Raw genomic sequence first — 262045 nt, 5'->3', positions numbered from 1 at the left:
AGCTAGGAAATAACATGGACCACTGACAGCTACCCACCTACTAGGAACACCACCAAATCCAACTCTGGAGGCTCTCCTGGAAGGATCAGGCCAACTCAAGGGATTGGATCTTGACTTAAGCTGACATTGGAAAGTTTGATCATAGCCTTAAATGGACATCCTTTTTATAACTTAGGGTTTTAGGGGTGCCTGGGTGGCTCAGTCAGTAAGCATCTACCCTTGGCTCAGGTCATGACCCAGAGTCCCAAAATGGACACCCCTCCCCCTTACCCCATCTGGCTCCTTGCTCAGCAGGGAGTCCGCTTGCCCCTCTCCCTCTGCTCCTCCCTCTGCTCCTCCCTGAGCTCCTTCTCTCTCTCTCTCTCCCAAATAAATAAAATCTTTTTTAAAAATAAAAAAATAAACTGAGAGTTTTAAAACAAAATAAAATGATGATTCGCTCTCGTTGGAATGAATACACCTGACATAATTGAATACCATACACATTCATCTGTCGGATCCATTAAGAGAGACCAAATCTGAAAGAAATGGCCTTTAAAATGTATCCGTGGAAAAAATTTTAAAAATAAAAATAAAATAAAATAAAATAAATAAAATAAAATGTATCCGTGGGGCAGCCCAGGTGGCTCAGCGGCTTAGCATCTGCCTTCGGCCCAGGGCGTGATCCTGGAGTCCCCAGATCGAGTCCCACATCGGGCTCCCTGCATGGAGCCTGCTTCTCCCTCTGCCTGTGTCTCTGCCTTGCTCTCTCTCTCTATGTCTCTCATGAATAAATAAATCTTTTAAAAATAAAATAAAATGTGTCCGTGGATGTTCTTCAATGTATCGAGACATTTTGAAGAATTGAGAAAATATTGAAAAGTAGAAAGTGAATCGGTGTCTGTAAATTTCACTTCTCTGGTTATTCCAAAATCAGTACATTCCAACCCAAGCCGAACTTCACCCTTAGGAGACGCGTCTCAGCCAGAGAGCGCTGAAAGAATGGCATCTACTCATCAGAGGAGGTCTTGGAGCAGAGATCCTGTTAATACCCGAGGGCAAGAAAGTAGGAATCGAGATGAGCTCATAGTAAGCCCCTGTGTCTGTTAAGTGGGTCAAGGAGGATTGAGAACATAGATGCTGTCTCCGGCAGTCTGAAGGACTGTAGAATGGGGTGGATTATCTGTCAATTAATTGTGTAAAAGCCGCTGAGCATCACATGGCCCTTGGAAATTGGTCCCCAGGGGTCGACGTCCTCTCTAGTTTAAGCCAATCACAGCCCTCCTTCTTCTCCTTTGCCGGATTGGCTTGTGGGTGGGCAAAAAAAAATAAATCTCGGCCAATGAGCTCGAAAGGGCGCGAATGGGGGTGGGGGGGACTTGCACCCATTTTCCCCTGGGAGGACGTTTTGCAGGAAGCTGCCCTGGGCAAGTAGCGATCCGCAGAAGCATGGCACAAGAAAGCCCCTGAGCAGAGGGTGGCAGAGCAGAGGTCGAAAAGCTGGATCCTCTTGCTGAGCTGCAGAGCAATCCTGTGACTAGCCCAGGGGCTTCAGGCTGAATAAATAGTAACTGTCATCATGGATTAAGCCGCAGGGAGTCAGATTGCCATAACTTGCTGCCAAAAGCATGCTAACCGAGACAATCACCAAAGGTCATTCCACTTGCGCTCTCCCCTGAAGGGGCTTGTGTTCACTTTAGTACATCCATCACCCACATGACATACCCTAGAACACCTGATCCCAAGATAGGCAGGCATCAGTAAGAACCAAGGTGTGTTCAATCCCCAAACTAGTATGCCCCTCTATCACAGTCTGAAGATTCTCTACCTAAAAAGGGGGGGCGGGGAAAGCATCCCACCCAGTGCTAAGCCTTAGGAGGAGGAACCTTTCAGAGAGAGGACATAGTAAAAGCAAAGACCCAGTCAAATGGAAGTGGCTATCCAGGACCTTGGGAGACCACAGGGTAAGGACTGTGGATTTTATTTATTTAAAGTGTGATTAGAAGCCATTTGGAAAGTTTTGTGTGTGGGTGTTCTTTTTTTTAAGATTTTATTGATTGATTGATGAGAGACACACAGAGAGAGAGGCAGAGACGTAGATAGAGGGGAGAAGCAGGCTCCCCACAGGAAGCCCGATGCAGAATTCAATCCCAGGACCCCGGGATCATGACCTGAGCCAAAGGCAGACACTCAACCAATGAGCCACTCATGTGCCCCCATTTGGAAAGTTTTGAGTAGGGGAGTGATGTGTCATATTTTGAAAGCACTATTCTAGCTGCTGTGTGGTAATAGAGTAGTGAGGCTGAGTTTGGAGAGGGAAGTATTGCTAAGGTTCACATGGGGTATCATGGTGGCTTGACTAGGGTGGAAAGGTGGGAGATATTGAGAAGGAGAGAGAGAGAGGGAGAGAGAGCTATGTACCTGTATACCAATATAAGCTTAGAAAGAGATATATCTTTAAATATCTATCTACACATAGAGATATTTGGAGACCAAGAGAATATGGTGTGGGGTTAGATAGTAGATAGCAATGCTTGGGGTCCACACAAGATCAGAACAACTTCTAGCATAGAACTAATTTTCCCCAAGTCATAACCAAAGTAGTAATGCATATGACTTGATGGAGAAAAGACCAAAAGGGACAAGAAGCTGACATATGTCCATTTCCTGTGGCTGTTGACACAGGAGGCTTTCTCAGGCTGATCCAGGAGAATGGTGAAGAGTGAGTCCAAACAGAGACTCAGCCAAATTCATGGGTTCATCAGGCAAAAGGGCTATTGGAGGATTTCTTTTTCTGGCTTCCGTGGTGTGGTTGCCTCAACCCTCCCTGTCTACCCACAGGGCTGTGGAAATCCAGTGGATGCCAGCAACCAAGGGCCAGATGTGCCTAAAGTGATGTCCCAAAGTTCAACCACCCCACCTCCTCTCCCACCACAGGAGAAAGCAGAGGGGTAGATGTGGTCACAAACCAAGAAGAGGGACACGGAGGTGGTGGGATAGTGATCCTGTGAGGCAGCCAAAGTGGATGCTCTACAGATGTGCCAGCACGATGAACCTCAAAAACATAATGTTAAGCAAAAAAGCAAGCATCAGAGGTGTACGGACTTTTATAGAAAGGGGTTAAGTAGGCAAAACCCAAAAATATGTGGTTTAGGAATACATACCTGTTAGAGAAACATAAAGAAGGCCGAGAAATGCTTATCAACATTCAGGACACAGGGTTCTTCTAAGAGAAAGGAATGAATTTAAGGAAGGACTTCCAAGTTACTGGAAAGACTTCCAAAATACCCTATTAAACGGGATAATAGGAACAACATACACATTTATTCTTTTTTTTTTTTTTTTCATGAGGAACACAGAGAGACTGGCAGAGACACAGGCAGAGGGAGAAGCAGGCTCCCTGCAGGGAATCTGATGTGGGACTCAACCCCAGGACCCTGGGATCAGGACCTGAGCCGAAGGCAGACACTCAACCACTGAGCTACCCAGGTACCCCAAATTTATTATTCTTTAAACTGTACACACATACTGTATCCAGTCTTTTTTGTACACTTCATACTTTTCACAATTAAAAGTAAATAAATAAGGGGCTCCTGGGTAGTTCAGTTGGTTGAGTGTCTGATTCTTCATCTCAGTTTAGGTCTTGATCTTAGGATCATGAGTTTAAGCCCCCATGTCAAGCTCCACACTGGGCATGTAACCTATGAAAAAAAAAAAAAAAAAAGGGCACCTGAGTGGTTGAGCATCTGCCTTCGACTCAGGTCATGATCCTAGGGTCCTGGGATCTAGACCCACATCCAGCTCAGGGAGACTGCTCAGGGAGTCTGCTTCTCCCTCTGCCTATGTCTCTGCCTCTCTCTCTGTCTCTCTCATGAATAAATAAATAAAATATTTTTAAAAAAGAAAGAAAATTAAATAATTAAAACCCTAATGACATCAATGAATGTGTTATTTCACTAAGCCTAGACTGAAAATTTGTAAACAAATTTCAAGTCTGTCAATAGGAGAATGGCTAATGAAATGCAATACATTCCAGACCTTGCAATACTGTGTGCATCAGATAAAAACAGTGAAAGCGACCTACAAACAGCATAGTTCTCAAAGAGATTGTTCAGGAGGAAAAGCAAGTTAGATAGTAGAACGATAGCAGAATGACATCTACAGCTATAGAAAAATACATGTAAAATACCATTTGTAGGGCAGCCCCAGTGGCGCAGTGGTTTAGCACCGCCTTCATCCCAGGGTGTGATCCTGGAGAGCCAGGATCAAGTCCCACGTCAGGCTCCCTGCATGGAGCCTGCTTCTCCCTCTGCCTGTGTCTCTGCCCCTCTCTCTCTCTGGTCTCTCATGATTAAATAAATAAAATATTAAAAAAAATAAAATAAAAAATATGTATTTCTTCTTTGGTACATATAATATATATTCCCCACACACTCATATATGTGTAGGAAACATAAGGGATTGAGTGGTGGAAAGATATGTCCACCTGGAACTGGTGAATATGACCTTATTTGGAAAAAGCATCTTTGCAGATATAATTAAGACAAGGATCTTTTATTTTTAATATTTTTTTAAGATTTTATTTATTTATTTATTCATGAGAGACACACACAGAGAGAGAGGCAGAGGGAGAAGCAGGCTCCATGCAGGGAGCCTGATGTGGGACTTGATCCCAGGTCTCCAGGATCACACCTTGGGCCAAAGGTGGCACTAAACTGCTGAGCCACCAGGGCTGCCCAAGGCAAGTATCTTGAGATAAAATCATTCTAGATTATACTCACACAGTCCCTAAATCTAATGACAAGTGTCCTTATAAGAGACACAAGTGAAGAGGTCTTGTGATAATGGAGGCAAGAGGTTGGAGGGATGCAGCCAAAAGCCAAGGAGTGGCCACCAGAAGCCAACAGCCACCAGAAGCTGGACACACCAAGGAAGGAATCTCCTCTAGAGACTTCAGAGGGAGGACAACCCTGTCCACACCTTCTAGAGCTGGAAAAGAATAAATTTCTGTTGTTGTCGGCTACCAAGTTTGTAGCCATTTGTTATGGCAGCCTCAAGGAAACTAATACAAATATTCATTAAACTGCAAACAGTGGTTATCTCTGGGGAGGGAGGACGAGAAGCTGTAGTCCTGTCTGCCATGTCCCCATTTTTTTATAAGAAGAACTACTCTATTATTTTTTGCAGAGTTAAAACTTAATATCTTTGGCAGGAGAGCCTGGCTGGCTCAGTCAGCACAGCATATAGTCTTGATCTTGGGGTCGTGAGTTTGAGCCCTACATCGGGGGTAGGGTTCAGTATAAAAATTCTACCTTTGCTTACCTGTGCATGATCTGGCTTGCCCTTAGAATCTATGAGCCTGGCACCCAGGGGATGCTCTGGAAAGGTCTGCAGAATCAATCAATGAAGGCTCATGGTTTATACAAGTACTTCTAAATATTGGCCCATGCTCAGAGCCTCCCACTTTAACCCTTCCCTGTCCTTAAGACCAGAGAGGAAGATTTCCATTGGCAGCTGCTGGACAGGGATCTCAATCATTCACCAATTGTTTTCGACCTAGTATAGGTGAGGAGCTGCAATGAATGAACAAGGCAACCATGGTGTACCCCCAACCCCCACACACCTGAGCTCATGAGCCAGAGGCAGCACAATGAGATGAGAACACTAAATTAACACTCAAGGTCCTCCAGCAGGATGTTCCTGAATAGACTAAGAATATATTCTTGAAGCACATTTTCTATTCAATATTCAAGACAAAAAAAAATCAGATTAAATTATTATTCTTAGGGACGACTCGGGGGCTCAGAGGTTGAGCATCTGCCTTTGGCTCAGGGCAGGATCCCAGGGTCCCGGGATCGAGTTCCGTGTCAGGCTCCCGGCATGGAGCCTGCTTCTCCCTCTGCCTGTGTCTCTGCCTCCCTTTCTGTCTCTCTCTCTCTCTCTCTCTCTCTCTGCCTCTCATGAATAAATAAATCTTAAAAAAAAATAAGTTATTATCCTTTGAATCTCATTCAAGACTATCATGCCACGAAACATCATTTTCTGGTAAATTAGGAAATCTGGCCAATTCTGCAAATCCACTGAATTGATTATTTGGCAAATTGGCTTTTGGCAAATTGATTTCTGAAGCATTGGACTACTTCTGCTGGGATCACCTGGGAGAGACATCTGTCACTAGTTCTAATGCCACCACCTCAAACAAGCCCTCCCTAGCCAGTCACTATTTAAGCAATCTGCCCACCCTCTCCAGGAACCCGGCACATTATTTCATTTTGCTTTCTTCGCAGTACAAGTCTAAATCATCCTTATTATTAATTTGTTTACCGTTTAATCTTTTTTTTAAGATTTTATTTATTTGGGATGCCTGGGTGACTCAGTGGTTGGGTGTCTGTCTTTGACTCAGGGCGTGATCCCACAGTCCCAGGATCGAGTCCCGTGTCGGGCTTCCTGCATGGAGTCTGCTTCTCCCTCTCTGTGTTTCTGCCTCTCTCTGTGTGTCTCTCATGCATAAATAAATAAAATCTTAAAAAAAAAGATTTTATTTATTTATTTGAGAGAGAGGGAGCAGGAGAGAGAGAGCATGAGCTGGAGGGGAGAGGCAGAGGGAGAAAAAGAAACAGACTCCCTGCTGAGCAGGGAGAAGGATATGGGGCTCAATCTCAGGACCCTAAGATCATGACCTGAGCCATAGGCAGATGCTTCACCGACTGAGCTACCCAGGAGTCCCACTTTTTAATCTTCTGTCTTTCCATTTACAATAAAGTTCCACGAATCCTGGGACCTTTCTTCATGTGTTGGTACATGAAAGCACACAATAAATATTTGTCATATAAATGCATTGTCCCCCACAGCTCACTGATATCTACCACTGTGGCTCCTGGCAAACAGTCAGAGGACAAGGCTACATTCTTACCATTTTTTGTGTTACACTCAGCCACTGAACATCACCCACAACCCAGGGATATAGTATGAACAGGGCCTTATTATACAGTGAAACAGATATTCTCACCAGCAGAGGCCTCATTTAATCCTCAAGAGATCAGCCATACAAGCCATCGAAAGCTTGCCACGGTTTCCTCTCTCTTGCTTGTTTGTTTTTTTTTTTTTTAAGATTTTATTTATTTATTCATGAGAGACACAGAGAGGGAGAAGCAGAGACACAGGCAAAGGGAGAAGCAGGCCCCTGCAGGGAGCCCAATGTGGGACTTGATCCACCGACTCCAGGATCACGACCTGAGCCAAAGGCAGGTGCTTAACCGCTGAGCCACCTCTTGCTTGTTTTTAACAGGACAAGGAAATGTGGCCAGATGAGGTGACTGCCCACCCTCTGGCTTGATTTGGCTTCTTTCTACTCTTACGCAAATGTCAAATCCTCAGTATTGAAGCCAGGCTTCCAGAGAAAAGGATGGTGAAAAATACCAAGTCTCTAGTGTATTCAGCTGGCACACATGGTGAAGGAAGGGACTAGATGGTGTAATAAGATGCAAAGAAGTCTACGAGGCACCTAGGTGGCTCCTTGGGTTCAGTGTGAGACTCTAGGTTTTGGCTCAGGTTGTGATCTCAGGGTCTTGGGATCAAACCCCACTTGGGCCTCCTTACTCAGCAGGGAATCTGCTTGAGATTCTCTCTCCCTCTGCCCCTCCCCCTGTTCACATGTTCCCTCTTCCTCTCAAATAAGCAAATCTTTAAAAAAAAATTTTTTCAAAGTAGTCTTGGGGAGCCTGGCTGGCTGGGGCTGGGGAGCCTGTGATTCTTGATCTTGGGTTCATGAGTTTGAGCCCCACATTGGGCGTAGAGATTACTTAAATACATAAACTTTAAGATTCAAATAAGTATTATTTTCTCACACACACATAGTTCCCTTTCCCTCTTTATATACCATCGCCTGTGCACATAGTACAAGGCCTCCCAAAGGCTGCTCCTTGTTTGGAAACTTTAGCCCGGCCTGTCTCGTTGCATGAGGTACAATGCAAAGTAGCGCCAGGTCTTGGTCTTCTCTGAGCCTGTTTTCAGCCAGAGCACTAATCACCATAGAAATGAAGTCCTCGGGCTCCCTGGGTGGTGCAGCGGTTTGGCGCCTGCCTTTGACCCAGGGCCTGATCCTGGAGACCAGGGATTGAATCCCACGTCGGGCTCCTGGTGCATGGAGCCTGCTTCTCCCTCTGCTTGTGTCTCTGCCTCCCTCTCTCTCTCTGATGTGACTATCATAAATAAATAAATTAAAAAGAAAAGAAAGAAAGAAAGAAATGAAGTCCTCTGGGCTTCTGCAAGCTCCCAGACAGCACCTGGTTGCTGTCATCTGCTTCCAGGCTGCACCAGTAGCTCCGTGCATATCATGAAAACACCAAAGAACCCGAGGATTTAGAGCCTCTCCTCAGTGTCATGAAGCCTATACGGTGCACTTCTTTCAGACAGTTTGGGCAATGTAAGCCTTTGATTTATTTGTATTCACGATTCCTCTTGGTGGTGGTGTTTTGTTTTGTTTTGTTTTTCTAGTGCACTTTTCTTTAAATATTTTTTTTAATTTTTGATTTTTAATTTAATTTAAATTTTTTTTGTTTTTTTTTTTGTTTTTTTGATGATTTTTAATTTTAAAGTCAACAACTTATTTTATTTTAAAATTAAAGATTTTTTTTTTTTTTTTAAAGATTGAGCCACCCAGGCGCCCACACGCCAGCGTGTGCATCCGTAGGCCTGGTCCTGCGAAGCAAGAAAACCCCCGTGCACCAGGCTGCCGGGAGCCGCCGGGCCTCCCCGACGGGGCGCGCCCGCAGCCCCGCCCCGCCCGGGCCTCCCCGCCCGGGCCGCCCCGCGCCCTAGGCCACCAGCCCCGCGGAAGGATCCAGCCACGCGGCGCACCACACAAGCGCGCACTCTGATTGGCTGCCCGACAGCTGGCCTCACATCAGCCCAGGAGGCCGCGCGCCCCCGAGGCGCCCTGAGCACCAACCAATCGCAAGCCGCTCCGGCGCGTGGGCCGCGCCTCTCAGCCAATCCCAAGGGGGAGCTGGCAAAAGGCGTGACCAATCGGAGCCGGGCAGGGGCGGAGTCACCCTTCGACCGTGAAGGCCGACTGCTGTCACCTTGACAACCCAGCCTGCTGGGGCGAGTCGGTCCGGTCGCACCAGCTGCTCCTCTGCCCGCCCTCCAGTAGTCACCCTTGGCCTCACTGACTCACGCCCTGGAGATCCGCTCCGGAGCGAAGCGTCCGGGACGTGTTCATGCTTTCCTGGCCGCGTTGTTGGGTGCGCGTTGGCGAGCGGGTCTGCCGGGCTCGGTGCACGAGGGGACGCGACCAAGTCCTCCCACAACTCACGTTCCCGAGACCGGCTTGCCCGATTTAGATGTTTGCATTCAACAAGGCGGTGCTTCGTTTTAATTAACGCCGGTTACTCTGATAGGTGCAGTGTTAGAATGAATTTTACTCAGTGCAATGTTTTGTGCATTTCAGAGAAAAACTCCAGGACTTTTAGAGGTTTTAATTCATTGCACACTTAACGTCAGAGGATGTATTTAAAGTTTTCAGATTGCTGGGGCGCCTGGATACTCAGTTGGTGAAGCATCTGCCTGCCTTGGGCTCAGGTCCACAACGGACTCCCTGCTCAGAGGGGAGCCTGCCTCCCCCTCTGCCTACTGCTCCCCCTGCTTGTGCACTCTGACAAATTTTAAAAATCTTAAAGAAAAAACAAAACAGGGCAGCCCCAGTGGCGCAGCGGTTTAGCGCCGCCTGCGGCCCAGGGCGTAATCCGGGAGACCCTGGATTGAGTCCCACATCAGGCTCTCTGCATGGAGCCTGCTTCTCTCTCTGCCTGTGTCTCTGCCTCTCTCTCTCTCTCTCTCTCTGTGTGTGTCTCTATGAAGACATAGACATTAAAAAAAAAAAAACTGTATTTTTAAGTAATTCTGTAACCCTGTAGGGCTCCCTATTCAGCAGGGAGTTTGCTTCTCTTGCTCCTCCTGCTTGTGCTATCTCTCGCTCTCAAATAAATAAATAAAAATTTGAAAATTAATAAAGTTTTCCCTTTTTTTAAAGATTTTTATTTACTTATTCATGAGAGACACAGAGGCAGAGACACAGGCAGAGGGAGAAGCAGGCCCTATGCAGGGAGCCCCATGTGGGACTCAATCCTGAGATCACACCCTGAGCCAAAGGCAGACGCTCAACTGCTGAGCCACCTGGGTGTCCCAAAAATAATAAAGTTTTCAAGTCGGGTGATGGGCATGATATACTTATCAAAACTCCAGTGAAATCTGGGGAGATCATCACTCTTAGGATCTCTAAGTTCTGGAAGTCAAACTTGAAACCTTTGTGAAGGTGGGAGCCAGAGCCAAGTGAAATAAATATTAAAAATATCTGTGACTGAAAACACTAAAATAGGGACAACTGGGTGGCTCAGCAGTTGAGCATCTGCCTTTGGCTCCGGGTGTGATCCAGAGTCCTAGGATCGAGTCCCACATCAGGCTCCCTGCATGGAGCCTGCTTCTCCCTCTGCCTGTGTCTCTGCCTCTCTCTGTGTGTCTCTCATTAATAAATAAAAATCTGAAAAAACAAACAAACAAAAAACACTAAAATAGGATGGGGAAGGAATGAGACGCTCCAATCAGAAACCTCTAGAAATGAAAAGATAATTTAACCCAAGCATATAGCTTCGGACTCCAGTAGGACTTCATACTGCTACCTTCCCTTCATGGTTATGGTCACCATTCTATTGTTTTAGATGTTTTCTGAACATAGAGCTCTGGATAGAGTAACAGGCACAGTTCATATCTGAATTCTCTGCTCAAAAATCAGCTCTTTTACTTATTTTTTAGTTTTTGTAAGATTTTATTTTTATTTAAGATTTTATTTATTTATTCATGACAGACACACACAGAGAGAGAGAGGCAGAGACACAGGCAGCGGGAGAAGCGGGCTCCATGCAGGGGAGCCCAATGTGGGACTCAATCCTGGTCTCCAGGATCACACCTTGGGTTGAAGGCGGTGCTAAACCGCTGGGCCACCGGTGCTGCCCAGGTTTTATTTTTAAATAATCCTTACACCCAGTGTAGGGCTTGAATTTAACAACCCTGAAATCAAGTAACATGATCTACAGACTGAGTCAGCCAGGGGCTCCAAAAACCAACTCTTTCTAATGATGGTATTATTTTCTCACCAAGCCTATCAACAGGAACCTGCAATAATTGATCTTAGGCACTCTGAGAGGACACCTGGTGGCTCAGTAGTTGAGTGTGTCTACCTTTGGCTCCGGGCGTGATCCTGAGGTCCTGGGACCGAGTCTCACATCAGGTTCCTCGCAGGGATCCTACTTCTCCCTCTGCCTGTATAGCTGTCTCTCATGAATAAATAAAATCTTTAAGAAATAAAATAAAATAAAGCACTCTGAGAAAAACTTTGACATAGAAAAAAATATGTAAGAGAGGCCAGAATTTATTGTCATAATGCAGGCATTATCTTAGCACTGGTAATGAAAATATCCTGTCAGCATTGATGGGAGAGCTTTTCTGACTTTTATCCAGGCTTGAGACTGGTGTGATTGTGTCATCCTTTCTTTAGGCCCTCCCTCTCACTTGAGCTGACATTTGGTTGTGGATCATACATTCTTTTATGAGATAACCTCTTTGTAACTGTTTTTTGTTTTGTTTTTTTGTTTTTGTTTTTGTTTTTTTTTTTTGCTAATTCTATTAGTATTCAATTTAATGGCCTATCATTTACATTTTCCCAATGGTATTTTTTTTTTTAAGATTTTATTTATTTATTCATGAGAGACACAGAGAGAAGCAGAGACACAGGCAGAAGAAGAAGGCTTCCTGTGGGGAGTCCAATGTGGGACTTGATCATGGGACTCTGGGATCATGCCCTGAGCCAAAGGGAGATGTTCAACCACTGAGCCACCCAGGTGCCCCCCTCCCAATAAGTATATTTTATGATTTAATCAACTTCCAGTTCACAGCAGCCTTCTAATATTGAAGTCAAGTGTGGATTTAAGAATGAAAAATTGTAATTCAGCAGTGATTGAAAGTAGTTGGCATTATGATTTTAGTGCCTGTAAGGATGGATTTCATCACTGGCTTAGGGTGAAGGGATGACACACTTTGCCACAGAACACACAGAATCTTACTGAAAGATAGCTCAAATCCCAGGCCTGAAGGAAATTGGCCCTCCTTAAAGAGTCATGGGATTAAATACTATCAGACATTCTTATTTCACTCTGATTAATAATGCTTACCCTCACTGTGTCACAACTAAAGTAGACAGAACAAAAAAAGTTGTTTAGAACACAAATGAAAACAAGCTTACCATTAGAATAATGGTGTAAATGCAATTTTTATTCAATCGCTGATAGATTGGTTTCAAGTTTTCTACACTAATGGAAAGATGGCATGAAATTAACAGCCTAGTTCCTAGAAAACTACAGACAAAACTGAACCCTTAATGTCGTATTGTGTTTATTGTATTATGTTGTACAATAATGTTATATTGTGGGGCACCTGGGTGGCTCAGTTGGTTAGGTGTCTGCCTTCAGCTCGGGTCATGACCCCTGCGTCCTGGGATGGAGCCCAGCATTAGGCTCCCTGCTTGGTAGGGAGCCTGCTTCTCCCTCTCTCTCTTGTGCTCTCTCTCTCTCTCTCTCTCTGTCAAATAAAGAAATAAAATCTTTTAAAAAAATGTTATATCGTGTTATAAGTTATGCTGTGTCACATGTATAATCATGTCATATTGTGTTATATAATGTTATGTGTCTTATTATATAATAATGTTATTTAATAATGTTATGTTGTATCATTAGATAATGTTATATTGTGTTATACTGTATAATGTTACATTATATGTCCTGTTGTGTTATATAATCATGTTATATAGCATCATATTTGCACCAAGTACAACAATTTGCATGAAAGTCATAGCAACACATGTGGGCTTAGCATAAATAAGTCAATTTAGGAAGTGCAGCCGTATGAGCAGCCCGGTGGCTCAGCGGTTTAGTGCTGCCTTCAGCCCAAGGTGTGATCCTGGAGACCCGGGATCGAGTCCCACTTCGGGCTCCCTGCAGGGAACCTGCTTTTCCCTCTGCCTGTGTCTCTGCCTCGCTGTCTCTGTCCCTCTCATGAATAAATAAATAAAATCTAAAAAAAAAAAAAAAAGAAGAAGAAGTGCAGCTGTTGATCAATAAGCAAATGGTTAAATAACTTACGGCATATCCACAAAATGGGGTACTAGCCAAATAATGGGACAGCTGGCTGAGATATATGTACATAAATATAATGTTCCAGAAAAATGTAGATAATATGCTATAATTTGTGCTAAAGATGGTATAGATGGTATATACATATATGCTTGTAGTCCCTGGATATGACTCCTAGCTGGAGTCCTAAGAAACTGGTGATAGAGGTCCCCTTAGGGGCAGAAAGGTGGTGAGGAGACTAGGCAGGAGCAAGACTCCCTAGACATTCCTTTGTACCTCTGAAATGTGTACTATGTGATTGCTTGCCTCCACCAGTGAGCCTCAGACTATGGTTCAGGACTGCAATATACTGAGTGTTGTGTTTCCCCACCTCATCATATGTAGAACCCTAACCCCTAGCCCCTAACCCCCAGTGTGATAGTATGAAGAGATGGGGTCTTTGAAAGGTGATAAAATCATGAGGATGGAGCCTCATGAGTGGGATTAGTGTCCTCATAAAGGAGAGCCCAAAGAGCTCCCTCACCTCTTCTACCACGTGAGGACACAGGGAGGGGACAGTCATCTATGAACCAGGAAACAGGCCTCGGCAGGCACTGACTCTCAGGCCCCTTGACTGAGGACTTCCCAGCCAGAAATGGGTATCTGTTGTTGAAGTCACCCAGTTTGTGATACTTTTGTTATAGAAGCCCAAAGAGAGTCAGGTAAAGGACCTTTTTACACTCTAACTTACTGAGGATCCCAAAAGCTTTTATTTCTGTGGGTTATGTCTTTCAATTAGAATTAATAGTAATTAGAAGTAATTTTACCAAATTAAAAATAAAAAGTGAGGGATTCCCTGGGTGACGCAGCGGTTTAGCGCCTGCCTTTGGCCCAGGGCGCGATCCTGGAGACCCGGGATCGAATCCATGTCAGGCTCCCGGTGCATGGAGCCTGCTTCTCCCTCTGCCTATGTCTCTGCCTATCTCTCTCTCTGTGTGACTATCATAAATAAATAAAAATTTAAAAATAAATAAATAAATAAAATAAAAAATGAGAAGCCACAAAGTAAATATATTCATTTAAAAATAACAACGGTAGGCACGCCTGGGTGGTTTAGTTGAGCATCAGGTTCTTGGTGTCAGCTCAGGTCATGATGTTAGGGTCCTGAGATCGAGCCCCATGTCTCTGTGCTGGGCGTGGGGTCAGCTTGAAATTCTCTCCCTCCCTCTGCCCCTGCCCCTCCCCCACACTAAAAATTAAAATAACGATGATAAACCCATAGCACACTACCATAAATGATGTATTTGTATGAAAAATACCTATACTTTGGGGGGAAAAAATCAGTGAGAAGAGTATCACTGTTCTCTTTGTCTGCTAATCTCCTTGTCTGTTCTCTCTTGTATAACTTAATCAAAGGCTGTTGGCTCCCTATCCCCGTGTAGCCATTCATCATTTGAGATATCATTTCTGGTAGCCTCTGGAAAACCCCATTGTACATTTGTGACAGAATGAGAGTGGAAAATGCAAATGACTAATTATTAATAGTATTTTATGTAACTAGAGGAACTCAGACCCTGCATACTTTGAGAACTGCAGGCCTATCCAAATGAAAGAATGAACTACTTCTAAGCCTCCAAGGGCTCCTCCATGAAAAAAAATTATATATATATATATATATAGTATACATACCCCCAATGGTATATGTGGGGGTAACAGTCAAATGATTTTACATGATTCACACAGGGTGTTCTAAGCAACACGAGAAAAGGATCTGAAAGCAAAGGGAGGCAATGTAACAGTCTTTTGAAGTCTGAGTTGATAAGAGCACACTTGGTGCCGGGTGTTGTCTGATTCCTTTTTTTTTTATTATTTTATGAGAGTCACACACACACACAGAGAGAGAGAGAGAGAGAGAGAGAGAGAGGCAGAGGGAGAAGCAGGCTCCATGCACCGGGAGCTCGATGTGGGATTCGATCCCAGGACTCCAGGATCGCGCCCTGGGCCAAAGGCAGGCGCTAAACCACTGCGCCACCCAGGGATCCCCTGTTGTCTGATTCCTGAGGCAAGAACCATTTCACTTTACCTGAGACAAGATCTTAAATACTAGTAAAACAATGGCCTTGTTGAATAGAGCATCCATTTATTAAGAAAAAAAAAAAAAAAAGTAGAGCATCCTGAGATCCCTGAAAATCAAACAGTAACCAGAAGGTATCAATCCAAGCTGGGGTTCTCCTGAACTTCTAATGAGCTGTGAATGTGCATTAATTGCCTACTTTCCCAGCACAACTGGAGGCAGGAGAGTCACCAAAGGCTTGCATTTATTAGTCCTCAAACTGTCGGAGGAAAGATTGCTCTATCTGGTAGCAAGACGGCGCTCTCTATGCCTTAGCCTGTGGTGGGAAACTGGATGTGGAATCACAGCTGCCGGGGTTTCAGTCCTGGCTCCCTACACTCCCTTATTAGCTGTGCCACTTTGTGCAAGTCACTTTACATCTCTGGGCCCTGCATTCTAAGGCTTAATTTTTTAAAAAATCAAAAAGCCATAAACAAATACTATTTATCCTTGTTCCCAGCTGTCACCATTTGGAATAGAAAAGATGGTGGTTATTTAGGTTTTGTTTTGTTTTTAAAACTCTCGTGGGTGTCCTATCTGATGAGATTTCAATTCTCCAGGCCATTCCACTTCAGTTATTTTTTTTATTTTTTTTTTAATTTTTTATTTATTTATGATAGTCACAGAGAGATAGAGAGAGAGGCAGAGACACAGGCAGAGGGAGAAGCAGGCTCCATGCACCGGGAGCCCCACGTGGGATTCGATCCTGGGTCTCCATGATCGTGCCCTGGGCCAAAGGCAGGCGCCAAACCGCTGCGCCACCCAGGGATCCCAGGTTTTGTTTTGTTTTTAAGATTTCATTTTCTTTTTTTTAGGGAATCTCTACCCTCAGCATAGAGCTCAAGAGTCGCATGCGCCAGCCAGGCACCCCTTGAGTTTTTTGTCAGGATTTATTCTTTCATCAGTGTCACCAATTAATATCTGTTAATACAAGTTCAAAAAACAAAACAAAACATGAAAGCTACAGCTTTGGGGCGCCTGGGTGGTTCAGTTGAAGTGTCTGCCTTCAGCTCAGGTCATGCAGGGTGGTCCTAGGATCAAGTCCTGGGTCAGGCTCCCTGCTCAGTAGGAAGCCTGCTTCTCCCTCTCTTTCTGCCTGCTGCTCCCCCGTCTCAGGCTCTCTCTCTCTGTCAGATAAATAAAATAGTTTTATGAATGAATGAATAAATAAATAAATAAATAAATAAATAAATGTATGTGAGCTACAGCTTCTCCAGGCATAAATAATAAATAAATAAATAAATAAATAAATAAATAAAAGTGAGCTACAGCTTCTCCAGGAGGGAAATCCTGGAGTACCTGTAGGGAAGTAGCTCGCAAGACTGGGCTCTCACCCAGGTTCCCCAGGACTAGCCATTTGACCTTGGGCAATGTTCCTCAACCTCTCTCAGCCTGAGTATTCTCCTTTTCATTACTAAGATAATCCCTTCTTAGCAGCATGGTTGTGTAACTCCAACAAGCTGGGGCAGGTAGGGCAGGGCTGACACACAGAAGGTTCGTAGTTGATAGAGACTGGCATCATTTGTGGAGGAACACAGTGACCACCCTTCTCTCATCCCCTCCTATGGCAACCTGTGATGCTCTTGGTCCTGAAAACTCATCTAAGGGAAAACTCTCTCTGCTCACGACTCTCTGGCACCAAACATATGGAGGTTTCCCTCGCATTAAGCCATTCTGATGCTAGCTACCCAGAATTAGTGTAGACCCCACGGGTGAAGAGCTGGGTCCCCCAAAAACATCCCCTGCCTTCAGACGTCAATCTCAAGTTTACGGCCCCTGAGGGTTACCCTCACTTCTGTCTGCCATGGTGCCAAATTAGAGGTTCCACTTTCCTCGGGTTCAGTGATTTGCTAGAATGGCTCACAGAACTCAGGGAAATACTTTATTTACTATTACTGGTTTAGCACGGCTTAATTAAAAACGGCCAGCTTTCAACTGAGACGATACCTTTCAGTAAATAATTTTTTTTTTTTTTTTAAGAAAAAGCTGACTATACCAAGTACCAGCGGGGATGTAGAGGAACTGGAATTCTCATCCACAGCTAGTAAAAAATGTGGGTACAAACACCTCAGAAAATGTTTAACATTTAGATTAAACATATGCCTATTCTACAATCCAGCCATTCCACCACTAAGTATTTATGTAAGACAAAGGAAAGAAAATCTTCATACAAAGATCTGTACATACATGTCTGTAGTACTTCTATTTGTAATAGCCCCAAACTGGAAACAACCCAAGCCCATCAGCAGGTGAATGGATACACAGATGGAAGCTTATTCACACCGTGGAATACTACCCAGCAATAAAAGGGAGTGAGCTACCAACACACATAACCTGGATGAATTTCAAAATAATTAGGCTGACTCCAAAAAAACACTGTAGAAAAGCAAGCACATGCTGTTTGGTTCCCTTTATGTAAAATGCTAGAAAATGTAAGCGAATGTATAGGGACAGAGGAACAGATCAGAGGTTGCTTGCAAATGGGAGAGCAGGGAGGTTAAGAGGTGTGGACGCTGGGGACTTCGGAGGTGGTGGTCGGTCGTGCTTTCCTCTCTTGATGGTGCCCACGGGTATAGAAATATATCCAAGGTTATCAAACCTTATACTTGAAACATGCCTGGCTCATCGTATGTCAATTATACTTCAGTAAAGCTGCTTTTAAAAAAAATGAAACAAACAGCACAGGAGCCCAGACTGGGGACAAGTGCCACGGTACTGATGTAAAACCTCACCACCCCAGCTATTAAGTAAACCCTCTGCTGGCTAGAAGCTGATAGCGGCTTTTGGCAGAAGGGATCATGGAAGAGGAGATGGTAAATCGAGGCTGGGTTCGGGGCAGGGACATGCATCTGTGCCCGCCGTTGCTGTCGAATCACACTCCTCAGCCCAGTACAGCTTCACTCAGCATCACCTCCTTTCTTTTTTTCTTGGTCCCAGGATCTTCTCCCACCCTCCTTTTCCATCTACCTGGATCTTTTTTTTTTTTTTTAATGTGCTCTTGCAAAATGATTAATCACATGTATTTAATTCGCTCAAATGGATACTGTTTTCATATCTCACTCTGGTTCCTACTGTGTCACCCAGCACTGCTGCTGTGGCTACTAACTGCTGCACTCTCCTCCATGGTGTGGGGTCCCTACATTTAACCTGCTTTCTCGGGCAGCCCAGGTGGCTCAGGGGTTTGGCGCCGCCTTCAGCCCAGGGCCTGATCTTGTAGACCTGGGATCAAGTCCCGCATCAGGCTCCCTGCATGGAGCCTGCTTCTCCCTCTGCCTGTGTCTCTGCGTCTCTCATGAATAAATAAAATCTTAAAAAATAATAATAACCTGCTTTCTCTCTCAGAGGGGGGCCGCCCAGGTGGCCTCCAAATGGCACACACTTTGAGGAGCAGTGCTTTTGGGTCACAAGTGTACTTCACTGGACTATTCTGTTCCATTTGCTCTTGATTATTTGCTAAGGGAATCATTTTTAGCATGCAGGAAAACCTGTTTGGGATGGGATGGAGAGGGGAACACCTGTTGCAAAACCCTGTTAGGGTTGCCCGAATTAGCAAATAAAAATACAGGATTCCTGGTTAAATTTGAGTTTCAGATAAACAATAAATACTTCTTTTTTAAAAGATTTTACTTATTTATTCATAGAGACACACAGGGAGAGAGAGAGGGGCAGAGGCACAGGCAGAGGGAGAAGCAGGCTCCATGCAGGAGCCCGATGCGGGACTTGATCCAGGGTCCCCAGGATCAAACCCTGGGCTGCAGGTGGCGCTAAACCGCTGAGCCACCGGGGCTGCCCCACAACAAATACTTTTTAAGTATATCTCATGCAATGTTTGGGATATACTTAAAAAGGTATTTGCTGCTTTTCTGAAATTCAAATTTAACTGGGTGTCCTGTATTTTATCTGGCAACCCTCCCTCCAACTGAACACATTAAGGTTATTTGAGTCTTCTCAGATTGAGGAATAGAATCATAAAAATCACCATTACCTGTCAAAATTGGGGCAAACCCCACAAATGCTTGGTCAGAAGTAATGAAATATATTTAGGAAGTCCATACAACAAAATTACAATAAACATTTATTAAGCTGTAATTTTCACAATATTTTCATTCTGTTCTGAAATCGGTCTACAAATATCTCTACAGAACACTAAAGCCAGTGATTTAATAAATAGGAGGAATGTATGTATCATTTTGCAAATAAAATAAGCCTTATACATTTATGTTTATATTTGATATTCGTAGAATCAGCTTCCCAAGGCTTATGGAACTAAAGTGTGCACACACCACACAGACACACACACACACACGCACACCACCATATTCAAATCAAATGGATTTATATTAAGTGTGAAATCAAATGCTATAGAAAATTTATAAACAGATACACAAAATATGAACTGAATCATGAATACACTGTTGATAAGGGACACCATACCTCACAAATATGATTTCCAGTTAAGAGGGGAAATAATTGCTTCGCTGGATTTTAAGTGAGCGCTAATCACCGTCACCATCACAAGAGATCAATTTAATTACACAGTATCCAGAGATTTAACACACATGCGAATATTAAAGCTGACACTATAACAAAACCTTAAAATCTGCAAAAAGACATTAGAACATATGGTTAATAACACCATTAGCTGCCACCCAAAGGTTTTCAGTAGACAATGCAAATGACAATCAGCTTTTAATACCACAATGGAAAAACTGGTCCTGGTGTATCTCCTGCAAATCAGGGAATCATTGAGGAGCAAAGCACAGAATCAGTACGCTGAACAAAGTTTGTTTAACCCAGATACTGTACATCATATTAGTGGTTGTCCAATGCTAATTTTAAGGGTGCTATGTTAGAACCTGCAAAAAATATATAATTCTATTATTCACTATTCACAAGTGAGGAGTAAAAGTTCAATTACTTAAATGACCATAAGCAAAATTTTGCAGAATGGAGATATATATATATATATATATTTTTTTTTTTTTTAAGTTGGGGAGAGGGGGATGACATCATAGGACCTTAGGAATTCCTTCTTACCTGAGCCAGCTGGATGGCCAGAGCTGGCTTTTAGGTTAAGTCAGACAATTCAAACCCCATCAGGGAGGAGTTACCAGGCATCAATCATCTAGAGCTTCTTAAGAAGTAGCAGGAAGCATAGAAATGAAGCAGTTCAGGATTGCTACTAGAGACAGGGTGTGTTAACTATTTTTTCGATTCTGCACTGGCTATGTGACCTGTCATTCCTAACCTCTCCATATGGCTGCTGAATCAGAGACAGCTTAGCAACCAAAGTGGTTCACAGCTTCCCCATGAGCCAGCCCTCAGGGGTGTGCAATGTCATATTATAATCCTCCCAACCACCGACTCCGACCTGCATGTTTGCACTTGGCACCCAGTGAGGAATGTTTGAACCTGGTCACCTCCCACCATCCCAAAGTTATTAAGCACAGACCCCATCTCCGCTTCCTGACCCTGCATGTGACAGGCTTTGGGGGACCCTGTGTGGCATGCTATGCCCATCGGCTTTAGGGAACTGTGTTAAAAACCTTCTTTCAATGCTATTACCCTTCCTGGGCCATCACCCAGTTACCTTCATAAGGACCCTGGCACAATTCACCAGACCAGCTTTCGGGAAATTCTATTGCCACATTTTGTTACCAGAAGTGAAATGGAGTATCACTGATACCAATGATGCCCAAAACCCCCAGAAGGCAGATGATGCCGATCCTGATTGGTATGGGAAGTGTATTTATGGAAGGCTGATGTGCCACTGGAGCACCTCTGCTAGCATATCAGAGAAGAGGTCATTCTCAACAGACTCCAGAGGATCCACACAAATCCAGGAGTTAGAGATAGTTGGTCCTTTCTCTTTTCTGTTTTTGGTGTTCGTTGTGACACAGAGGCACCGGGAAATAAACACTGACCAACTTTAAGATATCTAGAGAATGGAGTGGTAATTATAACCCATTCACAGTAGTCCTTGTCAGGATTTTTTTTACATCACATTGAATGAAGTGTTGCACTAGTATATTCTACAGCCTGGGAGACATAAAAAGAAGGATTTCTCTTCCAGGTATGAGATATGATACAAAAATACATTTTTTCCATGTACAAAAGAGAGGAAAAAGATGGGGAGCCCGGGGAGATGCCAAGTACCCCAACAAGCTTCTGTAGAAGGGAGAAAGAAAAAAAAATCCCAAACTATTTGGGGTTAAGAATATGCCCAAACAAAAATCAGACTTATGCGTTAAAGAGCTAGAGTTATTCAGATCTAACATCCACGATTCCTACCGGAATGTCAAAGAATGCTCTGCCCTGAAGTGCTATTCCTATTTAACAGAAGGTTCCTTCATTGAAAATAAAGCCGTCTTCCAAGTGACCGTATCGGCCTGTAAGACTGGCCTCAGAGCCCACACTGCGATGTCTAGCTGCTGCCTGAGGTCTCAACGCACCAGTACCGAGGGGCACGTGCCTCCCTGGATTTCCTGGAAGTCCAAAAGGTTTTCCTGTCTAGATCTCAACACAGCACGGTGCCCTTCAGGCCTCGCATGGGAAGGTGGCAGGGAGAACGGAGTGGGGATTCTATCCAGACCAGTGATGCTTTAGGGACTTGAAAGCTTTGTGCACAGAATGCCAATACTCCCCTGGCCAGCATTAGCAAAGCAATGCCCAACACACAAGAGCCAAATGCACAAAAGGAAGGAGGGCAAGGATGGCCTCCCTGGAGTTAATTTTTATACCCTGTGCTAAAATAGATTTCTCTGGAAGTATCTAAATGGCCAAACTGGAACGGCTTCAATCCAGAAACCACGGGTTCTGATGCCCCCGGATGAAGATCTGCCCGAGCTAACCCCAGACAACAGGTATGCGTTTCAGGAAGTGAACTGAATGTGGCAGAGTTTGGGTTCCGTTATGTGCACCTTAAAAATAGAAGTTTCATAAGCATCCTTAAAAAACATCTGCTCCTGTTTTCCAGATATTTGCAACCGAAAATAAAACTTCACAGAAATGCCGTACAAGAGCTGGCGGAGAGCTGGGTTGTCTCCAGAATGGTACGTGGACCGTGGGGTCTTGGTTCCGGCCAATCTGAGGGGGGTCTCTGCAAACCTGCGTACAGGGGCTCCGTGACTGAACTCCCCCCTCACCCCCCGGGGCAGGGGTGGGCAGGGAAGGGTCCTGGAGGCAGTCAAACCCCCTGCGGCCTTGGAAGCTGCGATCTGCCAAAGCCCGAGCGAGTTCCCAGTGCTAACTGACAGGCCTGGGAGTGGGGGGCGAGGCCAGGGCGTCTCCCTCCACCCCTGACCCAGCTGGCAAGGTGCCCCTGCGGAGGCCCCCCCACGGCTGTCTGCCCAGTGAAGTCCCCCTCTGCCCCTGGGTACCACCTAAAATGAAGGCAGACTTCACACGGAAAGCACCTAACACGTGTATCGTAAAAATTTCAGGAAAGATAATTCGGATCTTCTCCAAGGTGTGTGTCTTGCTGCTTGTTGTTCCTGAGAATGCCTTATAAGCAGCAATAGACTTGGAAATGTTATTAGCTGCTACAGTTTGTTTTCCTTCCATGGTCCTGAGACAACCCAAACCACAATGAAACAAACCAAAACCCTTGAGAGCAGACCTGTCCTCTGCAGGTCTAGCCGGGCAGTGACTGTGGGATGTCACCCAGACTCCTGACCAAGGGAGTGGTGGTGCTCACCCACATGGCTCTCAGCATTAGACCCCAAAGACGTGTCTTGCCTGGTCCTTGAGTTTTCCTTTACAAAATGTGGAGGTTAAAATCCATCAAGGTTCAGAAGGGGGAAAAAAAAGTCCTGAATAATCTCAGGTTTTCTAGAAATAATAATCTCTTCTTTTAGAAATATGGTTGACGGGGGCGGTGGGCGGGTTGGCTGGGGTCAACAAGACCCAAAAGATGTTTAGTTTCGTCCTGGACCCCAACTGCCCACACCCGGAAACGAAAACATCCATCAGCTAAGTCACCATTAATCAAAAATAACAAAGAACGAAGCTCATGGTTTTGGAACATGAGAATAACGCATATAGACCTCACCCGCCAATCCCTATGCTGTGAACACACAAACGCTAGCATTGGAACTTTGGGTATAAAGTGTCCAATTAGCACATTCTCCCCCTAGGTGTAAAGTTTTATTAAACTTGACTCGACCTGCCTTTATTAAAAAACCTTACAAAAGATGTATTTCAGTGCTTGAAAAAATTAACTTTAGGCTCTATGCACAGATAAACTCTGACTGTACAGCGAATATGGTTATATCCTTTGTTTAAAAAATATTTTTTTTTTCCACCACTAATGACACTTTGTGGGTAGTTAGTTCTACACAAACGATCCTGTCATTCCTCTGGGAACGTGTCCTAAGGGTTGACTTGTGGCCGGAAAGACCCTCACGGAGCGCCACTGTCCTGCTCGGGAATGTTTATTGAGATTGTTTGGGGTTTGGTGTTCTTTTCTTCCGTCTTCTCTTCTGTCTTCTGAGAGAGGGCGCTGGTGTGAGGGGACCCGGCCGGCTGGCTGATTGTCACTTGCCGTTGGCGCGGTCGAGACTCTCCAGCACTTTGTTGAGGCGGATGTTGAGCAGTCTGACCTGACTCTCCAGATGCTCCAGCTTCTCCTCCACGCTGGGGCCACTGGGGCTGCTGCGCCAGTAGAAGCCCATGGGCCCGGTCATGAAGTAGATGGCCACCACGAAGCACAGGGGCAGGACTGCATTCTCCGGTTCCCCCTCATATTTGTGCAGGACATACACGCAGGACATGGAGAACAGGATGACCCGGGCGACCCAGAAGAAGCGGCCAAATACCACGTGCAGGAGGCTGAAGGTGAAGCCCAGCGTCAGGGACAAGAACCAGTAGGCCAGGAGGACGATGCCGACCAGCAGGAGGGCACGGGCCGGGCTGTTGGCCACTGAGGCTGGGCTAAAATACTGCGATAGGCTCGACACTGCAGAACAGAAAAGGAGGACAGTGGCTGGTCATGGGGATGCCAGGGATTTCTCTCCACGTGGGGCCTGGCAGCTCGGCTCTTTGCTGGTCTTTGCAGTAAGGAACCAGAAACAGCTGCCTCGTGACCCCTCACACTAAGCCCTGGGAGAAGACTACCTGCCAGATCCTGAATTTAAAACACCTTTCCTGGCAGGGCAGAGCTTACAGACTGTCCTTCGATTTCCTTCCTTCCCGTCTTCTGGAGTCACAAAGGCCCAATTTTAGCCCGGGTACGTGGCTGCCTGGGATGAAGGCATCTCTAGCCTCCCTGGTAGCTACAAAACTAAGCTTTGGTCAAGGAGGTGTTCTCTGGTGGCCTCAAGGGGTTTTCCCTAAAAGTAGCAAGAATGTGCCCTTTACCTCCTCTTCTTCTGCCTGCTGGGATGTGGAAGCGATGGTGGGAGTGGGACCAGCTGTCTTGGGCCATAAGGAAAGGGAAGTCACCTATTGGGAAGCAATAAGATGGCAGGTGCCTCGGTCCTAAGGACAACGTGCTACAAAGCCACCTACCTGCCTAACCACCTACCTGTGAACTTTCACAAAGAAATACGCTTCCATCTTGTTTAAGCTGCTGATAATTTGGATCTCTTACTCACAAACCTAATCATACATGAAGTTCCATCTTAAGCATGCAGTGAAATGAATGAGTTGCATCTTCTATGTGCCCGACTTAAGAAAATTTTCAAACAGAAAAGTTAAAAGGATAGTAAAATAAAACTCCTATTGCAACCACCTAGGTTTAACAGTTGTTGACATTTTACTATATTTTATCATATACTTTTTTTAACTGAGCCATTTGAAAGATGCAAAAGATCATACTTCAGCATACATATTTTTCCAGTTTTATTGAGCTATAACTGACATAAAGCACTGTATAAGCTCAAGGTATAGAGCACAACTTATTAGATATATTGTGAAATTATCACCATAAATTATTACAATAAATTTAATTAACATCCATCACTTCATATAGATACAAAAAAAAAGAAAGAAAAAAGTTTTCTTGCCCCAAGAACTCTTAGGATCTACTACTCTCTTAATAACTTTCAAATATACCACATCACATACTGTATTACATCCCTGGTACTTATTTATCTTACAACTAAGAATTTTTACCTTGTGACCACCTCATTCCAATTCCCCCACCCACTACCTCCTACCTCTGACCACAAATCTGATCTCTTTTTTATGAGTTGTTTTTTTTTAAGATTCCACATATAAGTGAATCATTTGGTATTTGTCTTTATCTGACTTCTTTCATTTTTTTTTAAAGATTTTATTTATTTATTCATGAGAGACACACACACATAGAGAGAGAGGTAGAGACACAGGCAGAGGGAGAAGCAGGCTCCATGTAGGGAGCCCAACATGGGACTCGATTCCGGATCTCCAGGATCACGCCCTGGGCTGAAGGTGGCACCAAATAGCTGAGCCACCCAGGCTGCCCCTGTCTTATTTCACTGAGCATAATGCCCTCAAGTTCCATCCGTGTCGCAAATGGCAGGATTTCCTTTTCTTTTATGGCTGAATAATATTCCATTGTATATATGTATTACTTCTTTACCCATTCATCACTTAGGTTGTTTCCATGTCTTGGTCACTGTAGATGACCCTACAATGAACATGGGGGTGCAGTTGTCTCTGTGTTTTCATTTCCTTTGGGTATATTCCCAGATGAGGGATTACCGGATCATTTAGCTGTTCTATTTTTAATTTTTTTAGGAACCTCCATACTGTTTTGCATAGTGGCTGCACCAATTTACAATCCTACCAACAGCACACAAGGAAGGGTTCCCTTTTGTCCACATCCTGGCCAGCATTTGTAATCTCTTGTCTTTGTGTTAATAGTCATTCCAATAGGGATCCCTGGGTGGCGCAGTGGTTTGGCGCTTGCCTTTGGCCCAGGGCGCGATCCTGGAGACCCAGGATCGAATCCCACATCAGGCTCCTGGTGCATGGAGCCTGCTTCTCCCTCTGCCTATGTCTCTGCCTCTCTCTCTCTCTCTCTCTGTGACTATCATAAATAAATAAAAATTAAAAAAAAAAAGTCATTCCAATAGCTGTAAGATAATATCTCATGTGCTTTTGATTTGCATTTCCCTGATTAGTGATGTGGAGCATCTTTTTATATAACTGTTGGCCATTTGTGTATCTTCTTTGGGAAAACATCTGTTTGGGTCCTTGGCTCGTATTTTAATCAGACTGAGTTTCTTGTTATTTTTTAAAAATTTTTATTTAATTTTTAATTTTTTTCTATTTTTTTTTAAGATTTTGTTTTGTTTATTATTTATGAGAGACACAGGGAGAGAGAGGCAGAGACACAGGTAGAGGGAGAAACAGGCTCCATGCAGGAAGCCCGACACTGGACTCGATCCGGGTCCCCAGGATCAGGCCCTGGGCTGAAGGTGGCGCTAAACCGCTGAGCCACCTGTGCTGCCTGAGTTTCTTGCTTCACATATTTTGGATATTAACCTCTTAACGAATATATGGTTTGCAAATATTTTTTCCCATTCCATGAATACTTTTCATTCTGTTGATTATTTCTTCTGCTATATAGAGGTTTCTCAGTTTGATATGGTCTCACTTGTGTACTTTTGCTTTTGGTGTCAAATCCAAAAACATCGCCACGATGATGTCAAAGAGCTTACTTCCTGTTTTCTTCTAGGAGTTTTATGATTTCTGGTCTTATATTTAGGTCTTTAATACATTTTGAGTTAATTTTTGTGAGGGGTGTAGCATAACGATCTAATTTCATTCTTTCACACGTGAATATCCAGTTTTTCGGCACCATCTATTGAAGACATTGTCTTTTTTCTACTGAGTATTCTTGGCTCCCTTGTCAAATGCTAGTTGGCTGTATATACATGGGTTTATTTCTGTGCTCTCAATTCTCTTCCATTGGTCTCTGTGTCGGTTTTTATGCCAGCAGTATACTGCTTTATTATAGCTTTATTTTTTATTTATTTTTTAAAGATTTTATTTATTCATTCATGAGAGACAGACAGAGAGAGAGAGAGAGGCAGAGACACAGGCAGAGGGAGAAGCAGGCTCCATGCAGGGAGCCCGACGTGGGACTCGATCCCAGGTCTCCAGGATCACAACCTGGGCGGAAGGTGGTGCTAAACCGCTGCCCCTGATTATTATAGCTTTTTATACAACTTGGAATCTGGTCTACTTAGTTCTTCCTTATTCAGGATTTTTTGTGAATCTTAGGATCTTTTTTCTACATCTGCAAAAACAAAAAAGCCATTGGAATCTTTTTTTTTTTTTTTTTTTTTTTTTTTTTTTTTTTTATGATAGTCACAGAGAGAGAGAGAGAGAGGCAGAGACACAGGCTGAGGAAGAAGCAGGCTCCATGCACCGGGAGCCTGATGTGGGATTCGATCCCGGGTCTCCAGGATCGCGCCCTGGGCCAAAGGCAGGCGCCAAACCGTTGCGCCACCCAGGGATCCCAAGCCATTGGAATCTTGATAGGAACTCCACTGAATGTGTAAATGACTTTGGGTAAATAATGGACATTTTACCAATATTAATTCTTTCAATCCACGAACATGGGATAATTTTCCATTTATTTGTGTTATCTTCATCGATGTCTTGCAATTTTCAGAGTGGAGATCTCTCACTTCCTCGGTTAAGTTATTCCTAGGTATTTTATTGTTTTCAATGCTACCGTAAATGGGATAATTTAATTTCTTTTTTTAGATCATTCATTGTTAGTGTATAAAAGTACTGCTGATTTTTGTAGGTGAATTTTGCACCCCACGACTTTACTGAATTCATTGATCAGCTCTAACAGATTCTTGGTATAGTCTTTAGGATTTTCTATAGATAAAATCATGCCGTCTATAAATAGAGACAATGTTACTTCTTCCTATCCAATTCTGATGACTTTTGTGTTTAAGAATTAATGTTCTCCTCAAAACCATGATACCATGATCATAACTAAGAATAGTGAATTCCCTATCATTCATCCCCCCAATCCCCACCACTCCCACTGAGATCCGATCATGGTTCATATACGGCCATGCTGCGTTCGCCTTCTTTAATCTGGAGGAGTCCTGTGACAATGACCTCCTGAAGACTAGCTTTCAAGGTGAGTTTTCTTGCAGAAAGCCCCATATCCCGGAATGGCCTGTCTCCTCATGGCGCTGTTTACTTTTACCGCCTTAGGGAGGCTCTATCCTAAGTACCTTTAACGTTCACCCCAAGTTCTCAAACTCAAGTGGGTGCATCAGCCTCCCCTGGAGGGCCTGTGGACACACACAGCTGGCCCCCACCCCCAGGCCATGGGATTTCATAGGTCCAGGGTGAGCCCAGGACTCTGCAGCTCTGACAGGTTCTGGGGTCTGCTGCCGCTGCTGCTGCTGATCAGAGGGCCTCGCTGTGAGACCTACTGGCTGATGCATAATCCACTCCATGCATGACGGGAAGGTGGGACATGAGGATCTGGAGTGAGCATGAGATGGGAAGACTTGAACTTTTTTGAGGCTCTAAATGTATCCACAGCCGACTGTCTCCCGTCCTCCTAGCACCCCATGCAGTCTGCTGCCTCCAATATGATCAGATTGTCGTGCATCAACTAGCTGGCCACTTCACTAGGCCCAATCATGTATATTAAAACCTTGTCCACGCCAAAGGCACAGGGTCCACCCAACACTCACTCCCTAAATGCCAGGGCGCTGCACTCCTCCATGGTGCCTTCCAGAGGCATCAGGAGCATCTGACTGACTGTAGCTTTGACTTTGAAGCTTTTGCACTTAATCCCAGCAAACAATGAGACAAACCAACTGTTTTGGTCTCAGGACTCCAAGATTTTGTTTCGATGCATTCTATCTATTTATATCTATCACAGTAGAAAGAAAAGCTAATTTCCAACAAATTTTTTTTTTTAAACACTGAGCCATTTTTCTTAACTTTTATTTATTAAGTGATCTCTACTCCTAATGGGCTCAAACTCACAACCCCAACAATAAGAGTCAAATGCTTGGGACGCCTGGGTGGCTCAGTGGTTTGGCGCCTGCCTTTGGCTCAGGTGGTGATTCTGGGGTCCTGGTATCGAGTACTGCATCAGGTTCCCTGCAGGGAGCCTGCTTCTCCCTCTGCCTGTGTCTCTGCCTCTCTCTGTGTGTCTCTCATGAATAAAATCTTTAAAAAAAGAAAAATAGAATTTCATTGGGGGCACCTGGGTGGCTCAATTAAGTGTCTGACTGTTTGACTCTTGATCTCAGCTCAGAGATCTTAGGGTGGTGAGTTCAAGCCCCATGTTGGGCTCCACACTAGGCATGGAGGCTACTTAAAAGAATAAAATAAGGGACACCTGAGTGGCTCAGTGGTTGAGCATCTGCCTTTGGCTTGGGGGTGTGTGGTCCCGCGGTCCTGGGATCAGGTCCCACGTCAGGCTCCCTGCATGGAGCCTGCTTCTCCCTCTACCTGTGTCTGTGTCTCTCATGAATAAATAAATAAAATCTTTAAAAATATATAAGAAATAAAAAATAAAATAAAAAGAACTTCATTATGATTTTGTACTTAGATATACCTACATTCTAAGGCTAATTTTTCCTAAACATTTTTTTTTATTAAGTATCCTTAATTTTTCAGGAGTTTGAGGTTTACAGAAAAATTAAGTGAAAAGTATAAATTCATTTTTAAACATTCTTAATTTGCTTAAAAATAATAACAAACCCATTATATGTTAACACAAATAATATATTTTTCATGAAAAATAACTGCTTTCCAAAACAAAACCCCTCACAACGAAAACAGTGGAGATGTTTTGTGTTTTTACAAAAATCTCTGTGATATCTGCTTTGTGAAGAGAGGGCTGGTTCTTCAGATCTGGTTTTGAATCCGCAGAAATCAGATGCCAGCCACAAAACATGGGCCACAGGTATGATTTAAATATTTCTAGTAGCCACATTAAAAAAAGAGCAAAAAAGAAACATCGATGTTAAGATATTTAGCCCAATGTATTTAACTATTATCAACATGGAATTGATATAAAAAACTATGGAAGCGTGCCTTGAATGCCTGGCCTTGCAGATACCCATGAAGGGCCCCAGGGAACCCCTCCAGGGTCCTCAGAGCATACTTTGAGAACTACTGGACTAGCCTCAATAACCAAAGCCATGTAACACATACTGCCATGTTATCAAGGAGTTAAGTTAGGTGACCAGAGGGTACAAGGACCCCCAGGGGGATTTCCAGGTGGGGAGAGAGAATGTTAACACAGGTACGACTCTAATAAGAACTGCATTTCTATGCAGCAAGGGTGGTAAGAAGCAACTTGCCTCCCCTGGAGACTCTCAAAATCCTAAATAGGACATGAGCAACTCTGATGTCCTGCCTGTATCCACTTCCTGGGGCTGCCAAGTACCACTGGTTGAGTGGCTTAAACAACAGGATCATATTCTCACATGGTCTGGAAGGCACAGCATGAGGTCAAGGTGTCAACAGGGTGGTGCCTTCTGAGGTCAGGAGGGAGAATCCATCCCAAGCTTCCTCCCAGCTTCTGGGGTGTGTGGGAAATCCCTGGCCTTCTTGACTCCTGGAAGCATCCTCCTGATCTCTGCCTTCATCTTCACGTGGTCTTCTCCCTGTGGTTTCCTGGGTCAAGGATCCCCTCCATGTGAGGCTGCCAACCACCCTGGATAAGGGGCCCACCCCCATCCAGAGCCCAGGGAGAGCTGGCTCTGTGCAGCTGGATGTAGATGTCCCTCAACATAGAGAATCGAGATTGGGTGGATCCCAGAAGTGCACAACAACGACTTAATTTTGGAGCAGAGCCCCTTCGTGAGCCATGGAGTATTTACAAGGCCAGGCACTATGCTAACTGCTGGGCACAAATCATCATTTGGTCCTCACCACACGCTGATGATACGTAGCATTTCCCATGTGGGGACTCAGGCACAGGGCATGATTTGCCCCGGGTCCCACAGCTAGACAAGGGCAGGCTGGGAATACAAGGAGTCGGGAGCCATCCACTCCCCATACTATCCTGTGTGGTCATAGCACATTTGGTAAGTGGCTCCCAAGACCTCAGAGAAAGTAAACAGCTTGATGAAGGCTCAGGACTTAAATGCATCCTTCTGACTCCTGGACAAAGGCACCACTTCCCAGGAAGAGTGTCTTGAGCCACCAGACCCAAAGCGGGGCTAAAGCCACGGTGTCCATTATGGTAGCCACTGGCCACAGAGTACTTGAAACATGGCAAGTCTGAACGGAGGTGTGCTGTGTCATACACAGGCTGGATTTCAAAGGCTTAGTACCCCCAAAATGCAAGCCATCTCATTAATAATTTTTCATATTGATCACAAGTCGAGAGGACAATATTTTTAATCTATTGGGTTAACTAAAATACTTTATTAATGTTTTTTTGACTTTTTTAATGTGGCAACTAGAACGTGTAACATCATCTGGCATTCTATTTCCACTGGCTGCTGGGCTAGGGAGGCTCCATTTTAACCAGTACCCTGAAAATTCTGGAGTGGGAAGTTACAGGATTGTGCTCATGGAAACATTTTGCAACAGAATGTCCAACTTTGGAATATAGTGTCCTGCCTTTTGCACACTCAAACTTCTAATCCTAAAAAGCAAATCCCAAAGGCTTTTGGATGTTTTGAAGCTTATGTGCTAAATACGAGGAGAAAACATGACATGGAAGGGAGTTCTTTCACCTCTGGAATGTGCTAGCTGCCCTCGCCCTGAACACCAGCATTTGGGGCCTCTGTGGAATGATGCTGTTCTGATCCTCTCCAGGGTAACCAGGAGGCTGTCACTACTCTAGCTTTCCACTCCAAGTTGCATGCAACTTCACGCAATCAGGCTTGCTTCTCCTGGGCCCATTGGTGGGGGATGGAAATACCTAGAGTTTAACAATCTGGGCAGGGGGTGAATACGGAGTCCAAGCAGGATTGCATGCAGTTGCTGTATCTGTGTTATGTGTTGACTCAGCTGGACTCCCACGGGGGGTCCTCAGCAGCCCCAGGAGGCTGCAGGTGGCACAGCATCTTGTCAAAGGGTGGTGCCGCTGCCTTGGATGCTTTGCCTGAGTGGTAAGGTGGCCTGAGCTGATCTAAGGCCTCCTACAGGTTGAACTCAGTGATTCAAGGCTGGAGACCGGTTCTGCTCTCGTCAGGGGCTGAAGGGGACGCCACCAGTTGTGAACCAGGGAGACCCACCTATGGGGCCCGGTCTCCACTCCATAAGGTGGGAGTGTCAAAGGTGGCCAGGAGGGTTCTGGGAGACTCTGCACATGGCAGGGCTGTACTGGTTTCCCACAGCTGCTGTAACAAATGACCTGATGTGGTACCTTTTTTTTTTTTTTTTTTTTAAGATTTTATTTATTCATGAGAGACACACAGAGAGAGGCAGAGACACAGGCAGAGGGAGAAGCAGGCTCCATGCAGGGAGCCCGACATGGAACTCGATCCCGGGTCTCCAGGATCACGCCCTGGGCTGAAGGCGGCGCTAAACCGCCGAGCCACCTCGGCTGCCCCCAGATGTGGTACCTTAAAGCCATAGGAATGTACTGTCTCGCTGGCTGGGGCCAGAATTCTGAAATCAAGGTGTGGGCAGGGCTGTGATCCCTGAGCACTCTACAGGGGGTCCCTCTTTCTCTTCCAGCTCCTGAGGGCTCTGGGCCTCCTTGGCTTGTAGCCGTACCTCTCTGGTTTCTGCCAGGGCCGGCTCCTCTCTGTGTGTTTCTCTGTGTAAAAATTTCCCTCCTCTTATAAGGACACCAGACATTGGATGTAGGACCCACCCTAATCCAAGATGACTTCATCTTAACTTGATCACATCTGCAAGGACTCTATTCCCAAATAACTTCAAATTCACAAGTACTGGAGCTTCTGGGGTGCTTTTGGGGGGACACAAATGAATTCATAACAGCAGCAAAGTAGTGGGGAGATGGGCAATAAATACATACACACACACACACATCCTCATGCACGCACAGGACCTTACAGCCGATAAGGGATGGTGGGTGTGAGAACAGATGGGCTTCCTGTACACAGGGTAGTCAGGATGGGCCCCTTGGAGGAGGTGTCATGTACCAGAGAGCTGGGGATGGGAAAGACCCAAGCAGGCAAAGGGCTGAGGGTGCTCTCGGGCAGGGAAACCTAAAGGAGCCAAGGGCTCTGAGAACAGATGTGTCTGAGAACAGGCTGGAGGCTGAGGGCTGGGTAGGGAGGCTGGGAAGATCCCTGGGGCTGGTTCTCAGCAGGAGCCCTGTGCGGATTCCAAGTGCAACAGGAATCACTGGGAAGTTTTAAAGTGAATGACTTGCCTGGACTAATGTTTGTTTGTTTGTTTGTTTGTTTGTTTGTTTGTTTTAAAGATTTTATTTATTCATGAGAAGGGCAGAGACACAGGCAGAGGGAGAAGCAGGCTCCCTGTGGGGAGCCCAATGTGGGACTCGATCCCAGGACCCCAAGATCATGACCTGAGCCAAAGGTAGATGCTCAACTGCTGAGTCACTTAGGCACCTAATTTTTTTTTTAATCACTCTAAGCAGCACAAGTAGTAATAAAAACAAAAATCACCCTGGCTGACTGGTTGAGAAGGAACAACAGGGGCCCAGAGAGGACACCATGTTAGGTTTGCAGGAAGGGTTAACATGGCAGGTCTGAGGCTGCTCTCTAGAAAGGTGTGTGGGTAAGACGGACTCTTGGCTGGCATTTGGGAACTTGGATTTCTGAAGTGTCATATGGTGATTTATATATAATAATAAGTATATATATTTGGTCTCTATCCCCATTCCTGGCACAGAGCTCCTAAGACCTCTGGAGTTTTATAAAGGACGAGAGCAGGAAAGGAGTCTTGATAATTCATAAGTCTCTTTGAGCCACACCTGAGCATATTCCAATGTGGTGACTTTTGGAAAAGCCCTAAGGATGGGGCTGGGGGCTGGGAGAGCCACCTGTGAGTAGAGGGCTGGGATTTCTGTCCCATCCCCTGTCCTCCATGGAACATAGACTGGTTAGAGGTTGAGTAAATCACTGAGAGCCAAGGACTTAACCAATCATATCGGTGTAACAGAGCCCCCATAAAAACCTGACAGGACAGGTTTGGGGAGCTTCCAGGCTGGGGAGCTCAGAGAACATTAAGGCTCTGTGCCGCTTCCCACAGACCTCGCCCTGCACATCTCTTCCATCTGCTATTCTGGCTTACATCCCTCCATAATAAACTGATAACCTAGTAAAGAAATGGGTTTCTGGAATTCTGTGAGCCACTCTAGCAATGGGTGATTAATATCAAACCCAAGCAAGGGGGCATGGGAACCCCCAATCTAGAGCCAGTGGGTAAGAAGCACAGGTGGGTTTGCGACTGGCATTGGGAAGAGGGAGGGGCAGTCTTATGGGATGAGCCCTTGCCCTGTGGGTTTGCTCTGACACTATCTCCAGATAGATGGGGTCAGGATTCAGTTAAATTTGTGGGACACCCAGTCAGTGTCCAAAGAGAATGAGTTTATTGCTTAGTGGTGTGGAAAAAACACACGTATAGTGGGGAGTTCCCTCCATTCCCTGTCAAGGGGGACTCCCTGTGCCTGGACTGTTTGCACAAATAATGTAGTTTATGCTGACCACCTGCTTTCCTGTGGGGAGTTGGGAATTTTGGGTGGTGCCAGGCAGAAGGTGCCTAACTAACCAGCCCCTAAGAACACTCTGGGTGCTGGGCCTCTGATGGGCTTCCCTAGTAGACGACACCTGTCATCACAAATAGTTGCTAGAGGAATTAGAGTGTCTTTTCCCCTTTGTTGATGGTGATTTGTGTCCTTGCACTATAATAAATCACAGCCATGAGCATGACCACAATGCTGAGTCCCGAGTCCTCCCAGTGGTTCACTGAACTTGGGGCTGGTCTTGGGGACCTCAACACAGGCTCCTGCAGACTTGCTGGCAACAGAGGTGGCAGCCTGGACCAGGGCCATGTCCTTGAATTTAACAGATCCAGCGGCAACTTCCTGATTCCTGGGGCAGAACAGCAGCTCCCCTGGCAGGCCAGTTCAGCAGTGTTCTGGGGACCACACACCACTCCTTCAGCCCTTCTGATAACTCTGTGAATGCCCCAAGCTCTTTATTAAATCCTTTTCTGGGGGCGCCTGGGTGGTGTAGTCAGTGAAACATCTGTCTTTGGCTCAGGTCACGATCCTAGGGTCCTGGGATGGAGCCCCGTGTTGGGCTCCCTGCTCAGCAGGGAGCCTGCTTCTCCCTCTCCCTCTGCCGCTCCCCCTGCTCATGCTCTCACTCGCTGTCTCTGTTGCTATACCCACCTCTCTCAATAAACAAATACAATATAAAAATAATACATAAATAAATAGATAATTCCCTTTCTGCCTAAATAACTGTCATAGTTTGTGATGGATCCTGACAACCCAGAAACCGCACCTCTGATCCATGTAGTTTGCCTGGGGGCAGACGAGTCAGCACTACCCACATGTACCTTACCCTAAATAGCTTCTGTGAATCTCAGTTTGGATGGGCCATTTCTTTATGCAACTGTTACAACAAAAAATGTTAATTTGTGCCTGACTGCCCCCTCCAAAGGGTCCCCTGTGCCACCCACTGCAGATACTGCGTGCACACTTGGAGAACCACTAGAATAAAACAGTGCCTTAAATGAGTGCCCCCCCCCCTCCACCACCACATACCGTCAAGTCCAAGAACATCCAAGAGCTCCATCCAAACTTTCCACAGGGTTTCGACAAACATATCCACCCCCAGCACGAACCTCTCAGTCAGCCTGGTCAGGAACTGCAGAAACAAGAGTATGGTCACTATATCGACTCGGACAACGCCCCATCTCCTAGTCTAGCCAGGCCTGCTGGTTTACATGTTGATGGGAAAACAGAGCCAGCCGGTGATGGAGGCTGCACCAGGAGCAGCCGAGTTAGCCCTGGCACCAAAGTGAGCTCGGCAGGCCAGAGCTGGGTGAAATCTGGTCTAGCCTCCTCCTCTACAGGCCGAGTGGCACACCTATGGGAGACAGGAGGGTCCCACAAAGCTGTTTTGCTCCACCTCTGCTTTCTCCTAGAACCCTCCCGCTCATGTCAAGGTTAAGATCTCCACTTTTCTCTGACTCATTCTCATTTTTTATCACTGATAGATTCCATCCTTACCCCATTTCTCTGAGAGCTTGGGTACTGCCATGAGGAACAAGGACAAAGATGATGGTGGTTCTCACACGTGAGTGGCGTCACATCTCCTGGGCATGTGGAAGCGCTAGAGACCCAAGTCCCACCCAGCTTTAAGAGCCTGGACCCTCAGAGGGCTTTGTGAGTTCTCCAGGTGATTCTGAAGGACCACCCGACTAGAGGAATAGGAATCTGAGGTGCAGTCTCATTCACTTATTTTTTTTAATAAGTAATATTCGAAAAAAAATAAGTAATATTCAGTACACATGGTATAAAACTCAAAGCTGCAAATGGGAATTCAGTGAAAAGTTAGGATCCCATCTCACTCCCCATGATGCAAATCTCCTTCTGGAGGCATTGTTGTCACCACTCACCCCTCGGGCCTCCCTTAGATGCGTGGAGTGAGTAATGATAGACAAATGTTCTCGCCATGAGCAGCAGTGAATGTGCAGTTCTGCAGTTTTTCTCATGTGGCATGGTCTTGGTGATTACTCAAGCTCAGACTGTATGGAGGTGCCTCATTCTCCTTTCAGATGTTTAAGCAATCCCCTACCCATGGACATGTAGGCTGCTCCCACCTGTGCTATTACAGCAAATGGGAGTGACAACACAGCGAGGCCCTGGACTTGGGTTCTTGGACTCATATATGGGCAATAAATGCCTCAGGGTGACCTGGCTACAGCTATTTGAATCCGCCTTCGTGGCTGGATCACTGCCCCAGGACAGGGGAAGAGGAGCAGGGTTGAAACAGCATCCAGGAGAAAGAGGACTCTAATAACCTCCTCCATCCCCCTGTTCTATGGCTTGGCTGAAAGCCCATGTGGCTGGGAGTTCAAGTACCTGGGTTCAAGTTCCAGCTCTGGCTCTTACTGCTAACCATGTAGTCATGGATGTGTATGCGTGCATGGTACATAGATGCATACATCCAATACGTCCCAGAGCTCCAGCTAAGAGATCCATGTACTTGTACCTACCCCATCTGGTTTTTTGAACATTAAGTGGGATATTCATGGGAGGTGCCTTGAGCACCTGGTAAATGGTCAAAATTCCTACTGACATCCCACATTCTCACAGAGCATTGACCCCAACATGTCCTGCAAGGAATCATCCTTTCCTCCTTAGGTAATTGCCCTAAAGGTATTTGTACATGTAAAGACCATGAGGCCATCAGCTGACTGACGAATGAACAAAGGCTGGTCTGTCCATACAATGGGATGTTATTTGGCTATGAAATGGAAGGAAGGTTCACATCAGCGAACCTTGAAAATACGACGCTAAGGGAATGAAGCTGGAATCAAGAGACCATATAGCATACAATTCCATTTGTATGAAATGTCCAGATGAGCCAAAGCCATAGAGATGTAAAGCAGACCAGCAGCTGCCAGGGGCTAAAAGGTACAGGATTTCTTCTACATGTAACGAAACATCCTAACATTGATATAGTGATGAGTGAACAACTGAACAGACTAACGAGGGCTGAATGGTACACTTCAGGTGGATAAACTGCATGGTATAGGAATTATACCTCATAAAGCTATTTTAAAACGGAAGGGTAAAAAAAAGGAAAAAAAAAAAGGAAGAGCTGGGATTTAAAGAAAAAAACAGGGCACCTGGCTGGCTCAGTCGGTGGAACATGTGACTCATGATTTCAGGGTCCTGAGTTCGAGCCCCACAATGGGGGTGGAGCCTACTTAAAAAAATAAAAACAAAAAACAAAACAAATAAAACCCCACACAAACGAAAAGACCATGTGGAGAATGTAAAAGAAAGCACATGTGTCACAGAAAAGAGGGCAGCTGCCCCTCTCATTGGTGGAGGGAGGAGGCAGGATGCATCTTCACCCAGGTAGAAGGCATATTGGTAATAGTTCAATTAAAACTCCTCCTCATGGGATCCCTGGGTGGCGCAGCGGTTTGGCGCCTGCCTTTGGCCCAGGGCGCGATCCTGGAGACCCGGAATCGAATCCCACATCGGGCTCCCGGTGCATGGAGCCTGCTTCTCCCTCCACCTGTGTCTCTGCCTCTCTCTCTGTGACTATCATAAATAAATAAAAGTTAAAAAAAAAAAAAAAAAAAAACTCCTTTTCAGGACAGCCCCAGTGGCCCAGCAGTTTAGCGCCACCTTTAGCCCGGGGTGTGACCCTGGAGACCCAGGATCGAGTCCCATGTCAGGCTCCCTGCATGGAGCCTGCTTCTGTCTCTGCCTCTTTCTCTCTGTGTCTGTTGTGAATAAATAAATAAAATCTTAAAAAAAAAACTTATTAAAAACTCCTTTTTAGGGGCACCTGGGTGGCTTAGTCGGTTAAGCATCCAATTCTTGATTTCGGCTCAAGTTATGATCTCAGGATTGTGAGATTGAGCCCCACATCAGTCTCCTCGCTCAGCAGGGAATCTATTTGGGATTCTCTCTGTCTTCCTCCCCCCACTTTCCCCTAAAAGAACCCTCTTTTTTTAAAAAAAGAGCTTTACTGGCATATTATCTACATACCATTAAGGTCATGTTTTCACAGTGTCCAAGTTGATAGTCTTTAGAATAGTCACAAAGTTACAAAGTTATACAACCATCACCACAATCTAATTTTAGAGCATGGTCATCCCCTCCAAAGAAACCTGTTAGCAGTCACCTCCTCCCAATCCCTCCTCCCCAACCTAGGCAACGGCTAATCTGCTTGTCTCTATGGATTTGCCTTTCCTGGACTTTCCATACAAACAGAATCGGACGATACGTGATCTCTTGCGTCTGGCTTCTTTCACTCATAATGACATTTCCCCTGTTGTACCAGGAATCAGTAGTTCATTCCTTTTACCACCACGTAGCATTCCACTTTATAGATATATCCTGTTTTGTTCATCCTAATGCACAAAGTATGTATGATTTGTACATGTTGGTTTGCAATTGCATAGCAGTTTTTATAATTTGTTCAAACGGAGGAAAAAGGAAGGGTACTATGCTTTTCTAGGAGAGCGCATTGGGCCTTTGAGATGGCACCAGCTCCCCCAGAAAGGGTGTGAGGAAGCAGCTGTTTTGGAAGGAAGAGATACCAGTGCTTACGCTACGAAACTCTCTGTGCCTCAGTTTTGTCAGCTGTCAACTGGGTCCAAGACAGGATTGGACATTCAGACCTGTAAAGGCCTCCACACGGGGCCGGCACACACCAGAGGCACAGGCGTTGGAGCTGCTAAGGACACTTCTGTCACAACACTTACTCACACAGGTTCTCCAGGTAGGTGCTTGGAGCCCTGCCATCCTTAGGAAATCCTCATGCCCAAACATGACTGGCATTGCTCAGAAGGAAGAACAGGCCCATCCTGAAAACGAGCCAGGGCCAGAGAGGTTGGAAACAGGGAAGGGACCACCATTGGTCTTTTAACCATGCACTGGGCCAATTTGCTCTCACCCTGTGGGCTAGCCTGTCGCTTTACCTCCTGCTCCAGCAATGCAGGAGACTTTGGCCTACCTCACCTGGCAAAGATATGGGAGCCCTGAGGAGGATGAACTGTGCTCTCCCCAAAATCCCTCTGTTGAAGCCCTAATCCCCAGGACCTCAGAATGTGACTGGATTTAATGATAGAGCCTTCAGAGATAAGTAAAGTAAAACAAGGTCACTAGGATGGGCCCTAACTCAATGGGACCTTATAAGAAGAGGACACACACAGAGGGACAGCCACGAGAAGACATGGGGGGAGGGGGGCACAGAGCCATCTGCACACCAAGGATAGAGGGCTTGGAAGAAACTACTGTGCCAACACTGCGGTCTCCATTTCTAGCGAATTCCTATTGTTTGAGGTGGACAGTATGTGGCCCTGTTAGGGTAGCCGGAGCCACTACCAGGGGGGTTACACCGCAGCCTGGAGTCTAGAGCAATGCTCCCACTGCCTGCCCAGTATGGATGCAGACTCGGCCCCAGAATGAGGGCCTGGCTTGTCCACTGCAGAAGCTGCTGTGGATGCAAGAGCAGCAGGAGAGGGAAGAGCCCTTCAACCTAAGGCAACTTGAATCAGGCTGAGAGCCTGTGCCCTTGACGTGTCTCCCCCATGAACCTCACAGTTACAGTCTCATCAAGAGAAAAACAACAGAGCCATGGCAGCTGACAGGCATCCTACAGGACCCCTGGCCTAGGGTTGGTCATTACAGAATATTGCCATGAACTGTGAGTTTTGTGGTCCTGATTTTTGCAAACTTTTTGTTTGTTAAAGATACAGACTAAAATAGTTAACGTGTCTTGTATTACTTTAAAATATTATTAAAGGTTAAAAATTGATTTTTGAAGAGGGGATACATGTAACAAGAATGACAGAAAGTTAAAAAACAGAAGTTGTGGGTGATGGGTGTGGGGTTCATTGCAGGATCCTTTCTCCCTTTGGGCAGGCTGCACAACGTTCAGGATGAAAAGGTGAAACAAGGAAGACTCAGGTGAACAGACTCAGGAGGCCTGCGGCTGTCACCGTGGGAGGGACAAAATTACTCAAGCCGGGATTTCATTATCCTCCTCTTGCAGCAGAGAGGCCTGGACACCCACCTCTGTCTAGACAGTGTCCTACATCCCAATCTTGCCTCCCGCCCCACCCCCGCCCCCGCCCCATCACCTCCTGGCTCATGCAAACTAGCTCCAAGGAAAATCAGCAAATGTGTCCTGATGAGCAAGTCAGAGAAGTTTCTGCAGTTTTGAGTTTGCCCTAGTATGTGAAGAACACACCAGATGCAAAGACTGCAAGAACGAAAAATCCTGGGACATATGCACAGATCACAAGTGAATCACAAAAGGGAAAGTCACCCTGACGCCAAGCAAGTACACAAGACCTCTTCGGTAGAGTTCTTGCCAGATAGGTATGTATGCACTCAATCTAGCCACCGGGGAACAGACAATACATACCGCGGGACATTTCAAGAAAAACTGGTCTAGGGGCACCTGGCTGGCTCGGTTGGTGGAACATGCACTTGAGGTTGTGAGTTCAAGCCCCATGTTGGTTGTATAGAGTACTTAAAAATAAAATCCTTAAGGGATGCCTAGGTGGCTCAGCGGTTAAGCACGTCTGCCTTCAGCTCAGAGTGTGATCCTGGAGTCTCAGGATCGAGTCCCGCATCGGGCTCCCTGCAGGGAGCCTACTTCTCTCTCTGCCTCTCTCTCTCTCTCTCTCTCTCTCTCTCTCTCGGGGTCTCTCATGAATAAATAAATAGGATCTTAAAAAATAAAATCTTTTTTTAAATTTATTTATTTATTAATTTATTTATGATAGACACAGAGAGAGAGAGAGGCAGAGACACAGGAGGAGGGAGAAGCAGGCTCCCTGCAGGGAGCCCGATGCGGGACTCGATCCCGGGACTCCAGGATCGCGCCCTCGGCCAAAGGCTGGCGCTAAACCGTTGAGCCACCCAGGGATCCCAAATAAAATCTTTAAAAGAGGAAAAAGAGTGGTCTGTCAAGACCAGGTGAGATAGCATTTCAGCTTTACTCCAATGGCTATAATCAAAGACGATGACAAAGTGTTTACAAGAGAAACAGGTATCCTCATACACTGCTGGTGGGAATCTAAAATGGTGCATCTGTACCGTGGTTGCTTGAATGTCAGTTACCGTGTGACCCAGCAATTCCACTCCTAGGCATATACCCCAAGTGTTGAAAACATATGTTTGGTTTGTGTAAACCTGTATGTGAATGTTTACAGTAGCATTGTTCATAGTAGCCAAAAAGTGGAACCAACCCAATATCCATCAACTGATTAATAAATAAAAAGTCATATGAAGAGCTGAGCTTCTGACACATGCTACACCATGGATGAATCCTGACAAAAGCCAGCCACACTGTGTGATTCCCTTTGTATGAAATGTCCAGAATAGGCAAGTCTGTGGAGACAGAATGGAGATCAGGGGTTGTCGAGGGATGGGGGAAGGGGAATGACTGCTAATGGGTACAGATTTTCTTTCTAGGGTGAAGAGGATATTCTAAAAATTGATTGTGGTGATAGCTGCACAGCTCTTTGAATACACTCAAAGCCACTGAACTTTCCATGGCCGAACTGTATGGTATCTGAATTATAGCCCCATAGAGCTGTTACCAAAACAAGGGGAAAAAAAGGGCAATTGGTCTGTGCTATTCAAAAATGGCAATGTCAGAAAAGCTCTCCACACCCCCCTACAAAAAAAAAAGTGAGGTCACCTTGACAAACTAGAGGACATTGAGGGGACATGAAAACCAAATGCAGTGAGCAATGCCTGACTGCACATTAGATTTTTTGGAAAGCTCTAAAGGAAATGTGACTACAAACTGATGAGGTTTTATTGTACTAAATGTAAGGGTTTTTTCCTGGGGGGAAGACAATGGTATTATGGTTCGGTAGGAGAAAGTGTCGTGAGGTTTGCACCTCACTTTCAAATGTTCCTGTGAATGGGCAGCCCCAGTGGCGCAGTAGTTTAGCGCCGCCTGCAGCCCAGGGTGTGATCCTGGAGACCCAGGATCGAGTCCCACATCGGGCTTCCTGCATGGAGCCTGCTTCTCCCTCTGCCTGTGTCTCTGCCTCTCTCTCGCTCTCTCTGAATGAATAAATCTTAAAAAAACAAACAAACCAAAAAAAAAACAAATGTTCCTGTGAAGAAAAAAAAACGTGTGTGTGTGTGTGTGTGTGTGTGTGTGTGTGTGTGATGTGTGCATGCACATGCGTGGTATGTGTAAAAAAGAGAAAAACAAGTTTGGGGGATGTGTGAACCATAGGTAGGCCAGGTGAAGAGTTTCTAGCTGTTTCTTATTCTTTCAACTGTTCTATACTTCAGAAGTTTTTCAAATACAAAGTTAGAGCAAGGGGCGCCTGGGTGCCTCAGCGGTTGAGCGTCTGCCTTTGGCTCAGGTCACAATCCCGGGGTCCTGGGATCAAGTTCCACATCGGGCTCCCCTAACGGAGCCTGTTTCTCCCTCTGCCTATGTCTCTGCCTCTCTCTGTGTGTCACTCTTGAATAAATAATTAAAATATTTTTTTAAAAAGTTAGAGCAAACATTTTGATTGTGGTGATGGTTTCACAGACATACATACGTCAAAATGTATCAACTTGTCCACTTTCACCTCACTTTATTTTTATTAAAGATTTTATTTATTTGAGAGAGTGAGTAAGCAAAAGAGCACAAGCAGAGGGAGAGGGAGAGGGAGAGGCAGCCTCTCTGCTGAATGGGGAGCCCAATGTGAGCATGGATCCTAGGACCCCAGGATCATAACCTGAGCCGAAGGCGGATGCCCAACTGACTGAGCCACCCAGGCGTCCCTTCAAATAGGTGCAGTCTCTTGAAATCTAACATCAGCAACATCTCTATAAAGCTGTTCAGATGTGGTGGGGAAAAAAGACTGGAAAATATCAGAGTTATTTTGCTCAAAAGACTTTCTTGTAAACAGCTAACAATGCAAGCCTCTTAAAGACCAACAACTCAATAGAAAAATGGCCAAGAAAGCAAAAGGCAGTTTCCAGAATGGAAAAGGCCAATGGGTTTTGAATAAGTGAAAAGACCATCTATGTCAAACATAAATAAAATTTAATGACACACTTCACTGGAGGAAGTTTGGAAGCCAGCCTTCACATGTTTGGTAGAAGTAGAAACTGTTGTCATTCTTTGGAAAACAATCCAGTAGTCTTTCTCTTGGTGTTAAAAGCGTATATGAAACTGGAACTGGATGTAAAGACAAAAGTAATTTATGTTGTCAAAGTCAGGAGAAGGGCTGTCTTGGGTTGGGGGATGGGGAATAGGCAGGTTGTGACAATCCATATCTAGATTTGCATGCTGGTGACACAGGTGCACTCGGTGTGACAATTCATTATGCTTTATAATTCTCATGCAGAAAAAGTACACCAATTATAATTCAATTTAAAAATTTGTAAATGTGCAGACCCTTTGACTCAGCCATCCCATCTCTAACAATCTGCAAATGAACTTGTCTATATGCACACAGAAAAATCTCTAGATGAAGACCTTTATTGCAGCCGGGTTTGGAGGAGCAAAAGACGGAAAGCTAACAAAATACCAACCAACAGGGGTGGGTTAAATTATGGTATATCCTGATCAATAGTTTGCTTTTTGCAGCCCTCAAAAAAGAAGGAAGCAAAGCTTTATGTACCAATAGGATCTGGTCTCCAAAATTTATTAATTAAAAAAGAAGGAGGAGGAAAAGAAAAGGAAGAGTGGAACAGCATGCATAATGAAAAACAAACAGAAAACCTATGAAGAGGCAGGATCTATCTGTATGCTCAGAATAATCTGGCTGCTCTAGGAAGGAGAATAGAGATGGGATCCGAGGTGGCAAGCGGATTTCTTCTTTTTTCACTTTTGAGCTATTTGAAATGGCATTCCATGCAATTGTGCCCTTATTTAAAAAAAAAAAAACAACACCACCACCATAAATGCTAAGCTTCTTAAATTATAACAACAACAACAACAACTGAAAAGCAAAGAAAAAAAAAAAAAAACACCAGATCTCAGCTTAGGATTCAGATGCTCCCACAGCATGGGTCCAGCTATATTTTTTCCCCTGTGCTCCCCAAGATCCACATCCCTATGCAGCCAGCCTGTGAACTGGGCCCCAACTTTGTCCCAGCCCTTTCCTTCCCTGCCAACCCACCTTCCCAGACCCAACTCACGCCCCTTCCTCCACCCCCTACCCAATGCCTCCAGGCAGGGCACTGGACCCCCTTCTCTTGGCTCCCCCCAAGGTCTTTCTTGTATCACTGTTGAGCCTGTTTTGTTAAACCCTAGGTCCTGTGTGATATAGCTGTCTCCCTCTGTCCCTTGCTCACTGTCACAGCCCTACAACTGACCTCCCTGGCCCACACACACTAAATCCACTCCCACCACAGGACCTTTGCTCATGCTGTTCCCTCTGCCTGGAACACTCTGTCGCTCTACTTCCTTCTCATTCAGCTCACTCTCCTGGCCACTCTATTCCAGTTATTTCCAATTCTGCAGAGGTTACCAGTGTGGGCACTCCCAGCCCTCTCGCACTGCTTAGCCGGACGGTGGGGGGGAGGGCCAAGAGATTCATTCAACCTTTCCATGCCTTGCTCTCCTCGTCCATAAAAAAGGGAAGATAATAATAGAGCTTCTCTCTTAGAATGGTGCAGCCCATTAAGCTTAAACAAAGATTCTTCTTCATTATTATTGCATCATCTTCTCTTCTTCTTTTTTTTTATTTCTTTAATGGCACTTATCACTCTGATATAATCTTGTTTTATGTATCTGACTTATTTATTGCCTGTCCCATGAAAGGTCCTCAAGAGGGGACATTTTGTCTGGCTTCTGCTCATATAGTAGGTGCCTAAGAAATTTTTAAAAATTGTTATAAAATACACATGCATAAAATTAACCATTTTTTAAAGTATACAATTCAGTGACATTTAGTACACTCACACTGTTGTGCAATCATTACCTCTAGCTAGTTCCAGAACATTTTCATTGCCCCTGTCAACTAAGCAGTCATGCCCTATCTCGCCCCCCACCCCCGCCCCTTAGCAACTATTTTATCTAATTTCAGTTTCTATGGATTTGCTTGTTCTGGATATTTCATATAAATGGAATCATGCAACGTGTGACCTTTTGTGTCTGGCTTCTTTCATTTGATTTTCAAGTTTAATCCAAGTGCTTCATTCCTTTTCATGGCTGGATAGTATTCCCTGCTTGCACAGACCACAGTTAATCCATTCATCAGTTGATAAACATTTGGGTTATTTCCACTTTTTGTCTAATGAGAAAAGTGCAGCAATGAACACTCATGCACAAGTTGCTTAATAATTTTAAAAAAAATAAATGAGTATATCACTCTCCTGCCAGATGAAACTGCTTCTTATATAAATATCTTCCACCACTTACTAAAGGCTTATTCAGTACCCAGTATTGTACAACCTGACTAATTGCATTTAACCCTCCAATTTATCTCTGTACAAATGAGACAGAGAGGTCAAACAACTGGCCCAAGATCACTGAACTAGTAATTCCAGCCCTCGTCTGTTGGACAGCAAGCCCCATGCTCCAAACCAGAACATCACGGGTTTATTTTAGACACGGCCTAGATTAGAATATGGGGTGTTTCTTTAAACACCCTCAAACTTCACAACCTACCATGCCGGTCTGGCTCCAATTAGTAACCCCAGGCATGCTTAAAACTACAGTTGCCAGCAGACCCAGTTTTTGTTTAAAAGTAACAGAACAATCTCCCCCAAGCCTGGCCAGTCTGGGCTACCCTCGGCAGGAAATGTCAGGTCAGCCCCTACATGCTACATTGATGGGGGGATCCAGAAAGGGTCATGAGGCAGGAAGACTTATGAAGTACCAGTGTGGACTCTAGGCCCACATTCCCTGGGTTCCATTCCGGGCATTGTCACTCACCTTGACTTGAAGTCACTCATGTCACCACTCTGTGCCTTAGTTTCCCTACCCACAAAATGAACACATTAACAGTACCTATCATAGGGTTGTTCTAAGGAGGAGTTCAGTTGCTCTACCTATAGAAGCACTTAACACATTTCAAGCAAATAACAAATTTGTACTATCCCTATTGAAGGCACAAACCCTGCTTCAGCCCAGAAAGAATTCTGACCCTGAGATTCTCAGATTCCTTGCCATAATAGAGCTGTCTTACTGATATCAAACCAGAGGTTAGGCCCTCAAGTATCATTTTGTATTTCATTTCCATAGACCTTAGACTCTCACATAGGACCATCCCCTAACACGAGATGCCCGTGCTTACACCTGCACGAGCCAACTTTCTTTTTGCTCTAAAACAAAAGATTTTTGCCTTCAAGTCATTCAAGAACAACAGCATGAGGTAAGTGCAGATTCACCTTGCTCATACCCTTCATGCCCAGGCAGACTGGATGAGAATCTTTTTGCACTCAAGTGTTGGGTCATGCTTTCTCCCTCCTTGGCCACCTACAAAGCCATCTTTTCCCAGTAGAACCCCAACCTCCACAAGAAGTGTCTGTATACCCATAGGAGAGGGTGGTCAGAAATGATAGCTATCCTACTATTTCCTACTACCATTTCACCAATTAAGATTATCCAACCAATCTGATTTGGGTTTTAATTTTTTCCCCCTCCATCTGGAGCACCAGGAAAGAAAACTTTTTTTTTTTTTTTTTTTTTAAACCCTGAAGGTCCTTCCAGCAGGTCTCAGCAATGTGGATCTGTGCTTTGGCCAGGCTGTAGCTGATACTGATCTCACCATTACTCTGGGCCAGGAAGGCACCAACGATTCAGAATTACTTCATAACGAAGGGGATATTATCATCAGCCCCTTTTAAAGGATAAAGAAACTGAGGCTCAAAGAAATGAAGCCCCTAGTGCAAAGCCAGCCAGCCAGCCAGCTTGTAAGCGGCAGAGCCAGATTTTGAGTTCCCAAACCTCAGGGCTAGCTCACAGCAAATAAATTAACAGGAGGCACAGCAGGGGCTGTACTCAGGGAACCACATTACCACATGCAACTGCCGCTCATTCACTTCCTCTTTCTCGGGGGACCTGGCTCCACGTGAAGCCCCGACCTACCAGGCTCCGGAGGGTAGAGCAGGGTGCAGGGTGAGCTTCCCGCGCTCCTCCCGAGCGCTCTACACACAGGGATCTGCAGGCTGCTAAAAGCTCCAAAGTAAACACGCTCCAAGCCAGCAAGGGGCGGCACACAGTAGGAGCTCAGGAGGGTCATCGGGCCAGGTTGCAAAAGCAACAGAGCCCACTGCACTACTCCTCTTTCTTTTCTTGTAAAGTTCAAAAAAAAAAAAAAAAACAGAATGAAAGAAAGGCCTAACTGTCTTCAAAGCCGGAGGAGGAGGGCCTAAGGTGCTCCGGGGAAGCGGGTCGGCGCGGGGCTGCTGGGGAGAGCGCGGGGCGCCCCCTGGGCCACCCGCGCGCCGCCTGGCTCACAGCAGGGGTTGGGTCAAACGCGCTGAATGAATGAATGAATGAATGAATGAATGAGAGGCGCGGCCGCCGTCAGCGTAGCCCAGGGGGCCTCCCCGGCCACGCGGAGCCAGGGGGCAAGGTCCGAGGAGAAGCGCCGGGCGCCGAGCGGAGGGCGCCCCGGGCCACCTGCCCCCGCAGCGCGCGGGCCCCGGCCGCCAGGCCCGACCCCGGCCGGGCGTGGGCGTGGGCGTGGGCGTGGCGGGGCGCGGGGCCCGCGGCAGCCCCGGGGCGCAGGCCGGCCTCCCCCTCCCCGCCGCCCCGGAGGCCGCGCCCGCGCCAGGTGCGCGGCGGCCGGGGCAAGGTGACCGCGGGCTGGAGCCCGGAGCCCACCTTCTGAGCGGCGCGCACGTTGTCCTCGCCGAACAGGCTGCTCACGCTCTGCGAGAAGGTGTTGGCCGAGCGGCGGTAGCTGTTCTTCTCGGCGCCGCCGCGGCCCCGCGCCCCCTGCGCGCCCGGGGCCAGCAGCCCGAGCAGCAGCAGCAGCAGCAGCAGCGGCGGCGGCGGCCGCGGGAGCCGGGCCCGGGCCCGGAGCCCGCCCGAGGCGCGCGCGCCCATCCTGGGGCCGGCGGGATGCGGTGGCGGAGCGGCGCGGAGGGCCGCACCCGGGACGCGGCGGCTCGGCGGGGACCGCGTTGGCGCGCTCGGGGGCCGCGCGCCGCGCCTCTGCCCGCCTCTGCCGCCGCCGCCGCCGCCGCTGTCGCAGCGCCACCTGCCCCGCCCCGCGCGCAGAGCCGCGACGGCCCTGCCCACGCCCCGCCCCGCCCCCACCCCCGGACGCGGGGGCCCGGCCGGCGACCCCGGCGACCTCCCCGCCCCGCCCCGCCCCGCGCCGCGCCGCGCCTCCGGGGGCTTCCGCCGTTCCAAACAAAAAAATACATATATACATATTTTTTAGACTTTTCCATAAAGAGCAGCCGGTGCCCGTAAAACTTGCAACGGCCTCTGCAAGGATAATGACCGCTATGGATTGGAGAACCAGATCCGAACATGTCACCACGCGCGAGGCGAAGGCCGGGGCACCAGCCCCTAATGAAATTTTGGAGTAAAGAAGCAGCGAGCATCCCTCCTCCCTGCCCTTCTTCCTTCCATCACAGAACAGGTGAGAAGCGAGAGTTTTCTGAAGCTAAGTTCAGCTGGTAGGTCAGGAGGGCGCAAGAAAGAGTTAGAAAATCATTTTGCACCCCTTAGTGAAATGATGGATGCAGTTCCAGTTAGCAAGAGGGGGGAACCAGGAAGGGGACTGGCTGGTGGGGACCTGGAAAACGGACAGGCCAGTCTATCCTGACCTGGAAGCTCCCTGGTAGCAGGAAGTACCTGGGCCACGGAGGATGGATTGTTGCCAAAACACTCTGAACCCTCGCCCGACCTGGCCCCTACCTGGAACCAACGATTTACAGGAACTATGGGGAAGGAGGAGAAAACGAGAAGCCTATCAGTCAAATCCAGACTGTGGAGCGTTCCACAGTGCAAACCACCCAGTCTCTTCGGTCAGTAAACGGTACAAAAAGTGAAGGAGGATGATTGATCTTAAGAGAGTGAAGAGCCATCAGTAACCAAACGCAACAGAAGGCCCTGAAGCAAACTGTGTCCAACCAGAGTTGGGTTTTTTTTTTCTTTTTTGAGACAGGCAGCAAAATAAAACTTAACCTGTGCCAATCCAAAGAGTGAGGAATTGTATTTTACTTTTGAATTTGGACTTTATCTGGATTCCTGGTGAAGTTTTCATGTATTTACTGGCCACGAAGTCTAAAGTTCTTGTTTTTTTTAAGAAAACTTTTTTATTAAAGTATAGCATACAAACAGAAAAATACCCAAATCATAAGGTGCTTTTTTTTTTTAATGAATTTAAACTAACCACACATGAGGTAATCAGCACCCAGATGGAGAAATGGAACGTTACCAGCTTCCTCTCCCACTCACTAGCTACCCTTCAAAATTTAGGGAATTCATTTTGCCTGTTTTTGAACTTGATGTGTATGGAATCACACAGTATGCCAATCTTTTGTGATTGGTTTCTTTTTTTCAACACATTTATGAGAGCCATGGTCTCTGGCTCTATATGAATTTTTCTTCTTTTATTTTTATGCTCCTTTGTGATTGGTTTCTTTTTTTCAACACATTTATGAGAGCCATGGTCTCTCTTCATGGTATATGAATTTTTCTTTTATTATTATTTTTTTCTTCTTTTATTATTATTATATAAAATAACATTTTTTATATTTTCTGGAGATAGTCCTTTGGTATATAATACTTTAGAAGAAGGGGATCCCTGGGTGGCGCAGTGGTTTGGCGCCTGCCTTTGGCCCAGGGCGCGATCCTGGAGACCCGGGATCCAATCCCACATCAGGCTCCCGGTGCATGGAGCCTGCTTCTCCCTCCGTCTGTGTCTCTGCCTCTCTCTCTCTCTCTCTGTGACTATCATAAATAAATAAAAAATTAAAAAAAAAAAAAAAGAAAAGAAAATATAGGAGAATGTACTATTACCTACTTAATTTTAAAATGGACACACTTTTTATTTACTTAAACATATTTAAGGGGAAAACTGCAGACTATTATCCTCCTAAACTATAAAACCCATAAAACCAGAGGTTTGATATGGTAATTAGGCTTCCCCGACCTCCAAAATCCATTTAAATCATAACTTTATAAACCTGTTCATACATAAATCCTCTCATGCACCATCTGTGTGTTTGTGGAGATTTGTTTTTGCCTTTGTTTTGGGGGAGAAAGGGAAAACCTATGCAATCACCTCCATTCATCCATTCCCTCCTGTATTCAATAACTACTTACTATTTACCTCTCTGCAGCCAGATCTTGTTCTAGGTTTCTTTATAAAATTCTAAAATAAATCCATATAATGTCTTCACCTTTTCTTTTGTCTTTTTTTTTTGTTTTATTTTAAATTTCTGCCCTTAACAAATTAATGCTTTTAACGGGAAAAAAAATTCTGCTAATATAAAACGTTGTATATGCAAGATAATTACAGGACTCAGAGAATACATTATTTTCGAGTGCGCTACAGTGTGATGTGGGAATGAGAGTTTAAAGCCGCCTAATACTTTCTTCTTTTAGTGCCTCTGTCCCTGTAATGGAAACATTTGTGCCCTTTTACTATACAACGAAGTGTCTCTTATAGGAATATCAAAGTGCAAAAGAGCAAAAAAAAAAAAAAAAAAAAAAAAACGAGGGGAGACGTTTGCAACGGGGGCAGTGTTATATTTCAAAAGGTGCAAAACAGTCCCCCTCCCAAGTAACCAAATTAGTATTAGCACCAGCACCTGACTCCGATTTAGAGATTCGCACCACGTGGGAAGCACTCAGCTTAAAACCAGGCCTCCCCGGCGACCTCAGGCCTCGCTCGCGTCACGCAGTTGGCCCCGCCCCGTCCTGCCGCAGGCCCCGCCCCCGCCCCGCCCCCAGGGTGCTGGTATCGTGAGCTCTCGCGAGAGCGCAGCCCGGAAGTCTCGCGGCCTGAGCCTGGGGCCTGGGCGCGCACGTGGACTAGGCTTCGGGGTTCGCGGCTGCGGCCACCCCGCCGGGAGCCGGCAGGACCGGGCGCCATGGGGAAGCTGCGCCGGCGCTACAACGTCAAGGGGCGCCTGCAGGCGGCCCCCGGGCCCTCGAAGCGCCCCGCGGAGCCGCCGCCCGTGCGGCTGGAGCTGGAGGGTAAGGCGTCCGGGGTGCTGGGCTAGGAAGCTTTAGTACATCCAGCCAGGGCCGCAGCAATGGAACAGGTGGGGCGGTTGCATCCAGAGTATTTTGAAGGTGGAGCTGATGGGATTTGCCAGCTGATTGCACGGGGAACAAAGATGTTGAAAATGACTCCCAGGCGCTGGAGCCAGCCATTGGAGAAGATGAGTGGGCAGCCTGGGAGACCAAGAGCCCGGTTTTGGATGTGAGTGATCTCCGGAGGTCCTGTTTGGCCACCAGGTGGACAGGGTAGGCACGCAGCTGCTGGCTGGGATGCTGAGGAGAGGCTGGTCCTGGGGGAGGTAGCACTTTGGAATCATCTGGGAGTAGATGGTATTTGTTCATTTAAAGTCCGGAGGGGATTGGCTCACTGGGGGAATGAGTCCAGCTCTTGAGGAGAAGGGAGGGAGGAGGAGCCTGTGAGGAGAGAGAGGAGCTCTGGGAGACTGTCCTAGTGGGTGCCACGGAGGAGGACCCGCCATCCCCGTGGGATGATGCCGTGACGTCAGGGAGGGAAGGACCACTGAGTGTATCCAGGAAGGCTGACGACCTGCGTGAGGCCAGTTGTGCAGGAGAGGTGAGGTGAGGTGACTGAGTCGGTTCAGAGTTGTCTTGCAGGCTCCTGAAACGGGACACATTGCAGAGTCAGGCTCGCCGAGCCGAGTGCACTTGCTGCCTGAGATCCAGGTTGAGGTGGGCACTAGGAAACAGTGGACCTAGACTCTGAGATGGACAGAGAGAAAGCAGGGCCTCTAGAAAAGCCTGCTGCCCTCGACCCACTGACTAGCCTTCTAGTGCACGTTCTTGTTGGGCCTGGCAGGCAGTGAGGTGATTGGAGACAATGCCAGAGTGGGAATCTGGACTGAATTCCCTCCTTGGAGGTTGCATGGATAGGCTGGGGATGGACCACATCACCGGACATCTCTGCCTCAGTTTTCTCTCCTGTAAAATGGGTCCAGTCTGAGTAGCCATCCTACCTGCTATCAGAATTTTGGAAGAGGTGATCAGAACAGGGGGGCCTGAGATCTCTTGGACCCGAAGATCAGGAAAGTTCTTTCTGACCCAGGATGTCCATTTATCCCCTCCTTTCTGAAGGGCCAGAGGAGTCTTCTAAAAACATAGACCACATCACCTTCTTTAAAGAGCCTTCCTTCGACCACTGACTCAATATTACCCCTCACTTCCTGATTTTTATTACACCCCCCCCCTTTTTTTTCCTATAGCACAGTAGTTCTCATATTTTTTGGACTGAGGACCCATTTGCATGCTTAAAAATTGAAGATCCAAAAGTTCTTTCGTCAGTGTGGGTTAAATCTATCAAAACCAGTGTATACAAGGACATGCTCCATTAGCTGTCAGAACAATGTGTCACCTGATCTGAAGCCTCTGGAAAATGCTGCTATACACTCATTTCCTTTGTTTTTCTTTGTGCTTTTAATTGTTTTATTTGAGGACTGCAGAATGCATAGCTTGCATTGCTTAAAATTGCCGTGTTCGTTTTAGTTGAGGGTCACAAAGCCTCTCCTACACTTTGTGACACAATGAAAGATGGACCGAGCCAGAGGAGCTAGTAAGCTAGTAGCTGCCCACACGGAACCCTGGAGAGGGCTGCAGCCTTAGATGTCAGGCAGAACAGGTGCACCCCTTGGGGCTGCCTCAAGTTGAGTTGAAGAGTAATATGGTACCTGAATTTGGGTCCAGATTGTGTACTTTCAGACTGACATTTACAAGTACATATGACACAAACCCAGTACTGAGTGTCCTGTGCAGTCTTAGGAGAATGTTGTAGTAGTATTATGAAAACAGTCTTGACCTCGCACATTCTGAGGGGAGCAGTGTTGTGGCCTGTACCTTCCCCACTGGCACCCCGCTCCTTCTCCCCTGACCACTAGGATGGAGGTGCCCTGGGTTCACAGTGAAATCTGACACATGGCGGATGCTGGGCAGACAAGTTGAAGGAACAGTGACAAGCCTGCACCCCCATACCTGTGTGGGCACTTGGGCTCACACATAGGGTGAGGATCCCATGAGAGGTAGCACAGAGCCACCCCAAAGAAACACGGCATTATTGTGGACTCTGGAGTACTGCAAGTCTCTGCGGTCCCTGGGCAGGGGGCAAGGGGGTCCACGCAAGTGTGTCTTTTCAGATAAAGACACATTGAAAGGCATCGATGCAAGCAATGCACTGGTTTTGCCTGGGAAGAAGAAAAAGAAGCCCAAAGCCCCTCCCCCATCGAAGAAGGAGAAGAAGCCTCTGACCAAGAAAGAGCGTAAAATGCTGCAGAAAATCTTAGAACAGAAGGAGAAAAAGAGCCAGGTAGGCCTGTTCTGTCAGGATCTGCACATGGCTCCCTAGACTGGGGGGAGGTGGGTTCTCTGTCCCCCGACTTGGTCTCTGCTGCGTGACAGTGCAAACTCTCCAGAATGAGGGGCATGTTTTGTGTCTGCACAATCCCATACAGTAGTCACTAGGCATGTGTGGCTAGCATGGTTGAGGAACCTAATTTTTTGTGTGATTTAATTGTAATTAATTTAAATTCGTCTGGCCTACTGCGGCTAGCAGCAGCTCTGATATCTGATGCAGCCCCAGAGCCTTCAGACCCTCCAGGAGCCTGCCCACGAATCTCCAATGAGCCCAGATTTGTTGAGGCCAGATGTTTGTTAGCTGGGAAGTCAGTCCCTCAACATACTCATCTTTCCTTATTTGGTCCTAATAATTTTGTGTTACTTATTTTTTTTTTAACTTTATTCTGGAGAATTTTAGACCTTCTCCTTTCAAACTTTTTTTTTTTTAATATTTTATTTATTTATTCATGAGATACCATGGGAGGGTGGGGAGAGAGGGAGAGAGGCAGAGACATAGGCAGAGGGAGATGCAGGCTCCCTGCGGGTTGCCCAATTCGGGATTGGATCCTAGTACCCCGGGATTGCAACCTGAGCTGAATGCAGATACTCAACCACTAAGCCACTTAAGGAACAAATTTTGTAATGGGAAATTCCAGCACCTATAGAAGTAGAGAACCTAGTGTACCAGACTCCCATGTACCTGTCACCAGTGCCAGCAGCTGTCAGCCCACATTTCCCCAGTCATCTCCACAGCTGGCCACTTCCCTACCTCCCGGGTCAAAGCCTAGGTAGCATAAATCTGTATTTGTGTCCCGGGATTGCTGAAACAAACTGAATGGCTTACAACAGAGATATATTCTATTCCAGTTCTGGAGGCCAGGAGTCTGAAATCAGAGTGTTGGCAGGGCCCTCCTCCCTGGGAAAGCTCTTCCTGACATCCAGCTTGGGGTGGCCCCAAGTGTTCTTGGCCTGTGGCCACGTCCCTCCTGTCTTGGCCCCTGTCTTCACATGGCTGTCCCCTCTCTATGAGTCTTACAAGGAGACTTGTCTTGGGATTTAGGACCCACTTGAATAATGCAGGATCTCATGTTAAGATATTTAACTTAATTACATCTGAAGAGACCCTTTTTCCGAATAAGATCCCATTCTGGGCCATGAGCATATCTTTGGGGGAGGGGAGACCATTCAACCCCCTGTGCGTAACATTTTATCCATATATATTTCCAATTATATCTTAAGCACCATTTAAAATAACCACAGGACCATTAGCACACTTAAATTTTTTTAAAAAAATCAAGTATCCAGTAAAGGTCAAATTTCCAAATGTTTCATGTTTCCCTACCCCACCTCTTTTCTTTTTTTTCTCCCCTTGTCATTTCTTTGTTGAAAGAAATTAGGTTCATTGTCTGTAGTGCTTCCCACAGTCTGCAGTTTTAAAACATCCTCTCCAAGAAGCCTGGGTGGCTCAGTGGTTGAGTGTCTGCCTTCAGGTCAGGGCTTGGTCCTGTGATCCTGTGGATCCTGTGGGCCCACCCTGATCCAGGTCGCCCTCATTTTATCTTAATTACACCTGCTAAAACCCAATCTCAAGTTCTGCATCGGGCTCCCCACGGGGAGCCTGCATCTCCCTCTGCCTATGTCTCTGCCTCTCTGTGTCTCTCATGAATAAATAAATAAAATATTTTAAAAAAATAAAAGTAATAAAACATCCTCTCTGTGGTACAGTTAAACACACCTCTCTGCCCTTCTGAATTTCCTGGAAATGGTGTTTGCTTCTGGAGCAGGGATACTCAACCTGGACAGTTTTGCCCCCGGAGAACCTCTGGCCTTGTCTGGAGATACCTGGTGGGAGGCTGGAGGCTTGAGGCACTGCCAGGTGGTCTGTAGCACACAAAACAGCAAAATGTTCTCTGGCCCATGATGCTTGCAGTGCAGAGACCGAGAAAGCCCAATCTGGAGGCTTCCTGGGATTCACATTTGCCTTTCTGTCCAGGTCACCATACAGGGTCCCCTGTTCGCAGCCCTGAGACTCAGGCCCTGGAGCCCCTTAGCACAGGGGGACTCACTTTCCCGCAAGGGTGCCCCCTTTTAAAAATCTGTGCTGTGTTTTTTCTCACTTTTCTGTACATGGTTTTTCCTTTTATTGATTGCAAAATACATAGAAGCACATATTAAAATGCATCTGTATGATTTCAAGAGTACTAAAACTCCTGAGTGGCTCTCCAGGGGAAAGAGGCCAACTGTCCCTGCCCCCACAGGCTGCTTTCTTGAAAGCAGCATGGGGACCACTTGCTGCTGGCACCCAAGAGCCTCCCTTTCCTGTGAGATTGCTGGGGAGTGCTGCATTGCACACACAGGCCCTCCTTTGTTTGGTCTCCCTTGGGTGGGCATCTGGATAGTGGATAATACCTCCTGACACACAGTGATGCCAAGACAACTTGGTTCATCTGGCACCAGACCCCGTCCAGGGGTGGAAAGCCACTCTGGCTCACGGTGACACAAGACCTCCATGCAGCAATTGTACTGTGACCTTTAGGTTAGAAAGACTTAATCGTTAGCGAGGCCGACATCTGATGTAGAGTCTTATTTCCTTTCTGAAGAGAAGGTCATCCCTCCAGATATCTAACACACCTGTTTCCTTCCCCAGCGAGCAGAGATGCTACAGAAATTGAGCGAAGTCCAGGTTTCCGAAGCCGAGATGAGACTGTTTTACACCACGTCCAAGCTTGGCACTGGGGACCGCATGTACCACACCCGAGAGTGAGTGGGCCAGCCCCTTCCTGAAGTCCCCCTCTCATGCCAGGATTCCAGTGGTGGGGACTCACAGCATCCCAGAATGCTTGAATATTTACAGGAACATTCACATTGACCGTCATGCCAGCGCACCTGCAGCGAGTAGAGACCATGATGCTGCCCAAACCCCAATGACACACACCAGACTGCAGGGTTTCCTGCACACAGATTCTTCCAGCTTTGACACAGGCCATTAGGGTAGAAATTGCTTTCAGGTGGTCAGGGATGAGGTTTGGCTTATCAGCAAGTTTTGTTTCGTTTATATCGTGTCATGAAGGCCTTTGGGTGTTCTGCTGATGTATTCATTCAGACTCTCCCAGAGCAGCTGTAACAAATTACCACAACCTGGGTGCCTTAATACTAGGGACATGTATTCTCTGGTGGTTCTGGCCATCAGGATGTCAGCGGGAGTCGGTCCCTTCTAGGAGCTGGAAATCTGCTCCTTGCATCTCTCCCAGCTTCTGTGGTTTCTTGCAGTACTGAGTGTTCCTTCCTGGCAGACATGAGGACACTGAAGTTGGAACGGCTCCCGGCATGTCTTCATGTCTTCCGTGGTCTTCTGTGTCTCTTCTCTCCTTGTGTAGATACCAGGCATTGGATTTAGGGCCCACCCTGATCCAGGTCGCCCTCATTTTATCTTAATTACATCTGCTAAAACCCAATCTCCAAAAGGTCACATTCTGAGTCTCTGGACATGAATTCTGGAGAGACACTGTTCAACCCAATACAACCCACATTCAACAAGTAGGAGATGTCACATTAAAGTTGTCTTAAGCCAAATCAGCCGGCTTCTTCCTGGCCTTCCCTGGGGTGGCCGACCCTTAGGAGGAGCCTACGTGCCCCTCCTACCCTAGAGCCACCACGCACTACTGTCTTACTCTTGACCTGCACCCTTGAACATTGCACATTTATGGCTACTATGAAGGCACACTTATGTCCTAGGCTCTCCTCTAGGCCCTGGGGGTAGAAGGGTGTACACAAATAAGATGATAAATAAACTTCCTTTAAGAAGTTTACTTTTTTTTTTTTTTTTTTTTTAAATTCATGAGAGACACAGAGAGAGAGGCAGAGACATAGGCAGAGGGAGAAGCAGGCTGGCTCCCCACAGGGAGCCCCATGTGGGACTCGATCCTGGGACTCCAGGATCACATGCTGAGCCTAAAGCAGGTGCTCAACCACTGAGCCACCCAGGCATCCCAAGAAGTTTATGTTCTAATGGTGGGAAGACAGGCAAGAATCAAGTGGGATACATATATATCTAGTGCTGACAAGCACTAGCAGAAAAGAAAGTAGGGAAAGAAGGTGGGGGGGAGATAGGAGAGTCACCCTGTTGGATGACAGTTGAGTCCAAACGTACGTGCCTGGAGCAGGAACAGCAAGTGCAAAGGTCCTTAGGTGGGAAAGGGTATACTTTGACTCCTGGCTTCTGATGGATATATAGCGGCACAGAGCTGTGTCAGGTTGACAGGGCCACGGTAAGGCTTTTGTGCCTAACTTCTGGCTGTCCTGGCAGGAAGTCTGACAAGATCGAAGCCCAGAGGCAGGAGAAGATCAGCAGCCTCAGCGGGGCCCACCGGAAGCGCTATCACCAGGAGACAGAAGAGGAGGAGTCTGAGCCCTCGATGGAGTCTGAACCCGAGGAGGCTCCTGCCAGTGAGCCCACAGAGGCTGGAGCAGGGACACTGCCAGCTGCACCAGAGGCCGGGACTGATAGCCTAGGGCCCAGTAGCCAACCCTCTCTGGCTGGGACTACTTCGGCACCACCAGCAGCAGCCTCCACCCCAGCCAAGCCCCCAGTGAAGCCTGCTGTCTTCATCCCTGTGAACCGCACCCCTGAAATGCAGGTTTGCTGCTCTGGTGTCTGTGATAAGCGCACAGGCTAGCACAGTGAGGAGCTGGGGATATGGAGGGGGACATCACTGTGGCTTGAGCAGGCGGCCTCACTTGCTCTCCTGCGCCCTCACCTGTAGTGGGAACAGCTGTCCCTACTTGATAGGGTTGTAGGGACAGATGTGCAGGAGTCTGCACACAGTCACAAAGTCAGAGCTGCTGAGGTGGGTGTCTGCTGCTCCTATCCTCACCTGGTCGCCATCACCCTTGGCCTCTGATTGTGGGTCCTGGCCCAGCTGGCCACTCAGCTTTCCACCACTTTCTAGCCCACTCCTGGACTTCCCTCTCTTCACCTGCAGAACTGGGGGTGGTGGGGGCCTCCATCTCCGTGCCCAAGCGTGTGCCATGGGCCTGGTATGGGGAGTGTGATCTGCAGCCTCCACCTGTCAGCCCAGCAGAGGATGCTGACATGGTCCCCACACTTGGGAAGGGTGACAAAAGCCGTGTCGGGGCCATGAGGGGAAATAGCAGGAGGGTCTGGGAAGGCGTCTAGGGCAGGAGCTAAGAGACCTGCAGGAGCCAGGGAGTGGGCTGGGTCCCAGAAGGGCTGTTCCAGAACACAGATTGTGTTGTAAAACCACTGGGATGTGAACAGCTCCTTTTCGTTTTTTAATGGGAAGACAAAATATCAGTGCAGTGTTCTAGGTAAAAATAAGTACTACTTATTGAAACCGTGGTTTCTGTTACATGTACAATTATGTGTTTATATATAGTTAGGGCAGCTGACTTTTATTGAGAGTGTTCAAGCAGTGGTGAGGGAGATGGAGAGAGAGAATCTTTTTTTTTTATTATTTATTCATGAGAGACACACAGAGAGAGAGGCAGAGGGAGAAGCAGGTTCCATGCAGGGAGCCCGATGTGGGACTCGATCCCGGGACTCCAGGATCACGCCCTGGGCCATAGGCAGGCACTAAACTGCTGAGCCACCCACAATAGAATGTTTTAGATGAGCCCGTTAGCTTGCTTCCCCATGATGAAGGTGAGCAGTGGTTCATAAAACCTCTCCAGAGGCAGCCCCGGTGGCACAGCGGTTTGGCGTCGCTTGCAGCCTGGGGTGTGATCCTGGGGAGACCCGGGATCGAATCCCACATCGGGCTCCCTGCATGGAGCCTGCTTCTCCCTCTGCCTGTGTCTCTGCCTCTCTCTCTCTTTCTCTGTGTGTCTCTCATGAATAAATAAATAAAATCTTAAAAAAAAAAAAAAAAAACCTCTCCACAATATAATACAGTTAACTCTTGAACAGCACAGGGGTTGGGGCACTGACTCCCCATGCAGTCAGAAACTCACATGTAACTTTTGACTCCCCAAGTTAACTACAAATAGCCTACTGTTAACCGGAAGCCTTATCAATAACAAGAAACAATCAATTGATGTGTATTTTGTATGTTTTGTGTATTATATATCATTTTTGCAATAATGCTAGAGAAAAGAAGATGTTATCAAGGAAGTCATAAGGAGAGATGCCTGGGTGGCTCAGCAGTTGGGCATCTGCCTTGGGCTCAGGGTGTGATCCTGGGGTCTGGGATCGAATCCCGCATCAGGCTCCTTACAGGGAGCCTGCTTCTCCCTCTGCCTGAGTCTCTGCCTCTCTCTGTGTGTCTCCTGAATAGATAAATAAAATCTTAAAAAAAAAAAAAAAAAAGTCATAAGGAGAAGAAAATACATTTATAGTTTTGTACTTTTTTTTTAAGTAATCTCTATGCCGATTGTGGGGCTCAAACCCATGAGATTAAGTGTCAGATGCTCTACTGACTGAGCCAGCCAGGTGCCCCTAGTTCTATATTTATAGAAAAAATTCCACATATAAGGAAGTAGTCCCATACAGTTTATTTAATTTCTTTCTATTTATTAGTCCCATACAGTTTATTTTTTTTTTAACTTTTATTTATTTATGATAGTCACACAGAGAGAGAGAGGCAAAGACATAGGCAGAGGGAGAAGCAGGCTCCATGCACCGGGAGCCTGAAGTGGGATTTGATCCCGGGTCTCCAGGATCGCGCCCTGGGCCAAAGGCCGGCGCTAAACCACTGCGCCACGCAGGGATCCCAGTCCCATACAGTTTAAACCCAAGTTGTGTCTTTCAAGAGTCAACTGTATGTGCGTGGCATGTGTGCACATGTATGTACTGAGTGCTCTATGTGTGGGTTGTAGGAAAAAGCCTTAGAAAGTCACTGCTCTGGGAACGCCTGGATGGCTCAGTTGGTTAAGCATCCGATTCTTGCTTTCGGCTCAGGTCATGATCCCAGGGTTGTGGGATCAAGCCCTGCAACCTGCTCCGCACTCAGCAGAGAGTCTGCTTATTCCTCTCCCTCTCCCACCTATGCGTGTCCACTGGCTCATGCATTCTGTCTCAAATAAATAAATAAATAAAATCTTGAAAAAAAGAAAGTCACTGTTCCAGAGTATGTATCTAGGAGAAGAATTGCTGGGTTGCGGTTGCACATCCTCGACTTGTATAAAATTACGCCAGGTTATTTACTGGAGTGATCATATATAAATATAAACCCCATCCACGTCACTCTCTGTAGTAGCTGAGAGGGCAGCCTGGGTGGCTCAGCGGTTTAGCCGCCACCTTCAGCCTAAGGCGTGATCCCGGAGACCCAGGATTGAGTCCTGTGTCAGGCTTCCTGAATGGAGCCTGCTTCTCCCTCTGCCTATGTCTCTGTCCCTTTCTCTCTCTCTGTGTCTCTGGTGATTAAATAAAATCTTAAAAAAAAAAAAAAAAGCTGAGACTCCTCTGCACCAGCCAAGCTGTCCCAAGGATATCTACCCTGACACTGAAGGACCCTGCCTATGTCTCTCTCCTGTGGGCTATGGGTCTCTGTCCCTGTCCTTAGCTGGCAGGGCTTCATTGATTTGCTGGGAAGGCTCATGGCATCCACATGACCACTGGAGCCTCTACAGACACCATGTCACCCTTGACAGTCTTCGCTGATCCCCTCTGCCATTTTGCAAGGGACTCCCCCACCCCTACCCCCGACCCCCAATTGCCTGAGCACTGACTCCATCTCTTTTGCCAGGAAGAACGGCTAAAGCTCCCAATTCTCGCTGAAGAACAAGTGATCATGGAGGCGGTGGCCGAGCACCCCATCGTCATTGTGTGTGGTGAGACTGGCAGTGGGAAGACCACACAGGTGCCGCAGTTTCTCTACGAAGCAGGCTACAGCAGGTGGGGGCTGGCCACGGGGTCCTCTGCAGGTCCCGTGGGTGACGGTGAAGGTGCGATCCCCTAACATGAGCTCCCAGGGATCTATTGCTGGGATCATATGCTGTTCATATCCTGTGTGGCTTTGAGCAAGTTGCTTAACCTCTCTTGGCCTCAGTTTCCTCAACTGTGAGATAAGGATAACCTTTGCACCTACTTCATGCGTTATGTAGGTGAATGAGGAAATTTGTGTAAAATGCTTATTAGATCAGTCCCTGGCATGTGGGGTGATGCATTAACTAATGTCCCTTCCTGTTGACCTGTGTGCATCTTGGGGACCACCCCAGGTACATCGATCTGCCGGGAAGGTTCATGGGACTCAGCATGTAGTGGTACACAAGTGTGACTTATTAGAACAAAAAGCACAGAACACAACTAGCAGAGGGGAGAGGTGCGTGGGGTGAAGTCTGGGAGAATCAATCACAGGCTTGCAGAGCCCTCTCCTGGGAGAGTCACATGGAAGCAGCACGTTGTGACAACCGAGTGAAGTGTTGTCACCAGGGAAGCCCAGTAGAGACGGAGCTCCCAATGTGTCCATTGAGGTCACCTAGGCACCCTCTCCCTAGTACCTGCCCCAGTCCCAGGTGCCCAGAAGGGAAGCAAGTGGTCAGCATCAGCTACACTATACAGGTGGTCCAGGCACATGACCAGGAACCCTCCCAAATTCAGATCCCAGATGCCAGCCGCTACCAACCCAGCAAGCAAACCTTTCTAAGGAGCCCCAGGCCTGCTATGTTAACTGTTTTCTGCACAGCCTCGAATCGGGCCTGTGCTTGGCTGGCTGTGGGCGAACTCCACCCGGGTCCCCTTCTGTCAGCAGGTGCCTAGTTTCTGCCTGTGTCTTTCCTGGTAGGCTGTGACCCCAAAGTGTCTCTGTGCTGACCCACAGGTCATTCCCTTTTGCTGTTCGGGGCTCCTTGCCTGGCGCATGTTCCATCACCCCTGGATCCTGACATGGAACCACATGTGACTGTGGGATGGACAAGTGGGGCCAAGTACTGCTTATGTGTTGTCTTCTCCCTCCCCCAGTGACAACAGCATCATCGGCATCACAGAGCCCCGGCGAGTCGCTGCTGTGGCCATGTCCCAGCGAGTGGCCAAGGAGATGAATCTGTCACAGCGGTGAGGGCTCTGCCTCCTGGAGGAGGGGTGAGGGTGGTCCTCTGGCCTTGCCCAGGGGCTAGCTGTCTGGCACATGCTGAGCAGCCTTTGGGCCCTGTCTGTTCCAAGGGTGCTTGGTGGTAGTGTTGCTTCTGCACCATGCAAGAGGGCTTCCCACACTCTGGACAACAGGACCGTCCTGGGGAGGGGGCCACAGAGCAAGGCAAGGCAGTGGGCACTTGGGCTCACTTCTTGCACAGTGCACTAGGGGACCATGACCCATACAGGGACCTGGGGGCAGAGCAGGGCAGCAGGCAGCCAGATGCAGGCAGGCATTGCTCGGCAGTGGCAAGGTAGCTTAGGCAAGGTCCCTGAGTGCAGATCCTCTGCCGTCATTCAGACACTTTGGAGCACAGCAGAGCAAGTACAGCACCTGCTTGAGAATGGCTTGGGGCTGTGTTTGTAATGCATGTGTCTGGGCCCCAGGCAAGATTATGGTATTCAGTTTCCAAGCGGTGGCATGTCCAGTATGGTCTGCAACTGAGATAGCACAGAAGAACATAGAGTTTCCTTTATCTGTCTTGTTACTGAATGTTTGCGGGTCATCACTTGCTGTGCACCTGGCCTCTCCTGGGACTGGCATGTGAGTGGAGGAGGCATGTTCTGTTTGCATGTTAGGGGCAGCAAGGGACCCCCAGTGTGTTTCCTGTGGATCCTTCTAGACAGTCATAGGCACAGACAAGCATCTGTGTGTGTCTCTCTGTATTCCTCTCTGAGAGGAATGGTTATAGAAATGGTTCATTCTGTGTCTTTCCTGGTGCATTTAATGATATATATTGAAAATAACAGTATGTACAAAACCGCCGTATTTTGTCATCCTTTTTAACTTTTTATTGTGGAAATTTTAAGCACAGAGAAAAGTAGAAAGACTAGTGAAGGGATCCCTGGGTGGCTCAGCGGCTTAGCACCTGCCTTCGGCCCAGGGCGTGATCCTGGAGTCTGGGATCGAGTCCCACATTGGGCTCCCTGCATGGAGCCTGTTTCTCCCTGTGCCTGTGTCTCTGCTTCTCTCTCATGGATAAATAAATAAAATCTTTGAAAAAAAAAGAAAAAAAAAGACTAGTGAATGAGCTCCCATGGACCTAAAACCAAGTTTCAAGGATTGTCAAGTCATGCAACTGCGCCCCCTGCCTCCCCCAACTGGGGGAGGGTTTAGAAGCCAGTGCTGGCTTCAGAGAAGTTTATCCTCAAGGTTCCACAGTGTGGGGCTAAGAGATCAAGAATATTTTATTTTTTTAAGATAAGGAATCTATAAAGCAATTTTATTTTATTTTTTTTATTTATTTATGATAGTCACACAGAGAGAGAGAGAGAGGCAGAGACACAGGCAGAGGGAGAAGCAGGCTCCATGCACCGGGAGCCCGACATGGGATTCGATCCCGGGTCTCCAGGATCATGCCCTGGGCCAAAGGCAGGCGCCAAACCGCTGCGCCACCCAGGGACCCCTATAAAGCAATTTTAGCACCCTTACCACAACTAAAACTTGTGAAACTCTGCAGTGTCGTCCTGTCCATGCTCTTCTCTGAAAGGTTTTCAGAGTTGGTTGTTTGAATTAAGCTCCAGCCAAATCTACCATGTTTGGTAGATCTATCTTTTGGAGGGCTGCGACAGCCCCTCTGCGTCACGTTGGTGACAGAACGGGCCGGGGCCGGGCACTGTCTGTGCTATGTGGGGAGAGCTGCTGGACCAGGCCTCAGCTCTGGCCTTGGTGTGGCCTCGTGGCTGCAGCAGGTCAGGTCCTTGCCTGCCTGAGCTGGAGCCTATCTCCGCAGGGTCGTCTCCTATCAGATCCGATACGAAGGAAACGTGACTGAAGAGACCAGAATCAAGTTCATGACGGATGGTGTATTGCTGAAAGAAATCCAGAAGGTTGGTCCCTCATCCTCTGTCACAAAGCAAGGCTGATGAGCATGGGGTGGGGAGTTCCATGGCACCTGGAGGTGAGCAGTTGGCTTGCCAGCCGCTGGCACACGGTGCTACTATGTGACCTTGGGCAAGTTACTTCACTTCTCTGAGCCTTAGCTTCTTGGTCTGCATGCCTGTACTTTTCTCATATATTTGTTTTGAAGCAAGAATTTCATGATGCATGAAGGCACCTTAGCCTGGCACCTAGCAGGTGCTCTTTAAATGTGAACTCGTTATTATGGTTTGGTTCACAGACTTTGTGCATTAGTCATATGCATACCACTCCTTGCTGGCTGTGTGACGTCCACCTGGGCAGGGACCTCTGGGGAGGGCAGATGTGATGCCTATCTCCTCTACCATGACACCAGCCAGGGACACCCGGGACCACCCAACATGGCTGAGTATGGCTCCTTTCTGTATGGTGTACACTGTCTGATTGCCCTTGGTCCCACCTGCCACCATCTCATTTCTGTTTCCTGCCTACACTCCCTGCCCTACAGGTGTCTGGATTTGGTAGCTTGGCTCTAATACATGGTAGCTGCCCTTCTCCCAGCAATTTCTCTGCAAGGCCCTAGCCACAGGCCCTCGGCTATGCACTTTACAGATTGTAATTGTAATGGAAACCTGACTGTGACCTTGTCAGGTCGGTCCCATTGCCCCATCTAACAGGTGGAGAACCGGCCTGGAAGAGATGAGTAACTTGCCTGAGGTCACAGACCAGGGTTCCCCCTGACCAAGTGCTCCAGGATCCATGCCAGCTATGAAAGGGGCTCCTGGAGGGGGAGTTTTGGGGTGCAGGTGACCTTGGAGTGGCTTGGGCCTAGGCCAGCAGAGCTCACCACACTACCCCCTCCCCAGGATTTCCTGCTGCTTAGATACAAGGTGGTGCTCATCGACGAAGCCCACGAGAGGAGCGTGTACACGGATATCCTTATTGGCCTCCTGTCCCGCATCGTGTCTCTCCGGGCAAAGGTAGGGCAAGTTGTAGAAGCAGCCAGGGAACCCCATGCGAGCCACAGCCAGGGCTCCTATCCCCCCATCAAGAGCTTGGGCTCCCTCTGCCCGCACCACCTGCTGCTGTGGGATGATCTCCGAGAACAGGATCCCCTGGGCCAGTGCTGGGACTGTGGCTCTCCATATGAACCACCCCTTTATCACTCCACCCATTGAAATCGTGGGTCTCACCTTGGAAGCTACTGCCCTTCCCTCTGTCACCGGGTCTGTCATCCCACAGAGGCACCTGCCGTTGAAGCTGCTCATCATGTCGGCCACTCTGCGGGTGGAGGACTTCACGCAGAACCAGCGGCTCTTCCCCCAGCCGCCCCCAGTCATCAAGGTAGTGCCTTGGGCTGGCCAGGGGAGGCAGGGCCTGTTAGGATTGACAGTGGAACTCCTAGTTGTGAGGAAGCCAAGCTCTGGGGAGGCCCTGCCTGCTGATGGAGGCTGGGGGCTGGGGGTGTGCCCACCTGAGAGTGAGTGCGGGGGAGGTGTTAGGGAGCTGCTCGCACTGAGCTAAGAGCTCAGAGGTCCAAAAGGCCAGGGCAGGGGGAGGCTCAGCTCGGTGCCTTCTTGGGCATGTGTCTCAGGTGGAGTCCAGGCAGTTCCCAGTGACAGTGCACTTCAACAAGCGGACCCCACTAGAAGACTACAGTGGCGAGTGCTTCCGGAAGGTCTGCAAGATCCACCGCATGTTGCCAGCAGGTGAGGCCCTGGGGACCAGAAAGGCTGGACCTCTTTTCCCTCCCGCCTCTGGCTCTTCCCTGATGGTGGGATGTCCGTAACACAAGCTTCACCACTCTAACCATTTGTAAGCATGTAGTTCAGTGGCCTTCGTGCATTCATGGCATAGGCGTGCCTCGTTTGCTGTGCTTGGCTTTATTGTCCTTCGTGGATACTGCATTCATTTTACAAATTGAAGGTTTGTGGGCATCTCTCTGCGCCAAACAAGTCTGTCAGTACCGTTTTTCCAGCAGCACTAACTCACGTCATGTGTCTGTCACGTCCCGGTAATTCTCACAGTATTTTAAACTTTTTCATTGATGTTTTGGTGATCTGTGGTCAGTAATTACAACCTGCTGAAAGCTCAGATATAGGAGTTGCTTTTTAGATACCATGCTGTTGCACACAATAGATTACAGCTCAGCGTAAACGTAACTTTCACCTACGCCGGGAAAGCAGGCCTTCGTGTAACTCACTTTATCGTGACGCTCGCTGCATTGGGATGGTCCAGAAGAAGACCCACAGTACCCCTGGGGCGCACCCATGCTGTGACCTGTCCTCAACATCCCTCTGCAGAGCATTTTTGTCACCACGAAGTCTGTCCCTATTAAACGCTGACTCGGCCCTACCGTTCGACTTTCTGTCTCTACACGTTTGTTTATCCCAGACGTTTCGTACAGAAGGATTCCCGTACCATGTGGGCTTTCTGCCTGGCTTCTTTAACGTGACACCTCACTTTCAAGGCGCAGCCACATTGTGCCTGGTGTCCAGTTCTTCTCCCCTGGTAATGGCTGCATCCTATTCTGCTGTGTGGAGAGACTACCGCCTGTTCATCCTTCACCAGTTGATGGGTGCTTGGGTTGCTTCCACCCCTTGGCTGTTGTGAATAGAGCTGCCATGAGGTCTGTGTGCAGGTTTTGGGTTGTGTCCCCCTTTCCCAGGAGTCGTGCAGCCAGGTCACGCAGGAGGTCTGTCCAGCTCCCCGTCACACGTCCTCAGTCTGGGTGGAAGCTGCCCACTGCTCATCTGGGTTTCTCAGTCCTGCTGTCCCCAGCCCTGCCTCACTCCTGGCTTTTCACAGATGCTTGTTGTTAAGTTGATGTTTTCCCCATGAATGAAGGGATAGTGAGGGGTCTCGTTCGTTCTTTCTGCAGGTGGCATCCTGGTCTTCCTGACGGGGCAGGCAGAGGTGCATGCACTGTGCCGCAGGCTGAGGAGAGCCTTCCCGCACACCAGACGCAGGCCCCCAGGTAACCTGGCAGCACCTGGCCCTGGGAGGTGGCGGGTGGTCAGCCTTGGCCCCAGAGTCCCCGCACGTGAGAGCCTGGCACCCTTCCCTACCCTGCAGTTCCCCCCAAGGAATGGCCAGCACTACAGCAGCCTTACTGTGGACAGTGAAGAACAGAGTCCTCATAGCCTGAGCCTGGTCTCAAGAGGTCTTCCTCCTGACTCTGCTTCTCTTGCAGAAAAAGAAGATCAAGAAGATTCAGTAGAGGAGATGCGCAAGTTTAAGAAATCCAGGACAAGGGTGAAGAAGGCCCAGGCAGCGGTGTGTAGAGACTTGTGGGGTAGGGGGCAGCTCGGAGCTCTTACACCTTTGTGTCTATGGTGGCCAACAGCCCCATGTAGCTGTGTAGATGCAAATTCAGTTTAAACAAAGTAAAATTCAGTTCCTCGGTTGTATCAGACACATTTCAGGTGCTCAGTAGCTGGGGCTACTCATGACTGTATTGGGCAGCATGGGCCTGAACATTCCTACCATGGGAGGAAGTTCCCTTGGATAGTGCTGCTCCAGAAGCTGCAGGAGGGCCTATGGGCCAAGAAGAAGCTTCTGGAAGGCCGGCCCTCAACACCTGAGCTGGGCCTATGAGGATCTCTAGGAGGGCAGGGAGAACCAGAGCACGGGGTCCCTGGTGTTGGCTGGACAACCGAAGAGGGGAGCATTCTCCCCCAGGCATCCCCATAATGTCGTGGATCTGTGGGTAATGCATCCTTACTTGGAGGTCACTAACACCCTCCCCCCACACCCGCTGTGTTTAGGGCCTGCCAGGTGATGCTCTAAATGCCTCCCAAGTGTTGACTGGGTCCTCACAGCAGCCCTGTGGCCATGTGAGATGAGTCCTATCGTTGTCCCTATGACAAGGACGGTTGCCAGAGCTGCCCAAGGTCATGTGGCTTGCGGGAGGAGGGGGAGCAGGGTCTCGTGCTTGAACGCGATTGTCTTTCTTGCTTTGTGGCCCACATCCATGGTTCTCATGTCTTGTTCGCCATAGATGTTGCCCCAGATCAGTTTGGACAGCTACTCAGTGTTGCCAGCAGGCGAAGGCGACGAGGATAGGGAGGCAGAGATGGATGAGGAAGAAGAGGCGGCTCTGGGCTCCGACCTTGACCTAGACTTGGGGGACGACGGAACAGATGGAGGTGTGGCCTGGGCAGGGACCCCCGTCATGCTCCTTCAGGCATTCATTCGACAGGTGTCTGTTGAGTGCCTGCTATGTGCCAGCCCCTGTTGTTAGGCCCAGACTTCCTTGTCCCGAGCCTCAAGGGAGCCAGGCTTCCTGGCCACTTTGTGCCTGCTGTTTGCTGAGCAACTGCCTGGCAGAGTAGACCCTCAGATATTTGGTAGTGTTAATTGTAATGGGAGCACTCAGCTTTGCTGGGTAAATGCACGCCTCACGCTGGCTGGAAGGGTTGCCCAGTTCCAGGGCCCCCTGTTCAGAGATGGTCCAGGGCCACATGGGTCACCACAGAGGCATCCAGCAGGCAGTAGGGCTCACAGCCAGACCTCTGAGAAGGAGATTGCATAGGAGATTGTATAGCGTGGCAGGCATTTCCCACCTGGGTCAGGATAGTGGGGCGGGAAGAGCCTTCAGGAGCCTCTCAGACTCTGACCCAGATGGTGCTCACCCACTGTCCTGGTCCCAAGGGCAGAGGCCCCTGGCAGCAGGCAGGACAGGTTAGGGGGTGCTGGACAGCCTGAGCAGGGCTCCCGCTGTGGTTGTTTGGGAGTGCCAGCAGGCTTCTGCTTTCCCTGCAGGTGAGAAGCCGGATGCCTCGCTCCCCCTCCATGTGCTCCCGCTCTACTCTTTGCTGGCCCCAGAGAAGCAAGCGCAGGTACCAGGATGGAGTCTGGGGTGGGTGCTTTGTGGATGTTTGGCTGGGCGGGGGCCACCTTGCCTCGTGGGGGCACCTCCTAAGAGCAGCAGGATAAAGGCAGGGCAAGTCCGGGGTTGTCCTTGTCATCAGCAGTTTGATCAGCACCCCCAGTTTTGAGAGGGTGTTGGGATCTCTGGAGAGGAACACTTCCTTGCATTTATGCAGGTTGTTGTGGCCCAAGGCAAGGGGAGGGCTTGTCACCTTTGCCCCTTCTGGCCCCCCCACCCCCCAGGCTAACTGACTTCTCTAGGATCATGAAAAAATTCCTGGCTTTGCCCCCACCCCCCACCCCTATGCCATGTCTGTCCCACAAATTCCTGATTCTGGTGCTTCTTAGCTACTTTCCCTCCCCAACAATTCCAGGTCTTCCAACCTCCCCCAGAGGGTACACGGCTGTGTGTTGTAGCCACCAATGTGGCCGAGACGTCCCTCACCATCCCGGGCATCAAATACGTGGTGGACTGTGGGAAGGTCAAGAAGCGGCACTATGATCGTGTCACTGGCGTCTCCTCCTTCCGAGTCACCTGGGTGTCACAGGCTTCAGCTGATCAGCGGGCGGGCCGAGCAGGCCGGACAGAGCCAGGCCACTGCTACAGGTGGAGTTCCTTGGGCCTCTCCAGTGACGTTGGGGTCACTGTGCAGCTTCCCAGCAAGGAGTAAGGAAAGGGGGTCCCCTCCTCTGTCTGCAGGGAGTGCTGTCGGCTGGAGACGGTCCTTGGGGTACTCTGCAGAGCTTCGTTGGCTCTCAGACACTCCTGTTCTTTATTCTGACCCCAAAGTAGATACTTACTTCAGCTTTGTTTCCATTTTATTTTGTGACAGCTTCATGGAGGTGAAATTAATCTACAAAAAATGTCACCATTTTGAAGCCTGCAGTTCTGTGGTCTTCAGTGTCCTCAGAACAGCATTGCCACAGCCTGTTGCCAACATTCTCGTCACCCCAAAAGAGACCCATATCCCTGCTTCCCATCCCCACTCTTGGACATGTGTCTCCACCTCCCAGGTCTGTCCCTGGGGAGGGGCTGCTGGGTCACATGGCCACTGTTTACTGCAGTGACTCTGCTTTGTGGCACTCTGAGCCACAGGAGGTTCCAATTTCCTGCATTCTTCACGATACCTGTTAACTTTTCCTTTTTTTTTTTTTTTTTTTTAACTGGAAGTGTGCTGTGGCGGCTCGCTGGGCTTCTGGTTTGCATTTCCCTGATGGCTAATGACCCTGAGCATTTTCTCCTGTGTTTGTTGGTCACTCATCTGTGTTCTTTGGAGAAATGCTTTTTCAGATCTCTTGCTTATTTTTTAACAGGGTTATTTCTTTTTTATTGTTGAGTTGAAAGAGTTCTTTCCTAATCTGGATATTAGATCCATATCAGAGGTGCCATTGGCAAATAATTTCTCCCAATCTGTATCCTTATACTCATTTTTGATAGGTTTATTGCTGGTTTTGTTGATAATTGTTTTAAATTACGAAAAAAGGAGAGTGAGAAATTGTGCAAAGAAAACTAGTGAGAAGTGACAATGGTAGCAGTTTGCTGGCGATGGAGTGCCAGGTGCTGCTCTCCATCCCCCACATGGCACCTGAGACCTCTGCCCTGCCCTGAGGGGGCAACTGCTTAGCCCAGTCCTTGAGAAAGGGAAACAAGGCAGGAGGAGGGTCCGTGGCTGAGTGGACATCCAGTGCCAGGTAGCTTGGCTGAGTTCCTCTTTTATTTGTTTATAAAATAATTCTGTTATCCTTGGTGCCTCTCTGGGCCCAGGCTCTATTCATCTGCGGTTTTCAGTGACTTTGAGCAGTTTCCTCCTCCTGAAATCACCAGGCGACCAGTCGAAGACTTGATCCTTCAAATGAAAGCACTCAACATTGAAAAGGTCAGCGGTGGCCCCAGCCCTGCCTATACCCCACTGAGCCCCCATCACCCTGGCCCCAGCCCTGCCCGCACCCCCTGAGCTCCCATTGCTCTGTGTCCCATTCTGTTGCGGCAGCTACAGCCCCATGTGGGCTGGCTTCCAAATGCAGGGAGCCCAGGGCTGCACCTTACTGTGCTGGCCCTGGGCCCTGGGCCCTCCCACTTCCCAGGGCTATACCCCTTGAACAGCCAGAGGACCTGCCCACTGCACAGAGGGCTGCCGTTTTCCTGGGGCTCACAGAATGTTCTTTTGCCACAGTCATCTGCCTGGCACAAGAGTGTCCTCACTTTGCCCCTGTCCAGGGGTCACCTGCTTTCTACTGCTCCATGGGGAGGGGGGGCTACCAGCAGAGAGAGTCCCTGGGCCCATCACTTGTCATTCCCATTCCTTCCTCCCCGACCCTAAAGTCTCTCTGGCTTTGTCTATTTTCGACATTCTTAGAAATGGAATTATTCTATAAATGCCTTCAAGGGTCACATCCCTCGTGGCATGTCTCAGTACTTCCTTCGTTTTTCTGGCCAAGTAATGCTCCAACTTGGGGCCGGGCCACATTCTGTCTGGCCATTCTTCTGTCGGTAGCCACCTGTGTTGTCTCCACCTCCGGCCGTTAGGGGCAGAGCCACTGTGAACGTGGGTGTATACACACTTACCAGACACTTTTTGTGGGTCAGTCAGTTACTCAGGTGCCACCATTCCTGAGCCCAGTCCCTCTGTCTCCTCACCGTGTTGTTGTGCAGGCACATTTCCTCCTGTTTGCTCCATGCTGACTCCCTGGGAGTGGGGGGCCTTCCTGTTACATGCACGCTCAGCAGAGGCAGAGCCCTCATCTTGGGCTTTCTTGATCTCTGTTGGCCAGGAACAGCCCCCGGCACACATTAGGTGCTCAGTACATGCTTTTGAGTGTGTGGATTATGTGCATAAATGAAGGAATGGGACTTTTGGGGTTCCCCTGGCTTACAGACCAGGAAAGTGCCCGGGGCTCCTTTCTGAGTGTCCAGTGTTGTAAGTGGTCTTAGGACAGGTGCAGGAGCGCCGTCCTCCCACCAGGCCTGGCCTGGCTGACCCTTAGGGGTCCCCATACTTGCTTCTCTGCATTCATGGCTGCCTCCTGCCACGTCTCCCCCTGCCCAGGTCATCAACTTTCCTTTTCCAACCCCTCCGTCTGTGGAGGCCCTCATCGCCGCTGAGGAGCTGTTGATTGCGCTGGGTGCCCTGCAGGCGCCCCAGAAAACAGAAAGGTGGGTAGGGCGGGGGGCGGGGTAGTGGACAGCCCAGTTCGCAGCTCGTGCTCTGCCCTCCCACTCCTGAGCTGACCTGAGCACCAGGGCCGCGTAGTCGTGACGCCCCCACCGCACACCTCTTCCTCCAGCGTGAAGCAGCTGCAGAGGTCCTGGCTGGGCTGCCCCATCACTGCACTGGGCAGGACCATGGCCACGTTCCCTGTGGCGCCCCGCTACGCCAAGATGCTGGCACTGAGCAGGCAACACGGCTGCCTGCCCTACGCCATCACCATTGTGGCTGCCATGACAGTCCGGGAGCTGTTCGAGGAGCTGGACAGGTGGGCACTGGGGGGCTCGGCGCAGGCCACAAGGGCCCCCTGTGCTGAGCGATGACTGGGAGCCCGACCTCCGGGGTGGGGTCGCTGGCGTGTTGAGTGACTTCGTGCACGTGCTGGTCCTCCCCGAGCCCGGCAGCATTCTGATCCCTGAAGAGCTCTGTCTTCACTTCTGGAGCAGTCCTGATTGTACACTGGCTAAGACCCCAGGTTCTGGGCCACACTGCCTGGGTTCAGATCCTCCTCCCGCCACTTCCAAACTGTGGCTTCAGGGAGGCGACTTTATCTCCTGTTCCTTCTCTTTCACGTCTGGAAAGTGAGGGTGAGATATTAATTAATAATAACTGAGTTGTCAGGGTGAAAGTCGTTAACACGAGCAAAGGGCTCCAAATCATGCCTGACGCATACAGTAACCTAGGTGTCCGCTCTTTGAGGTTTGGGGAACCATGATAGTAATGCGATCATTCAGGCCACACTCGGTGGATGTAAAGGTTCCTTGTTGTCACTTTTAACTATAGATGTGTAAGATGTTACTTGTTTATTGGATTCTTTGTATCAGTCTTTATCTGTGGAAAGGCGGTCAGTGGTCGGGTTAGGAGGCACGCACTGTTTTAATCTCATAGGCTGTTGGTGGTAAATTATGGGCCTAAGACCTTAATCGTGTTAGTCAGTGGCTCCCCCAGGCATTTTCTCTGCCTCCTAAGCCTCTGAGCTTGCCCTGATTAACTAATGTGTTCCCTGCCCCCACGACCCGGAGGGCGACCAGGCAGCAGCTCAGGGTTTGTGTGTGTGTGTTTGCAGACCTGCCGCCAGTGATGAGGAGTTGGCCCGGCTAAAGGACAAGCGGGCCCGGGTGGCCCAGATGAAGAGGATCTGGGCAGGGCAAGGTGCCTCTCTCAAACTCGGAGACATCATGGTGCTGCTGGGTGTGTGTCAGGTGTGGCATGGAGGGGTGGCGGTCAGGCAGGCTGGGGCAGGGCGGCAAGTGAGTGCACCCCTCATCCACAGGTGCCGTGGGAGCCTGTGAGTACTCTGGCCGCTCACCCCAGTTCTGTGAGGCCAACGGGCTTCGGTACAAGGCCATGATGGAGATCCGGCGCCTGCGGGGCCAGCTGACCACTGCAGGTACCATCCACCCCCCACCCCCCGATGCCAGCCTCTGGGGGCTCCCCAGGCCCTCTGAGGCAACACCCGGCGGAGAACTTGACCGTTTCAGTGATTCAGGTTGATTTGAGCAATGTTAACCACATTCCATTAATCCCTGTTACCCATGGATTCCATTTGCAAATTCACCTACTCACTGAGAATTACTTGTAACCCAAAACCAGTACTGAGTGCCTCTTGGCCATACCCACCAACAGAGGGGGTAACATGCCCCCTGTCTCTCATCAGGCTATTCCTCGGTCTCATCTTTTCCTTGGTAATGTCCCTCTTCATCACCCTCTGTCCCCAGGACCGGTCTGGACCTGCTCTTTGCCACATCTGCTTCCCCGCAGCCCTCCATAGTCTCATCCTGGGGTTCCCCTCTCCCTTGCACCTCGGCCAAGTGGAGGGCCCCTTTTGGGAGTAAGGGAGCAGCTGATAGTTCAGTCCCCTACTTTCTGCCCCTGAGCTGGGCTGCTGGAGACCAGGCCTGGGTGGGGGGTTGGCAGGGGCTCTGGCAGGCACTGGAGGCTACTTTCTTACTATCTCTTAGGTTTTTTCTCTCTTTATGTTAAACATATGTTTTGCTGAAGGTTTGTAGAAAAGACAGAGGAGGTTTAGGGCGCAAACTTCAGAACAGAAACCATCCGCCCCCTGCCAGCCCTGCTTCCTTCCAGATTCTGATCCTCCTCCTCCCTGCCACACGCCCCTCCAAGCTGCAGGACCCAGAGCCCCCTTCTCCTTTCTTGTCCTCCAAGGAATCTGCACAGCTTCAGGCCCTCGTCCTCATCCCATGCAGAGTGGGGAGGCCTGGCCTGAGCTCACACCTGGCTCCGTGGCACAGGTGACTCCCGCCAGCCGCGTAGATGGCGTCGCTCTGCTGTCCACACTGGGGGATGACCCACTCATCGGGTCCCTTCCAAGCATGCAAGGTCCTGCACTGGGGCCAGCGAGGAGGTCTTGTGTGGGCCCAGCAGGCTCTTCCCTAGCAGCTCGCCCTGCTGCCCACTAAGGAACTGGGGCTTTGTTCTAAGGAAGAGAAGGACGAAGGTTTGGGGCATGCAGCTAGCTGTGCCCTGCAGAGGGTTCTGGTGGCCTTGGTGGAGAAGAGGCAGAGTAAGCCCGGAGCTCCACGTTCAGTGGTGCGAGCCCTTCCAGAAGGTCAGGGCAGGGGCAGCCCCAGGCCTCACTGTTCCTATCACTGCTGTTGTCACACTTGGCTCTCCCCACAGTCAATACCGTGTGCCCTGAGGCTGGGCTCTTCATGGACCCCAAGATGCAGCCGCCTTCCGAGAGCCAGGTGACCTACCTGCGGCAGATTGTGGCGGCCGGCCTGGGTGACCACCTGGCCCGCAGGGTCCAGAGTGAGGACCTGTTGGACGACAAGTGGAAGAATGCCTACAAGGTTGGCCCCAGGGATGTGCGGGTGTGTGGGCAGGTGGCCGTACCAGCCTCCCCACCACCCTGCCCTCCCCAGCTGTCTCAGGGCCTGCCCGCCTAGGCACTCCACATCACTGGCGAGGGGCTGCCGGGAGCCACATCCTCCTCACCCACGGGAAAGGCCACACCAGGGAGCAGGGTGGGGTGTGTGATGGGTTCACATATTCCTTTGTGAATATTCCTTAGCTTTGCCCCCAACTTTATTTTTGTAACTACATTGAGCGAGAAATCGGATACCGTAAATTGACCTTTTTAAGGTATCCAATCAGTGGTTTTCCGTCTCTATGGAGCCATGTGACCATCCCCACAGTAGGCTTCAGAGCATCTTCATTCTCCCCCAAAAGACATCCATGTCCCTTAGTGGCTCCCCATTTTCTGCTCATTTCCCCACCCTGTGAATCCACACAGACATGTGTGGATTTGTCTGCTTGGGACATTTCACAATAGTGGTTTGTGCTTCTCTCACGTGCCATCCCGTTGTTCTGCTTCATCCACTTGGCAGCCTGGCTCTGCAGAGCAGTGGGTGGTACTGCTCAGACAGGGCCGCCCCATGTGTATCCATGTGCATGCATGCACACACGCATACACATGCATGCACATATATGCACATATGCATACACGGCCACGCCGTCAGAGACCAAATGCTCTCCTGCCCTCCAGCTGAGTGCCTAATCGAATTCCTGTGGGGAAGTCTCACCTGGCGTCTGTGCATCTCCTGGACTCATACTTGCCCTTCTTCTCTCTGCAGACCCCTCTCCTTGATGACCCTGTCTTCATCCACCCCGGTTCTGTCCTTTTCAAAGAGCTCCCAGAGTTTGTGGTCTACCAGGAGATCATGGAGACCACCAAGATGTACATGAAAGGTAGCCAGGCTGGCGGCTGGCCCACTGCCTGACCCACTGCAGCTATGTCACTGGGACCCTGTGGGGGAAGAACCTTGGGCCTCTTCCCTGCCACAGTGCCCACTGCGACCCCTGGCCTTCTCTTCCTGGCCCCCAGGCGTTTCGGCTGTGGAGGTCCAGTGGATCCCAGTCCTGCTGCCTTCCTACTGCCAGTTCGACAAGCCCCTGGAGGAGCCACCCCCTGTCTACTGCCCAGAGAAGGGGCGGGTGCTGTGTCACCGGGCCAGTGTGTTCTGTGAGTCAGGGTGACTTCCTGCCGGCCTTGGGTTCCACACCATGTGCCCTGGAAATGCATGTCATAGGTGATGTCACCTCAGGTCTTCTGCCTCTTTGGTGGGTGGGACCTGGGGCTCAGGAACAGGACTGGGGATCTGGGGAACCCCCACCCCCACCCCAGCCCCTTGCTCATGGACTCTGCCCCTCCAGATCGTGTTGGCTGGCCGCTCCCTGCAGTCCAGGTGGATTTTCCAGAGGGTATTGACTGTTATAAGCACTTTGCCCGGTTTCTGCTGGAAGGGCAGGTAGGCAGCCCAGGAGCTCCCTCACCCCCTTGCCCGGTACCATGGGCAGAAAGTGAGCCAGAATCCCTCACCCCGTCCCGTGGTCTCTCCTCAGGTTTTCCAGAAGCTGGCCTCCTACCGGGGCTGTTTACTGTCCAGCCCTAGCACGATGCTGAAGACGTGGGCCAGGTATAGGCTTCCTCAGGAGCATCAGGGTAGCAGGTGGGGGTGAAGGGAGCCAATGCAGTGTTAGTGCCTTGGGGCGGCTGTAGCAAAGTATCACCAACCAAACAGCTTAAAACAACAGAAGTGTGTTTCTCACAGCCCCAGAGGCCAGAAGTTGGAAGTCAAGGTATCAGCAGGGCTGTGCTCCCTCTAAATGTTCTAGGGGAGGGCCCTTCCTGCCTCTCCTGTTCCTGGTGCATCCAAGCATTCTGTGGCTTGTGGTCACGTTCCTCTGATGTCTGCCTTTTTGTTCATGTTCTTGTGTCTCTCTGTGTTTTCTCCTCTTATATGGACTCTCAATCATTGGATTTAGGGCTCACCCAATCCAATATGAACTTCTCTTAAGTAATCATATCGGCAAAGACCTTCTTTCCAAATAAGGTCACTATCGGAGGTTTTAGGGAGACCCTGGTCAGCCCATTATGAGCTCCAGGTGTCAGCTGGAGGCATCCTGCACACCTGAGCCCTGGGGGCTGCCTGCCGGCTGAGCATAGACTCACCCCCATCCCAACAACCTTCTGCTTATCTTTGCCCCTCCCTTTTGCTTTCTTTCTGCCCGTAACCCAGCTCCAAGAAGACAACGTCCCCTTCCTAAGGCTGGCATCCTAGACGGGGCAGGGGGCACATAGGGAGCTGGCAGGCATGCACATGTACCAGCATTCCCTGGGAGTCAGTGGGCGTGTGGGGCCAGGTGCCCCCTGCCAGTCAGGTCCTTGACCCAGCAGACAGTCTTGAGCCCCCGCTCTGTGCCAGGCATGTTCTCATGCTAGGATACAGACACAACCCTGTCCCTGTGGAAGATGACAGCAAAGAGAACATAACTAGTACAGATGGCATGTGGGAACTGGGCTACAAAGGGACAGAGCAGGATGGTGGAGATGAGGCATCTGGTGGAGTAGGATTGGTCAAAGGAGTCTGAGCAGATGGGAAGGAGGGAAGGTTGTAAGCAGAAATGTGGAGGAAGGTTCTAGGTAGGATGAGCAGCATGTACAGAAGCAGTCTGGGTGGGAGCACTCAGTGATGATGAGGAAAGCCAGGGTTGGGATCCCTGGGTGGCGCAGTGGTTTGGCGCTTGCCTTTGGCCCGGGGCGCGATCCTGGAGACCCGGGATCGAATCCCACATCGGGCTCCCGGTGCATGGAGCCTGCTTTTCCCTCTGCCTGTGTCTCTGCCTCTCTCTCTCTCTCTCTCTCTCTCTCTCTCTCTCTCTCTCTCTCTGACTATCATAAGTAAATAAAAAAAAAAAAAAAAGAAAGAAAGAAAGCCAGGGTGGGATCAGATTCAAGTGTGAGAGGAGATGGGGTTGGAGGGGTGATAGAGTCTAGATCCTTCTCCTTGGCCAATACCCACAGCATGACAGAGGGAGACCCTTCACTGTCCTAGGTAAGGCTGGCCTGGCAGTGGTACCCACCCCATACCACAGCTTCTGGGCACAGTGATGCGCTACAACCTGCATCCCCACCTATAGGCTGCAGCCCAGGACAGAGAGTCTTCTGAAAGCCCTTGTGGCTGAGCAAGCCAACTGCCGAGAGGCCTTACTGGCTGCTTGGACAAAGAATCCCAAATGTGAGTTTGACCAGGGCAGATGACCTGTGGCCAAGGGGCTGCACGTGGACAAGATGGGACCCACCTGGGCAACCCAGGGTAGGTGGGAGGATCTGCCCTGCAGCAGGCAGCAGGGTACAGAGCCACTCTGACTGCCCACCCTCCTGCCCCCCCTCCTGCCCCCTGCAGACCTGCTTGCTGAGTATTGCCAGTGGCTCCCAGAGGCCATGCACGCCAACGTTGAGAAAGCCTGGCCCCCAACCTCTGACCACTGACCTGAGGCCTGGCTGCGAGGCCAGGGACTGGTCTGGGGACCAAGGGGGCTGGTGGTGGCCAGTTTCCAGCATGGTCACCCTGGTGTGTGGACTGCTCCTGGGAGGCAGGTCAAGCCTCTGGAAACCCTCATTCATCTTGGATACAAGACGTCTGGACATTTTATAACTATTATTCGGTGGAGAATGGTTTTATCTCACATGCCACTCTGGGGACTACATTAGTTCCTGAGAGCAGCAGGGCTGGGGGGCACAGCCGTGATGAGCAGGAGGGTGACCTCATTCCTTCCTATGTGTCCGCTTCCCAGCAAGGGTTGGTGCTCCCTTTCCAAGCATGTCGCTGTAATAAATCTGAGCTGTGAGAACAACTGTGTGCGAGTCTAGCAGATCTCTGATTGTGGGGGTGGTCTTGGGGACATCGCCCACATGCACTAGTCTGGGTGGGTGCTCACCCAGGTGTTCCAGCATGTGTGTAGCGGTTGATTCCCTCTCCTTAACCCAGGCATTTGTCCTACATCAATTTGTGCTAATATTATAGTGTAAACACATAAATTCCGTAACATGAATGCATAAATAAAACAACAGATATACATGTTGAATATTCCAAAATTACTCACTTTCTCCACAACCTGGGCACTGACCCCAGTGGACCCCCAAACCAGAAAGTTTCCCCGTACTTTCCCCACATTCAAGCCATCTGCAAGGTCTGTGGGTCCTACCCTCAGAATTTGTCCAGAGCCTCCTCATGCTCCCCAGCTCCACTGCCGCACGCACCCCAGATCTCAGATACCCACCCTCTGCCCAGCAAACCTCCAGCAGCTTCTGTTTGGCTATGGTGGTGATACCTGGATAGTCTCCCAGCGTCCACCTGCTGGCCTATGGTGTATTCTTCACATGGCAGCCAGAGGGAGCCTTTCAGCACCTAAGTCTGATCCTGTCCTTCCACATCAAGCCTTCTGGAATCTTTGATGATAAAATTCAAGCCCCTCGGACCCTCATTCACCAAATTCCATGCACAGGGCTTGGTTTCTGTCCCTTCAACGCAGCGCCCCACCCCCAAGACTCAGGCCTTAGCACCTGCCACAGTCGCTGCTTCTGCAGATAGGTCTCCCTGGTAGCTTGTTCACAGCAGTGCCCACACCCTCCCCCTTCATTCTCCATCCCATCAGTGTTACTGCATTGGCAAAACTTACCCTAATCGCTGAACACTAGTCTCTAAAACTCAAACTTCGCTTATCCAGGAATACTGGAATACTTAATTAGCACTGTACCTGGGCACACAGTAGGTGTTCAATGCATGCAAGAGTCACTGAATACATGACCAGTTACAAAATCCTCCTTAGAAATCACTGCCTTAATCCAGTTAAATGGGCAGAGGACCTGAATAGACACTTTTCCAAAAGACACCCAGGTGGCCAACAGACACATGAAAAGATGCCTGACCTCACTCCTCATTGAGGAAACAAACCAAAACCACACTGAGATGTCACCTCACACTTGTCAGCATGGCTAAAATTAACACAAGAAACAACAGGTATGAGGGGTGCCTGGGGGGCTCAGTTGGTTAAGCATTTGCCTTCGGCTCAGATCATGATCCACATCAGGCTCCCTGCTTGGCGGGGTTCTCCCTGCTTGTACTCTCTCTGTCTCCATCAGATATGGGGGAAAAAAAAAACAATGGGTGTTGGCAAGGATGCCAAGAAAAGGGACTTCTCATACACTACTGGTGGGAATCTGATGCAAACTGATGCAGTCACTCTGGAAAACCATATGGAGTTTCCTCAAAGAGTTAAAAATAGAACTACCCCTACATCCAGCAATTGCACTAGGATACAGGCACCCCAGTGTTTATAGCAGCATTATCAATAGGCAAACTAGGGAGAGGGCCCAGATGTCTACAGACTGAAGAATGGATGTGGGGTAAGAATGGATGTGGGGTGTGTGTGTGTGTGTGTGTGTGTGTGTGTGTATCTATAGATCTAGATATATAATGGAATACTACTCAACCATCAAAGAGAATGAAATCTTGCCATTTGCAATGATGTGGGTGGAGCTAAAGACTCTATTGTGCTAAATGAAATAAGTCAGAGAAAGACAAATACCATATGACCTCCCTCATGTAGAATATAAGAAAGAAAACAGGATCATATATGAAGGAAAGGGAGAGAGAAAGGGAATGAAATCCTAAGAGACTCTTAAGGATAGAGAAGAAACTGAGGGTTGATGGAGGTGGGGGATGGGCTAGATGGGGGGTGGGCATGAGCACCGGCCGTTGCATGTAAGTGATGCATCACTAAATTCTACTCCTGAAACCAATATTGCACTGCATGTTAAAAAATCACTTCCTGATGGCTCAAATAATGTGGATTCCTGGACCCACCTCTGACTGCTCCATGGAAATCTCCAAGGGAGAGAGGATTTCCACATCTGGGACCAGGTCAGGGAGCTTTCCTAGCGCTGCCCTGTCCATGGAAGCGTATTTCTCAGACCCACTAATCGGGGGCACCTGGGACCCGTTGCCTGCGCTACCCTCCTTCAATGAGACTAATTTGAAGCAAAAAAATAAATAAGCGGGAAAAAGAAAAGTGGAGATGCCGGGGATTGAACCCGGGGCCTCATACATGCAAAGCATGCGCTCTACCACTGAGCTACATCCCCTAGCTGTAGGCTGTGCTTTCTAGAAATCAGGATATCCGAATCCACATCTCCATCCTTTTTGCACATTTTTTTCCTTGTTCAGCGTCTCACCGATTCTGGGAGACGTCCCGGAAGGCCTCTTCTGAGGGGGCAGCACACTGGCCGGCGATGCCAAAGCTTTTCCTTTAGAAATCTGGGCAGAATCGGACAGGCATCCTATCTATGTGAATTAACCCGGAGGAAGGGCAGGAGGGCTCATCCTCGTTAGTATAGTGGTGAGTATCCCCGCCTGTCACGCGGGAGACCGGGGTTCGATTCCCCGACGGGGAGGCTGGGACATTCGTTTTAACAGTAAAACAGGTTTTCCTGGCAGGCTGGGTGCTCGGGCTCGGTGTGTTCCCTCTTATGCATAAAACACGTGTATGTTGTGAGTATGTTATTAACCTCATTCTGAGGCATCACATCATAGCTAACAGTTAAGAGGCTCTTGCCATGCACGGGCTGTACGGGTGAGCGCAACACACGTGTGCACTCCTGTGATGCACACCCTGTGGTCGCTTTAGGCTGGTGTGAAGTGCAAGCAGAGAGCAGCTCCCCAACTTGGCCTAGGTCGCATCAATCACGGTCCACTCCGGACACTGGCTATTGGCATAGGTGGGAAGACTCTTGCCTTCCATTCTGTTCCTGTTTGCACTGTTTGAATTTGATTTTTCTCCTTCCTTCCCTACCTCCCTCCCTTTCCTTCCTTCCTTTTACTTTTTTCCTTCCTTTCTTCTTCATTTGATTTTTACCAAAATGATACACTTAAGTGGTTTCTAAAGAATGGATTTTGAGGAACTACGGAGGTAGTGGTTGCACAGTATTGTGAATATACTGAATGCCACCAAATTGTTTACTTTGAAACGGTTAATTTTATGTTATGTGAATTTCACCTCAATTTTTTTTATTTTATTTTTATTTTTTTTATATCACCTCAATTTTTTAAAAGATTACTTTAAAAAAAAAAAACAAGACTTGTTTGGGGAGGAGAGGAATGGAACAGGTGGATGGGGGTGTAAAAGGCTTCAACCCATTCGGAAAAATGCATGGAAAGCTGCGTATTCCATCTCACCTGATAAGCCAATGCATGAAATTTTGCCTTTGAAGAGACAATGCAAAAAAAAAAAAAAAATGAAGAGACAATGCAAAAGGAAAGCCTACATGCAAACAACCTTGGTTTATTTTGCTTCATAGCATTGTTACTATATCAAATATCTGGTTACCGTATTTGTGACCGGGCCAGAGGGTCACTAGGTGCTTAGCAGACACTCATTAAATGGCTTCACATCATAAACGACCTCCCCACTCCACGTCCTCTCCCAGACACCAGTACCCTTCCTTTTCCCAAAAGGAAGGGAAGCAGACAACCCCAAACCTAGAGGCCAACATGTTGATCTCTTGAAGAGATGCCTTGAAGCTCAGCAGGTGCCACAGGTATGGTGGCCACGCCTGGATTCTGGATCTGAGTCACCCACTAACCCAAGGAGAGTCACAATCCCGCCAGTGTGTCCTCCACCCAGCTTGGCTGGTCGGCATCCCTGTCCCTGTCACACCCTTCCTTACTAGGCTGCTTGGGGAGTTGCACGTAAAGGGTTACTTTGTTCCTATCACAAAAAAAGGAGGTTGAGAAAGTGGAGTTCTGAGCCAGGTAGTCTTCGTTCATCCATTCATCTGTTCATCAATTCATCGGACATTTATTAAGCCCCTACAAGGTGCCAGGCACTGTTCTGGACCTCGAAGGATGCAGAATGGACCCTCAGGGGCTCTGTCATTTTAGCTGGGGGCAGAGAGAACGGACAAGGGCAAACATACCTAAGCTCAGAGTGAGCAGTAAGGGGCTGGGTGGGGAGGGGGGCGTGATTGCGGAGGGTGGTTGGGAAGCGGTGACCTTGAAGGACAGGAAAGGTCGGTGCGGAGTCCCCGCTGGCCCCGCGCAGCGCCGCGCATCCCCGGGCTGACACCGGGCGGGCAGGACGACCAGGAGGAGCGCGGCGCGGCGCAGCCCTAGCGGCGGCCGAAATAGCTCAGTTGGGAGAGCGTTAGACTGAAGATCTAAAGGTCCCTGGTTCGATCCCGGGTTTCGGCAGCCTTCCCCCCGCTTTTTTTCCCCCCCTACATGAAAGGGAGGAGTTAAAAACTTTTTCTTCTTAAATAAAAAAATAAAACCTACATGAATGGGCGAAATGAATTCTTCCCAAACAGTAAACGGGTTTCTGTTTGCTTTTATTTTTTTTTCTTCTTTTTTTTTTCCTTTTTTATTTTTTTATTTTTTTATTTTTTTTCTTTCTTTTTTTCTTTTTTTGTTTTCTGTTTGCTTTTAAAAGTTCCGAGCAGGATGCCCGGCAGCCGGAGCGGGAGGAATCTTCTTGACCATCGGGACCTCCAGCCAGGCTGTGTGCTGCCCCGAGTCCTTCTCCTACTTCGGACGAGGCATGTGTGTCGATGTCTGCTCCTTAATGTGGGCTTCCTGCTAATTCATCTCTGCTCCCGGATCCCTCCTTACTAAATCAAGGCGGGCACGGGGGACAGCCTCTCTACGGGGGAGTTAAATCGACTGGGACTTCTGTTCTTCGGTTTTGAAGGGAAAAGAATAAAATATTCAGCCTCGTGTTGTGTGTTGAGACGCAGCGGAACTTGAATGTGCCTTAAAAAGAGCACCTGAAGAGGTGCCACCAGGGCCAGTCCTCGTTAGTATAGTGGTGAGTATCCCCGCCTGTCACGCGGGAGACCGGGGTTCGATTCCCCGACGGGGAGGCTACCTGGTTCTTTTGCTTTTACTTATCATTCTGATCACGTTTCCCGCCCCCAATTTCTCTTCCACTTTTGCAGAAACTCCTTACTCTGGGAGAACCAACCCCACCGGCTGGCGGGCTTCTGTCCCGCAGTCGTGCATCGCGAGGGCCTGGCTGCAGTCACTGACCATCCAGCTCCCTAGTGTCACCTGGTTACAGGACAGAAGACCCAAGTCCTCGCACTGCAGCCATATTTCCCATCTCCTGCAAGCCCACCGCGCTGCTGTGGGTGCTGTGGGTGCTGAGCCGGCACCATGGTGTCCCCTCCACCCCCACCCCAACAAGACTGCCAGCTCGCAAGGCCAGGAAATGCTCCTGCTGCTGCAAATAATTCCATCCTCTCATATCTTGCTCCAGCTCAGGCTGGCCCTTAAAAAAAGTTTATGGATTTGAGAAGGGAGGTAGGAGAATGCTACACAGAGAGGTCTTCTCATCTTAACTCCCTGGCAGACTCCTTCCTGAGTAGCTATCAGCCTTCCCAGGCTCCTACTCTTTCATTTTTGTCTTTTTTTTTTTTTCCACATTCATTCTGAAAATATTTACTCAGTACCTATTAGGTGCCAGGTACTATTCTAGGTATGGGGCTGTAGCAGGAACCCAAATGGTCCCTGTCCCTGCCCTATTGAGCTTTATGACACAGACCATAAAGAAATGCTAAACAAAAAAAAACCAAACAGGCTTCCAGAGTAATAAATATTGTGAAAACAAAACAAAACCCATGGGTGGGCCCCATCAGTGAGGTGGCCAGGAAAGTCCTACTTAAGATCTGGACAATGAGAAGGAGCCACTCAAGAGACTATCTGTGGAGCACCCCTGCAGCCAGAGGGAAGGGCAAGTGCAAAGGCCCTGAGGTGCAAAGGAGGGAGCATGCCTGCAGAACAGCAAGGAGGCAGGTGTGCCCACAGGAGGGGGAGAGAAAGAAGGGATGAGGTCAGAGAAATGGATCAGAAGGCCTTAAAGGCTAGACTAAGAAGTTTTTTGGGGTTTTTTTTTTTTTTTTTTAGACTAAGAAGTTTGGATTGGACTTTAGGGTTTATGCAGGGAAGAAACATAATTGGGTTTGTTTTGAGCGGAGTAATCTGGCAAGGGAGAAAACAGGGAAATATTCTGAGCCAAACACAATCCCTCAGCTCATACCCAAACTGCGTCCAAAATGCCATCCATGATGCCATCACTCTGTGCTGGGCCAAGGTCTCTCCCCGCTAGAGTTCTCATAAGAACAGTGGCATTCACCATCCTGAGAAACCACGCTCTGGCCAGACCTTGTACTGGGTGCTGTTCTAAACAATCCGTGCACAGCTGTTCAGTGGCTGCACCCACCCCACCCTAGGGGGAATAGGTGCAACTAACATCTCCATTTTATGGACGAGGCCCAGAGAGATGAGGATATGAAATCACAGCTGTGGGTCTGGTGTTTGGGGCTCCAGCTCAGTTAGGCCTTCACCTGTGGAGGGTTTCAGGCATCAGGGGGCTATAAGGGAGCTGACTGGGGATCAAGGTTGAAGGACAATTTACGGTGTGTTCTCCCCATCAGAGTAGGCGACTGCTGCCAGGAAATCTCCAGCACTGGTGGTGGAAAGAGGTGAAGTCCCAGTTTCTGCCCTCTTTGTGCCTTCAGCAGTTCTTTCACCCCTGAGTGGCTCCCTGAGGACTTGGAAGACACGACACATCCTTTCCCCTTGGAGCGCTTCATAAGCACTCTGCACAGTTGTGGTAAGTGACAGTTGGAAATGGTTCTTTACACAGGACTCTGCAAAGTGATTCCTTGCTCAAAGCCATGATGCTGGGCCTGGATCTATTTCCTTTTATTTTGCTTATTTTCACATTCAGAAGAGTTCTTTGGGAGGGAGGAAGATCTGCAAACCTCAAAGTTACTGAAAGTTGGAACCATTTTTTTTATTAAGTTTTATATTCCAGTATAGTTAACATACAGTGTTACATATTAGTGTCAGGTGTACAATATAGTGATTCAACACTTCCATATGTCACCCGGTGCTCATCATGACAGGTGCACTCCTCAGCCCCCTCACCTATTTCCCCCTGGAATGGTTTTAAAGGACAGGGAACCAGACATTTCCAGGTGAAGGTGCAATCAGGACAACATCTTTATTTATTGGAAAGAAACTCATTTTCCTTCTCTTCTGTGATGAGAAACCTTTAAATATAGGTCAATTTCCCTTTGTTTCTTAGTTCTGATCTCAGCAAGAATTTCAGCTGCAAGGCTAGATAGAACGGGGCTATTTGGGAAGATTTATTTTGGTTTGCTTATGGTAAACTCCAACACACATTTAATTATACAAAATTTTAATTTAGAAAAACAAGAAAAAAAATCTTAAGAATAAAGTGTAGCAGAGAATTTTAGGAAGCAAAGCAAAAAGGGAGGGGGATGTAGCTCAGTGGTAGAGCGCATGCTTTGCATGTATGAGGCCCCGGGTTCGATCCCCGGCATCTCCATTGTGTTTTTCTTCTAATTTTTATTTTCTGTTCATGTTCTTCATCATTTAAGCGCTGTATACGTGGTTAGTACTCCAGTCACTACTTGGAGGTGGGATTTTTTGCAATAAGCATGACCCTCCCCTTTTGAAATCCCTAACACTCCAGATGTACTTTTGTTTGAAAAGGCTAAAGGGAGCTGTTAGCAGAACAATCAGTGTAAAGGCAAACATCACCTGATGACTAAAACCACAGCAGTAGTGAGAAGGCTCAACTGGGGAGCTCATGGTCCATTTCCTGGCACTGCAACTGCAATAAAAAGACTAGTAATTGATTCCTTGCCATCAGAGGGCAAGTGGAAGGTCTGACTGTGCTGTCAATAATCAACCAGTGACGGAGTGACCCAAAAGGAAACCAGCATCCCCAGCAGGCAGGGTTTGGCTTCCTGCTTCATCAGCAACAGGTCACAAACAAACGAACGAATCAACAACCGAAGGAATGGTTTTGATGCACATATTGTTCATGTTTATAGTTATGCATGATTTGTATTTTATCATTAAAGATCAAAGATGTATTTTATTGAAAGCAAGGATCCTATGCATTGCCTGCAGTAATAATGAATTCCTCACCCATCAAATCCCGTCTCTCATGTGTGTGACTTGACCTCATATTTTATTTTATTTTATTTTATTTTTTGACCTCATATTTTAAATCATGAACACATCTCATCTTAGATCCGGGGGGATGTGACTGTCTACAAAGCGTTTACTTTTGAGATGAAACTGAAATCTGTAAGATGACTCACCGGCGGGGTGGAGTGGCCTTTAGGTAACAGTGCCAGTTGGTAATGAGCTGCTGGGAAGGTTATTTCTCTCCAAATGTCAACAGGGTTTAAGGGAACAAGATGCTGAGGTAATTTCTAAAGTAATCAGGCCTAACACAAAACTAATCTTTTTAAATCTTTTTTAAAAAAAATGTTTATTCATGTGAAACACAGAAAAGGAGAGGCAGAGACACAGGCAGAGGGAGACTCAATCCCAGGACCCCAGGATCACAACCCAAGCCAAAGGCAGATGCCCAGCCACTGAGCCACCCAGGCATCCCTTAAAAAGAAATTTTTTATTTACAAAAGAGAGAGGATCACAAGCAGACTCCATGCTGATTATAGAGCCCGCTGTGGGGCTTGCTCCCACTACCCTGAGATCAGGCCCTGAGCTGAAATCCAGTTGCAAGTCCAACGGCTGAGCCATCCATGTGCCCTAGGGAGCTTTTAAACCCCTGGGGTCAGGGGTTCAGGTGTGCAAGATGAAAGAATTCTGGAGATGGATGGTGGTGATGGTTGCACAAGAGTATGCATGTTGAAGAGTACAGAATATGCCAGCCCCAAATATGCCACTTTGATATTATTTTGAGCTGAAAGCACTTGAAAAGTAACAGATCAGGGGAGAGGCTGTCTGTGAACCACTCTTAGGTCCTAAATGCAGATGCCCTCCCCAGAGCTTCACCAACCAGGGAAGAAGACTGGCTCCCGTGACAGGACAGACTAGAAGTAAGACACTCAACTGTCACAAACTATACTACCATCTATTGTATTCCTAAAAACCCCTGAGAGGCCTATATTCCCCTCCTCTTCCCCTATTAAGATGATTATTTAAGCCTAAATTCTAAAACCACCTCTGCGTTATTCATTTTTCCCAGGGTATCTCCAAGGTATACATGAAACATGCATGTTAATAAACTTCTAGGGGATTTTCTCTCTTGTTAATCTTTCATTTTTGAGGCCTCAGCTAAGAACTCAGAGGGTAAAGGGAAAATTATTTTTCCTCCCCTATGGCATACCTAACACAATGGAACTGTATGCTTAAAAATGGTTGAGATGAAAAAAAAAATGGTTGAGATGGTTAATTTTATGTGTGTATTTTGCCACAACTTAAAAAGGAATTAAAAACAAAGCAAATTCCCTGTGGGTTAACTTTTCAATCTTCCTCAAGTAGAGTAGAAGCAAGTTTGGAGACTGGAAGTGAAGTCTGATTTCCTGACTCCTGGGGGATTAAATTGGTTATTTTTAAACTGGAGCAGTCTGTGCTCTGCCGCACAATGCAAATGCACACACATAAACAGGAAAAAGAGGACTCCCTTGGGCTTTTTTCCCCCCTTAAACTGCAGACACGTTTGATTAGCTTTGATGGTTATATAACCAATGACAAAGCAAGGCAAATGTTTCTCAATCAGCTCTTGATTTCACCCTTTTGCTTGTGGGGAAATGTTTGCTGATCCTTGTGCTCTTGGACTTTCTCATGATGTGGAGTTGAGGCCCATACATGGTTGTGACCTTCAGGGGAACCAAATCCTTTGGGACGGAAGCAAGGCAGGCAAACAAACAGGCAGCAGTCCTCCCCCCTACCTCCTACCCCCCCAGCAGCCCAACACCCAGGCCCTTTGTGAGCTCAGCCCATCACGTGCTCATGCTTCCCCACCAATCCTGCCGTGTTGCTGGGCCTCTGTCACTCTTCCGTTGGTGCCAGCTCTGAAGCAATCTCTTCTGGGCCGCTTGCAAAGGACGGATCTGTGGGTGGAAGGAGTTGAAAATGGATCTAGTGACTCACCCTGCATCTCGCACATTGTCGCACATTGCATTCTAGGTCAGGGGATTTTAGGTTTCAGGGACGTGATTTGATAGCCAATTCCTAGGTCCAAGTGGGACATTTAGGTTTTGGGAGGCCTTCTCAGTAAATAGTAAAGCAGTTGTCATGAGGACAATGCAATTCCTTTGTAGGGCAGGGTTTCTCAACCTCCTTGGCATTACTGATGTTTGGGACTGGGTGACTGTGTCTTAGGGGATGTGCTGCAGCAGTCTTGACTCTGTTTCCAGATGCCAGCAGCACCTCCTCCCCCCAACTACCACCACGCCACCAAAAATGCTCTCTGGATATGGCCACACGTACACAGAGGGGCCAAGTCATTCCTTGTTGAGAATGACGGCTCTAGAGAAACACTGGCTGCTTGTCTCATTTTATCTTTCCCTTCGTGTCACCTCAGTGTCCTTGGACAAATGCTTACTTCTCTTTGCCTTAATACACTCCACTGTTGTGCTTATGCAAGGGTGTTTCGGGGCACCTTTTTTTTTTTCTGCCAGAGAGGATAGACACCAATGTTCTCAGGTCATAAAAATGTTCTTTCCTTGGAGATGACCCTGGACCCACTTCCCACCCTCTGAGCCTCTCTTCTTCCTCCTCCCTCCTCTCCTTCCCCCACTTCTGAAACCAGGCCTGTTTTCCTCTGTACCTTTTGGATTCTGGAAAAAGCTATGTCTCAAAGCTCGTGACTCAGCCTTTAAACAACATGAATCATGAGGCTGGCAGCAAAAGTCACAACCCAGAGAAGCAGGGTGTGGTGTGAAGCTAAGCCTCCGTCACCTTAGAAAGAACCTTGGCCTTTTGGGTCTCTGAAACGTCTGCCTGAAATTTGGAGAGAAATACCCCTATAAAGAGCTTCCACATTTTGTTCCTTTAAAACCTCTTTCCAGAAATAACCTTCACAAAAATCTGGATTGGAAGTTCCTGGGGTTTCCTACTAACCTGAAAAATGATATTTTGCTTTTCTTATTCGTTTTAATTCCTCAACAATAAATTCATTCTCTTCAGAAAATGTTAAAAATCACACAGATTAAAGTCTATTTCGAACCTTCCTCAGACCTTTCTCATAAATACGTACCTACATGGGTTACCAAAGAAAACACATAACGGTTTTTTTTTTGTTTGTTTTGTTTTTGTTTTTTCACATAGCAGTTTTGATTCACATTGTGAGAATTTAAATAATACAACATTCATAATTTAAAACAGGGATGAGTCTTTTTTTTTAACGGCAGAACATTGTTTAGGCAACTTTTCCTATTCGTTTTTTTTTTTTCTCGAAAGCTTTGAGGGTGAAATGAAAAGATCTTTTCCCCCCTCCACACTGAAACAGAGAATAGTTCCAGAAGAGACAGTGGCTGGGGGATTGAGCATGTGAAGGACTTTTCTCTGTAAACTTCCAGAAACCTTTTACGTTTTCACCACATTCGGGTATTTTATTTTTCAGTGTTTCCCCTTTTATTCAAATGGAATTTTGCCATAGCATTCAGTGTAATTAAATCATTTATTAAAGATCTTAATTCATGAGACATCAGAGGCAGAGACACAGGCAGAGGGAGAAGCAGGCTCCCTGCGGGGACCTCAACACAGGACTGGATCCCAGGACCCCGGGGTCACGCCCCGAGCCAAGCACTCAACCACGGAGTCACCCAGGTGCCCCAAATTTTGTATTTGGGATATTAAATTGTGTCCCCCCCACCCCATGTGCAGGCCTGGGATTGGACTTGTGTTTCTGAAACCCCAGGCCTAAGGAAGTTGTACGTCTGAGCTCCACGGGGTGTCCACCAGATGCCTCGGTGTGTATCAAGCACAAGGCGGCCTAGATGGTACAGGAAGGCCAAAGAACATTCTAGAAAGTTCGGTGGACTTCCAGACGCCTCTCGAACAGGCGCGGGCGAAGCGTGCGGGGCTTCTGCCCCCCCTTCTAGCCTTGCGCTGTCCCGCACCCCCCTTGCTCCCCCCTGCCCCAGCCCAGGCCTGGCCCACCGCCCGCCCAGCGCCGCGATCTGTCGAGTCATCCGTCCTGTCCGCGCGCCCGCGGGGGGGATGGGCGGGCCGCCAGCGCGGGGGCGGGGAGGGCCGCAGGCCCCGGCGCCAGGACCCCGGAGGTCGCGGAGGGGCGGGGGCCCACGACGCCCAACCCCTCTCCGCCCAGCGCGGGTCTCGAGAGCCGCGGGGACCGCTGCGGCCGAGGGGAAGGGGTGTCGGGGCCCCGCGGCAGGCACAGCTCGCTCCGGGCGCCCGGCGATTCCGCGCCGGGTTTTCCCGTCTCCCGCGGGCCCAGGTCTCCCCGCTCGCCCCCTCCCCCCTCGCATCCGGCGCCGGCCACGTCCGCGGACGCAGCACTCGACGAGCGCGCTGATCCCTCCGCGCGGGCGCTCGGGCCCGCGGCCCTCTCCGCGCCAGATTCAGCCCTACCGCCCAGCCTTGACAGGTCGGCATTTCAGGGGGCTCTTAGAAGGCTGGGGGCAGCGGTTTTCTCCCCGGAGGGCAGGAAGACCGAGAAAAGTAGTCCCTTCTCGGCGTTTCCGCGCAGGGATCCACCGGAGCGGCGCTGCCGATCGCTATATAAGGAGGCGCCGGGCGTGGCGCAGGCAGTTCCGTGGAGGCCGGAGGTCGGTTGCTCGTCTGCGTGCGCTTCTGTCACAGCCGCTCGGTGAGGAGCGGGCCGCTGCGCGGGCCTGGGGGGCTTGGGGCCCTGCAGGGGCGGGGGGCCGGCAGCCGGCTGCGCCGGGAGTTGCCCGCGGCGCCGGAGCGCGGTTACCCTTGGTGGGGGGGGGGGCGCGGCAAAATGGCGTCCGCTCCGGCTCCTGTGGGGGGAGAAGCCGAGATGCGAGGGGGCCGTGAGGAGCCCGGGAGAGGGGATGGCTGTGAGCGGGCGACACGCGCCGAGCCGGTGGGGCCCTGACGGGACCCTCTGCGCAGTGAGTGGGGGCGGGAAGCGCCTGTGTGCTCCGCGGCCCCGCTGGCGCCACGCTCCGTGTCCCGGTCGCGGCGAGTGGGCCCGAAGTGCCGGCGCCGCTCGGAGCAGTCCTGCGCCCGTCAGGGGGGAGGGGGCCCGCTCGTCGCGTCGGTCGTGTGATGTCATCGCTTTGTCAGCTAACAATCCGGGGTGGGGCCGCGAGCTCCTGTGTGTGGAGCCGACTTGGGTCAGTCGCGGGGCACAAGGGTTAGGCCGGGGGGAGATCGTGCGGATTGTCCGGTCCAGACATCACTGAGGGGGGAGGGGAAGATACGGAAGCCGGCGCCTTCTCTTGACCGGTACCCCTGTCTTCTCTCCTCCTGGGGCCTGGAGCTTGGTTTTGGAGCTTATTTGAGTTTCTAAAACCGGTCCTGTTTCTTCTCCTTAGGTTTTTTGACGAGGCTTATTTTAGTTCTTGATTTAGTGTAAAATGACCAGTAACTGTAAGTGTTGTATTCACATGTGAGTGTTCTGTTACACTCTGGATTGGTTTTTGTTTTTCTTGTTTTTTTGACAGACAATGCAGATCTTCGTGAAGACCTTGACGGGTAAGACCATCACCCTGGAGGTGGAGCCCAGTGACACCATCGAGAACGTCAAGGCGAAGATCCAGGACAAGGAGGGCATCCCCCCTGACCAGCAGAGGCTGATCTTTGCCGGCAAACAGCTGGAAGATGGGCGCACCCTGTCCGACTACAACATCCAGAAGGAGTCCACTCTGCACCTGGTCCTTCGCCTCAGGGGGGGCATGCAGATCTTCGTGAAGACCTTGACGGGTAAGACCATCACCCTGGAGGTGGAGCCCAGTGACACCATCGAGAACGTGAAGGCGAAGATCCAGGACAAGGAGGGCATCCCCCCTGACCAGCAGAGGCTGATCTTTGCCGGCAAACAGCTGGAAGATGGGCGCACCCTGTCCGACTACAACATCCAGAAGGAGTCCACTCTGCACCTGGTCCTTCGCCTCAGGGGGGGCATGCAGATCTTCGTGAAGACCTTGACGGGTAAGACCATCACCCTGGAGGTGGAGCCCAGTGACACCATCGAGAATGTCAAGGCGAAGATCCAGGACAAGGAGGGCATCCCCCCTGACCAGCAGAGGCTGATCTTTGCCGGCAAACAGCTGGAAGATGGGCGCACCCTGTCCGACTACAACATCCAGAAGGAGTCCACTCTGCACCTGGTCCTTCGCCTCAGGGGGGGCATGCAGATCTTCGTGAAGACCTTGACTGGTAAGACCATCACCCTGGAGGTGGAGCCCAGTGACACCATCGAGAATGTCAAGGCGAAGATCCAGGACAAGGAGGGCATCCCCCCTGACCAGCAGAGGCTGATCTTTGCCGGCAAACAGCTGGAAGATGGGCGCACCCTGTCCGACTACAACATCCAGAAGGAGTCCACTCTGCACCTGGTCCTTCGCCTCAGGGGGGGCATGCAGATCTTCGTGAAGACCTTGACTGGTAAGACCATCACCCTGGAGGTGGAGCCCAGTGACACCATCGAGAATGTCAAGGCGAAGATCCAGGACAAGGAGGGCATCCCCCCTGACCAGCAGAGGCTGATCTTTGCCGGCAAACAGCTGGAAGATGGGCGCACCCTGTCCGACTACAACATCCAGAAGGAGTCCACTCTGCACCTGGTCCTTCGCCTCAGGGGGGGCATGCAGATCTTCGTGAAGACCTTGACTGGTAAGACCATCACCCTGGAGGTGGAGCCCAGTGACACCATCGAGAACGTGAAGGCGAAGATCCAGGACAAGGAGGGCATCCCCCCTGACCAGCAGAGGCTGATCTTTGCCGGCAAACAGCTGGAAGATGGGCGCACCCTGTCCGACTACAACATCCAGAAGGAGTCCACTCTGCACCTGGTCCTTCGCCTTCAGGGGGGGCATGCAGATCTTCGTGAAGACCTTGACTGGTAAGACCATCACCCTGGAGGTGGAGCCCAGTGACACCATCGAGAACGTGAAGGCGAAGATCCAGGACAAGGAGGGCATCCCCCCTGACCAGCAGAGGCTGATCTTTGCCGGCAAACAGCTGGAAGATGGGCGCACCCTGTCCGACTACAACATCCAGAAGGAGTCCACTCTGCACCTGGTCCTTCGCCTCAGGGGGGGCATGCAGATCTTCGTGAAGACCTTGACTGGTAAGACCATCACCCTGGAGGTGGAGCCCAGTGACACCATCGAGAATGTCAAGGCGAAGATCCAGGACAAGGAGGGCATCCCCCCTGACCAGCAGAGGCTGATCTTTGCCGGCAAACAGCTGGAAGATGGGCGCACCCTGTCCGACTACAACATCCAGAAGGAGTCCACTCTGCACCTGGTCCTTCGCCTCAGGGGGGGCATGCAGATCTTCGTGAAGACCTTGACTGGTAAGACCATCACCCTGGAGGTGGAGCCCAGTGACACCATCGAGAACGTGAAGGCGAAGATCCAGGACAAGGAGGGCATCCCCCCTGACCAGCAGAGGCTGATCTTTGCCGGCAAACAGCTGGAAGATGGGCGCACCCTGTCCGACTACAACATCCAGAAGGAGTCCACTCTGCACCTGGTCCTTCGCCTCAGGGGGGGCATGCAGATCTTCGTGAAGACCTTGACGGGTAAGACCATCACCCTGGAGGTGGAGCCCAGTGACACCATTGAGAATGTCAAAGGGAAGATCCAAGAAAAAGAGGGCATCCCCCCTGACCAGCAGAGGTTGATCTTTGCCGGCAAACAGCTGGAAGATGGGCGCACCCTGTCTGACTACAACATCCAGAAGGAGTCCACTCTGCACTTGGTCCTGCGCTTGAGGGGAGGGGTCTAATTTCCCCCTTTAAGCTGTTGACAAAATTCATTGCACTTTTCTTTCAATAAAGTTGTTGCATTCCCAAATAGTGTGAGTTTTTGTGGGGAGAGGGTTCTGTTTAGTTTGGATGGGATGTGACAGGTCAAGATTTTCAGTCTATCAAATTCTGGCATCCCGGGAGGGTTAAGAAATGTTAGTAAAAAAAAAAAAAATTGGGAAGGGGAGATAGGATTGTCTGTAAATACTGAATTTTTGATTGGTTTGTGCAATAACAATGGGAATATTTCTGAGCTACCCTCAGGAAGGAAATACTAGGGAAGCCTGGGTGGCTCAGTGATTGAGTGCCTACCTTCAGCCCAGGGTATGATCCTGGAGTCTGGGATTGAGTCCCATGTTGGGTTCCCTGCATGGAGCCTGCTTCTCCCTCTGCCTGTGTTTCTGCCCCTCTCTCTCATGAATAAGTAAATAAAATCTTTAAAAAAAGGTGCTAATTAGAGGGTGGGGGTGGTGAAACCTATGGAAGAACCCACCTAATTTTTTTGATATTTATAAAATAGAAATATAAAATACATTTTATTTATAAAAATAAGTTCGTGGTTGCCCAAGCAATTGTAAAAATAATTCTTGGGTGCCCAAGAACCCACTTTAATACACTAGTCTAGGGCAGCCCAGGTGGCTCAGCGGTTTAGCGCCGCCTTCAGCCCAGGGCGTGATCCTGGAGACCCAGGATTGAGTCCCACGTCGGGCTCCTTGCATGGAGCCTGCTTCTCCCTCTGTGTCTCTGCCTTTCTGTGTTTCTCATAAATGAATAAATAAATAAAACTTAAATACAGTAGTGTATTTAAGTTCATACTGAGCTGCATAGAAAGTCGCTTTACCAGATATTTGTTTAACCAGATAATTTAAAAAGAATGGTGAGTAATTGTGTCTGGCATGCTCAAAAGTTTAGAATAATTAGTGGCTATGTAGATAATGAAACATTGAAATGGAGATTTTGAGATAACTTTTCTAGGACTACAGATAAAGGATTTGTATATAACAATTGTGAAAAAGGTGAACTGTCTTCACTTGGGAAAGTTTATACTATGCTAGCTTCTATCCCATGAGATGTTGCTGGTGAGGTAATTATCTTTGTCATAACTACAAGCAAAGGTGGAAGTCAAGGTGAGCTGGTTTATTTTTTTTATTATTTTTTATTTTAAAGACTTTTATTCATGAGAGGGAGAGGCAGAGATACAGGCAGAGGGAGAAGCAGGCTCCATGCTGGGAGCCGACGTGGGACTCGATCCCAGATCCCCAGGATCAGGCCCTGGGCTGAAGGTGGTGCTAAACCGTTGAGCCACCCGGGCTGCCCGGGGAGCTGGTTTAATGTAAGGAATTGGCACTGGGTGATAGGTGCCCCAGAAATCAGTCATTAAGGGACTTCAGACGGAACTGTTCCCCCAAAGCACCGCGGCCTTCCACCTCCCTTGTGCAATCTCAGGTATACAGGAAGTTTTCGTGTTGTCTACCAGCAGTATAAGTCTACATCCCTAGCGTTAGGAATCAGACTAGAAAATGCCATTTTAGAGCTCTAAGTGCTAGGCAAATTGTTGCAGTTTTTCCCTTTGTTAATACAAGTGCACAAAGTGTACAGTGCACTTCATTTTCATTGACTCACCCATGTAAGTTGACAAAGAGGTCGGGAAACAACCTCCAGGAACTCCAGTAGCGCTTTGTCACCATGTTAGGAGTTTTTGTAGAAGTTTGATACTCCAAACTAGTTCTAGCATCCAGGAAAAGCGTCAGTAGCATCTTGAAAACGATCACTGCAGGACAGGCAGCAAATGGTTCCTAAATCAGTGATAAGGAGTGCTTTTTAGAAGTCTTCAGGAAAAAAAAAGTCTTCAGGAATGGCGGGCTAGCTCAGGCAGTGGAGTGTGTGACTCATGGTCTAAGGTTTGTGAGTTTGAACCCCATGGGTGTAGGAGAGCTCAAACTTTCTAAGTTTTCTAAGTACGGGAGGTTGAGTGGCTAATAATTCTTGGGACTATGAAGCTAGGTCGTACTGTTAACAGCCAACTGTCCTTTAGGATGGAGATCCCAAGTAATTTGGACAGGGCGAGAGGGATCTTGGCATCAGTACAAGAGCATCAGTGCACTGGTCTAATAAAACTCTTAGCCTGGGTGGGGATGCTCTTTTGGAAACTTACCAAGGAAGCTTCTTTGAAGTAAAGTGCTGCCTGTCAGGTTTAATGAAAGGAATTGCTAATAAGTACTAGAAACTTTTTAAAGTATTTAGGAGAAAGGGAGCACATGTGCAGGAGGGAGTAGTAGGGGGAGAGAGGCAGGCTCCCTGCTGAGCAGGATCCTGGGATCATGACCTGAGCTGAAGGCAGAGGCTTAATGGATTGAGCCAGCCAGGTGCCCCAATACTAGAGAGGTTTGAAAAACCATTCTAAGCACATTAAAATCAGTGATGTAGAGTTCATGTAAGCTTACTCCCAGGAAGAAACGAGTTTGGAATACATTTGCTACTTTAATTACAACATACATATAAACTATGTATATCAAAAAGTCGAAGAGTCCACCTAAGTCCTTAATTTCTGGATGTTTTACTCCATACACCCCCCCCCCCAGGTGATAACTACTTTTAAGGTTTGTTAATTTTTTGGACTTTATATTATATAATACATTTATTTACATACATATGTATGTACACGTAACAGGACCATTCTCAATGTAGTGTTTCTCAGCTTTTTTTTTTAAGCTGAGTAATTACATCTTTTCATGTCATTACATCTAGTGCTACTTCATTTTTTTTAAAGACTTATTTTATTCATGAGATACAGAGAGTGAAATAGAGACCTAGAGGGAGAAGCAGGCTCATCGAGGGAAGCCTGATGTGGGACTCAATCTTGGGACTCTGAGACCACCTGAGCTGAAGGCAGATGCTCAACCACTGAGCCACCCAGGAGTCCCTACTTCATTCTTTTTAATAGTCTTGCTATTCCATTGTATGGATACCCTGTGATTTAACCTGTGCACCAACATTTGTTTCCAGGTTTTGGTGTTACAGTGCTGTTGCAAAGTATATCCTTATACACCTCTCTTTTGTGTACTGGTTTTTTTAAAGTATGGCATAAATATGAGATGGTACGTAATAAGATTCTCAGATAATTGAAAATAGTCCACCTTATAATTTTTTTTAAAGATTTTATTCATGAGACACAGAGACAGAGACATAGGCAGAAGGAGAAGCAGGCTCCCTGTGGGGAGCCCAATGCGCACTTGATTCCAGGACCCCAGGATCACACGCTGAGCCAAAGGCAGACCCAGGTACCCCTAGAACTTTTATAATTACTGTCCTGTGATATGTTTCTATTTTTCATTTTTGAGTAGGTAATACTTTAATGTGTTTTGGATACATAAAAAATTTAAAATCGTATATAATGCCCTCCATCCACCCAGTTCTCCAGCCCCATCCTTTGCCCCCCCATGTACTTTCAGAGTTTCTATATATGAAGCAATCACTAATTAATATCCCCTTTTACAAAAGGTAGCATACTGTTTGCAGCCTGTCCTTGTTTTTTCACTATACATTTCTTATTTTTGACAAGAGTTCTAACATATTTTCGTCTTGTATAAAGGAAAAATACCTCATATCATTTTTACAAGAATAAAACCACCACGCCAAGCTATCACAATCCCTTGGGGGAACATTTACAGCCCTTCCAACAAATACAGGAACCATAGTGATAAAGTGTTGAATAAGTAGCATTTCTGCTGTGAAGGGGTCCTGAGTTGATTTGTTTTTTAAATGTTTTTTTTTAGATTTTATTTATTCATGAGAGACACAGGGAGAGAGGCAGAGACACAGGCAGACAGAGAAGCAGGCTCCATGCAGGAAGCCCGACGTGGGACTTGATCTCAGGTCTCCAGGATCACACCCTGGGCCGAAGGCAGATGCTTAATCACTGGGTCACCTGGGCGCCCCTCTGAGTCAGTTTAAAGAACAGATAATACACTTGTTCAGTTTCACGGAGTGACTGTTAACATCTTAAAGCAGTCCGAAGTTGGTTTTGCACATACATTAATGCTGTGAGAGGATTCACTGACATAGATGAGTCTTTTTTTAAAAAAAAATATTACTGAGAGACACAGGAGAGAGGCCGAGGGAGAAGCAGGCTCCCTGCATGGAGCCTGATGTGGGACTCGATCCCGGGTCTCCAGGATCCCGCCCTGCACTGAAGGTAGACGCTCAACCGCTGAGCACCCAGGCGTCCCGACATAGATGAGTCTTGGATAAACTAGAAAAATACGGAGTTTGCATTCATGTAAAACTGTTCTTTTTAATGTTGGTATAAGTTTGGCCAGTGCCTTTCAGAGCTTGGTAAGTGCTTTTTTGAGACTTAGCCGTGTCAGTGCGTAGTGCCCATTTCTGCCGGAAGGGGGAGCCCCTAGGACGGGTTTCGATTTAGTCCTGGGCCCTCAGCGCCCCCAAGCGGTCGTGGTTGGCCAAGCAATTTATGCTTTTACCTTCTCCCTGCAGAGGCTTTTTACCGTCCCTGTTTCTCTGGGCCCAGCGCCGTTTCCTTTCTCCTTTTCCTTCCATTGCTGGAGCCGCTTCCTGTTGGAATTACTCCACAGCATCTAATAAAGCTATTATTCAACCCTCAATTACTGTATCTTACCAGATCTAACCTCTTAAAATGCTGTCTTCCCTGCTTTTGTCTGCTTATCTCCATATGTTCATTTTCCACCTTCCTCCACGCCAGCTGCTCCCTCTTTCTGAAATGCCACCACCGCCACCGCCGCAAGTCAAATCCACGCAACGTCAAGTCCTAATTCAAAGGTTGTACTGAAGCCTTCCTTGACTGTCCTGACTGGACATTATCTGAATTCCCGGAAATTTCCTAGCTCTTTCTAAATTTGTATTAAAATTCTTCATTCAGAGGCATCTGGGTGGCTCAGTGGTTGAGTGTCTGCCTCCAGGCTCAGGTCATGATCTCAGGGTCCTGGGATCAGTCCCATGTCCGGCTCCCTGCAGTGGGGAGCCTGCTTCTCCTCTCTCTGCTGCTCCCCCTGTTTGTGCTGTCTGCCTCTCTATCTCTGTCAAATAAGTAAATAAATAAAAAAATTTTTCTTTATCCAAATGAGATATACTTCTGTTCCTATATTTGATAAGAACTGCACATAGCAGTAGAGATGATCAGATTGAATGGGAGAACTTTGGGAATCCTACTTATGATCAGGTGGTTAGGAGAGGCGTTCTGGGAAGGGACTCTTTCTTTTTTTAAGATTTTATTTATTAGATTTTTTTTTATTATTATTCTTGAGAGATAGAAGGAGAGACAGAGTGCTAGAGACACAGGCAGAGGGAGAAGCAGGCTCCATGCACCGGGAGCCCGACGTGGGATTCGATCCCCGGTCCCCAGGATCGCGCCCTGGGCCAAAGGCAGGCGCCAAACCGCTGCACCACCCAGGGATCCCTTATTTACTTATTAGAGAGGGAGAGCACAACTGGGGGGGACAGGCAGAAGAAGAGGAGGAAGCAACTGCCTGTTGAGTAGGGAACCTGATGTGGGGTTCCATCTCAGGACCCTGGGATCATGACCTGAGCAGAAGGCAGAGGCTTAACCAACTGAGCCGCCCTGGGGACTCTTTTTTTTTTTTTTTTTTCTTTTAAAGATTTTATTTATTTATTCATGAGACACAGAGAGAGGCAGAGACACAGGCAGAAGGAGAAGCAGGCTCCCTGTGGGGAGCCCGATGTGGGACTCAATTCCAGACCCCGGGATCACTACCTAAGCCAAAGGCAGACACTCAACCACTGAGTCACTCAGGTGCCCCCCAAAGGTACTCTTTAAGTAGGACCTGAAGGGTGATTGGAGGCATCTTTGCGAAAGATGAGGCAGTGCAAAGTGCAGGAGCTCTGGCAGTGGCAGGGTTCCGTGTGTTTGAGGAACTGGAGATCAGTATGGCTGGAGTCCAATAAGCAAGTGAAGGGAAGGGGCTGCTGAGGGGGTGGCTTTCAATAGATGGAAAATGCTTGGTCTTGGGTGGGGGGCAGGCATCAGTGTTTTAAAAAAAACTTCTAGGGATCCCTGGGTGGCGCAGCGGTTTGGTGCCTGCCTTTGGCCCAGGGCGCGATCCTGGAGACCCGGGATCGAATCCCACATCGGGCTCCCGGTGCATGGAGCCTGCTTCTCCCTCTGCCTATGTCTCTGCCTCTCTCTCTCTCTCACTGTGTGCCTATCATAAATAAATAAAATTAAAAAAAAAAAAAAACTTCTAGTAGGGGCACCTGGTGGCTCCGTAGTTAAGCGTCTGCTTAGAATTCAGTGATTGATCAGTTAGATATAACACCCAATGTTCATCCCAATAAGTGTCCTCTTAATACCTACCATCCCCTATTTCAGCCCATCCCCCACCCACCTCCCTCCACCATTAAGTCTCTTATGGTTTGCCTCCCTCTCTTTTTTCCCTTCTCATATATTCATCTGCTTTGTTTCTTAATTTCCACATATGAATGAAATCATATGGTATTTGTCTTCCTCTGCTTGACTTTTCTTTTTCTTTTTAATAAAATAAAAAGATTTTATTTATTTATTCATGAGAGACACACACAGAGAGAGAGAGAGGCAGAGACACAGGCAGAGGGAGAAGCAGGCTCCATGCAGAGAGCCCGACGTGGGACTCGACCCTGGGTCTCCAGGATCAGGCCCTGGGCAGAAGGCGGCATCAAACCGCCAAGCCACCTGGGCTGCCCTTTTTTTCTTTTTTAAGATTTTATTTATTGGAACGCCTCAGTGGCTCAGTCAGTTGAGCAACTATCTTCAGCTCAGGTCATGATCCTAGGATCCTGGGATAGAGTCCTGCATCAGGCTCCTGGATCAGCAGGTATCCTGTTTCTGCCCCTGTAGCTCTCTCTGCTTGTTCACTCATTGTCTCTCTCTGACAAATAAATACAACCTTAAAAAAAAAAAGGATTTTTTTATTTAAGAGAGAAAGAGCGCGTAACTGGGGGAAGGAGCAGAGCGAGAAGGACAAGCAGACAGTGCAGAGCTCAATGTGGGGTTCTATCTCCCTGAAATCATGACCTGAGCTGAAACCAAAAGTCAGATCCTCAACTGACTGAGCCACCCAGGTGGCTCATCAGTCATGGGCATTTGGGCTCTTTCCATAGTTTAGCTACACGTTATCTTTATGACAAGACACTCAGAGCTAGGACTCTGGCCTGTTCTGTGTGGTCATCAGCAAGAGGGCTGAGCAGTTCCAGACATCACGTATACAGACCCAACAATGTTCGGAGGAAGAAAAACTGACACCTTATTCCTGTAACTCTTGTTAGGAAGACAAAAAACATCTTTCCTGGAAGTCCCCTGCAGCAGACTTGCCTTCATTGGTTAGAATAAGGCTATGTCCTCATTCGTTTTATTATTGTTGTAACACCTGAATCTATTTATTAATTTTTAATTGTTCTTACTACTTTTCTTCCTCTTATGGGTAGAATATAGTTTTTGATGGGGAACAATGATAGGACACATTTATCTCTCAGAGATGGTTATACTAAATAGGACATATTTACAAGCTGTCAAAAGAATCTTAAAAAGTTTTGGAAACCCAAGCTCTATGGAGTGAAGGATGAAGCCCATCAGGATGGACTATGGTGGGGGAGTGACCAGTTCTAATGTGGGCAGGAGGGATCAGGGAGGTGGACCCCAGCGTCTCTGTGAGCCAGTGCGGAAGGGTCAGCGCTTCCTCCAGGTCCATATGAGACAATAGTCTGTACTGCCTCTAGGAAGCTCTTTACTAAGTTTCTTTTTTTTTTTTTTTTTTTTTTAAGATTTTATTTATTTATTCATGAGACACACACACACACACACACACACACACACACACAGAGGGAGAAGCAGGCTCCATGCAGGGAGCCTGACATGGGACTTGATTCCAGGACTCCGGGATCACACTCTGAGCCGAAGGCAGATGCTCAACCACTGAGCCACCCTGGTGCTCCCCTTCCCTAAGTTTCTAAGGGATGCTTTCACTTTCCACAAGTCTGCGCTCATAGTCACCTGCCATACAGCCAGTCTACTGCTCTGGGGCATTCTGCCCATGACTTCCTGCCATCTTCTATGTGGCTTCTCTGGCCTTTGATGACTTTCTCTGGCCTGCCTCAGGACCCAGCTGTTCTTTCTTTCCTTATTACAGCTCACTGGTGGTCGCTTCCCCCCACCCTCTTTCTTTTTTAAGTCAGATGAAGAGGTAGTAAAAAGAAATCACAGAGTAGACAAGTCACAGTTGTATGCTGCAGATAATAATGCTCCCAGGTGATTTTCTTCCCCTGGGGCACTCTGAGAGGTCATCTCTCTCTTTGGTCCTGACCTGACATTCTTCTTTGGCCCTAGAGGGGTATTTTTGGTTGTCCTCCAAGTCTAGAGTCAAGCCTTACCTTCACTGGGTATTCACCAGGGATAAGGAAAAAAGACTTACCTTGCACTCCAATGACACCATCTAACGTCCACCCACATTGAAGATGTAGACGCATCTACAAGGAAGACAAAGCCGACATTAATTTGCAGGAAATTGAGGTTCTTGATCTTCAAACTTCATTCTAGAATAGAAGTTTGGCTTTCCCTTTGGGTTGAAACACTCACAGAAGTGTTTTCGCAAAGCAAGAGTTTGCCCCAAATGAAGAATCACAAAAATATTGAAAGCTTTAAAATAACAGCATTCCTGTGTTTCCAGACATCAAGCAAATGCTTGTTCTTAAGCCATTTGATAGCACAGGGAATGGGGTGACCAATGAATACCCAAGCATCACCGGGACCTTCTCTGGGGTGAGATAACTACCCCTAAATCAAGTGGACATTGAGGTTCTGTAAGGAAGAAGGACAAGTTAGGACTGGCTGCTGGCAACCAGCCCCACTGCTGACACTGATTAGTTGTACCTGATACACTAGTTATCTAATGCTGTGAAACAAATTACCCCTAACTGTAGCAGCTTAGACATGCAGGATTCTGTGGGTCAGGAATTCAAGTGATGTGTAGCTCTAGTAGTTCTTGTTTGGGTCTGTAATGATGTCTTACCTGAAGGCTTGCCTACGGCTGGAGGAGCTGCTGCTGAGATGGTGCACTCACACGGCTGGTACGATGATGCTGACGTCGGTATCTTTCAATAAGGCTGCCTCAGTGACTTCCCAACACGGCAGTTGGCTTCTCCCAGAGTGAGTCATTTAAGCAAATGCACAGTGGAAGATGCAGGGTCTTTTATGATCTAGCATTAGAAGTCACATACTTACATTTCTACAATATCCTGTTGGTTACAAAGGCCAGCCCTGCTCACTGTGGGAGGGGACGACACAGGGTGTGAATACCAGGGAGGTGGGACCACTGGAATCATCTTGGAGGCAGATACCATCCCTGCATTGAGTCCCTGATCAAGTGTTATTTGGCCTTGTTCAAAATCAGTGCAATCAATTTCATATCGTCTTGGTCTTTAGCATTTTCTTTTTCTTCCTCTTCTTTTTTTAAGATTTTATTTCTTTATTTGACAGAGAGAGAAAGAGAGAGAGGGAGAGCACAAGAAAGGGGAGTGGCAGAGGGAGAGGGACAAGCAGGTTCCCCGCTGAGCAGGGAGCCTGACATGGGGTTGGATCCCAGGACCCCAGGATCATGACCTGAGCCGAAGGCAGACTCTTAACCCTACTGAGCCACCCAAGTGCCCCTTTAGCATTTTCTTTTGCAGAGACATTACCAATTCCTGCAGTCATTGCTTCTGTTTAAAAAAAATATTGCTAGGGGGCACCTGGGTGGCTCAGTGGTTGAGTGTCTGCCTTTGGCTCAGGTTGTGATCCCAGGGTTGTGGGATGGAGTCCCTCATTGGGGTCCCCACAGGGAGTCTGCTTCTCCCTCTGCCTATGTCTCTGCCTTTCTCTCTGTGTCTCTCATGAATAAATAAATAAAATCTTTATTAAAAAATATATATATAATTAAAAAAATCTTTAAAAAATCTTGTTTGATATCTAATGATTTTTACTTTCTGTATTTCACGTAGTATGTCATCAGATTTCATTTTTCTTTCTTTCCAGGGCCATATTGTCAATGAAAGTCTATAGGCCCAGTTGCTGGGGTTTTCAAAGGCCTACTAAAGTGAGAGACTTGGGCAGCCCTGGTGGTGCAGCGGTTTAGCGCCATCTGCAGCCTAGGGCGTGATCTTGGAGACCCTGGATCGAGTCCCACGTTGGGCTCTCTGCGTGGTGCCTGCTTCTCCCTCCGCCTGTCTCTGCCTCTCTCTCTCTGTGTCTCTATGAATAAATAAATACAATAAAATGAGAGACTATAAAAAAGTAATCCAACATATCAAAATTACAAACTTGAATTTAAAAATATTAGTATTAAAAAAATAAAAATATTAGTATGTACACAATGTAGCATACAAAGTGACATCCATCTCACTCTGAAGGAGGGAATTGTATCTGATGTGAGTATTTTTAATTTTTTAAACTTTATTTTTTAAAAAGTTTTTGTGTTTAATCTGTAACACCCAACGTGGGGCTCAAACCTATAACCCAGAGATCAAGAGTCTCATACTCTATCAGCTGAATCAGCCAGGAACCCGAAATGTGGGTACCTTTTAATGTCAGATACAATATGCAATGCTTAATATTTGGTTGTGGCATCCAAAGTAAAAATGTCTAGGACCTACAAAGTTCTTAAGAGGCCCTGTTCTTTTTCTTTCATTAAACAATATTTGAAAACAGATTAGACTTTTTCCCTGCAAATATTTCCCTGCCATAAGAGAATCCTGAAAGTTTTGGAATAATTTTCTCTCAAATAAATAAATAAAATCTTAAAAAAAAAAGAAAAAAGAGAACCAGGGTCTTGTGTAAGGCACAGAACTAGCAGACAGAGCCAAATAATACTTTCTGCCTTGAGACAAAGCTGCATAGATCTGAACAATTAGTAAAGTGGTGGCGTTTTATGATCGAAGGTCATCAATGAGTAATAAAGGATGCTTTTAAGAAAACAAAATTTTTAAATTTTAAAATTAAAATAATAATAAAAAAGAATACAAAATAAATATAATACCTGACAGTAATGAGTGACTAGTGTCCAGCCCTACCTCCAAGGCCAGGAGGAGTTGGTTTCTGTCTTTTTTTTTTTTTTTTAAGATTTTATTTATTTATGAGAGACACACAAACAGAGGCAGAGACACAGGCAGACGGAGAAGCAGGCTTCCTGTGGGGACCCCGATGTGGGACTCAATCCCAGGACCCTGGGATCACACCCTGAGCCAAAGGTAGATGTGCAACCACTGAGCCACCAGGTGCTCCTTTAAGATTTTATTTTTAAGCAATCTCTATACCCAACGTTGGGCTCAAACTCACCACCCCGAGATTAAGAGTCACACGCTCCACCGACTGAGCCAGCCAGGTGCCCCTTACCTCTTGCTTTTCAGTGGTGGCACCTCCAAAAAGCTTTTTCCTCATGGGGTGCTCTTGCAAGAACTGGGCCAAATCCTTTGCTCTGCAGGATTATCCAAGTCAGTGCACCACAGCATGCATGGGAATCTCCTCTGGAAGTGCACTGTCGCCCAGCAGCTGGCAGCAAAGCAGAGGTGCCAAACACTTCATGAATCTGCACCTTAAAAATCCAGAGAAAAAGCTTTTTATACTTTGGGGTACATATCTCCCCAAACCTTTTATTAAAATTTTCAAACACACCAAAAGGTTGAAAGAATAATACAATACATAGTATAATGAATCCTCCCCCTGGATTCAGTAATTTACATTTTGCTGTAATTGCTTTATCTATCTAGCTCAATCATCTGACAGCAAATTGCAAACATCATCTTTTGAGCCCTAATGGGTGGTTCCTCATCTTGCCTTTCCTAAGAAGGGCGGTTTCTTATACAACCACAATGCTATTGTTATCCAAAAGAATGTTTGGAGTGTCTGAGATATTGATCCACTCTACACTCAGATTTTCCTAATCGTCCCAAGAATGTCTGTACACCAATTTATTTTTTGAACCAGGATCCAATAAAGATTTAAGCTTCAACTCTCCCTCATCCTTCTCTCCCTCCTCCATCCCTCCCTCCCCCTCTCTCCCTTTCCCTTCCTCCCTACTACTCCTTCTCTTTCTTTCTCTCTCTTGTCAAATAATCCTTTATTGAAATATTTTCCTTTCTAGGTTTTTTTTTTTTAAGATTTATTTATTTATTTATTTGAGAGAGAGAGAGTATAAGTGAGGGGAAGAGCAGAGGGAGAGAGTCTCAAGCAGACTCCCTGCTGAGCACGGAGCCTGATGCAGGGCTCAACCCCAGGACCCTGAAACCATAATCTGAGTCGAAACCAAGAGTCAGATGCCCAACCAACTGAGCCACCCAGGCACCCCCTCCTTTCCAGTTCTTAAGTAGCTGGACATTCCACTGAAATCATGATAGTAGTGGCCGTCAACATGGCAGTCCTCAGCCTAGGCAGTCCCTAGGATCTCTCAATGGTTCCAGAGAGTTCTGTGGTCTCAGATGGTACTAGTGCTACATCTTTCGGGTGATGTTGAATGTTGACAATCTCATCGAAAGTGATACTTCCACTGTACCTAATGTTTTTCTGCTTCTTTCTTTCTCTTGGAGGTCCCTGAAGATATTGATGACCTGGGTGGAGGCAGAAGGTACCACATCAGTGTGAGCTTGTCTGGTTCTGGATGCTCAGTGACACCATCACCCTCAGACCCTTCCATCCACCGTCTGTTGTGTTGGTGATGTCATCACCAAGCCTGATTGGAGACAGACTCGGGGGGCCAATCTTGGGGGCCAGGGCAGACATGACATTGATTTTCCCTACCAGTGTATCTCAGAGGTAGGACTTTGAAGAAACTATAGCTAGGTGGCCATGCCTTAAGCCACCTATGTATGTGTGTGGTCAGGCTGGAGGACCTCTTCCATTCTTATCAAGGGAAATGCCAACCTTCTCTCCCTTCACTCAGACTCCTTCCTGTCTCAGGTTAGGACAGTGCTCTGACTTATTTTGTTTCCTAAATATTGACATTTACTTTGGAGAAGCAGGCCAGCTGGATTCTGGATTCATCGGATTGTTTTGTCATGGATGTGCACCATTTTGAAAAACATAATACACAGCAGAACACGTTTATTGTCTGTGATTTGCACTCCTCTCTCCAGCTGCCCCAGCCTTAGTCTTTCTGGCCCAGCTAATATCTCCGCCATGTCTTTGTGTTCAGGCTGAAGAGTTTATCTTCCTCTCCTTGTACCTCCAGAGTTATCCATCAGCACATACCATCGCTCAGCCTCCAAAGCATAGCCAGACCCTGGCAGCTCTGCCTGCATCCTGCTCCAAGCCACTCTCCTCCCAGCTGTGTGAGGCACACAGATTTCTAGAAGGATGATGGCCTGAGCCCATGACCCTCATTCCTCATTTCCAACTTTCTCTTTGGGCAAATACAGCAACCAGAGGGGAAAGCCCATGGGGTGGGAAGGGCAGTAGGAAGGGGGTGAGTTCAGGGACCACTGGAAGGCGACCTGGCGCCAGCACTGTACCAGCCTCATGTCTGGGCCTTCCCGCATGCTGGTTTGCCAGTTCCAGTTAGCTATTGAAAACCAGAAGCCTGGGATCCCTGGGTGGCACAGCGGTTTAGCACCTGCCTTTGGCCCAGGACTATCATAAATAAATAAAAATTAAAAAAAAAAAACAAAACCAGAAGCCCTCCCCCACTTAAAACTATCCAAGGACCACACATCCCACTTAGAGCACCATCCCAGGCCTTGGCCTTGGCTTGCCTCTGCAGTCTTTCTGGCTTAGCTCACGGATTTCTTCTGCCACAGGCCCTTTGCAGCCTCCTCTGCCTGGAATGCCTCCTCTTACATTTCCCAGCAGGGCCCCTTCTGCTCTTTCAGGCCTCTGCACCAACCTCCCTTCCCTGACCAACCACTGGCGATCCACTTCTACATCCTCCCTAGCACGTATCACTATTAAGCATTTTCTGATTGGTTGTGTTGAGCGCATTGCTGGTCCCCTGCCCCCTGAACACAAATAACTGACACATACCCAGCACTTGCTTTAATTTGAAATTTCTTAACAACCCTGTGATTAAGGCACGATTATCTTTCAGATTTTACTGATGTGGAACCTGGGGAATGAAGAGGTGAGGGGAGGTCACCAGGGAGTCTGCTCTAGTGCAGTGCTCTTCACCACCAGGATCTCATATTCCTCCCTGCACGGAAGCATGATGAACACGGGTTGAGGGTGTTTTTTTTTTCTTTTTCTTTTTAAAACGATTTTATTTATTTATTGATGAGAGACACACACAGAGAGAGAGAGAGGCAGAGACACAGGCAAAGGGAGAAACAGGCTCCATGCAGGGAGCCCGACATGGGACTTGATCCCGAGTCTCCAGGATCACGCGCTGATCTGAAGGCAGTGCTAAACCACTGAGCCCCCTGGGCTGCCCAAGGGGGGGGTGGCTTTTTTCCTTAGTTCATTGCTCTCTGACCACAGCATTCGGGGCTCAGGACCCAAAGCTTCTCAATCAGGCTCCGAGTCTGAGAAGCAGCATCTTTCCTTCTTCTGGGCTGGGTGGTTGAGCCGTTTCAGTGAGCCAAGGGCTAGGGGACAGTTTGTCAGAGGCACAGGGAGGCAGCAGGACAGCTCCAGGGATTTCTCGGGAGGAATGACTCCTTGGTGTGGGACAATGAAGGGCCACCAAGTTGTCACAGGCTTGCAACTGGGGTCTAAGAGAATGACCACACATGGTTACTTAACATAATTCAGATGAGATAAAAGGGGCCATACTCAGCTGCAGAGCTGTACTCCCAGTGCTCAGGAGACACGTGTGGCCAGGGGCTGTTCAGTGCAGATGAAGAACTCCCGTCACCTCGTGCCTCACAGATCTGCAGGTGCAAAGTCCAAGATCAAGATGCTGGCACATTCAGTGTTGGGTGAGGGCCACTACCTGGTTCACAGATGACAGTCTTCTCATGTGGCAGAAGGGGCGAGGGGGTTCTCTGGGGTCTCTTTTCTTTTTTTAATTCCTTTTTTCTTTACTTTTAAATTAAAAAAAATTTAAATTCAATTTATTAACATATAATGTATTATTGGTTTCAGAAGTGGAGTTCAGTGATTCATCAGTTGCATATAATACCCAGTGCTCATGACATCATGTGCCCTCTTTACTGCCCATCACCCAGTTACCCCATTCCCTCACACCCCTCCTCTCCAGTGACCCTCAGTTGGGGTCTCTCTTCTAAGAGCACTCATCCCCTCATGGAGGCAGCATCCTCCTGACCAATTACCTCCTGAAAGCCTCACCTCCTAATACCATCATGCTGGGGATTACGATTTCAACTTCTGAGTTTGGGAGAGGGGGACACAAATATTCAGACCTTATCAGTTCTCTTTTCTCATGGTTACCAGTTTCCTGCGTATCCTTCTAAATGTCCTATGCATTTGGGAGACTATTGACATAATGAAGCATGCCATATGTACTCTTTCCACATTGATTTTTTGGTGTAAGAATATAGTTTGAGGGATGCCTGGGTGGCTCAGTGGTTGAGCAACTGCCTTCGGCTCAGGGCATGATCCTGGGATCCTGGGATCCAGTCCCACATCAGGCTCCCTGCATGGAGCCTGCTTCTCCCTCTGCCTGTGTCTCTGCCTCTCCCTCTCTGTGTCTCTCATTAATAGGTAAATAAAATATTTTTAAAAATATATAGTTTGAAAATACTTATTTTAAAAGATCTTATTTTTTAAAGTAATCTCTACACCCAATGTGGGACTTGAACCTACAACCCCAAGATCAAGAGCCACATGCTCCACCTACTAAGCCAGCCAGGCACCCCAAAACTTTTTTTTTGCTCAGTACATACAGATCCTCCTTTCTTGTTCCCAGCTGCAAAATATTCCGTTGTGTAGGTTTGCCCTAATATCACAGCCACTAGTCACACATGGGTATTTACAACTAAATTAGTGTAAGCTTAACAGAATTTGTTCCTCAATCACACTAGCCACATTTCAAGTGCTCAGTAGAAAGATTTGTTGGGGCTAACATACTGGCCAGAGCAGACAGAGGCAATTTCCATCATCACCTAAGGTTCTGCTGGGTGGTGCTGGGTTAGTTAAGCCATCCCCTACTGTTGGGCATTCATGTTGCTTCCAATATTTTGCTTCTATCATCAGTGCAACAAAGGCTATTCTTACATGTAGATATTTGCCCACACATGCATGTATATCTGAAAAGACAAACTTCTCAAGGGAAGTTGCTAGGTCAAAGGACGTATGCATTTTAAACGCAGATGAGCTTTGCCAGACCCCCCTCCAAAGAAGTTATACAAGCTTACACTTCTGCCAACAACAACGAGCAATGCTCGGTTCCCCACATCCGAGCCAGCACGGGGCTTCTCAACTTTGATCTTTGCTGGGCGAATAATGGGATCTTAGAGCACTTTTTAATGTAAACATTATTGTAAGTTTCCCCTGACATTTTGTTAGTATTCCACTTTGCAAAACCCACTTTCAACATGAAAAACATTTCTTGAAGCCGTTTGTATATCAGTGTGAACTTTGTCCTTTAGGAGGACGTCGGATGTTTATACTGATTGCTTCACTGCGTCATTAGGTGTTGAACTGTGTGCTAATTATTAGCTATGGTGGGTAGGGAGGGAGGAGGCAAAATTGGATTTGGGATGCCCAAAGCTATGACAAACTGTAAAGGTGCCTGGCTGTCACTTTTTATTTATTTATTTTTTAATTTTTAAAAAATTTTTTAAAGATTTTATTTATTTATTTATGAGAAACACACACACACAGAGAGGCAGAGACATAGGCAGAGGGAAAAGCAGGCTCCATGCAGGGAACCTGACGTGGGACTCATCATGGGTCTCCAGGATGACACCCTGGGCTGAAGGTGGTGCTAAACCGCTGAGCCACCGGGTTGCCCTGGCTGTCACTTTTTTTTTTTTTCTCATTCATGAGATATTTATTAAAATAAAATATTTAGGGAAAAAATTCAATACAATGTATACATCATTACTGAAAACTGTATACCATAATACAAAAAAGGATTTTATTTTGGGAAATTGATTCCTAATTTATGGCAAGTTTTACTTTCAGAAATAAAACCAGAAAACAACACAACCTAATTCAATCTTAAAGGCTGGCAGGCTGAGCAAGGAATGTTCTTTTTCTTTGTAGGAGCTCCTTCTTTACACTGTCAGATACCAGGGCTCTGCCTTTTGGTGTGATTTCAGCCACCAAGTCATCAACAGTAACGTGTTCTAGTCCTTTTTCTTTAATTACCTCTTTACAGTGTGCCTTCAACTGGTCCTTCCAGCCACATTCAATTAATTTAGCTCTCAGCAACTCTTTGAGGCATTCTCTTTCTCCAGTTTCTATCAACTTTTGGTTAATCACCGCTCTCATCTGCATATCTTTGTTCATCTTGCTAACCACACTCTTCGGCTGCCCGGACCTAGACCCTCAGTAGCTCTGGCTGTCACTTTTTTTTTTTTAAATGTGTGTTGTTTCTCATTGGAGACTTAGTTAGCAGGTACAGCCTGTTCATTTACCTGAACACGTCAAGGATTGTCACCTGGTTCTCATCCTCGGGGAGTTGACCAATCAGCTCTTGGGATCCAAGATTTATGTAGTCACAGCTACATAGGATCATCAACTTAGTGAAACTGTGTGACATTTAAAAATAATTATGTACAGGACGACTGGGTGGCTCAGTGGTTGAACATCTGCCTTTGGCTCAGGTCATGATCCCAGGGTCCTGGGATCGAGTTCCACATCAGGCTCCCCACAAGGAGCCTGCTTCTCCCTCTGCCTGTGTCTCTTATGAATAAATAAATAAAACCTTAAAAAAATAAAAATCATTATGTACATGCATGTTTATATTTGCATGATTCAATAAGCAGAAACAACCCACATGTCCATCAATGGACAAACAGATGAACAAAATGTCACCTATTTATACAGTGGAATATGATATAGCCACGAAGGGGAAAGAGACTCTGACACCTGCTACGACACGGATGAATGTGAAGGACATTGCGCTTGGTGAAATGTGTTGGTTACAAAAGATAGCTCCCGTGAGGTTTCACTTACATGAGTTCCCCGGAGGACTCAGATCCATAGAGTCAGGAAGTGGAGTGGCAAGTGCCAGGGCTGGGGGAGGAGGATGGGGAGTTAGTGTTTCATGGGACAGAGTCTCAGTTCGGGAGGATGAGAAAAGTTCTGAAGAAGATCATGGTGGTGGTAGCTGCACACCAACGTGAATGTGCTTCATGCTGTGAACCGGACACTTCCAAATGGTTCAAGTGGTTAAAAGAAAAAGGAAATAGGTGGAGAAACAGAAGAGTCAGAGCCTATCATTTGGGAAGATTTTTAAATGTTGCCTGGAGGATCAGCATTCAGCTTTCCAGGGCGCGCTTGCGCATCAGGTGCGGGCAGAGGTCAGGTGGACGCAACCCCCGCACGGAGGCCACCACCCAGAGCTATCATATGTGTTTGCTGGGTGCAGGACTGTCTCGGCTCCTGAAGTCCCCCCTCACCCATTCCCAACAGCTTCAGCAGCCACAAGGGGGCGCGACCAGGTGGCTGGACACTCCAGAAAGGGCTGAGCAAGGATGGTCTCCCTCCCGCTTCTCTTACCTCTCTCCCTCCCTCCTGGCATTTCCTCTTGGTCCTCTTTAAAAAAATTTTTTTTATATATAGACTTTATTTTTTAAAAAATATTTTATTTATTTATCCATGAGAGACACAGGCAGAGGGAGAAGCAGGATCCATGCAGGGAGCCCAACGTGGGACTCGATCCCAGGTCTCCAGGATCACACTCCAGGCCCAAGGCGGCACCAAACCACTGGGCCACTGGGGCTGCCCAATATGGACCTTATTTTTTAGAGCCATTTCAGGTTTGCAGCAAAACCGAGGGAAGGATACAGGGAGTTCTCAAATATGCCTTGTCCCCCAGGCATGCACAGCCTCCCCATCCTTAGCATCTTTTACCAGGGTGGCATCTTACCCTTCTTCACACTGTGGTGACATTCACATTAAAATGCACCGTTTTAACCATTTTAGAGCGCACAATTCAGCCACGTTCCGTACACTGGCGTCATTGTGCAACTGTCACCCTTACCTAGTTCCAGAACATTTCATCACTCCAAAAGGAAACTTCGTACCAGCTACACGGTCACCTCTACAGTCCCTCCCCCAGCTCCTGCCAACGCCAATCTGTGCTTTCCCATTTCTGGGGACCTACCTGTTCTAGACGGTTCCTGCACATGGAGTTACACACTGCCAGGCCTTCTGCGTCTGGCTTCTCTCACTCAGCATCGTGTCTTCAAGGTTTGTCCAGCACGTCACTGTGTGTGTCGTGCTTTGTTCTTTTTATGCCTGAATCATATTCCATCGTGTGGATGGACCGCATTCTAGGTATCCATGCGTATGTTGATGGACATTTGAGTTGTTTCTCCAATGGTTTAAAATGGCGAGGTTTTTTTTTTTTTTAAGATTTTATTTATTTATTTGAGAGAGAGTGAGAGATCTCTCAAATAAATGAAGTGAAGGGTTGGGTACGGGCAGAAGGAAGAGGGATAAACCGACCCCCCTCCACTGCTGAGCAGAAATTCCCATGTGGGGCTCTATCCCAGGACCCTGAGATCCTGACCTGAGCTGAAGGCAGATGCTTACCTGACTGAGCCACCCAGGCTAAAATGGTGAATTTTATGTGACGTGTAATTTTGCTCTAGTGAATAGTGCTATGATGAACATGCCTGTGTAAGCCTCCGTCTGAGCATCTGCTTTCTTTTTTTTAATTTTTAATTTATTTATGATAGTCACAGAGAGAGCGAGAGAGAGGCAGAGACATAGGCAGTGGGAGAAGCAGGCTCCATGCACCGGGAGCCCGACGTGGGATTCGATTCCGGGTCTCCAGGATCGCGCCCCGGGCCAAAGGCAGGCGCCAAACCGCTGCGCCACCCAGGGATCCCTGAGCATCTGCTTTCAATCTCGTGAGCATACGTCTAGGAGTGGCACTGCTGGGTTGGATGGCGACTCTGTGTTGAAGTTGATAACCACCAGACTTTCCCCACTTTTATTTTCAATCTCAGGTGAGCAAACTTCTCAATATTAAAATAATTTCAGGTCATTTCTGAAACCGCTCACTCTCCACCAAGCAGCCAAGGATTCCTTTAAAATGTACACCTGAAAAAAAAAATGTACACCTGATTCCTGGCTTCCTTACGCTGGCTTCCTCCCAGGGTGCACAAAAATAAAGTTCAGCTTCCTTGTGCGGCTTATAAGGTTCTGTAAGATCTGTCCCTGCCGGTCCTTCCGACCTCACTTCCCACCTTCCTCCCACAAATCTTTCAGGTCTGATGTCAATGTCATTTCTTCAGACAGACTGCTAGGGCTTCTCCCACCCACTCATCTCTTATATGTGGCCTTGATTTTGTTTCTTCACTATATCTATCAAATTGCTGTGTTATTGAACACATCAAATTAGTTCAAACCTCCCAAGGATGGCACACCCTGTTCCTCTGCTGGGAATGCTTCTCCCTGTCTTGAGTGGCTGGCTCCATTTGTGATTCCAGGTGTAGGTTAACTGTCAGAGGAGCCTTCTCTGGCCTCCCAACCTAAAATGGCCATCTGGTCACTCCTGACCCCACCACCCTGTTTTATTTCTTTACCGAACATGTTTTGCTATTTCCTTATAGGTGTTTGTTTACTGTCTGCCCCACCTCTGTGGTTGGTTTTTTGTTTCGTTTTGTTTTTTGCCTTTTAAAGATCTGATTATTGTTATTTTTAAAAGACTTTATTTATTCATGAGAGACAAACAGAGAGAGAAGCAGAGACACAGGCAGAGGGAGAAGCAGGCTCCCTGCAGGGAGCCCGATATAGGACTTGATCCCGGGACTCTGGGATCACACCCTGAGCCAAAGGCAGACGCTCAACCGCTGAGCCACCCAGGTGTCCCTAAAGATCTGATTATTAAGTAATCTCTACACCCAATGTGGGGCTTGAACTCACTACCCCAAGATCAAGAGTCACATGCTCTACCAACTGAGCCATCCAGGTGCCCCAATTCACCATTTCTTTAAAACAAGCAGAGGTGGGGCACCTGGGTGGCTCAGTGGTTGAGTATCTGCCTTCAGCCCAGAACATGATCCTGGAGACCCGGGATCGAGTCCCACATCGGGCTCCCTGCGTGGAGCCTGCTTCTCCCTCTGCTTGTGTCTCTGCCTCTCTCTCTGTGTCTCATGAATAAATAAATAAAATCTTTTTTTTTTAAATAAATAAAATCTTAAAAAAGAAGACAAAAAAAAAAAAAAAAACCCAAACAGAGGCATAAAGGGCACATGTTGCATGACCCCATTTATATGAAATGTCCAGAATCAGCAAATCTAGAGAGATGGGAATTAGATTGATGGTTTCCAGGGGCTGGGGAAGGAGGTGTAACAGGCAGTAACAATGGGTATGGGGTTTTATTTTGGGGTGATGAAAATGGTTTGGAACTGGACAGAGATGGCAGTTGCATGACATCGTGGATGGACTCAGTGCCACTGAACTGTTCACAGTAAAAGTTACTGTTCTTTCACCTCAATAAAAAAAAGTCCCCCCAAAAGCCAGATACTGTATGATTCCGGTTACACAAAGTATCTAAAGTAGTCAAATTCGTTGAAACAGAAAGTAGAATGGTGGTTGCCAGGAGCTGTGATGCGGAGGAAGCTAGATGGATGTTGTTTATGGGACAGAGGTTTACTTTTGCAAGATGCAGAAGTTCTGGAGACCTTTTAAGCCGTGTGTCACGGCTTAAATGTACTCACCATCACTGAACTGCATACTTAAAGACAGGCAAGATGGTAAATTTTATGTTGTTTTTTTCTTATCACAATTAAAATATTTTTAAGTCTTTTCAGAAAACAAGCAGAAAGAATAAGTCATGATATCAATATTTGTTAGAGCTGGATGCTGGGGACATGGTGTTCATGTTATTATTCTCTAGACTTTTAGGAGATTCCAGAATCAGGAAAAAAAATGTGAAAGTACTTCCCTGGGATACTTTTGTGGGGGAAAAAAATGATCTAGAATTTTTTTTAGCTTTTGTGCAAACCTTTAGACTTTATTTTTAAATATTTATTTATTCATGAGAGACACAGAGAGAGGCAGAGACATAGAAAGACAGAGAAGCAGGCTCCTCACAAGGAGCCAGATGTGGGAGTCAATACCCCGACCTGGGATCAGGACCGAGCTGAAGGCAGATGCTCAACTAATGGGCTACCCAGGTATCCCAAGCCTTTAGACTTTAACAGCAGCAGTTAGGCTTTATTATTTTTTTTTAAAGATTTTATTTATTTATTCATGAGAGACCCTCAGAGAGAGAGAGAGAGAGGCAGAGACACAGGCAGAGGGAGAAGCAGGCCCCATGCAGGGAGCCCGACGTGGGACTCGATTCCGGGTCCCCAGGATCACGCCCAGGGCTGAAGTCGGCGCTAAACCGCTGGGCCCCCCCGGGCTGCCCAGCAGTTAGGCTTTAATTATCTTTTAAATTATATTTCTAAAAGATGATCTCTTAATTGTATTATTAGGTATCAAAAGCATACCTAATGCATACGCACACGATTAAAAGAATTCAACAGTGTTGTTTAGTTACTTACTGCTGCTTTAATAAACCATTCCAGACTTAGTGGCAGAAAACCACAACGTGTGAGGATTATGTCGCCCCGGCTCTGGGGGTGACGGGGCTTGGCAGGGCAGTTCTGCACAACTCTATCAAGTGCTTGGGTCAGAAATGAAATGGTTGGGGAAATCCAGAAGCTTCCTCCCTCGCAGGGCAGAGCATCATCACGTGGTCTGGGTTCCAAGAGCGATGCTGGCAAGAGCCAGGCAGACGCATCATGCCCTCTGCTACGTTGGCCGCATCATGTGTGTTAGAAGCAAGTAGAACTAGAAGGTGCAACTTCAAGGTCACATTATTGGGAGCCTGGTTGCCCCCCACCTTCTCTTCCCTATCTTCCCTTTGGCAGGGTGCTGGTTGAGGCAGCTCTCCCCTGGGAGGGCAGGCAGCAGCAAGACAGCAGCCTGCGTGCAAGGGGAAGAGAACTGACGTCCACCTTTTTGTTTGGGGTTTTGCCTTTTTTTTAATGTGATAAAAAAAAAACCACATAACATAAAATGTACCATCTTAACCATTTATTAAGTGTGTAGGTCAGTGGTGTGAAATATATACACATTGCTGTGCTCAGGTCTCCTGGGCAGCCCGGGTGTTTCCAATGTCTCCACATCCTTCTCATTCTTGTCATTGTTTGTTTTTTGGGTAGTAGCCATCCTAATGGGTGTGAGGTGATATCTCACTGATTTGCATTTCACTGATAATTAGTGATGTTGAGAATTTTCTCATATGTTTACTGGCCATTTGTATATCATATTTGGAGAAATTTCTATTCAAGCCCTTTGCTCATTTTTTTTTATTGAGTTATTTGATTTTGTCATTGTTGAGTTGTAGATATTAACCCCTTATCGGATATCTGCCTTACAAATATTTTCTTCCATTCTGTAAGTTGCCTTTTCATTCTGTTGACTGTGTCCTTTGAAGCATAAATCTTTAAAAATATATATTTTATTTATTTATTTATTCATGAGAGACACAGAGAGAGAGAGAGGCAGAGACACAGGCAGAGGGAGAAGCAGGCTCCATGCAGGAAGCCTGACATGGGACTGGATTCCTGGGCTCCAGGATCACACCCCGGGCTGAAGGCGGCGCTAAACCACTGAGCTACCCGGGCTGCCCCACAGATATGTTTCAAAGCCACACAAGTATAAAAGGATTTTGGCAGAAGGTAAGTCTTGCTTTGCTTTGACTGTCCCCCTCTCAGAGGCAACTTCTATTACTAGGTTCTTCTTAGGCTTTCCAAAGATTTTCTTTGAGGCTTTGAGATGTACAGTTTCCATAGAAATTGTGCAGTTTGTCTTTATACAAAATGAACTGCAAAGTGAATTGTGGCTATGACAGGGCCCTGGGGGCCTCGTGATCCCCATTTGAGGCCCAAGGGAGTGGCAGTGGGTGATTTGGAAGGATCTTCCAGCCCTCTCGCTTTCTGGGGCACCTCTCCCACCGCCTCTCCCCCACCGACCTTTCTTCAAAGAGTTGATAGAGCTTGACTTGAAAGATGATTTCTTTTTTTTTTTTTTTTAAGATTTTATTTATTTATTCCTGAGACAGAGAGAGAGAGAGAGAGAGAGAGAGAGAGAGGCAGAGACACAGGCAGAGGGAGAAGCAGGCTCCATGCAGGGAGCCTAACGTGGGACTTGATTCCCAGTCTCCAGGATCAGGCCCTGGGCTGAAGGTGGTGCTAAACCGCTGAGCCACTGGGACTGCCCATCTTTTTTCTTTTTTAAAAAGATTTTGTTTATTTATTTGAGAGAGAGGGGGGATGAGTGGGGTGAGGGGCAGAGGGAGAGGGAGAAGCAGACTTCCTGCCTGAGTGGGGAGCTGGACTTAGGGCCCCACGAGGTGAGATATGATCTGAGCCCAAGTCAGACACTGAACAGACTGAGCCACCCAGGCGCCCCCCGAAAGGTGCTCCTTAGGGGAGAAAGTGTCACCTCCCAACAGTATCTGAGTCATTGCTGTTCTGCAGGAAGATGAAAGTTCGTGTTTTGTTTTGCTTAAGTAAGAACTCAGTTCCTGTCATCAGCTCGGAGAGGGGTAAAACTCTGATTTCAGTTCTTTATTTTTCAGAAACTATAAGGGATGTGAAATGGAGATAGGAAGGAAACAAAACTGGTAGGATAGCAGCCGGTGGGGAAGACTGGTGGGGATAGTGCGGGAGAGTTTGAGTTGCCCTCCCCCTCACCTTGTTACCATGTACCCCTACCCTTTTAGCTTTGGAGACCTTGGAGTTTCGGGGCTAGACATGATGTTTTCCAACAGAAATTCTTTTCCCTCAGCTGTGGAGGCCAGGTGTGGGCAGGGCAGTGCTCCCCTGGCAGCCCATCGGGAAGGAGCCCCCTCGCCCTTCCAGCTTCCGGTGGCACCTGTGTCCTTGGCTTGCCGACACATCACTCCTGTCTCTGCCTCTCTCTGCATGTGGCTGCATCCATCTGTACGTTCTCTCTTCTTACGAGGACATTTGTCATGGACTTAGGGCCCACCCTAGCACAGTTGACCTCACCTGAGCACAATCACACCTGCAAAGACCTGATTCCCAAGTAAGGTTACACCTGCAGTCCCCAGGTGGGACTTGAACATGTCTTTTTAGGGGGACATGATTCTTTTTTTTTTAATTTTTATTTATTTATGATAGTCACACACACACACACAGAGAGAGAGAGAGAGAGGCAGAGACATAGGCAGAGGGAGAAGCAGGCTCCATGCACTAGGAGCCCGACATGGGATTCGATCCCGGGTCTCCAGGATCGCGCCCTGGGCCAAAGGCAGGCGCTAAACCGCTGCGCCACCCAGGGATCAGGGGGACATGATTCTTAAACCACTACAGATGGAAAGAAATGAAAGAATTCAAGAAACGTCAGAACAAGAGTGCAGAGTCGATGGGGACAGGACTGGAAGCAGGAGGGAGACCTCCCCGGTGAGGCTGTTACCCGCAAGACAAATCTCACGGTGTGCTCAGGTGGCGCAGGTGTCTGTTCCTCTCGGGAAGGTTTCTGAGGATCGTGTTTCAGGAACTGGGTTTCCCTATCTCAGGGCCCGCAAGCCTGTTGCTGAAATAAACACTTTCCACCCTGACAACCTTTCTGCCTTGCCAGCAGGGCCGGACTGGGACAGAGGAGCATGAAGAGAAGTCCTTTCTCCCACGGAGCCAGCCGATTGCGCTAACTCCAGTCCAGGTGGCAACATGAGAACCCACACAAAGTGCAAAATCAGGTGAGGCTGCCCCTAGGAAAGAGCAGAATGGGACACAGCCTGGGGCCTGTCTCAGACAGAGGCAGCTGGAGAAGAGGTCAGCGTGGGAGTCCGTCCCTGCCGGGCAAACGTGGGTCAAAACATTTGGCCCTCTGGAAGTTCCTTCTCCCTCTTCCCATGGCCTATCTTGAGTGAACATCAGATTGCTCTGGAAGGCATGTGAAAACACAGATCCCTAGACCTCGCCTGATTCAGCAGGTCTGGGCCACAAACCAAGAATTTGCATTTCTGTCACATTCCCAGGTAACCGGGTGCCTCTGCTCCTGGGAACGTGTGGAAAACCACAGCCTGGGATGCGCGGTTCTCCGCCCTCGCTGCACACGCGGATCCCATTTGGAGCCAGAAACAAGAGCAAGCCCCGTGCTGGACCCCAGGCCAGAGGATCTCCAAGGCGGGGGCCCAGGCTTGGCATGCCGTATAGACCTCAGGATTCTTCTGGCCAGCCAGACTTGAGGGTAACAGCCCAGTTCCTCCTGGTCCATCAGATGACAACTCAGAAAGTGTTCCCTGCCTCCCCCTAATGGGGTCAGGCCCATTATTCATTCATTCATTCATTCATTCATTCATTCATTCATTCATTCCACTAGCCATTATGCCCCCTGCATGCTGGGGCCTGCTGTGATAAAAGGCAAGGTCTTTGCCCTTGTACTGCTTTTATACCAGTGGAGGCGATAGATAGTAACGATCAGACTGGACATTATCAGGGTGTCATGGAAATAAAACAAGGTGATGTGATAAGGCGCGTTTCTCTAGATACAATGGCCAGGGGAGGCCTCTCTGAGGAGGTGACATTGGAGTTGGACCTCCAGGGAACTGCAGTGGAGACCAGTTTAAAGCAGTGAGCACAGCACATGCCAAGGTCCTGTGGTGGGCATAAGCTGAACACATTCCCATGTGTTCCACAGAGGCGAGGGTGGTGCAGCTCAGGGAGTGAAGGGTGGGGAAAGAGGGGTGGGGAGGTGGCCTGGGGCCTTGTGGGCCCCAGGGAGGGGTGTGAACTTTATGCCTGTGCAATGGGAAGCCAGTGCAGGATTTAGACAGGAAGTAACTTGATCCTGTTTGCTTTGAAAAAGGGCCACTCTGCGACTCACCAAAGCGGATTCCTTTCCCTGAGAGCATTTCTCTTAGGTGCCAGTTTAGACTCAGTGGTGTGAGAGTAATATTTTTGTCCCTAGGGGTCTGGAACCTGGCTGATGTACCCCCATTTCTCCCTTGCCCATGGAAATGCTCGATAAACACAGTTAACCCAACGGCCCTGCAAGTGTCCAGTGGTCCCCTTGGCCCTACCCTGTCTCCGGCCAAAAGCCGTTTTGGCTGTTGGTTGGCAGCTGTGTCCAGAGTGGCGTCAGCATCTGTCGCTTGCCAGATAATATTTTTAGATGCTGCTTCTACCTAGGTTCCAGCCACCTGCAACAGATACCTCAGTCTGGTGGCCAGGAATAATTCCCCTCTGGAAAGAAACAGGCGACGTTGCTGTCTAGATCTGAGTGAGTTTTTAACACAGGCAAGGGCCTTTCTGTCTCCTAGAGGATTCTTTGTACTGACATTGGCATGTTCCTGCCAGCCGTGCAGTGGCCTCTGCCTGCCCTGATACTGTGGAGCGTGTGCCCGTGCCTCGGTGAGCCCCAGGGAGGGCAGCGGGTATTGCCAAGGAGGAGTCCACAACGGGAACTGCGGTTTTCTGGACAGGACAGGCAGTGAAACAGATGGGACCTGCAGCAAATGAGCCGTGCAGTTAGGCTGCAGCACAAAAACTTGGCTTTCCTTTCAAAAGCCAGTGTGGTGTCAGGCCCACACATGGGGAGAGGTTAAGTGGTTCTATTGAGTTAAAAAGAGGAGCCTGAAAACTCAGCCCAGATTTCAATAAACCATTGCTCTTACACTTTGGACCTTGGAACAAAAGCCGAGAGAGAGAGAGAGAGAGAGAGAGAGAGAGAGAGAGAGAGAAAGGGAGGGAAGAAGAGAGGGAAAGTGGGAGGAGGGAGGAGTGAAATTTGGACTATGAGCCTTTTGTGCACTTCAGATACTTCCCCGAAAGCTGCCATAACCATGCCACCCTCACATTCCGCATTTCAGTTCCTTGAACACACAAAATTTGTGCTCACCATAGGGCCTTTGTACTTACTGTGCCCTCTGCCTGGAATCCTTTCCCTGGGTCTCCACATGGTTGGCTCTTCTTCATTCAATTCTTTGCTCAAATACCATCTTCTCAGAGAAGCCCTACCCTCACTCTCTCTATCAAACCGCTCTTTTTTGTTGCTTTCTCAGCATTTTGCATTATCTGAAATTGTTTTATTTGCTTATTTATGGGCTTGTTTTTTGTGCCTGCCCCCACCCACCAGAATGCACGTCTAGGAGAGAATGGACCTCTCTCATGATCTCCAGTGCCCAGAACTACTGTCCTGACACATAGAAGACACTCAGTAAACATTCACAGAATGAATCAATCAATAAAGCTGTTGATTGTGGCTGCTGGCTGCTGGCCAGAGGGTTTCATATCTGTATCCATTGAGATGCTTTTGGCTGAAAGTACTAGAAAGCACAAACTCAAACAGTTTAACAATGAAGACATTTATATTTCCATATAGGGGTAAGTCCTGCAATGGGGCAGCTCTGGAGTTCTCAGCTTCAGTGCCCAAGGATGGCCATCACAGAGGACCCAGGGCCTTCCCATCCTCTTTTTCTGGCATTTTCTGCATATAGGATGCAAGATGGCTGCCTCCTACCTAGGCGTCTCACCCAGATGGGATGTCATCCTGCAGAAGAGGTGCAGAAAGCATCTTCTTCTCCAGCCCCTTTGAGACCATTTTTCCTGAAGTCCTCCAGCACACCACCCCCTTGTCCTATTGGCAGAATTTGGTCACGTTTCCAGCCCCTAAGCCAATCTGAGTGAGGTGAATGGTGTTCCCAAGTCTGGCTTAGCACCATCAGCATACTTTCCTGAGAGGTGCACAGGGGTCCCCCTTTTGGAGCATCCGTAGCCGCTTGGAGGAAGGCAGGCCCTCTGTTTTCAGTAGAGAAGGGAATGGGAGAGAATGAATTTTGAGAAGGTGGCCCCTTGATGTCTATTACACATGAATTTATTTTTTATTATTTTAAAATATTTTATTTATTTATTCATGAGAGAGGCAGAGATGCAGGCAAAGGGAGAGGCAGGCTCCATGCAGGGAGCCCGATGTGGGACTCGATCCCGGGACCCCAGGATCATGTCCTGGGCCCAAGGCAGGTGTAAACCACTGAGCCACCCAGGGATCCCCTCCATTCATCTGTTGATGGACACGGAGGCTCCTTCCACAGTTTGGCTATTGTGGACATTGCTGCTAGAAACATCGGGGTGCAGGTGTCCTGGCGTTTCACTGCATCTGTATCTTTGGGGTAAATCCCCAGCAGTGCAATTGCTGGGTCGTAGGGCAGGTCTATTTTTAACTTTTTGAGGATCCTCCACACAGTTTTCCGGAGTGGCTGCACCAGTTCACATTCCCACCAACAGTGCAAGAGGGTTCCCCTTTCTCCGCATCCTCTCCAACATTTGTGGTTTCCTGCCTTGTTAATTTTCCCCATTCTCACTGGGGTGAGGTGGGATCTCATTGTGGTTTTGATTTTTATTTCCCTGATGGCAAGTGATGCGGAGCATTTTCTCATGTGCTTGTTGGCCATGTCTACGTCTTCTTTGGTGAAATTTTTATTCATGTCTTTTGCCCGTTTCATGATTGGATTGTTTGTTTCTTGGGTGTTGAGTATAATAAGTTCTTTATAGATCTTGGAAACTAGCCCTTTATCTGATAGGTCATTTGCAAATATCCTCTCCCATTCTGGAGGTTGTCTTTTAGTTTTGTTGACGTTTCTTTTGCTGTGCAGAAGCTTTTTACCCTGATTAAGTCCCAATAGTTCATTTTGCTTTTGTTTCCTTTGCCTTCATAGCTGTATCTTGCAAGCAGTTGCTGTGGCCAAGTTCAAAAAGGGGGTTGCCTGTGTCCTCCTCTAGGATTTTGATGGATTCTTGTCTCACATTTAGATCTTTCATCCACTTTGAGTTTATCTTTGTGTCTGGTGTAAGAGAATGGTCTAGTTTCATTCTTCTGCATGGGCCATATAAATATTTTAAGCTTTTTGGCCCATAGGGTCTCTGTCAAAACTACTTAACTCTGCCATGAAAGCAAGCAAGCAGCCATAAATGACATGTAGTGAATGTGCTTGGCTGTGTTCCAATAAAACTTTATTTGTGAAAACAGGCTGTGGCCAGATTTGGCTGGTGGAGTGTAGTTTGATAATTCCTGGTTTAGAAAACTTAGATCAATAAAGGATTTTTTTCAGGGGGAATGTTTCATCCTTAATTTTTTTTTCTTTTTTTACAGTTACTGCTGCACGGTGATAATAAGAAGCAGACTGAGTTTGAGTGGGTTTTATTATTGTTTGTATGTATGTATGTGTGTATGTATTTATTTAAAAGATTTTATTTATTTATTTATGAGAGACACACAGAGAGAGAGGCAGAGACACAGGCAGAGGGAGAAGCAGGCTCCCTGCAGGGAGCCTGATGTGGGACTTGATCCCAGGTCTCCAGGATCACACCCCGGGCTGAAGGCGGCGATAAACCCCTGAACCACCCGGGCTGACCTATTATTGTTTTTAAATGACCTAGAGGCACTGCATTGTGGGGGACTGTGTTCACTGTCTCAGCCTTGGTACACCTCCGATTCTCGTTTTAAGAAGAGGCCACACAGGTCTCAGAAGGGATACTTGGGACTCGGGGGTGCCCAGGGCTCAGCAGGGATATCTGGAAAGTAGGGAGTCCCCATCGATGGCGATGGCGTGTGTCCCCTTCCTGCCCCTCTGCGTCGGGGGGGGGGGTCCTCTCTCTGGGACAGGCCCGGTGTGAGTCAGTGGTCAGGGAAGCCAGTGGGTTGCCCCACTCACACTTGGCAGCACTTCTCCCTCCAGCCCAGGACAGGCCCAGGAAGGAATAGGTCCCTCCAGAGGGGACTTGACATTTTGGAGGCCCACAGTCCCTGGAGGGGGAGAGATATGGAGAAATACCCTCTCCTGGAGGCTGCAGAGAACTCTCCAGAGGGTCCACTGGACCTGTTTTTCCTCCCCAAGCCCTCCCCACCCATATTTTATCTGCCACCTCCCTCTCCATTTCTTGGTCAAAGACCAACTCTCGGGTCTGCTTCACTATAGCTCAGCTTCCAGCCAGGCTCCTAAGAGATTTCTCAGAGCTCTGACCACATATCCTGTACTTCCTGGGGGTTCTTCTTCTATTCTTGCACGGCTCAAACTTTTATCATTGTGTGGATATCAATCCTTTTCAAGTGTGCAGTCTGTGGCCTCAGGTGCAGTCACATTTCTGTGTAGCCATCCCTACCATCCATCCCCCCGACTGGAGTCTCTGTCCCCAGGGAGCACCAAGGCCCCAGCCCCTGGCGCCCCCTCCTAGGTCCTGTCCCTAAGGCCCTGACTCCTCTGGGTGCCTCGTAGGTGGACTCGTGGGGGACGTGTCCTGTCGCGGCCGGCTGCTCTCACACACTCAGCGCTGTGTCCTCAGAGCTCGTCCACGGGATAGCAGGTGTCAGGGCCGCCGTGTTCCCATGGCTGCATCACATGCCAGCATATGGACGGAGCTCACTTTGTCCGCTCACTGGTCTGTGGACACCTGAGTTGCTTCTACTTTTTGGCTGTTGTGAATCACGCGATGCACGAGGGTTCCTTCTTCTCCATGTCTTCTCCAACATTTGTTATTTTCTGGGGTTTTTTGATTGGTTTTGTTTTGTTTTTTTTTTTCCAGTAGCCACCCTAATGGGGATGAGGTGCTGTCTCACCTTGGCTTTGGTTTGTATCTCCCTAATGGTTTGTGATGTTGTGCCTCAGCTTTTCTTTTTTAAAGATTTTATTTATTAAAAAAAAAAAAAAAAAGATTTGGGCAGCCTCTGTAGCGCAGCGGTTTAGAGCTGCTTGCAGCCTGGGGTGTGATCCTGGAGACCAGGGATTGAGTCCCACGTCGGACTCCCTGCATGGAGCCTGCTTCTCTCTCTGCCTCCCCCCCTCTCTCTGTGTCTCTATGAATAAATAAATAAAATTTAAAAAGAGGTTTTATTTATTTATTTGATGGAGAAAATGAGAGAGCACGAGCACGGGGCATGGCAGAAGCAGGTTCCTTGTTGAGTAGGGAGCCTGACGCAGGGCTCGATCCCAGGACCCTGAGATCATGAGAGACCAAGGCAGATCAGATGCTTACCTGATGGACTCAGTTAAGTCCAATCAGACTTGGACTATTGGACTGAGCCACCCAGGCTCCCCTCTTTCTTTTTCTTTCTTTCTTTCTTTCTTTCTTTCTTTCTTTCTTTCTTTCTTTCTTTCTTTCTTTCTTTCTTTCTGTAGGCTCCACACCTAATGTGGGGCTTGAACTCGGGACCCTGAGATCAAGAGCCGCATACTCCACCTACTGAGCCAGCCAGGCGCCCCCTCCCTCCCTCAGCCTTTTAAAGCTTATCCTGGTCAGGATCCATCCTCATGTCTCCAGTTGGCACTGAGCTTCCAAATAGGAGCTTCTGTCCTTATGAGCGGGCAGAAATGGAGCAGAGTTCTTAGCTCACGGCTGCTGGCTGAGTTCTCCCCACACACTTCCACCTTTGTCCTGGGAAGTGATTTTGCGTTGGAGGCTTAGCCCTTGTCAGAGAGGCAATATCTCAAGTGTTGAGAGCCAGGGGCAAAGGTAATGTTTGGTTGCCAGCTCTTAGAGAAGGAAGGTGGCTGGAGGCTCACAAGGTGTTAGATGATTCTGCAACAAGCTGAGATTTTCTTGGGGCAAGACTGAGTCTCCAGGGAGATGTCTGGGGGCTCTGAAGACCACTGATAGTCACCACGCCATAGGGGCATTTTTGCCCACTGAAGAAAAGCAGCTCCTAAGAAGTTATTTGCATCAGGAGGAGACATTGACATCTTCATTAAAATTTATCGGGGACACTTCTGCCCCAGGGCCTTTGCATTGACTGTTCCCTCTGCCTGGGAAGCTCTTCCTTAGAAATCTGTGTGGCTCATTCCTGCACTCATGCACTCACGAGAGTTGCATGCTCTACCAACTGAGCCAGCCAGGTGCCTTTGCATTTTAAAAAAAGTAAAAAAGAATCCAGTTGAATTAATTTCAACAGTGGAATTTATTTAATGCAACATATCTGAATGTTGTCATTTCAACATGCAATCAATATAAAGATATTGAGACATTTTATATTCTTTCTTTTATATGAAGTCTTTGAGACCTGGCACGTGAATGACACAGTACCCCTCCCTTGGGAGGAGCTCCAGTGCTCAGGAGCCATGCGTGACCAGTGTATTGGACAGTGCAGAGCTGACATGTTATAAAATTTACCAAGGATTATGTTTATCACTTATTGATCTTGCTTACCTGCTGGAATGTCATCTCTGCAAGGGCCAGGGAGCTTTGTCATGTTCACTGCTGGGTCCCTGGTACCTCACAGGGTGCCCAACTCATAGCAGGTGCTCAGTCAATGCTGGACGAATGAAAAAAAGAAGCAAATGTGAGCTCTGGCTCTGTCCTTGTCCAAACAGCAACCACGGTGGCAGATGTGGCCAAACACGACCGTCTCCTCTTCCTCAAGGGCTTTTTCTTTTCTTCCTGTCCTTTCCCTCATCTCTGCCTTCCCTCTACTCTACGACTTCCTCTTTTCCCATTCTCCACTGTTTCCTTCTCCCAGCAAAGAGCGTCATTATTCACGTCCAGGCTCTGGAGGCAAGTGACTTCGGTTCTGTCCCTGCTCTGTCACGTCCCAGCTGCGACTCTTTTGAATCAAGTCATTTCTTTCCATGCAGTACATCTGGTTCGGTGCCCCCGAGGGTAGTACTGAGTCTTGCTGGGCTGGGGTGGGGCAGACAGCATGTGGCTGCCTGCATAGGGTGATGATTCCATCTAACGCTGGCACCTTGCGAAGTATGTAATCAGCAGCATCTCACTTATCTCCAGGACTACCCCCGGAGGAGGGCACAGATGAAATCATCCCTATTGCACAGGGAAGGAGGCTAGAGTACAGAGAGTGGAAACGACTTGCCAGAGGTCACCCCAGCTAATGCAGCCTGACTGCAAAGGCAGATTTTTAACCACTGAGCCCTGGTAGCCATTGTTCATCATAACATGTTAAGGGCCTACTGTATGCCAGGCACTGTTCTAGGAACTGGGGACATAGTCATGGGCTAAATAGACAGATTCCTGCCTTTATGGAGCTTTTCCATTCTACAAGGAGAGCCAATGCATTATGTAGTGTGCTGGAGGTGATAAGCACCATGCAGAAAAAGTAAAGCAGGGAAGGGAGATAGGGAGTATTGTGGGGTGTGGTTTGTAATTTAAAAAGAGTGCATAGGAAGGAAGTTCTCCCTGAGATGACGTTTAAGGAAGAACTTGAAGGGAGGGAGGGGGAGCTCCATGGGGTGTTTGAGAGAAGAGTAAAGGGACTGGTAAGTGCAAAGGCCCTGAAGCAGGAGCTAGGCGACAGGTTTGAGGAACACCCAGGAGGTAAAGCAGGTGGGACAGGATGGAGAGGGGACACGAGGTCAAGGGGATGATGGCGGGCTGTGGGGAGGCTGTGGTGAGGACTTCGGCTTGTACTCTGAGCAAGGGGGGAGCTGTAGGAAAGTTGTGATTTTTTTCAATGCAACTTTACTGACAGGTAGTTCATATAGCATATAATGCACTCATTTAATGGCTACAATTCACTGGATTTTAGCCTATTCACGGGGTCGTGTAACCACAATGGGGACATTTTCATCACACCAAAGAGAAGCCTTGTACACCTTTGCTCCTGATTCTCCCCATCTCTCCCCCGTCCTGCCCCAAGCCAGGCCACCACTGATCTGCTTTTGATCTTGTGGATTTGCTTTTTCTGGACATTTCCTATAAATGGAATCATACACTATGTGATCTTTTCTTTTTTAAAAAACGTACTTATTTATTTTAGAGAAAAGGGAGGGACAGAGGGAGAGAATCTTCAAGCAGACTCCCTGCTGAGTGCAGAGCCTGATGCAGGGCTCCATCCCCCGACCCTGAGACACACAGAGAGAGGCAGAGACACAGGCAGAGGGAGAAGCAGGTTCCCTGCGGGGAGCCCTATGCGGAACTCCATCCGGGGTCTCCAGGATCACGCCCTGAGCCGAAGGCAGATGCTCAACGACTGAGCCACCCAGGCGTCCCTCAGGGTAATGTTTTCAAAGTTCATCCACACTGTGGTATGCATCTGTACTTTTTCCCTTCTGGTGCCAAATAATGTTCCATTGTGTGATAGTCCATATTTCATTCGCCTGTTGGTCAGCTGAGGGACATGTGGCTGCCTCCACTTTTTAGCTGCTGAACCTAGGGCTGTAAAGATCCTGGGTGCATGAGTTTTTGTGTGGATGTGGTTCTCATTTCTCATGTATGTACCCCAGACTGGAGCAGCTGCGTGTTATTATTTTTTAAGTATTTAATTTATTTATTCATGAGAGGCAGAGAGAGCGAGACATAGCAGAGGGAGAAGCAGGCTCCCTGTGGGAAGCCCAATACAGGACTCACTCTCAGGACCCCGGGATCACGCCCTGAGCCAAAGGCAGATGCTGAGTCACTCAGGTGTCCCAGCTGTCTTATGTTAAGTCTGCGTTTGGCCTTCTGAACGATGCTTTCCACGGTGGCCGCAAATCTACAATCCCACCGGTGGCATCGGAGGGTTCTGGTGTCCCCACAGTTTTGCCAATACTCACTATCTGTCCTTAGATCGAGGGTCGGGGGTGGGGGACGTCTGAGTTGAGACTGAACGTCACTGGACTTGGTTTTTACAGGGTCCCTCTGGCATCCGCGTGGAAACTATCTTACTCTGATTCATCCTTCTGTTCCTTCTGCGTTTTTGTCGGCTTTCCTTATCCCCGCAAGGCCTCGCTCTCTGAAGCATGACGAAGCCCTTTCTCCGGCTTCTAAGGTGGCACCCTCGTCCCCGTGACGCCCCCCCATCGGAAGTGACTCCCTTGGGTGAGATCACGGCTGGTCACGTGTCGCAGGAAGCCTTTCATCTCCACCCGTGTCTCTTGTCAGGGGACAGCCCAGGCCTGCCGCGAGGGCACTCCTGCCCCGTCCTTGAGGCTCTCTTGGGTAAGCACCACGCACATTGGGACCTTGAAAAGCTTGTAATAAGTAAAAGTTACATTGGGTGAGTTGGTCAAGGCGAATGAGCCTCTATGAGGGAGGATGGGTGTCAAGGAAAGGGGAGGCATCCGGCCAGGGCCGACCCCATGTTGTAGTTCATTGGTTAGTCTCAGGAACCGCAAAGTCAATGAAATAAGACAATCCCCATAGCCGATGGCCGTTGCAGACCTTGGGGAATTCAACGAACTAAGTTCATTCTTCCTCGAAGCTACCTGATTGATCAACGCCTTAAGTGAGCTAATCAATCGGTCACTTCAAGTCTTTAGTGTGTATGTAACATGTGCTAGGCATTGTCGCAGGTGCTGGGGATACAGCCGTTAGCAAAACCAGACCAGCTTCTGGCTTAGGAGCCGGGGGAGACAAAAGTGAATAAACAAGACACGTTCAGATAAAATGGGGGTGGATTTGGTGCAGTGACTGGTGGGTTGGGGTTCCCATTTTGGATATGGAATAGCGAAGGCCTCTCTGAGGAGGGGACTTTGAACTGAAGCCTAGAGGAGGAGTGAGCCGTGGGAGGGTCTGGGGGCAGAGTGTTCTAGGCACAAGGTACAGCAAATGCAAAGGCCCTGTGGCAGGAGAAAGATGGGGCTGTTCAAGGAGCAGAAAGAGAGCCCAGGAGGCTGGGAGTACAGTGAACGAGTGGAGGGTCTGGGAGGTAGAGTAGAAAGGTGGGCAGGAGCCAGGTCGTGTAGGCCTTGGGACAACACAGGGCTCAGCTGTGCTCACCCGTTGAGGAAACTGATCTAAGCACTGCCACGATGTTCCAAGGATGCAGTTAATCCTCACAACAACCCTTAGAGAAAGGCTCTTATTGTCTCCACCCCACAAGTGAGAAAACTGAGGCCAAGAGCTAGCCAAGCGGCTTGCCCCGGGACTCTGCCTCAGGAAACCCTAAAGCACCAGTTTCCTGAGACTTGTTTCCCTCTGACACCACAGCCCTGCCCTGGCACCCCGATCCAGGTCAGGGGTTAGGTCCCTCCTGCACACACCCTGGGCAGGGTCAGGTCTCCTGAGGTGAAGAGTGCCAGGCAAGGCTCTCTGGTCGGTATGCAGTGGGTACTCAATAAATACTGACTCAGGCCAGGCCGTGTTGCTTTCTTCCAGGGCTGGATGAGAGTTTCCGAAGGCCTCCTTCTGTGCCATCAGGGACTGGCCTGCCTTAGCCAGGTGTCGAGGACACTGCCTCCCACTCCGTGTCACTCTGGGACCAGTCCCTTGTCCTTTCAGTAGTCCTGTCTCGAGAATGAGAGGCTTGGCCTCCATCGGGGGTCCAGGAACTGTCAGGTGTGGAGTGGGGGGCAGGCTGCAGGGACTAGGAGGCAGGCCAGGTGGGGGCTGCAGAGGACTGCAGGGGAGCACATGCCCACCGGTTTTATTTTCTTGGAGCACTTGCTATCTGCAATTATCCATCGCTCATTTGCTCAGTTGCTCATCATCTGTCTCCCTCTTCATTAGAAAGCAGAGACTGAGGTCTGTTCCCTAACCTGTCTGTACTATTTCCTTCTCTGTAGAATGGAGCCATTCTGTGCACGGCACTTAGCACAGGGCTCAGCATCTGGAAGGCTCTGCATCGATTCATTCTAAAGTGCTTATTGTGAGCAAGCATTACCTGGCGGGCAGTGTCCCAGACAAAGCCTCTGCCCCCAGCATTCTAGTTGGGGGGGATGGTCAGAATGCAAAGAACAAATGAATGTGTAACATGCCAGGTGGTGCTCAGCGATAAGGGTGAGGGGCAGACTGGCAGAGCTGGCGCTATTCTGTTCTACACAAGGTGGCAGGGGAAGGCCTTTCTGATAAGGTGGCAGAGCAGTCATGAAGGAAGGAGCCAGGCAGATATCTGGGGGAACAGAGTGTCAAGCGGGGGCGGGGGGGGGGGGGGCGGTGTATCAGGCCCTGAGGCGAGGCGGGAGTCTGCAGGGCCGGTGCAGCGAGAGTGGGTGTGAGGCTGGGGGCTTGGGGGAGGAGAGCGCGGTCGGTCGCAGAGCTGGGGGTGGGGGCTCTGGGGTTTCTGGTGAATTGGGAAACTCCCACGAAGTGTGATCAATGACGCTGGCCCTGACAGAGGAAGTGGGAGAGGAGGGGGGGGGAAGGAGGGGGAAGCAGGAGGGTCAGGGGAGGGCGGGCAGCAGGGGAGGGGGAACAGGTGATGGGAGCAGCAGGGACACGGAGGAGGGGGAGCAGGTGATGGGAGCAGCAGGAGCAGGGACACGGGGGGGGGGGCAAAGGAGGGGGAAGCAGGGGGGTCAGGGGAGCCGCGGGATGAGGGCGGGCAGCAGGGGAGGGGGAGCAGGTGATGGGAGCAGCAGGGACACGGAGGAGGGGGAGCAGGTGATGGGAGCAGCAGGGACACGGAGCGGGGGGAGCAGGTGATGGGAGCAGCAGGGACACGGGGGGGGGAGCAGGTGATGGGAGCAGCAGGGACACGGAGCGGGGGGAGCAGGTGATGGGAGCAGCAGGAGCAGGGACACGGGGGGGGGGGGGGGCGAAGGAGGGGGAAGCAGGAGGGTCAGGGGAGGGCGGGCAGCAGGGGAGGGGGAACAGGTGATGGGAGCAGCAGGGACACGGAGGGGGGGGGAGCAGGTGATGGGAGCAGCAGGGACACGGGGGGCGGGGAGCAGGTGATGGGAGCAGCAGGGACACGGAGGGGGGGAGCAGGTGATGGGAGCAGCAGGGACACGGGGGGGGGAGCAGGTGATCGGAGCAGCAGAGACACGGAGGGGGGGGAGCAGGGGGGGCGGAGGGGCGAGAAGGCGGGGAGGCACCGGGGGAGCCCAGCGCCGCCGCCACCCCTGCACGCGGAACCCGAGGCTCTCCCGCCGCCTCCCGCGGAAACGGAAGCGAGGGCGTGGGCCCGAGACTGCCCCCACGGGGCGTGTCCTCGGACCGTCCGATCGGCGCCCCGCCCCGCCCCTCCCCGCCCCGCCCCGCCCCGCCGGCCCCGCCCGCCCCGCCGGCCCCGCCCCGCCCCCGCAGGCGCGCGCCCGAATCCGCGAGCCCAGGGCGTCCGGGGGCGGTCCGCGGCGCGGCGATGGCTCATAAAGCCGCGGGCCACCTGCCGGGCCGCTCCTCCGTGCGCCGCGGCCGTGGTGGTGCCCGCGCCCCGCGCCCCGCGCCCCCGCGCCCCGCGCCCCCCGGGTCCCGGTCCCCGTCGCCCCAGGGCGCAGAGCCGCGCAGACATGGGCAGCCGCGCCCGAGCGCGCTGGGCGGCCGCGGTGCTGGGCTTCGCCGGGCTGCTGTGCGCCGTGCTGGGCGCCGTCATGATCGTGGTGGTGCCGACGCTCATCAAGCAGCAGGTCCTCAAGGTGGGTGAGCGGGGCCGGGCGCCCCGAGGACCCTCCCGGCCGGGCGGGGGCGGGGCACGCGGCCTTCCTGGAGGCGCGCGGGCGGGGGCTGGGGAGGCCCGAAGGAGGGACCCCGGAGCGCGGGCGCGCGGACGGCCTGGAGCGTGGCCCCGGCGTGGCGCTGCCCTCGCTGCTCCCTCCGGCGCCCGGGCCGAGCCTGCCAAGACCGGGGCTGCGCGCTGCCTCGTCTCCTGCGGGCCCTCCGCTCGTGCGCTCCCGCGAGGCTCACGTGGGTGCCGGGCCTCCCCGGGAGGGTGCTCGCCGCAGCGCCCTGCGGTCGGCGCCCTCCCCGCGGAAAGCCCTGCGCAGAGCCCGGGCGCGGTGCTCCCGGCCTGGCCTCCCTGATGCAGGTTGGAAACGCGGAGGCAGGCACGGGCTCAGGGCTGTTTCCTCTGATCTCAGCCTTAGGCACGATTGCCCTTTCAACCATGGAGACAAACTAGCTGGCCCCAGACCGACAGACTCTGCCCTGGGTGTCTGGACAGCCCGCCTGGATGAGCTGCAGTTAAGGAAGCCCAGGGGCAGTGCAGAGGATCACAGCATTTCAGAGCTTTGTACCAGAGTCAGCACAAGCACTGTGGGGAGGAGAAACTGAGGCCTGCCTTGCCCAGACACTGAGCTGGGTGGGATAAAGATATGGATGATGTCACTTGCTCGTTGACGTCTCTTTTCCCCTTAGCTTACTTCTTGAAGGTGGGTTTCTTAAGAGTGAGACTTGTCCGTATTTCATGCCTGTGCCTCCTGCCCAGTTGCCCAGTACAGTGTGCCTGGGAATGAATGAATCACTGGATGAATGAACACTACAATCTGCTTATATCTGGCTGCCCCTTCTTGGGACCTGGCCATCTTTTTTTTTTTTTTTTAAATAAAGATGTTATTTATTTATTCATGACAGACACACAGAGAGAGGCAGAGACATAGGCAGAGGGAGAAGCAGGATCACGCCCTGATCCCAAGGCAGATGCTCAGCCACTGAGCCACCCAGGTGTCCCTGGGACCTGGCCATCTTTATTTATTTATTTTTATTTATTATTTATGATGGTAACACAGAGAGAGAGAGAGAGAGAGAGAGGCAGAGACACAGGCAGAGGGAGAAGCAGGCTCCATGCACCGGGAGCCCGATGTGGGATTCGATTCCAGGTCTCCAGGATCACGCCCTGAGCCAAAGGCAGGCGCCAAATCGCTGCGCCACCCAGGGATCCCACCTGGCCATCTTTAAACGTGGTGTGACGGCTGGCTTTTCTCAAGGTCTCTTGGAGTTATATTGACCACACTTTGTCCTTTTTGTTTTATTTTGTTTTTTGTTTTCAGGTCTTGTCCCATTCAGCCCTGTAGTCTGATTCCAAGGAGGTCCTGGCTGATGGTGACACTGAACCTTGAGTTCCTCTTCATTTTTTTTTTTTTAATTTTGCCTCTGGGGATGGCAGGAAAAACTAGTGTAGGGTTACCTTGGAGCGTTAGAACTGCTTTTTCTCTCCCATGGTGGCCAAGGGGTTATGCTTTTCAGAAAAGCTGTGTGAGCTCCATCTCAGTGAAAGCCCACGATGTGGTTTCTGTGAGGTGTGCTTCCTGGAGACACTGTCACCCAGGTGGTATAAGCATAAGGAGCCATCATGACCCTGTGCAAAGAGCTTCTTTATTTGGGGGTGTGAGGGTGGGTGGGTGGGCTTTGTAAGTTGATGAGGAGTCTCATCGGCCCCATCGTCCTTGGACGGGCTTCCGGGTGATTTCTTTCCGTGGATGTCAGTCAGGATAAGGACCATCTATCTGTTCTGTGCACCTCCGAATTCCCCACTCTAACTCTGGGCTTCCAAGGTGGAGAGTGCCAGGATCGTCAGTTGTGCTCGGGCTAGAATTTCCAGGCTTGAGGTTGAGTGAGAGCCACCCAGCATCCTATGTGAATATCCCAAAGATGATTGGTTTGGGTCTGAGTGGTGTGAAGACAGGAAGGCAAGCCCAGCCCACGACAGCCACTTCTTGGGCAGCCCAGGCTGAGCCCCGGCCAAGTGCCTTCCCGTGGAAGAAGGATGTCTGTGTTCAGGGGACTGAGTGGGTGGGACACTAAGAGAGGGAGGGACTGCCTGTTGGTGTTTTCTTTGGCTGTACATGGCCATGTGCAACTTGAATGGGAGGCCTTGTGCTTTAATTTCTATTTTTTTTAATGCTTTTTGGTTAACTAAAGAAGTCCACGTATAGAAGAAATGAATTCTTGCTTGCAAAAAAAATTCAAAGGGAAGGAAAAACGTTCCCTCCATTTTATTCCCTTTCTCAGATAATACCACTATCCTTGGCGTGTATCTCTCTATATGTGCTGCGGAAGCAGCACTGGCGTGTATCTTCTTTCTAGACCTCTGTTGATACATACGACGTGAGCACACGTTTGTACACATCACTGTATATTTTTGCATATACTGAGTGAGCTAAACTATGTATAAATATTCTCCAATTTGCTTTTTTTTTTAAGATTTTATTTATTTATTAGAGACACAGAAACAGAGAGAGAGGCAGAGACACAGGCAGAGGGAGAAGCAGGCTCCATGCAGGGAGCCCGACGTGGGACTTGATCGCGGGTCTCCAGGATCATGCCCCTGGCCAAAGGCGGCGCTAAACTGTTAAGCCCCCCCTCCCCCCCCCCCCCGCCCCACCGGACTGCCCTGTAATTTGCTTTTCAATTCATGGATATTTCTTGAAAATGTTTCCATGTCAGAATGTATAAATCTATTATGTTTCTTTTTTCACTGCTGCATGGTATTCCTATCCCCTTCATTATCTCCCTGTGTATCTACTGACTGGTTATTGTCTCTGTCTCAAGCAACTGGTGAATGTCCTGGTACACACCTCTCTGGGGTTGTATATGAATGCTTTGCATAGGGTAGCTTTCCAGAATAGAAACCTCTAGACCACGAAGTAGGATGGGTTTGAATTTTGACAGTTCCCACCCAATTGCCTTTCTGCAAAGCTCGAGCATTCATACCTCCAGCAAGAGTATGACACACCCAGTCCCCCCACATCTCTGCCATCATTGGAGATTATGCTGTATTGTGATCATTTTTTTGTTGTTGTTGTTAATCTGCTGGGTTTGATTTACATTTCTCAGGTTGCTGATGGGATTGAGTAGGGATGTGATGCATTTTGAAACTGGTGTCAGTTTCCAGAGCCCAGGGTTGCAGACCTGGCTGTGCCATTTGCTAGCTGGGGACCTCACGCCAGTTACTTCACCTCTTCCTTCAGCTCCGAGACGGGTCAGTTGTAGTTTGCCTGCCAGCAAGATTATAAAGTACAAAGGCGATTACATGTGTGACTAGTTTCTTATTTGAATCTGACCACAGCCTTGAGAAATAGGTTGAGCTCTGCTTTTGTTCTTTCCTACAGGTAAGGAAACTGAGGCATAGCAAAGGTGAACAGCTTGCTGGGGTTTATACAGCTTGTGGCGGTGGTAGGCCAGAGCCACAGTCCTGAGTCAGGCGCACAGGAAGTGAGGTGGGGGCCCTTCGTCTAGGGGATTGCTGGGCAGACGTTGGAAAGAAGGGACTAGATGTGTACGTGTTAGCACAGTTTGTACAACATGTAAATAATTGAAAAACACTCAGGTGCTATTTATGGGTTTTTAAAAAAATTTTTTTTTGATTTAAATTCAATTTGCCAACATACAGTATAACTCCCAGTGCTCATCCCATCAAGTGCCCCCCTCAGTGCCCGTGACCCAGTCACCCCATCCCCCTACCCTCCTTCCACTATTTATGTTTTTAAAACAAATGTCACAAAACAATAACCTGTATTTTCAATGGGTGACTATTAGTGCAGGTAAAATCAGAGAAGGGGTGGAAGGGCACATGTCGGCCTGGCAGGGCAGAGGGGGAGCATCGGGCTGCGGCCACGGAGGACATACTTTATCTGTAATGCTTCTACTTTTTTAAAAAATATTTTATTTATTTATTCATGAGAGAGAGGGAGAGACACAGGCAGAGGGAGAAGCAGGCTCCATGCAGGGAGTCAGACGTGGGACTCGATCCCAGGACTCCAGCATCACAACCTGAGCGAAAGGCAGACGCTCAGCCGCTGAGCCACCCAGGTGTCCCCCTACCTTTTCTTTTTTTAAACAAAGAGAATATTTGTTTGTTATGTGTTTAATTAAAAAGTAGTAAGGAATCCATAGCTTTTCCCAAAGAATGGCCAAAAGAATTAGCACCCAAACCGTGGGAGGCAGCAGAGGAGCCCTGTGGATTGAGGTCACCAGGAAAGGTCCGGGGAGAAGTGGGACTCATTCCTTCTACTTTCCCTCAGTAGGTAGGAGTGGACAGGAGGCGTCTAGCTGGAAGGCGCTAAGGAGTGCGGTCGTGAATTACTGTACACCAGGCAGTGTTCACAGCATCTTTGTGAATGTCATTGTCATCTTGTTTAGTCCTGGGAGAATCCTGGGACACTTCTCATTATCATTGTCAACAGTTAGGGAGACAGCAGCTTTGGAGAGGCATTTGCCCCAGGCAACCTTCCTGATGTGTGTGAAAATATCCAGGAAGGGCACATGGGTGGCTCAGTGGTTGAGCAACTGCCTTTGCCTGAGGTCATGATCCCAGGGTCCTGGGATCGAGTCCCACATTGGGCTCCCCACAGGGAGCTTGCTTCTTCTTCTTCTTTTTTTTTTTTTTTAAAGATTTATTTATTTATTCATGAAAGACACAGACTGAGAGAGAGGCAGAGGGAGAAGCAGGCTCCTCACAGGGAGCCCGATGTGGGACTCCATCCTGGATCTTGGGATCACGACCTGAGCCAAAGGCAGACGCTCAACCACTGAGTCACCCAGGTGTCCCTAAATACATAAAATCTTAAAAAAATATATCCTGGAGGAGGACCAGGAGAAATCTTGTATCTCCTGTCTAGAACTGAGCCTGGCATGCGTGGTCCTGCATTGAATGGATAAGGATTGCACAGCCCAGGTCCCTGGCAGTGTATTTCTAAGTTAGCAGGTGTCTCTGGTCCAACTGGGAAGGCCCAGCAGTGGGAGGGGTCCCTTGCTGCCTGGCCCACAGGGGAAGGGGCTCGCCTGCTGGGCCACCATGAGATGATAGGCCTCTGAGCCTTCTCCACATGCAGGAGGGGAGCTGGGTCCCTTCTACTGTCTTCAAGTTGGCTTTCTGGTTGGAATCAGCCTTGGGTGCTTTACCCACTAATAATTCCAGCTGCTGAAGGCTTCCTCAGCTTGTGTTTCCATCTCAGTAAATGACACCTCCATTAGCTTTCCCCAAGTGCAGAGGTGAAATCTTGGGCCATCCTTCATGTGATCTATCAGCAAATCCTATCGGCTTTATCTTCAAAGCATATCCGGATTCCAGCCCCTTTTTGACGTCACCACTGCAGCCTTCTCCATCCATTGCCTGGACTGGGGCAGTAGTCTCATCTCTGGTCTCTGTAGACAGCCAGAGGGATCCTGATAAAACAGTCGTCAAGCAAACAAACAAACAAACAAAAAACAGTTGTCAGATCATGTGCCCCCTCAGCTGGCCACCCTTGGAGGTTCCCTGTGTTACTGTGAGCCAGTTCTGTCCTCAGTGGCCTGGAGTCTCGCACAGTCTGGGCCCCCTTCCCTCTCTTACCTCACCCTCTCTTGGCTCCCTGCTCACCTGCCGAGCTATCTCCTTGATAGGAGCCTGCCAGGCCTGGCAGCACAGAGTCTCTGCTTGCATTCCCCTCTGTCCAGAAGGCTCACCCCCAGATATCTGTGTAGCCTGCCCCTCCTGGCCATAAAAGCAGCCTCCGTGAAGTTTATTTGTGCGTCGTCTTTCTGCCTCACGCGCACGGCTGTGTGCTGGGTAGGGGCTGCCCTGTGGCTCTCACTGCAGTGTCCCCGAGGGCCAGAGCAGCACTTGCCTCCATGGTCAGATGGTGGAGCAGAGAGGTGGTCAAGTGCTTTAGGTCGGCTTGTTTCCTTATCCTCTCTCCCCCCACAAGACTTGGGCTCAGACTCTGTTTTGCTCCCTCTTCCCTCAGCGAGAGCCACCCAGAGAACCTCAGGGATGTCATGCCCCTGGGGGGCTTTGTGCCCTCTGGCAAATGTCCTCTGCCCATCAGTTGGGCGGTGGGGGTTGATGGCAGATGAAAGGTAATGAGCACTTCTTACTCACTGGGCACCGTTCTGAGTGTTTTACACGTAGTAAATCATACGGTTGGGAATCCAGACGGCTACTGTTGCCTCTCTTCTACTGAGGGGATGGGAAGCACGGAGCCATGAGGTCACTTGCCCCAGGTCAAACGGCTGACACGGCAGGGCTGGGATTTCAGTCCGGGGAGCCCGCTGCCCTGGAGATCCCGCCGTCCCTGCTCGGAGGTGCTCAGCGGCTGGAGTTCCTCCCTGGCAGCGGGGCAGGCAGGCCCTGCTCGTCCTCCCACCCCGGGCCCACCCCGGGCCCACCCCGGGCCCACCTCTGCTTTTGCTTTCCCTGGCCAGCCAGAGGGCTCCGCCGCAGGCCTTTGTCCTTATAACCACCTCCCCAGAACCGCCTCCGGGATGCGCGCCTTCCAGGGCAGCCTGGCACAGCTGGGCTGTGTTCTAGAACCACAGACATCAGGGGAAGCTGGCAGGGCGGCCTCTCGGGCCTGTGTTCCCAACAAGCTCATGGTGGGCTTGGCCCGCTCTGCACCTCGGTGAAGCCCAGGCCACCATTGGGGGACACCTCAGAGCCACAGAGTGACCTCTCCCGTGCTCTCCCGCGGCCTCGGCCCCTGGCCAGATGGGGCCCCGCGGTGGCGCTGCTCTGGGGGTGCAGATGGGAGGCTGGGAGGCACTCCCTCTCGGGGGCAGTTGGGAGCCCAGGTTGGTTTTGTTTCCTCTTTCCCAGAGGGGGACTTCCTGTTCCTCCAAGGGCTCCTCGTCCCACTCTATGGTGACAGCTGGAAACCATGGGCTATTTTTAGCTCCCCCGAGTCTGGTTTATTTTCATTTTCCCTCTCTGGCTCCATGAGGGCGCGTGTGTGGACATGGATGTTGGTGTGTGTGCACGTGTGCTGACTGTGCACTCATGACTGGTGACACATGAACGCATGTTGGCAGGTGCACACGCATGCATGCGATCATGTTCTGGAGCACATGTATGCACATGTCGGCATGTCAACAGGGAGTACGAGTGTCTGCATTGGCATACACGCGTATGTGTATGGACGTGTATACACACGTGTTGATGTGCATCCACACGTGGTGGCACACGTGCGTGCATATCTGGACATACTCGAGCATACATGTTAGCATGTGTCCATGCGTGTTGGTGTGGTGATGTGCCCCATCACAGCCTGGCCCTCTCTTGGCCTGGCACTGGGGTGTGTCCATTGTGTCTGGCTCTTCCCATTCCATGAAATGTTCCCTTCCCAGAATGACTAATACTTGCTGTGCCTCCACTCAGTGATTCAACATGATTAGCTAGAACTTGGTTCAGCTCAGTTACCTGGAATCACCTTGTTCTGGCCTTTCTCTAGCAATGAATGACACAGAAGTGAGTCATGAATCGGTGTCAGAGACTTGCTTGATGAAGTTTCCCTTGGGCCCGTCCTGGTCACAGTGGACACAGGGCACAGGCATGTCCCCTCTGTCGTTGTCTGCGGGGCCTGCTGGTGGTCACCAGTGCCCAGAAGGGCCATCCCGTGTCCTTGGTCAGCTGCAGAGGGGCCCCTGGCTCATCAGTCACCCTCCAGGGCTGCTTTCCACCCCAAGGCTGACGCACACAGACTTCTGGTTCTTGATCTGAGAGCCCGGGGACTCTGGTGAGGAGTGTTGGGCCCCTGCCCAACCAGATCCACAAAGATCTGGTAACTTCAGTCCCATAAACACATTTATTATGCAGAGATTTCCATTGTATGCCTAGGCCCAAAATAAAACAAAACAAAAGGAGATGATCTTTTATGTACCTCATTTCCCTCCCCCTTTTCAAACGTGACCTTGGCCTCCACTGGCCCTGGGAGTGGCTGGCAGGAGCAGAAATGCAAAGAGAAGCAAAATACCACAAAACAGTCCATTCTTGGCTTTGCAGCTTGACAGGGCTCAGCAGCTGGGATCACAGGGTATCCGGGGTGATTCTGATCCAGAGTTCAAGCTGGTGGGTCCGCCTAGCACCTCCCTGAACCCAGAGGTCCAGGATGTTGGTGACCCCAGGCCTGGCTGTCTATTTTGTGCCTCCTCCTCCTCCCTCCCCCCGCCCCACTGTGTCTTCCTGTTCTCCAGCAGCCTTGTGCTGGGGAGGGGGAAGGAAAAGGAGTGGCCTGAACCTTGTTTGCTTCCTGGCATTTTGGGTGAAGTTCCTTCCACCTTTTCTGGAAGCGCCTAGAAGGACTCTTGAGACACTTTAAATGTCTGTTGTCTTGGTTTTCCTCTCACCTCCGTGGCCAGGCTCTTTGTCTCATTTCTCGGTGCCTCGTGATCTCCCTGACCCCTCGCTGTTGGTGTGACCTGGGGCTCAGCTCTTGGACATCCTTTCTGTGTCACGCATTCCCTGGGTGAGCTCAGCCACTCTCGGGCAGTAAGTGGCATCTATGTCCTGGCTACTGCCAAATTGATGTCCCAGGCCCAGGCCTTTCTCCAGTCCCAGCCTCCGGCATCCAGTGGCCCCCTCCGTATCTCAGTTTGGGTAGTGGGAAGTGCTTGCAGGACCCTGCCCGGCACCTGGCTCCTCATCACCATGCCCGGACCTTGTCCCTCTGGCCATATTCCTGTCTCTGTCTGTGACTCCTCTGGCTACTAGCCGCCCAGGCTGAAAGCCTTGGACCCAGCCTCGATTCTCATCCTTCTGTCTCTCTCACTTTGCACACTGGACCATCGGGACGTTTATGGCTTCCTTGTAACACAGTATGTCCAGAATCCCACCACTTCTTGCCATACCCATGGCTACTGCCCCTCTCCAAGGGGCCACAAGTTCTCACCTGGATTCCCATGGGCCTCCCTGTGTTCACCTTTGCTCCCTGGCCGGGTTTTCTTCACAAAGCAGCCCAAAAGAACCCCATGAATTCTGCAGTCGTATCACCGTCCTCCTCTGTTCAAAGCCCCCCACAGTGGGCCTGTGCCATCCCCCTGGGAGTCAAAGCCACATCCCTCTGTTGGCCCTCTAGGCTTGCACCATCTGCTCCTGACCCCTTCCTGCCCTCCCCTTCGCCTTGCTCTGGCCATTCCTGAGACACACCAGCACATTGCAGCTCAGCTCTTCCCTCTGCCTTCAACTCTCTCTTGATGTGCAAGACTCGCTGTCCCAGGGCTTTTTCTAGATCTCAGGTACTCTGGAGGCCCACCTTGACCTCCCCTGTTTCAATTTGCCGGCACCCTCCCCGATCCCCTGGGCTCTGATCCCTCCTTACCCCACTGTTTCTTCTGTAGCCTGTCACCCTGTGAGATACTACATACCTGTGCATTGTGTTTGTCGTTTGTTGTCTATTTCTCTCCGTGAGGATGTGGGGCCCATGAGGGGAGGGACCTTGGTTTTGTTTGTTGCTGTGTCCCAAGCACCTGGAATGATGCCTAACACATAAATCATAGGTTCTCAAATATTTATTGAATGGATGTTTAGAAGACAAGGGTGGTTTCATAGGGAGGTTTGTGACTAGTGGTGGTTTGTGGTCCTGCACGGGGATGTGGGGCTGACTTCCCTCCCCTACATGGGCCCCACTGCCGATCTCTGGCAAGCTTCCTTACTGCGCTGTCTGCTCCTGCATCTTCTTGCCACTCTGCTGTCTGTTCTCTCTGCTGCAGCTGGAATGCTCTTTAGAAAATGTAAGTTGGGGGATCCCTGGGTGGCGCAGTGGTTTGGCGCCTGCCTTTGGCCCAGGGCGCGATCCTGGAGACCCGGGATCGAATCCCACATCAGGCTCCTGGTGCATGGAGCCTGCTTCTCCCTCTGCCTGTGTCTCTGCCTCTCTCTCTCTCTCTGTATGACTATCATAAATAAATAAAAATTTAAAAAAATAGTTTAAAAAAAAAAAAAAAGAAAATGTAAGTTGGGTCATTTCACTACTGTGATTAAAAACTTCTTGCGTGGCCGGAAGCCTATCTGCCCCCATAGCCTGAAAGTCTCCTCTTCATGGGCCCCTGCCTGTGTCAACTCTCCCCAGAGTTCTTACCCTGTTCCAGCCCCACAGGCCTTTCTTTTCTTGCAGTGCACCTGTGTTCTTTCCCACCCCAGGGCCTTTGCATGTGCTATTCCTGCTCTGGAATGGAGCAGATGGCTCTTATGCTTGGTTCCTCTTTTATGCTTCAGCTCAAATGCAACCTCTTGAAAAAGATATGCACTGACCACCAACCTGCCCCGTGAACCCCACTCCCACTGTCTACCCTGTCTGTGCTATAACCACTCTGTGTTACTCTCTTCCAAACCTTTGCCATTCTCAGAAGTTATATTGGTCATATGCTTGAGGTTCCATGAGACAGGGCCTTGTCTGTGTTGTTCATGTCCCATCGTTGGGGACCCTGGTCCAGGGCAGAGACCTGGCTGGCATAGGACTTTGGGCTGAGGCTGGAAGGGATCCCAGCAGGGACCCTCAAAAACATGAGCTTTGGAACTGGACTCCTTAGATTCCATTACTGGCTCTTCCACTCCTTTCTATGTGATGGTGGTGAGTTACTTAACCATTCTGGGCTCTGGTTTCCCCAGGCCCACCTCCTAGGGTTGTAGCGAAGAAAATGCAGGAAAATACTTGCTATAGCACAATGCCTGGCACAGAGGAGCCACCGGGAGCCTGGTCTCTGTGATGGGGTCCTGGATCCAGCACCTGAGTCTTAACAAGCCTCCTATGACTTCTCTGTGATTCTGGTGACTGGGTGGTTCCTGCTTTGCTTGACCCCTTCTCTGTCCCAACATGATTTACAAAGATGTCGTCAGGGCTGTGAGTGGTAGGTCAAGAAACAGCGCCTGTCCTGGCTGAGGGGCTGGGGGGGGGCATGGGAGCTGGTCTGGAGCCCCTTCCTTCTGCTTCCTGGAGGGAGCAGGGATGGTCACTTGCATGGGGTGAGGGGTGGGGGGAAGAGCATGTTTCCCTTCTGCTGCATTTAAGCCGAGAGTCAGCATTAAAGTGGAATCATTTATGTGCCAACTCTGGTCCCCACCAGTAGAGACTCTGTGAGGCTGGAGAGGGAGACTCCGGTCCCTTCTGCTGATGATTTTACTCTGTAAGGGACTGTGGAGGTGTAGTCCAGGTGCCCTCACCCATGCAGAATCTTTACCTTGCACTCAGTGAATCATCTGTCGATTGGATTCTGGGTTCAGGTCAGCCTGGAGAGCACAGAGGGAGGGTGGCGAGGGAATTTCTCATGGCCCTACTTTTCTTCCTGGGGACCCTGTAATGAGGCAACCGGCAGGCTGAATGCAATCCTGGAGTTAAAGATTCCTTTTTTGGGGTATGTGTGCTTCCGTATCACTCACCATCGTCTCTATGTAGGGCCCACTTGCACTCTTCGGGGGAGAGACTGGCTGCTTTACAGTTCCCCAGGAGTCTCTGAAGGGAACCTTGTGGAGGGAGTTGAAGGGTAATTAGAGAATTTTCCTAGTGACTGGGAAAAGGTGCTGTGAATGTTCATTGGCTCTGATAGGCTGGGCCTGTGTTACATGCACCCCTCGGAGCCAGTCACCTTGGCTTGAGAAATGGGCTGCAGTGATTGGCCCAGGGAGTTAGGTTGGTGGGCTGGTGCCCTAAATGAGAAGGAAGTGGGGTAGGTGGGGTGGGGTTGTTAGCAAGAGAGGAAAAGGTAACAGGTAGCAAAAATGGTTGAAAGGCCCTTTGCCCCAGCTTTCCCTCTTTATGTCATTGCCTCAGTGACCCTGGCAGTTGCAGTGTTTGGTCCAATCGAAGACCTCTTGAGGGAGTGGTGACTTATCACCTAATTGTTTTTATCAGGGAGGGTTTCATAGTCTCTCAGATCGTTTTATCTGGAACTCAGCTTCATTTTTAATTTTTCCTTTGGGGAAAACAAAACCCAGAGGGAGCGGGGATTTACATGAGGCCACAGAGCAAATTGGCAATGAGTGCTGGCAGGGCAGATTGTCCCAGGTGAGCAGATGAAGTGGGATGCTGGGTGGAGGCCAGATGGGCCAGGGGAACAGGGCTTGGGAGAGGCTGAACAGTTGCAGGAGCACCTGGCATCCTCTATCCCTGTCTGCCATGTCCTGGCGGCAGGATTGGCAAGAGATGTTTTTTATAAACCGGGAGAGGCATCAGAGCTGGAGGTGTGCCAAAGTTCAGGCTTTGTCTGCCTTCGGTTGGTGGTTCCCAGGGTATGTGCTGGAGGGGAGGGTGGTGAGCGAGGGATGAGCTGAGACCCTGTGGCCTTTATCACAGTCTGCGCAGGTGCAGATGGTGGGGGGGGGGGGGGGTTGACCTGGAACCCTCGTAGCCAGCAGTAATATTCTGCAATGGGGCTTAGCACACCTGTAAGCAGTAGTCCCTAGAGGAATGGAGACCTACCAGCCTGCTGGCCCTTGCCCCAAACGTTGGGGCACATCCTTCTTCAGTGAGGACAGTGTGGAGGTGTGTGGGGTCAGGGCCCCTGAGTGCATCCCTGACAGGTGCCCTGGGTGCCTACGTGGTCATTTCCATTTGGGTAAGAGGCATGGGGCAGAGTGGCAGGCTGGGAGCTGGTAGGGGGTACTGAATGAGGTGGTGCAGCAGGTCACTGCCAAGGTCCGTCTCGAGTTCTCAAATCCCTGGGGTTCTCTCCAGCCCTTGGCCAGGCTTTTGGCATCCAGAAGATAAGGTGGATCCAAGAGCGTGGGCCTTGGAGCCAGACAGTCTGGTTCAGATGCTATTGCTGCCATTTCCTAGTTGTGTGCTTTTGGGCAAGTGACTTAACCTCTCTGTGCCTTACTTTTTTCTCTGTAAAATGGAATTAATGAAGGTATCTCCTCTCTAAGGCTCTTAAAAAGTGGAGTTGGCATATGTAAAGCACTCAGGATAACAGCAAGTGTCACATGAGTGTTTGCTCTTGCTATTGCCTTAACCTTACGGACATGTGCTTAGAGAAGGATTAGCCTCCCTCTGTTTCCCCTAAGTGGGATCGTACTGCACCCCCTTCCCTACGTCTTGCCATTCTCAGTGCATCGTTGTTGCTTTCTTTTCTAAAATCCTCCCAGCTCACCTGGGTAGCTCTCACTGGTCTGTCTGGAGGCCTGGGAAGCCTCCACCATGTGCATGTCCCAGCCATTCCTACGAGGGGCCATTTGGCTTTGTAAAACAACCAAAAAGCAGCCCGTGTGCGTGTGTGTGTGTTTTTTTTTCCCCCCACCCGAGGCTTTAGTTTGAAACATCTTATTTTGGAGAAATTGCCAGAACCGTGCAGGGGGCTGGCGTGAGCCCTCTCCCGAGCTCCGCTGATTGTTTGAGGTTTGTTTGTGAGGGGACCAGGCCAGTTTTTTTGGCAGGATGCCCCTCAATTTGGATCTGGCGGATTGTTTCCTCATGAGTGCACGTTTTCTTCCAACAGATTCCGACACAAAAGCCTCCTTGTGTGAATCAGATGGGAGTAGAGCTCTTCTGGCTGAGTTGGGGTGGGTGTCTGACCCAACCCCCCGGCTTGGCAGCCCCACCTGCAGCAGGCCAGGACTCCAGGGAGAGTTTGAACACAACCCCCCACTCCTCCACCCCCCGAGACAGCAAGAGCCAGTGATGCCTTCTGGCCTTGCCCCTCTCAGTTGTCCCCCCTCCGCCTGCTTTCTATTCTCACTCTGATTCCTCCCCCTTACGGGAAGCCCCCAGGCCCCAGGATCCTTCCAGCGGCCTTTTGCCCTCCCCACCTCTGGATTAACGGTGGAAGCATGACCACCTGTGGGCTGCACCGGACACTCCTCTGCCTCTGGGCTGCAGAGCTGAGGGGGGGCATCAGGGGGCCCTGGGACACTGGAGCAGGGGTGGGGGCGCCCCTCTGTTCTGCACCCCCCCAGCCCATCCCTCTGAATCCTGTAGAAACCCTGTGCCCCATCAGCCTGGCCCCATCTGGCCTCTGGGCGGGTGCTGGAGGTCATGCTGGCCCTACTGGGCCCCGAGCCCACTGCAGCCGGAATCCCTTGGCAGCTGCGGGAGACTCTGCATCCCCGGGACTTCCTTCGCCTGCCTGTTCCCAGGCTTCCTGGATTCCACCCACGGCGGCCTCTCGCTTCCTTGTTGCAACTCGGGAGTCTTTGATTTCTCTCTGGGGTGAAATAAAACGGGCTTCGAGGGAGGTGCCGGAGACACATGCAGTTAAGCAGAGACCTCACATCTGCGTGGTTGCCCCAAGACAGAAAAGCAGAACCCCGTGTACCCCCCAGAAGCCCCGGCAGAGGAGCTGTTCCTGGCCTGTTTTGCTCCCTGTTGTGTTCTCCTGTCTGCATCCTGAGATTTGGTCTGAGTGTCCGTTTTCCCAAAATTTATATATGGTAAACCTTACGCCCAGGTGATGGTATGAGGCCTTTGGGAAGTGATGGGGTCAGGAGGGTGGGGCCCTTATAAAAGCATTAGAGCCTTTTTATTTAGAGAGAGAGAAAGAGGGTAGAGGGATAAGCAGACTCCATACTGAGCAAAGAGCCCGACCCAGGGCTTGCTTGATCCAGTGACCTGAGCCAGCACCAAGAGTTGGAGGCTGAACCAACTGAGCCCCCCAGCCCCCCATTAGTGCCCTTTTAAAAGAATCCCCAGGAGCTCCCTTGCTGCTTCTGCCAGGTGAGGGCACAGCAAAAAGCCTACGACCCAGAAGAGGGCTCTCACCCGACCATGCTGGCACCTTGACCTCAGACTCCCCGCCTCGAGCATGAGAAACAAGTCTGTTGTTTAGAAGCTGCCCTATTATGACATTTTGATCCAGCGGCCTGGTTGGCCTAAGACAGAAATTGGTACCCAGAAACTGGGGAAGTGGCCGTGGAACTGGGTAATGGGCAGAGGCTGGGAGAATTTGGGGCACAGGCTGGAGAGAGCCCACATTGCCACGAGCAGACCATTAAAATTAGCCCTGGTGAGGACTCAGATGGAGAAAAGGGGAGCTGGCGAGAGCCCCCATCTTCTCAGAGAACACCCTTCCTGATGGTCGTGGGCAGAGTATGGTCACCAGCGGACGTGAGGACCTGCTTGGAAAGCAGAGTAGAGACCGTTGTTGAGAGAAGGGGGCAGAGAATGTGCTGGGTTGAGTGTGCGTCCTGGTATCTCGTGGAAGGAGCTTGCACGTGATGAAACTGGACACTGAGGCACAGTGTGGAAGGTGTGGCTTGCCTTCTGCGGGCGCTTGTAGTAAAATGTGAACAGAGGGGAGGCGACACATAGGATGTTCATCAAAGGGGACCAGAACTGAGACATTTGGAAACTTCTCAGCCTGTCCATAGTGGAGACAATGAGAGCCTGTTCAGAAGAGAAGGCCAAGGGTGTGGCTAATGACCGTTTGATAAGGGGATCATTGTGGGTGTGAGGCAGACTTCATCACCCCGGCAGTGGGAAGACAGCCAGCGGGAACCGGAGGGGAAGGACAAGGACAGAGTGAGGGAAGGAAGCTGGAATTCTTAGATCTTTACGGGATGGACTGTGGGACCGTTCGGCCGCACCTGTGCTCTTCTTCAAGATGAGGGAAGGACCCCAGAAATGATTCAGAGGCCATCAGAGGAGGGACATCACCTGGATTTCAACCAGCCAGGTGACTTCTGCCCCAGGGTGTAGGGGGGAGTGTAGGCGTGCTCTCCAGGCAGAGGGTGGTTGCCCAGTGGGGCTGCTGGATGGGCTGTGTTGGGGTGATGCCCTGCACCCCACGGACCCCAGGCAGGTGGAGCCAGCGCCGTGCAACTCCACCCAGGACAGCTGCTGCATGGGCCGTGCCCAGCAAATTGCAGGACGGCCTGGCCACAACCCCGGTGGACCCGGAAAAAAAAGCAGGACATCAGCCTAGGGGCATTGTTTTCCAGCCTTGGGGTTTAGTGTTGCTTGCCCCGTTGGGTTTTGGGCTCCCCTTGGACCTGTTCTCCCATTTTTCTCCTTTTGGAATGAGACTGTCAGACCTGGATTGTGGTGTTCCAGAACCCTGCGTAGCATTTTTGATCTCACAGGCTCACACCTGATTTAGACATTTAGGTGAGGCTTTGGATTGACTTTGGAGTTGATGACTTGTGAGAAGGGCCTGGGTTTTTCGGAGCCAGGGTCAGATCATTATAGTCGACGTGTTTGTGTTCCCTTCATCTCACACACTGAACACCTGATGGCCTGGACGATGGTATTAGGAGGTAGTTTGATCATGGGAGCAGAGAGCCGTTAGGTGCCATGGATGAGATCAGTGCCCTTATAAAAGAGACCCCAGGGAGTTTCCTGCCCCTTCCCCCATTCAGGACACGTTGAGAATCTGCAGCCAGAGGGACTGCTGTCCTCCAACCACGCTGGCACCCTCAGACTTCCAGGCTCCTTATTGTAAGAAATAAACATCTGGGCAGCCCTGGTGGCGTAGCGGCTTAGTGCTGCCTGCAGCCCAGGGTGTGATCCTGGAGACCCTGGATCGATCCCACATCGGGCTCCCTGCATGAAGCCTGCTTCTCCCTCTGCCTGTGTCTCTGCCTCTCTCTCTCTCTCTCCATCTCTATGAATAAATAAATAAAAATCTTAAAAAAAAAAAAGAAATAGGGATCCCCGGGTGGCTCAGTGGTTTAGTGCCTGCCTTCCGCCCAGGGCATGATCCTGGCGTCCCAGGATCGAATCCCATATCGGGCTCCCTGCATGGAGCCTGCTTCTCCCTCTGCCTGTGTCTCTGCTTCTCTCTCTATGTCTCTCATGAATAAATAAATAAAATCTTAAAAAAAAAAAATAAAAAAAAAGAAATAAACGTCTACTGAAATAAATAAGCCACCTCGTCTTATGGTATTTTGTTCTAACAGCTCAGCCCAGATAGTCTGAGACCCACATAGATACTTTTTTTTTAAAATTTATTTTTATTTTTATTTTTTTTTCATAGATACTTTTTGTATCTGTTTTTACTTCTCATTATGTTGGTGAGATCTTGCCTTGTTGCTGCAAAAAGTCACACCTGATTTTCACGGTCGTACGATATACCGCGTGGCCATCCGGGTGTCTCCTGTTCATGGTGGCCGTGAGTCCCTGTGTGCTGGGTTGTGAACACTCTTGGCCCTTGCCCCAGAGTGTACTCACCCATGTTCCCCAGGGGTCCACAGCAGGGGTAGGCCTGCCGGTCCTGGCATGTGCATCTTTAGCTCTGCCCTCACGTGCCCTTGGACATACCTGGAGTTGGGAGCCCTTGGGGAGGGCTCACCTGGGCTCACGGCTCGGGACTCTGAGTTCTGCTGTCCTGGAGTCGTGCTCTGGTCTTGAGGCCTGCCTGCATTGCTGCATGTGCACTCGGCTCACTGCTTCCTGCTGCCCTCGGATTTCTTCATGTTTCGTTCTTTCCCTTCCTGCTGGTGCCGGTTTTGTGGGCTCTGGCCTCCATGAGCAGCAGACATCCCAGCCCCACACCTGTAGTTCTCGGGGACTTCCTCGGGATGCTGGCGGTGGATTGCTGGGTCGTAGAGTGCCAGAGAGCTGTCTTCATTCACCGTAGCTTCCAGAAGGGCAGTTGCTGTTCCTCCCACGTCCACGCCAGTGCCTGCTACGTTCAGGCCTTCTTGAGCCTCTGTGGTTGCCATGGGTGTGGTTTTGATTTCCATGTCCTAAGTTTCGGTCACCTTTCTTTTGTATGTCATTGGAGTTGCAGAATCCAAGGCTCAAAGTTTGAGGAGTCTGTTGGGGGGTAACATAAAATGGTCCCCAGGCCTTGGGTGTGGTTTAATTGGAAATCTCAGGCTCCTGGTGGCTGAGGCCAGCTAACTCCGGAGTGGCAGAGGTTGTGAGGTTCTCCAGAGAAAGCTCAGGGCACGAGGTTGGTGTGTGTCCAGGACCGGGAGAGAATGTGGCTGACCCCTCACCCCCTCTGTGCTGTTCAACACCAGCGTGGGTGTCCCCACCTGCTAATACTGGTATGTGACTGTGCATGTGTGTATTAATTTCCTAGGACCTCTGTGCTCACACGCCGTGTGCCTCTGTGTCCTCTCCTTGTCTTATAAGGCACCTGTCATTGGATTTAGGAAGAACTCATCTCCAGATCCTTAACTCGATTCCATCCGTAAAGATGCTATTTCCAAATAGGGTCACATTCTGAGGTCCCAGCTGGATGTGAATTCTGGGGGATGTTCTTCAACCCACCACAACATGTGTTTCTGATCCTCGGGCCTGCAGGTCCCTAGGTTCAAATTCAGCCCCCAGTTCTGGGGTTCTCTGGGAACTTGTTTTTTTTCCAACAGCTACTTGGGGCCTGTGCAGCAGGGCTGATTTTCTCAGCTCACACGGCCTCAGATGGCCCTCTTACTCGTCACGGCTGGACTGGATGTGCTCTGCAGGCCAGTGCTTGCCCAGAAAGCCCCTGCTGACATCAGAAGTGAGATAAAGAAATAAAACAAGGGGTATGATTTTTAAAAATTGAAAGCATACAAAAAAACTAGTACAAGCTCAAAATAAGGTGCAATATGAAGAGCCACCGCTCCCTGCCCTGACAATGAGTATTTGCTCCAGTAGGTCCTTGGTAACTTGGTTTACTAGTTCCCTCCTAAAAGTCAGTGTTTGTGTCTTTTAGAGACTGGCACATCCTTCCTTCCCAGGCACACATGGTACATACTCGGCATGCCTGTCTCTGCCGTGGGTCTGGTACCTGGGGGTGGATCTTGGAGATCCTTGTTCTGGCATGTAGATCACCTCAGAGGGCCCTGGCTGGAGGCCCTCCCTCTTCCCTGTGGACTCTGTAAACAGAAGCTGCCGAAGCAGGGCTGTGGCTCCCTCATTCCCGCCAACACCTTGGGGAAGAGCTCGTTTCCCTGAGATCCATCTTACAAAAGCCTTCTTGCTTAGAAACATCTGTGTGTCTTCTGGAACTTTCTTGGGGGAGCATATTAGATTTCTAGGGCTGCTGTAGCAAATGATCACAGACTTGGTAGTTTATTTTTTATTTTTATTTTAAAAGACTTATTTATTTATCTATTTATTTATGATAGAGAGAGAAAGAGGCAGAGACACAGGAGAAGGGAGAAGCAGGCTCCATGCCAGGATCCTGACGTGGGACTCGATCCTGGGACTCCAGGATTGCACCCTGGGCCAAAGGCAGGTGCTAAACCGCTGAGCCACCCAGGGATCCCCAGACTTGGTAGTTTAAAGCAATAAATACATCCTCTCTCAGCTCTGGAGGACAGACACCAGGATTTTAGACTTTTGGCCTGCCTCGCTCTTCTGGTGGCTCCAGGTGGCCCTTGGCTGGTGGCCACATCCCTCTAATCTTTGCCTCCCTTTTCACATGGCCCTTCTTTGAATCTTGCCACTGGATTTGGGACCCACCATGTGATCCAGGATAATCTCATTTTGAGATACTTAGCTGAGTCTGCAAAGACCTTTCTTCCAAATAAGGTCAAATCAAGGGTCCAGGTAGACATGTCTTTTGAGGGGCCAGCATTCCTCTCCCTACAGGAAGGATGATACCACCAACAGCAGCTAGCATTGATTGAATGCTTGCTGTATGCCAGGCACCAAGCTGCACGTAGAACAGCTTATTATATCCTCATAATGCCTCCGTGGTGTGATTATGTGTGTATTCCCAGTGGAGTCACAGAGGCTCAGAGAGGTTGAGACACTGCCAGAGGTCACACAGCTGCTGGTGGAAGTAGAGCCTGGACCAGCCCCTGTGCCCTCTGCTTTGGTTCCCAGGGTTATAGCTCAGACCTGATTGGGGAGGTGTTTTGTGTGGCCACACACTCCTAATCAGAAAATTTTATATAAGTAAATTGGTACCCAGCATTTAAAGATAGGCAGATTTATATGGAAATCTAGATTTGTAGCTGTTCATGAGCGTTAGCTGGGATCTGTTCTTTGGTTGGTTGAGGTCTGCTGGTTTCAGCAGGATGATGCTCTCCAGCTGTGTGGCTGTGGGCAAGTGACACTTCTCCGGACGTCGGCTTCCTCATCTGTAAAACGGGGATAGTCATAGCCCTGGCCACACAGATGTTGTTGCGAGGGATAGATCAGTTGGTAAATGGGACGTGATGGGCCCGGTGTATATTCAGCTGTGCGGTGGCTGCATCAGGCTGTCATTGTCAACACCAATTCCTAGGCTCTTTCTGGAGTAAATTCAGAATTTGTTCCTGGAGGCTGTCCAGCGGTCCTGGGTGATGGAAGAGATCCCAGAGGAAATCTGGGCCATCGGGAGCTCCTGGGACCTTAAACCCACCGCAAGCATCCTGCCTCAGTTTCCCCATCTGTAAGGTGGGGGTGCTGTGAGGATCCATACAGCCGAAGACTGGGTGAACACAGTGCTTTGGGCACTACCCGTTCCTGATAAGAGCTGGGGGTGGTGATGGTGGGGGTGGCGAGGCACTGTGTGTTCAGAGGACATGGAACAGGACGGTGGCAGACCAGTGAGGCTCGGGTTAGGTGGCACCAAGGGCCTGGAGGCGGGAAGGCTGTCCTTGGCAGGCAACCTGGCCCTCACCATCTTCTCCCATAAGACGCAAGGACTGACGTCTCTGACCTCCCTTTGTGGCCAGGGAGCAGTGAGTGTGGTGGACGGTCAGCGGTCATGGCCACCTGTGTCCTTGGTGGGGGAGGAAGGAAGGCTGGGGCTGGACAGAGTCCAGCTGAGGTTTGAGATATCCTTCAACCCTGGGGGGCAGTGTTGGGAAGGGCTTCTTGAACCCTCTTGATGGTTTTGGATGGCCTTGCATTTCTGCAACATCTCTGACTTTTTGAGAGCTCTCACACCTATGGTCTGGTTGACCCACCGCGGTGGAGGCTGGGAAGGCTCCAGGGGGCCCCCTCCTCCCGCCAGGGGCATGCTTTGCATTCATCACCCTCTGCCTCAGCTGATTTCGGTCCCTGTGGATGGATGGGTCAGGTCGGTTTGTGAAGCAGGGAGTGGAACAGACAGGAAGGGGCAGGAGGGGGCCGAGTGATTAGGAAGGCTGCTCATTCCTTCGGCACGTGTTTGCTGAGCACGTACTGTGTGCTGGGCACAGAGCAGTGTAGGAGTGCCTTTGTGGGCAGAGCTGACCGGGCCCCCCTCTCGGCTACTGACATAGTAGCTGCAGGGACGCCCGTGCACAGGCAGATAGAGACGCTCACAAACGGTGTCTGAAGGGAGCAAGGCAGGTGAGTTGACCTTAGGGACTGGTGGGGTGGCTGGGTGGGCCTTTCTGAGGAGGGGTCAGGCATGGGAGTGGCTTCCTGGGTGCAGCATGAGCAAAGGCCCAGAGATGGGCAGGTGGTTACTTTAGTGTCTGAAGAGGAAATAGCGAGTGGGGCTGAGGATGGGGAGAGGCAGGCTGGGGCCTTGTAGGACATGGTGAGGAGGTTTAGATTTGATTCTAGTTTGTCGGGACACCTTCGAAGACAGGAGCAGATTTGAGATTTCTTTTGTAGGGAGAGCCACTGAGTTGTGCCAATGGACTGTACTTGGGGTATGAGGGATGGAGGTCGAGGACAGCTCGTAGACTTCTGTTTGAGGGGCTGTGGGATCTCTTCCAGGACAAAAATACCAGATAGGAGGATAATCAAGAGCAGACGGACAGTGTGGCCTTAAATCTGGCCTTAATTTACTGGTAGGACCACTGAGCAACAAAAAACAAACAAAACAGGCCAAGGACTTAATAGAGATTTCTCCGGAAGAGATGCACAAATGACCAAAAGCATCTGAAAAGATGTTCATCACCATCGTCAGGAAAGTGCCAGCGGAAACCCCAGAGATCCCCCTCATACCCATCAGGATGGCGACCACAAAAAACCAGAAGCTCACCCATGTTGGCGAGGGTGTGGAGAAGTCGGAGCCCTGGTGCACTGCCGGTGGGGAGGTGGAATGGTGCGGCTCCTGTGGAAAAGGGCGCGAGGTTCCTGGAAAAATCAGACATGGAATTGGCGTATGACAGCAGTTCTGCTTCCAGACATCTCCCCCAAAGAACCGAGAGCAGACAAGCAGATATCTGCACACCCTTGTTCAGAACCACATGATTCACAACAGCCAAAAAGTGGAAGCAACTCAGGTGTCCACAGACCAGCGAGCGGACAAAGTGAGCTCCGTCCATATGCTGGCATGTGATGCAGCCATGGGAACACGGCGGCCCTGACACCTGCTATCCCGTGGACGAGCTCTGAGGACACAGCGCTGAGTGTGAGAGCAGCCGGCCGCGACAGGACACGTCCCCCACGAGTCCACCTACGAGGCACCCAGAGGAGTCAGGGCCTTAGGGACAGGACCTAGGAGGGGGCGCCAGGGGCTGGGGCCTTGGTGCTCCCCGGGGACAGAGTTTCCGTTTGGGCAGATGAAAAAGTTCTGGGGACAGATGATGGGCCTGGTCGCACAACAAGGTCAGTGGGCTTGATGTCACTGAAATGTACACACCTAAAAATGGTGAAGTTGAGAAGTTTTATGCAATAAAAGAAAAAAAAATCATGGTGGGTGAGACCGGAGGGGGAGTCGGGTTCACAGCTGTGGCCAGATCGCCCAGCCCACTGGCCATGGTCAGATTTCAACATGCTGAGCTCTTGCAAAAGACTAAGGCTTTGAAGGAGGCAGCCGGGAGCTTCTGATTCCTCCAGTCTCAAACCTCTGTTGCCCCATTTTATGAGACCTTGGCAAGCTCCACACTGCGTTCTTGAACCGGAGCCAAGGCGAGCGAAGCAAGCTCATTTAGTAATAATTCTGGTGGCACGTTGAAGCCTGAGTGCCTTCTTCAGGGCGGGTCCGGGTCACTTTGGTCGCTCTATGGTGCTGCCTGGAAGGGAGGGGAAGACTCCCCGTGGCCGAGTGGCGGCCAAGGTGGAGACAACAGGGGCCAGCGAACTTTGGAAAGGAATAAATAGTAAATATTTTTTGCTCTGCAGGCCGAACAGGTTCTGTGTCACCCACGCTCACCTGTACCCCTGGACTGCAGGGTATGATACAGGTGATGCACCCCTGAGTGGGTGATGCTGTGTGCACTACAACTTTATTTATGGGCACTGAGATGTGAATTTAAAAAATATATATATATATATTTGGGGGAATCCCTGAGTGGCTCAGCGGTTTCGCGCCTGCCTTTGGCCCGGGGCGCGATCCTGGAGTCCCGGGATCGAGTCCTGCGTCGGGCTCCTGGCGTGGAGCCTGCTTCTCCCTCTGCCTGTCTCTCTTTCTCTCTCTCTGTCTATCATAAATAAAAATAAATCTTAAAAAAAATATATATATATATATATTTGATTTATTTGACAGAGAGAGAGAGTACAAGTAGGGGGAGCAGCAGAGGGAGAGGGAGAAGCAGACTCCTCCACTGAGCGGGGGAACCTGATGTGGGACTCGATCCCAGGAGCCAGAGATCATGACCTGAGCCGAAGGCAAATACTCAACTGATTGAACCACGCTGGCGCCCCCCTGAAATGCAAATTTTATGTAACTTTCACACGTCATGAAACAGTGTTCTTTCTGTACTTTTTTTCAAACATTAAGAAATGTAAAACCAGGAGTACCCGTGTGGCTCAGTCAGTTGGGTGTCTGATGTCAGCTTGGGTCTTGATCTCAGGGTCTTGGGATCAAGCCCTCCCCACGTTGGGCTCCCTGCTTGGCGGCGAGCCTGCTTCTCCCTCTCCTTCTGCCTCTCCCCCGCCTTGTGCATGCTCTCTCTCAAATAAATAAATAAAAATCCAGAAAAAAAATTAAAAAGAGAAGTAGACCTATTGTGAGCCTCTGGGATGAGTGGAAGCGGGCGTCAGGACAGACTTGTCCTGTGGGCTGCAGTTTGCTGGACCCTGTCTTTGTTGCAAACACCCTGCTTTGTTATTGGAATGACGTTAAGGAATTAAAGGCCCTCTTCTCCTCTGCCTGACTCCTACGTGGAGAAGGGGGGTCCCGAGGGTGATCTGTGCCTGCCAGAGAGAGCAAGGATGGGTGGACTACTGGATTTCATCACAGTGGCATATTTAGGGGGTCTGGAGGAGGCCCTGATTTGAGGGGTGGAGGGTGGGATTGGGCTTGATCCCCCCAGGGACGGGGCTGAGGACAGTGTGTGCCTCCCAGTGGTCCCCTGGTCATCAGTGATCCTTCCTCTTCCACACCTGCAGGGAGCCGTCCTGAGGCAGAAGATACAGTGGTTAGAGTGCGGGATTTGGGGCAGACTGGAGGTCACAACCCTCTGCCTCTGTGGGGTTTGTACCCTTGGGCAAGTGAGTGGTTTATTTATTCCTTTTTATTTATCAATACTATCATTTTTAAGATTTTATTTATTTGTGAGAGACACAGAGAGCGGCAGAGACCCAGGCAGAGGGGGAGGCAGGCTCCCGCGGGGTTGCCGGGATGCGGGGATGGATGTACGTGTTCTGCTGTAGCAGGTACTGCCCGACAGTATTCCAAGGTGGTTGGACCAGTTGGTTCTCCTGCCTGTGATCTGTGGGAGCCCTGGTGCGTGCTAGCGCACGTCCGTGAACACGTTGGGTGCCCGTGCGCTCCTCCAGTTGAGTATCTGAGTCATTTCTGAGCGCCAGATCTCCTCTCTCACTTCGTGCTCAGCTCCTGTTTCCTTGACGCCCCCCGTAACCCTGAGCACCGGTGGGGAGCACACGAGATGCTCAGGCAGGGTTGGAAGGAGTGAACGAGTGAGTGAAAGCTGTATTCCCCTCCTGCGTTGCTGGATGCAGGGACGGCGGGCAGACTCAGGCCCCTGTGAGGGTGGCAGGCGGCAGAGGGCTGGGACGGCCTGGTGTCAAGGGCCTGGGAGCTGAGGGCCTTGTGACAGCTGGAGACTCACCTGCCAGCCAGCTCAGTTCCAGCAGGCTACGGCTATGAGGGGACACACATCTCCCTGGTTTTCAAAAGTTGTCGGAAATCCGACATTTATCTTACCATTTAAAAAGTATTGTCAGCAGATTCAGATGTTTTGAAATACCACGCGATCCAGAACTCACCCCCTGGCTGAATCTGGGTCCCCCTGGGGAACCTGCTGGCTTTTTGAGGTGGGCTTTGACGGGACCCTCCTGGTTCTGATGCCATATCCCAGGACAGGGGAGGCTGGCTTCTGGGGGCTCCTCTCCACTGGTGTTCCTGGGTGGGGTGTAGCTGGCTGGGTTCTTTGTGGAGTACGCCTCAGTGGATGATCTGCCACTGTCACGTCACTGTCCAGCAAGGCTGCCCTGTGGTCACTGAAGTCAGGAGGAGGCAGTGGCGGGCCTGTGGCAGGTCGGTCTGCAGCTGGAAGGTGTTTGAGGTCCAGAGTCATCTGTGAAAGCAGAGGCCTCCCCCCCAGCCCCTGCACAAGTTGGAAGAAGCCACCCAGAGTGTGTCCAGTCCTGGGTTCTCTTTTTCTTTTTTTAAGATTTTATTTATTTATTCATGAGAGACACAGAGAGAGGCAGAGACACAGGTGGAGGGAGAAGCAGGCTCCCTGCGGGGAGCCCAATGTGGGACTCGATCCCAGGACTTCAGGATCATGACCTGAGCCAAAGGCAGATGCTCAACCACTGAGGCCCCCAGGTGTCCCTGAAATAACTTTCTTTTTAGAACAGTTTTAGACATATAGAAAAATCGGGGAGAGAATACAGAGCTCCCACATTCCACACGCCCCATTTCCGCTGCTAACACCTTTCATCAGGGTGACTGGCTCGTCCCTGTAAGTGGACTGACGATGATGTGTTGGTGTTGACTGGGGTCTACACTCTGGCTTGCCTGGGTTTTTAGTTAATACCCTTTCTCCATACCAGGATTCTACGTGGGAGCCCTCGTCACCTCCGGTCACAGTGTCTCCCCAGGCTCCTCTAGGCCATGACGGCTTCTCAGACTCTCCTTGTTTCTGGTGACCTGGATATGGAAAGCTCAGGGATTTTGTAGGATATCCCTCTATTGGGATTCGTATGATGTTTTTCTCGGGATTAGACCAGAATTCTGGGTTTTTGGGAGGAAGACACAGAGGCAACATGTGCTTCTCACCACTTTGTGTCAGCCTGATGTCACAGTTGGGGTAGATCCCGTTTCTAGTCCCTGTGGCACAGATGAGAAAGTGAGTCCCAGGAAGTTCTGGGGGGCTCCTGTGCATAGGCGGAGGAGGGCAGGGTGAGGAGCAGGCAGGGAGGCAGCTGTGGCCATCGGGCTGGGGCCCCTTTGCTTGTAGGGACGGCCCTCTGCCTCTCCTCTCTGTCCTGGTCCCTTGCAGCCTCCTCGTTGGTCTCCCAGAAATCGGATTTGTTGGGACACCAGCACCCTTGCTGGGCCTCTGTGGGCTTAGGCTGTGCTTACCTTCTGAGAAGCGCTCACCTCCACCTTGAACATTTTTTGCTTTAATTTTTCTCTTTTTAAAAATCAGAATTTCGGGTCACCTGGGGGGCTCAGTTGGTGAAGCGCCTGCCTTTAGCTCAGGTCATGATCTCGGGGTCCTGGGATTGCTCCCTGCTCAGTGGGGAGCCTGCTTCTCCCTCTCCCTCTGCCCCTCCCCCTGCTTGTGCACACCCTCCTGTCTCTCTCCTTCTCTCTCTCTGTCTCATAGATAAAATCTTTTTTTTTATAAAAATTAGATTTTAACACCCATACAGGGGAGTACACAGTGTCAGCTGTAGCAGTGGATGAATTTTTATGTAGGTTTACATGCTTGTCATGCTCGTCTGGATCACCTGCCGAAGGCAGTCCTTCTCCTCCTCTGTCAGTGTTTGCCCTGGGGTACAGCTGCCCCCACCTCCGTCACCAGACTGCAGCTTTGCCCGCTCGTGGGATCGTTGCTGGAACGGACTCCTCCGGCACGTTTTCCTGTGTCGAGCTTCTGTTGGTTGACGTGGTGCTTGGTTCCTGTGTGTCATTGTGGGCATCCAGCGTCCACCTCCTTTTCTCTGTTGGGTGGCATCGCATTGTCTGAACATGCCACCACTTGTCATCCTTTCCCTTGCTTGTGGACATTTGTGTTTCCAGGTTGGGGCTGTTATGAGTGAAGCTGCTGTTGACATTTGTGCGTGCATGGATGTGTGTTTTCATTTCTCTGAGGAAAACCCTAGGAGTGGCATTGCTCTCTCATGGGGCAAAAGCCTGTTCTACTTTAGCAGATAATGCCAAACGTTTTCCAGTGATGCGCCTCTTACTCTTGCACCAGCAGTGTGAGCATTCTGGTTGCTCCATTCTGGGCCACCATTTGTTGTCATTTGTGTGTGTGTGTGTGTGTGTGTGTGTGTGTGTGTGTGTGTTAGCTATTCCAATGAAGGCTGGAGAATCTCACTGTGAGTTTCATGGACACTTCGACGACGACTAGACCGCCTAGGAGCAGTGGGGTGGCTCCAAGAGGTTGTGGGGATCTAGTCTCCTATCTTTCTGTTCCACTATCCTTTGTTTGTAGCTTCTGTTCTCAAGGTTGCCTCATGATCTAAGGTGGCTGCTGTAGCTCCATCCATCATGACTGCAGTCCAGGCAGCAGGAAGGGGAACTCGTCAACAAATACATAGGCATTTGTGATGTTGATAATGCCGGGAAGACAAAACAGGGTGGTGGATAGAATGTGACTATGGAAAGGCCATTTTAGAAAGGATGTTTTTTTTCCTTTTCATTCGCCACAACAATCCCCATACTTAGAGCCTGATATGTAGTGGGAACTCAGTAAATATTGTTGAGGGGAATGAAGAGTGTTCAGGGAAGTTCTCATTGAGAAGGTGACTTTAGATGTAAGGGTAAGGGGGTCACCAATGAAGCCCCGTATGAAGACATGGGAGGGAAGATTGCCCCGGGCGAGCAGGCAGTCCGTGCAAAGGTCCTATGGCAGAAGCTTGCCTGGTGGGCTCAGGAGCAGTGAGGTAGTTGATTGGGAGGACGGATTGCAGTGGTTATAGGGAGCCAGGTCACTCAAGACCTCATATCAGGTCACTATCAGGGATTTGGATTTTATTCTGAGGTAAATAGGGAGCCATGGGAGGTGTTTGAGCAGGGGAATGACATGAGCTGACTTATCTTTTAGAAGCATAACTCTGATCTTGGATGTAGAGCAGACCAGGAGCAAGAGCAGAAGCAGGAAAACCAGTGTCGAAGTTAGCGCATCAGTCCAAGCAAGCAGGGCTGGGTGCGACGTGGTGTTGGAGAGAAGTGGATGGACTTCAGCATGTCTTGGAGAGAGCACAGCCAAGACATGCTGATGGAAAGGTGTTGGGTGGAAGGGAAGTTGAGGAGCCCGGGATGGCTCGGTTTCCTAGCGGAGGAAACTCACCCCGTGGTCTTTGCAAACTGCTTGGGTTTCCTATAAACACCTTTTCTTTTAATTGTCTTTAAAAATCAGAAGAGAGGGATGCCTGGGTGGCTCAGCGGTTGAGCGCCACCTTCTACCCAGGGTGTGATCCCGGAGTCCCGGGATCGAGTCCCGCGTCGGGCTCCCGGCATGGAGCCTGCTTCTCCCTCTGCCTGTGTTTCCACCCCCCGCCCCCTCTGTGTCTCTCATGAATAAATAAATAAAATGTTAAAAAGAAAAAAAACAAAACTAGAAGAGAGGGGAACAGTAGGCAAGGGTGCGGTGTTCCCAGGCCTCAGACTGACTCAGCACATGCTCTGGTCCTCCCTGAGCTCGCGGGCCGTGCGCAGGGCCAGGGCGCGCCTCCCAGCCCCGGGATGCAGGAGGCGGTAGGCGCGACGTGCGGCCCATCTGCAGCGGGCAGGGCCCACCCGGCTCAGAACTGGGCCAGGCCTGCCTCTGGGCCTCTGGGCTCACCTGCTCCCAAGTGTGTTTCTCTGAGCCTGTTCCATCTTATCGCTGGGGCAGGGATTAGGTTTTGCAATTCAATGGCCGGGTCAAGTTAATGATTATTTCCTGGGGCTGCCCTGAGCTCGGTGGGAGAGGCGGGTAAGGATGCGGCCAGTGTGGGGACGGAACCCATGGGTCGGTCTCCCCCTGCCTGTGACCTCCGGGAGACACTTGGCCTTCAAGCCTCCACGGCTGTATCTGTTAAATGAGCCTTAGAGAATCCAGTGAGGTGAGGCAGGCACAAGTTACCGAATGCTGCTCTACAGATGGCTCATATGGCTCCCGGCTCCCCGTGTGTCCCCAGCTTCTCAGGGCCAGAGGCCCCATCTGGTGCATCCTCGTGTCCTCAGATTCCCAGTATAGCATCTAGCACGGGGTGGGTGATTGTGCGCAGGATGATGATCAGACCAGCCAGACTTGTTTCAGCGAGTTCCCGAAGATGTCTCAGGGGAGGTGGCACCTGATGAGTGGGGCTATGGTTTGGGTGCCCTGGGATCCCGGGCACAGGGGCAAGTGCTGTGGGAGTGGGGCTGAGCTGCCTTTCCAGAGTGGACTGGTGTGGGGAGAACGAGGTGAGGCCTTGAATACCGAGCACAGGGATTCATACTTGAAGCTACCTCACGTTGAGCACCTGCTGCATGCACTTTTGGCTCCCGGTGCTAAATCTCATCCACAGCTCCCCCAAGTAGGGGCGGTTACTATTCCCATGCTGCAGACCCAAAAGCTGAGGCGCTAAGACACTGCTAGAGGCCTCAGAGCCAGGAAAGTGGAGGTGGGGCCCTGTCGGGTGTGTCCACACCTGTGCCACCTTTAGGGAGATAGTACAAACCACGAATGCTAGGGCTTTGTGTGATTTGGAATTTTTTTTTTTTAAGATTTTATTTATTTATTTATGAGAGACACAGAGAGAGGCAGAGATATAGGCAGAGGGAGAAGCAGGCTCCTCACAGGGAGCCCGATGTGGGACTCAATCCCAGGATCTCGGGATCACAACCTGAGCCAAAGGCAGACGCTCAACTGCTGAGCCACCCAGGCATCCCTGATTTGGAATTTTCTAGGAGCTACATGAGAAAAGGAGTAAGATGGGGAATCCCTGGGTGGCTCAGCGGTTTGGCGCCTGCCTTTGGCCCAGGGCGTGATCGTGGAGTCCCGGGATCGAGTCCCGCGTTGGGCTCCTGGCATGGAGCCTGCTTCTCCCTCTGCCTGTGTCTCTGCCTCTCTCTTGCTCTCTCTCTATGTCTATCATGAATAAATAAATAAAATCTTAAAAAAAAAAAAAAGGAGTAAGAAACAGGTGAAATTAGTGTTATTTACCCAGTGCATCCAAAATATCAGCTCACCGTGTGATCAATATAAAAACAATTATTAAAAAAAATAAAAAGTAAAATAAAAATAAAAACAATTATTGATGAGATAAATGTATATTCTTTGGCTTTCTTTTTTTAAAGATTTTGCTTATTTCTAAGATTTTACTTATTTGCTTATGTATTTTTTAAGATTTGCTTATTTATTTGAGAGAAAGCATACAAGCAAGGACACAGGGAGAGGGAGAAACAGACTCCCCACTGAGCAGGGATCCTGACACAGGACTAGATCCCAGGACCCTGAGATCATGACCTGAGCTGAAGGCAGACGCTTCACTGACTGAGCCACCCAAGCACTACGGCTTTTTTTTCTTTTTCTTTTTGGACAAAGCTGGCCTGTAACTTATACCAGGCCCATCCCTGCTGGACTCGACACCTTGGAGCACTTGGTAGCAGCACCTGGCAGGTGGCTGCTGCCTGGGCGGGCAGGTCTGTACCATCGGCGGCCCAACCCTGCAGCTGCACCACCGACCCCTCCTGTGGACAGGGAGTTTCTGGGTAACCAAGGGTGTGCACCTTGGGAGTTTCTACACTGGGCTTCTTTAAACAAAGAAAAGCCCACATGTGTGTTGATTAAATGAAAAATAAAGTCCCTGCTTGGGGAAGCAGGGACTCTGCTTCTCCCTCTCCCTCCTGGTCATGCTCTCTCTCTCAAATAAATTAATAAAATCTTAAAAAAAATTTTTTTTTTCTTAGTACGTCAGTTGCTTCTGGAGGCTGCAACTTCTTCAGCCTCTGTTGCAATGCTCCTCCTCAGAGAGGCCTTCCTGGATTGCCTTTTTTGACAGGTAGGCCCTCTTACTCTCCCTCTGGCTTTCTTTTTTCCCAGTGTCCTCAGGGCCTGAAGTTATGTCCTGCAAGGATTTGTTTATCTGGTGTTCATCAGTGCCCCTGGCCCCAGGGGTGTCACCTCCACCAGGGCTGGACCTTGCTGCTGTCTTCTCTGGGGCATCTCCTGTGCTCAGGATGCTGCTGGGCCCCCAGCGTGTGCCCCGTGGGTGTTTAGGGAGCCGGTGAATGGTTGGGGTGCATGGTGCATCTTTCCACGACTATCTAGGACCCTGGAAATCGTCGGGGACCTTCCTGCCTTGCAGTGAGCTTGAGGAGCCTTGTGGGGTCTGGTGGGTGTGCCAAGGGGAGCACTGACGTAGGACCCCAGCCTCACTTCCCCATTCTCTCTGGCGTCAGGGGAGTGAGGACGGGCCCTGGGAACTTTGGACCAGGATGCCAGTCTGGCCAGTGCGGGTTCAAGTGACGCTCAGGTCATTTAGCTTTGCCTTGGTCTTAGCCCCGTATTGGACTTTGTAGCATCCCCCGTTCCCCCGGAAAAGATATGTCCAACTTCTAACCCATTACCTGTGAATGTGACCTTATTTGAAAATAGGGTTTGGGGACACCTGGGTGGCTCAGTGGTTGAGTATCTGCTCTTGGCTTAGGGTGTGATCCTGGGGTCCCAGGATTGAGTCCCACATCGGGCTCCCCTCAGGAAGCCTGCTTCTCCCTCTGCCTGTGTCCCTGCCTCTCTTACGAATTAATAAATAAAATCTTTTAAAAAAAGAAAATAGGGCTTTTGCAGAAGAAATTAAGATAAGGAGCAGGTGGGCCCTAAATCCAGTGAGAATTCCTTCTACAAGCACAGGGACACAGAGACAGGAAGGCAAGATCACAAGGAGGCAGAGGCTGGAGGGCTGTGGCCATGCCCAGGGACCACCGCAGCCTCTGGGGGCAGGAAGAGCAAGTTGGGACCCCCCAGGTGTGACCTTGTGAGAACTGCCCCAGGGGTGATGCCGAGGCCTTGGTGCTGGGAGATGGGCCTGGTGAGGGCTCTGGAGCCTGGTTTTAGCAGGGGGCTGGGACTTCCTGGCTCTTTGGATCTGGCGAGAGATGTTTTTTTGGCTCTAAATGGAGGTCCCGTGCTTTGCCACTGGTGACCAAGGGGCACTGAAGGTCCTGGGGGTCATGGGGCCCCTCTCAGCCTCTGCTGCTCGCAGCTCAGAGCTTATCCCAGCTCCATCCTGGAGGCCAGGCTGAAGGTCTGAGTTCCTTGGAACGACAGGCACATGAGTCCCTGGCCTCTTCTGCCTTCCCTGGGGTCCCGGGCTTCTTTGTGGAGGGTAGGGCTGACCTGGGGTCCCTCCAGGTCTCTCTGTGAAGGGCAGGGCTGACTCAGGGTTCCCCCTGCCAGGCCTCTCTGTGGAGGCAGGGCTGACTCAGGGTCCCCCCCCCCAGGCCTCTCTGTGGAGGGCAGGGCTCCTCTCCTGCTCCCCCACTTTGCCTTGGGACTGCTGTTCTGCTCTCCCTGGGCAGTGTCTGGAGCCCCTCCCTGCCCACTTTGGGGGGGAGCTGGGGGCTGATGGAGGAGCCCATGGAGACTACCCTTGCTGGAGGGTGGCCTGAGCTGCAACACCCATTGACCTTGTCCTCAGGCTGTGGCCTGGCCTATGAGGTCCAGAAAATTTTCCCACCCAATTGTAATTGTACAGATTTACTTAATTGAACCATAGACTAATAGCTAAAATTGTAACTTTGGCCATCCTGTGTCCCCTGAACTGCTGTCCTGGCCAAGCTGGGGCCCAAGTAGGCCATGCTCTCTATGTATTTCAAAAAAAAAAAAAAATTCTCTCTCAAGTAGGAGCTGTTTAAAACCCACACAAAGGAGGAGGCAGGTAACCACTCTTTAGACATTTCCACGTTGACATTAGTTGCTCCAGAGCTCACGTTGCTTGTTGACTCAGCAAAAGTTTGGGTACCAAGCACTGTTCTGGGCCCAGCGAATCAACAAACAAAGCAGATGAAGATCGTGTCCTTGTGAGGCTATGACCTAGCGGGGGAGACAGAGAAGGAACAGTAGACGTAATTATAAGCGACAAGGACCATCAGCAGGTTAAGGGAGTTTAGGAATTTGGGGGGTAGATCAGGTGAGAGATTTGACTATGTGGCCACCTTTGGAAGAGCATTAGCGGTGGAAAGAATAGCTAGTGCAAAGGCCCTGGGGCAGGAGTGTGCCTGCATTTATAAGGGCCAGCATCTTACAGACGGAATGGAATAGAATAGAAGTTTCATATATCTAGGGACCTTGTATAAGTGAGATCACAGGATTTGTTCTTCTGTGACTGGCTTGTTCCACTCAGCATACTGTTCTCTGGGTTCATCCGTGGTGTGGCAGGTATCGGCCTCACCTTCCTTGTTAGGACTGAGGAACGTCCCATAGAATGCAGGTACTACCCTGTGTTTGCCTGTTGGTCGGGCTGCTGTGAATAGTGCTGCAGTGAACACGGGTGTGCTCATGCACACGCTTTTTAACAGGCGACGAAAATATGTTCCATCTCTTGATTTTGGTTGTCAGACAAGAGAGGTGTTAACATTTGATGAACCTTGACAGAGCGCTCTTAAAAAACATGAGTGTTATGGATGAACCTCGAAAACATGATACTGGGGGAAAGAAGCCACATGTGGCCTCTGCTTGTTTTTATTTTAATTTTTAATTTTTTAAAATTTAGATTTTTAAAATTTATTCATGAGAGACACAGAGAGGTAGAGACACAAGCAGAGGAAGAAGCAAGCTCCCTGTGGGGAGCTCGATGCGGGATTCAATTCCAGGACTGGGATCACACACTGAGCCGAAGGCAGATGCTCAACTGCTGAGCCACCCAGGTGTCCTCCTCTGCTTGTTTTTAAGAAACAGGGTATTTTGGACATAAATGGACGACTCGTATGATTCTTTTATCAGAAAAAAGGGAAAATTTATAAAGTAGGTGAGGGGGTGCTAGGGACTAGGGGAGGGAGGGGAATGCTAACGGGGACAGGGTTTTGTTTTGGGTGATGAATATGTACTGGGCATAGACAGTGGTGGTGTTGGCACAATTCTGTGCATACATCTAAGCCACTGAACTAGACACTGTAAGTGGGTGACTTGTACGTGAATCACAAATCACTAAAGCATCAAGAAATGCCAGCATAGGGATGCCTGGGTGGCTCAGCAGTTTAGGGCCGTCTTCAGCCCAGGGCCTGATCCTGGGGACCCGGGATCGAGTCCCACGTCGGGCTCCCTGCATGGAGCCTGCTTCTCCCTCTGCCTCTGCTTCTTTCTGTATGTTTCTCATGAATAAATAAATAAAAATCTTAAAAAAAAAAAAAAGAAATGCCAGCGTAATGTTTTCATGGTACACCCATACGTTCATCCTTTTAGGTGTGCGGCCCGCTGAGTTTTATCAGATGTGTACACCTCGCCTGTGTGGCACCTGAAATTAAGAGATGGGTTGTGTTCGTGACCCCCGCGTAGTTTCTTGATGCTGTTTTGCAGTTGGTCCCCTACCTGCACCCGAGCTCTGGCAACCACTGATCTGGCTTCTGTCCTGAATGTTTTCCTTTTTCCAGCTGTCCTGGAAATGGAATCATACTGTGTGTCGCTTTTTGCATCTGGCTTTTGTTACTTAACATGCGCTGGAGGTTCATCGGTGTGGCGGACGGTGGGTCGTCGGTTCCTGCTTGTGATCAAGCGGTGCTTCGTTGTTTGCGTATGTGGCAGTTCATTTGTCTGTTGATGGACACTTGAGTTTTAAAATGTGTTTTGGAAACATATTCGTTATAGATGGGCATTAAAGTAGTCATGCTCCAAAGGCTTGAGAGCCTGTATGCAGGCTGTGGCCCCTCCAGGAATGCCCTCCCCGTCCTCTTCGCTGGCAAAGTCCAACTCACTCTTTTTCAGGACTCTGCTCTCATGTTCCCTCTTCCGGGCGGCCTTGCTGACTGTCCAGGAACGGGCTCGGAGGGTCTGGTTGGATGAGAGGCAGTGGTGTCTTCTATTCCAGTCTTTGTACTCTGGGCTGTGGTCTTTGACCTTGGGGGGAAGGGGTGGGGATAGAATCGGCCACATCAGGTGAAAGGCCGTGAGCTTGGCCAGCACTGCTATCTAATCAGCTGCTTGGTCCAGTTGCCTCCACTCCGATGCTGATCAAAATCAGTGCAAAGTCTGTCCCCAGCTGGGGTGGGGGTGGGGCGGTGACAGTGATGGGGAGGAGGACAAGACGAGGCAGTCGCTACCTGGCTGACCTTCCAGTCGCTGGGGCTCGGCTATATCCTGTTCAAGCATTTTACCTGGATAAATTCACGTAAAACCTCACAGCGGCTCTGCGAGGTAAACCCTAGCATTGTGCCCATTCTACGGATGAAGAGAATGAGGCTCACGGAGGAGCAGTGACTTATCCGCTGTCACCCAGCCAGAAGGCAGAGCTGGGTCATCGAATACTCACTGCGAGCCAGTGCCCCAGAGCCCGGAGCACCCTTTTGTTGGAGAGAGATGGGGGGACATGTGGCTTTATCTGGTGACTCATTTCTTTGGCTGTGATTTGTCCCCAAAGCAGAGTGAGCTGGACAGTGGATGAGGGATTCTGGAGTTCTGAAAACTTCTCCGGGTCCAGATGAGCAACAGGGCTGGGGAGCGAGGCAGGAACCAGAAATGATTTTATTTTATTTTATTCTATTTATTTATTTAAAAATTTTTATTTATATTTAGAGAGAGGGAGAGAGGGAGTGTGCACGCACTCATGGGGCAGGGGGAGAGGGAGAGAGAGGATCCTAAGCGGGCTCCACGCCGAACACAGCTGGACACAGGGCCCCATCTCATGACCCTGAGATCACAACCTGAACCGAAACCAAGAGTGAGACGCTCAACTGCTTGAGCTACCCAGGCGCCCCAGGAAACTGTCTTTTTAAAAACCACTTAGTTGAGGTATGATTGATATATTTTTTTTTAAATGTAGATATTTAATGTGTACTACTTGATGAGTTTGCAGATAAGTATACACCCTCGAAACCATCACCACAACTTATGCATAAAGATATCTGTCACCTCCAAAACTTTCTATGTGATTGTTATTATTGCTTTAGTTATGCAAGACGAGTAAGCCTGGAGACCTGCCTACCGTACACCATCGTGTCTCCAGTTAAGAAGACTGCATCCAGGGATCCCTGGGTGGCCCAGCGGTTTAGCGCCTGCCTTTGGCCCGGGGCGTGATCCTGGAGACCCGGGATCAAGTCCCATGTCGGGCTGCCTGCATGGAGGCTGCTTCTCCCTCTGCCTGTGTCTCTACCTCTCTCTCTCTCGCTGTGTCTATCATAAATAAATAAATCTTTAAAAAAAAAAAGACTGCATCCTACACTTAAATATTTGCTAAGAGGGTAGGTCTTATGTTACATATTTTTATCTCTCTCTCTCTCTCTCTCTCTCTCTCACACACACACACACACACACACAGAAGAAGAAGGAACTGGGTCTGATGTGTTTTCTCTTGGTGGAGTGTCCTGGCGGAAGCCAGGCCAGACAGGGACCCCCAGTTACTAGCCCTGTGAGTGTCTTTTCTCTGGGGAGGGTATGGCGGAGAGGGCATGACGGGACTAGCTCCCTCTTACTCCTCCCTTTGGGCCTGTTGAAGATTTGAGAGTTTCCATCCTTGGTGGACCCCATGCCAGCCCAGCAGCTGCTCACCTGAGGATGAATTCCACTCACCAAGCCCGTGTCCCCGGGGTCTGGGAGGGTCACCTCTGCTGTCAGACCTGCTGTGTGGGGCCTGGGGAGAGCCACCCAACCGTTCCAGGCCTCCGTTTCCCCATTAGAAACATGGGGAAGGGGATCCCTGGGTGGCTCAGTGGTTTGGCATCTGCCTTCGGTCCAGGGCATGGTCCTGGAGTCCCAGGATCGAGTCCCACATCGGGCTCCCTGCATGGAGCCTGCTTCTCCCTCTGCCTGTGTCTCTGCCCCTCTCTCTCTCTCTCTCTCTCTCTCTCTTTGGGTCTCTCATGAATAAATAAATAAAATCTTAAAAAAAAATGAGGAGGTCACCCTCTTCCAGTTGATGGTGCTGGCGATGTGCTGCAACAGGCGTGGCAAAGGGGTGGCCCGTGTCCCAACTATGGCCTGAAGGTGTGCATTCGATTGGCCCCTGGGTGTGTTTGATCTTGAAAAAAAAAATTGTTGGTATAGAAACAATAGGGAGATTCCACAGAGTCTTTGTTGCTTTGTCCAAATCATGTTTATGAGTCACCTTGATTTGTATGTGTTAGATGCTCTGGATATAAAAATGATCCTGTGGCTTCCATGGCTGGTAGGAAGATGTGTTTAGCAAATGATTATTATACCCCAAAAAACTCCAGATTTTATGTGAAATCTTCCAGTTTTTTATTCTTGGCAATTAATTCAACTTTTCTTCACTTAAGCATCATGTTGGTCAAGTGAGATATGGCTGAGGCTACAGAGTCATTGGTTTCCATTGTACACATGGGGAAACTGAGGCTCAGGAGGTGACCATCTTGCCCCTGTGGCCCTGGGATCTGGCTACTTCCTTATTTGTTCCTTCCCAGAGTCTGCTCGTTGGGGACACGGGGCTGGGCCTGACCAGCCAGCTCCTGCCTTCCACCTCCTCTGGAGTCTCTCTGCCCGTTGGTTTTGGCTATTTGGGGACAATAGAGGTGGCTTCCTTGCCCTGGAAGGCCATGTTCAAAGGAACATGGAAGGTGGTGCTTGCTACCGAGGATGCTTAGCTTTGTGGTATCAGGTATCTATCTGATGGCCTGGGTCACTGTGTCAGACCCAGACTCTGAGCCTTGTGGGGCCCATGATGTGGCCGGCCATGTTGGGGGGGATTGGGTGGTATGAGAGGGAACCTCCTTGTGACACTGCAGCAAGGGCTTGTAGAGCTGAGGAGCAAGGCAGGGATTAGAGGCCAGTGTATCTGTGTATCTGACAGACAAGCTGCAGACCTATTTTCTTTGGCTCTGTCTTGGCACCTCCCTGCCTCAGGGCCTTTGCACTGGCCTTGCTTCTATGTGGAATTACCACCCCCACCCCCGCCCCGCCAAATCCATGTGTTCCCCTCACTGCCTTTTGTTTTTATTTTGTTGTTTTTGCTTGTGTTTTGCTTGTGTGACTACTGTTTAAAGTTGCAATCTTCTTCCCCGCGCCCTGCCTCTCACACAGTACCTGTTGTGCCTTCGTGTTTCATACCTGGTAGATTAAAGACACTACAGAGTTGGGATTGGGGTCTGTCTCGTTCACTCATTTATCCCCAGCCCTTAGAAACATGCCTGGCACGTAGTAGATGCTCCGTAGCGTGAATGAATGATGCACTCGGCCACAGGGAGCCCATAATCCCGCAGCCTGGCTGCAGCTACCTCCTGATCTCTGATCAGGCTTCTGTTACTAAAACACATTTTAAAAAGTAGCAGCAGGAATACATTGGCTGTGAACTGACACTCTGGAGCAGCGCGTGTGCAGAGCTTCCCCGCCACCCAGGAGCCACCTCCCGGATGCACTGGCGGGGCCTGGCCACGCAGGCTGGCTCTGGGCAGCCCTGGCGGGGGCCTCCACACACCCTCCTCATGGCCCTGTTTGTTTTGCTCCCCCTGCAGAATGTGCGCATCGACCCCAATAGCCTGTCCTTCAACATGTGGAAGGAGATCCCTGTCCCCTTCTACCTGTCCGTCTACTTCTTCGACGTTGTCAACCCCGATGCAGTCCTCCTGGGGCAGAAGCCGCAGGTGCGGGAGCGCGGGCCCTACGTGTACAGGTGAGGATGGAGGGGGCTGAACTGGGGTGGACTGGGTCTCCCAGGCGGGTAGTCTTTGTAGGGTTGAAGGTCATTTCCCCACTTTACAGAAAAAGAAACCGAGGCCCCTAGTTGTGGAGGGGTTTGCACAAAGTCAGTCTGCTTCCCCCAAGCTGGTGTTCTGGTGGTCAAGACCTGGCACTCTGGAGAGCAACCTCCTGCAATCAGGCAAAGGGCATGCCTTCCCCGTGCCTCAGTTTCTCCATCTGTAAAATGAGGATGACAGTCTCCACCATGGGAGAGGGCGTTATGAGGAGTGGATGAGAAAGTGGGGCGCCCTTAGCACAGGGCTTGGTATGCAGTACGTGCCCAGGAAACGTTCCTTGCCAGCACATTATTACCACTGCTGCCACGGCCTCTTCGCTTGGTCACAGTCTTTGGGAGAGCACAGCTTGTTGAATCGGCTGGAGCAGTTTTCCGAGAGATGAGGGAGGACTGTTCTGGTATAAGGCCTGATTCCAGGCTCCCGCCCATCCCGCTTTCTGGGATGAACCCCGTTGCAGACCTGCCATCCCGGCGGAGCTTGTCCATGGAAGGCTTCTGTGTTGGTTTGCCAAAGTTCATGTTCATTTCTTCATTCTGGAAGCATATATTGAGCACCTCCTGTGTACTGGGCACTGTGCCGGTCACTGTGAAAGGCAGATCCAAGCCCCTGCCTGACAGAGCTGACATGGGAGAGAGTAATCATGTGAACAAATCAGGTGATCCTAAGTGTGGTGAGAGCAAGGAAGGTGAAGCATGGAGAGTGCTGGAGGGAGGGGCGTGGACAGAGTTGGTCTAACTGGAGAGTCAGGGAGGACCTCTGTCAAGGGGACACTTCCCTGAACGTGGGTGGTGAGAAGGGGGTGCCACCGTGTGAAAATGTAGGGGGAAGAGGGCCCCAGGCAGAGGCGGCAGCCAGTGCAAGGGCCCTGAGTCAGGCAGAGTCTGGTAGTCCGGAAAGGAGAAGGCCTGAGTGGCTGGTGTGGTATGAGTGAGGGGAAGAGTGGCAGAGGGTGAGGCCCAGGCATTGGACGGGGTCAGGTGTGGGGATCTCGGAGGCCACCTTAGGAGCTCGATTTTATCCAGTATACAAGGGAGAGTTGCTGGGGAGAGGAGGACATGATCTGATTTCTACTTTTCAAAGATTCTCTGGCTACTTTGTGGAGAATGGATTGCAGAGCAAGAGCATGTAATGCAGCTGGTACTTAACATGCACTGACCCACTCCGTGCTCACCACAGCCCTGTGAAGTGGGTCTGGTTATCACCCCCATTTTATAGATGGGAAAACAGAGGCCCTGGAAGTGAGTAATGGAAACAGGATTAGAGCCTGGGCCCTCTGGCTCCAGAGTGCACATTCCTAACCACTGTGCTACCGATCTCCCTCGGAGAAGCAGGTGCACACATGCACTGGGGAGTCTGTGAAGGATGTGGTGCTTGGCCTGGGGGAGGAACATGTTGGGATTGGGGTGCTCTTTGGGGGGCTCCTGGCAAGCGCCCTGTCCCTGTGCTGCGAGGGCCCGCTGACCACCGACTTCCCTGCCCACAGGGAGTTCAGACACAAGAGCAACATCACCTTCAATGACAATGACACAGTGTCATTCCTTGAGTATCGCAGCTTCCAGTTCCAGCCCGACAAATCCCATGGCTTAGAGAGCGACTATATCGTCATGCCCAACATCCTGGTCTTGGTAAGGCTGCCCCCCGGCCGCGCCCCTGGCCCCAGCCCTCATCTCTGCCCCCAAGGGCTTCCATCTCTCTTCTCGCCTGCCCCCTCCCCCTGCCCGGGCTGGCGCTCAGCGTTAGGGTTGGGGGGGGGTACAGCCTGTGGCTCTTGGGACCCGGCTTGCCGCCCGCTGAGTTTCCCAGGCACATCCTTCTGCCCTGGTTTGGGGGTGTCAGCCAAAGTCCTTGTCTTTCCCTTCTCTCTCTACAAATCTAGAATCTTCACAGGGAGGTCCTGGTGGGGGACTTCATGGGGCCCCCGCAGGCCATGTCCTCTTCTGCAGCATTTGCACGCAGGGCCTTTGTTCTCTGCAGGTGAGAACCCTAGCGGTAGCTGGATTCACTAACCATTAGCCATGGTGTGCCAAGGTCCCCGAGACCCCCTCCAGGCTTGCTGCCTCCCTGGGGGGCTCACAGGACTCAGCGCGCTGTCCCACTCTCGTCTGTGATTCATTACAGCAGAAGGGCAAAGGCAGCAGGGCAAAGGCAGCAAAGGGAAGAAAAAGCACATGGCGTGGAGACCAGCATCCAGCCTCCATGAGCTGTCCCAGGGGAGCCACACAGGCCACCCTTTGTTCCCCCAGCAACGAGTTGTGGTGGCACCTGTGAACGGTTGTTGCCAAGGAAAACACTAGAGACTCCGTGCCCAGGGCTTTTATTGGGGGCTGGTCACGCAGGCCCCTTCTGCCTGGCTCCTCCCAAGATTCAGATCCCCAGGTGGTCAGCATGAAGCACACTGTTTGTACACACAGTCCCGACACCACAAGCCCCCCATCAGTCAGGGAGTGCTGGGAGCCCCCTCGAAACCCAAGTTCCCAGACGCCAGCCATGGGCCAACCTTGGGGGCGGGCCTTTCTAGAGAGACAGAAGCCTCAGGCCTATTGTGTTCACTTTCTGCCAGCGCTCAGTGTTTATGGGCCTAACACACATTCCCTTGTTTCCTTGCCGGTGATCCCAAGGCTGGCGCTGGGCCGGGCTCTGGATCTGACGTGAGCTCGCCTGCTGAATCCATTGGCTGGACAGGACAGAAGAATAGGTGCATCCCAAAGCCTTACAGCTGCCTCCCCATTCCTCCCCACCCCCAGGCACATCCTTCATTTTTGGCAGTGAAGGCACCTTCCCCCCACCGACCAGGTTGGCAATGACTGTGTGATAGCGCCCCAGGGGTTGTGAGCGTTTGTGGAAATGGACAGTCTCACGTAGTCACGAAGAACAGAACCGGTATGAGCTGTTGGAAGATGCTGACCTAAAATATAAATTGCACATGGCTTTGACCTCAAAAATTTCCTTTGTAGGGCCGTGTCCTCTTGAGAGGATAACACAGAGAAAAGATGCTTGCGCTCAAGGGTAGTCATTGTGGCAATATTGTCAGAGCACACTTCTAGAAACAACCTAAATATTGTTCCAACGTGTTTCACTGTGGGAATTTATTGCGGCCGGGCAGTGCCTGAGGATGCAGCCAGCAGTAGGAGGCAGGGCCGCAGGCAGTGGTGCGGAGCAGTCCCCAAGGTACACTGACGTGAGGGAGAGGCAAGGTGCAGAACCCACACACGGTGCCACCGCTTATTATTTATAAAGGAGAAATACTTGCACACACACGCCCACTTACACACATGTGCTTTTTCTTTATATGTTTCGAGCGGGGTGAGCGAACCTCTTCTGTAAAGGGCCAGATAGTAGATATTTAGGCTTTGAGGGCCACGTGGTCTCTGTTGGAACTACTCAGCTCGGCCTGCTAACGCGAGAGGAGCCAAAGACAACATGAATGAGTAGGCATGGCTGTGTTCCAATAAAACTTTATTTCATGGGCACCAAAGGTGAGTTTCATGTAACTTTCATGGGTTTTTTTGAATATTTGTTTTTTCCCCAACTATTTGAAAATATAAAAAAAAAAATTCTTAACTTTCAGACTGTACAGAAACAGGTGGTGGGCTGGCTTTGGCCCATGGACCCTAGTGTGCTGGTCTCTGGTTGTGGATGTCTCTGGAGGAATACTCAAGAACTGATAGCAGTGGGCAGCCTTGGAGGAGAAGAATGGGAAGGGGAAGGACAGGGGTTGGACAGGGTTGTGTACTATATATCCTTTTGTGATTTTAAAAAATCCTGTGTTTATTACCTTTCAAAGATTATTATAATGGTAAGGAGATCCTGGTGAGTTCCCAAGGAACCCAACCTCTTTGGCCCACGTTTTAGGAAATGCGTGACTACGTGAGTGCCACGTTTCTTACCTTGGGATGAGGTGCCTTAAAAAAATAAACCAAGTGCCAAGACAATATCTCCAGAGGAGAACAGAAATTAAAAAATAAATTCGTCTGCATTCTAAGCACCTAGATATTAGGTAGAGCAGATCTTTGGGACTCTTGGCATTTGGGAGGGAGCTATAAGGAAGTGGAGTAGAGTCTTAATTAAGATTCTTTTGGATACAAGGGGATAGTAAAAGATGCTCCAAACCATCATGAGCAAAAAGGGAATCTATGGGCTCATGTTACAAAAAAGGCAGAGGTTGGCTGGTTTCAGGTATGGCTTGATCTAGGGTGCAGATTGGGTTGCCCAGATTGGGTTGGTGCCCTGCTCTGGCAGACCTGCCCCTTAGGGTGATTATGGCCTTCAAGGAGGGAATAGGAAGCTCTCCCTTCTATCCGACAGCCCTCGTGGAATGTTTCCCACTTCTTGTGGCTCTGATTGGGCCCTGTACACGTTCTCAAACCAGGCCCCTGCCATGTGCCTGCCTCTGGGACTGAGGATGGAGTTAACTTCTCCTGAATCTCGTAACGCAGGTGGTCCTGTTACTGGAGGATTAGAGAGGATGGTTCTGGATGCCCCAGACACCCTACACATCTGCTGCAGGCACCTTCCTGGGCCCGAAGTTCATTCCCATTGATGAACCCTGCCTCAGGCCTGGCCTCAAGTCAGGGGTGTGTGGGCCAGTTGTGTCTAGCCTGTAACCTGCAGTGTCCCCTTGCTCTGTAGGCTGCGGCGATGATGATGGAAGATAAGCCCATGAGCCTGAAGCTGATCATGACTTTGGCGTTCAGCACCCTTGGGGAGCGTGCCTTCATGAACCGCACCATAGGCGAGATCATGTGGGGCTATGAGGACCCCCTCATACACCTCATCAACAAGTACCTCCCAAACATGTTACCCTTCAAGGGCAAGTTTGGGCTATTTGCAGAGGTAAGTGTGGCCCAGTGACGAGTTCGGGGCCTGTGTCTTGTTCTCCATTGACAGCCTGGCTGGGGACCTGGGGACAGTGGGTTGCAAATGGCAGAAGACCCAACTCAAACTGGCCTAAGACAAATAGAGAATTTGTTTTTGTTTTAAGATTTTATTTATTTATTCATGAGAGACACAGAGGCAGAAACATAGGCAGAAGGAGAAGCAGGCTCTCTGTGGGGAGCCCGATGCGGGACTCAATCCCGGGACCCTGAGATCACGACCTGAGCCGAAGGCAGATGCTCAACCACTGAGCCACGGGTGCCCTAGAAATAGAGAATCAATTGGTTTATATACCTGAAAACCCTAGGCATTGACTTAGGTGCAGCTTGATCAGGTTGAGATGATGTGATTGGGCTGGGCATGGACAGCTGAGGGCTGCTGCCGGGAGAAGGAGTGGCTGCTGGGGAGGCAGGTCCCAAATGCTGACTACGACGTTGCTCTCAGCTGCCTGCTTTTTTCTTTATCGTGACCCCCGTCACCTGGTAGTGATTGGGTGCCTGAGCTGTGATCTGATGCAGAGTCTGACTTCGGACTGCGGCTCCCTCTGCCATAGGTTTTAACGAGCCCTCTGGGTTGCTCCAGACTCAGCCTCCCCTTTGGGCTCTGCTGATCTGTCTTGGGGGAAGCGGGAGGGAGAAATTGTGATCCTGTACCTGGCATGTGATAGACACTTAACACGTTTTTAACCAGGATGACAGGTTCTGAGTGTGTGGGTAAGTTGGCAAGTTTGGAGTAAGTGACATGATTCCTTTGAAAACATCTTGCAAACTTGTGAATGAATGAAAATTATTACAAAGTGAGTAGCATCCCTGTAATATATATTTGTGTATAACGGAAACCCCAAAATAACATTCCAGCAGTGACTGCTTAGTGTTGATGTGGTGTCTTCATATCCTCTGGGGATCTAGAATTCTTTGCTCTGTCATCCTTACAGTGTGACTCTCATACTCCAGATTACTACATGGCCCAAAATGGCTGCGAGAGCACCAGCTACCACATCCCAGGAAGCATAAGAGGAAGGAAAGAAGTGGTTGGGGATGGAGAGGCAGGCAGGGGAGTTGAGGACAAAACAGCATGCGCCAGCTGTCTCCGTCTTTGGGAGGGAGAAAACCAATTTCTACTTACATTTCCTTTGGCCAGAATTTAGTCAAGGGGCCACACCTCGCTGCAAGGGAAGCTGGGAAATGTAGCCTCTTAGCTGCTGTGCTGATGCCCTGAGTAAGGTTTGGGTTTTGTTACAAAGGGGAAAAGGGAGCAATAGACTTTGGGTACTAGGTGTCAGTCTCTGATATACTTTGTCTATAATGATTATTCTTCTAGGGTCCTTTTGGGGGAGCCTTTGTTAATAACAATAATAATAAAGACTAGCATTTGGGGCTCCTACTGTTTTTCAGGCGCCGCTTAACTGTATGTATACATTTGCTCTCTTCGCACTCCGAGCGTCTCAGGGCTCCTGTTCTTCCCTCGTAATGGTTTAGGTCTAGGCCCGTGAAGCTCAGAATGAATGGGTGCCATGACTCAGATCTTAGGAGGCCAGAGCAGGGCTTTAGACCGGGCCCTGCCCTGGAGCCTGTTTGCCCAACTAGTCATTGATTTAGCCACTCAGCTGGTAAACAACCCTATTGAATTCTTAATGTGTATTCCGTTACACGGTACATGTTACACGGAGGGAGCCGCCTGGGTCTCAGGGAATCGGTGCTTCTAGATTTCGCCCCGCAGTCACTCATTTCTTGGTATTTTTTTTTTTCCTTAAGATTTATTTATTCATTCATTCAGAGAGAGCGAAGAGAGAGGCAGAGACACAGGCTGAGGGAGAAGCAGGCTCCATGCAGGGAGCCCGATGTGGGACTCGATCCCGGGTCTCCAGGATCACACCCCAGGCTGCAGGTGGCGCTTAACTGCTGCGCCACCGGGGCTGCCCTCTTGGTATTTTTTTTATGTGTCCCTAATGTGTCACACAGAGAGAGGCAGAGCCATAGACAGAGGGAGAAGCAGGCTCCCTGTGGGGAGCTCGATGCAGGACTCGATCCCAGGATCCCGGGATCACGACCTGAGCTGAAGGCAGACGCTCAACCACTGAGCCACCCAGGCACCTGCTTTGTGTGTCTTTGCAGTAAATTAGACATGTGTTTTGTAGGGAAGAACCTCAGTGCCAAAGCCTGGGCCTTACTATCTAGGACATGTTCAGTAAGTGTAGGGTCCTAAATCCACTAGGAGGGACCAGGTCATGCTGTGGAGTAAGCAGCCCCAGAATGTCAGTGGCTTGATCCTGGTTCATATGCCGTGTCAGTGTGGGTGACCAGGAGGCTCTCTGTTCTTTGTGGCCACTCAGGGACTCAGACTGAGGGAGGTCACAGCTAGACATACTTGCACGACCCCTATGCCGCAGCAGAAAGCAGGGTGACAAAAGCATGCCTGAGCTCCTAAAGCTTCCACCCCAGAAAGAGCATGCCCCCCCCCCCATCTACTTCTGTCTCATTGACTGAAGAGGTCACATGACCATGCTTTATTTTAAGTTGGGGAAGAGGGTGAGGTGGTCATTCTGCTATTCACCTGGGAGAAGGAGACTCTCCGTGAGTTGGGAAAGGAAGATGGGGATGCTTTCAAGGGAGTGCCCCTTCTAGAAAGCCTTCCTCTTCTTGGTCCTCAGGCCCTGGAGATGCAGCACTGAACAAGGTATCAAGGCCTCTGTCCTCTGGGTGCAGCGGGGAATGGCCTCTAAGTGAACGGGTGGGCTTGAGGGCCGGGCCCCAGGGCCTTTGCCCCTGTCCTGAGGTTTAAGGATGGTGTTCTCTGTTGTTATCCACAGCTGAACAATTCTGATTCTGGGATCTTCACTGTGTTCACGGGGGTCAAAGACTTCAGCAGGATCCACCTCGTGGACAAGTGGAATGGGCTCAGCAAGGTGAGGGCAGGGCCACCTGGCTGTGCTCCTTGTTTGTCTTCAAACTCTGGAGGGTGGTCACATCTGTGATGGAGAAGCTCCCGGAGGCGGGGCATTCCCCGTGGTTAAGGCTCGACTAGCTCATCATCTGGATGGATGGGTGGGGGATGGAAACTCTACTTAGTTAGCACCTAGTGGGTACCAGGAAGTGAGTTATTACTTTCCTTCTGTTCCTAATTTACAAAATACCTCAAAGGTAACACACTGATGTTGTAACCAGCCATTGCATTAGAAGATATTATTGAGTTAAAAAAAAAAATCACACTTGAAACACAGGAAGACGTTCACATTAAAAAAACAAAACAAGAGGGACAGATCTCATGTCCCCTTTGCACCATGTCTCACACCGGCCATCCTGCTCCCTGGCGCACAGAGGGAACGCAGTGGTGGGCAGTGGTGGGTATGGAATCCTGCCCGCTGGGACCCGTTCCATGCCCGTGTGTGTGTGCATAGACACATGGTGGGTTTGCTGCTTCTCTGAACATGATGAAATCATTCCACGTGCACTGTTCCACAGCTTGCTGTTTTCCACCTAAGTTTAAGCTTTTTCTCGTGATGCTTGCACGTGAGTGACAGTACATGGTGCTGCTGGTAGCTACGGAGTGCTCACCACGGTGGCCGCTGCCAAGACCGGGGCTCCGGGGCCCAGTGACACCCCCAGCCGTGCACAGAGTGGCCAGCTCGCCATTTGCAGCCAGCAATAACCATTCCCAGGGGAGCCTCTTCGACCTCTCTGGCTTGTTTTTTCATTGCACAGATATGCGTGCACACATGACCAAACTTGCTCTGATGGCAGGGGGAGGGGTGCAGAAAGTGAGAAGTCTGTGGTTTTCTTCCAAGACTCACTTTCCAGAGGGAACTACTGTTTTGAGAGCTCCCCCCACCCCACGGTCCCCGGGGTGGCCATCATTATGATTTTAAATATATTTCTTCCTGTGTCACCTCTTTGCTTTATCTGTTTTTAATTATTATTTTTTAAAGATATTTGAGAGGGAGAGAACATGAGTGGGGGAAGGGGCAGAGGGAGAGGGAGAGGGAGAAGGCAACTCCCCCTGAGCAGAAAGCCCGATGCGGGGATCGATCCCAGGACCCCAGGATCGTGACCTGAGCTGAAGGTAGACGCCTAACCCACTGAGCCCCCCAGGTACTCCCCCCCCCGGCTTTATCTGTTTTTAGGAAGTGTCTAGCGATCCCTCCTTGAGAGGTGAGGATGCCACCTCTGCTGCCCACAGTGCCCCTTGGAGATGGGGGTGATTTTACAGACGAAGTTACTGAGTTCCCAGCACATTCAGGGTTCCACATTAGCGAGGGGCTGAGGTCGATGCTCCTGGCTGTCTGTGTGCCCTGCCCTCTCTCGCCTCCCACGCTGCTGGCCTGTCTCCCTGAGGGAACTGGCTTCTGGGACGGAGTGGTCATGTTCACCCTGGGACCCCGGTCTGTGCAGTCACCACCCCACTTTGGGTGTGCAGCACCCAGGAGGGCATTTCTGAGAGCCAGGTCTGAACGCTTCCCTGCAGGTCAACTTCTGGCATTCTGATCAGTGCAACATGATCAACGGGACTTCGGGACAGATGTGGGCGCCGTTTATGACTCCTGAGACCTCGCTGGAATTCTACAGCCCTGAGGCCTGCCGGTAATTGCTGGAATGTTCTGGGGCCTGCTGGGCCTCCCGGGCAGCGGAAATCAGCTTTGTGGGCGCTCACAGCCTAATTGAGTGGCTTTTGGCGTGCAGTTGGGAAGCAGTTTGGCTCTTTGTCGGCCCTCGGCACTGTCTTGAGTTCTCCTAGGTTATATCATGAAAAGCCAAAGCGGTTGTGATGCTTTGGCAGGCCCCAGAGAGGCTGCTGGCCATGCAGTGCTTGGTGCGGTGGTGGTGGTGGCGGTGGCGGTGGCAGTGGCAGCAGCAGGAAACCATCAGGTCGTAGAGGGCTGGGATTAGGTGAGCATGGGCTCCCTGTGGCTTCTCTCTGGCTGCCCTCATGTCCCTCTGGATGCTGAGACATCTAGATGCCTCCCCTATGGCCCCTGCAGGCTCTAGACTATGGCCTCAGAGGCTTGCTTGGGGTAGTGGCTTCCAGGGGCCCCAGTGTAGGTGAGAAGAGACAGTGGACCCTAGGGCCCACCTCTGGCCACTGCCTAGCATTCTGCCCCATTCAGGCCACTCTGGAAAAATCCTTTACTTGAGAGTTACTGATGTGAACTTGGACTCCTCTGCCTTCCCAGCAGACCTCTGTGGCACCTGCTGCATTAGGCAGAGACAGGATGGGCCCAGTTGCTGTTCCTGGGGGACTTATGTTCTGGCAGGGGGACTCAGGCAGACACACCGTGGGGCAGTGTCAGAGAGCCTGAAGGCCTGTGCTGTGTGTGTGTTCACTTTTTAAAATTGGAAATTTCATCCCAGAGAAGAGTGGCAGGAGCATGCCATTTCACTCAGTTTTGGGAGTTCTCTTTGGCCCTGTGCGCTCTGTCCCCAGACCTTTGGGGAGTACGTTGGCCATCTCAAGACTTTAGTGGGTGTTTTCTAAAAACAAGGGTGTCTTCTTGCGCAACCACATTTCCATCACCAGCACCCTTGTCTGGGCCGGTGCTGTCCAGTCACAACACGGTGTCAGTCCGTCTATACTCTTAAATTTTCTAGTGGCCATGTTAAAAAAAGTAACAAGAAGTAGGTGAAGTTGATTTTAATGATAGGTTTTATTTGACCCACGGTATCCAAAATATTACCATTTCGGTGTGTAAACAATGTCCACTGTTACTGAGATGCTTTACCTTTTTTTTTTTTTTTTTTGTATCAAGCTGTAGAAATCTGGAACGTGTTTTATGCTTTCAGTGCATCCCACCCAGTGTCGCCCTGTCCAAGGGTCTCCGTGGACAGCAGGAGGGCAGGACGGTTGTAATCTGAAGACCCTGTTCATGCTTAGAAGTGGAATAGAGCAGGGTTAATAGGATGAGGGGGCGTGCTGCTGCAGCCTGTGGAGGTGGCCGCTGAATCGCCACCCATGTGGACATCTGTAGTCTGATGTGTGAGCATCGAGGGAAGGGCAGATAGGGCAGCAGATGCAAAGGCCCGGGGGCAGGAGGAAGGATGTCTGAGCAATCGCCAGGAGGCTCGTGGGGTACAATACAGGGCAGCCAGAGGCTGGACCTCATAGAATCTGTTGAGCCACGGTGAGGATGACAGATCTTATTATAGATGAGACGGGAAGCCTTTGCCGTTTTAAGTGTTCTCGTTTTAAAGCGCCACCTGCTCTCGGGGAACAGACGAGTGTGGGCAGGGAGGCGGGGAGAGCAAATAGCAGGCTGTTGGCAGTTCCCCGGGGTGGGGGGAAAGCTGGTGGCTGCGGGACCCGGGGGCTGGCAGCACCGGCGGGGAGAAGTGGCTCGGCTGGGCTTACCTTCAGAAGGACGGGTCTCGCGGCCCGGTTCCCGAGGTCACCCCCCCCCCCCGCCCCAATCTGTCCCCTGCAGGTCCATGAAACTTATCTACAAGGAGTCGGGGACGTTCCAAGGCATCCCCACCTATCGCTTCGTGGCCCCCAGCACCTTATTCGCCAACGGCTCTGTCTACCCGCCCAACGAGGGCTTCTGCCCATGCCTGGAGTCTGGAATTCAGAACGTCAGCACCTGCAGGTTCAGTACGTGCCGTCTCCCACGGGAGGGCCGCGGGCGGGGCTCCTCCGGGGCTGCCACATCTCTGGCCTCTACTCCTGATAATCCCATTAGGCCGGAGATAAGGAAGAGAAGAGGAGGAAAGGCCGTGTAGATTAGTTGCTGTCCTAATGAATCCCCACAATCTCAGTGGCCGAGCCACATAAACAACATAAACGTAGCATCTTAAACGGTTCCGAGGTCCCACGCAGGCCTAGGGCCCCGGTGTCAGCAGGCCGTGTTCCTTTCCGCAGGGGCAGGGGGCCAGGTGGTGGGCTTTCTGAGGCTGTCTGGGTTCCCTGGCTCCTGGCCCCGCGTCCGTCCTCACCGCCAGCAACTCCGTGTCTCTCTGATACCATGTCCGAGGCCCCATCTCTCCGGTTCTGTCTTCTGGCTTAAAGACCCTGGAGACTATATCGCACACCCCCCCCCCCCACCCCTACCCCGGGGATAATCCGCTTTTAGAGCCAGCTGATCGGCGGCCTACATTCCCCCTGCGCTGCTCCCCGTTGCCCAGGGACCTGGTGTGTTCACAGGCTCTGCACACAGGGACACGGATGGCTCTGGGGAGGCCTCATCCCGCCTGCCGCCCCAGGATATGTACCTCGAGGATGTGGCTTCGTGGGAGGGGCCCTTCGCTCCCTGTGGGGAGGGAAGGAAGCTGCCACCAGTCGGGCTGTTCCATAAGATCTCGTTGGGCCGTGTGTGGTTTGGGCTGGAGTGTGAGGCCTCATGCCAGCGGTGTCATCTGGCGTCACATTTTCAAGCTGTGTGCCAGTCCCCTGGAAGTCCGCCTCAATTGCTCAATTTGGACACCTGGCTGTCACCTCCAGTGCTCCCCCTCGTCCTTGCCCAGGGTATCAGCAAGCCCGTCAGCTCTGTCTGCAAACAAAAGGAGTCCCTACTCCCTCCCGTTACTCTGCCTCCCGTTAGCCCCTCTGTGACATTGCTGTCACCTTACACACCTACTGTTTCCCAGACTGTCCAGTGCCATCACCACCGGCCCTGGTGGGGGGGCGGCTCTGTAAATTGAAATTGGTTTGAATGCAATTAAATTAAAAGGCAGTGCCTTAGTCACACTGGCCACATTTCAAATGATCACCACCCGTATGTGCCTAGTGACTGTATGGGACGGCCAGTGCAGAAGGAGGGCATCTTCACCACGGTGGGACCTGTTCCAGAGAGCAGCCCGAGGGACCCTTCTAAAACACGGATTGCCAGCCAACGCTTTGCTTCAAATGTCTTACAGCTCCCCCCACGCACATAAAGTGAAGCCCTGACCTGACCGTAGCCTCTGTGCTCTGCAGGATCTGGCCTGTGCCAGCCTCTCGAATATCATTTCTTCCTGTACTCCCCCCACTAACTAGTCTTCAGCCCCCTGCCTTCTCCCTGTTTGTAGACTGTATCAAGTTTGGTCCTACCTCAGGGCCTTTGCATCAACTGTTCCCCCTGCCTCAAAAGTTCTTTCCCCAGATATCCATGTGGATTTGTGTGGATTATTCCCTCCCCTCCTTTTGATCTATTCAGAGGCCACCTCCTCCAGGAGGCCTGCTGTGATTTCCCATACTAAAGTTGTCCCTCCTTACCCCTCTGTCCCCCCTATCCCTGCAAGCTGCTCTCTGTCATTTCAGCCTCTGGTGTGTTCTTGCTGCCCATCACTCCCTGAAATCACTGTGTATTTTGTTTTACTTATTTATTGCCTGGGTCCTCCACCAGACTGTAAATGCTGCTGGCAGGGCTTTGTCCTTAGCTTCTAGAATTGTGACCAGTAGGTAGTATTTGAGTGTATGGGTGTGTGTGGGGTTTATCCTGCACTTAGAAAACTGAGGCTCAGGACTGGGACATGCCCGAGTTCCCACGGTTGGTAGGATAAGAAGCCACTCCTCATTTGACTGGGTCTTGCCTTCCAGGGGCCTGTCCGGCTGAAGCCACATGTCCCACTGGAGATGGGGGTTTGAGAAGGGTAGTTGGCCACAGGGTTGTCCGGTTGGATGACTCCCAATGTTCAAGCAGAATGGGGTGCTCTGTAAGGTGAAGGGTTTGGAGCTGGGGTCTGAAGGTGCCCTCTCTGTCATGGCCTTGTGTGACCTCTCTGGCCTCACCCTCTGTTTCATGCTTCCCTTCCTGGTGTCTGTGGGAATTTCTGCTTGTGGGATGGGGTGACAGAGACCCACTGGGCTGTGTGCTACCGCTGCTGTGGCAGGTGACAGCCGCAGCAGCCTAAGCCGTTAGGAGCACTTCATGGCTTGTGTGATTAAAGATCCCAGAGTAGGGATGCCTGGGTGGCTCAGTGGTTGAGCGTCTGCCTTTGGGTTGGGTTGTGATCCTGGGGTCCTGGGGTCGAGTCCCATGGCCAGCTATGAGCCAATTACCAAGTCACACACTCAGCCCCTGACTCCATGGGTGGGACCAGCCCTGGCATAGCGTGGGAGGGGACAGTGGGTTCCAGAGCTGGGATGTGGGTTCCAGGAGAAAGGGTGGGTGCCAGGCAGGCATGGGCTATATAGGTCCATCCACATCAGAGGGCTAGGGACGAGGTCTGCACTGCCCCATCTTAGCACATCTGCCAGAATAACCTCAGAAGTGCAAGGGAATTTTATTTTTTATTTATTTATTTGTTTTTTAAAGATCTATATATTTATTTTAGAGGGAGCAGGGGTGGGGAGGGACAGGGGGGAAGGAGAGAGTGCTACAAACAGATTCTCTGCTGAGCACCAAGCCTGATGTGAGGCTCGATCCCACAACCGTGAGATCACGACCTGAGCGGAAGTCTAGAGTCAGATGTCCACCTGACTGAGCCACTCAGGCACCCCTAGAAATGCAAAGGAATTTTAAACTATGTAAATAAAATATTCTTTTTTTAATGTTGAAATAAACATGGATGCAGAGGGTTGCCCAAAGGATGTGTGCAGGTTGAAATTCCACAAAACGCACACGCTGCTGTAACTAGCACTCGGATCGTGAAGCAGAACAGGAGTGGCCCCCCAGCAGCCCCCGGGCCCCTTCCCAGCACTGGCACGACGTCCAGCAGCACAGCTTTGCTTGCCTCTGGTCTTTAGGTGAACAGGATCATACGGTGAACGCTGCGTTTGTCTCTCTTTCTGGCCTCTTCCACCCATTATTGTGTTGGTGGGGTCCGTCCGCATTGGGTGTTGTGGGCACCCTCTTCCTCATTGGATGATGTGCCACCGAGGGAACGCACCATCGTGTCCTTACCCGCTCAGCCATTCACGGGCATCGGGGCTGCTGCCTTCTGACCATTAGCCCAGTGCTGCTGGGAACTTCCTGCCCGTGTCTTTCGGCACACTTCTGTCTGCGTTTCTCTAACCTTTTTTCTAAAGATAAGAAATACCAAACATTTCCCTTTTAGGGCCTTGAACATTTCTTGGACCTGGAGGACTCTCACTCCTCAAACTTCTGTGCTGCTCGAGGCCCTCAGACCTGTTCATCAGACCTCTTCGTCGTAATCTGTGGTGACCCTGGGCAATGAGGTCTGGCTGGGCGAGCCATAAAGCTATAAATTAATGGCCACTTAATCCCCGTGCCGTTTGGAAATAAAATATAAAGGAATGCAGGGGCAGCCTGGGTGGCTCAGCGGTTTAAGCGCCTGCCTTCAGCCCAGGATGTGATCCTGGGGACCCAGGATCAAGTCCCATGTCAGACTCCCTGCATGGAGCCTGCTCCTCCCTCTGCCTGTGTCTCTGTCTCTCTCTCTCTCTCTCTGTCATGAATAAATAAATAAAATCTTTAAAAAAAAATAAAATAAAATAAAAATAAAGGAATGCACAGGTGCATGCTTGCTGGGAAGATGGGGAGCCTGGCTTGCTGTTAAAAGAACAAGCCTGCTTACTGTCTGAAGCAAGAGTTGGGTCATGGACGTTGGTCTGACCCATGTCAGGTGCCTCCGGCCTCCTTTGAGATTTACCGCCTTCAAGGGCCTGGTGTGGTGACCGCTGCCCTTAGACGGTCTCGGTGTTGCCATCTGTAAACACGGGGCTCCTCGTGTTCGCTCTGGTGGTCTCTTTTCACAGCAGAGATGGGCGGGTAAGGAAGGAGGGTTTCCAAATGATAGGGCGTTATACCTGGGGTACTCAAGGCAGCTTCGAGGCTCCGAGGAGATGGCTTAAAATAACATTAACTGATTTGGGAGAGAGGGTTAGTGAGAGAGTCGCTGTTGGTGTAAGAGGCCTTTCTAGCACCTATCTTTCTTTTTAAAAGATTTTTATTTTTTTAAATTTTTTACTATTTTTAAAAGATTTTATTTTTATTTATTTTTAATTTTTTTTATTTATTTATGATAGTCACAGAGAGAGAGAGGCAGAGACACAGGCAGAGGGAGAAGCAGGCTCCATGCACCGGGAGCCCGATGTGGGACTCGATCCTGGGTCTCCAGGATCGTGCCCTGGGCCAAAGGCAGGCGCCAAACCGCTGCGCCACCCAGGGATCCCAAAAGATTTTATTTAATTTTTTTTTTTTAATTTTTATTTATTTATGATAGTCACAGAGAGAGAGAGAGACATAGGCAGAGGGAGAAGCAGGCTCCATGCACCGGGAGCCTGATGTGGGATTCGATCCCAGGTCTCCAGGATCGCGCCCTGGGCCAAAGGCAAGCGCCAAACCACTGCGCCACCCAGGGATCCCAAAAGATTTTATTTAAAAACATTTTTAAAAATTATTTTTAAAAGATTTTATTTATTTGAGAGAAAGAGAGCAGAGTGAGAGAGTGTCCATAAACAGGGGGAGAGGCAGAGGGAGAGAGAAGGCAGGCTCCCTGCTGAGCATGGAGTCTGAAACAGAGCTCAATCCCAAGACCTGGGATCATGACCTGAACCGAAGGCAGATGCTTCACTGACTGAGCCACCCAAGCTCAGCATTGATTTTGATTTTTAAGTAATCTCTACATCCAGCATGGGGCTTGAACCTGCAGCTCCAAGATCAAGAGTCACAAGCTCCATCGACTGAGCGAGCCTGGTGCTCCCTGTCTTTCCTTTGAATCGAAAAGAGCAGGTCTCAGGCTCAAAGCCCCCATGCGGGCAACGGTATCTAGTTAGAATGTGCAACCTTCATGGTTTCTGTTGTATTTCTTCCTATATTTACTGTCTTATCGTGGCAAGTGTTTGTCAGTTATGGCTCAGATAGAAAGTCCTGCCTTAAAATATAGCTATTTAAATAATGGCATTTGGGTCAGAGACGCACATTATATAATCGTGCAGGGGGACCCAGATATGGCAAAATTGAAGAGGTACTTGGCTGAATGAATCAATGTTGAGAAACACGAAGGCAACGAATGTAAAAGTATCCCGGGAAAGATAAAATCAGGCAGCAGTGAAATGCCAGCTTTTATTTCAAACTGATGGTTGGCCTTGCTAAGTGGAAGGAATCTAGATATTTGAGGCTGCCAGATACACATAACACAAATGGCGGTCACCTGCTAGGTGGTGGACGTGCTGTTGGTTTTACAGAGGAGACCTTGTGAGTTTTATTGTTGTTTTTTCCTTTTTTTTATATTGAGGTGAAGTTCATATAACATAAAATTAACCATTTTTAAATTATGTACAGTTCAGTGGCGTTTAGTACATTTACAAGATTGTGCATCCACTGTCTCTGGCTAGTACCAGAACATTCTTATCCTCCCAGAAGGAGACCCCATACCCTTTAGCAGTCACTCCCCATCTCCCATCCCCTAGTCCCTGGCCAGCACAATGTGTGGTGTTCTGTCTCTAGGATTTATCTGTTCTGGATCCTCTTGGGTTTTCTGGGAGAGGCTCATTCTTTTCCTCGTTAACTCATTGTCCATCAGGCCTGTTAGATGTTATCCTGAGCACACGAGGATGCGCTGGCGTTTGCCTTGTACGATCAGTTGATGGAGAGGTTTGGCTTCACGTTTCTGGGTGTGAATTGCTCACACAGAAGGGCCTGAGTCAGTCCTTATTCACACTTGCGTCCATCCAGTAGACCGGCTGCTGGGAGAGAAGGAGCAAAGCAGGTGTGTCTTCTCCCTTCCCGTGGATGATAGGGAGACCTGGCTGCAGGCATTCACACCTCCGCACCTCTGGCGGCTGCCGCATTGCCTGCAGAAGACAGTCCAGGCTGCTTGGCTTGGCCATCAAGACGCCCCTCCCCCACCCAAGTTCGGATCTGGCCTCAACTTACCTTTCTGTCCTCATCTCCCATAATTCGCCTCCATGTACTGTCTGCTCCACGTGCCCTGTGCATTTTCCCATCTCCCTGCCTTTGCTTCTGCCAAACTTTCCACCTGAAATGTTGTTCTGTGGCCTTCCCTGCCTGGCATATTTTCACCATCCTCCCTTCTTTCCTGTGATCTCCCCCACCCGAATCAGCAGCTCCTCTGTGGTACAGAGCTTGTCCATTCCGCATGGGGGGCATCTCTCGGGCCCTTGGTAGACATTTACAGACTGGCTGAAGGAATCCTCTCTGTCTAGGTATTGTTGTTTGCATCTTGCCATCATCTGGATGCTCTGCAGGCGGTGGTCCTCTTTAACTCCCTGTGCATCTCCAGGGCCTGGCACAAGGCAGGCCTCTGGATGTGCCAAGGCTCTCCCTTGTCTGACAGCCCCTCCCCCCCTCCCCTCTGCCTTCTAGATGCGCCCTTGTTTCTCTCCCACCCTCACTTCTACAATGCTGACCCGATGCTGGCAGAGGCAGTGCTTGGCCTCCACCCCAACCAAGAGGAGCATTCCTTATTCCTGGACATCCACCCGGTGAGCCCCTGCTTGTCAACCTGTGGAGGGTAGTGGGTGATTTCTGATTGGTACCTCCTTGGACCCCAGGCACTGAGCTCTTCTAGGGTGGGGGTGATGGGAAGCCTGGCTTTCCTTGGAATTGATCGCTACTAGAATATCAAGCCATTAGAGGTCCCTACTTTGCCCTGACTCCATAGTTCAAGGGGTTCATTATCTCTGTACAGGTAATTGTCTTTATAAAAGGACCATAAGACAGTAAATTAATTAGAATTATCAGTCTGCAAATTAGTGAGAGGAGCCCTCTGGCTGTGCCAACATATCATAAAGATATAGGTCCCGACAAGAGCCTGGAATAACTTGCAGATAAATTGGGTTCTGGGGAATTTGTCCTCTGTGACATTCTGTCTACAGGTGGGGACCAAGCAGGTAGCAGACCCCTACATGTGGCCCTCCTGTGGGCCTACCTGTACCTGGGTGTCTTACCTCTTAGTATCTCTGTCACTGTAAAATGTGCCCATTTAGAGTTACTGGCTTTTGCTGTTGATTAAAAAATCCTATGGGTTTCTTTTCAAGATTTTATTTATTCATAAGAGGGGCAGAGAGAGGGGCAGAGACACACTGTGGCAGAGGGAGAAGCAGGGTCCCTGCAGGGAGCCTGATGCAGGACTTGATCCCAGGACCCTGGGATCACAACCTGAGCTGAAGGCAAATGCTCAACCACTGAGCCACCCAGGCATCCCATTCCTATGGTTTTCTTTTCTTTTCTTTTCTTTTCTTTTCTTTTCTTTTCTTTTCTTTTCTTTTCTTTTCTTTTCTTCTTTTCTTTTCTTTTCTTTTCTTTCTTTTCCTTTCCTTTCCTTTCTTTTCTTTCTTTTCTTTTCTTCTTTTCTTTCTTTCTTTCTTTCTTTCTTTCTTTCTTTCTTTCTTTCTTTCTTTCTCTTTCTTTCTTTCTTTCTTTCTTTCTTTCTTTCTTTCTTTCGAGACACAGAGAGGGAGGCAGAGGCATAGGCAGAGGGAGAAGCAGGCTCCATGCAGGGAGCCCGATATGGGATTCGATCCTGGGACTCCAGGATCACCCCCTGAGCTGAAGGCAGGCTCTAAACTGCTGAGCCACACAGGCGTCCGCCAGTCCTATGGTTTTCTGTTTTGTGAGTGGCCACACAGGCTTTTGCTGAGCTCTTCTGCTGGATACTGTTCCATGTTGTTCCTCTGTGGACTCAGATCTTCTGGGCTCCTGACTCGACCCACCGGCCCCTGCAACTCCACGCTCTCCCTCTCTCTCTTTTCACTAAAATCCAGACTAGTTAAGTCAATTGTGACCACACACACTTCACATCCAGCAAATATTGCTCGCATACTCATGGTGCTGACACGAGGTAGAAATTTTCACACACAGTAACTCTGTAAATATTCACAATTATTTAGGAAGGGGTGAGCACTGCTACTCCTGTTGTGCAGATGGGGAAGCTGTGGTCCAGATAGGTCACGTGATACAACTTGTAAATGAGATTTTTGGCTCCACAGAGGAAAGGTCCATTCTGTCTTGTTCATTGCCTGGATTCCAGCCGTTAGCACAGAGGCACTAGTATCTCAGTGGGTATGGGTTTATAAAATGACAGAGTAAGTGAGGGACAAAGCTGAATTCAGACAATTCAAACAATTCAAAGCTAAAATCTGATGTCCCCACCTCATGTCCTCTGCTAATATCTAGTTAATTTTAATGAGATTGATATTAATTAAATTGATAGCAATTAATACGACTGTGTTCTGTGTTCCAAATTAAGTTCATTTGTTATTGCTAGAAATGTTAAGGCTTTTCCATGTTGTCTTAACATTTTAACCGGTTTTTAAGTTTTTTGTTATAAAGCTACGTTGACTGTTCACCTGTTGCTCTTTTAGTTGATTTATTTAATTAATTGATTTTTTTAAAGATTTATTTATTTGAGAGAGAGTGAGTGTGCACCGGTGTGAGGTGGGGGAGGGGCAGAGGAAAGAGTCTCCAGCAGACTCCCTGCTGAGTGTGGAGCCCTACGCGGGGCTCAATCTCACTACCCTGACTGAGATCATTGGCCTGAAATTAAGTCGAATGCTTAACCGATGAGCTGCCCAGGTGTCCCTGGTTCCTTTATTTTACTGCCCCCTCCCTCTCTCTGCCAGTTTCTGGGGAATCCAGCAAGAACATGACTGGATTCTCACCCATGACTTTTATTCTAGTGCATGTCTTTCGCTTCTCCCCCCCATGTTGGGGAACAGGTGGCTAAGATTGGGGAACCAGACAGATGCCAGTAGGTGTTCTGTTGCAGCCATAGTATAAACTGGGTTATTCTTTGGTTTTGGGTCTGCTGGAGGCACACAGGGAAAGGAAATGGCCTTTTGATTTTTGGTTGTTGATTTTGGGGGAGGAAGGGCATGGGACCAGTTTGCTGCCTGAGCAGCGTTAGCCTGGAAAACAGAATACCTGTTGGAATTGCTTTCCTGGTGGCTGCTTTTCTGCTCCTGCATCCAGGAAGGGTATGGTAAAGGGAGTGTGTTCATGGTCCCATGTCTTGGTTCTGTAAAGTGCTGGGAGTGGGTGGGGTTTTGCCCCCTAAGAAGGGGCCCCTCAGCATTTGGAGGAGCAGGGGCCAAGGAGAGAAGGAAACAAATTTCCTGGGGAAGGAAGTGGCCCGGGGAAGGGGGGGGGACCTCCGAATATAAAGTCTGTTCTAGAAAGCAGGGTTGGGGGGGGGCGGGTTATGTCAGGGTCTCTAAGACCACCCTCAAATTTGATGATTTGCTAGGAGGACTCCCAGGGCTCAGCATATAGTAGAAATAATAGCTGTAATTTATTTCAGGGAAAAGACACAAAGCACAAAGCAAAGGGAAAAGGCACATGGGGTGAAACCAAGGGGTGGAGGCAACCAAACCAGGTACAGGGCCCTCTCCCATGGAGGGCACACAGGACACACTTAATGCCCCCAGCAGTGAGCTGTGTCACCTCCCAGGGGAGACCATTACTGACTCAGTGCCCAGGGTGTTTACTGGGGGCTGCTCACACTGGCTCCCACTGCCTGGTACCTACCAAACTTCCAGACTACCCACGGAAAAGCTGATGGCCAGCATAAATCATGCTGTGTGTACAAACAATCCAGGCGCAGTGAGCCCCCCCTTATCAGTTAGGGAACCGGGGGGGGGGGCCCTCCCAAAGTCAAGCCAGCCACTGGCCAGCCTGGCCAACAGGCTTCTCCAGGAGTGCAGTCTTGGGCTTGCTATGCTAACACGTTACCACACAGGACGGACTTACTCCCCATCCCTCCAGGTTCTTGGGTTCAAGCTCTCCCCCCGTCCGAGGAGCACGGCCTTTGCCCCATCCCTCTGTGCCACCCAGGCCCACGAGGCCTGCTTATCAAGGAAGATAACATCCTTTCCCACCCACGTACGTGGTCATCGAACAAGCATTTACGGTTCTGAGTCTGGCATACCTTATTTTGCCGTGCAGAAATTCTGGGAGCTGGTGGGGGCAATTAGCTCCTTTTGCTAATGAGGATGAGGAAACGGGCCTCCGTGGAGAAGCAGCAGCTGTGGCCTCCCTGACCTCAAACCTTGGTTCCTTCCTGCTTCGGGAGCCACCCCTCTGAGCTTGGTTATATGTGTGTGTCACCTCTCCTGCTATTTTTATATGCAAAAAAATTATCCAAAAAAAAAAAAAAGTAGGTTTCTGCCACAAAGGAAGTTTGTTGTCACTGCCTCGAACTTGGAAATTAAAAAGTTCTTGAGAAAAAAGCAAAAGGCAACCATAAAATTAGACATGAAGGACCAATACATGAGGTTTGAGACAGGAAAAGTTGAAAAGTTGCGTGAATCCGGAGGAGAGTGACTTTTTCCACATGCAAACTATTTTGTTTAGCTTGGCTGATGGACCGGGGGGAGGAGGGTGAGTGCAGAAATGACATTCTACACCTGGGGAAGCCCGTGCACGGAAGAGGGAAGTGTGTGTTTGCCTGGAAGGGCTTGGAGTCAGGGGGTGGGATGGGGAGGTGGGGGGAAGTTCCCTGTACCCAGTCTGGACCAGGGACAGGTGTCTGGAGTGTCGCCGGTGCTCCAAGCAAGCCCAGGCCCCTCTCTGTGCTTGCCGCCACAGGTCACTGGGATCCCCATGAACTGCTCCGTGAAACTGCAGCTGAGCCTGTATATCAAGGCCATTAAAGGCATCGGGTAAGTGACCGAGGGGGCCGGGGCCGGGATCCCAGGGAGGGGGGTCTCCCGAGGGACAAGCTCATGGGGAGGGAGATGGTCCTCCTGCATGTGGAGTCTGCTCCCTGCCCTGAAATCCTGGTTTTCTCTCTTAACATCTGTCTCCCAAATTCACCAGACCCTTTCATCCAAGTGGTTTCCCATTCAACAGAAAATTGGGAAAAAAAAAAAAAACAAAACACAATCCTGGCAAAGCAAGTATTTGAACATGGAAATATACCAAATAGCATTTTAAAGTGTGACTCTTCACTTTATAGAAGACATTTTTTTAAGCCTTGATTTTCTTTTTGTCGTTGTTTGTTTTGGATAGCGAGCTTATGGAGATGTATTCACATACCATAAAGCACCCTTTGAAAAGGTACATTTCAGGGTGATGGGCACTAAGGAGGATACATGATGAGATGAACAGTGGGGGCTATACTATATATGTTGGTAATTTGAATTTAAGTCAAATATAAAAAAAGGGGAAAAAAAGGTACACTTCAGTGATTTGTAGCATATTCAGAGTCGTGCAGCCATTGCTCTGTCAAGTTTAGAACGTTTCCATCACCCCCAAAGACACCTGTCCCCGTTAGCAGCCATTCCCCTTCCCTTTCCCCCAGCCCCTGGCAACCCCTTGTCTACTTTCTGTCTATGGATTTGCCTGTTCTGGACACTTCCTATAAAGAGGATCATATAGTATGTGGCCTTCTGTGTCCAGCTTCTCACTCGGCATCATGCTTGCAAGGCTCGTCCACGTTGTAGCAGCTTCTTCCTTTTTATGGCCAAATCTTATTCCATTGTCTGCAGTGGGCATGTTTCATTTATTCATTCATTTCATTTATTCATTTATTTCTGTGGGGATGCGTGCTTTCATTTCTTTTGGGTAGATGCCTTGGAGCAAAATTGCTGCATCAGAGAGGAACTGCACGTTTAGGCGTTGGAGGGGCTGCTGGGCTGTTGTGTACAGCAGCTGCCTCGTTGACCTTCCCGCCAGCAGTGTGGGAGCGCTCCAACCTCCGTGTCCTCGTCAGCTCTTGTCAGAGCGTGGTGTTGTGATGGAGCTGGGCGAGACGGTGCACGGACTTAGTCGTTATGGTAGCATCTGGGTTCTGGTTTTTGTCTTTTTTTTTTTTTTTTTAAAGCATATTTGAAATAGTTTCATTAAAAAAATTTCCCTAGGAAGAATTTCTGGGCTGCAGGAATGTGAGCATCTCTTCAGCTTTGTAAAATGCCTTTCAGCTGGAAAGAATACGCGCCTCTCTTTTGCTCCCACCCTGGCTTTTAAGTTGTGCATTGTGAGGCTGTCAGAGGGTTTGCTCGTGGAGGATTTGTGGGTGGTCAAACGCCCCGCCACCAGGCATCTGCCACCCAGCCTCGGGCTTTGGGGCCCACACCACTTCATGGGGGCAGGAGGCAGCAGGTGACTGAGAAGAGCTGGGCAGACTGGGTGCGGAGGGCACCAAGGGCTAGCCCCTGCCTGCATGAGGGAGCTCATGCCCGCTGCCGCCCCATCCGATGCATTTTTAAATGCATTTTTCAAAATCTGAATTTTATCAGGGGCTTAATTTTCACCTATTGGAAGTGAATTGGAATTTTTTTTTAAAAGGTTTTATGTATTCATGAGAGAGACAGCGAAACAGAGGCAGAGGGAAAAGCAGGCTCCCTGCAGGGAGCCCGATGTGGGGCTTGATCCCAGGACCCTAGGATCACACCCTGAGCCAAAGGCAGACGCTCAACCGCTGAGCCCCCCAGGTGCCCCGTGAATTGGATTTCTTGACAAATGCTGCTCAAGCCAGCAGTACACGTGGGCCGCTGAGTTCTGCCTGTTGGTGACCCCAGGGCCTCTACCCTGACCTCTCTGGGCCTCTGTGTCTGCATCTGTTCAGGATGAGGCTATGCAGATGTCTGACCTCTAGTTCAGGCTGGAGCAGTGGCCTCCAGGGAGCTGGTCTAACAGCAGTGATTCCCACCATCCCCGAGGGCCAGTGGCAACGGGTGTGGGAAAAGACCGGAGGCACAGCTGAGCTGTTTAACTGTGGCTTGTCTGGGGAACTTTTGTGTTGTTTGCCCACAAGATAAAGGCAGCAGAGTTGCATGCTATTTGCATTTAATTTACATCAGTTCTTACAAACTCGGATAAAAAAAGACCAACGTGGACCTTCTATTGTATTTCTGTAGTGTTTTTATTTTATTTTATTTTTTAAATTTATTTGAGAAAGAGCCCCAATCTGAGGGGAAGGGCAGAGGCAGAGGGCAAAGCAGACTCCCCACTGAGCAGAGAGCCCAATGCGGGGCTGGATCCCAGGACCCCAAGATCATGACCTGAGCTGAAGGCAGATGCTTAACCCACTGAGCCACCCAGGTGCCCCTCTGTAATGTTTTCTGTGTCTCCTCTGTAGGTAATGCTGTGCAAATTCATTTCACTGCACAATACTCTACGTAATAGGTGGCCCGAGAGATGTTTAAGAGTGGTGATTGAGAGATTTTGGCCTTTTGTGTTGACTTTGGTTCTGTCCCCTACTGCATTCCATTTCCCCTCTGTCCAGCTATGCCTTCTATAAGCCAACCCACGCCTCCCGTCCTCCACAAGCAGCTGCAGAATATTTTCGTCCATTTGTTTGCTAGGATTTAACAATGACAGCAGTAACAAACCTGGAGCACTTTCTATATGGTGGGTGTTCCTCTAACCAGTCTGGTCATGTTACTGTATTTTGAGCAGTAGAGCCCCATGAGGAGTGCCATTGTAATCACCACTTTACAGAGGAGACAGAGGGTGGGGAGCATGCCCAAGGTCACACAGTTAGCTAATAAGTGTTCTGTCAGGGGTCTCCAAGACCACTCTCAGGTTCGATGACTCAGTGGGAAGACTCATAGGACTCAGCACATAGTCCTACCTGTGGCTGTGATTTATTACAGTGGAAGGATTCCAACAAAATCAGCAAAGGAAAAGGTGCATGGGGCGAAGTCTGGATGAGCCACACAGTAGCCTCCAGAGCCCTCTCCCAGGAGAGTCATACAGGATACCCTTAATTCCTCCAGTAATGAGTTGTGACAATACGTGTGAAGTGTTTTTACCAGGGAAGCCCATTAGAGACTCAGTGCCCAGCGTGTTTATTGGGGCCTGGTCACGTAGGCAGCCTCTGTTCTGGCATGGACCCAGATTCCAGACTCTCCAAAGGAAAGCAGGAGGTGAGCATAAACCCTATTGTTATTTAGCTGGGTACACTGCCATCCTGAATATCAGATTTGGGGTTTTGTTTCTAAAAGGAACAGAGGGACCTCAGCCAGGTCACTGGCAGTCCTCACCTTATAGGAGATGTGAATTTTTAATTCAGAAAGATATTACAGGTTGTCAAGTTGCTCCCTCCCAGGAAATGCCCATTACTCAAGCCTGCACCAATCCACTTGTTACAAAATCAAATCCCTCCTGACCCTGGAGCTTAGGATCACATGACCAAAGCTGCCTGACATAAAACACCCTGACAAAACTTCTTACTTGCTTTGTCTCGCTTATTTCCAGACAAACGGGGAAGATCCAGCCCGTGGTTCTGCCGTTGGTGTGGTTTGAAGAGGTGAGGCTGCCTCTGGTTGCCTGCCTGGGTGCCCTTGGGCACAGTGTTTGGGACCCCAGGCAGGAACCAGTGTGGGCTTTGGGGGCAAAGGGCTGTTTGTGGAGGGTAGGGGTGGGCTGGTAGCTGGAATGTGGGATGTAGAACAATCCATGAGAAGCTTCACAAAGTCCAAACACTTCCTATCAGTTATCCCACTGCGTTGATAGGTGAGAAAGACAGAAGCTGCATGAAAACTGTAAAGCCCTGGTCCACAGTATAATTTTGAAAATGTGCTTGATCACTTCTCCTGAGAGAAGGGAAGTTGCTTTCCAGGGGGTCAGCTTTTCACTTGAACTTTTTTTTTCTCCTGGCTTTTTGGGGTTACTTCTGGCCAGTGCATCTTCAATCAAACAGAACTAGCATCCAAAGGAACAGCCTGTTCACATCACAGTCTGGGCAGGTTTTTGGAGGCGGAGCTCTGCTCCATGTGGTCATTCAGGGACACTCATGCTCCTGCTGGCCTGTGGTCCTGCCCTCTTCAAGATCCTCAGAACCCACCCCAATCCAGGAATTGGGACCCATGCAGGAGAGAATCCCATGGCAGGTGTCTATGGGCCAGGTGCGAAGTTGTAGCATACTAGGCCCAAGTCCCATTGGCCAGAATATGATCGCTTGGCCTTGCCCAGCTGCAGGGGAGTCTGGGAAATGTAGTCCCATTGTGTGGCCCCAAGGAAAATGAGACTCCCTTGCAAGCTCCATCACAGACCTGTGGTCCTGAGATGGGGAAGGGGTGGGGGGCCGAGGATGTGTGGCCCCCATGCATTTGTTTGCTGTTCTCCATCCCCAGAGCGGGGCAATGGAAGGAAAGCCCCTGAAGACCTTCTATACCCAGCTTGTGTTGATGCCCAATGTGTTGCACTACGCCCAGTACGTCCTCCTCGCGCTGGGCTGCATCCTGCTGCTCATCCCCATCATCTACCAGTTGCGGAGCCAAGTAGGTAGTGGCCAGAGTGAGGCCAGGGCTGAATGGCCCATTGCTTGCCTGCCGGGGGAAGGTGGGGCTCAGATGGGGTCCCCTGGGCATCCCTCCAGTCGTCCCCGCAGACACTCCCAGCCTAGAGCCCACCTTGGGCAGTGGTCCCACGTCTCTGCCTGGGGCAGGGGAGCTGTCACTGCATGCTTGCCTCTCTCACATCCCACAATGTCACTTTTCTGCTGGTCCTGGGAGGCCTGGGGACTCTCCCTGGGAAGGGCTGCCAGTGGGCTTCGGGTGATGAGACCTGGTACTTGAATACTTGAATGGTTTGTTCATCACGTCAGCACCTGTGGGTGCCAGGCTCTGCCAGGGACGGGGCAGATAGCCGTGAACAAGACAGACATGGGCCCTGCTCTGGGGGAGCATGGTATTCTAGTTAGGGAGACACATGCAAACCGAGTAAACAGGAAAGGTAATTTTGCTGATGATAAAGATGTCAGAAAACGTGACAGACAAGGTCAGTGCTGTCCAGGAGAAATACGTGAGCCGGGTGTGTGATTTTAAATTTACATTTTCTAATAGCTATGTTAAGTAAAAAGAAATCAATTTTAATAATATATTTTGTTTAACTTGGAGAGGTCCAAAATACAACCACATCAACATGTAATCGATATAAAAAATATAAAAATATTTCACATTGTTTTTTCATGTTCAGTTTTCGAAATGCAGGGTGTATTTTATACCTACTGCAGGTTTTGATTTGGGCTCATCCCATTTTAAAGGCTTAGCAGCCATATGTGGCTACTGGACTGGACAGCACAGTGCAGCATTCAAGGGGGTTGGGGACAGCTCTAGAGAGAGTGTCAGGAAAGGCTTCTCAGGAGGAGAGGTAGAAGTTAGCTCAGATGTGGACGGTGATGACGCACTCTGCACAGTCACAGAAGGAGCGCTCTGAGAGAAGGAATGGCCAGTGCAAAGGCCCCAAGGCCGAGGTGGGCGAGGCATGTGGGAGGGCCCTTAGGCCCCCATGGCGCCTGATTTCTTGCTTCAGCTTTGGCAAACAGCTCTTCTGACTTCTTCTCTTTCTCGGGGGCAGCTTGCATGCTTGCTTGCTTGCTGGGGTCATGACAAACCTTCCCGGGGTTCAGGGAAGTTTGGGTTTCCGACCCTTTACCCGACTTGCCTTCCAAATTCCCCGTCCTCTGGTGGGGAAGGTTTGCCCTGGTGCGAGGGTGCGGGGGCCCACGCGCTCTCACCACACCATCGCTCTGCTGCTTGAGCTCCTGCTGACCGGTGGGTGTGAGCAGCCCGCTAGGGGCCCGGATGGCCGGGCTGAGGAGGGCTGGCACTGCAGGGAACCCTGTGGTTCTCAGGCTGATGTATGTTGGGAGGGCGGAGGGACTAAAAGCCAAGGCTCCCAGCCTGTGGATCCCTCCTTGGGTGTTTCCACTAGTGAAGATGCATTGCCACAGGCGGGGGTCCTGGGGACTGGCTGGTGAGGGGCCGGCCCAGCCTCCATCTTCTGTTTCCTCTCTCCTGAGTCTCCATCAGGAGTGGGATGGGGAAGGAGAGTGAGGAAACCTATGTGAAATTGCTGGCTATAGGGCCCCTTCCCCCCAGGCCTGACCCCAGGTGAGCGTGTGGCCCCCAGACTCCCTGAGGATGCCACTGAGACTCCCTCCCCATGGGTGGCACTGGAGGCCACAGAATGGAAATTTATTCCATGACTTTTTATGTTGTTGTTGTTCGGAAGCTTAACGGGGGGTCAGGCCTCACTTATTTTTATGTTATTTGTCCCTATTAAAAGAAAAAAATTTGTATGCTGATGAACTCAACATATTTTCATTTCACGCAGATTTTTCTTTTTAAGTCATTCCTTTCAAGTAGCAAGCCTCTTTAACAGAAAATTCTGTTCCTGGCCCATTTAAAACAAAGAACCAGCTCAGCCCACTGGTTCTTCACCAGGGCGCCCTGCCCACTATGGCCCGTCTCCCCACCTTGTGTCCTGAGCCACACCTAGGTGTGCAGGTGGGTAAACCCTTTCCTGCGTAGCTTGTCTGTTGGACCGAGCACGTTTTTTTGTTTTTGTTTTTGTTTTTTTAAAGATTTTATTTATTCATGAGAGACAGAGAGAGAGAGGCAGGGATACAGGCAGAGGGAGAAGCAGGCTCCATGCAGGGAGCCCGATCCCGGGTCTCCAGGATCACTCTTTGGGCTGAAGGCGGCGCTAACCGCTGAGCCACCGGGCTGCCCCCAGCACGTTTTCTGAAGGCATTTCTTCCCCTAGTGAAGGGCACCCATCCCCCAGGTCTCAGCATCCCCATTCATTCACAGTTGGGCTTAACACCCTGCTCTTTGCTTTCCAAAAATTGAAGAACCATGTCAACCTTTTGTGTTTGGCTGCGGCGTCAATTATAAATTAGCTTGGTTATCTTCTAGGAGAAATGCTATTTATTTTGGAGTAGTAGTAAAAAGGGCTCAAAGGATAAGGAGGCCATTCAGGCCTATTCTGAATCCCTGATGACACCAGCTCCCAAGGGCACTGTGCTACAAGAAGCAAGACTGTAGGTGGGTACCAGGTAACGCCTCGCGCCCCCCCCCCCCCCCACTCCCCTTCCTGTAGCAAGTAGAACTCTTGTGGCTTGAAACACTTTGGATCTCACACATTTCTTCAGCCTAAACTTCATCTGGAGTGTCTATAGACTGCAAATTCGTACTTACATATTTTTGTGTTCTGAGCCAATGGCTGTTTTGTGGTCCCAGGCCTGGTAGGAGGTGGAAGGCGATAGCACTCGGTGGGCTGCTGTCTCATTTGCACAGTTGTCTTAGGAAGGTAGGGTCAAGGTTCCAACCAGCTGCTTCTCAAACCTCTGGTGCCCTAGACGCCTCTGAGAAAGTTGGCTCAAAGTGCAGAGCCCTGGGCATCCTTCTGGAGCCTCTGGAATAGAATCATGGATGGAGCCCAGGAATCCTTATTTTATTTTATTTTATTTTATTTTATTTTATTTTATTTTATTTTATTTATTTTATTTTATTATTATTTTATTATTTTATTATTTATTATTTTTTTTATTTATTTATTTATTTATTTATTTATTTATTTATTTATTTAAGGAATCCATATTTTAATGGACACCCCCAAGGGGATTCTGATGTAGATGATCAGTTGTTGGAGAAACGAGAGTCTAAATAAATCTGGGATGGGGATGCCGGGGTGGCTCAGTTGAGCATCAGACTCTTGATTTCAGCTCAAGTCATGATCTCAGGGTCGTGAGCTAGAGCCCCATGTTGGACTCCCTGCTGGGCATGGAGCCTGCTTAGGATCCTCTCTCCTCCTCTCCCTGTCTCCCTCTTCCCCCTCTACCACCCACCTCTGCTCACATATGCTGTCTCTCTCTCTCTCAAAACAAAACAAAACAAAAACAAAAACTACCGAAACCCTAAATCAATCTGGGATGACTGACCAGGAAAAAGAATTTCAGCATCAACTGAGCACCAATTGCATACCCGGGATTCAGCCCAAGGGTTGGTTTGCCAGGTGGAATAAAGACATGCAGATAAACACTCCCCCCACCCTTTTAAGAAAAAACAACAGAAGGATGTCCAGTCAAATTTCAATGCCAGATAACAATGAATACATTTTAGGGTAGGTGTGTGCTGTGCTGTCACTGGGACATGCATATCCTGAAAACTGAATTGTTTACCTGACATTCAGCTTTAACTGGACCGATTTTATCTGGCAGCCTACCTGGGGGGAAGCATGCTTGTGCCCGTGGAAGTTCACCTTCTCCGCCGAGTTCCATTAGGTCTGAGGTCCTAGGAGAGCCGAGTCCTGCTCCTGCTCTGCTCCTGCTCGGGTTGGGGCTGGAATGCAGCAGGTGGAGCCCCGGCCCTAGAGTTTGGGGTCGGGCAGGGGCGACCCGCTCTATGTTTGTACCTCTGATAAATAGCTCTTACTTTGGTTTCTCAGAAATGTGCCGCCCCCTCAAGCTTCTGGGGCAAGCCTGCTTGGGTTTGAATAGCTTTCTTGAGAGCCACAGAGCGAGGGCGAGGCAACAGCCCTGCTTTTCTGGGCCAGTTGGCTGCCTCCACTTGGCTTCGATTGCCAGGACTGGAGGCGGAAATAAAATAGAAAATGCAAAGTCGTGGGCGCAGGTGCTGCGGGCCCTGCAAGGAGGGAGGGGCAGCTGTGTCCCCAGCCAGGCTCTGTGGGGCTCCTTCTGCCAATCGGGGAATAGGAGGATGGGCCCTGAGCATGTTAGAGCTGAGTATCCACGGGATGTCCTTGAGGGCACAGTCCTCGGGCTCAGAAGCCGGGTGTCCTAGCTGGAGACTTGTCTCCCTTCCTGTCTCCCAAGAATCTCTCGGGGATGCCTTATTGCGCATAGGTTGGCCCCTTGCTAGCCATGATTCCTTTCTGTGGAAACTTGCTTGGCGTTCTCAGGGTGCAGGGGTGGGGTCCTCAGGCATAGAGAAGGTGTTATTCTCTTTTAGCACAGATAGGGCTGGTGGTTGTGAGGCCAGAGCCCTGCGACTGCCAGGGACATAGCCAACACGTCCTGCCAGCCCAGCCCCCCTCCCAATAAAGTAAAGACAAAACTAGGGTCTCTCTTTTTTTTTTTTACCCACAGAATCTAATTTTAAAGTTATTAGGGGAGTTTTTGACTTAGAGATTCTACTGCCATTCCTTCTGGAAGGCAGCTCAGCCTCCACATCAGATGACGCTGCCCCTCCCCCCAGTCATGTTTGCTTGGGGAATGCAGTGTCCTGTAGGCTTTGGTTTGGGGGGCAAGTGCCTGGGAAGTGACCAACTAGTGGTCTTGGAGACCCAGAATCTCTGCATGGTGGACTCCAGCCTGTGCTGAACCTCAGCATGGGTCCCTGGGGAGGCCCTACCTCTTGCCTCTCACCGGGGCATGGGAGTAATCTTGAGGGGCTGCCCTGCTTGGGAGAAAGCAGGAAATGGGGGCCTGTCCCAGCCTAGGAGAGTATTTAGAGTATTTTTATGTCAATAAGAAAGACAGCCACTCTGTGCAGACCTGGCCAGCTCCAGGGCAGAGGGTTTGGCAAATGGAGCATGACAGCCCATTTGCAGCCCCCTTGGATAGGTGCCCTTGTGCAGTGAACATCTTGGACAACTGTACATGGAAGCCCTTCAGGGAAATGTTCCTGGACCTTTCCTACCTTCTCAGTAATTTCTCTTCCATTCTAAGTCCTCACTCCTCTGCTAAACAAAAGTGAATAGGAAGAGGAGGAATATGGTTCATGTTCTGGTTCCTTGGGGATTTGTTACATGTGTCTTCCTTGGGGGTAGACCGGGGGTCTTTTTAGTCTGGTTTCTCTTTTTATTTCTCACCAAGGCTTTCTTAAATTGTGGCTCATGGGGCCACATTGCTGAAGTTCTGGCCACCCCAGGTGTCCCATGCTGCCCCTCTATGGTGGCGTGTTGGGGTGCGGGGGGCCTGGTCTCACTCTGGCCTGCCCACAACCCATATGCCTACCCCTGGCTTGAATGGGCTCAGTCCTGGAAGCCTTTAGATCTGTCTCCAAGGGAGAGGAGCCAGAGTGGGGGATTCGATTCTTCCCTTCCCTCTGTGCTGCCCAGAGTGGGGTGGAGGTTGATTCTCTTCACCGCCTGGAGAGCCAAGCCACTGGGGTTCGTGAACAAGCATAAGTGGGCGGAGGTTCTGGGGGTACTCCAGCCCTTACTGCTGGGCCGGGCCGGGGGACCCCTCCCTTTTTCAGAGGAAGGAAGGCAGAGGGCTGAGAGGATACAGAGCTGGGTGTTGGGGGGCCCTTCCCAGTCCTTATCGTCACTGCTGCCTTTAACAACTTAGTTGAGAAACTAAAAAAGAAAAAAAAAAGTAAAAGTAGATAAATTACAGTCTCTGATAATTCTCTGTCACCCAGACTCAACAACATTAATCATGAACATTCTGTTCTGTTTCACCTTCCCCCCCCACCCCCCGGAGGTAGCCACTGCCAGGAATTCAGTGTGTCCGTTTTCCCCTCTAAGTCTGTATAAATATATCCATGAACAATAGATGATTAAAATGATTTTCATGGGCCACTCTGCAGCTGGCGTTCCCCTCCTCGGGTTTCGGTTGCGAAAGCTGTCCAGGTTCAATGCCATCTTGTGACTCTATTTTAAAAATGCACTCCTGGGTCGCTGGACATGTAGGGGGTTTCCAGTTTTTGTGCTCACGGTGCTGCAGAGAAGCCCCGGACTCCTTGCTTGGCCCTCCTCACCGGATCAGGCACGTCCTCCTGGGCTTCGGTTTTGGCAACCCCGGGAATGGGGCGAGGGCATGGCGAGATGGCATGTAGGGAGACAGGAGGCTCTCGTAACTGCATTTCAGGGGTCTGTACGTCACTCCAGCCTTTTCTCATCTTGAGCTTGATACATGGGTGTTGCTGATGGGGGGGCGGGCAGGGGGCTGCGTCCATGCTGGAGGATGTGGGTGCATGGCCAAGGGTGGGGCTGGGGACATGGGTGGGGCTCAGTGTCGGGGCTTGGTGATCCAGCTCCCGTCTTTCTCCACAGGGTCCCAGAGATGCCACGAGCCAGCCCAGCATGGCCACTCAGCCAGACCGGCTCCCCAGCCCCTACGCCCCGCTTCTTCAAGACTCTCTCCATGGACAGCCCATCAGTCCTACTAAAGTCTGAGCACCCCAGTTGCTACATGCGTGTCCACACACTGCACACCCCCAGCACACGTACACACACAAGTGCACAGGCGTGTGCAGGCACACTCAGGGATGGAGCCGCTGCTGATGAAACTCAGGGGGAGCCTCACTAACAAGAACTGTCTGTGGGCACTGGGTCCCCTCCCTCGAGTGAGCCCAGCCCGACCCATTCAGCCCGGGGGCCTGGGCTCCTGAAGGCTCAAGCCACCTCCCCCTGGCGCCCTATCTATAGTCACGAAATACTGCAGTCCCTGCTTGGTGGCTCAGCCACATAGGACAGGGCTTTTACTCTGGAGGGCTGGCTACTGTCCCCAAACCCAGCCTGGGAACACAGACTTCTTGTGCCAAAGCCATGTGGGCGGAGGCTGCCCGGTCCAGCCCAACCAGACCCGGAGCTTTGGCCATTGACCATCCACCTAGGCTGAAGGCGAGACACCTTTGCAAGGTCTCAGTCAACAGTGTGAACTCGAGATGCATCTCAAGGCTGCTCCAGCGGTCTCCTTCCCCAAGCAGACTTTAATCTCCCTCGAGTCTGCATGGGTACCAGGCTTGGGTGTCTGGGGCCCCATTCCTCTAGCCTAAACTGACATCTTCCTGTATGTTGAGCCAGCCACTCCCTGTTGGGGGTGGTGGGAGTCTCTGCCCCAAGCTGTCCCCAGCAAGGGCCCTCAGCGTTTGGGTGCGGGGGCAGAGGTGCAGAAGCCCAGCCGCATCAGTCTGGGTGTCTGGTCTGGTCGGGTGGGAGACCCATCCACCCGTGACTCCTGCTCCTCCCTCTGCCTCTTTTCTACTGTAAGAGAAGTGAAGTTTATCATCTTTTAAAAACAAATCACTGCTGAAGAATAAACCTTTTATAAACGTTAAGGTTTGAGTTTGTGATAGCCTGTGTGTGGGGGAGTGAGGGGCTTCCTGGGAAGATCTGGGCTCCTCCTCAATAGCTCCTTTCTGGTAGCTGCCAGGAGCGCCGGGGCTGCTGACTTGCCTTCCCATTGTTTTAAAATTTCAACCTTGTTTATATTTAATATTTTATATAAATACTGCATGAATGCAGTTCTTGTTTAGGAAGAGCAGGATCCAAGGCTGCTTTGACCAGTATCCCAAGGTAACTTGCCACTTTGGCATGGAGCCCGGCTGGGCTTTTTTTCTGTGCATTTATATACAAATCAAGATGCCTGTAGGACATGCACAGTATTGTTCTGGGCTCTTGCTCTTTCTTGCTACATAAGAAGCAGAAAAGAAAAGCGGTTAAGACGAGGTATGGAACCCGATGGCCTGGGTTTGAGTCTGAGCTCTGCCTCTTACTTCGAGCAAGTCACTTGACAGCTCAATGTCATTGGCTTGCCCACCTCTGCACCTGCCTCTGTCTGAGAGTGGCTTTGCGAGGATGCAGAAGTTAGTACGTGGAATGCTCTTAGAGCATAGGGGGCACATGGGAAGGGCTAGCTATATACATTTGCCATTATTACATTTCCTATTACGATTTACCATTTTGGGGTTTTCTCCACCCAAGCTGATGGTTCAGCTGTTCCGGTCTGGGACACTGTTCCCCGCCTCGACATATCGAGCTACCTCCTTGTAAGTGACAGCACAGAGTCCCAGGTGCAGATGCCTGCACAGTCCCTCTTGGTGGACATCTAAGCTGTTTCCAGCTTTGTCCCACTGCAAACACACTTAGCATTCTGAGGGGCCGGCCTCTGCGGAACAGGCAGCTCCTGCACTACGCCCGGCACCCTGGGCGGGCTCTCTCTGGGCGAGGTGTGGAGGGGCAGCTGCGCAGTCCCTGGGCATGCTCCTGCAGCCTTCCGCCACTCCGAGGTGGCCCCCAGTGGGGATCAGTAGCCGGGGTCCCACGCTGGAAGTCTCAACAGAAGCCGAGGTTGACTGCATAGGGCAGAGCCCCACAAGAACAGGGTCATTTCTTCCAAAATCAGGAGAAACCCCAAATTTTAGGTCGAAAAAACGTTTTTAAACCACATACGTCTATTTTCATCTTGTAGCAGTGCTGTTGTTGCAAAATGCAATTAAAATTTTTTTTGAAAAAAAATTTTTTGGGTGGGGGTTTTCATTTCTGCAAATACTTTAAAATATTTTTAATGCTGGAAGGAGTCTGCAGAGGTCGCCTGCAGCCCCTCCCCAGGCCGCAGGAGCCCCTTCTGGCTGAAGGCAGCGACCTACACCTGGCAAGGGCTGCGTGCCCCTTGGGCTCCAGAAGGCCAGGCGTCTCTGTTCACAGGTGCTCCAGTGATGTCAGAAGTGCCATGATGACATAGGCAGCACCTGGTGATGACGCAGAGACGCTCTGATAACACAGAGAGGCCTGTGATGGCTGGGGAGGTGCTGTAAGAAGTCAGAAGTGGCGTGATGACGCGAGCCTTAGGCTGTGTGCAGGTAGCCCAGGTGCAGACTGCAGGTGCAGACGCCGGGTTTAGGCTCGTGGGGGGCCCTCGCCACCTCCGCCTTCATGTGCCACACACCCTCCCCAAGGCCTTTTGTGGGACCATCTACCTGCTTGCTCTGATGTGGACCTCGGAGAGCTTCCATCTGATGTTTCAATAGCCATCCAGGATGAAGTCCTTGCACTGTCGTCATGGCCGTTTTAAAATAAAACCATGGTCATCCCCGTTTGCACAGGCCTGATGGGACCTAAACATGATACCGCCACGGAAAAACACACAAGCAAGCTACTGTCAGAAATGCTCACTTCCCGGGATCCCTGGGTGGCACAGTGGTTCAGCACCTGCCTTTGGCCCAGGGTGCGATCCTGGAGACCCAGGATCGAATCCCACGTCGGGCTCCCGGCATGGAGCCTGCTTCTCCCTCTGCCTGTGTCTCTGCCTCTCTCTCTCTCTCTCTCTCTCTCTCTCTTTCTCTCTCTGTGTGTGTGTGACTATCATAAATAAATTTTAAAAAAATTAAAAAAAAAATGTTCACTTCCCCTGTCTGGAATGCCTTTCCTCCTCCCCTAGAAGTTCAGCAAAATGTTACAGAATGTATGCTTTTATTTTATTATTCATGAGAGACAGGGAGAGAGGCAGAGACACAGGCAGAGGGAGAAGCAGGCTCCATGCAGGAAGCCTGATGTGGGACTTGATCCCTGGTCTCCAGGATCACGCCCTGGGCTGCAGGCGGCGCTAAACTGCTGTGCTACCGGGGCTACCTGAATTTATGCTTTTAATAAACTTTTTAATCATTCTGTAGTACTTCTTTGCAACTTAAATACCTTTAGGAATTTAAACGAGTGTTTTAATTTCTTCTTGTGACCACAAAGGTTAACATTGTGCTGGTCCAGACTGCCGTTCCCTGTAGGTACAACTGACCAACAACATTATGCCTCATATTTGTTATCTATCACACAAAGAAGTTAAAACTTTATTGGAATGCATCTCTCGTTCATAGGTGTTTTATACTTTCTTTGTTTTAAAAAAAATATTTATTCATGAGAAACACACACAGAGAGAGGCAGAGACACAGGCAGAGGGAGAAGCAGGCTCCATGCAGGGAGCCTGACATGGGACTCGATCCTGGGTCTTCAGGATCATGCCCTGGGTGGAAGGCAGGCTCCAAGCCGCTGAGCCACCCAGGCATCCCTCCTTTTTTTTTTTTTTTAAGATTTTATTTATTTATTCATGAGAGACCCACAGAGAGAGAGAGAGGCAGAGACACAGGCCCAGGGAGAGGCAGGCTCCATGCAGGGAGCCCAATGTGGGACTCGATCCAGGGGCCCCGAGATCACTACCTGACCACCTGACCAAGGCAGACGCTCAATCACTGAGCCACCCACGTGCCCCTATTTTATATTTTCTTAAATGTACAGTGTTACAGAGGTGTGTGTAGAGTTCTAGGAATTGTAACACATACACATCTGAGTAACCACCACCGACCAAGTTACAGAACAATTTTATGATCCCTCCAGATTTCCTCCTGCTTCTCCTTTGCAGTAAATCCTTCCCCTGAGGCCTAACCTCTGGCAGCCAGTTTTGCCTTTTTGAGAATGTCCTATAAATAGAATCACACGGTATTCGGATTTTTAAGCCTGCTTCTTTCACTTGCCTTGAGATTCGCACAGGTCCTTGCATGTATGAGTTCGTTTCTCTGTTGCAGAGTAGGATGCCACTGTGTGCATGTACTGTGGGTCTGTAGCCATTCACGAGTTGCAACGCCTCTAAAAGTGTTTCCAGGTTTTGGCAATTACGAATAATTCCTAGGAGTGGGATTGGTGGGCCATAGGCTAACCCTGTGTTTAACATTTGAGGTGAAACCGGCAGACAATGTCCAGCAGTGATGGTATTCCACATTCCCACCAGCAAGGTGTGAGCGCTTCACCTGTTTTGCATAATGGCCAGCATCTTGGTGTTTTAAAAAATTTTAGTCATTTGCAGTGGAATCTCATTGTGTGTTTTCAAAATTTTTTATTCATTTCATTTAGAGAGTGTGTGAGCGAGGCAGGGCCAGAGGCAGAGGGAGAGAGAGAGAATCTTCAAGCAGACTCCCCGCTGAGCATGAGCCCGACACCAGCCGGATCCCGGGATCCCAAGATCATGACCCGAGCCGAGGTCGGATGCTTAACCGACTGAGCCACCCAGGCGCCCCTTACTATGGTTTTTATTTCCCTGGAAATACATCTCTTGATGATGTGAATGCGAGTTCCACTTCACCCCTCATTGATTCATGTATCCTTGAGTGATGGAACTTTTTCTAGAAGGAGACCAAATTTGTTGTCATTTCCATTCTTATTTTGGTAGATGTAAGCTAGAGAAGCCTTGTTTACATAAATAAGCAACGAGGAGTTTACATGTCCTGATCGCCATGTCACTCCAATTTTAAACCCTTGAGTAACAGGGCAGAAATCAGATGGTCATCTGTCATCGAGAAGTATTTTTGCTGATCTGTCGGCCGACAAGTCCATTTGACCTTTCGCACATTTGTAGAAAGCAGCAAAGTGGAAACCACCCATCTGCAACAGGATTGCAACAGGATTACTCAATCTTTAGATTAGTTCTCAAAATGGTATTCAGGAGTGTCCCTCCAGTGGGGACTAGGGGCGGCGGGTGCCTCAGGAAGAGGCTGGGAGGATGGTCTCCGCTGCCTGGGCCTGCTCTTGGGTAGACCTGCTGGCGAAAAGCTCATGGGGGCCCAGCCTCCAAGGCGGTTCCCTTGAAACCCTCATTTGCTCTCCACGCCCCGGCTTAGGCTGATAACCTTGAGGACGCCGGACTTCCCAGCACAGACATTTTTTAAACTTTTGCAGGTAGCTCTACTTGCTCGTAGAAAAGAAAGAAAAAAAAGGGCAGTTATCCATAAAGCATGCTGTTGTGTGTGCATGCGTGCGCGTGTGTGTCCATGCGTGTGTGTGTGTGCGTGTGCGTGCGCCCATGTCCCAAAGGAACACAGGATGTAAGAAGGGAATTTGCTCATCATTGTGTCAACATCTTGCTTCTTGATATCTTTGTAAGATTCAAGTTGATTTATTATTTGGGATACATCCAGTGACTTCATCCAGGGCTCAGTGAGGAAAGTGCCCTCTGGCCCAAAGGCTACAAGGACCAGCGGTGCCGACAACCTCAAGAGACACTTGTCACACTTGAATGTGGCATTGGTTTGAGGAATTCTCAGGAATGTCTTTGACACTGAGACTCTTCCCCATTCTCTTACTTTACACCCTCACCCCACCTACCATGTGATTCTGTTAATATTTTTTTTAAAAATCTGTCTCATTTCTGAGCACCTGGGTGGCTCAGTGGTTGTGTCTGCCTTTGGCTCAGGTCATGATCCTGGAGTCCTGGGATCGAGTCCCGCATTGGGCTCCCCACAGGGAGCCTGCTTCTCCCTCTGCCTGTGTCTCTGCCTCTCTCTCTCCGTGTCTCTCAGGAATAAATAAATAAATACTAAAAAAATTCTTTGACTCATTTCTTAAAAAATAATTTTCTTTTGAAAAAAAAAAAAAGAAGAAGAAGAAGCCATTGTATCTAAAGTTGTGGTCCAGTGGGCGAGTCACCTGTTTTCCAGTACCTATGAAAACAGACACATAACTAACTGTTCAAGTTTAAAGATGGTCATCCAGGTACCACTAGACCGGCCCTATTTGAGGACTCTGCACTGTTCCTTACTGTCTCCCACACTTGCCATCTTCCCGCTCTGCTTGTGGACTACGTTACCCTTGTATGGAAGGTGTCGCCCTGTCTCCTTCCGTCCTGGCCATCCTCAAAGGCTCAATTGCAGCCACACCATCTCCCCCAGGAAGCCTCCGTGATTACTCCTGCTGGCCCACATTTCCCCCATCTTGGAATTCCTAGGACACTGTGTCTGTACCCTAGATGATGCTAGAATGTTCTAGAATACTGGAAGTCCTAAGTCCAGATGCACCCAGGGATCCCCTGGGGATAATTTAATACCTGCCCTGCTGTATGGAGCCTGAAAGAATTGGCGGCCCCATGGGAGGGGTTGAGGGCTGGGGCCGCTGCGCACCCCCTGCTTGGGTACCTCCTTGACTGATGCTCCTGGGTCCCTCCCCTGCATGTCCCCTGCGGCCCCTTCTCCATGCAGAGGCTTGAGGTCTTTCTGAAGTGTGACCCACCACTAGATTCATGCTTTGCTTAAGCCCGCGTGTCTCCTCCCCAGCGTGATCATCCAGGCCCCCTCTTGGGGGCTGCGAGGAGAAGAGAAGATCATCGCTCCCCTCCTCCGGCCGCGGTGACCGACCTCTGCGCAATTCCAGGCGGGGCCACTGGGGGGCGAGCTGCGCACACAGGTTGTTAGGAGCACTGCGGGGGGGGGGGGGGGGGGTTGGTGAGCATCAGCTCTTAGGGTGTTCCTTAAACTGGGGGAGTGTTACCTGGGGTCGCAGCCTGGCTTCAGAAACTTGTAACCTGAAGAAATTGCATTTTGTGAAAATGCGCATTTTTGTCTAGGAAGCGTTTTCCTTTAGATTCTTCAGATTTTCAAAAGGGCCTTGACCCCTTCCAGGGGTATGACAGGCAAGAGTGACACCCCTAAAATAAAAACCAGGGTCATGTGATGTTCGCTGTAGGCTAATCCCCGTTCTGGTCCAGTGTCTGGTCAGCCTTGGGGAAACCTGTAACCTCTCTGAGCCTTGGGTTTCCCACCCATGAAATGGAAGTGAAGACTGAGAACCCTGGTGAGGGCGGAATCGGAATGGGTGTGTGAGCATTCTCGAAGGGGTCCAGGACTGTTACAAAATCGCTAAGCCTCCAGCAAGCATTTATTAGATTTCTCCGGTGTGGGGCCCTCGCTGGGTGCTAAGAGGGAGTCGAGCTGAGCGGGCTGTGTCTGTGCACACAGGCATTCAGTCCTCAGCAAACGTCTCCCCGGGGCACACTATGCGCCAGGCAGTCATGTATGTGCTGCGAGTGGTCTTGGGTTGAGTCTCTCCGCAGGAGAGGCTGAGGCAAAGGGGTGTCCTGAGCCAAGGGGTGTCCCAGGAGGACAGAGGAGGCTCTCGCAGCCCAAGGGCACTTTTCCAAGAGTTTCGGAAATGGAAGCATATTGAAGCCAGGGGTGCCCAAAAACAGTCAAAAGGGATCTATTGGGATCTGCTATGCGCCAATGTTCTCTACCTCAGAAATGTGGTGGTGGATAAAGCAGAAGTCCCTGCCCTCATTCTAGTTGGAGAGACAGCAAACAAATGAAGGAAAAAGTAAGACACCCCCAGGGAGTGATGAATGTCAGGAAGGAGATAAAAGCAAGGTGGCATGATGACAGGGGATTGCTAGAAGTGTTTCTAGAAGTGTCCTCTGAGGGGGCCATTGATGCTGATTCATGAGGGATTTGAAGGAATTGGGAAAAGAGCACTTTAGGAACTGGAAACTACATGTACAAAGGCCCTGAGGTAGCAACATGTAGATCAGAAACAAGTGGGCTAAAAAAAAAAAAAAAAAAGAAACAAGTGGGCTGTGGCTGGAGTGTAGTAAGCCGTGAGCGTGGCGGATTGGGAGGGAGATGAAGTGGAATGTCAGGCAGGGCCTTGTAGTGCGGATGTTTTTTTAAATAAAGATTTTATTTATTTATTCATGAAAGACATACAGAGAGAGGCAGAGACATAGACAGAGAAGCAGGCTCCTTGTAGGGAGCCCACTGTGGGACTCCTGGGATCGAGTCCCAGGACCCCAGGATCACGCCCTGAGCTGAAGGCAGACGCTCAACCACTGAGCCACCCAGGTGCCCTTGTAGTTCGGAAATTAAGCATAATAGGAACCAATGGAGGGTTTTAGGTTGGTGAGCGTCACGATGGCTGTTCTGCTGTGTGAGGAGTTGCAGTGGGACAGCTGTGGATTCAGGAGGGATCCAGCAGGAGACACTCTATGCTTTAAAACCTCTCCTGCCCCCTGCTCTTGCTGCAGGACCCTCAAAGCACCCCTGCAATGGCTGAGGCGGAGAATCAGGCCACTTTTGCAGGTGAGGAAACTGAGGCACATTCTGTGCCTCTCCTGTCTTCTTGCTTCCTGAGTGACCCCTTTAGGGGAGGGTGCATCCCCTTGCTCTTTGCTCTCAAAGTCCTGAGCACCTGACCTTTGCTTATAAGGCCTCTGTGTGTAAGCATTTGGTCCTGCTGGGCATCCTTCCTTCGACTCCATGCGCCTGAAGGCGGGCGCTATCTGTGGGGTCCCCTCTGCGTCCCCAGCACCTGGTCAGGTGTGTGTGCAAATGAGTCTTTGTTGGATGAAGGAAGAAAGGATCAGGATGGGAGAGGAGCTGGGACTGTGTCGCTGGCAGAAGAGTGCAAGTGCGGCCGCGGCCACCAGGGGGCGCTGCGGGACTGAGCCACGACTGTATTTTATAGAGACTGGATAAATTACAGGTAAAAATGAAAATTTGGGGGCACCTGGGTGGCTCAGCGGCTGATCATCTGCCTTCAGCTCAGGGCGTGATCCCGGGGTTCTGGGATCAAGTCCCGGGTCAGGCTCCCTTCAGGGAGCCTGCTTCTCTCTCTGCCTGTGTCCCTGCCTCTCTCTCTATCTCTCATGAATAAATAAATAAATAAAATCTTTTTAAATGAAAATGAAGATTCAGCAGGCCGGGGCTTCACAATTTGTGCTCCCTTGTACGTTTGCGATGAGCAAGCTGACAGCCTGTGCACAAGAGATGCCCTGCAATAAACCTGTGTGAAGTTAGGGGGGGCTGTGAACATGGGAATTAGCGATGTCTGCAGAAGGCAGGATTTGCTCACCGGAAATGACCTTGATTCTTTCAGTCTGGGTGGCAGGGCCTCACCTCCAGAGTGGCTCCCGAGTCTGAACGTGGGATTCCTGTGAGCTCAGGGCCCAGACCACTCCGAGCTGCCCTTGGTCTCCTGTTGGGATGGACCCCGTCCTGATCAACACTTTGGGTGTCCCGCAGACGTAAAATGTCAGACCAGAGCTGGGCCCTGGTGTACAGCCTAAAACAGGTCGTTGCTAAAGTTGACTGAGCACTTGCTGTGCATGGTGCATTATTTTAAACTCCTGGTGTGAGCTCCTTTCATTCTCCCCACCACACAGGTGAGTGCCCTTGTCATCATCATCTGGCTTTCCAGATGGAGACACAGAGAGGCACAGAGGCACAGAGGCACAGAGGGCAGAGGGCAGGGGGGGGGGGAATAAGTGTCCGAGGTCTTCTGGCTGGCCAGAGTCTGAGCCCAGATATGAACCTGGACAGCTTCGTCCAAGGCCTGCATGCTCCGCCACTGCCTACATGCCTCCTTGTCCAGTTAACCAGGACTCATCTCTATTGCTGGCCACCAGAGATGCCTGCTTTCTCTTATCCCCCCTGGAATCCCATGGGGGGGAGACTGAATATAATTTCCAACCAAAGGGACAGGCAGGTCCTGGTTCTGGAGAGTCTGCAAAGGTGGGGAGATGAAAGGGGATAGCAAGGCTCAGATCCCCCAGACGCAACCCCAGGGAGTCCATCTAAAGGGAGGCCCTGCATACCAGGGATGTACCAACCATTGTGGAAAGGCTCCCAGCAGGGGAACATTCAGGCTCATTCCAGAGAGGTTGAGAATGGAAGGGAAGAAAGGAGTAAGAATAAACATTTCTAAAAATAGCACTTGGCTCTCCAAACCCCACAACAAGGCTTGAAGAAGGGTGGCAGATGGGGGGAAGCAACTCAGGACTTTGGAATAGAGTCCCCCCCCCCTCCCCGCTTCAGCTTCGGTGTAGGTGGGGTTCCTGCCTCTCTGACTTCTTCCCTCTCTGCGGTTTAGGAACCAGCTGGGGTGGGGGGTGGGGGGCAGGACCACCGTATCTTCCTAAGGGTGAAGGCCAAATGGCAGGTTTTGGAGTCCCCAGTCATGAGTTCTTCTAGATTCCATGGCACATTTGCCACAAAGCCTTAGCCACAGCCAACTTGACAATGTCCAGAAGTGCTTGGCTCAGGAAAAAGGGGACCTTCAAGACAGAGCCATTTGTCTTCCACTTGAGGCAGCAGATGTGAGCAGCATTGGCCACGATGCACGTTTCTGCAAACTAGGTCTCATTTGCCTGGTCTACTTCCATTACGGAATGGGACTTCCTCTCCCCTAGGAAAACATTTCAGCAGATGGATTGGAATGATGTGCTGTGGAAGCTATGAGAGTGGAGGCCGGGCCTGCGGCAGTTTTCCAGAACTGTGGAACATTCTTTTGGTCGCTGGGATCTTCTGTCTGTTTCCATGACCCACCCCATCTGCTCATCCCTGGGCTGCAAGATTTCTTCCATTTTAGGGGACGGAGACTCCCTGATGAGATGCTAGTGTCTCTGGGTCTGTTTCATGGCCCAGAGCTCAGTTCTGTGGTCTCTTGCTGTGGCCACAACAAGTTGTTTGAGGCAAGGGCATGATTTCTCCCATGATATCAGCCTTGGAGATCAGGCAGGCGGCAGGGTTTGGAAGCTAGAGCTGTTTGCTGGAGAGCTCATGCAAGTTCACTGTGTCGCTCATGTAAGTCACTTTGACCTCTGTGTCCCAGCCAACAGGCATTAGAATTCCTGCCCTGTTCATTTCCCAGGTCCTCATGAGGATTGTAAAGAAGGACCTCTTATGCACTTGAGGCTGGAAATAGTTTGCAAAGAGGCTTTGAAATATGTTTGCAAAGCAGTGTTGGAACAAACCCTAACACCCAGCAGGCAGTTTATTGAAACAGTGTCAGGTCTAGTGGAGCTGAGCTGTAATACCGGACATCACCTGGAGGTGTCACTGTCAAACACGTCACTGGCATCCTCATGCAGGTGAGTTCTTCATTGGTTTTACTTTTCTTTTTTTTAAAGATTTTATTTTATTTATTCATGAGAGACACACAGAGAGAGGCACAGACACAGGCAGAGGGAGAAGCAGCCTCCCTGTGAGGAGCCCAATGCGGGACTCCATCCCAGGACCCCAGGATCATGACCTGAGTCAAAGCTAGATACTCAACCACTGAGCCACCCAGGTACCCCTCATGTGGCTTTTCTCTGAGTAAAACCAACCTCTTTAAATGATGTATGGAGATCAGTGCAGGTGAGCTCAAATGCTCAGAGAACCAGGCAGCAGTGTTTATGTTTATGAGCCTGGAAGGCCAGGTGCTAGCTAGAGGGTGGAGGTATGTCCTGCCCAGGGCTTGGCTGGACAGCCATTGGGTGTGGGAGAGGCAGCTGGTGCTTCACCATCCTCAAGGCAACACTTTGTCAACACTTTGATTTTTTAATTATCTTTTAAAAATATTTTATTTATTTATTAGAGAGAGAGAGAGAGAGAGAGAGAGAGAGAGAACAAGTAGGGGGAGTGGCAGAGGGAGAGGGAGAAGCAGGCTCCCCGCTGAGCAGGGAGCCCAACACGGGGCTCCATCCCAGGACCCCAGGATCATAACCTGAGCCAAAGGCAGAAGCTTAACTGACTGAGCCCCCCAGGTGCTCCTTGTCAACACTTTTAAAGGTACACAACTGACACCATAATGGGTAAGACTGATGAAATATGTGAAAGTGTGAAAATGTATTGTCAGACCTAGGCTTAAAGAGAGTGGCATTTTGTGTGTTGTTGCTCTGGGTGAGCGACACCCCTCCCTTCACACGCCAGGCCTGGCTGCCCTTATGTCATCGGAGAACCGGGCTTTGCCTTCAGTCATGTCGACAGCTGCTTTATTAGGATGCAGGCTATTGTTGCCAAGTCTTCCAAATTTTTTTTTTAAATTTTCAGAAGAAGATGGTTTAAAAAAATATGAAATTTCCTGATTTTTAATTATTGGCAACAAACCCCGATTAAATAAAGAACTATGTGGGCCAAATGAAACACATCTTGGAAAAGACTTTCAGTTTTCGAGCAGTACTTGCCTTTGCTTGTTAGTTGTATGATCTAGGCATGCACATCTGTGGCTAGAAACCCCTTCCTGGAGGTGTGTGGGTGGGTGTCTTTCATCAGCCGAATTCATGGAACGTGTTTATCTTATATACAAACCAAGTAAAAAAAAAAAACAAGTAAAAAAGATCCTACTTTGGGGTTTATAAGTGGTAACAAAGAAGACGCAGGTCTTTAGAGTCAGAACTGGATGTGAATCTCAGATCTGCTATTTACTAGCTGTGTGACTGTGGGCAAGTCACTTAACCTCTCTGAACCTCAACATCCTCATCTATAAAAATGAGGCTAGCAAAAATACCAATGTGGTAGCCGTGGGTAGTGTGTGCACCAAATACTTGCAGTTTTTACCTTCTGGGCACATGGGAGATGGTGGTCCCTTGGCCCTCTTGTGGTTGGATGGGGTCCTGTGATTCCCATGAGAGGGGAGTGTTATTTGTAACACTTAGTGGGCTGCAGCACTTACCTACTGGTGTGAGAAGCTTCAGAACTCCTTTTCCCTCTGCTTCATCAGTGTGGGACCCAGGGTGAGGACTGCACAGAGCCCAGCCCCGCTGACTTCTGTAGAATGAGCAAGAAATAAACCTTCGCTATTTTAAGCTGCTAAAATCTGGGGAAATTTGTGTGACTACAGAGTGCATCACCTGGACCAGCCCGGCTGGTACAACCTACCTTTGGGAATGTAGGGAGGGTTCAACGAAATAACGTATCCAAGGGGCTTAGCACAGCATCCGTCACGTGACGAGCAGGAACTAAATGGTGGAGTCCTCTCGTTCCCTCAACAAATACTTGCTGAGGGCCTACTGCTTGCCGGCCCTATTCTAGGCACTGGAGTTAGAGGAGTGAACAGTCAGACCCGGATTCCTGACCCCCTGGGCTTGCATTCTCCTGGCCTGTAGGCTCTCCTCCCTCAGCAGGTGCATGCGCAGCATAGGGCCGTTGGCTTTGTCCTGAGCCCACTGAGGGATTGAAAGCAAGTCTGCAGACACCATCAATGGCAGACAGATGGGGGTTGGGGGTGTTCCTGGCTTTCTAGGAGGCCACAGGCGGATTGTGACCCTTTCCAGCCAGGTCCCCAGGATGCCTGCAGAAACGTCCGTCAGTAACGGAGCCAGGTCCTGGCGACTTCACCTGGGGAGTGAACAGAATGGCTGGTAGGAGACACATCCACACGGAAACCGGAAACTGTGCGAGAGGGGGGACACCAGGCCTTTCTAAAAGGACACTCACATCCTTCAGATCCTCTTAGTGCTTGGCTTATGTCTTTTAGTCCCTAGAGATTTATCCTACGAGGAGGAATTCACTGCATTTTACAGATGAGGCAGTTGAGGCTCAGAGTGGTGGAGCGAGCCGTCCAAAGCTGCACAGCAAGGTAGTGTGGCATCTGGGATTCAACCCCAGCTTGTGTGCCCCCCGTGCTGATCTCTCATGATATTCAGTCCTGGGCTCCCTTCTCAAGCAGACTCCCAGCCAAGGCACTCTTTGTGCTTTCTGGTTTTGGTTATTTTGTCCCTGTTGCCTGAGAACCTACTGTGTGCTGGCCCTGCGAGGCACTCAATCTGCATCCTCTCATTCCATGTTCACAAGGATCCACAGCAGTCACTATCATCCTTAACCCCATTTCACAGAAGAGGCCATCGAGGCTCGAGGATATGACCTGCCTAGCCAGGTGGCCAGCTGGTATCGGGCAGCTCTGCGGAACTGATGCTCTGGAAGCAGAGAGGGTGGTGTCAGAGGGAAGTAAAGGGTCATGGAGCTTCAGGTGCATGTCCCCTGGGGGCTGATTGCCAGGGAGCTGCCCTGGCTTATTGTCTCTGGCCGTGACCCCAGGGCAGTGATAATTCTAGGGTAACTTCAGGTCATGTCCCAGGGGACAGGAGTGGCCTTGGACCAGACCAGAGGGTATAAGCTAGTGACCTATAGACATGCTGACTTTAGCTTACACAGTGTTTAAAGTTGGGGGAGGGGCGGAGGTGGTGAAACAAAAACTAAATTAATGGCCAATACTTAAAACTCAGGGGATTTTGTATGAAATCTGCATTTCAGCTATTTTTGCAAAATCAGGAGATCTGGTCACACAGGGCCCTCTTGCCTGCCTAGCCGCTGCTCCCTGGGTCTGAGAAAGGGTGCATATTCTATCTACGTCTTTGCTGGGCCAGCCTTGCTCCTAAATGCTGCCAGTGGTGGCATTTGACCCCTTGACCCTGCACTGAACCTGCCCTCTTAGAACAGACTTCTAGAAGCTATCAGAGGGTTGTCCCGGACACGGGAACACATCAGTAGTGTGTGGACCACCCCCTGCTCTGTGACTGTCCCTCATTTCTACTCTGCTGCCACTTGAAAACGTCCCCTCACATCTCAGTGTTGTATCTTGAGAAACAACACTGAGCAGCAAGGACCAAGCCAAGTGCAGAGGGCGAGGCCGAGGTAACCATGAGGATAACGATCATGTCCCTCCCCGCCTAAGACGTCCGGTCCTGATCCTCAGAACCCCAGACTGTGTGATCCTCCGTGGCAAAGGGGCTTTGCGATGTGGTTCAGTTAAGGATCAGGACACGGAGCAAGGATCCAATCCCGGATCATGCAGGCAGCCCTATGTGGTCACAAGACTTACAAGAGGGAGCCCCCCACCCCCCACCCCAAGTCAGAGCTGGAGGTGGGAGGGTGGAAGCGGAGGTTGCAGGGATGGACATGAAGGTGGGACAGGGGTCATGAGCCAAGGGATACGGGCGCCTGAGAAACTGGGAAAGATGAGAAACAGATGGTCCCCTGGGGCCTCCCGACGGAACGCAGTCCTGCCGGCACCTTGCTTTTGACTCCTGACCTTCAGAACTACAAGCAAATGAAGGAAGGCATGCGGCTCTAAGCTGCCTTATGCGGCTCTAAGCTGCCCGACGAACGCGAGGTTATTTGTTGGGGCAGCAATAGGACACAGGCAGGGTGAGATGCTCTGCGGCGGACGGGGGACCACATGGCTGCGCAGACCCGACAGGTCCCGCCCGGGGCCCAGTGTAGGCTCCTCAATCTATGAAGTCCTCTCAGTAACCCTATGAGAATGTGAGGCCCAGAGAGGGAGAGCCACCTGACCCGGGTCACACAGCCTGCGGGCTCGGTATGGACTTGAAGCTGGGCCGTGGGGCTTCAGGTCTGCCCTCGTGGCTCTCACTGCTTTTTATAACCCAAGGTCAGAAGTACTTGGCTTTCTCTGTGCTGTGCTGTGGGCTGTGCTGTGCTGGCGTGCGCCGTTCGTCCTCCGGTCCCGCTCCCTCCTTGTCCACCTTGCCCCCTGTCCTGGAGGGTGACGGTGTGGCCTGCCCTTCCTCGGCCGCCTGGCGGGGCTCACGCATGGGCGGCCTCAGCGGGAGGTAGGGGGAGACGGGAGGCATGCAGCCTCAGAGCCCCCGGCTCCTGCTGCCCAGGAGACGCAGTCACCTCCTCCGCAGCTCCCTCACCCCCACTCAGGTGTCACGTCCTCTCGCCGGCTGCCTCCTGCCCATGGTGGCCACAGCCCCCGAGGGTGCTGGTGGGCCCCTGGGCACCTCTCTGCCCCTGCTCGGCACCTGCCTGCACCTCTGTCGGTAGTTCCCTTGATTAAAACCTCTCGGGATGCCTGGGTGGCTCAGTGGTTGAGCGTCTGCCTTTGGCCCAGGACCTGATCCTGGAGACCTGGGATCAAGTCCCACATCGGGCTCCCTGCATGGAGCCTGCTTCTCCTTCTGCCTGTGTCTCTGCCTCTCTCTCTGTGTGTCTCTCATGAATAAATAAATAAAATCTTTTTTAAAAATTAAAAAAATAAAAAATAAAATAAAACCTCTCGAACCACTGGTTTGGATGCCAGTCCTGCTTGACGTCCGGAGGCCATTGAGGCTGGTCCCCACCGTGACCTCATGGGGTGGGTTTATGAACCCATTTTACAGCTGAGGCAACAAAGGGCCAGCGAGGTTGATTTGCTCCCCCGAGGCGCCCAGGTGGCTAGCCATAGGGCCAGGAGGCTCTGTGCCCGGGGTCGGCCTCTGCCCTGTACCCTGTCTCCCCAACCAAGTGGGCATCCTCCTCCCCACAGCCTTGGGTCTCCTCCTCTGTCAAACCAAGAAGAAACATAACAAGTACCCGAAGTGTTGCTCTGTAGACACGATTGTCTTTGTATTTACCCCCTGCCCCCACTTTCTTCCAACCATCTAGAAACTGTGGGTTGGGGTCCATTTGCCCCTATGTGCATGTCTACTTTCTCCACAAAGCTGATACCTGTATGGTGTTCTAGCTTCTTCTCAAGCATGTCAAAGCTCCTAACATTCTCCATGGAGCCTTCCCTCAGAACCAGGCAGACCTGTGAGTCTCAGCCCTGGCGCTGCTGGCCTTGGGCCATCCCGGCCACAGTAACACGCTTAGCAGCACTCCTGGCCTCGGCCCACTAGATGCCAGTAGTGCCCAACCCTTGGTGGTGACAACCAAAAGAACCGGTTCCAGACAGTGCCAGGTGTCCCCTGGGAGCAGAGGTGTCCCTTTCCTGAGAAGCACTGGTTCTGAGTTTGAGTTTTCACTGGTATCTGTTAGGAGCCATGAGGCTTTTCCAAGTGTGACTTTGCTTGGCCCTCCTTGCCCCAAAGCCTCCCCAGAAATATTCACATCTTAGCCTGACTTTTGGTTGCCCCTCGAATCTCCAAGAGCCCTTTCTGTCATTGCAAAGGGGGTGCCCACTATGTCTTTCACTGCCCGTCCAAAGCCTGTGTTTGCCCAGTCTCTGAGGAACCCCTCCCCAAACCCTCCCTGTTCCCTCTGAACTTTGGCAAATGTTTCTTCCGCTCCTAACGACCCAGAGGAGTTGCAAAATGGGATTTCCTCCAGACGCTCTTCCCTCGACCTCCCTGCCCCTGGAGGGAATTAATTTCCTGGAAAAATAAAAAAAATCTCATAGTCCACCGTTTTGCAGGACTGGAGTTGGTGGGCTGTTATTCCGTGCTGGGGCTAGGGTGCTCCCTGACTTGGGGGATGGGGAGGGAGGGGAAGGCGTCCGGGGACTGGCGGAAGCCCAGCTGCCGCCCTGAAAGCCTCCCTGCCACCTCCCGCCACCCTGTGAGCTTTGTCATTGAGGAGGCAGGACACACACGGGGCCCCAAGATATCCATTTGTCTCCCTCATTTGCAAGCACTGAATGAAATCGTTCAGCATTTCCCGACAGGACAGAATGCAGCAACTCCAAATGAGCTATTTATGGGCCATTTTTTTCAGCATTACTTGCATATTATAATTAAGAGATAATGTCAGTGGAATAGAACATTGTCACCGGGTAATGGTCTCCCGCTGCTTCCGAAATGTCAAGGCAAAGTCACAGCATTTATCAAAAATAAATGTTGGCGGGAAGACGCGACGTTTGTTTTCACAGCAGGGACATTAATCCCGGGACAACGATATGGCAATGTCTTTATTTCTCTTTTCCGGAGTGATGGATGCCGGCACGATCCTGTCTGATGGATGGAGGGTCTTGCTGGTTGCCGGGTGGGTGGACAGTTGGGGCAGAGGTGCTGGCTGCCTGGCCGGGTGGCCACGTTTGGGTGGGGTTGGCTGTCCTCAGCCTCTGCCCAGAATCAGCAAATTCACTCTGCACCGATGTGCTGGCGGTGGCCTGTGGAGGTGTCCTGGCTCCCGATTGGGCAGGGAGTCTTCTGCAGCTGGCGGCGGCCTGCTGATTGGGCGGGCAGAGGGCGGACACTTGGCAGGTCCTCCTTCCTGCCACCATGCTGGTCCCTGGGGAGTGGGCACGGTGATGGAGAGGCGTACCCTGGGCAACCCCAGTTTCAGCATCGCTGCCCAAGAGGGGGCCAGTATGGGAAAGGGCAGCGGAGCTGGCCAGCCACCGGGCAGCCTCCTGGGGATCCGGGGCACAGGGACCTCTAACTCTGCAGGCAGCCTTCATGCCCCTGCTGCATGGCCTGCGAGGCTGACATCTCTTCTGCACGGCTCCCCCGAGTGATCTTGCTCAAGTGCACAGCTGATCCTGCAGCTGATCCTGCAATCCCCCCAGTCCCTTGGGACAAGGTCTCACCTTCTTGAGGGCTCCGATATAGCTTTCCCAAAGTCCTGGCAATTCCTCCAAGTGGCTGGCTCTGTCTCCCACCAGCAGAGGCCTTGACTCTTTCCTTCCCCTGGGACGCCCTTCTCTGCTCCTACCTACACACAACCCCCAATTGAGCTGTCTCCCATTTCTTCCTCAGGCCTCCAGTTCACCAACTCCTCCTCCAGGAAGCCCTCCCTGGCCTCCCAAGCCTTGGATATGTGCTTCCCCTGCAGCCCCTATGCTTCGGCTCTTCTCTGAATCACACTAACATGACTGCTTGGAGTTTATATGAGTTACCTATTGGCAGAACAACACTACAAACCAAACCCCTCAAATATCAGTGATCTCCAACAAGAAGCGTTTCTTTGACTCTCGTGTTTGCAGGCCAGCAGATGAGGCTGGACACGGCTGGGGTCTTCTGTCTCAACTGGTGCACGTCTGGGAGTGGCTGGCCTGTGGCTGATGGAGGGTGGGATTGTGGGGGAGGGGGACGGCTCTGCATTGCTCCCCTGGTCTCTCCACCAGCAGGCTTGCCTGGGTGTGATCCCTGGTGATGGCAAAGGTGCAGGAGGGCAGGCAGGAGCATGGCAGGCCTCATGCAGCCTCCCGGGGAGCCGGCCCACCTGTACGTCCATTGGCTGGAGCCGGTCTCAAGGCCAGTTCAGACTCGAGTTCAGACTCGAGGGCAGGGGAAATAAACTTTGCCGGCTTACTGTGAGGAACTGAAAGCCGCATGGCAACGGGCGTGGAGATGGGGTGGGGTAAGGAATTGGGATCCTCAAGGTGATCTGTCATGGTTTGAGTCAAGGTCTTACAACACATAGTGGGCACCTAAGAACTGCTGCACATCTATAGTGATTCTTCTGATGGTGGCGAAGACAGCGAGGTGCGTGCGTGTGTGCAAGTGTGCATTGTGGTGAGAAGACACAACATGCAATAGATCGTCTTTCTCGTTTTTCAAGCAGGCAAGTAGGTGTTAGATGGATTCACATGGTTGTCAAATCTCCAGAACCCCTTTCATCTGTCAAACCCACACTCTGTCCCCACAAAACACCAACGTCCCAGCCCCCACGCCCAGCCCTCCAAGCCCCTATCCTATGTCCCATCTTTATGCTTGCACCTCCTCCAGCTGCCTCGGGTCGCTGGAATCACGCAGTATCTGGCCTTTTGTGACAGATTTCTCTCACTAAACGTGATGTCCGTGAGGTTCATCTAGGTTGTAGCAGGTGTCAGAATGCCCTTCCCTTCTAAGCTGAGCCCTGTTCCACGGTGCGCATAGGCCACATTTTGCTCGTCCATTCATCTGTGGATGGACACGGGGACCGCTTTCGCGTTTTAGCTGTTGTGAGTCGCGCTGCTACATACGTGGGTGTACAGAAACCCCTTCGAGATCCTGCCTCAGCCCCTTTGGGAGTGTGCCCAGACGTGGGATTGCTGGATCAGGGTGCTGTGTGTTAGCTCAGTGGGGAAAGCCTTTGGAACGGGAACTGTGGTCCGCACATTTGACAGAGCAGCGGCAAATTGGGCGGGCTCCGGGGTCAGGTGGCCTGCTTTAGTTCCAGCTCTGCGGGTTCCGAACTGCGTTCTCTCAGGTGGGTCACTGCTCTGACGCTCAGTTTTGTCCTCTGTGAAATGGCGATAAAGATAGTATTGATTCATAGAGAGAAAAGATGAAATGAGTAAGAAGAGCGCCTGGCACACAGCACACACTCAGTAAATAACACCCGTGTGTTGTTTCAGGCAAAGTCTGATGATCGTGCATCTGACACCTCTCCCTACCCCCCAGCCCCGGGGGCGGGATGTGTTGTAGCCAACGGGTGGCTGTGGGAGATGCCTTCATTCTCTCTCAGAACACAGCCAGGGGAAGCCCCAGGGCTGCGAGGCTGGAGTGTGGGGACCAGCCTGGGCCTTGGGAGCGGTGAGCGCTGTGGCGGTGGGCAGGGCAGGAGGGAGGTTTCCTGCCTCCGCAGATGTTCAGCGCCCTGATTCAGAGGCCTCCCCGGCCAAGCCTCCTCTTCCCCTGCGCAGATTGCAATTTGGGCCCGGCAGGAAGAGAGAAATGAGCTTGCATAATAGAGGAACATTTGGTTCTCTCGGCTGGGCCTGCGGAGGGGGAAGGTTTCTGTGCTGAAGTGCGCAGCGCGGGGGCAGGCTGGAGAGGTTTCCTGCTGCCGGCGGTGGAGGGGGGGCGGGGGGGGGGGGCCCAGTCCACCCGGGAGGAGGAGGTGCTGAGGTGGATGAGGGGGAAGGGCACACAGGGAGGGGGTAAGGGGCTCTGTTGTTTTCAGAGACAGGAGAGAGGGTTCAAGTGAAACCACCCAGGGCAGTGCTGTGGCCTCAGGAATGCTAAGCAAGCTCACAGCAGCAGCCGGCTGGCCCTCTGTCCCTGGGCCCTCCGGGACACTTCTCAGCTCAGGGAAATCTGTGACCTCAGGACAGAGTTGAACATAAACTTCTTGATCTAAGGAGATGGGTTGGAGCCTCCATGGTGGGCCCTCCCCAGGGCCATGGGGCTGGACGAGAGAGAGAGAGAGAGAGAGAGAGAGAGAGAGAGGACTGAGCACAGACTGGCCAAGGTCAGGAGGTCGATCCCCAGATGCGACACCCCCCCCCCATAACTGGACCCCTGTCTCTGCTGTTTATTAGGGAATGGAGATGGGACAATCCCCCCTACGACCCTGGGGGGTTCAAGGCCAAGTGGGAACACAATCATGACTCTCCAAGGGCTTTTGTAATTCTCGATGTGTTGTTTGAGTCCCTGACCTGGTTTAGGCCTTGTGACAGCGCAGACTGCTTTGGACACCTATTTGCTGGGTACTGGCTCTATCCCAGGCCCTGCTCCAGGGGTTGGCGGTACCATGGCCAGCAGAGTGGATGAAGAGCCATGCACTCAGGGAGGTTATGTTCTAGGGAACGTAATGCAGAACGAGGACATACCTGACAAGACGTCACATCCATACGGAGGGCACAGCGATGCCCTTTGCTGTGTGACTTGGTACTTCTTCCCACCAAAGGGCGAAGGTGTATTTCCCACCCCTTGACTTTGGGTGTGGCCAAGTGATCTGCTTTGACTTTGTTCAAATGAATGAAGTGGAAGTGATTCTGTGCTATTTCTGTCCCTGGCCCTCAAGGGACCTTGTACTTTTCTGTACCCTTACCGTTGTGTGAGACAAACATGTCTTGGATTGGCACCCACTGATCCAAGGAGGTGGAGCAGCCAAGCCTGGCCTGGATCAGCCAAGTGACAGAGGTGTCGATGATAATATGTGATTTTTTTTTTAAGATTTTATTTTTAAGCCATCTCTACACCCAATGTGGATCTGGAACTTATAGCCCTGAGGTCAAGACTGGCATGTTCCACTGAATGAGCCAGTTCTGCTTCGCATGAGCAGCTGACACCACTTCTGTTTATGTCTTATCGGTCCAGGTAAGTCACACGGCTGGGCCAAACTTTTGGGGGTTGGGGTGGGAGTTGAAGAAAATCCATGTGATTGTTGTTTTAAGCCACTGAGCTGAGGGGTTATTTGTTATGCAGCACATTGGTGGCAATAGCTAACTGATAAAACCAGCTCTTGACAAGTGCTATTATTAATTAACCTCATTCTATAGGCAAAGAAACTGAAGCCCAAAGAGGTGAGAAGAGCTTCTTAACATTATAATTAATGTGTCCAAGCCCAGACAGGAACCTAGCTGACTTGACTCCATTTGGCTTATTGATTCAGCACATTTGGCTTATTGATTCAGCACATTTTAAAAAAAGATTTTATGTATTTATTTGAGAGAGAGAGAGAGGGAGAATGAGCAGGGGGGAGGGGTAGAGGGAGAAGGAGAAGCGGACTGCTTGCTGAGCAGGGATCCCAGGATCCCAGGATCATGACCTGAGCCAAAGGCAGATGCTTAACCAACTAAGCCACCAAAATGCCCCATTTATCACGTTTTTATTGAGCAACTACTATGAGCTTGTAATTGCATTGGAAATTAGAGATAGCACAAAGCAAAAGATACTCCTTTTGCAAGTAACCTTTGTTTCCACAAAAGTTAAGACTTGGGTCCCATCACTTGGTGTATATGCCCCTCCTGGAACCACTCACAGCTGTGACAAGATGTGGTGCTCTAATTGGCCAGGCTGGGTCACGTGTCCACCTGTGTTACTGGAAGAAAGGATGGCCTGACCTGAACCAGATGGACTTACAGCAAAGGAGAGGTGGTTTTCCCAGAGAAAGAGTGGGTGCTGTTAAATCTTAAGAGGGGGAAGTAGATGCTGGGCAGAAAAAAAAGCAATGCTCACTCCAGATGTCTGAGGTCCTGACTGAGACCCCCCCCACCAGCATCTCTGTGGTCCTCAGGGAAGGCCCCTTGGGTTCACAGCTGCTCCAGGCCTCCCCCTACCTCCGACATCCTCACAGGAGCTCTGCCCGATGCTTGGAAGATCAGATGTGATTTATTCCTGGCATCTGTGTTACCACTTGCTGCGAGGTGCTTTGCAGTGGAACAGTAAGTCACAGGGCCATTTATCTTGTTGGCGGCTTCTGATGAAATGAGCAGCCTGAGCAGACAGGGCCTTTAACGAACACGATCAGGGCTGTTCATTTAGAAACCAGGAAACCTTGAAATTGGCTTTAATTGAAGGGGTGAGCAGAGAGGAGTTTGGCTGGGTTTGTTCAGATTGGAGACACCGCATCTCCAGAAAGGTCACAACGATGGGCAGATCTGGCTTTGAATCCTGGACTTGCCTATACATTTGACTTTGGGCAGGCTCTGTGACCTCTCCCAGGCTCGGTTTTCTCACTTGTGAAATGGATATGCATTGGTCAGTACAGGGTCAGTTATGCTGTAGTAACAAACAACCCCCAAATGTCATGGCTTGAAACAGGCAAAGTTTGTTTTTTGTTTACGCTACATGTTTACCGTGGGTTGGCTGTGAGCTCTGCTCCACACTGCCTCACTCAGGCATCCAGACTGATGGAGCCTCCCAGCTGCAGTGTGGAGCATTCCTGGGCATGGGGCAAATTGCGTGTACTGGTCCTTATAGGGTCTTCACACGAGCAGCTCACATCACTTCTGCTCACATCTCATTGGTCCAGGCAAATCACACAGCTGTGTGGAACTTCTGGTGGTAGATGGGGAGGTTGAGAAAAATCCTACTGTGTGACTGTTAGCAAGAAAACCAGAAGGGTTATTTTTCATCAGAAAGCAATTCTGCTGAGCCATCCTAGAAGTCAGGGTTTTTCCTCTCCCTCCTGGAGATGCTAATTATCTGATGCTAATCCATCCCATACTTGTGGGCCAGAGTCCTCACCCTCCCTCACTTCGCTGTCACTCCCTCTGCTGCGAATTTCAATGAACAGCAGTTATTATGCTGCTCCATATTAAAGCAGGCCAGATTCGCATTTAAAGAATCCCTATGGTGGCCACTCTCAGGGGACCCAAATCTGGCCCAGAGAGGGCTGAGACCAAGTGTTTACCTCTCACTGTATCCCCAGAATCTAGAACTGTGCCTGGTACATGGTGAATGCTCAGTAATTACTTGTTGCCATTGTGAAATGATGCACCCAACATCACAGGCCCTGGAAAATGTCAGAGGCAGGATTCTAAGTGTTTACTGCTGCTGTGCCCATGGGTCACTGCTAATTGTTGGGCACTCATCATGTGCCAGGCCTCCTGAGCCAACTGCCCCACATGCATTAACCCCTTAATCCTCTGAACAACCCCTGGCCCATTGTGGTTGACACAACTGTGTCAGGATTCTTTAAAAAAATAAAAAGAATCTTAAATTTCCCCCAGTTTTATTAAGATATAATTGACATATAACACTGTTGTAGTTTTGGGTGCACAACATGATGATTTGATATATGTGCATATTATGAAATCATCACCATAATAAGTTAAGTTACCATCCATCATCACACATCGTTATAATTTTTTTTCTTACAATGAGACTTTTAGGATTTACTCTCCTAGCAACTTTCAAATATACAATATGGTATTGCTAACTTCAGGCAAGAATCTTTACTGAGATATTCATTCCTGTTTATTCATCTTGCAATTTTCCCTCCTCTGATTCCAAGACACTATCTAGCCCTTTGTATTTTCTTGAGTTTTGTTTTTGCCAAGCAGAAGGTAGAAGCTTCTGGAAGATAGTCCATCTCTCTGCTTTGTATTAATTTAGGCTCTCTAGAGAACCAGACCAACAGGATCTCTCTCTCACTCTCACTCTTTCTCTGTCTCTATCTATAGACTTACTATAAGGAATTGGCTCATGTATTACGGGGCCTGAGAAGTTTCAGTCTGCTATTTGAAAGCTGAAGACCCAGGAAGGCCAAGGGCGTAAGCTTCATCCAAGTGCGAGTCTAAAGCCAAGGGAAGACCAATGTTCCAGCCTCAAGACATTCAGGCAGAGAGAGCATATTCTCCGTTATTCACCCTTTTGGTCTATTCAGATCTTCAACTGATTGGACAAGGCCCACCCACACAAAGGAGAGCCATCTGCTTTACTCAGCCTCCCAATTCAAATGTTAATCTCGTCCAAAAACACCCTCATGGACACCCAGAATAATGTCCAGCTAAATACCTCAGCAGCCCACATTCCAGTCTGATTGATACATAAGATTAACCATCACATGGTTTTGTGAAAACCCCAAGTGTTAGGGTAGAATATCAGCTGTTATAATAGAACCCCTGCCCCCCCCCAAAAAAAAACCCCACATTGGTTGAAACAAGAGAGAAGCTTGTTTCTCTTTGATGGAGGAGTGCTGAGGGAGGTGTGGGCCCAGGGAAGCCGGGAGCTCAGCTCCACAGTCCTGGTGGGGGGGTGGTGGGAGGCGGGTCCTTCTATCTTATTCCAGCAACCCTGGGACATGGTCCTTCATGGCATGGGTGGAGTGGAGTCAGAGCTTTATCCACATCCAGCTCTCAGAAAGGGGGTGGTCAGGGGGTAGACCCGTATTTCTGGTAAGCAGGGGATGCAGAAGCTGTACACACTGCTTCTGCTTGCATTCTGATGGGAGCAACGGGGACTGAAAGGTGTATCTCTGGCTCAGCAGCCATGGGTCAGTGGAAGTTTTCTCCCAGTGGGACAGGAAGCATCCCGAGTTCGTGGAGAAGCTGCTGTTGGCTCTGGAGGGGGACAGAGAGAGGGAAAGAGACTTTCACATGCTTGGGTCAGCAAGAAGGAGCCATTCCATGGAGGTGCCCCAGGGAGGTGACAGGATCTAGAAGCTGCATCATGTTCCAAGAAGAGGGTGCTCTAAACAAAGAGGTTGCAGTGTGGACAAGCCTCTTATTCCCACAGAACAACACGGAAGCTGAAGGTGGGGCTGCATGGTTCCCGATCCCAAGCATCTCAGGGGATCATTGGCCAGAGGGACCTCTCAGACGTTTGCTGTCTGATGCAGCCCAGCATGGAGGAGTCCTAGTCCTGAGACTGAGACTGAATTTTCTATCATCTTGGAAGGATGAGGGCTTGGGATTGGCTCTATATTGATTGGAAAGAAATAAAAATTGGTGTATCTTGCAGACCTGGATTTGTGGCCTGGGCTGTACACCCACTGCACTGATGTCCCTGTTTTACTGAGTGAGGAGACCTGCTCAGAGATGTCGGATCACTGACCCCTCATCACACAGCAAGTCTCCAATCACAGTGGGGTTTAGAGTGAGGCCTGCAGTTTGCAGACCTTACCCATACCACTGCTGGCCTTCCTACCCTGCTCGGTGTGCAGGTACCATGTGGGGTTTGAATTTTTTTTTTTTTTTTTTTTTATGATAGTCACAGAGAGAGAGAGAGGCAGAGACACAGGCAGAGGAAGAAGCAGGCTCCATGCACCGGGAGCCCGACGTGGGATTCAATCCCGGGTCTCCAGGATCGCGCCCTGGGCCAAAGGCAGGCGCCAAACCGCTGCACCACCCAGGGATCCCCCATGTGGGGTTTGAATGCAGGGCAGGAAGGAGGAATTAGGGTGGTGGTGGATTCTGGGAACCTCAGTAGATGGCTGTGATGTGTCATGTAGATTTACCAGGCATTCTAGAAAGTTCAGTAGGCTGCATCCCGGGAAGCCCCCCAGAGGTTCTTAACATGTATGTCTCAGAAGCAAAGGCTGTTTTTTAAACAAGTTGTCACCCACTATGGTCTCCCCACCCCAGGCTGGGCTGGAAACAGCTATGAATTGTTTGAAGCTGCTCTTGCATCATGCTCCTCCCTCGCGGAGTACCTGCTTGGAGAACAAAAGCCGACTCTCAGGCTTGACAGGGCCTGAGCTGGAGGATGCGTGGCCGAGAGCTCAGTCTGGTCTGCCACTTCCAGGCCAGGCGGGTTAATTCATCTCTCTGAGCCTCAGTATCCTCATCTCTGAAATGGACCCAATAACACCATTGCAGGTGCAGTTCAATGAGAAAACAGGTGCATGTCTTAGCCCCTTGTCTGGTGCAAGTAGAAAGAGCTCAGGGTAACGCTGGCATTTTCTTATAAAGTTGAATTTTCTGGTCTCGAGTGACTCAGTCATTTTTCTCTTAGGCACATGCCAAAGTGAAACTTGCCCTTGCCTCAGGCAGCGTGTGCAAGAATGTGCACAGCAGCGCTGTTCACTGTAGCGAAGACTGGAGCCAACTGAAATACTCATGGGAAGGAACGTGGATAAATTGTGGCGTGTTCACAGGGTGGAATATTACACGCTAGTGGAAATTAATGCACCTCATCTCCAGGCCAACGCACAATGGGTCTTAATGACAGTGTACAGCAAAATTTCCCGACTTCAGTGCTCTTATATTTTCTCATTATTATTTTTCAACAGCAGTTTTACAGAGGCATAATTCACATATAATAAATCACGGGATTCAATGGATTTTCGTCTCTTCATAGACTTGTGCAACGACCACCACAATCAATTATTGCACATCTTCTTCACCCTAAAAGGAAACCGCAGGGATTCCTGGGTGGCTCAGCAGTTTAGAGCCTGCCTTTAGCCCAGGGTGTGATCCTGGAGTCCCGGGATCGAGTCCCACATCGGGCTCCTTGCAGGGAGCCTGCTTCTCCCTCTGCCTGTGTCTCTGCCTCTATCTGTGTGTGTCTCTCATGAATAAATAAATAAAAAATCTTTAAAAGGAAAACTCCATCCCGCTTAGCGGCCACGCCCTTAGGTCCACTGCCAACCCCCAGCAACTACCAGTCTGCTTCCTGTCTCCAGGATTGGCCCTTTCTGGACCCTTCATATCCGTGGAATCACACACCATGTGATCTTTTGTGTCCAGTTCTGTCCACCCAGCATGATGCCTCCAAAGTTCACCTGTGTTTGTAGCAGCTTCGCCTCTTGTTATGGTGGATTCGTAGTCTGTTGGATGGAGAGGCCACGTTTCCTTTAAATACTCGCAGGTGACGGATGTTTGGGTTGTTCCCAGTTTTTGGCGATTGTGAATAGAAAAAATAGATTTGTGTACAGATGTTTGTGTGGACCTCTGTTTTCATTTCCTCCGGCACTGCTGACACTTGGGGCAGGAGAATTCGCTGTTGCAGGGGGCTGTCCGGGACACAGCAGGATGCTCAGCAGCACCCCTGGTGCCGACCCTCGGCACCTCCAGCCACTTGGGACCATCAACACTGTCTCCAGACATTGCCCAGTGTTCCCCAGAGGCAAAATCGCCCCTGGCTGAGAGTCAAGGGGGTAGAACAAGAGCATCCAGTCACAGAGGGCTACGAACAAAACCATACTCTTGGTGAGTTTGAGAACACCTACGGCTCGGTGCTGCATTATTCAGGGCAATGGTTCTCAACGAGGGGCCCTGGAGCAGCAGCCTCCTCTCGGGATGTGTTAGAAATGCAGATTCTCAGGCCCTGCTCCAGATCTTGGGAATCAGACGCTCTGGGGGTGGAGCCTGGAATCTGTTCCCACAGGTTTCTGGGTGATTCGGGGCACATGGCCACACGTACGCCAATAATCTGTAAGTAGAAAAACAAGGGAATGATGAACACACGCTCAGGGTTGTGTGCCTGGCCCAGGGTGAGGACAAGATGAATGTGCATGAAATCGAGGAATGGTGTTCACTTCTAGGAAGAGCTGGGGGCACGTGGGTACCCTCACGCGTCCTGCTCTTGTTCTGGTACAGGGGAGGGGCGTCAGAAGTGCCCAGTTATATTATGGAACAAGACATTTAAAAGTACAAACAGAAGTGAAGAGACGGGCACCTGGGTGGCTCAGTGGTTGAAGGTCTGCCTTCGGCTCAGGTCATGATCCCGGGGTCCTGGGATCAAGCTCCATGGGGCTTTGCACTCAGCGGGGAACCTGCTTCTCCCTCTCCCTCTGCCCCTCCGTCTGCTGTGTTCTCTCTCTCTCTCTCTCTCAAAGAAATAAAATATATACTTTTTTAAGATGAAGAGACAAACCAAACTATAAAGTAAGAATAGGCACCCATCAATAATGGGAGTGAGTTGTGAGATTAGGATGACCCCGATTTTGTCATGAGATCACATGGTCCTCCCTTCCTCCCTCCCTCCTTCCTTCCCCCTCTCTTTTTCTTTCTTTCTTTTCAACAAAACCTTGTTCCTCTAAACCTAGGAAATATCCTGGAAATTCCAATATTTTGATGTAAAAACTCGATTTCCGTGTTGGCTCTGTGTTTTCTGTCTGCCATGTATCTCCCGGGCACTCACCACAATTTGTAACTACAGGGTTTATTTCTTTGATTGTTTTGGATTTCTGCCTCCTGGTTCTAGACCATAAGCTTCATGGTGAAGGAAAGCCCTGAGAGGCCCAGGGTCTGGGTTCCTGGCCACTGGGGACTGATCTCGGTGGCTGTGGCGCCCGGCCAGCGGGCGTAGAGATGCTGGCTTTTGGCCGTGTGAGCAGAGCTGGGCGAGCGGGTGGCTGCCGGAGCCGTCCCTGCAGAGGCAAACTCAATCCACTGTCCTGAATCACGCACTCGGGGAGGAGTGAGCTCTCCGTCCCTGGGGATAAGTGGAAGCCAGCTGCCTGCCAGGGCCAGCTTGCAGATGGGATTCCTGTCCCCAAAGGCAGGCCTTCCCCTGCCAGAGGACGCCTACAGCTCCTTGGCCTGCTTGAGAACTCCTGGCTAGATTTGCTGGGATCCAGATTTGGCTTCTTAGGATCAGGTTGCTGCCAGGAGTCACCCCGTGATCTCCTACTTGTCGAGCAGAACTGGAGAGACGTGTGGGTTCGGAAGTTCTCTCAGAGCCCTGCTGTCTGGGGAGCTTAAGCTCCGCAAATACTAGCAGCGGCCTTGTGAAATCCCGAGCCGTCCACTTGCCACTCACAGCCTCCGTTCGAGTCGAGGGCGAAGCCAGAGCCCAGCGGGGATCAGGGGCCTGGCAGGCCACGGAGTGTCCCCTGGGTGTGAGGAGCCCGACCTGGCTGGGCAGTCAAAGGTTCTCCCTTCTGTTTTTCTGGTTTGGCAGCCACGCCCCAAATCGGCAAACAGTTCCAGTGACTCAACCCTGAGCATGCTGCTCGCCACCTGTATGAATCTCCTGGCTCATCTCAGGGTAGGTCGGAGGCCCAGAACGCCTGGGTGGCCGGACTGTGCCCCTGGCAGGTGCCCCGGGGGCATACTCACCTGCTTCCCTGCCCGTACACCATCCCGGGGATTTGCCACCGGGTTCCTTTTGACATATGGGCTCCCAGGCTGGGCCGCTTGTTAAATATTTATCACATCACCCTACAGGCCTCTTGGGACAATGTGACCTCAATCCCTGACTTGCAGATTGAGGCTCCTCCATCTCTTATTTGAATTCCTCATGAGAGCCTCCCTTAAGAGGTGGGGCTCAGGTACAACCTGTCAAGGTATATCCCCTTTCACAAAGGGGAAACTGAGGCACCAAAAGTTTGAGTGCCCAAGGTCACATGGCTTGGTTGCCTATTCAATTATTTATGTGTTTCTGCATCCGTTCAGTGATGGTGCTGGGGGTCAGAGGTGAAGGAGGCAGCCCCTGTCCTCACAGAGCATGGGGGCTGCCTGGGGCTGGGCACCGGCCACAGCAGGAACTTGGTTTAAATCCAGGGGTCCAGGAAGTCTGCCCCGAGGACCCCAGCTTGCAACCGCTCAGGGCTGAAGCAAGCAGCCCTATGCCAATTTCCAAACATTTTGGGCTTTTGGTGAAGATTAAGTAGTTTATGTGTACCTACACTAGATGGAACAGAGCCCGGTACATACAAGTGCTGTGTACATATTGTTGATTGTTTTTTATTAATCTCAGTTGACTATATAAACAAAACAGCCTCATTTCTACTCAGTCCTTGAACATCAGTGGGAGACAGTAGCCAATCAAAGGTATAGATAGTGTTGGGAACAGTGTTCCAGGTAAGTAATATCATGTGCAAAGACCTGTATCATTGCTGCACCTCAATGCATGGAGCGCTGAGTGCAGGGCTCATACCCACGGGGCAAAGGCTGAGCCCTGCCTTTGGGGTTCACAGAGAATAAAGCAGGCCTTTAATGTGAGGTGGGGAAGGAACAGAAAGATGCGTCTGGGGTGGATGCAGAAGAGAGGGAAGGAGCCCTCCTCTTTCAGGCCTCGTTTCTCAGATGTGTGTGGGAACAAGAACTGCAGGGATCCCGTTGATTAAAATGGGAGCTCGGTTCTGGGGATCCGGACATGCAGTGTTCCTGGGAGATCTTTCTCCAGCAGCTCTCCTCAGTCTGTGAAAAGCCTCCTGGCGAGGTGCTGCCCAGCCTTGCGGCGGTGGAAAATGAGGCGTCCTGTCTTTTTTCTGAGTGTGCACAGGGACCTGCTGTGACTCTCATTTAAGAGCGAGGTGCTTCCTGACCAGAATGACTCAGATAGATTTGTTGGCCGAGGGCTGCAGCTGCCATCCTGGGATTAATTTGGAGTGCTGGCTCAGATGGCGGGGCTGCTGTGGCTCTCGAAAGGTCAAGGCCTTCTCTGAGTCTTCTGTCTGGGTCACTCTCAGGGCCTCTCTCTGAGGAAGCAGCCACCTCCAGAGAGGAAATGACTGGCCTGCAATTCACTCCTGGAAAATTCTGCTAAGGCTCCCCCACGCCCTTGTGTTCTAGTGATGGCTGCAGAGGGAGGGTGGCGGAGGGTGCCTATTCGGTTGTTCAATCAGCAACTTGTTACTCGATCAACAAATGCTTGTTCAGCGCCTCCAATGGGCCAGGCACTGTGCTGGGCCCGACGACACAGTTAAATAAGGTTTTGTCTCTGCTCTCAAAGGACTCCAGCCTCGGGACACCTGGGGGGTGCAGTCAGTTAAGCAACGGACTCCTGGTTTTGTCTCAGGTCGTGATCTCAGAGTCGTGAGATCGAGCCCCGCATGGGGCTTTGCACTCAGTGTGGAGTCTGCTTGAGATTCTCTCTGCCCCTCCCACCCCGACTCTTTCTCTCTTCCCCCAAAAAATTTTCTTAAAATTTTGGGGGGGGGGGGGGGGTTTGCTGCCTCCTGGACAGACAAGCCAGCTGGTTATTACTCCATCGTGACATTCTCACATGTTGGGCCTTTGCTCCCCCCATATTTCATAGAGCAGAAATCCCACTCATCCTGGCATATAAGAACAGGGAAAATGAATTCCTTGGCTTTCTAAAAAGCTGATGAGAAATGAATAGTGGGAGAGGTGGCATGACCACTCCTTTCTTTTTGCTGTGTGAGGACATCCATTCTCCCGTGGCCCCCGACCTTGCCTCACTGAGCCAGAACAGAAATCACTTAACCTTCTGGGCCTTGGCTTTGAAAGGTTTATGATGGATGGCGCTCAGCCTCATGGGCAGAAATGGAAAATTCTCGGCTCTCTGGTCTGTCCCTTCCTTCTGCATTTCCGAGCTGGCCCAGGCCAGGATAGCTGGTGGTGAGCAAAACCTGCTGAGAATCTGAGGCTGCTAACTTTTCCCGTGAAGGGCCAAATAGTAAGTGTTTTAGGTTCCGTAGGCCGCAAGGTTGCGGAACTCTCTGTTCTGTCTCTGTTGCACATTCTACTTTGTTTTTTGTTCGCTTGTTTCTGCTGTTTTTTTTTTTTTTTTTAAGATTTGATTTATTTATTCATGAGAGACACAGAAGGAGAGAGAGGCAGAGACACAGTCAGAGGGAGAAGCAGGCTCCATGCAGGGAGCCTGACGTGGGATTCCATCCCAGGTCTCTAGGATCACACTTCGGGCTGAAAGCAGCGCTAAACCGCTAAGCCACCGGGGCTGCCCTGATTTTTGTTTTTTGTTTTTTGTTTTTTTTTACAACCCTTGAAACATGTAAGAAATTGAAAAATGTAAGAGGGCACCTGGGCAGCTCAGTTGGTTAAGCGTCTGCCTTCGGCTCAGGTCGTGATCTCAGGGTCCTGGGATCGAGTCCCACATCAGGCTCCCTGCTCACTGGGGAGTCTGCTTCTCCCTTTCCTTCTGCTGCTCCTCTTGCCCATGCCCTTTTTCTCTCTATCTCATAAATAAATAAATAAATAAATAAATAAATAAATATCTTTTTTAAAAAATGTAAGAAATCATACTTAGGCTGCACACAAACAGGCCATGGTCTAGATATGGCTCATGGTGATAGTTTGCCGATTCCTGGATTAGATTATGATAATGGAGACACATGGTCCTCCCTTCCTCCCTCCCTCCTTCCTTCCCCCCTCTCTTTTTCTTTCTTTCTTTTCAACAAAACCTTGTTCCTCTAAACCTAGGAAATATCCTGGAAATTCCAATATTTTGATGTAAAAACTCCGATTTCCGTGTTGGCTCTGTGTTTTCTGTCTGCCATGTATCTCCCGGGCACTCACCACAATTTGTAACTACAGGGTTTATTTCTTTGATTGTTTTGGGGTTTCTGCCTCCTGGTTCTAGACCATAAGCTTCATGGTGAAGGAAAGCCCTGAGAGGCCCAGGGTCTGGGTTCCTGGCCACTGGGGACTGATCTCGGTGGCTGTGGCGCCCGGCCAGCGGGCGTAGAGATGCTGGCTCTTGGCCATGTGAGCAGAGCTGGGCGAGCGGGTGGCTGCCGGAGCCGTCCCTGCAGAGGCAAACTCAATCCACTGTCCTGAATCACGCACTCGGGGAGGAGTGAGCTCTCCGTCCCTGGGGATAAGTGGAAGCCAGCTGCCTGCCAGGGCCAGCTTGCAGATGGGATTCCTGTCCCCAAAGGCAGGCCTTCCCCTGCCAGAGGACGCCTACAGCTCCTTGGCCTGCTTGAGAACTCCTGGCTAGGATTTGCTGGGATCCAGATTTGGCTTCTTAGGATCAGGTTGCTGCCAGGAGTCACCCCGTGATCTCCTACTTGTCGAGCAGAACTGGAGAGACGTGTGGGTTCGGAAGTTCTCTCAGAGCCCTGCTGTCTGGGGAGCTTAAGCTCCGCAAATACTAGCAGCGGCCTTGTGAAATCCCGAGCCGTCCACTTGCCACTCACAGCCTCCGTTCGAGTCGAGGGCGAAGCCAGAGCCCAGCGGGGATCAGGGCCTGGCAGGCCACGGAGTGTCCCCTGGGTGTGAGGAGCCCGACCTGGCTGGGCAGTCAAAGGTTCTCCCTTCTGTTTTTTCTGGGTTTGGCAGCCACGCCCCAAATCGGCAAACAGTTCCAGTGACTCACCCTGAGCATGCTGCTCGCACCTGTAGGATCTCCCTGGCTCATCTTAGGGTAGGTCGGAGGCCCAGAACGCCTGGTGGCCGGACTGTGCCCCTGGCAGGTGCCCCGGGGGCATACTCACCTGCTTCCCTGCCCGTACACCATCCCGGGGATTTGCCACCGGGTTCCTTTTGACATATGGGCTCCCAGGCTGGGCCGCTTGTTAAATATTTATCACATCACCCCTACAGGCCTCTTTGGGACAATGTGACCTCAATCCCTGACTTGTAGATTGAGGCTCCTCCATCTCTTATTTGAATTCCTCATGAGAGCCTCCCTTAAGAGGTGGGGCTCAGGTACATCCTTGTCAAGGTATTATCCCCCTTTCACAAAGGGGAAACTGAGGCACCAAAAGTTTGAGTGCCCAAGGTCACATGGCTTGGTTGCCTATTCAATTATTTATGTGTTTCTGCATCCGTTCAGTGATGGTGCTGGGGGTCAGAGGTGAAGGAGGCAGCCCCTGTCCTCACAGAGCATGGGGGCTGCCTGGGGCTGGGCACCGGCCACAGCAGGAACTTGGTTTAAATCCAGGGGTCCAGGAAGTCTGCCCCGAGGACCCCAGCTTGCAACCGCTCAGGGCTGAAGCAAGCAGCCCTATGCCAATTTCCAAACATTTTGGGCTTTTGGTGAAGATTAAGTAGTTTATGTGTACCTACACTAGATGGAACAGAGCCCGGTACATACCAAGTGCTGTGTACATATTGTTGATTGTTTTTTATTAATCTCAGTTGACTATATAAACAAACAGCCTCATTTCTACTCAGTCCTTGAACATCAGTGGGAGACAGTAGCCAATCAAAGGTATAGATAGTGTTGGGAACAGTGTTCCAGGTAGAAGGAATATCATGTGCAAAGACCTGTATCATTGCTGCACCTCAATGCATGGAGCGCTGAGTGCAGGGCTCAGTACCCACGGGGCAAAGGCTGAGCCCTGCCCTTTGGGGTTCACAGAGAATAAAGCAGGCCCTTTAATGTGAGGTGGGGAAGGAACAGAAAGATGCGTCTGGGGTGGGATGCAGAAGAGAGGGAAGGAGCCCTCCTCTTTCAGGCCTCATTTCTCAGATGTGTGTGGGAACAAGAACTGCAGGGATCCCGTTGATTAAAATGGGAGCTCGGTTCTGGGGATCCGGACATGCAGGTGTTCCTGGGAGATCTTTCTCCAGCAGCTCTCCTCAGTCTGTGAAAAGCCTCCTGGCGAGGTGGCTGCCCAGCCTTGCGGCGGTGGAAAATGAGGCGTCTGTCTTTTCTGAGTGTGCACAGGGACCTGCTGTGACTCTCATTTAAGAGCGAGGTGCTTCCTGACCAGAAATGACTCAGATAGATTTGTTGGCCGAGGGCTGCAGCTGCCATCCTGGGATTAATTTGGAAGTGCTGGCTCAGGATGGCGGGGCTGCTGGTGGCTCTCGAAGGTCAGGCCTTCTCTGAGTCTTCTGTCTGGGTCACTCTCAGGGCCTCTCTCTGAGGAAGCTGCCACCTCCAGAGAGGAAATGACTGGCCTGCAATTCACCCCTGGAAAATTCTGCTAAGGCTCCCCCACGCCCTTGTGTTCTAGTGATGGCTGCAGAGGGAGGGTGGCGGGAGGGTGCCTATTCGGTTGTTCAATCAGCAACTTGTTACTCGATCAACAAATGCTTGTTCAGCGCCTCCAATGGGCCAGGCACTGTGCTGGGCCCGACGACACAGTTAAATAAGGTTTTGTCTCTGCTCTCAAAGGACTCCAGCCTCGGGACACCTGGGGGGTGCAGTCAGTTAAGCAACGGACTCCTGGTTTTGTCTCAGGTCGTGATCTCAGAGTCGTGAGATCGAGCCCCGCATGGGGCTTTGCACTCAGTGTGGAGTCTGCTTGAGATTCTCTCTGCCCCTCCCACCCCGACTCTTTCTCTCTCCCCAAAATAAATCTTAAAAAAAAAAAAAAAAAGATTTCAGCCTCACATGACAGACATGCCAGCTGGTAATTACTCATCGTGACATTCTCACATGTTGAGACTTGTATCGGTCAGGCCCTCTTGTTTGCCAGTGATAAAACAAAACCTCAAAGTACCTTAGGCAAAAAAAGGTATTGTGGTTGGGGTCACTGGGCATGGGCATTAAGGAGGGCATGTGATGGGATGAGCACGGGGTATTAGATCAGACTAATCAACCACTGACCTCTACCTCTGAAACCAATAATACATTATATGTTCATTACTTGAATTTAAGTAAAACTTAAAAATATAGGGACACCTGGGTGGCTCAGTGGTTTAGCACTGCCTTCAGCCCAGGGCGTGATCCTGAAGACCCAGAATCAAGTCCCGCGTCGGGCTCCCTGCATGGAGCCTGCTTCTCCCTCTGCCTGTCTCTACCTCTCTCTGTGTGTCTCTCATGAATAAATAAATAAAATCTTTAAAAAAAAAACTTAAAAATATATATTAAAAAATAAAAATTTTTAAAAGGGGGAGAATAAATGTAGTGTAGCTAAAAATAACCACAGTTCTCTACAGCAGGGAGAATTCTCACTCAGCTCCAAGGTAGGAGGCAAGAGCGCTAGAAGGCATCAGGAGTTATTTTTTTCTTTTTTTTTTTTTTAAGATTTAATTTATTTATTCATGAGAGAGACAGAGAGAGAGAGAGAGGCAGAGACACAGGCAGAGGGAGAGGCAGGCTCCACGCAGAGAGCCTGATGTGGGACTTGATCCGGGGTCTCCAGGATCATGCCCTGGGCTGCAGGCTGCGCTAAACCGCTGTGCCATCGGGGCTGCCCAGGAGATTGGGTTTTATTCCCAGTTTCCTGTCTCATGCACCGTGTGACATCAGGTAGGTGGTACCACTGTTCCCTCGCCTGTAAAATGGGACTGACACCACGGCCTTGCAACTTCCTGGGGCCAGGATCTTCCCAGAGTGACAGGCCAGCTTTGAACCCATCCTCCGCTACTGCAGACTAACCCGCGGATCCGGGATGGTGGGCGTGCGTGCTGGCCTGGGGCCCTGGGGCGGGAGTGGGGTTAGGGAGCCCTTGAGTGTTTCTCAGTGGTTTTGCTTTATTGGGGCATTAAGTGGAATCTTCGTCTCTGACTCAGACTTCAAAGGAGATGGAACTTCGCGGCGCATCCTCCCTGGTCTGTTGGTGTGTGTGAGAAAGCGACGCGGCTCCTTCCTTTGCGGTCTGGGGGCTCCTGACCTGTCTGCACGTATCTCCAGCTGGCACGGTGCCAGCCGTGTTCCTCTGTCAGGGGTTCCTGTCAGAGGAAGGCTGGGACTTTGGCCTATTTTTTGAGAAGGAAGGGGCTCCTTCTGAGCCAGTGTGTCCCCTGGTTGACTCAGACTGGGTGCAAAGGGCCACACGACATATTAATCAGGACTTACTGGCTGCAAATGACAAGTCAAATCAAATGGATTCCAATCTCAGCTCCGCCTCTTACTAGCTGTGTGATCCTCGGCAAGTCACTTAACCTCTCTGCACGTCAGTTCCTGCATCTGTAAAAGGGAGGTGCCCTTCTGTGGGCGGCTGGATTTGCTTTCCGCGGCTGCAGCCACTAGGAATCCCTGTGGACCCCCACCCTGCTCAGTGAAGGGATTTCTATTACATGCAGCCCAGTGGAATTCTAACTTCTGACTTGGCCCTTCCCTGGCCCTTTGTCCTCTGACCCACGAGGTGCCTGCTGGCTGCCTCCCAGACCTCTGCACGTGAGTCTGGCCTTCCTCTGGCGTGCCCCTGCTGCCCTGCACCTTTTTCTGATCACTCAAAGCCGGCTGCCTCACGCAGGGTGAGGAATCAGCAGTTTGTGCTGACAATTGGCCAGTGAAGGATTCCCGGTCAGACTGTGGATGTGACCCTGGCAGGTGCCTGCCCTCCTGGGGATTTGCTCCTATACCAGGCCAGGCCTCCACCAAAACCTTTGTCCTGAGGCTATTCTAAATCAGCTTTATTAAGAGGCAGAATCCTAAAACGGCCCCAAGGAGGGAGGGGGGTGGGAGGCTGCTTGTTTGATTGTTCAGCCAGCAAATTGTTATTCAATCAACAAACGTCCCCCTGTGCTGTGCCCACCTTGTATAATCCTCACCCCGTTGAGTGTGAATGTAATGGGACAGGCACTTCCTCGAGCAGGTTACGTCGTATGTAAAAACCATGAAGGTATGGTCACTCCCATGTGACAGTACATGGAAGCTTGTAGTAGTTGACAGGTCTTTGTTGGCTTTGAAGGGGTAAACGCCATGCTGGGGGCAGGGGTCTCTGAGAGCGAGAAAGTGGAGATCCTGCCCGGTTCTGCCCACAGCCAGAGGACGCTGGTGAGGGGACCGTGAGGGTCCTATGAGACACATTGATTTCAGCTTGGTGAGGCCTGAGTGGAGGGCCCGGCCAGCCTGGCCTGCACCCCTGAGCCACAGCGACAGCAAGATGCTGAATTTGTGGTGAAGGAGTGAGGAGGATCCTTGGTACTCAGACCCATCAAAGTGTCTAATGTAACAGTCCTGTGTCCCTCTCTAAAGTGTACAGCCCTCCGAGACCACGCTCCTCCTTCTGGAGAAATCCATAGTGAGAGAGAGAGGAAAGAAGTTCAGCCTTTGTTTGGTCTATTAGTTTGGATTGGATTTGGCTGCAATTAATAGAAAATCCACTTAAGAGTTGATCAAATTAAAGAGCAGTTACTTTTCTCTTACCCTAAGAAGGCTGGAAGTGGGAAGGCCATTGATGGCTGCTGTCCTCAGGGACCCAGGCTCCTCCTCTTCTTTGGCATTATCATTCTTATCATGGCCTCTAACTTTGTCTCTTGGTGACAACCTGGCTGCTGTAGCTCCGATCATCACGTCTGCATGTAGGCAGGACGGTGGGGAGAGGGGCCAGGGCAGATTCAATAGGTGATTGGATAAATACACTGAAATATATCCATACAATGAAATAAATAAATACTTAAATAAATGTACTTAATAAATATACTAAATAAATATACTTAAATGAATACTTAAGTAAGAATGAGCTAGTGCCACCTACAACAACGTGGGTAAATCTCAAATTCATTTTGCTTTTTATTTTTTTTAAATAGCATTTTATTTATTTTTTTTAATTTTTATTTATTTATGATAGTCACACAGAGAGAGAGAGAGAGGGGGGCAGAGACATAGGCAGAGGGAGAAGCAGGCTCCATGCACCAGGAGCCTGATGTGGGATTTGATCCAGGGTCTCCAGGATCGTGCCTTGGGCCAAAGGCAGGCACCAAACCGCTGCGCCACCCAGGGATCCCTCATTTTGCTTTTTAGACACTTAGATGGCTTCCTAACTGCTCCCCCTGCCTCTAGGACGGCCCGAAAAACAGCAAAACTTTTCTAGCAAAGCCCACAGTGCCCCCCGGGACTAGACTTAATATCCAGACTCAGAGAGAGCTGAGTGCACCAGGCCCTCCCTCCAAAGAGACCTGCAGGCAGCCTCAGCCGCAGACTGTCCTTTGTTCCTTGGGCTTTGGCACTCACACACCTACCTGGAACCACCTCCCCGAGCTCTGCACCCGCTGCCTCCTCCCTGCCCCGGATTCCAGCTCAGATGTAGGCTGCACCGGCAGGCCCTCCCTGACCTCCGGGGCAGAGGAATCCGCGCGCGTTGTCAGCTTTGCTTTAGCCCCGCCCAGTGCTTTCTCTAAAATCGCCCCCTGAGTTTCTTTGTTTCTTGTCTGTCTCCCCTGGGGGATGGAGGCCCCGAGTCAGGGGTGCTCTGCCCACTATCGTCTGGGGACCTTGGGGCGCTGGGCACCGGGTGGCTGCTTCCCCGATCCTGGCCGAGGGGCCAAGGGCAAGTGCATGGCACACACCTCTGGCTCGAGGCCGTGTCCCCCAGACCCAGAGCCACTCACACACGTGTCGTCCACTCACCTGGAGCTGCAGGTGCACACTGCCCCTCTCGTCTAAACCCGGCGCTGCCCCCCCTCCCGCCACCCCCACTTTGGGTTATTACTGATAGGCTGACCTCCCTGGTGGGAGCTGCTTCTGGGATTGCTGAGATGTTTCCCTCCGGGAAGTGAGAAACAAGGCTTTGAAGGTGGGCGGTGGGGGGGCGGTGGAGGGGGTCTGGGCTAGGGCCGGTGCCAGGGAGGATCCGAGCTGTCCCCAGCCCCCAGCTCTGGTCCAGATGTCTCGGGGGGTGGGGACAGGGGGCTCAGGACCCCCACTCAGGAAGCCTCGAGGGTGGGGCTTTCGTAAGGCACCCCTTACTCCCAGCTGTGGCCCCCACTGGGCCGTCTTGCCAGGAGGGGGACATTGGAAACTAAGTTTTGGTTTGAGAGGAGGCCCTAAACTATCTCTCAGCTTCTGCCCTTCACCTGGGGTTGCTCTCGGGTCAGCAACTAGACATTCCTCAGATGGCAGCCAATTCAGCTGGACAGAAATCTGTGAGCCAGGCCGGCCCTGGTGGTCACCTTGCCAGCAACCATTTCCTTTCTAGCAGAGCCTGAGTTTTATTTGGAGGGTGAGCTGCCTTGTCCCAGAGGATTAATCAGATAGGTCTAAGGAAATCCTATTTCTGGTTGATCCAAAGTGGCCATGAGATATGCAGCTCTAGCAAGTGAGATATTAAGGAAATCCACTGGGGGCTGATTTCCTCCCTTTAATAAGAGAGAAGTGCATGAAAAGAAAGTTCCTCTTGCTGCCTTACCTTCCTTTCTTCACAGTTCACTGTTGTGTGAGGGAGTGTTGCCCAGAGCCACAGCAACCATTTTGTGACTATGAGGCAAACCGCGAGGCTGACCCCCTGAGGATGGTGGAGCAGGAAGTCAGTAAGCTTCTAGATTTGTGGAACGCAAATCACTTGGAGATTTACACTCTCCGGACTTTTTTTTTTTTTTAAAGGTTTTATTTATTTATTCATGAGAGACACAGAGAGAAAGAAAGGTACAGACATAGGCAGCAGGAGAAGCAGGGTCCCCACAAAGGAGCCCGATGTGGGACTTGATCCCAGGACCCAGGGACCACACCATGAGCCAAAGGCAGACACTCAACCGCTGAGCCACCCAGGCGCCCCTCCAGACTTTTTATTATATGAGATCTTTAAATTTCCTTGTAGCTCTTACTTGCAGCCAGTGGCATCGGAAGTCATTTGCAGGCATTTTATGTGGACTTCTCTTCCCTGCCTCCTCCCCCCTCAGTTAGGTAGTACTTGCTCATTTGTCAGAGCCCAGCTCAAATGTCACTTCCTCAGAGGAGCCTGCCCTGATTGCCTCCCTCCAAGAGCAGATCACACTTCCCTGCTTTAATGCTTTTTCTAGCATGGGTGACTTTATAAAGCCTCTGGAGCTCACAGTTGATAAATGCCAGGTGTGTACAGGAAACTGAACACGTCACACTCCACAAGACTGCTTGTTCCCGCTCACAGAGATGCCTGGAGTCGGGCCTGCTGTTTTGCAGGTGCTCAGCAAATATTTGTTGAATGCAAGAGTGAATATTCTGGATCTTAAAGATCTCACAGTTCAAAACTGTGATGAGATACCACTGCACTCCAGCTAGAATGACTTCATTGAAAAGCTGGGAGGCCCTGGGACTCTCATACTCAGCTGGAAAGAATGCAAAATGGTGCAACCACTTTGGAAAACAGTTGGGGAGTTCCTGAAGAAGTTGGTCACACACCCACCATATGACCCAGTAATCCCACTCCTGGGTGTTTACGCAAAGAAATGAAGCGTACTTGTTCTTGTCCACCAACATCCATGGTGGCTTTCTTGGTAGCAGCCAAAAACCAGAACCAGACCAATGGCCCGTCAACAGGTGAATGGATAAAACAAATGCTGGTTTATCCACACAATGGAGTACTATGCAGCAAGAATAAAGAATGAACTACTGGTACTTGCAACAACACGGATGACTCCACGTCCTCATGCTGCACAGGAGAAGCCGGACAAGAGAAGCTGGCAGACAGGGCTGAGGATGAAAGGGGTGGGAGCAGTGGGCCCTGGAGCCCAGTGAGGAGCTCATCACTTCAGAGTGGGAGTCTGAGTCCTTACAGCGTGCTGCGAGGTCAGTGAGATAGGGCCCTGAGACCCCCATGATTGCATTTTCTCCTTGTCTCTGGCTCCAGCCCTGCAGCCTCTGCTCTGCTCCCTGGACCCAGCAGGCTCCCTCCCACCGCAGGCCTTTGTACTGGCTGTTCCCTCTGCCCGGGACACTGTTCCCTCAGATGTAAACATGGCTCAGACCCCACTTCGGTCTTGCCTTATGCTTGATTTCCTTTTAGGCAGTTCCCTCCATCTGGTAAAATTAAATGTATACACACATAAACAACAACGTGGATGGCTCTCAGAATACTCATGCTCCCTGAAAGAAGTCAGATGGAAGAGCCCTCCTGCGTGATTCCATTTACATGAAATCCCGTGTATATATATATACACATTTCAATCACCTCTCTCTTGCATTCGGAAAGGTGTGGCCCAAAAAGGTCGCCAGGGGTCACAGGTGGCTACTGAGCCCTTGAAATGTGGCTAGGGAGTCTGAGGAACCGAATTGTAAATGTTGCTTTGTTGTAATTAATTTAAATTTTAAATGAAAAGAACCAAAGTGGCTTTGATGATGTGGGTGCGAATATTGAAGGAAAACGCTTTTTTGATGTTTGGTGCCTAGAAGACATTTAGGCCTCTGTGGAATAACCGGGGTAGGTCAGTCTACCTTTCAAACTGCCAGCTTTAGGCAATCTAAATACAGATCAAGTGCTTCGGGTGGGGATTTGCAGCCATGGTGGGAATCCCGTGTATTCACACAGTGGCGTTCCAGATATTCATGTGAAAAAAAAAAGAAGAATGTAAATATCTTGCGGATCATTTTTTAAAAATATTTTATTTATTTATTCATGAGAGACAGAGAAAGAGGCAGAGACACAGGCAGAAGGAGAAGCAGGCTCCATGCAGGGAGCCCATTCGATCCCAGGTCTCCAGGATCAGGCCCTGGGCCGAAGGCAGGCACCAAACCTCTGAGCCACCCAGGGATACTGTTGTGGATCATTTTTCATGTGGATTAGAAGCCAAAAGGATGCTGCTTGGGATCGATTAGGTTAAATAAAATATTACACTTAATTTCATTTCTTTCTTTTCCCTTTATGCATTTTATTAATGTGGCAACCGGGAGAATTTGGATTCATGTGTGGCTCACTTGTGTTTCCACGGAGTGGCGCTGCCCTGGAGCGGCAGGGTGGTGAAGCCCACCTCTGCACTCACTGCACCAACGGCTTCTAGAAGCTGGCCTGCTGTGCGCCTGGGTGGAAGGGCTCATCTGTCTGTCCGCAGAGGCAGGGCATTCCCACCCACAGGGGGGACGGCAGCTGCCGGGAGAGCCTGGGCACGATGAGTCAGTTCCTGCCTTAGGAAGGGGAACTCGGGCGTCTGCTCAGCCCTTGTCACCACAGCTCTTCCCCAGATCCCATGTGCCAGGCGCCTTTCTCCCTGCCCGCCCCTGCCGGATGGGGACTGGTTTGCATTATTTTGTACCCGAGGCCCGAGGGCATCTGAAGTTCACATCTGCTGGAAGGGGATCAGCCTGTGCCTTGTTCTCCCCATGAAACACGAATCAATACGGCATTGATCCGGAGGAGCCTGCCTTCCTTACCGAGTGCCTCTGAGCCGCGGGGTCCAGAGCCCGGGGTGGGGGAGCGGGGTCACAGAGGGGCCGCTGCTTGGAGGACAGTTTGTGCACGCTGGCTCTCGGGTTTTTTTTCCCCAACATCAAAAAATATTATGGCCAAAAGTACAGAACATAAAATGTACCCTTTCCATAATTTTTAGATGTACAGCTCAGCAGCACTAAGCACATGCCCATTGCTGTGTCTCCAGAATTTGTGCGTCGCCGGCTCTCTGCGGGGAAGGGCGGGGCCGGTGCTGCAGGGTCATGGGAGAAGGCAGGTGTCTCGGCGGGGCTGGATTTCCTCCCCGCTTCTCTCTGGGGACAAGACCTCAAATGTCGCAACAGTCACGTAGGGTAATTCCAGGAGGCCTAATCAAGAGGCTATTTGCAAATATGTGGGCAGGCGTGGGGAAATCCTGGGTTAGAAATGGAGATGTTCCCACCCTGGGCTGGAAGGGCGGAGTGGGGGTTCCAGAAAACCAGCAGCAGTGAGAGTGGAGGCGGAGAGGTGCCCCTGGGGTGGAGAGGAACAGCCAGCCCAGGGTCTCCGCCTGGGCCTCCTCCATGGGCCTGCAGGGGCTGCCCGCTGGCCGAGGCCATCCAGAAGGCAGCGAGCGGCAGGCTGTGGGTGGTGTGGGTCCGCCTCAGGACAGAGAGCCGGGGCAGGAAGGAGGAGAGAGATGGGTAAGCAGAAGGAACTAGAACGCAGGGCTGATTTGTTTCTTAGTGTAGTGAACACCTGTCTGCCTTCATAGCATCTGTTCCTCCTTCTTCTGGCAGCTACCCTACTTTTCATCAGACTCTGGCCTTGGCTCTCAGACTAGAGACGGGGCACACCCACCTCCAGGGACAATGATCTGGATGTAACACAAAATTCCCAGGAGCCATCTTGCCACCATGTGGCACCTGTGAATGAAGCCAACGTGGGGGAGAGGACTAGAGACTAGAGATGGGATGGGGTGGGGAGAGAGACTCAGAACTGATGATGTTACCTAAGCTCCTGGATCCAGCTTTGCCTGAAGCTGAACTATTCCTGGAATTTTAGTTACTTGAGCTAAAAAATCCCCTTTTGCTTAAGCCATTTTGATCTGCACTGGCTTGCAAGAAAGATTCCCAACATTATCAGTTTTCTTTTCTTCTTCTTCTTCTTCTTTTTTTTTTTTTTTTTTTTTTTTTTTTTTTTTTTTTTTTTAAGTTCAGCAAGAATGCTGAGCAAGCGGCAGATTTGGAGAGCACCAAGCCATCTTCTGCCTCTGGTCTTTTGGGTCAGCATTATCTCAGCATCTCAGCAAGCCAGCAATGGGCCTGGAAAGGGTGGGGTCCGTCAGAGCCCATCCTGCCAAGCTGGGAGTGGCACAGCGAAGGCAAAACCCATTTGCCTGTTTCCTGGCATCGAGCGCCCCAGGGGAAGAGGTGGGGAGCCTGATGGCTAGAACACTGGCTCTGGGTCAGATAGATAGCAGGTCTGCTTCTTATTACCTATGTGGTCCTGAGCAATTGTTCACCTTGTGGGGCTCAGTTTTTGCCTTTGTAAAATGGACTAACATAGGAAAGAAAGGTGATAATGCTGGCACCGGCTCTTGGTAAGGCCCCAAGAGGCTGTGCACAGGGCTCCGGGCTTGAGTCCCAGCTCTGCTACTTCCTGGCTGTGGAAACTCAGGCATGCCCCTTCACCCTTCTGTGCCTCAGTTTCCTTTACTAGAAAATGTAGATGGTGATAAAATTTCTTCTTTATAGAACTGTCACAGGGACTAAAGGATTGCATATAGATGAAGCCATTAGAACGGCACCAGGCACATGGTGAGAGTCCAGTAGCACCTGCTCTTTTACCCAAAGCCTGGTAGACAGTGTTACTATTGGCAAGGTTCATGATCCATCATGCTCTTGGCAATTCTCTGTGAGGTCTCACTGAAGTCCCTCCCGAGGTAGCCAAAGACCATTTGGCTCTTGCATCTGGCCCAACATTAAATATTTAACCTCCAAATGTCCCAGTTTCTGCATCTGCAAAATGGAGCATCAACAGTTCTTCACAGGGCTCTTATCAGGATGAAAAGAGGCCGTGCTCAGAGCAGCATGCACCCCACGCATGCACAGGACTCAGCAAATATGAGCCATTATCAATAACAGTATTCCCACTCCCAGCAAGATCTCAGGGAAAAACTTGAGGCTCATGCCGTTCCAGTAGGCACAAGGGCCCAGACAGCTAGTTCCTTTACTCTGCTATAAAGAAAACAATAGGGCAGCCCTGGTGGCACAGCGGTTTCGCGCTGCCTGTAGCCCAGGGTGTGATCCTGGAGACCTGGGATCGAGTCCCACATCGGTCTCCCTGCATGGAGCCTGCTTCTCCCTCTGCCTGTGTCTCTGCCTCTCTCTCTCTGAGTCTCTCATGAATGAAAAAAAAATATATATGGAAAACAAATTGATATATATCACTTGTAGTTCCTGAAAGAGAAAGGAGGTGTTTGTAATTTTACGTTTTCAGCAGAAAAACATCAACTAGCTCCCCATGTCGGCCCCTGCCCTGTTCTACCAACTTCCTGACATTAACCCGCCCCCAAACATCCAACAGAGTTGAGTCACTCAATTCCTTGCTTGGTTTAAGAGGTCATGTAGGTCAGTGATATTCCAGCCTCTGGTGTCCCCCAGCCCAGTCTGAATCCCAGGCTGGCTGTATCGACTGGGTGACCTTGGGCAAGGCACTAGAAGAAGCCTTAATGTCTTCATCTGGAAGATGGAGATAACTTTACTTACTCTGCAGTATTAGGGTACACATGGGAGCTGTGTCCCTCAAAAGACATTGGTTTTGGGATCCCTGGGTGGCTCAGCGGTTTAGCGCCTACCTTCGGTTCAGGGCGTGATCCTGGAATCCCGGGATCAAGTCCCACATTGGGCTCTCTGCATGGAGTGTGCTTCTCTCTCTGCCTCTCTCTCTGTGTGTCTCTCATGAATAAATAAATAAATAAGTCCTAAAAAAACAAACAAACAAACAAACATTGGTTTCTCCCTCACATGCAGGACTTATCAGTGCCTTTAATATGCCCAGTGTGCATCTCTAAGCTGGGATGGGAACATGTAGTTTTCCATGGAATCCCTTCTTCAAAGGCATCTTTGTGCTTCAATGAGTATGGCTCATGCTGGGTTGGTGATGAGGACTGTGGAGCACTCAGAGAGCGGAGTGTACAGCAGTTATTACACCACCTCTCTGACCCTTGCCCTCCAGCTGCAGGTAGGAGGGAACAGCTATCTGGTGTGGCTGGAAAGAAGATAAAAACCCAGCAAGCAAATGCGTCAATCAATTAACAAAGCATGGGAAAACACTTAGAAAAACAAAACTCTACCCCCTAGTGAAGAACGGGTTATCAGGTTAAACAGAAGGGGAGCCTGAGGAATAACACAGGCCCTTGAAGTTCTTTGGGAAGACCATCTGGAGAGTATGGAAATAGAGCGTTCAGTGCGGAGAGGTCAGGAGAAAGCAGCAGAATCAGACAAGTTTGCCAATACAACTAGATGTGTTCATTATCCATTGTTGTGTAACAAAGTACCACAAAATTAGCAGCTTAAAATGACACACATTCGTAGGTTCTTTGGGTCAGGAGGCGGGACGCAGCTTTGCCGGTTCCTCGGCCAGGCTGCTGTAAGTGTTGGCTCATCTGGAGGCCCGACTGGGGGTGGGTCTGTTTGCATGCTCACCGGGTTGTTGGCAGCATTCAGGTCCCTGAAGGCTGTCAGGCAGGGTAACACTGTTATGGGCTGAATTGTGTCCCCTCCAAAATTCACATGGTCAAGTCTAACCTCCAGCCTCCAGAATGGAGAAATAAAGTTTAGTTGTTTAAACCCCTTCATCTGCCGTGTTTGCTATGCTAGCCCGTGCCGACTAATACACCGGCAGTCCCAGTTTGCAAGAGGATGAGACTTTCAGTTTTAAAACCAGTATGGTCCTGGGCAAGCCTGGGGTTTCCGCGGACGTGGGGCAAATCGGAAGGAGTCGGCTACCCGGGCTGCTGGGCTGAGGGCTCCCGGTTCTTGCTGACCGCCAGCCAGGGGCCACCGTCGGTTCTTAGCTGGTCGTTGGCTGGAGTCCACCCTTGGCTCTCTCATGGGGGCTTCCCACAGGGCCACCCGCTTTGTCAAAGCCAGCAAGGAGCCACAGGTCCCAGCAACGCTCCAGGAGAGGTGTGAGTGCCAGGTGGGAGGTCATAGGGACCACCCAGGGGCGTGGCAGCTACCCTTGCCCTCGTCCAGATTTGCTTGCGACTCTTAGAGATTGTTCAAGTCACAATAACAGTTAACATTTTGTGGTGCCTACTTGTGCCAGGCAGTGTTCTAAGGATGCGTTTAATCCAGTACCGGTAAATGTCGATTTACTGGGAGAGTAACGCATCCTACCTCTGCAGAGAGAAGATCAGAGGCTTAGTGTTTCAAACCCCCAGACCTCACCCTATGTCTCTTCTTTTGGCTGGTTCTGATTTGTATCCTTTTGCTATAATAAAACTGTAGTTGTTATTAAAAAAAAAAAAATCCAGTACCGGTCAAGGAAAGGTTAGCTTTTGCCTTTTGCTGCAGTAAATGACCCCAGAATCTCAGCTAAACAATGACAGGTTTTTAATTTTTTTTTTTAATTTTTAAAAATTAAAAAAAATTTTTTTTTTTGCTTTTTGGCCCCTCGTAGGTCAGAAATAGGTCTGCCCTGGGTAAACAGAGCAGTCATCCTTGGAAGGGAAGTGAATGTAGTGAATCACGGTGCGTTAGGCACAGGCTCTTAAAGGGACACATACCACTTCCACTGGAGTTGTGTGAACACACATACATTCAAGAGGGTGGGGAAATGCAGTCCCACTGTGTGCTGGGGCCGAGAACTGGAAAGCCAGCAGCTGGCTGAGGGGACACCCACTCATGACCATCCTGCATCCTCCACAGCTGTTATGAGTAGGTGCAGTTATTAAGCACGTTTTTCAGAGGAGAAAGCCAAGGCTCAGAGAGGTTAGGCAACTTGCTCAAGGACATACAGTGTTTAAGTAGCTAAGCAAGGGCATCATTCCACGTCCTGGAGAAAACCATCACATTTCTCATTCATTCTGTCTGTTTAGGGGCTACTCTGGGACTTGCGAGCGTGCACGCAGGCATGCACACGCGCACACACACACACACACACACCCAGACTGCACAGCAGGGTGCTGGTTTGGAGCATGCGGGGCTGTGGGAGGGCCCTTCCAGCCTCCCCTTGTTCCTTCTGCAGCTCAGCTGAGATCACTGTGATTTCCTGTTACTTTGTAATAATTTATGGCAAATCTAATGTGCCCGCCGCTGCATGAGCTCATCCGAATCCCCTTCTATTGTCTGAGCCTCATACCAGGAGACGTCCTCTGAGGGCCCTGGTATCATCACTCGGTGATTTATGGCGCCAGCTTCCCCGCCAATTGAGGCCGACCCAGTTGGAGGCTCACCGCGCTCAGGAGAGACGGCAGAGAAAGATCTGGTCGGTTTGTTTTATCCCCAGAGGAGAACAAACCTGAGGAGCGAGGGTTTTCAGAAGGCTCAAACCAGACAGCGCATTACATTTTCTGCTGCTGTGTCCTTACAGAAACCTGGCTGGGCTACAGATGGCTCACAGGCATCCCGAGCTGACTGTGTTTAAAATTGACCTCCAACCTGCTCCTCCAGCCACCTCCCCGTCTCTGCGAATGCCAACTACACCTCCCATCGCCAGGCTAAAAACTTCAGAGTCATCCCCGATGCCTCTTGTTCTCATGCTCATTACAAAACCCTGTTGTTTTTATCTTCAAAATAGAACCAGAGTCTGACCACTTTTCACCACCCCCCTGCCCACACCCTGGTTCACACCACTGTCATCTCTTGCTTGGACTGGTGCAGTAGCCTCCTTCCCGGAGTCCTGGCAGAGTCCTGGCAGACACCTTGGCCCACATGATAGATGATAGCCAGAGGGATCCTCTTAAAATCCTAGTCATGGCTGGCTACTCCTGTGCTCGAAGGCCTCCCATGATTCCCACTGGCCTCCGAGTAAAAATGAAAGTTTTTGCTGTGAGCTCAGAGGCCCACATGCTCTACCCCCCTTCCCTTTCTGCCTTTACCTCCCAGGGTTGACCCCTTTGCTCACTCAGCATCATCCACACCAGCCTCCTTATAGTTCCTGACATTTATCAGGCACATGCCAGCCTCCAGGTCTTGGCACTGGCTGTGCCCTCCTCCCTCAGATTCTTGTGGCTCATTCTCTCATCTCTTGTAGAAACTTGTACCTCCTGGCATTCCCTGCCCTTGCCCTGGTTTGTCTTCTGTCCTTAGCACTTACCAGTATCTGACATATATATCTGATATATATCTAAAATACATATTTTTTATGTATTTTATTTTATTATTTTTATAGATTTTATTTATTTAATCTTGAGAACAGAGAGAGAGAGAGAGAGAGAGAGAGAGAGAGGCAGAGACACAGGCAGAGAGAGAAGCAGGCTCCACACAGGGAGCCTGACGTGGGACTCGATCCCTGGACTCCAGGATCAATCCCTGAGCCGAAGGCAGGCACCAAACTGCTGAGCCACCCAAGCGTCCCTAAAATACGTATTTTTAAATGCATGTTTCCCCTGCTACTTGAATGCTAGCATCTATAGGACAGGGAATCTTTCCATGTTGCTCAGTGCTGTATCCCTTGAACCTAGACTGCGCCTGGTACATAGTCGGTGCTCACTAAACTTTCACCGAGTGCGTGAATTCAGATGTGAGTTAAGCACGATCCTGAGCGTTCTCTGGGGTCACAGCAGAGAGCCAGGCTGCTGTATACAGTCCGGTGATGGAATCGGGAGAAGGCAGAGGGGCCCCGGTGTTCCCACCCACGTGGCCAGGGCCTCTGTCTCGAGGTCACCTGCAGGGCGGGTGGCCATGGTATTTCCCCCCTGGGATTGCTCTAGGGCTCAGCAGAATGGGTCTTTGTAGAGCACCTGCCACAGGGCCTGCCCCCGGCAGAGGCTAACGAGTAGCCAGTTTATCTTGTTCCGTTGAGCCAGTGGGAGGGAGAGGGTAAAGGATACGCACCCCATCTGCCCGGAAGCAGCAGTCCCGCCCTTGGCTGCGCTTTAAAGCAGAAACCTCTAAGAACTGCTTTGAGTTGCACTTGACTCATTAACAAAACCATACATTGTTCGTGTCTGTTGGGATCGAAGTTGACAGCTATTAACTTCGATTTTACCGTTGTCTCCTCTGTTGGGGAGGCAGCACGTTCCCTTTATAAGGTCTCAGGTGTTGTCTCCAGCCCTCAGAGCTGGCCGGCTCTGATGGCCATACCCGCGGGCCGGGGGCTGCAAGGCCCGAGGCCAGCGTCGGAGCATGCCCCGGCACCCGCCAGCCTCCCCAGGCCTCTTCCCTTCTGTCACCAGTCCTCCCCGTCCTAGCAGGATCTTTGCACCTGCCAAGCGCACGTCCCAGCATGCCTTTCCCTTCCCCGTTCACAAGGCCATTCTCACCGCCCTGTCTCTCGCATCTCAGCCATCCCCGGTCCCCAGGGGAGGCCGCCCTCATCCCCCAGGCGAGCTGGGCATCCCTATTAGGGGCTCAGCTGCCCCGCACGCGGCTCCGAGTCTCCGCCCGCCCCCCTCGGTTCCCGGTTGCTTCTCCAGCCCGCCCAGCGCTGCTGCACGCTGCTGGCAGGCACCCAGTGAATGTCCGCGGGATGCATGAACGCGGCCCACACTCGGTGGCTAGTAAACAAGGGCTTCTTCAAGCAAATAGCACAGTCTGGTGCGGGGAGCGTGCGTCGTGTGCCCCGTGGCCGTCCCTCCCCTCCCCTCCCCTCCCCGTTTTCAGCCTTTCCAGCTCCGCCCGTCGGGGTCGGGGTGGGGGGGGTGGACGGGCTGACTCTCCCACCCTTTGACTTCGCCTTAGCTGGCGGCTCTCCCCTAGGCCCCAGAGACCTTGCTGGCGGGGGGGTCCTGGCTCTGCGGCCCTCCCCTGTGGCCTTGGGGAGAGCCGCTGAGTGGCAGCTGGCCGAGGGGGAGGGCGACCGAGCCTGAGGCCAGGGCCAGGGGACCCCCCGGAGCGCCCGGCCCTGCCAGCTGGCTCGTCGCCACCAGCCACCTCCACGCTGCCGCTTCACGCGCTGGGCTTCTTGGCTGTGTGTCACACAGCTGGTGCGGCGCTCGGTGTTCGAAGTGCAGCCGGAGAGCAATGGGAGGCCCCCGGGGAAGGCACTCAGCGCCACGTCTGGCACCCAGTAGGGATGCTCCCTTCCCCCCGCTTCCTCTCAACAGTAGTGGGTGCTGGAGGCCCATGTTTGGACATCTTGGTAACCTTTACGTGGTCGGCACTGGACTGTCATGACAGGTCACCCCCAGCTGCCTTTGGTCACACGGGGCCCATCGTTCCCTCATTCTGTCCTGGCCAAGACTCTCGGCCCCGCGGTGAAGAGGCCCGGGTCCAGCAGAAGCCACTCCACAGCCCCGACCGTAGATGACTGCCCTCTCTGTGACAAACTGGAATGCTCTCTCTATCTGACTTGACTTCTGCTATTTACTATAAATAGTCAAATAAGATCTCCCCCCCCGCCCTTCACGTGCAAGAACCATAATTATTTCAGTGCGATTCCCTGTCACCAGCCCTTTCAGAAGACACAATTAGTGCTGTCTGGGGATCCAATATTTCATGTTTGTACACAGTGATTATTTCAGCAGAGAGGGTAGAGCAGGAACCTGGACCCGCGCGGGTCTCCGAGACACCGCTGCTCAGCCCCTGCGATGTAGAAGTGGGATTTTGCACAGCAAGCCGGGCCCTTTGCTTCCATCCTCCTCCCCACGGAGGTGTGCTCCCAGCCTGGTGGTTTCCAGGACTCGTGAGCGCAGAGTCTGGGTCAGGCATGTGCAACTACAGATTTTGTAAGACGTGGTGGGCTTCCAGTGAGCTGGGCATGTGGGTTGGAGCCATATCCTGTTCCAGGGCCTGTCTCCGGCCACGGTGCTCAAACCAGATTTCCCAGAGGCTCCTGAAGTATTGCTGTTTGCCACCTGTTAGCAGGTGGGTGCTGTATCAGCTTCTCACTTAGACAGCCAGGCTGAGTATGTGTAAAAGAAGGGACAGGGCAGCCTCGGTGGCCCAGCGGTTTGGCGCTGCCTTTGGCCCGGGGTGTGATCCTGGAGTCCTGGGATCGAGTCCCACGTCAGGCTCCCTGCATGGAGCCTGCTTCTCTCCCTCTGCCTGTGTCTCTGCCTCTCTCTCTGTCTGTCATGAATAAATAAATAAAATCTTAAAAAAAAAATAAAAGGAAGGGACAAGGAGGCAGGATGCTCAGGATGCTACGGGCTGCAAGTCTGTGCTTCCACGTGGCCCCCTGTGCCCTCACTCAGGCATAACCTCAGCCAAAGCAGGGCATTCCTCTGCACCCTGTTTCTTTGAAATAAGAGATCTTGGCTACTACTCGTCAAAGATGCAGATGCCCATGGGCTCCCATCCAGGGCTCCCCTCTCAGTGAGGGCTTCTGATCAGTTTATTCTAAAATTGCAGCCCTCCTGTCTTAGAACAAGTTTCCTGGGAAGCAAAGACTGAGACAAGGATCCTTACAGGGGTGATTTATAGGGGAAGAAGAGGCACGGTGGAGCCCAGAAGTCTAGGAAGCGAGTGGTCCCAGCTGATGAGCAGCCTCAGCCCGGTCCCACGCAGGGCCCTGGGCTTTGGAGGGTGTGCTGCACCAGCGTCAGACCCTCTGCAGCCGGTGGGTCAGCATGTATGTGTGTACGTGTTACAGTGGGAGGCTTTTGCTTTATTTTATGGTAAAACATACATGCTGTAGACTGTAAGTTTGTTTCCCCTGAAAAATTCATATGTTGGAATCCTACAATATGTGTCCTTTCGCATCTGGCTTGCTTAGCCGTATTTGTGAGGTTCATCCATACTCTAGCTTGGGTTAACACTTGTCTCCTTCTCTCCCCCCACCCCACTTCCCAAAAGTATTTTAAATAGACTTTAATTTTAGTTCTGGGTTCACAGCACCTTCATTCCTTTATATGGCAAAACAATATTCTATTGTATATATAAATCACATTTTGTTTATCTGTTCTTCCACTGATGGACACTTCGGTTGCTCCTAAATTTTGGCTACTGTGGGTGGTGATGTCATGAGCATAGGTGTGCAATTGTCTGTTCATGTCCCTCCCGGGGGGCCCAGGCTTCTGTCCCCCCACCCATGGTGCCAGTCAGTGGGAGGGCGGGTACACCTGGGTGAGTAACCCCTGGCTCGGTGAGGGCTAGTCCCCAGGGGGTGAGGCAGCTGAGCCCTTCACAGCAATGCTCGGAGCAGCCAAGGAAAGTGAGGGTTGGCCAGTAAAGGGACCTGTGGATGGGGTACTGAGGGTGTTTCCCACACTTCCCACCCCTCACCTACCTCTGTGGCCTCACAAGGACTTCCCACCTTGATATGTGCAGTAATGCACTTACTCCCTTGCTGTCTGGCTCCCCTGCCTAAGAAGTGAGTGTCAGGAGCCCAGCACTGTGTCTGTTTTGCTCCTGGCGTGTAGTAGGGCTCAGTAGGCATGTGATGAATGAATGAATAGCCTGTGCTAAGCATTGCGCCAAGCGTTCTGTGCACACGCTCTCTTAGAACTCTCACTGTAAGTCTGTGATCTCGGCACTGTGATTATACCTCTTTCACAGAAGGGGAAACTGAGGCTGGGGATGTTCAGTGAATTCCTCCATGTCACGAGGTTTATGAGTGGCAGAGGAGGGACACGAGCCCAGGGCTCCCACACTTCCGAGTGCATGCTCCCAACAGCTGAGACACTTGGCCCCTTTACATTACAGAGTGGACCTGTCAACATGCGCTTCATTCATACTAAATCAACTGTGTGGTTGGAGAG

General features: G+C 50.2%; 5 protein-coding genes, 1 long non-coding RNA gene and 6 other non-coding genes across 13 annotated transcripts; 8 read left to right on the top strand and 4 right to left on the bottom strand.

Moving 5' to 3' along the window:
- Positions 1-19317: 19317 nt before the first annotated feature.
- On the bottom strand, positions 19318-48986 carry LOC121475669 (BRI3 binding protein). The gene is made up of 3 exons (XM_041729153.1): positions 48639-48986; positions 35903-36005; positions 19318-24211 (listed from the first exon to the last, which is right to left on the bottom strand). Exons 1-3 carry the CDS (start codon positions 48861-48863, stop codon positions 23790-23792), a joined length of 750 nt encoding a protein of 249 aa, XP_041585087.1. The 5' UTR covers positions 48864-48986; the 3' UTR covers positions 19318-23789.
- A 2785-nt stretch (positions 48987-51771) lies between these two features.
- On the top strand, positions 51772-80028 carry DHX37 (DEAH-box helicase 37). Its single transcript, XM_041729302.1, has 27 exons — positions 51772-51974; positions 54146-54315; positions 56992-57104; positions 58651-58981; positions 62048-62196; positions 63262-63354; positions 65166-65262; positions 66157-66270; positions 66533-66634; positions 66885-66999; positions 68172-68267; positions 68484-68566; positions 69291-69438; positions 70055-70131; positions 70537-70769; positions 71928-72039; positions 73210-73316; positions 73448-73636; positions 74435-74559; positions 74642-74758; positions 76009-76181; positions 76965-77079; positions 77216-77353; positions 77545-77639; positions 77734-77807; positions 79312-79409; positions 79578-80028. Exons 1-27 carry the CDS (start codon positions 51869-51871, stop codon positions 79661-79663), a joined length of 3456 nt encoding a protein of 1151 aa, XP_041585236.1. The 5' UTR covers positions 51772-51868; the 3' UTR covers positions 79664-80028.
- A 2218-nt stretch (positions 80029-82246) lies between these two features.
- Positions 82247-82318, bottom strand: TRNAA-UGC. Its single transcript has one exon. It is a non-coding gene; the product is annotated as a tRNA-Ala (tRNA).
- A 237-nt stretch (positions 82319-82555) lies between these two features.
- On the top strand, positions 82556-82627 carry TRNAD-GUC. Its single transcript has one exon. It is a non-coding gene; the product is annotated as a tRNA-Asp (tRNA).
- A 1722-nt stretch (positions 82628-84349) lies between these two features.
- Positions 84350-84422, top strand: TRNAF-GAA. The gene has a single exon. It is a non-coding gene; the product is annotated as a tRNA-Phe (tRNA).
- A 596-nt stretch (positions 84423-85018) lies between these two features.
- Positions 85019-85090, top strand: TRNAD-GUC. The gene has a single exon. It is a non-coding gene; the product is annotated as a tRNA-Asp (tRNA).
- Positions 85091-87510: 2420 nt separating this feature from the next.
- TRNAA-UGC lies at positions 87511-87582 on the top strand. Its single transcript has one exon. It is a non-coding gene; the product is annotated as a tRNA-Ala (tRNA).
- A 5148-nt stretch (positions 87583-92730) lies between these two features.
- UBC (ubiquitin C) lies at positions 92731-96031 on the top strand. Its single transcript, XM_041728740.1, is given in 4 exon segments — positions 92731-92850; positions 93674-95035; positions 95037-95924; positions 95926-96031. Coding segments are annotated over 3 exon segments (2271 nt in total). The 5' UTR covers positions 92731-92850; positions 93674-93676; the 3' UTR covers positions 95950-96031.
- Positions 96032-108801: 12770 nt separating this feature from the next.
- On the bottom strand, positions 108802-108921 carry LOC121475893. The gene has a single exon (XR_005983842.1). It is a non-coding gene; the product is annotated as a U6atac minor spliceosomal RNA (small nuclear RNA).
- Positions 108922-113089: 4168 nt separating this feature from the next.
- On the bottom strand, positions 113090-113395 carry LOC121475730 (transcription and mRNA export factor ENY2-like). The gene has a single exon (XM_041729272.1). The coding sequence runs from the start codon at positions 113378-113380 to the stop codon at positions 113090-113092; it is 291 nt and encodes a 96-aa protein (XP_041585206.1). The 5' UTR covers positions 113381-113395.
- An 8306-nt stretch (positions 113396-121701) lies between these two features.
- LOC121475803 lies at positions 121702-124255 on the top strand. Its single transcript, XR_005983813.1, has 3 exons — positions 121702-121826; positions 122109-122320; positions 124208-124255. It is a non-coding gene; the product is annotated as an uncharacterized LOC121475803 (long non-coding RNA).
- Positions 124256-135056: 10801 nt separating this feature from the next.
- On the top strand, positions 135057-208572 carry SCARB1 (scavenger receptor class B member 1). Of its 2 annotated transcripts, XM_041728518.1 has the most exons (13): positions 135058-135347; positions 173866-174023; positions 175592-175733; positions 178738-178941; positions 181793-181888; positions 183445-183560; positions 185396-185562; positions 192179-192297; positions 196400-196473; positions 200015-200066; positions 200893-201039; positions 203461-203589; positions 207566-207702. In XM_041728518.1, exons 1-12 carry the CDS (start codon positions 135222-135224, stop codon positions 203587-203589), a joined length of 1530 nt encoding a protein of 509 aa, XP_041584452.1. In that variant the 5' UTR covers positions 135058-135221; the 3' UTR covers positions 207566-207702. The 2 variants fall into 2 exon arrangements, with proteins under 2 accessions (XP_041584453.1, XP_041584452.1); XM_041728519.1 differs by lacking the exon at positions 203461-203589 and having other exon boundaries at positions 135057-135347; positions 207566-208572.
- Positions 208573-262045: the final 53473 nt, after the last annotated feature.

Source organism: Vulpes lagopus, chromosome 14 (genome assembly GCF_018345385.1).
Source record: "Vulpes lagopus strain Blue_001 chromosome 14, ASM1834538v1, whole genome shotgun sequence".
Classification (NCBI taxonomy): Eukaryota; Metazoa; Chordata; class Mammalia; order Carnivora; family Canidae; genus Vulpes; species Vulpes lagopus.
This window is presented reverse-complemented; position numbering and strand designations above follow the sequence as displayed.

Bases quoted from the DNA above. Each gene is read 5' to 3' on its own strand.
- LOC121475669 (XM_041729153.1), bottom strand. From the start codon at position 48,863: ATGGGCGCGCGCGCCTCGGGCGGGCTCCGGGCCCGGGCCCGGCTCCCG. The intron at 36,006-48,638 runs GTGGGCTCCGGG...TTGTTTCTGCAG, and splicing joins ACGTGCGCGCCGCTCAGAAG to TTCCTGACCAGGCTGACTGA. The intron at 24,212-35,902 runs GTATGTGGTGGT...TCTGTTCTGCAG, and splicing joins GGATGTTCTTGGACTTGACG to TGTCGAGCCTATCGCAGTAT.
- DHX37 (XM_041729302.1), top strand. From the start codon at position 51,869: ATGGGGAAGCTGCGCCGGCGCTACAACGTCAAGGGGCGCCTGCAGGCG. The intron at 66,635-66,884 runs GTAGTGCCTTGG...CATGTGTCTCAG, and splicing joins AGCCGCCCCCAGTCATCAAG to GTGGAGTCCAGGCAGTTCCC. The intron at 69,439-70,054 runs GTGTGGCCTGGG...CTTTCCCTGCAG, and splicing joins GGACGACGGAACAGATGGAG to GTGAGAAGCCGGATGCCTCG.
- LOC121475730 (XM_041729272.1), bottom strand. From the start codon at position 113,380: ATGAACAAAGATATGCAGATGAGAGCGGTGATTAACCAAAAGTTGATA.
- SCARB1 (XM_041728518.1), top strand. From the start codon at position 135,222: ATGGGCAGCCGCGCCCGAGCGCGCTGGGCGGCCGCGGTGCTGGGCTTC. The intron at 178,942-181,792 runs GTAAGTGTGGCC...TGTTATCCACAG, and splicing joins AGTTTGGGCTATTTGCAGAG to CTGAACAATTCTGATTCTGG. The intron at 200,067-200,892 runs GTGAGGCTGCCT...CTCCATCCCCAG, and splicing joins CGTTGGTGTGGTTTGAAGAG to AGCGGGGCAATGGAAGGAAA.